Genomic DNA, 273783 nt, shown 5'->3' with positions numbered 1-273783 from the left:
TTAGAGTTGCTTTTCTTTTGTTTTACCCCCAGCTTTGTTGAGATGTACTTGATGTGTAGTATTGTGTGAGTTTAAGGTGTACAACGTGGCGATTGTGCACAATAAGGTTAGTTAACACATCCATCCCTTCACTTACTTCCTTTTTTGGGGTGGTAGGTGTTGAGAACATTTAAGATCTACTCTCTTAGTGACTTGCAAGCATATTATACAGTAATTTTTTGTTATTAGAGAGAGAGTATGTGAGTGGGGGGAGGAGAAGAACCGGGGGGGGGGCGGCGGGACAAACAGACTCCGTGCTGAGCACGGAGCCCAATGCAGGCCTCGATCTCACAACCCTGAGATCGTGACCTGAGTCAAAATCAAGAGTCAGGTGCTCAACCGACTGAGCCACCCAGGTGCCCCAACAATACAATATTGTTAACTGTGATCCCACATTGCACATCAGATCCTTAGAATTTATTCATCTTATAACTGGAATTTCATACCCTTGTACCAACATAGAATTGCTTTTCAGTGTATGCAGTGAACTGTCATGTTAGTGAATTGACTACACTTTGACAGACATAGTTTTGAAATTGTTATGCTTTTTTTTTTAGGGGGGCCAAACATGAGAGTTTGTTTTACCGCATGCCATTTACAGAAGGAAAAACATTTCTGAGAACTGTAAGGTGTTGTGCAATCATCAATCAAGCTAATTATTATTTTTTAAAAAATATTTATCTATTTATTTTAGAGGGACAGAGCATGCATGTGCAGGGGGTAGGGGCAGAGGGAGAGGGAGAGTCTCAAGCAGAACCCCCCCCCGCCCCGCCGAGGATAGAGCCTGATGTGGGGCTTGATCTCACAACCCCGAGATCAGGACCTGAGCCAAAACCACAAGTCAGAGGCTTAACCGATTGAGCCACCCTCAATCAAACTAATTATTAACTGTACACTTAAGATAGGTGCACATATAATCTAAAATTTAAAAACTAGTTCAAAGAGAGTGCATACAGATTTTAACATGAGCTTTTAAATATAGTTATTATTTGTAGTTCTGTGTTGTTAAGCGTTTCAGATGTACTGCTGAAAAGTTGCTCTTTATAAATGGCGCTGAGGGTAATGTCAGGTTATAAACTGTGAAAACTATTTTAATGGATTGGAAAGCTAACATTATGATATTCAAACTTACTTGAATCAGTTTTCAATTCTCACTTAAATTAAGTTTGATATAATGTTAATAGTCTATAAAACATGTTTTGTTGCCAGCAAAAATCAGTGGAATTCAAGCTGTCCGTGTATGAGATCAAATCTCTGAGTAGACCCAGATGGCCAGACCTGGAACTAAGGCAGGTTAGTGTTTAATCAAGGTACACGCCATCCTGCGGGAACCTTCTCTGTAACCTTGTCTTTTGAGCACAGTGCACACGAAAACTGGTAAGAATTGGACATTTAGTTCTTTCTGAGATACACTGCGCTTGCCTGTTGTCTGGTCATATGAACCAAACATCTCCCATAACCTCTCCTCACTGACAGCCTCGTGTCTGTCGATCTCATTCCTGAGAATCCCTGTAGGCACATTAGCAGTGGTTTCATCTATTGTGAGTGAATCAAATTCAGTTGACCACTTCATGGTCTGCAATGTCCACCGGAAGTACAACAGCACTTGGTGGCAGGAAGGTCATATTTCCACACTCTTCCAGCTTGACATGTCCACCGGGATCGAAAGGTATAATGGTCACGCCAGCAATGGCTGGTTCTTCTGAAGTGGGAGCTAACCTGTGACATGTTGTGCAAATCTGCCATTTTTTAGCATAAGTGGCAATGTTGTTTTCTCACATTGAACAGTCCAAAAAATAGCAATTCGCCAGTTTTCTTATATAATCCTAAAAACTGTAGCATACTGCTGAACCCACAATAAATTCATTCAAATATGAAGAACATATCCAAATCTTATAGGGTCCGTGATTGTGGAGAACGCGGTTCCTTGTTTGATGTTGGCGATACAGCCTTCCAGACTGAACTGCAAAGCATCATCACAACTGGATATGCTTTTCCCTTAAAGTCAAATAAATTTTTAGAAAAGATGAGTAAGTTTTATCAGTGTGAATATGAATATTAAAAGATAATAAACCTCATATTTGGTTTAGTTATTTGAAAATTTTAAGTATGTTTGGAAAAACTTGGGTATGTGAATCTACTTTTTCAACTATGAATTTTTAAAATCTAATACAGTTCAAGTATTTTGATGTAAATTTTGCATCTGGGAAACTCTTTGTCTCTCCTTCTGTCCTGAATGACAGCGTTGCTGTCAGAGCATTCTTGAGTTAGATAGAGTATTCTTGGCTGCAGATTTTCCCCCGTTCAGCGCTGTGAATATCTCATGCCACTCTCTTCTGGGCTGCCAAGTTTCTGCTGAAAAACCCCCTGCTAGTCTGATGGGGTTTCCCTTGAATATGTCTTCTTTTGTCTTGCTGCTTTCAAAATTTTTTCTTTATCACTACTTTTTGCCATTTTAATTACATTATGTTGTCATGTGAATCTGCTTTTTTTTATTTTGTTGGGGGTTCTCTGTGCCTCCTGGATCTGGATTTCTGTTTCCTTCCCCAGATTAGGGAAGTTTTCAGCTACTATTTCTTCACGTAAATGTTCTGCCTCCTTTTCTCTTCTTCTTATGGGACTCATGTTATACCAATGTTATTACATTTGATGGAGTCACTGAGTTCCCTAAGTCCGTGCTCATTTTGCTTAATTCTTTTTTCTCTTTTGTTCAGCTTGATGACCTTCCATTACTCTTTCTTCTCAGTCATGAATTTGTTCCTCTGCTTCTTCTAGCCTGATGTTCTATCAAGAGTGTTTCTCATTCATTTATTGAGCCCTTTTCTCTGCTATGTTATTCCTTATCTCTGTGTTATGGGTCTCACTTAGGTCTTCCACCCTTTTCTCAAGTCCAGTGAGTATCCTTATGATTATTACTTAAATTCTCTATCAGGCATGTTACTTATATCTGTTTCGCTTACATCTCTGGCTGTGACCTTGTCTTCATAAATTTCTTTGTTTCCTCTTTCTGTCTGCCTCTGTCTATTTCTGTGTGTTAGGAAAGTGAGCTGTCTTTTGCATGTGAGGGTACTGACCTTATGAAGAAGAGGTCCTGCAGTGTCGTGTCCCCTATTCCCCAGGGCCTGGCACTTCGGGAAGTGTCTCCAGTGCGTGCTGCATGTGCCCTGCTGTTGTGTCCTGGCCACTTCATTCTTCAGGCCAGTCGTCTTCAGAGGCTGTTTGCCTGTGTGGGCAGTGTCTGGTCCCTGACCTGAATGTGGCAAGTTTTAACTAAGTGTGCTCTGGTCTGTTGTGAAATGAGGCCTGTTGCCCTGCAAAACTCCTGGGTTGGGAGACATGGTGTAAGCAAGGGCTTGGGCCAGTCTTCTGGGGGAGGGGCCTGCTGCGGTGGGACTGAGGCAAGGGTGACTGGGTGGAGTGGTTCCACTGGGGTGTGGGGGTTGGGGGGGCTTGGGGTAAGCAAGTGTTGGTGGCTTATGCTAAGGGGTGGAGGAGGGAAATGGTGCCGGCGAGTTCCTTTGTTCCCAGAGGGGTCTCTGTATGAACACTGTCTCTCTGGGAACTCTGAGATGAACACATAACCTCCCTACTGTGTGCCCCAGGCACTCTTCAGACAGCTGTTTCCCCACTTATGTCCGCAGGCTGTTTGCTCTGCCTTCTCTCCGGGCTCTCCCAAGCCCAGCCCGCTGACCTTTAGAGCTCTAGGATTGAAGCCCCCTCTGGTTGCAAGAACTCATAAAAATCAGCCCCTCTCTTTTCCCAGCAGGTGGGCTCCCCTGCGTGCTAGTCTGTCTTACTCTTCTCCATAGCCACAGCTCCCTCCCTACCGTGGTGGCTCTTTCTTCCCCGAACTGCGTCTCTGCACTTCCTACCTTCTCCAATGTGGCCCCTTCTCTCTCTTTAGTGGGGAGTTTGTTCTGTCTGTCTTCAGGTCGATTTCTGGGCTATTTAGGATGATTTGGCAGTTATTTAGTTGTGTCCATGGGACGAGGTGAGTCTAGGGTTCTCCTACTCCACCATCTTCCCAACTCCTAAATTTAGCATCTGAATTGAGATGTGCCATAAGCATAAAATACATATGGATCTTGAAAATGTATTAAAAAGCAAAATATTTTTGTACTGATTACATGTTGAAATGATAATCTGGATATATTGAGTTAAATAAAATATGTAATGACAATTTCACTCTTTTTACCTTTTAAAAAATATGGCTACTAGAAAATTTTAAATTCTGTATGTGGCTCACATACTTCCATTGGACAGCATGAGTCTGAGGCTCTTGTCACAATCTAGGAGTGTCTGTAATGCACCTTTTGTACATACATGGGTGTGTAACCAGAGGCAGAGCGGACAGTTTCCACCTTTACTTTCCACTGCGTTATCAGCTCAGAAGTGAGGTGCAGTATTGGGCATGTTTAACAATTGGCTGTTGGGGTAAAAAACCCTGTTTTGTAGCGTTATCCAGTTTCCATGGTGTAAATTCTTCCATTGTGGCCCATTTCAAGCTACCAACTGGACATCCCTAGGAGATGGGAGGAAATACTTAGGATCGACCCTCGCCAGCAGGCGGCGGCCAGCTTCACACCGCTAGTCAGGACTAGCTGTTACTCCTCACTGTTTCTGCAGTCTTGTGCACCAAGTTTGCCAACAGTAAGTGTCTGGCTTAAATATTTGTCGAATGGATGAATGAGTGCTCTGCCGGCTACCGATCTCCTGTTGTTAACGGTTTTTTCTGGATCCTTTAACTGTTCTGGAATGTATGTTCCTCAAGGGTAGATGCAGGAAGCGTTCTCCCCCTGGGCCGTCGCGGTGAACCTGTCGTGCTGTCCAGATCCTCCGCCCGCGCAGTCACTCGCTGCGCAGCTGTGGGCGTGCTGTCTGCCGGTGGCGCTCGGGAGACCCTCCGCGGGGCCCATGAGGAGCCAAAAGGCGTCATGTCTGAAAGTGACGCCCCATCACCCACCTGCACACAGTCTGCATCTGAGGGTCCGTTTGCCAGAGAAGGCAACCTACAATGGCCATGTTGAAAACAGAAACGGAAAACGACAATAGCATTGCTCTCGTCTCTCAAGGTCCTTTTGTTTGTTACTTCTCAGCTGTTTTCTTCCACGTTGGTGACGGTGAGGGTCAGATGTTACCACTTCCTGTGCCTTCTGAGAAGTGACAATTACCAGCAAGGTGAGCCACGAAGTTATCTCTGACGTGTTCCTGAGAATCAAAGCTCTCATTGGCAGTTGTAAAGGACTTTTCAAGCCTGTCTGGGAACTCCTCTGTCCTTGAATCTTCAGGGTGGTTTCGGTTTGATTGTGGCTTAATGGAGCACTTGCCGCCTTAAATTACGGAGTCTCAGCCTTTTGCAGTTTCTGGGAAGCTCTCAGCCACTACTTCTTTATATTGGATTTTCCCCGTCTCTTTATTATCTCTTTCTGGGTCTGGAATTAGACAAAGTCTCCATGTCTAATGTGTTTGTTTTCCTGTTTCTTCATCTCTTGGTGCCGTGGTCTCGCACTCTCCACGGGTTGTGCGTCAAGGTCATTGACTCTCTCACTATCTCTTCATTAGCAGTGCAATTATCTCATTAAGGTTTTAATTTCAGTAATTATTTTTCAATGTCGGGAAGTTCTATTCTGTCCTTTAACAAATATGCCTGTTTATTTTTTATAATTTCTTGCTCTTTACCCATGTGTTCAATTCCCTCTTTTATTTCTTTTTTTAATTTAATTTAATTTTAAATTCAATTAATTAACATACAGTGTATTACTAGTTTCAGAGGTAGAGGTCAGTGATCATCCGTTGCATGTAACACCCAGTGTCATCACATCACGCGCCGTCCTTCCTGCCCATCCCTTGCTACCCCTTCCACCCATTCTGTAACCCTCAGTCTGTGTCCCGAGTCCAGAGTCTCTCGTGGTTTGTCTCCCTCTCTGATTTTGTCTTGTTTTGTTCAATTCTCTCTTCTATTTCTGTAAGCATATTAGATGTACTTCTTTTATATTTGAGGATTCTGGGTGTGTTGTGACCCTTACCTGGGGGCTCATGTCCACTGGGGTGCTATCAGTGGGTTTTTGAGGCCCACTTTGAGGATGCATTCCTCCAGAAAGAATTCAAATTTGCTTCTGTCAAATGTACTCTTACTTTATGTCGCTGCGTGATGTTCCGTGGTCCGAGCGTGACTTATTTAATTGTCGCTCTGCTGACAGGCATGGGGGAGGGACATGAAGTGTGTACTTCCTCTCCTCGGGACGGGTCCCACTGCGAGTCTGTTTGTCGCAGGTGTGGTGGCGGTTGCTGTGAAACCCTGACACTGCGGACCACGTTCCCTGCGACCAGTGGTGACACTGACGTAGCCTGACAAGCACCATTCCTCAAACAGCCGCACTAAGCAGGCGTTCTGGAAAGTGTGACACAGAACTGCCGTATCTTTATATCTGACGGCACTGACCTCTCGTGATAAGCGCCGACGTTGCTGAGCTCTGTGTGCCGGACACTCTTCTCGGAACCTCACGAGTATCAGCGCAGTGAATCCAGACGACACTCTTCAGAGCTGTGTGCCCGTTCTGCAGCTGGGTGTGGATGGGTGCAGATCGGGCCGTCCGCTGCAGGCGCCCCTCTGTTGCAGAAGCTGGCACGGGGACTTAGGGCCACGGGATCTCTTGAGGCTGAACGGCTCTTGAGGAAAGCCCGTGGCAAAGGAGGGCCGCAGGATCCAGCAGGGAGAATAGGCTGGGGTCTAGCCTCACCGGATCTGCAGGGGGAAGAGCAGGCGAGGCAGAGGTAGCAGCCGTGGGAGTGAGCTCAGACTCACATCGACCGCGGGTCATGCTCCGGGGTGGGTGGCCGGTGTAAACTGCTCATGGCATTTGGGTGCACAGGGAGGGAAAGAGGATGTGGGGTGAGCACCAATGATGTCTGCTGCAGCCACACGCTAGGAAGGGGAAAGCAGAGCTCAGAGCCAGACCAGCCAGCTGCGGACTTGCACGGCTGGGCCGTGACCTCCGTCCACTGCAACTGCGTTCGTCTACCTCAGGCCCCTGACTCGCCAAGCCAAGTGTGCCTCCAATTTCCTAGACAGTTTCGATTTTTTTGTTCGGAGCAGATTTTATGCCCATTCAGTGCAGAGGTTGTAAGACTATGGCAACCACAATTCTCTCGTTTCTGTCCTCCCAACTTGGCAAGGCCTGTCCGTGCACATTTTGCATTTGCTCAAGGCCAGGACCAAGTACACAAGCCTGCGAGTCAGCGTCTCCTGAGCGTCTGTACTGAACCCCTCTCTCTGGCCTTGCCCAGGGCCACTGAGAGAAGGGCTGGATCCCACAGCCTCTCTTCAACGACAGCAGGCGTGGCCCCGAGAATCCTGGCGTTTCCCTAGGTTCCTCTTCCTACCTCTCATCAGTGGGGGAAATGGTAGAATGAGGGGCGTAGGCATCTGGAATTGATCACTGCAGCTTCTGGATGTCAGACACTCAAAGCTATGCAGGCATGGAGTCGGGGCGGCTGGAAGCTTTGAGAACAGGGAGCAGTCTGCCCCAAGCCCTCCCGCGCACAGACAGCCGTCTAGATGTGCTCTCTCTCCCACAACTTCGCTCCAGCTTCGTCTTTGACCCGTTCTTTTGCTCTGCACAAGCTTCCCTCATCTCAGAGTTGTGGCCTAGTCAGCCCAGGGGCCTGTCAGTCCCAACACTGTCTCCTGTCCGGCTGTTTGGCTCTCGTAAGGACGGGTCTGGTCCTTTAGCCTCCAGCTGGGAGTTAGCCTGCTTTCTCTCCCTGTGCACTGAAACCTAAGTTGGCGGGGGCCACGAGGCGCTCACAGTCCACCCTGCTCCAGAGCCGTGCCCTGGTGGACGCAAGGCAGGCACCCCTGCCGTAGGTACCATGGCACTCAGACTCTGCCAGGAAGACTGATGTCGCGGGATTGAGTGTCGTTAGTGAAATTCACCGTTGTTCTCTCCACTCAGCAACATCGTGAGTGTGTTTAGTATAACTGTTGACTTTTAATTAGTTCTTACCTTCTCTACCAGATTTCAGTAGTTTGTTCTAGTGATGTTCCATGTTCTCCTGGAATCTTAACTGACCCATTTCCATTTCCCCCCTTGTATCTCTCCTTCTCCACCCTTAACTCACAAATCCTAAACAACGGGCAGCTGGTGGGCTGGGTCTGTAGAGTACGCAACTCTAGATCTTGGGATTGTGAGTTCAAGCCCACATTGGGTGTAGAGATTACAAAAAAAAAGAAAAAATCTTGAACACAGGGGTGTCTGGGTGGCTCAGTGGGTTAAGTGTCCGACTCTTGATGTCATCTCAGGTCGTGATCTCAGTGTCGTGGGATTGAGCCCTGCTTTGGGCTCCGTGCTGAGCATGGAGCCTGCTTGGGATTCTTGCTCTCTGCCCCTCCCCCCCTAAAAAAACCCCTGAGCACAATATTAGGAAATTAAATCCAGCAATGTATAACAAGGATATGACATCATGAGCAAGTGGAGTTTATCCTAGAAATTAAGGGTTGGTTTGATTCTCAAAAATTAATCGGTGCAATTCTCCATATTAACAGAATAAACAGGAAAACTGCATGATGAGCTCTATATGTATAGCTCCCATTTTTTATTTTAAAAAAGCCGTCTGTAAACTAAGAATGGAAAGAAACCGCCTCAATCTGATAAAGAATGCCTATGAGAGATCTGTAATTAATGTCACTCTTTCCCCAAGGTCCAGAATGAGGCCAGGGGTTGTTGCTAATCAAGTCTCTTCATCATCGTGCTAGAGGTCCCGACCTGTACCATAAAGCAAGAAAAAATAAAAGGAATAAAATAGGAAGGGAAGAAATACAATTGTTTGTATCTATTGATGATGTGACAGCTTGCTAAGGAAAACCCAGAAGAATCTAACCAATGACTACAGTAAGTGAATTTAGCAAGGTAGCAGGATAAAAGACCCTTATACTAAAATTGATTTTATTCCCACTTACAACAAATAACCGGACACACAATTTAAAATACTTTTACCAACTGAAGATCTAAATTAAAAAAAAATTACAATAGCATAAAACTATGAAATACTTAGCAATAAATACAATAAAAGATAAGATCTTTGTACTGAAAACAAGGAAATTAAAGAAGGCAAATAGCTGGAGGGCTATACTTTGCTCATAGATTAGAAGACTCAGTAACAAGGAAATGTCAGTACTTCTGAAACTGATCAAAGGTTGAACATGATGCTAATCACAGTCCCTGCAACTTTTAAAAATATATTCACAATTCTAAAAATTATATAAACATTTAAAGGACTCAGCCAAGACAATATTGAAGAAAAACAAAGTTCGAATGATCAGTGCTTGCTTTATTTTTTTTGATATCAGTGCTTACTTTATATTTTTTTAAAAGATTTTATTTATTTATTTGACAGAGAGAGACAGCGAGAGAAAGAGGGAACACAAGCAGGGGGAGTGGGAGAGGGAAAAGCAGGCTCCCAGCGGAGCAGGGAGCCCAATGCGGGGCTCGATCCCAGGACTCTGGGATCATGACCTGAGCTGAAGGCAGACGCTTAACGACTGAGCCACCCAGGCGCCCCCCAATGCTTACTTTAAAGATACAGTGATCAATACAGTATTTTATTGTTATAAGGATAGAGAAATAGATGAACAGAACACAGAGTTCAAAAAGAAACCTCCACATATAATATAGTCCAATTGATTTTTGACAAAGACAGTAAGGAAAGCAATTCAATGGGGAAGGGAACTTTTCAATAAATTGTGTTGGAACAATGTTCAGGAAAAAAAAAAAAAATGAACCTTGGCCCTCAACTCACAGCATGTGCAAAAATTAATCTGAGATGAATCATAGTCCTAAGTGCAAAAGCTAATATCACAGCTTCTAAAAGAAACCATAGAAGAAAACCTTTATGACCTTGAGGTAGATAAAGATTTCTTTTTTTTTTAAAGATTTTATTTATTTAGTTGACAGAGATAGAGACAGCCAGCAAGAGAGGGAACACAGCAGGGGGAGTGGGAGAGGGAGAAGCAGGCTAATAGCAGAGGAGCCTGATGTGGGGCTGGATCCCATAACGCCGGGATCACGCCCTGAGCCGAAGGCAGACGCCTAACGACTGCGCCACCCAGGTGCCCCATTTCTTAAATGTGATATAAAATGCACTCTACATAAAAGAAAACATTGTTAACTCAGGCTCCATCAGAATTAACATATTCTACTCATTAAAAGAAACTGTTAGTAAAGGAAAGGGCAAGCCACCAACTTGGAAAAAATAATCACAATGTATATAACAGAGGACTCATACCCAGAATATGTAAAGAACTCCCTTAAATCAATAATAAAAAGTTGGGGGGCACCTGGGGTCTCAGTCGGTTAAGTGTCTGACTCTTGATTTCTGCTCAGGTCATGATCTCAGGGTTGTGAGATCGAGCCCTGTGTTGGGTTCTGCGCTGAACATGAAGCCTGCTTGGGATTCTCCCTCCCTCTGTCTGTCCCTCCTCCTGCTTGCCCGAGCGTGTGCTCACTCTCGCCACCTCTCTCTCTAAAATAAATAAATAAATCTTAAAAAATAATAAGTCAATATGTCTGGTTTAAAACTAGAAGATTTGAACAGTCACTTCAGAAAGGTTGATTTCTAAGTAAGAAAGAGCATATGAAAATATATTCAACATCATTAATTACCAGGAAATAAAAATTAGAAGCATAATGAGATACCAGTACATACTCAACAGAAGAGGTCAAATTTAGAAAGTGACAATACTAAGTCTTAGGAGGGGTGTTCAGCAGCTATAATTCTCACATATTGCTGGTGGGAGTGTAAATGCTGTAAACACTTTGTAAAAGTTTCGGCAATTCCTCATAAAAACAAAAAATACACAGTTCCTTGTCCAGGTATGTAGAAAAGAAAACAGAAATGAATCCAGAGATTCACAGAGGACTTGAACCAAAATGTTCCTAGCTTCACCCTTCATAAAGGGTCAGATTGGGAAGTAACCCAATGCCCCTCAGCAGGATGGAGACACAAATCAGGGTGTATTTATCCAGTGGGGTACTGTTTGTCAGTGAAGACAACGGGCTACTAATACGCACTGGCACGTGGATGAAGCGAAAAGCGTGGTGAGTGAAAGAAGCCGGACAATTCCATTTATGTGAAGTCCGACAAGCAAACCGAAGCCGCCATGATGCCAATCAGAGCAGTGCTTGAGGCTGGGGACGGGGTGTCTAGATCGGCGTTCCCCAGAAAGAGGCAAGAAGGAGTTTTCTGGGGTGATGGAAAGTGTTCTTGATCTCCACTTGGGCGACTTCGAACTGTGTCAACGATGGCCGTCAAGTACTCTCAGGACCAAGAAACCACAGGTAAGCCGCCAGCGAGAAGGGCAAGCGTGCTTGCTGTGGGACAGATCTGGCTGTTACGAGACTTCCTTGTGACTCCTCATTAGCACTTGTCCAGGGCTGCTCTGATGGTGTTATTTGCAAGTTAAAAGTTGCGCACAGACCAGGAAATCCCCGGCACTCACGATGACTTTCATATTTACTTTGGAATCAGAACAGCATGTCCCCTTTGTTTCATTTAACTTTTGCTTTCAGTTCTTGAGTCCTGGGCGGAATGTATCTCTTTAGCTAAAAATGTAACAACTTGCAGTGAAATGGTGTTGGGCTGGGACTGAAGTTCTTACAGCCTTTCCACCCTGTGAAACTCCTTCCAGAGAAAGAGTATTTGTTCATCATGATTACCCTCAAGGGAAAAGAATGTTTTAAAATTATCTAATAACAGGATATTGAGAACACACCAGTGGTGATCAAGTTTCCAATCCAGGCATGGGGTGAACAGGCCTCTCACGCTGGCTTACGCGCAGACAGCGGAGGAAAGCTCGTAGACCAGACAGAAGTGGCCCCATGTGTCTATCTTGTCGTGTCCTCAGGCATTTCCTTGCTTCTGTGTCTGAAACAGTCCTGAGAGAAAATATATTTAGGTAATATGTGGGTGCTGGAAGGAAAAATGGAAGTTTTATATAAGATACTTGGGATAGTCACAGGGTTAGAGGGGAAAATATAAGGTAGGTTACAGTATTAAAAAATTGGGTGTGGGTTTAGAATGCAGAAGGCCCAGGAGGACAGACTGACTCTGTTTTTGTCAGTCAACACAGATTTATTGAACACCCACCATTTACAGGTGCCCTGCTGATGCTAGAATAACGTGAACAAAATATATGCAGGCCTTGCTCATCTGCAACTTAGAATTGTTATAGGAAAACAATTCTTGTAAAAAAATCAACAGTTAGGGGCATCTGGGTGGCTCAGTCGGTTGGGCTGCTGGCTCTTGGTTTCAACTCAGGTCATGATCTCAGGGTCGTGAGATCAAGCCCGGCAACAGGCTCCGTCCTCAGCGGGACATCGTCTTGGGATTCTCTCCCTCCCTCTCTCCATCTGCCACTCCCCCTGTTCACACACTCTAAAATAAATGAATGAATCTTTAAAAAAAATCACCTGTTAAAGTTGTGTGAAATGTTGCAGAGGAGACAGAGAGATCTACTCCAGGCCCTGGAGGGACTGCTCTCAACTCTCACTGAGTCTCAGGCACATGGGAATCCCAGTCCCCTCCGGACTTCTCAGGCCTGGTCTTTTTGTTTTCTTTTTTTTTTTTTTTTTTTTTTTTTGAGTAGACTCTATACCAAGTGTGGAGCCCAATGCAGGGCTTGAACTCGTGACCCTGAGATCAAGACCTGAGCTAAGATCAAGAGTCCGACAATTACCCCGCGGAGCCACCGAGGTGCCCCAGGCCCTAGTGTTTAAATTGGGATACGTGCTCCCTTGGGCAGGCTCACCAGGTCCGCACAAAGGTTTAGTCTTGGGCAAATGGGAACTCAAATGGTTCTCAGAGAACTGACAGCCTGACCCTTAATTTCCACATGTAGTTCTTCCTAAAACTGATCAGCCTGAAAACAAGAGCTGCTCAGGGGGCCAGGCCTGTCCTGTCTTCTCACCAAGCTTTTCAGAAAGGTGCTCTCTTCTTAAAAGGACAGGCTCACGTCTCACCCGTGTTGGGTTTTAAAACAACATATCCCCCTGGGTGTAAAATCTTCCTGGACAATTAGAAATAATTGGTGTTAGTGTTGAGAAAATGAATTACTCTAAAATCTGGATATCGAGGTGCCAGGTGGAATATAAGACATCCAGTTAAATTTGAATGTAAGATAATCAATGAATAATGTATTGCATGGGACAAACTTATACCAAAAAATTATTTATCTCAAATTTATATTTAACCAGGTGTCTTGTATTTTATTTTTAAAATATTTGAGAGAGAACAAGCATGCACAAGTAAGCGGGGTGAGGGGCAGAGGGAGAAGCAGGCTCCTTACTGAGCAGGGAGCCCGACGTGGGACTGGATCCCAGGACCCTGAGATCATGACCTGAGCCGAAAGCAGACGCTTCACTGACTGAGCCACCCAGGTGCCCCATATCCTGTATTTTCATTTGCTAACTCTGGCAACCCTATCTGGGAACAAAAGGCCTGTGGTTTCCAAGCCAGTGATTTCAACAAAATTGAGTTGTCTACTGATAACTAAATAAATTTTGACTAAAGATCATTAAATGATTTTGGGGTGTATTAAAAAATTGTGAAAAATTGACATAACATTTTTCTGGTCCTGTCTACACTTATTTATGTAGAAGAGGTTTTCAACACTTATCTTTAGAAATGAAAAAATGGAAGAGAACCTGTGATGAACCGATCATATTCTAGTGATACCTAACACCTTCGAACACACACCTGAACCCCCATTAAGATGGCATTTGTAGTAGAATTTGACTTATCTTTAGTAATTATCAACATCTGTGATGTGTATTGATCAACTGTACAACATGTACTGAACATAGTATCAATAATGCAATCAAGGAGATGTTTTTCACACTCAGAGCCTTAGGATCACGGGAAAAAATTAAATTCAGCTTATGCACATATTTGTTTCAGAAATAGGGGTAAACATATATTAAAATTCTGTGGGGGGAACTGACACTAATGTAATGCTGTTAACTATGTTGGAATGAAAATGAAAATAAATAAAATTCTGTGGGGGAAGCAGAATGTTCAAGGACAAAAGGCAAGGATAGAATATTTGCAGTTTAATTAAAGATGAGCGGAGGTGTTGATGGTGATGGGGGGGGCAACACGTGGCTGTGTTTGCGTTCCAGTGAATTCGTTGAGAAGCATGCTGCATCAGTTTCATTCTGAAATACCCAGTCTGCATTTTGCAGTTGCTTTGCAAATGTGAAGTTAAAAATGTGCAGAGGAACAGTTTTTCAAAATCCTTTTGGTGGGTACATGATCCAAAGTCCCTAAGGACTACAGAAAGGTTTTCAAAAATGTCTAATAAAATTCTGAACTAAGCAGGCCCAGGAGTGGACTGAAATTCCCTCATGACAGATAAACTTTTTTTTTTTTTTTAAGATTTTATTTATTTATTTATTTGACAGAGAGACAGCCAGTGAGAGAGGGAACACAAGCAGGGGGAGTGGGAGAGGAAGAAGCAGGCTCATAGCATAGGAGCCTGATGTGGGGCTCGATCCCATAACGCCGGGATCACTCCCTGAGCCGAAGGCAGACGCTTAACCGCTGTGCCACCCAGGCGCCCCATGACAGATAAACTTAATCATCTTGGTACGGTTCCAGCTGGAACCCTAAGTCCTCAGGGCAGCCAAATCCATGTAATCCTGACGGTGTCCCCCTCCTGCTGACTGTGAGGAATGGAATGGACGTCCGCTTTGTTTCCACAGGATGAGAATTCCTGACGAATATTACGGGTTTTCTCTTTGATTTCCTGGAAGACAGGACAAACAGGTGAGCTGGCCCGATCCGTTCGTTCCCCGGGCAGGTAGACCTCAGAGCCGGGGGCTTCCAGGGACAGCGGGACAGGGAGTGCTGCGTGCAGCTGGCAGGTGCAGAGACTGCAGCTTCCCGCCGGAGGACCCCCGTCACTTAGGCATCTCCCATGTGGGACAAAAGGAGCAAAGGAGGAACTTACTCCTGTAGCCGAGTCCACCCTAGTTATAAAAACAACCAACCAAGCAAAAAAAAAAAAAGTTTCAATACCGGAAACGCATAAGGTCATCTCTGTTTCCAGCAGTAAAAATACCCGCGAGGGAGAACCTGCGTTTCCACCCGTGCCTTCGCTGGGCACGCACGTCGGCGCTGTCAGGAAGCCTGCCAGGCTTCCGGGGCGTCCGGACCGGGCGCGGAGACCCGTGGCTGCAGCAGCGCCCTCGGAAAGGCCGTGGCCCGCACAGCGGCGCCCCCGGGGTCGCGGAAATCCCCCGGGGAGCTTGCCAGGCCGCGGGTTAGGGGAAGTGCCTGTGGTTACTGCCGCGGAGTTCCCCCACGTCCTGCGAGGAAAGCACCGGCCGCCGCAGCGGGCCGCACGGATGGGGGCGGGCCGGCCGGCGGAGACGCTAAAAGCCACGTCGGCCTTCCGCCCGCACCGGAGAGCCGGGCGACCACCGCCACCCGAGGACACGGGCGGCTCTAGCCGCTGGCGCGCGGGGCCTCGGGGCAGCAGGTGCGTAACGGGGCACCAGGGTGCGCGTGCGCAGACCTCCCCTCGCGTGGGCACTGGGCCTCGGGGCGGCAGGTGGGTAACTGGATGCGGGGGGCGCGCGCAGTGCGGAGTGAGGGTCCGCGGCGAGGCCCGGGGGCCAGAGGGTGCTTCAGGGACCCCCGTCCGTGTACATCCCTGCGCCAGTTGGCGGCGAGCCCGTGGGGCGGGGGTGACCCCCAGGGCCCGGAGGTGTTCCTGAGCCGTGGAGGGTGCCCGGTGAGCTTGGGGACAGTCTGCCCCAGAACTTCGTAGGAACAACCCAATCACACCGTTCATGAGCCCGCGGAGGAGCGAATGTTGGGGTGCGTTGGCGCGGAGAGTAGATTGCTGGTCGCTGTCCTGCTGGGCAGCACGGGAGGCCCGCAGTGCGGTTCAGCTAGTTAGCCCGGTGTTGGGGGCACCGGGCCCATGTGAGCTAACAATGGCATTAACGGGTGTGCTAGCGGCCATTACTGGCGCCAGCTGTTGCTAATACTGCTGCGCGCAGGGCCGCGCTCCAAACATGGCAGGTCGTGTCTCAGGTTCAGTCTCAAGATCTCAAGAAACGGTGACCATGATCATGTCCATGGATAACGAGCTTGCTTGGGCTCAGGGAGCTTTTCTGGCCCAAGGTCGCGCCCTCGGGTAGGGGAGCCTGAATGGTATACGAGAACCCAGGGCGTGTGACTTCAAATCCCGACATTAAGCCATCGGGGAGCAGACTCATTGTAGTCATTATCGTAAAATTAATGTTTTTAATACCATGCAAATGAGGGTGTTGTGGTCACGGGGTGCTCGGTCAAGTTTGCTGACCTTCCCTTGTTCAGCTTAGTGTCTCCATTTGGTGAGGAACCAGGGGGATGTTGGCTGTGGGAGGGCTGGTCCGGAGCTGAAAGTTGGTTCTGCTCTGAAGGAGCTCAGCGTCTGGGGGCTGCGGGAGGGAAAGGCACACTCACGCTCCGGCATCAGAGCTGTGGATCTGCCAGGCGCCCGAGTCGGTGGAGACACCCACCAGCCCTGGGATCAAGCAGGTTGCCCAACAGAACTAAGAGAAGAGAAGAGGCTGAGAGCCTTGAGCCGTTCTGAGAGGGAACCACTAGAAACGAGAGAGGAATCCTAGTGTGGTATCAAGAAGCCAACAGAGGAGAATACTTCTTTTCTTTTCCAAGATTTTCTTGATTTGTGAGAGAGAGCGAGCGAGCCAGGGATGGGGAGAGGGGCAGAGGGAGAAGCTAGCTGCCTGCTGAGCAGGGAGCCCGATATGGGACTCGATCCCAGGACCCTGGGATCATGACCTGAGCTGAAGGCAGACACTTAACTGACAGCCACCCAGGCGCCCCTGGCGTGGGTTGTTTCTAGGAGAAAGTGGGCCGCAGCATCAGATGCAAACATTTCTGTAGGTTTTGGGAAAGAAGGCTTTGGTGTTATTCATGTTGCCAGTGGTTTTAAGTGATGTTGGCCAAATCCAGCTGTAGTGGAGGCCTGAACTTTAGACGCTGTTGCGTTTGCTTGGCTGTGAAGAGAAAGTGAGATACAGCACAACTGACCCTTGAACAGCAGGGTCTGAACCACCCGCGTCCACTTACACGTGTATGGTTTTGATAAGTACTGGACGGTGTTGTAAGTGTGTTTTCCTTTGATTTTCTTAACATTTTCTGTTGCTGACTTCATTGTAAAAATACAGGACATAAGACATATAACATTCAGAACACGCGTTCATTGACTGTTACCAGTAAGGCTTTCGGTCAACTGTAGCTTATTATGAAGTTTTTGGGAGTCACGGTTGTAGTCAGATTTTCAACCTGCGGGGAGACGGCGTGGGCGCCCCTTGACCCCTGCATTGTTGATGAGTCAACTGTTGTGCTAGAATGGAACGTGGGGTTGAAAGAGGATTTTTGTCGCTGTCTCATTCTGAAACCGAGACAGACTTAAGCATGCCTGTTATCTTGAAGGACGAATCCGGAGAGAGGAGGAGGAGGAAGGGAGAGGCTGGGGTTGGTAGCAGGTGGGTTGTAAGGGAGAAGGGCTTGGATTTGGGGGTGTGATAGGATTCCTGCTCAGTGCAGTCTCTTAGGGACGCAGAAGGCAAAGCAGTCTCCCAAGGGGAGCAGGGAGGACTTTGGGGAGGATCCTGAAGGCTTCGGAGTTGCAGAGGCAGTGGGGGAGGGAGGCTGTGATGGGGTGGCCGAGCCTGAGCTTGTGGCGGCCCCAGCCTGTGACGGTGCGGGTGTCCCCCAGCAGCGTTTGGAGGTCCAGGTTGGAAGCGGGAAAGAGTTTGAATGGATGCGGAAGGGGCACCTTGGAGTATCTTCCTACTTTTACCATAAACTGTTGCCTGCGTTTCCCCAGGCGTCTGCGTGCCGTGAGCCCCATGTGGGAGGTGTATGGCCTCAAATGTGACATAAATAAACAGAAGTGGGGTGTCTCTTTTAAACAAAAACATACTTTATGTGCAGGAATATTCTCCTTTCCCACAAAGAAATATGGTATCTTCACTTTTTCCAGACTTGTCTCTGTCCACCTTGCATTTTTGTTGCTTTCGACAGGCACAGGTGTTAGAACAATTTCACTTGCTTCATTATTGTCCCGTCAGAAGAACCGTGGTGCCCGTTCAGTGACAAATGGCAACGGACAGCGTGGGTGACGGCGTCAGTGTGTGGGAGAGCCCGCTCACCGTCACTGTGCAGGACCCGCACTGTTGCCCGTCTGGTGTTTCAGAAGGAGCTTGGGGTCTAGCATGTCGTGGGAAATCTCTTACTTTAAAAAAATGATGGTAATTCATTAGAACATTAAAAAAAAACTGTAATCCAAGAGAAAACGTACTTGGAAAAGGCGAGGTTGGAGCAGGGCCTGCTCCGAGGATCGACAGCCCTGCGTCCGTGTCCGTGCCCTGGCGTCTACGACTGTGCTCGGGTCTGTACGGCTCCGCGAGGGGTAGCTTTGGGGAAGCCCAGCGCAGTGTGGGAGTTCTGCCTTTCCTGGAACTCTTCTCTGTGTAAATTAATTTCAAAATAAAAAGTTACAGAAATGAGTCAAGCACGGAGGTCCGATTCAGTGCGGGCCGGACGTCCTCATGCCCCTGCCGGCACCAGTCTGAGCCCGCGGGTCCCTCCACCTAGTGTGTCCTCGTGTATCCTGTAGGACCTCGTGTGCTCGGTGGACAGTCCAGAGCCACTGGGGCTCTGTGCTCGAGAAGGTTTGAGAAGAGAGCATTGTGTTACAGCTGCGAATTACCTGACTTTTAAAACTGTTCTTTTTTTAAAACAGGTTTTACAAAAGAGGCAAACTATTCGACTTCTAAATTTTTTCCAGTTTTTTCTATAAACCACAACATCTCACAATGGAGGCCTAAAACCCTTAAAAGGGACTTAGTCTAATCTCCGGGAGGTAGTTTTGTGCATGAATAAACAAATTCAGTAGTGAACTGGAGTTTCTGGTATCCAAAGAATGTTAATTTAATAAACAGAGGTCGTGTGACCGAATCTAGTCACAGGAGCTGTAACTGTAAAGTGACAGTAACCCTGAATTTGAATTTGGGGGACGTGAAGGGGAAGTGATTCTCACTGGAACGTACTGTTGAGCCGCCGTCTGCAGTGCAGGATGGAGAAGAGGAACTCGTGTTTGGGAAGGATCTAAAGATGAGTGCAGTTCTCTAGAACAAAGAGTGACTATTCTCCCCCTGCTGAATTAGAGAAATATGCAGGAGAGACCGCTGATGGGTCGGAGTCAAGAACTCCAACGTCAAGAACAGGGTGTCACGATATCACACGTCGGGGGCGAGAATGACACGTGAGCGTGCCCGATGGGTAAAGAAACGATCCCGCCCTTAGATGACCGTTGACATGTCAGGAGTCCAGACTTTAGTGTGTTTAGCTGTGCTGTTCTCTCTGAGAAGGGTGACAGTGGGGATGACAGCTGGGTGGTGACATTTTGGGAAATGAACAGAGAAGAGGTATACAGAGACCGGGGTTAGCACCAGGAAGGTTTTGCAACAATGTGGAACATTTTTGTCCAATGAAAAGCAAACCAAAGTGAGATGCAGTGACTTAGCTTTGAGGGAGCTCATCACTGGTGTGGAGATGACATTTCTCATGCCATTCGGACATAAGGCCTTGCCCTCTGCGGTGGGAGCCCGGGCGTCGGTGGGCCCCACGCGGCTGGTTAGCTGGTCCTGGGTGCAGACCCTACATGTACTGATAGCTAGTCACTGCTGAGACTCTGAATTTTAGGGAGGTCTCTGCTGGTCGAAAGGAGTAGACTGTAACAAAGTAAATTTATTATTTTTTGTTACGATAAATTCTGGTTCAAGGAATTCTGTCGGTAAAATTATTTCTGACCAAAGCCAAATTCGTGAGATTTGATTATCCATCTTAGCCTACAAATTCAGCACTCTTTGATTCTTTTAAAAAATAAATCCGTTATCGGAATAGATGATTTGGTATTGTCTCTCAGCACGAAGCTGAGCCCAAAAAGACCAGCTGAGCAAATACAGTCATCTCTGAGAATTTATTTGAAATAGAATAGTTCTAGTGGAATCACTACGACTCAGCAAGCAAGCTCCTAACTATGGGAAGTAATTACTATTTAATAAATTTTGAAACAGGCCTTAAGGTGCACCTGCCAGTTCTGTTCCTACTTAAGCTCATCATTTATAGGAAAATTCTAGATCTTGTTTTCCCTATTAAAATTGTTATAGGAAGAAAAATTACTTAATTTGAGCAAGATTTGGGATATGCTGTATTTCACTGCATCTAAGACGTCGTTGATTTAAGACACACCGTCACTTTAAATACTTTTGGGAAATAACAATGCTGCTGATTAGAATATGACATGTTATTAGTTGGAGGATACCTGATAACAGACATACTTAAAAGATGCAGCCTAGCATCAGTGCAATGGGGTCGTGCATTCTTGTTTTGAGGTAGGTCTTAGGCTGTTTCTCTTTTTCTGGCTTCCAAATTTCACAATTAAAAAAAAGCCAGACAAACCTAGTTAGAGTTTAGTTTCGGTGGAGCACGTACAGAGCCATTTTCCGCCGTGTGGACAGGCTCCCTGCGTACGCCCCACGTCCCACCTGCAGGCCGGCTGAGTGCCACTGCCCCGGACCTGCGGGGCCCGGACACGGGGTGGCCTCTGATGACCCAGAGTGCTCCGCGCTTTCACCAAGGGTTTGGTCTCGCTACGAGGGGCAGGGTACCCCCTGCGTACACCCTACGTGTAGAGATTCTGCAAAGGTGTCTGTACGGCCTTGTCCCTTACGACGTGTCCGTGCGGAGCTCGGCCCGTCCGCCTGCCGACCCGAAACCCAGGGCGAGAAGGGCTAGAGACGTGCGGCGTGGGCACCCCACCTAGTATTAGAGCTAACCGAAGTCAGGAGCGTGCACAAAACTACCTCCCCAGAGACAGGCTAGTCCCTTTTCCCCTGTCCACCTCACCATGAACGTAGCACAGGGGAGCCAGCTCTCGTCCAGCCTGCCGAGCTGCACCCCCGTGTCTGAGCTGAGGTACGACCTTTCGTGCGAGCTGTACCGCATGGCCACGTTCTCGGCGCTCCCCGCCGGCGTTCCGGTCTCTGAGAGGAGTCTGGCGCGCGCAGGCTTTTACTACACGGGGGTGAAGGACAAGGTCAGGTGCTTCTGCTGTGGCCTGATGCTGGACAACTGGAAACCCGGAGACCGCCCGGCGGACAAGCACAGAACGCTGTACCCCAGCTGCGCTTTCGTTCGGAATCTCAGCTCGGCCAGCGTGTCGGGACCCAGCTCGCCGCCGCCGCCTCCCTCAGGAGCAAATTCCACACACCCCCTGCCTCCCAGCTTGCAAAACACGGGCTACTTCAGTGGGTCTTACTCCAGCTTCCCGTCGGACCCTGGGAACTGCAGGGCGAATCAGGAGCTCGCTCCCTGGAGGCCCAGCGCCTGTGCGGGTGCCGTGAGAACCGTGGAAGACCGGTTACTCACCTTCCGGACGTGGCCCCTGACCTCCCCGCGGGCTCCGGAGCTGGCAAGAGCCGGCTTCTACTACGTGGGACCTGGGGACAGAGTGGCCTGCTTCGCCTGCGGTGGGAAGCTGAGCAACTGGGAGCCCAACGACAGCGCTCTGTCGGAGCACCTGCGACACTTCCCCGACTGCCCATTCGTGGAGAGCCAGCTCCAGGACGCCCTGAGGTACACCGCGTGCAACCTGAGCATGCAGACCCACGCGGCCCGCCTGAGAACCTTCTGCAGCTGGCCCGCCCGCGTCCCGGTCCACCCCGAGCAGCTCGCCACCGCCGGCTTCTACTACGCGGGTAAGACGCCTCCGCTCCGTGCCCGGGAAGTGGGGCCCAGCCTTACTCGACGCGGTGGGAATGGGCGCGTTGTAAGAGCTCATAAGTTCTGGTCCAAAATTAATTTTAGGTCACAGTGACGATGTCAAATGCTTTTGCTGTGACGGTGGACTGCGGTGTTGGGAGTCTGGAGACGACCCATGGGTGGAGCACGCCAAGTGGTTTCCAAGGTAACCGTTTTGAAACTCTCCGTGCAAATGTTTGTGGTTGTTAGGAGATGGGTTATATGTGTTCACCTTAGAAGCAGCCGCTGTTTTACTCTTTGTTTGAAAAACGCACTTGTGAATAAATTTAGGATGGATTACCTGGAAAAATAACTACTGTTTTGGTGAAAGGTTACACGCTTAGGGTTTTTGTGTATAACGAAAAAATATATATCTGTTTTAAAATAATATATGTTCATTATAAAACCAAAATCACACATTGTAGAAAAGTACAGAGAAAAAAATGTAAGTGGCCAGAAATCTCACTATCTAAAGAGGACCAGTTGATGAATGGATAAACGGGGTGTGGTTCTATACACAATGGAATATTACTCAGCAATAAAAAACCAAAATCTTGGCATTTGCAATGACGTGGACGGAACTAGAGGGTATTAGGCTAAGGAAAATAAATCAATCAGAGAAAGACAGTTATCATATGATCTCACTCATGTGGAATTTAAGTAACAATACAGAGGATCATAGGGGAAGCGAAGGGAAAATAATAAAACAAGACAAAATCAGAGGGAGACAAACCATGAGAGACTCTTAATCATAGGAAACAGACTGAGGGTTGCTGGATGGGAGGGGGGGATGGGGTAACTGGGGGATGGGCACTAAGGAGGGCACGTGGTGTAATGAGCATCTGGGTGTTATTACAACTAATGAATCACTGACCTCTACCTCTGAAACTAATAATACGTTATCTGTTAATTAATTGAATTTAAATTTTAAAAAATGAAGTTATTTTAACATTTGAAAAAAAATAAAGAAGACCAATTACCATTTTAGTGAATATCCTTGCAGACTCTCTTCATGCATATGTACATATACAGATAAATATATATAATATTACATGAATTAGATATTATATAGACTGTGTTGAGACTTTGTTCAGTCTTATTTCTTGGCCATGTTTCCATTCATTCAACATTTAATATTAATTGTCTATTGCCAGGCACTGTTCCCGTGGTTAAAACACTCAGTTGAACAAAAGCAAGATCCTTGGTCTCATACGTTAACTTAATAGCGAGAGAGGCAGTCAATTAATAAAAACTTAAGAAGTGAGTTACGTCGCATGTCGGAAGGTAGTAGGTACTATGGATAGAGAGAAAAAATGGAGCCGGGTCAGATGAATCAGAGGCACCACGCCAGTCGCGGTGTTAAATAGGGTGGTTACGGTAAATAGAGGCCCGGCTCATGGGCTCTCATCGCGACAGAACGTTTTGTTGTCAATCCTTACACTTCTGATTATTTACACTCTCCTTTTTGTGTTGAAATCAGGTGGCTTCTGACTATACTTTTCACAGTCAAAACTTGTAGTGTTTCTAATGTTGCTTACTAAATTCGGTATCCTGACTTATGCTCCTTACCTAAGTTTTTAGTATAATACTCTGTTGAGAGCACTTTTACACGCCCCACATATTTAGATTTCAAGTTACGGAGGTTATGAAGAGAACCTTAGCCAGGTGTTTGTGAACAGTGCTGGGAGCCTTCCACGGCGGTAGTTTCGTGGCTCCATATAAGGGAGGGTGAGTTTGCTTTGGCGGTGTGTGGGGTTCGTTTGTGCTTGAGTTCGACCGGGATGTGCGTTATCTAGGAATTGCCGAACTCGTGAGGATCTGACTTAGTTAGAAAACGTGTTCACCTTCCTCGTTATTTCTCACGTCCCTCTTTGTTGAGTGGGAACTTTTAAACCTACAAACCTTAGGTATGAACAGTGTCGTTTATAAGAGAGCTTTCTACCCGTCTCCTTGGCTCTGTTCTCAGTGTTCAGAGTCTGCAGCGATCTTTGAACTTCTGAGCGAGCAGCCCGGAGCTCCGAGCTGAGCCAGCCTTCCTCGCACCCCGGAGACTGGGAGCCTCGTGACCCTTGTAGCTCCCGCCGGGGAGAGCACCACATGCCGTCTGTCTCTCTTGCGGCATCTCGCCTGTACTGCAGGATGCGAAATGAGTGCCAAGGGTTATATATATGCTCATGTTCACTCGAAATATTTAACAGGCTGCAGATGGTGGGGTTAAAATAACCCCTCAAACTGGATTTTGTCTACATTTAGGTGCGAGTACTTGATACGCATCAAAGGACAAGAGTTCATCCGTCAGATTCAAGCCAGTTACCCTCATCTACTTGAACAGGTAGGGATGGTGTTTTTAGATCATCGGTTAATAACAGATAAATTAATTTCTGATAATTACAGAGAGTAGTACTTTAGTAAAAAAAAAGAGTTGCTTTAAAAATACATTTCATTTTTAAAAATACCCAACATGATCTAAGAACTATTCTTTGGATAAAAACAGATTCAGAATTAGAGACCTCCTGAAAAATGATATTTAAGGTATGGCTCTACGTATTTCTGTAATAAGGTTGCAATAAATTAAATTATTTGGGGGAAAATTGGCAGGGATGTTAGCATTTAAAATACAAATTTTTGTTTGAAAAACTTGAGAAAGAGGATTTTATTGCTCCTTCGAATCTTCCTGGACAGAGATTGCTGGGAAGATGGTGGCATAGGAGGACCCTAAGCTCATTTTGTCTGTCCCATGGCTACAACTAGATAACACCCACATCAGTGTAAATAACCCAGAGAACGACTTGGAGGCTGGCAGACTCCACAACTAAATACAGAGGAGAGGCCACATCAAAGAGGGCAGGAGGGCGGAGAGTCTGTGGGCAGCTAAGTAGACCATGGGCCATCTGTGGGGGGGAGGGAGCCACGGGCTCTGAGGGGGAGAGAAACACAGCCTCACTCCAGGGGCCCATACGGGGAAGATGAATCCCCAGAACATTTGGCTCTGAAGACCAGAGGGCCCAAATTCTGTGAGTTCTCACAACCAGCAGGACTGAAAACTGGAGTTTTAAACATCAGCAGGCTCGGCTCTGGGACAGCTGGTGGGTGAGAGGAAAGTGAGTCCCTGCCATTAAAGACTGGCACAACAAACAGCCCATGCAGACGCTGTGTAAGAAAGAGCAGGTTGAAAAGCACCTGGGGCAATGGGAGGCAGAGTTAGTCACAATCTGAGTTCATCGAGGGACTCTCCAGGAGCAGAGTAGCTGGCAGGCTCCGATTCCCACCTCTGCCCCTCAGCATGGACACACGGCCACCTGTGGGAGCCAGGGTGGTGCCGACCCTCTCTACCTTGCTTGCTTAGCCTCTGCCAGGCCTGCCGCGGTCCTGGTGCCGGGGTCCCCTCCAGCCAGAAGATGGGCACAAACCTTGCTAACACCGCATCTTGTGCTTTGAGGATCCACTCCATCTGACGCAGTCTTGGCTGGAGCTGCTCCAAACCGGGGCTGCAAGTCTGGCTGTGCGCAGCACCGGTCCCACCACATCCCTAGCAGTGGGCTGAGAGCAGACAGCTGGTCGGCCTGCAGCTCCGCCCACCAGTGAAAGCTTCTCAGGAGCAACACAGAGAAAGTGCCCTGTGGTTCGGGGCTACTGCTTCTGTGGAGAACGCCTGGTCTGACTCAACTCAAGCCCAAGGTGGCCCCAGACAGGCCCACAAATAACACAGGGGCAAAACCCTGCTCACGACAGGCAAGGACAGCCTCTGCAAATGGCTGGAATGAAGGCACGTTGGCTCAGCCACGGCAGTGGGGCACGCACAGCACACATGGGAGACGGCCCTGAAGTGCCAGGTTCTGGGGCATGGGGGATGCTGCACCGTGGGGCATTCCGGGACCTCTTCTTCATAAGGACACCACTTTCAAGAGCAGAAGACACAGCTGACTTCCTAACACAGAGAAACAGACACAGAGTTAGACACGATGAGGAAACAGAGGAATACGTCCCAAGCGAAAGAACAGGACAAAACCACAGCCAGAGACCCAAGTGAATCAGAGATAAGTGACATGCCTGATGGAGAATTCAGAGCAGTTTTTGTAAGGATACTCACTGGACTTGAGAAAGACATGAGTGAGCCTTGTTATGCAGAGATAAATGGGAAACACTGTTGATGAAATGAGCAACAGGCTGGGAGAAGCAGAGGAACGAATCAGTGAGCCAGAAGACAGTGATGGGAAGTTACCAAGCTGAGCAGGAGAGAGGAAAAAATTATGCAAAGTGAGAATAGACGTAGGGAAGTCAGCGACTCCATCAAGCATCACGATATTCGCATTATATGGATCCCAGAAGAAGAAAAGAGAGAAAAGGGGGCAGAACATTTATTTGAAGAATTAATAGCTGAAAACTTCCTGAATCTGGGGAAGGAAACAGACATCCAGATCCAGGAGGCAGAGAGAGCCCCCAAGAAAACCAACCCAAGGAGGCCCACACCAAGATACACAGTAATTAAAATGGCGAAAGTAGTGCCAAAGAGAGAATCTTAAAAGCGAGGAGAAAAAAGACGGTTACATCAAAGGGAAACCCCATACGTCTGGCAAAGGTTTCTTTAGTAGACACTTGGCAGGCCAGAAGGGAGTGGCAGGAGATAGTCACAGCGCCGACTGGGAAGTAATCTTCCTGGAGAGGCAGATAAGAACGTATATAATAGTTTGAGGGTCAAACACTTTTTAGCCACCATCAGTAGAACTGATAAAGGGTCCAACCTATCCCAAAGGAGGACCCAGGAATTTTAAGATGTTGGGGATGAAATGCAAACAATGATTGTCTCACAGATCACTGAGAAGGTGTAGCCCTTTCTTGCCTTCATGAATATAGACTCTGTGAAGAATAGTTCATGGTGTAGAGAATAACTTAGGTAAATGAAATATTGCTTTCAAGATAAAAAAATCATTTTGCCTGTAAGCAAGTCAGTTTGCAATAAATTGAATAGATTTCTTGACTCATTTATATTGTAACGGACAGGCTAAGACTTATATTTTAATTTATAAACTTTTTTTTCCTGCAGCTGTTATCTACTTCAGACAACACAGAAGATGAAAATTCTGAGTCACCAAGTACGTATAATGACAATAATTACTGCATCTAAATGGAACCGTTGGTCGGGTGGAGATTGAAAGCTGATGTGCTCTCAGATGCATCAAGCTGGCATTTCTCAAACTTCAGTGTGCATCGTAATTGCCCAAGGAACCAGATTTCTGGTCTCTACCTTAAGCCTGCTGTACTGAGCCGTGGCAGCTAAGGACGGGACCTGAGTATCTGTAGTTTTAATAGCCAGCGTGCGTGCAGCCCCACCCTTGTTCTCAGACCTGTGGGAACACGGGCACTGGGACATCACCTCACTCACATAGTCTTCTATAAAACGAAGAGGGTAGAAACTATTCGCATTCCTCATCAGGGACCCTGCGGCTCAGAGAGGTTCAACGATCTGTCTTTTGAAGCTCACCCTAACAGGTGATGGAGCCAGGATTCGAACAAGCTGTTCTACTCCGTTAACTAGTGTTTCCATAAATATTTATCGTGTGTCTGCTATTCGGAGGAAAGAATACAGAACAGGGTAAACAGAACTCCTGCTCTGGTGAGCGAACAGTCCAGGGGATACAGGCAGGCATGCGGGTAGGAGGAAGGAATATGGTCAGAAGAGTAAAGGGTGCTGTGCAGTGGGAGCGATGAGGGGCCGTGCGCCCTGACTTTGGAAGAAGAGAAGGGCGTTTCAGAGGAAGTATTCGCCTCAGCACAGAATCGAGGAGGAGGGTGGGAGTTAACCAGATGACAAAGGGGGAAAACGAATATCGTAGGCAGAAAGAGCAGTGCGTGGAAGTCTTCAGGGACAAAAAGGAACAGGCCCATTTGCAGAACTGAACAAAATTGTGTATGGCCGGAGTGGGATTTGCGAACGGGCAAACGGAGGAGGCAGGCCGCTGTCAGAGCGACGGGCACTGCGGGCAGAGTTTGACCCGAGAGCCATCAGTTTGTGACTTCCCGGCTCGAACGTCATGTGTGAACGAGAAAGGGACAGAAGGGGAGTCTGAAGGGGCGAGCGGAGCCCAGACTGGGTGCTGTCTCGGGAGCCACAGCCGAGCGTTTGTGAGAACAGTGGAGCTGTTGCTGGGATTTCAGAAGGAGGGCGACACAGTCGGGGTTGCGATTATGAGGAGGTTCTCTGGTGGTGGTGCCGAGAAGGAATGGACAGGAGAGGCGCCGTGGGCGGCCCTGCAGGGATGGGGTGAGTGAGGACAGTGGCCTCTTTGAAAAATACGTGACATGTACTCGATAGAAAGCTCATTTGTTCTGGGGGGGAAAGAATGCTTGGTGGACGGGACTGCCAACATTCTGTTCCTTCCTCCACTCGCGGTTGTGCCAGATAATGCGTATTTTGTATCGCAGTGCAATAGTCCATGTTCTTATTTCAGCGACTGAACCTGTGCGTCATGATTTTGAATTCAACTAAGTTAGTACAAAACAATCCCGATACGCTTTCTGGGCTTTACGTGTTCGAAACTGTAATACCTTTCAATTCCAAAGATACACAGACTCTCCCAACATGTGTTAATTTCTTTATCTCGTGTAGTTGTCCATTTTGGACCTGGAGAAAGTTCTTCGGAAGACGCCGTCATGATGAACACCCCCGTGGTGACGGCCGCCCTGGAGATGGGCTTCAGTAGAAGCCTGGTGAGGCAGACGGTGCAGAGTAAGATCCTGACCACCGGGGAGAACTACAGAACCGTCAACGAGATCGTGTCTGATTTGCTTCATGCGGAGGACGAACTAAGGGAAGAGGAGAAAGAAAGAGCAGCTGAGAACAGAGAATCAGGTACGTACCTGTACTGACCAGTGTCTGTCTCTGTGCGGGTGTGATGTCACCGTGCAGGTGTGATGTCACCGTGCGGGTGATGTCACCATGCGGATGTGATGTCACCATGTGAATGCGATTCACTGTGCAGGGGTGATGTCACCGTGCAGGTGTCACGTCACCGTGCGTCAATCACAGAAAACCTGCTTGTTAGGGCAATCAGGTGTTATGTTCGGTGTTCTCAATTTGGATTCTGGAAATTTTTTACGTTATAATGTATTTGAATTGCTCATTAGTTGATTGAAAATGTGTGTGTTGAGTGAAAGCATGTGCTTAATTTGTACCTTTCCTCTGGGTGGTTGACTGGGTACATAATCATTCATGGCTTGTGATCCCACGCTCACTCCCCTTCGCTGTAAATCGGGGTGGGACCAGGGACAGTTATTTTAATATTCGCGTCACAGAGAGTCTCAGCCCAGTGACATGATTGTAGCATTAATGACACGTCATGATGTACGGATCATGGTTACGTTTCCTGCCTGACACACAGGAACTGAGCTCCCCTTCAGGGCGCCCTTCTGTTCTTGAGGGGAGGGTGAGGACACTGTTGCACGTTCTCTCAAGACAAGGTGGCCACGTCCCTCCACGCCTTGTCTGCCACTGTGTAGCCTCTGCTCTGTGGCCCTTCACAGAGACTGTCTCCTCTGAGCACGTCCATTCCCATCTGGTCACTCTGAACGCTGTCCCCACTCTGACCTAGACAGACAGAAATGTTCACCCTGTGCTGCTGCTCTTTGCCAGGCGTGGACCAGACCCGTAAGTCTTTCCAACGGTGAGAGTAGACGGCAGCTCTTCACAGGCTCTTACTGGAGACTTAGGGATAATGGAAGAGGTCGCATCACGGCTGGCAGGTGGCAGCTCTAGCCGTTTGGGCCCCTCTTGGTCCCCCTACGCCCATCCTCATGAATCTGTCTGCGTAGTTCTGTTCGGTTTCTTCTCTGTGCGGCTCCGGCCATTTTACATAAATGACTAGGATCGTCCCCAGCGTGTCGTCCCGTATGAGAGCTCACGCCCCGACACCCAAAGCCCAGAAAGGGAAAAGAGTTTGCCCCTTATCTTTGTTTCTGCCCAGGATGATGGGCAGATTGTCCACTCCAGGCTTGAAGAAGCCTGCCCCTGAGTGGGTTTGTCCTCTGGCCAACCTGGGCAAGCACGTCTGATCCCGTCTTCACCAGAGTGTGAATTACGCAGTTCTGCAGACCAGCAGCACGGCAGCGACGGAGCCCAGGCTCGTCTTCCATCCTTGCAGTGGTCTTCCCCATCTCAGCTGTCGGTCATCATCTTTCAAAGGAGAGAAGACCCACAGTTGTTCGTAGACCCTAGCTATGAAACGTTTGTATTTCTTTCAAAGAAAATCAACAGTCTGCAGAGATGACTCAGTCGATGGTATACAGTAACTGACATCGTCACAAAGACCTTGCCGCATCCCTGCTCCCTGTCACGTCTGCGGGTGCTCTGTGCTCAAGAAATATAGTTTGATGAGTGAATGAAAATATTTCCATTTAGGTTACTGATGACTTTACAGTTTCCCAAGAACAGCTGGTAAGTAATTTTTTGACAGGCATGTAAATAAAGAGACAATTTAGGGTATTATTTCCAGGGCACAAGAATAATATGCCTCCAAGGTGAATTCAAGCCTTCACCTCGTATGAGCCGGAATACCGTCTGTGACTTCAACATCAGTCTTTTTCCGCAACCACTAGCAGTACAATTTTAGAAATCTTGGGGCGCCTGGAGGGCTCCGTCGGAAGTGTGTGCCTTCGGCTCAGGTCATGATCCCAGGGTCCTGGGATCGAGTCCTGCATCTGGCTCCCTGCTCAGCGGGGAGCCTGCTTCTCCCTCTCCCACTGCCCGCTCCCCTTGCTTGTGCTCTCTCGCTCTCTCTCTGACAAATACATAAAATCTTAAAAAAAAAAAAGAGAGAGATCTTAAGAATTTGAGAGAACTTATTACTTTAGTTGAAGTTAAATGTAATGAGAAGAATAAATCTTAGGGGCATGTGGGCAGCGCAGTGGGCTGAGCATCTGACTACTGATTGTGGCTCAGCTCGTGAAGGCAGGGTTGTGAGATCCAGCCCCGCGTCGGGCTCCGTGCTCAGCAGGGACTCTGCTTGTCCCTCTGCCCCTGCCCCCCCCCAATAAATAAATACATCTTTAAAAAAAAGAAAAAGAAATCTTAGATGGAAAAGCGAATCTGTCAACATCAGGTGTGAACTCTGTGTTAATTTTCTGGTGTCACCACTTCTCTCCCAGATGATTTAGCCGAGTGCGTCAGGTCCCAGTTCTTAGCCCTCGGCCATGGCGTCTCCGTTCCTCCTGCTGGTTAGATCACCGACGCCTGCTTCTCGTTCGTTCCACAGCTACTTACGGAGCGTGTACTTGGTGCCAGACGCCATCCTGGGCCCCAGAGCGCCAGTTATCTTCAAAATGGGTATCTCTGGCCCTGACTTTTTTATTAAATGGTTCTAGTTTTATGTCCTATTACTTGAGCGAGTCAGTGTTTCTAAAAGCTAACAGTCCTCTCCCCCCGAATAGTTTTTTTTTAGACAGCCCAACTTCCGTCATTAGTTATTTTATAGAAGGAGCCTTATGGATCATGGTAAAATTGTGTAATAATGAATAAACTTAGATTCACATGTCATATTCCAAGGAGAAAATAAAATTGCAGAATTTCAAAATATGAAATATTTTATCAATAGATACGAAATCTGGATCTTGGTGGAGAATATGACGACCCTGTAGACAGGAAGGCGTCACTGACAAGTAGGGTTTAATCTGTAAAACGCTGTCAGCGCCTTTCCCCACTTACTATAAAAGATTTGGGTGATGGCAATATCTTGTCTAACTTGGGAAAATAATTAAAATTTATCTTAAACTGGAATTTTGAAGAAATTTCACAGGCGAATGATAATTTAAGAAATCAACCTTCTGTCTTTTGAATCTCTTGATTCCGCCTTTCCCCAAGCTGACTAGATTGAATCGGAGTTTTCGTTTTGTCAGGTTCTGAGTTGGACTGGGTGGAAGGCGCAGCAGCCGTGCGACCTGCACAGGGACGCGGACTGACGCAGACCGCCTCCGCTGCCTTTTCTCGCCGCGTGTCCTGCAGCGTGTGCTTGCCTCGCTCTCTGTGCTGGTGGGGTACTAGGCCCTCCCGCGGGGGGCCGCTGGGGACGTGCAGTGAAGGGACACGTGGCGCAGAGTGCTGACCTGACACCGGCCGCGGGGACCGCCGCACCTAGCAGTGCCCTGCGGAGCCAGCGGGTCGTGACTCGACTTACGTGTCCGCGTGGAAGGAAGTCTGAGCGGAGGTGGACTGTGTTTGTGTTTGTCTTCTTCTTTTAATAAAGATGACGTATCATTGATCCGGAAGAACAGAATGGTGCTTTTCCGGCACTTGACCGACGTGGCCCCGATCCTGGATCGTCTGCTCGCCGCCAGAGTGATTGATGAGCAGGAACACCGCGCGCTTCAGCAGAAGACACACGCGTGTCCGCACGCGAGGGAGCTGATCGATACCGTGCTGGCCAAGGGGGGTCTGGCCGTCGCCGTGTTTAAGAGCTCTCTACAGGAAACCGACCCCGTGTTATACAAGCGTTTCTTTGGTGAGTGCCGCACGGTTCCTCTGGGGCACTTCTAGGTTGATTGGAAATACGCTATTAATGTGACCAGCGGCGCACGGAAGTGTTGAGTCGCGGTCCTGCCCACCTGAAACCAGCGTTACGCCCTATGTTAGCTCACTGGAACTTCAAGTTCCACGCCGCTCGGTTAAAAAAAAGAAAATAGGCTCTTATCAATACTTCGGGATTACTGGAAATAATTCGATCTAATTTATAAATTTTGCCCAAAAAGACCGAAGATTTTTGTTGCATTGACGTTATGATGGTTATTTTATAGCATTTGGGCGGAGTCTAAGCTGTTAGTTTAAAAAGACCTGTTTTGAGGCTCCGTGTTAGCCGTAGTTGTTATTAACAACACTTTCTGTGTCTCTCCCGCAGAGCAACAGGACAGAAAGTACCTTCCCCCGGAGAGCGCCTCAGGTAAAATAGTATTAGCGATGTAAACCAGTGGAAAGCACGGGTTTTATTTTCCTGGCTTGGCTGCCCTTCATTACGAATTCTCCTCTCTCGTTAGACCTGCCGCTGGAGGAGCAGCTGCGGAGGCTGCAGGAGGAGAGGACGTGTAAAGTGTGCATGGACAGAGAAGTCTCCATCGTCTTCATTCCTTGTGGGCACCTGGTCGTGTGCCGAGACTGCGCCCCGTCCCTGCGGCGATGTCCCATCTGCAGGGCTGCCGTCAAGGGCATAGTGCGCACGTTTCTTTCGTGAAGAAGGTCCCGAACTACGTCTACGCTTTTGAATTAATGGGTTCAACGTATTGTGATTTTGACTTCTGTGTGGTTGGTTTCCTTAAGATGTTTTATCTATTGCAACTCAAAGCTGTTTTATGTAAATACATAAATATGCGTCTGAACCCTCGCGCCCTGTGTGCAGGGACAGCACTGCGAGCACGGAACTGGCTCAGAATCAGCCCTGCTGAGTCAGACCTGAGTGAAGCTTCGGGATTCTGAGGGCCCGGCAGTCATAGTGAGAAACCGGAGCGCGGATGGTCTGCCTTCCTCCATCCGTGTCCTGCATGGAGAAGGTCTTGCTGTTTGTTGAATGACTTTCTGGGCACTTGGTGCTTTGTAAAGAATTCCGTGATGAACATTTTAATAAAGCCATCAAAGTCACTCTTGCTCTTACACTCCTTATTTCTGTATCTGTTAACTCCCTCCCAGGCTGCCTCCAGCCTCCTTCAGACCCCGCGGGCGTTGAACTACCTTTCGATCCCTTTCTCGAAGATGCCTCTTCAGTCACACTGTCGATCCCGGGGAGGGGGAAACACCCCTGGCTTGTTCATTCAGGGAGTCTCATGCCTGCCCTACCCGTCAGGAAAAGGTCCTCGTTTTGTTCTCACCACTTTGCTGTGAAATCTGGGACTCAGTGTACGTGTTAGCAGCCTGGGCTGAATCCAACAGCCCGTTCTATACCGTCAGGGCAGCAAAATTTCCTTGTTTGCCTTACTTTTTGGTACTCAGCATGCCTGATTCGTAATTCTCTGTCCTTTGTTTCCTGTAGACTTATTGGGGCTTTGAAACCAGGAGTAACACTGTAATGGGGAATATTGTTGGGGGACAAGCAGAGGCCAATCGTCTAAAGCAGTTCTAGACGTCCGCTGGAGTCCTACAGAGAAAAGTGAGGAACCCAGCAGGGACGAGAGGGTCCATCTCTTGGCGCAGGGAGACTTCCTCCTTTGGGGTGCAGCTGACCTTGCCTCTCTGTAGAAAGACTCCGGGGGCTGGCCGTAGACTAGCAGTTTCCTCCTGGGCACTCGGCTAGATTAATTGCAACGTTGCTTTATTCTTTAGGTCACTTGTAACCTACCATTGTTATAGGATGAATATTTAGAAAGTACATTCCCTTTTTGCAACATTCTTTTTTTTAAATCTGGTTCTTACTGCACATTACACGTAATATTTTAATTTGGCCGTCTGCACCGTGAAGCTCCTGTCCATTGGTCATTGTGGTAACACGTGGCTAACATTGCCAACTCACAGACTCGCAGGTTTTGTTATTCCCCTGTGTTAGTTAACTTGAAATTCTATTTTGGAAGACAAATCACTGTAGATAATAATGGCGGGTCAGTGTGCGTTCTGGAGTGCGTCACCCGCATTAATTCATTCGATTCTCTCCAGCCTCATTCCCCTCTGTCCCGATCCAACCTGGTCTTCAGTCCCGTGTGTTGGGTAGATGGTTTAAACCTCAGTATGCAATATGTAATAAGTGCTGTAATTCAGAACATCGCCCCGAGCTTGATTTCACTCTTGGGTCATGCTCAGGACACTCGCGTCACTCTTGTCACTTCCTGAGATAACTTGACGCTCGTTGCTACTGTCCCTGTTTCGTCACCGTCAACGTCCTTCAACCGTCTTCACCTCCTGATGTCTTAAGTGTCCTAGTAGACCGCATGGCTATTTACTAAGTAAATTCCAGGCAAAACTATCAGACGGAACGTTGAAGGGATTCAGTCTTTTAGAAGCAACGCTAATACCCTTGAAAGGAGTCGGTCTTCCTCCTTTTTAAAACCGTGCCCACGCCCACTCCTGGAGTTGAGGAGTCACAGCTCATTTCCACTTTGTACCGGGCAAACAACAGGTATTTTTTCAAATTGCACAACACACCTCTCCTTATCAGACTCTCACATGGCCCATGTGGTTTTCAGCCTCATTTTCTGCCCCTTTCCCCTTACGACATCCCACACTTTCTAAGTGTGGCAAGCTTTTTTGCTTCATGTGTTTGCCTGGAATGTTCTTTCCTTCACTCTTTACCTGGAAAATTCCTATCCATTTTTCAGGTCTTACCCTAGATGTCCCCTCCTGAGGGAGATGTTCTCTGACTTTCCCCACCTACATTGTCCCTCAGACTGTCTTCCCAGTGGCCTCTTTGTTCTTTTTCTTTATGACACTGTATAACACAATTTGTTTTTACAGATTAATGTCATACTCCATTGTCAACATTTCCACGAGAACAAGAACCATGTGTTTTTGGTTTTTTGGGTTTTTTTAAAGAATTTATTTATTTATTTGAGAGAGACAGAGATAGTAGGAGAGCAGGGGCAGGCGCTTCGCCGACGGAGCCCCGCAGGCGCCCGGAACCATGTGTTGTGTTTGTCAGCGTAGGACCGGCAGGTAGCACTGAGCCTGACGGAGAACAGGCCCTTCCTGAGCCTGCGACTCCCTGTGAGGAGCGGTGGGGTGTGAGAGGGCTTCCTTCTTCCTGAATTGCCGCTGTTGGTAATCAGAACTCAGATGCAGAATCACGGGCTGAGTACTGCAGCCCTTTAGCTATCAAAAGGTATTTTTAGAGAGGAAAGCTCAACCCAATTAAAAAGAGATTCATGTGCGGGGTGGGTTGTGGGGCTGTGTTCTGCATGATGAAGCGAGGCATTTCGACTCGGAAAGAGCCTTTTTAAAGGCACCAACACAGGGATTAGAATCCTGATAGTAATAGTGATACTGAGCGGACCTTTCCGGAGCTTCGTGTACTGGGCATCTACACGACTTAGCTGAGAGGCACTGCAGTTTAAGGAAGGGTTCAAATCACCGCCGAGTCACCTTGAGTGACCTTGGGCTAATCACTGAGCATCTCTGTGCTTCTATGTGCATGTGTTGGAACGCCGATGATATAACAGCATCTCAAGGATCGTGCCGAGGGTTTAATGAGTTACTACACTCCCGTTGCTTGGAACGCTTGACAAGTGTTCTTAAGTAGATATTGCTCTTGTTTTTGTTTTTTAAGATTTATTTATTGATCAAGAAAGTGCAAGCGCCTGAGTAGGGGGAGGGGCAGAGGGAGAGAGAGAGAACCCCAAGCAGACTCCCTGCGGAGCACAGAGCTGGACGCAGGGCTCGATCTCCAGACCCTGAGATCAGAACCTGAGCCTAATCCAAGAGTTGGTGGCTCAACAGACTGAGCCCCCCAGGCGCCCCACTGCTCTTGTTTTGTAAAGACACAAAACCGAGCTTAAGAGAGGCTAAGTGTATGGCCTGAGGTCTCCTAGCTGGTGAGTGAGAGGCAGGAGGAGAACCTGGGAGACCTTAGGAACCTTCAGTGGTCATTCTGCCAGCAGGACATCAGAGTAGCGATCAACAGAGTTTGTCAGGCCAAAATCCAGTTCAAGGTAGCTTCAGCATATGACATCATAACATATTGTAATACGGTGCAATACATCACCATACTCTACTGTACCGTTTTCCAAATAAATGTAGTGTTAGAAAGGAAACCACACAGGGCGGGATATCTAACCAACATGCAGTTTCAGCCCCCCAGGAACTAGTCTTAACCGGTCAGTCAGGAACTTCCCCTCCAGCACCACTGAGTCAGCCGCCTGGGCCCTCTCCACCCCCCAAAGGAAGATGAGGTCATCAGCATAAGACCCCCAGCTTCCCCCCACCGGAACAATCCTTTCCTTTTGCTAATGACTTTCTCACCCCGTCCTCCTTCCTGTAAAACCATCCATTTTGTACAGCCCCTCGGAGCTCCCCTCCGTGTTCTGGAAGGGATGCTGCCCAATTCATGACCCTTTAATGAAACCAATTACATCTTCAGATTTACTTGGTTGAATTTTGTTTCTTAACAGTAGACACTCTTATACAAAAGAACCATACATGGAAAAGCATTGTTAAATGTATTCATAAGGACTTTTTCAGTGATTTATCAGCCAGTGGATATTAAAAGTGTCAAACTATAGGGGCACCTCGGTGACTCAGTCACTTCAGCATCTGACTCGATTTCGGCTCAGTTCTGGATCTCAGGGTCCTGGGATGGAGCCCCGTGTCGGGCTCTGCACTCAGCGTGGAGCCTGCTGGACATTCTCTCTCTCTCCTCTCCCTCTGTCCCTCCTCCCATGCTCTCTTTCTCTAAAATAAATAAATCTTTAAAAACTGTCAAACTATAATGTGGTTATCCTCTAAATATTTTGAGAGGTCTTCATACTTGAAAATAGCGCAAATTCTGGTGGAAAACAGATTTGTGTGGTCTGATAGGGTATTCCCCAGCCACGCTCCCGAGCACTTGAGATGTACCTTCCTCTGAATTGAGATGTATGGTAACTATTAAATATACAATAAATGTCAAAGACCTAATACAGAAGAATAGTACATCTCAATAACTTATACTGATTGCATGTTGAAATAATATTTCAGATACGTTGGCTTGTTATCAGTATTAAAAATAATTTCACTTGTTTCTTTTTACCCAATATGGTTGCTAGAAATTTAAAATTACTTATGTAGATGACATTGCATTTCTATTGGGCAGCCCTGGTCTACATAAATATAATTGCTCTTAATCGTACTGCTTTGAGACATTAGAGACCCATGAGCGTGCACACAAAGATAATATGCACGATAAAATATTATTTCTTTAGGAAGCTGCCCTGTTGCCAACCACACCCCCTCCTGCGTTAAATTTTTTCTCCTGTTCCCTTACTGTCCCCGTGCTTGACTTTATGATGACTTCTCGCCTTGCATAGGGTTTGCTTACTGGTCTCTTCTGCTAGCCTGTGAGCTCCTGGGCAAGGACAGTTTTAGCATTTATGTCCAGGGGATGATGTTGTGAAATTTAGGTGAGGTTCTGTGGGGTGGAGTCCGGAGCCGACGACCAAGAAGCAATTCTTGAGGCGTCTCTGGTGCAAAATGGTGGTTTATGAAAGCACGGGAACGGGAGCCATGGGCAGAGAGAGCTGCTGCTCTGGGGTCTGGAGGAGTGGTGAGTATAGACTGGGAGTCAGGGAGGTGGACAAAGGGGGTGTCCAGAAGGACTGCCCTATGTGCTAAAGACTCTCAGGAGGCTGGAGGCCTGGTTACTGTCCAGCCAAGGCTGTTCGTCCCTCTAATGGGGCACGAACGTGAAGACCGTTGGGAGTTTCCCGGAGGAACGTTACATTCCTCCTATCACAAGTCCTTGTCAATGGGCTGTAGGTTCAAAAGAAATTCAACTTTATTTACATTTTCTTCTGCCTCAGCCTCTCTCAATTTTGTGGAGGGGAGGGTGATGTTAGGGCTTCAGGAAACTGAGTCATGGGTCTCTGGAAGTTAGGCTATTGATAAGAAAGCTTTTTTCTTGTAAATAGCGAGGACAGTTGCAAACTGAGGGACACTCCAGTCCTGCAGGACTGTGATCTCTCACAGTGAACCATTTGTTTTCCCTCAGGGCAGGCAGGAGTGCCTGAGGAATGTCACACGTATCACATGGGGGGGGGGGCGGCGCTAGCTTCTGCTTTGTCCTCAGCTAGCCTTCTGCTCCCTCATCAACGATAGATACTCCATAAATATTTCTTAAATGAATGAGTTAAATGATTTGCTCCAGGCCATATGGGTGTAGTTTTGGAATGTTGGTGGAGTCCGGAGCCGACAGCCAAGAAAGAATTCTTGAGGCATCTTTGGTGCAAAAAGGTAGTTTTATTAAAGCACAGGGACGGGACCCGTGGGCAGAAAGGGATCCTGTCCCGGATTGTGACGGGCAACTGATTATATACTTTGGGGTTGGGGGAAGTAAAGGTAAGGGAAGTTTCCAAAAGGATTTTCAAATGCTAAAGAAACCCCTCAGGATCCTGGAGGCCAGGCTGTTGTCAAGCTAAGGTAGTTTTTCCTCTAGAAAAGCATTAACGTTAAGTTTGGGAGCTCCCGGAAGAAGGTCACACCCTGCCTGCCTCCAGCATTCGTCAATGGGCTGCAGGTCTTAAGGGCATTTCATTCTGTCTACATTTCCTTCTGCCTTTGTTTCCCACAGCCGTAGAACTCAAAAGCAGCAGAGATTAAGCCCAAATCTAATGCATTGTGACACGCAGCATAGATTGCAAAGATCAGAGTGATTTTAAGCTGTCTTTTAAAACGTCCATGGTTTCAGTATTTACGTAATCTCGTTTACCTTGGGCATGGGGAGCATTGAACTAAGTCAGCTAAAGTTTTGTTTATTTATTGCACATGTTCAAGGCTTTCCAATCATTCTACGGACTCAGCTGTCGGGATCCCTCACGTGTTTGCCGTCTGGGAACCACAGGAACAGCCTTTCCTGCACCTGCATCAGCTTTCGGGATCCTAGAAACCTTTTATGTCTCCTTGTCAGGAAATGCAGAGAGAGCAAGGTCCCCTTTGCCTCGCACTCACCTGCAGGTGACGGACGGTCTTTCTCCACTCGTAAGGCTTTTCCTTAGGACTGTGGTTCCTTCTGGGATGAGTTCCGGGAGGATGTGGGGGCTGATCACCTGTGGCAGCCTCACTCCACCCGAACGTTATTTTAGTGGTGTTTGTCACTTCCACGCAAGGGTAAGACCCTCCCAGCAGGAGACCTTGCAGAAGGAGCTGTGGGACCACCGCTGGAGGGGGCGGGGTCCAGGGAACTCCCAGGCGAGAGAGGCAGAGCGGAAGCTCACACGTCTAGGTGATGTCGCACTGCCCCTGGATGGGGCGTCTGAGCCAGGGAGTGAGGACGGGCAGCAGCCGCAGCTTGGGGGCCTTTATGGCCTAGGGTTCGTCTTTAGCTAGCAAATGCTGTGTATGCAAAGCAGACGGGCTCTAAGTGGCGCAAAATGTGGTTATTGGGGATGTATTTAAAGCAATTAGAAGTGTGAAATTTTGAGTCTGGCACAGGCAAGCTTTTGAGCCAATGGTCCCAGCCTCCTGTGAAGAAGTAAATGGTATGCGGCCAATATACAGGGGCCCCCCTTTAACCCACAAATAGAGCACCTTTATCATCCTTTTAACGCATTGATTTTTGAAATGGGAGCTGCTGAGATTTTAATTCATGTGAAAGGATTAAAGTTTACTTATTAAGTTTTTAAATGTTTCTGAAATTTAGAAAATCTGATTTTGATACAGACAACCCAATTTTAAAGGTGTCATGAACATTCAGTTTCTCCACGAGATAGCTCTAGAAGTCTCTTCTGCAGTCATTGTGGTCAAGTCCTCCTGTGTAAAATAGGCTCATTAAATCAAGTGGGTTTTCAGATTCCTGTAGTTCCAAAACCGTAATGAAAAGCTTTTATATATTAAAGTCTTAAGACAGAAATATAAAGTGATTTCTAAAAAAATGGATGGAGAGATAATGCTCAGAATGCTTCTAAGTAACTGAAAGTGGGAGGAAGGAGGCGTGGTGGGGCCCACACGTCCCAGGTCTTATGTGCTGGGTTCTGTTTATTCTTTTTAATGAAGCACTTCAAGAATTCGGGAAAGTATGCATTTCGTCCGCGTACTTAGCGGCACCAGAATGTCCCCCCTCAAAAACGTGTCTCTTTGGTATGTGGATTATTCGGAGCTGAAGGCCCTGGAGAACCATCACAGGCAGGAAGAGCTGTAAAAACAGGGCGCAGGCTTTTCTTTCCCGAGAGGAAATTTGTATTTACAGAGTGAATTTCTATCTGTAGAGATGTCTGCCTCTGAAGTATCGGGAAGAGGAGGACCTGGCGCCTAGCACTGCCTAAGGCACGGGCTTCAGTCTGCAATACAGAACTCCTGCTTACCCTCCTTCCCCGGCCATTTTCCTCTGCCTTTCCTCTCTCACCCAGCAGCCCCAAACCTCGTTTCCTTTGTTGGGATTTAAACCCAAGTTCTACGGGCCTCTGTGGCTCCGTCAGCACCGAGGGCTGTCTTCTGTACGTGTGTGACGCACGTTTTAATAAGCTTCCGTTTCTCTCGTTACGCTATCTTTGTCCCGGCTAACATACAAGACCCAACTGCAGAACCTTCCCTACATACGTACTGACGTAGGCAAAAAAAAGTAATCTTCCCTCTACCCTCCTGAGTTCTTGACGGAGACACTAACAAGAGCAAGAGACAGGTTCAGCCTGTGTCGTTGACGCATACACGGGAGAGGTGAGGGAGAAGCGAGTTGCCTCCTGATGGGGCCTGAGCCACAGCTGAAGACAAAAGAAAAAGGTGCGGTGAGGCCAGTTCTGGGAAGGTTAGCGGGAGCAGCTCAGCAAACTTGGGGGAGGTTCGTTATACAGATTGACATCAGCACGCTCTCCATCCCACCTAGGCCCCCAGGCCCCATCTTCTGCCTGCCGTCCCCGTCTTAGCAAGAGTCCTGCTAAGGCTGCTTACTGAGAATGTCCCCACTCTGGATCTCTGACCACATTCTGCATCCCCCACCGTTGACGAGTGAGCCCCTGGCCTGCTTCAGCAAGATCCCCCCTGCCCTCGACGACTCTGCTAAGTCATTTCATGCCCCCCGGACCCCTCATTCTGCTGGTTGGCTGTTAGTGCTCAGAAGCCTTTGCTGTATCCAGAGGCCAGCCTGCTGTCTCCCTGTTGCAATGCATTATTGCAACTGTCCCAAGTCAAGTCTGCCTTCACGGTCGACATTTCAACAAGTGTCAGAATAGTTTCTTCTTTAGCAATACCACAGAATCAGTCCTAACCTTCTTGTATACTTAATTTTAAAAAATAAAATGTTACATATACAGCTGATACATATGAAAAGATGTTCAACCTCATTCATAATAGAGCAATAACAGTAGACTTACACTGAAATACTGTTTATCTAACGAGTGGCAAACATCTGAAAGTCTGCCAGCATACTCCCCTGGTGAAGCTGTGTTGAAAAAAGGAACCACTACAGCCCGGGCTGCAAAACGCTAACAGCCCTACAGATGGCAAGGGGTATTTGGCCATAGCTGGCAAAATTACATGTGCATTTGCCATTTGACCAATAGTCCGACTTCTGGGAATAGGTCTAAAAATAAGATGTATGTCCCTGATTATTCATTACAGTGCTATGTGTAATAGCAAAAGACTGGAAACCACCCAGACGTTCATCAGTGAGGAGTATTTGAATACGTTATGATACTAGCCGAGTGTGTTATGGCACCTTCACACAACCGAGTACTGGGCAGAAATGAGGTCTCTCTCTCTATATGCCGGTATTGAGTGATCTCCAGAATTTATTACTAAGTGAAAAAAGGAGGGAAAAAAGCATGCTACTATTTCTCTAAAAAAAGGGAGATATGGATTAATATATGATAAACTGCAATTTAAAAATGAAAAAAATGAACCATAAAAAAATGTTTAAATCATTACCAGTGCGGCAAGAAGGGAGTAGAATGAAGATTTTTCAGTGTGAAGGGAGGGAGGGATATATGATCAATGAGATTAAATAAGACCTTGAATTCCTGAATTGGAATTCAAGGTGAGATTCATGGTGCATTTTATTCAAATAAAAAAAAAAAAACCCAAACAAGACCATATTACCCAGCTCTCTTCAGGAAACAGGTTATAAAAACATTACAACTCAAGAAGAATCAGCACCACAAACATTCAGATGTATGGTTTTTAAATACCATTTCCCACTAAATGGTTCGGGGCACTTTGAGCAAATACCTCTTACAGGTATGAGGTAAGCCCTATACAAAAGCAGCCTGGCCAGCAAAGGCTGCTAGGGCCGTGTCAAAAGGATGCAGGAGCCAATGTGAATACACTCCATTTGCCTAAGATAACCCCTAAGCACTGAAGAGTAGAATTTTGCCCACCCTAAATGTGCCTCTTTGACATTATAATTATGTTGAGCTGGTTATTATTTTTTAAAGATTTTATTTATTTATTTGAGAAAGAGCGAGAGCACAAGCAGGGTGAGGGGCAGAGGGAGAAGCAGACTCCCCGCTGAGCAGGGAGCCTGATACAGGACTCGATCCTGGGACTCTGGGATCATGACCTGAGCCGAAGGCAGACGCTTCACTGACTGAGCCACCCAGGTGCCCTTGGTTATTTTTAAGTTACAGAATAAACTCTGGAAACTGAGTAGAAGTTGCCTTTTTCTAAGAGACGTTTCTATAATAAGGGAAACCCCCATTTGTAAGGGTGTCTTGGCTGTACCAGGAAGAAGGGGATGGCCAAATCTCTAGAAATTCTTATCAATGGAGAAGACAAGGACTTAAATCTGTATGGCAGTTTTACCCTTGTTTACTGTGCTTTTCTGGTAACTTCCCATAACTGACTCTCCACCCCCAATATCTTCTGTCTTTAGCTGAAGATGGAGTTCAGGGTGATGGCCCGGGCCATTCCAAGGAGCTGTGCAGTATTCTGGTCTCTCCCGTGGTACGCACAAGCCATACATGTGATTAAACTTGTGCTTGTGTTTCTCTGGTTAAGCTTTGGACTTCAGTGGTGTCTCAGCCAAGAACCCGGAAGGGCAGAGGAAAAGCTGTTTTGAACCCTGCAGCACCAATAATGACGAGAACTGCAGTGGATTACAAGTCACAAAATATGTTTAATCCCCAGATTCATAATGATGGCTGTTCACTTTCAGGGCTTTTACCCACGGAATTTCTTTAAGTGGTTTTTTAATAGGTCACAGTCTGATTTTATTTTCCTTTGGAGTCACTCTTTGTTGAGCACTACTTACTGACCAGTTAATCCTTTTCTCACTAATATGTAATACCAAGATTCCATCAAGTTCATATCCGTGATATGTACAGAGGTTTTTTCCTGGGCTCTCAACCCTGTGGCTTGGGTCGTCCATCTGTGCGCTAATACTCTTAGTTACCGTGGCTTCATCATGTAAGTTGGTATCTGGTGCACAAGTCCCTTCAATCCTATTCTTCCTCAAAATTGTCTCGGATCCTGTATTTTCTACATAAATGTGAAAGTATTAGAATGGCAACCTCCGCGGAAATATACGTCCTATGTTTAAAAATCACCAGCAACTCCACGCTGGAAATACGAAGAAGACAAACTGAATAATTAACACCAAACCACGAGGTTACACAAGACTGAACGTGAAACATTGGTGTTTCTTGTACCTGAACGTTACCGCATACTTTTTGGGAGAAGTCCTTAAGGCGTCGCGTTTCTGCAGTGTGAAATCTTCCCTATGCGGAAGTCCACTCGTGATCTGACTTCTCCGGTCAGGACAAGAACTGAAAAGGAGAACCAGCCCTGCCTTCAGAACGAACAACTCTCGCAGCGTGTTTCCCCACGTCTACACGGAAGGCGCCGCGGCTTTCCGAGAACGGCCCGGAGAGCGCATGCGTGCAGGTTCGGAAGTGTTGAGTCACGGGAGCCGCGGCCCTGCCCCCAGCCGCCGCGGACGCCGAGCCTCGGTGTCGGAGGCCGAGCCGCGCGGCTGTGCGGAGGGGACGCGACGGGAAACGGCTCGGGCTCCCGGAATTCCCCTGGCTGCCGCCCCAAGCGGCCTGCCGTCGGGACGTGATGGGAATGTGCCCCCGGAGTCCCCGAGAGGACACCGCGGCGCCGACAGCGAACCGGCGGCCGGCTCTGCGGCTCAACCGCGCGGCGCACAGCCCGCTCCGCGTCCGCAGGACGGAAGCCGGCAGGCTAAACACAGAACACACACTGAGCGATCACTCCCAAGACATTACAAAGTCCAGACTGTAATTAAACTTTAATTAGCGTCCGGCCGCCACCGGGCCGGCGCCATCCTCACGCGCAGGCGCCACGGCGCAGACGCCGACGCCGCGCCGCAGGGATTCCGCCGGCTGCCCGACGGTCCGACCCCGCGGCTCGGCGCGGGCCACGGCGCCTCAAGAGGGTGTGAGGCGCGAACGGAGAAACACGGCCGCAGGGCCGGCTACTGGCCGGCTACCGCCCGCCGAAGAAGGCGCGTCGGGCCGCTCTCTGACGCAAACTCTCGGCGCCTTGGCGCGGCGGTGACGTCAGCGTGCGTCAGCGCGTGCCCCGCCTGGGCGGGGCTGGGGACGCCGGAGCCGAGCCGGCCGGCCGCATCTCCGGAGGCAGCCGCCGTTCGGATTCACGGAGGCCGCCGGCCGTCGCGCTGTTTCCTCGTGTGCTGCCCCGGCCCCGCGGTGAGTGCGGCCCCGGTGCGGGCGCGGGTTGGGGGCGCCAAACGGGCGGGGAGGGACGGAGGGAGGCCGCGGCCCCTCGGCCGGGCGCAGGGGCAGGGGCGCGGCGGGCGGCGGGCTCTCCCCGCTCGCGGACGCTTCTCTGTCCGCGGGGAGCCCTGGCCCTGGGACTCGCGGGCTGCGGCAGGTTTCAGGGCCGAGCGGTGGGGGGGCCGGACCGAGCTTTGGCGGCGTCCCCGCGGGGCGTGCAGCCGGGTCCCGGGCGCGGGGAGGGGGTCGGGGGAGCCCTGTCCGCCAGGCTGCGGTGTCTCCGAGCCCGGGGCCGCTCGTGCTGTTGGGTGTGCGCGCCGGCCTCTCCGCACAGTCTAGGGGTTTATGTTAGTGACTTCGTGATGCATTTCTCTCCTGGTCACTTCCCTGGCCCTGGACAGACTTGACATTAAGACGCAGCGTTCCTGCTTGATGGCCGCCGTGCGTGCTGGTTGGAGCGCAGGCTCTCCGTTCCACCGCTCACGGCGGCCCAGGGGTTTTCCTTTAGCTGCTAGACCTTGTCGCCGGGAGAGGGGAGGCCAGGAGCGAAGTAGCTGCCTGTGTGGACGTGTCCGTCTGTCTTCGGAGTTGGACGTTTTTAAAAAACACACCTAGTGCTACTGGGCGTATGCTGCATTTATTTTAATTAAGAATTTTTCCATTTAGAAAATTTTGGTGACAAATTTCTGGACTTACGGTGTGTTATCTAAAGTGTAAATCATTTTTAGACTGTACTGAATACATTGAAAAGTCTGAATTCTCTTTACCATGAAAATACACTTTTCTGAAATAGCTTTTTTTTTTTCTTCTTCTTTTCAGATTAACAGCCCTGACGAGTCTACTTTTTTCTCCCCTCATTTCTTTCCCGGGCAGTAATAAATCCCATTATGGAGAACCAGAAACTTTATAAAGGGATATAGCTTGAATTTTGTGGAGTGTAATTTTGTGTATGATTATAGTTTTAAAATAGCAAGGGTTTTCAGAAAGAAGGCTAGTAGGGTTAATTATTGATATTTTGTGCATAAACAGTTTTGTTTATATCATGCATATGTGATAACACTAGGAAGTTGCTGTATCGTGATAAGTTGATTTATGTTTACAAAATGAGTGATTTAGATACATGATTTTTAAAGATAGGCTATTTAATTTTTAAATGCAGTGTTAAGTTCCTGTTGTGGAAATTTTATGGTTAAATAGTTTATGGAGAAAATACCTTCAGTTGATCAAGTATAATTGGTATGCAGAGTGAGGAAGAAAGACAAACCATGATGCTGCAGAAAATGGAAACAAATACAGACAATATTTAACAAAGGTGGAAGAGTTTAGCTTTAAGCAAGATCTGTTTGACATCATACACACTAGAACAGGTGTGGGTTCAGCAAAGCTTGTGGGTGTTGATATCCCCAAAAGTTGTTACTGAAGCTAGTACCACCCACTTAAGTAAATACTGTAGTGATCACCTGTGTGAAACTAGCCTTTAGATAATATGACCATATGAAGACTTTAATTCTTGTTTGCTAGAACGAAACAAGATTTTTAAAAATACCATATTAAAGGGCTTGAAAGAAACCTGCATATAGTTTTTTCCATTTGTAGCATAATCAGTAATTGGCTTGATAAACAGGCTTTGTAGCTTGTAACTAAAAGCATATTGAAGGGATAATTTAGGTACCCTATAATTTAGAATTTTGGGAATATCAACCTCCTCGAAAAATGAAGCAGTTTTAACATATTTCAGTAAGTCTGCCAATTTCAGGTCTTTATGTTAGTATTACACCAAATAATGAGCAGTTAGCCCTTGAGTTACGTAAGGGTTAATCTGAAACAGTACTAGGTGATATCTTGGTAATTTAGGGCAGATACGCATCCCACCTGAGTGTAAACTCAGGCTGAAATCCCATGAAGAAGGTGTAGTGAATTTTACATAAGTAGGAGCCTGTTGTTTGATTCTTTTACATGGTAAAAAACTAATTTCATGTGAAGATAGAAATTTCATATGCAGGTTTTTAGCTATTAAAAAGTAAAATCACTCATGCACAAAACTACTTCCCAAAGACTTATCCCAGGTTCTTCATGTCAGAGAATTAAGAGTACCATGGAAGATAGCACGATCTTATCAAATCAGACAATTGGCAACAAACAAAAAATAAAATATGACTTCTCATGTGAACTCTATAGAATGTCTACATACTCAACGTTCCCCACTGGCGTTCCCGTCTCAGAGCGGAGTCTGGCCCGGGCTGGTTTTTACTACACGGGTGTTAATGACAAGGTCAAATGCTTCTGTTGTGGCCTGATGCTGGACAACTGGAAACCTGGAGACAATCCTGTTGAAAAACACAAACAGCTCTATCCTAGCTGTAGTTTTATTCACAGTCTGGTTACTCTTACTAGCCGGGATTCCACCTTTAAGAATACTTCTCCAATGAGAAACAGTTTTACACATTCATTATCTCCCAGTTTGGAACATGGTGGCTCATTCAGTGGTTCTCATTCCAACCTTGCACCAAACCCTGTTAATCCTAGAGCAGTTGAAGACTTCTCCCCATTGAGGACTAACCCCTACAGTTATGCAATGAGTACTGAAGAAGCCAGATTTCTTACTTACCACATGTGGCCGTTAACCTTTTTGTCACCATCAGACCTGGCAAGAGCCGGCTTTTATTATATAGGACCTGGAGACAAGGTAGCCTGCTTTGCCTGCGGTGGGACCCTGAGTAACTGGGAACCAAAGGATGATGCGATGTCAGAACACCGCAGACATTTTCCCAACTGCCCATTTCTGGAAAATTCTCTGGAGACGCTGAGGTTTAGCATTTCCAATTTGAGCATGCAGACACATGCAGCTCGGCTGAGAACATTTATGTACTGGCCGTCTAGTGTACCAGTTCGGCCCGAGCAGCTTGCAAGTGCTGGTTTCTATTACGTGGGTAAGAAACTAATATGTGGTTGTATGTTTTATCAAGCTCACTTTGTTTTACGTATTAGGACGTGTGTTTAAGGTCAGTCTGTTTTCTTCAGGTCGCAATGATGATGTCAAATGCTTTTGTTGTGATGGTGGCTTAAGGTGTTGGGAGTCTGGAGACGACCCGTGGGTGGAGCACGCCAAGTGGTTTCCAAGGTAATTATTTTGAAAGGTATTTCTACAGAAAACTGTGCTTGCAAGAAGTAGGTGTGTTTGCAGGATTTATGTTTACATTTCAATATAGCAAAGCTGCTTTTTTGCTGTTGGGGAATTGGTCTTCTCAAACACGAGATCTGGGGCCTGTGGCTGGCTCAGTGGGAGGAGCCTCTGACTCCTAGTCTGGGGACCATCAAATCACACGGTGGATGTAGAGATTACTTAATTAAAATATACTGAATTTTAATAGTCATTTTGATAAAAATGTTTTAGAATGTTCTCTTTTCTTTTGTAAGCTATGTATTCAGGATATAATTTAACTTGCTATTTTTTTTTTTAAAGATTTATTTATTTGAGAGAGAGGGAGAGAGCGCACTAGCAGGGTAAGGGGCGTTGTGGGGGGAGTGGGGGAGACAAGCCGACTTGATTCCGGGCTTGATCTTGGGCTTGATCCCAGGACCCTGAGATCATGACCTGATTGGGAGTCAGATGCCTAACAGACTGAGCCACCCAGGTGCCCCTAATTTAACTTATTCTTGAGGACTCATCTACAATTATGGCCATGCGTTTTATCTGTAGGGTTCCCATTTTTGCTTTTAAGAAATCTTAAGGATTACAAAGATGTGTAAAATAGCATGAAAGAACATATGTTGGAGAAAAAGTAAGAGAAAAGGATAATAAAATGATCCTGAAGAAGGCAAATACAAAAATGAATATAATGAAAGCTGATTAAGTCTGTAATTGTAAATTATTTTTTTCTGTTTTATTTTGTGATAAGATCTTGTGATATCTTAGTCACTCTGTCTCTAGCAGTATGTCCTTTTTTCTACTGTAGCCTACAAAGAATTGAGAGGCAGTATTGTTTATGGAAATAGAATTAGAAATTCTTCATTTTTGAGGAGCTATGTGAACTTGGACAAGTTATGTGACCCATTTGAAACTCTGTCCTTATCAGTATAATGGCGTTGGACTAGATAATTTTTTAAAAATTGTAAAAAATACATAACAAAATTTACCATTTTAACCATTTTTAAGTGTGTAGCTCTGTGACATTAAGTACGTTCCCATTGTTCCTCCATCATTACCGCCAGACTTTCTCATCTTCCCAAGCTCGTACTCATCACACGAACTCTCCATCCCCGTCCCCCCAGCCCCTGCAGCCACAGTTCTCCTTTCTGTCTCTCCGAATCTGACTGGGCACCTCCCATCAGTGGGGTCGTACATACAGGACAGTGTTTTGACCTGTGAGTGCCTTTCATAATGATGAGGAATCTCTTGACCCCCTTCAGGAAATTAAAACATCCTTTTGTCATTTTTTTTATATAAAGATAAACTTGAAGTATTTTATTATGGATCAGTACATTGTCAAAAGTTGGGTTTTAAAATTTTGTCTTCAGTATTCATAATACAGCAAGGTAAGATTTGGCTTTCTAACTTTCAAAAGTGACATGTTTTGTTTATATTATTTAGGGAAAAATGTACTTTGTCAGAATTTTCAGTGACTTAATTATGCTTGGCTCTATGGGACTGTGTACGTAAAATTTGAAATTTAATAACAGTATTAAAAAGACAAAAATAGCTTTCCAGTTCTGGTGTTTGAATTACTTACTGCATTTTGTCCTTTATAAAACAAAACAGAACAAAATCTTGGTTTATTTCCTGAATTTGTGTTTTGTTTTAGATGGTTAAATAAGGGGAAAAGACTTAGGGTGCTTTGTGTAAACATTTCAGGAACAGCAAATTTCAATTGTGGGTAACCTCTGATCTTAGTAGATGGAAGACCAGAACGGGTAATTGTTATCTGTGTCTTTAACAGTTCACTTGTCACATATTTGAGTGCCGGCTGGAGGACGTAGCAGTGATGAGGACAGTCTCTGTCCTTAACTGAACTTAGAGTAGGGGGATCTATAGGCCAGGGCTCGTTGTACTTGCTGCTTTAATCATAATGAATGTAAGTTAATCGGTCCCAGAGTAAAGATAATTTAAAACTGCATGTTTACTGAGAGCATCGTGAGAACTAGCTGTTTTATCTCCGCAACAAACTGTAGTTGTGAGCGTGCTTCCGTGAGCTCTGCGGATTCTAGCCCGTCAGCAGAAGGGCGCCTGGGTTGTTCCAGCTTGGAGCGATAAGCAACAAAGGCACTGTAAACATAGTAAACATTTGTGGCAGGTGTTTTCCTTTGGCTTGGGCGACTAGCTAGACTAGCTAGGCGTGGGATTGGTGGGTTGTGTGGCAAGCTTTCACTTCCTAAGAACTGCCATGTTGTTTTCTTAAGGGGCTGTGCAGTTGTAGATCAGCCGTCAGTCTGTGAGGTCTCCCGGTGACCCCGTCCCTAGCTGTCGTTGGGATTGTCAGTTTAGTGTAGCCATCCCAGGAGGTGTGGCAGGGTACTTCTCTGCGCTTTTAATTAGTTTCCTTAATGATGAATGATGGTGAACTGCTCATTTGCTTTCTACATAGCTTCTTTGGTAAAGTGTCGAAATCTTTTGCCCATTTTAAAGTTTTTTTTTTTTTTTTTTTAATTACTGAGTTTTGAGAGTTCCTAATACGTTCTGGGTACAAGTTCTTTAATAGGTGTGTTTTGCCCACTTTCAGATTGTGGCTTGTCTTTTCATTGTTTCAGCAGTGGCTTTTGAGGATGTCATTTTATCAGTTTTACTTTGTATGGGTTATGCTTTTGGTCTCTTAGCTAAGAAATCTTAACTGACCTAAGGACAAAACCATTTTCTGCTGTCTTCTAGAAGTTGCATTGTGTTAGGGTTAACATCTGGTGACGTTCTTCGTGAGTTTTTGCGCACAGCATGGTGCAGGTTGGGGCTCGTTGCTTTTGCGGGTCGGTGCTGAACTGTTCAGCTTATTGAGACACTGAAGGGATAAAATGGAAGTACCTCGTAGGTGAGCTTACTGGTGCCTTTGAGCAGCTCTAGGGGTTTGTGAACAAGTGTTTGGGAAACACTGTCATATTGCATATAGACGAAAATATTTCTCTATGTTTTGGAAGGAGGATTTGTGCTTCAATGGTAGTGGAAGAGGGGACCCCCAAGAAAGATAAGCAGTTGTTATGTTGTGAAAGATCACGTTTTAGGAATATTAATTACAGCTGCTGAAACTATGTGAGTCCCCAAACGTCAGTTGTCCAGAACAGCATTTTTCAAGTCTTAGGTTGTGCTCTTTTGAGGTCTAAACCCTTTTATTGTTATTCGTTAATGTGATTAAATAGAAAATGCCAGAATGCATCAACACGTAGTAAGAGTTAGTAGTGTTTTACGAGGATTTTTTTCCTGCTCCATATGTATGTGCACAAGGTTGTGCCGTAAAATGTTTATACTGAGGACACAATCAGAGTTTGAAAGCTACTTTTCTAGAAGATCAGGTTATATTTTTTTTTTTGGTATAAAACACTTTCTAAAAGTAATTTTCATCTGCTATTGTAGGTGTGAGTTCTTGATACGCATGAAAGGGCAGGACTTTGTTGATGAGATTCAAGCTCGATACCCTCACCTTCTTGAGCAGGTAAGTTTTTATATTTGGCAACGCTGAATTCTCCTAAATGACAATGACAAAGAATATCAGGAAGAATATTTACATCTGTTTTCTTACTAAGTATGGTTAATTGCTTTATGTCCAATTAATGACACCTTTAATTTTTATTTTTGTAACCACCTTGCTTGTTCAAGGCTTTTAAAAAATTTTTAGGGGCACCGGGAGGCTCGGTCGTTTGAGCATCCGACTTGTGGTTTCGGCTCCGGTCCTGATCTCAGGGTCCTGGGGTCAAACCCCGTGTTGGGCTCCACGTTCAGTGGGAGTGTGCTTGAGATTCTCTCTCTCCCTCCACCCCTCCCCCTGCTTGTGCTCACTTGCTCTCTCTAAATAAATACATCTTTAAAAAAAAAAAAAAGATTTTCTTCCTTTTAGGCTTCTGAAAAATCACTCAGTCTCCCCCTGGCAAATCTGTGGTGGGATTGGAGGAGGATATGTAATGTCTCTTCCATCTTTTCCAGAAAAACAAATAAAAGCAACTTGTTAGGAGTTAGGAGCCTCTGAGAGTGATCCAGCTGAAATAGCTTTTAAATGGAAGGAGGAACCATTAATATTTTTTCTCCTTCCCTGAAACTAAAGAAATATTTGAGCTCTAATTTCGAAGTAGGTAAAGTTTAAGGGGATTTTTATGATGATTACGGTAGAACAGAGCAAAGTAAGTATATACATTACCTAGTTTTCAGAAGAGTATGTATGTTACTTAAGGTAAACTTATCTTAGTGTTGCTCTGTTTAAGATTGAGATTTTTGATTTTTACCTATTAATTTTTCTCCTGTTTCATAGCTTTTGTCAACATCAGATACTCCTGGAGATGAAAATGCTGATCCACCAAGTATGTATGAAAATATTTCAAATGTAGAATGGGAATTTTTATAAGAATGTTAAGCACAAAAGTATATAAACAGAGGATTTGATTCCTGAGGACATAGGAAAAAGTGCTGGGAAGTTAACTAATAACTATTATGTATCTACTAAGACTCATGACATTTTTATAGCATTCTAGCAAGTATACTAATCTTTGTTCTTCAAGTGCCCACCTTCCAACTGAGGAAACAGGACATATGCAGAAGAGAAATAACTATCACAGAGAGCGCAGAGAGTGCCACATGAGAAGTATGAACAGTAAGCCCTCCGAAGAGGACAGTTTGCTGTACGCCAGTATGTTTGGAAAGGGCCAGTTGACGGATGATTTAACAATTGGGCTAGATATTAGTTATTCGTTAGGTGTGTAGTATTTTAATGCAAGGATAGGAAATAGATCTGGTTAGAACTTAGTTTTGGCCACATCTGGCATTTAGTTAATGTATGTCATTTACGTATGTTAGGGTGTCCAAGATAATGAAGATAACAGTGCACCCTTTCCTGGCATATACCATGACTCAGATGACTCAGGAGGGTTGTTGAGGATTTGGATTTGGTATTTGACATGGTAACTACTTCCTGTGTATAGAGGTGGAAAAGATAACAGGGCTGACAGCTGTTGCTTTAAATTTATAACCATAGCTTTCTGTGGGCCGCGCTGCCACCCTGTGCAGCTCCCTGATACAGTGACTGTCACTTTCTCTCTTTGGAAGTTTCTACGCTCTTTTCTCTAACTTACTTGCGGCTCATAATCTTGCGTCACTGAGGAAATAAACACAATCAAAAGAGAACTGCTCCCATTTCCTCCCAGCAAAGCCACCAGTCTGAGATGTATCCATACCACTCGCGTTTCCTGTTCTTTTCATGAAGGAACTAATGCCAGCTTTTCTTGTCCTTTGTCATCTGAGTCTCCAGCCTGCTGCCAGGGTAAGAACTTCGCCTTGGCAGTGCTCTTCCCCTTCTGTCTCCTGGCGTCAGTTTTCAATCTCCAGAATATATATTTCAGCATACGAACCTAAGGTACCGTAACCGGTCCTAAGAAGACCCTTCCTTGAGCCCGTGTCATCTTCTAGCTGCTGTTGTCTAGCTTGTCCGCTTCCCTTTACGACCAAATGTGTAGAAAGATTTATCTGTGCTTACTCTCTTTTTTCCATTCTTTCTTGAACTTACTCTGCTGAAAACTGCTCTTGTCAGGGTCACCAAGAACCACCATCTTAGTTAATTCACTGCTTGACCTGTTACCAGCATTCGAAACAGTTGAGTGCTTCATCCCTTTCGCCCCTAGCTGTATTGGGATAGAATTCACGTATGACACTGTCAATTTAAGGTAAGAGGTGGCATGACTGATACACGCACATTGCTACACGGTCACCGCTTTAAGATGAACACCCTGGTCACCTCACATAATTTTAGGTTTTTTGTGTGGTAAGAGTATTTAAGATTTGCTCTTTTAGTAACTTCCAAGTGTGTAATGCAATATTGTCATCTGTAGCCAGTACACTGTATTAGATTCTCAGAACTTACTCATCTGATAAAGTCCATCGTGTTATTGCAACAGGCAGGGTTTCCTTCTTTTTTATGGGTAAATAATATTCTGACATATTACCATGTTTTCTTTATTTGGATCTGCTGATGAACACCGAGAGGTTGTTCTCATGTATTGGCTGCTGTGAATCATGCTACAGGGAACATGGGAGTGCCGATAAATCTTTCAGAAAGTGATTTCGTTTCCTTCTGATAAATACACAGAAGTGGGATTGCTGGATCATAGGGAAGTTCTATTTTTTTCCTTTTTAAAAAAATTTAAAATTTATTTTAGAGAGCGTGCGTTCTCAAGTGGCAGGAGGTACAGAGGGAGAGGCAGAGACTCTCCAGGAGACTCCTGAGCACAGCCTGACACAACTCCATCTCACGACTCTGAGATCATGACCCGAGCCGCAGCTGAGAGTCAGACGCTCAACTGACTGAGCAGCTCAGGTGCCCTGGGAGGTTCTATTTTTTAATGTTTTGAGGAATCTCCGTACTATTTTCCACAGTGGCTGCGTTACTTCACGTGTCCACCAAGAGTGTACGAGTTCCCCTTTCTCTGCGTCCTGGCCAACACTTGTTTCTTGTGTTGTCGATTCCGGCCATCCTGACAGGCATGAGGTGGTGTCTCATTGTGGTTCTGATTTGTATTTCCTTGACGATGAGGGATGTTGAACATCTTTTGATGTATCTGTTGGCCATCTGGATGTCTTTGGGAAAATGTTATTCATGTCTTCTGCCCATTGTTTAGTTGGGTTATTGATTTTTTGAGAGTTGAGTTTGATAAGTTCTTCATAGATTCTGGATCCTAGCCCTTTCTCACATAAGTCATTTGTAAATATCTTCTCCCATTTTGAAGGTTGCCTTTTAGTTTTGTTGACTGTTTCCTTCACTGTGCAGAAGCTTTTTATCTTGATGAAGTCCCAAAAGTTCATTTTTGCTTCTGTTTTCCTTGCTTCTGGAGACATGTCTAGCAAGAAGTTGCTATGGCTCCTGTCAGTGAGGTTGCTGCCTGTGTTCTCCTCTTTCTCCTCTAGGATTTTGATGGAGTCCTGTCTCATATTTAGGTCTTTCATCCATTTTGAGTCTATTTTTGTGTATGGTGTAAGGGAATGGTCCAGTTTTGTTCTTCATGTGGCTGTCCAATTTTCTCAACACCATTTGTTGAAGAGACCATCTTTTTTCCATTGTATATTCTTTCCTGCTTTGTCGAAGATTAGTTGACCATAGAGCCAAGGGTCCATTTCTGGGTTCTCTATTCTGTTCCATTGGTCTGTGTGTCTGTTTTTGTGCCAGTACCATGCTGTCTTGGTGATCCCAGCTTTGTAGTACAGCTCGAAATCCGGCATTGTGATGCCCCCAGCTTTGTTTTTCTTTTACAACAATTCCCCTGGTGATTCGGGGTCTTTTCTGGTTCCACACAAAATTTAGGATTGTTTGTTTCAGCTCTGAGAAAAATGCTGGTGGCATTTTGATAAGGATTGCGTTGAATGTATGAATTGCTCTGGGCAGCATAGCCATTTTAACAATGTCTGTTCTTCCAGTCCATGAGCGTGGAGTGTCTTTCCATCTCTTTGTGTCTTCCTCCATTTCTTTTTTTTTCTTTTTTAAGATTATTTATTTATTTATTTATTTGACAGAGACAGCGAGAGGGGAACACAAGCAAGGGGAGTGTGAGAGGGAGAAGCAGGCTTCCCGCCGAGCAGGGAGCCCGATGCGGGGCTCGATCCCAGGACCCTGGGATCATGACCTGAGCCAAAGGCAGATGCTTAAGCGACTGAGCCATCCAGGCTCCCCTCTTCCTCAATTTCTTTCATAAGTGCCCTGTAGTTTCTAGAGTACAGATCCTTTACCTCTTTGGTTAGGTTTATTCCTAGGTATCTTACAGTTTTTGGTACAGTTGTAAATGGGATCAGTTCCTTGATTTCTCTTTCTGCTTCATTATGATGTATGAAAATGCAACAGATTTCTGTATATTGATTTTTATATCTGTTCTCACAGGTTTTTGGCGGAGTCTTTCAGGTTTTCTATATAGAGTATCATGTCATCTGCAAGTAGTTAAAGTCTGACTTCTTCCTTGCTGATTTGGATGCCTTTTATTTCCTTCTGTTGTCTCCTGCTGAGGCTAAGACTTCCAGTTCTGTGTTAAATAGTAGTGGTGAGAGTGGACATCCCTGTCTTGTTCTTGACCTTGGGGGAAAAGCTCTCAGTTTTTCCTCAATGAGGATGACACTAGCTGTGGGTTTTTCATACATGGCCTTTACGGTGTTGAGGTATGTCCCTCTAACCCTTTGCTGAGGGTTTTTATCATGAATGATGTACGTTGTCAGGTGCTTTTCTGCATCTGTTAGAGTGATCACATGGATCTTATCCTTTCTCTTCAGTATCACACTGATTGATTTGCGAATATTGAGCCACTCTTGCAGCCCAGGAGTAAACCCCACTTGATGGTGGTGAGTGAGTCAATGTACTGTTGGATTTGATGTGCTAGTATCTTGTTGAGAATGTTTGCATCCATGTTCATCAGGGATATTGGCCTGTAGTTTTCTTTTTTGGTGGGGTCTTTGTTTTTGGTATCAGGGTAATATTGGCCTCATAGAATGAATTTGGAAATTTTCCTTCCTTTTCTAGTTTTTTGGAATAGTTGAGAAAAATAGGTACTCACTTTTCTTTAAATGTTTGGGAGAATTCCCCTGGGAAGCCATCCGGCCCTGGACTCTTGTTTGTTTAGGGGATTTTTGATTGCTGATTCAATTTCTTTGCTGGTTATGGGTCTGGTCAAATTTCTTATTTCTTCCTGTTTTAGTTTTGGTAATTTATGTGTTTCTAGGATATACCCATTTCTTCCAGGTTGTCCAGTTTGTTGGCATATAGTTTTTCATGATATTCTCTTAGAATTGCTTGTATTTCTGTGGTGGTGTGATTTCTTTCATTGGTGATTTTATTTATTTGGGTCCTTCTCTTTTAAGTCTGGCTAGGGGTTTACCAATTTTATTAAATCTTTCAAAGAATCTGCTCTCGGTTTTATTGATCTGTTCTATTGTGTGTTTTTTGTTTTTTGGTTTTTTTTGTTTTGTTTTTTTCCTTTATCCTCTATTTCTGCTCTAATCTTTATTTCCCTCCTGTTGGCTTTAGACGTCTTATTATTCTAGCCCCAGCTCCTTTAGGTGTAAGGTTAGGTTGTGTATTTGAGTCCTTTCTTGCTTCATGAGGTAGGCCTGTATTGTTACAGACTTCCCTCTTAGGACCGCCTTTGCTGCAGCCCAAAGGTTTTGGACCATTGTGTATTCATTTTCATTTGTTTCCATGTAGTCTTTTATTTCTTTGATTTCCTGGTTGACCCATTCATTCCTTAGTAGCATGTTGTCTAACGTCCATGTATTTGTGGTCTTTCCAAATTTTTTCTTGTGGTTGACTTCAAGTTTCATAGTGTTGTGGTATGATAATATGCATGGTATGATCTCAGTCTTTTTGTACTTTTTTTTTTTTTTTCTAAGATTTTATTTATTTATTTGGCAGAGATAGAGACAGCCAGCGAGAGAGGGAACACAAGCAGGGGGAGTGGGAGAGGAAGAAGCAGGCTCATAGCTGAGGAGCCTGATGTGGGGCTTGATCCCAGAACGCCGGGATCACGCCCTGAGCCGAAGGCAGACGCTTAACCGCTATGCCACCCAGGCACCCCGTCTTTTTGTACTTGTTGAGGCCTGATTTGTGACCCTGTATGTGACCTGTTTTGGAGAATGTCCCATGTGTACTTGAGAAGAATGTGTATTCTGCTTTAGGATGAAATGCTCTGAGTATCTGTGAGTCCATCTGGTTCAGTGTATCATTCAAAGCCATTGTTTCCTTGTTGATTTTCTGCTTGATCTGTCCATTGATGTGAGTGGGATGTTAAAGCTCCTATTTTTACTATATTATTATCAGTGAGTTTTTTGGTTTTTAATTGTTTTATGTATTTGGGTGTTCCCAAGTTGGGGGTATAAATATTTACGATTGTTAGATCCTCTTGTTGGAGAGACCCCTTAATGATGATATAGTAGTGACCTTCTTCATCTCTCGTTACAGTCTTTGGTTTAGAATCTGGTTTGTCTGATACAAGTATTGCTTCTCCAGCTTTCTTCTGACGTCCATTTGTGTGGTCGATGGTTCTCCATCTCCGCATTTTCAGTTTGGTGGTGTCTAGGTCTAAAATGTGTCTTTGGTAGGCAACACATAGATGGGTCTTGTTTTTTTTTTTTAATCCATCCCGACACCATATGTCTTTTGATCGGAGCATTTAGTCTGTTTACATGCAGAGTAATTATTGATAGATTTGAATTTGGTGCATTTTATTACTTGTTTTGTAATTGTTTCTGGAGATTTTCTCTGTTCTTTTCTTGTCTTTGTCATTTTAATCTTTCCTTTCCACTCATAGTCGCCTTTAGTAGTATTTCTTGCAGGGCTGGTTTATGATCATGACCTCCTTTAGTTTTGTTTGGGAAACTCTTCTTCTCTCCTTCCGTTCTGAAAGACAGCCTTGCTGGGTGGGGTATTCTTGGCTGCACTTTCCCATTCAGTGTGTTGAATACATCATGCCCCTCCCTGCTGGCCTGCCAGGTGGCTGTGGGGAGAGCTGCAGCTGGTCTTACCGCTTCTTCCCTTGTAAGTTAAGGACTTCTTTTGTCTTGTTGATTTTAAGACTGTCTTTGTCAGTGTGGTCTGCAGCATTTCCTGCAGTGTATCTTGGTGTGGGCCTGCTTTTGATGGGAATTCTCTGTGCCTCCTGGATCTGGATGTCCGTTTCCTTCCCCAGATTAGGGATGTTTTCTGCTATTATTTCCTCACATAAACCTTCTGCCCCCCTTTCTCTTCTTCTTGTGGGACTCCTGTCATACCCACATTATGATGTTCAGCAGAGTCACTGATTTCCCCACGTGTGTTCTGGTGTTCCATAATTCTTTCTTCCTCTTTTGTTCAGCATCATTATCTTCCATTACTCTGTCTTCTGGGTCACTAATTCATTCCTGACGTTGCAGCCTGCTGTTCTTTGCGTCAGGCCTGTTTCCATGATCAGTTATTGCATTTTTCATCTCTCACTGATTCTGTGTTATTCTCTTATCTCTGCAGTAAGGGCCTCCCTGAAGTCTTCCATTCACTTCTCAAACCCAGCCAGTAGTATCCTTACGATTGTTGCTTTAAATTCTCCATCAGGCATGTTACTTCTTTCTGTTTCACTTAGATCTCTGGCCATGGCTTGTCTTGTTCTCTGATTTGGGAGAAATTCCTCCATCTTGGCATTTTGTCTAAGTCTCTGCCTTCTTTTGTGTGTTACAAAAGCCTGTTATGTCTCCTGCTCCTGAAAATAATGGCCTTATGAAGAAGAGGTTCTGGAGTGCCCAGGATCTGGAGCTTCAGGGAGTGTCTCAGGTGTGTGTGGCATGGCCCCTGCTGCTGTGGTTTGGCTGCTCTGCCCTTTGGGCAGGTGGTCTGCAGAGGCTCTCCTTGCCTGCTGTGGACAGTGTTTGGTGCCTGGCCTGAATGTGGCAAGTTTTAACGAGGTGTGCTCTGCTCTGCTTGTGAAATGAGACCTGACACCAACTCCACCAGAACTGAGGCCTTGCAGGACTCCCTGGTTGGGAGACATGTGGGCAGGGGTTTCTGTTTGTCTTCTGGGGAAGGGGCTTGCCTCTCTGGGACTGAGGCAAGCCTGCCTGAGAAGGGCCTTCCCCGCAGAGCGCAGGGGTGTGGAACCTGGTGTAAGCAGGTTTGGCAGCCGGTGTGGGCAGCTGTGTTTACTGCAGGTGGCTCCGTGTTTATGCTGAGGGGCGGGGAGGGAAATGGGGCCAGCGGGCTCCTTTGTACCCAGAGAGGCGTCTGTCTGAACGCTACCTCTCCAAGAAGAGCGAATACTCTACCTCCTGTGTGCCCCAGGTATATTTCAGGTTTTTCAGATCACTGTTTCCACGCTGGAGACGCTGTCCGTCTCCGGGTTATTTGCCTGTCTTTTCTCCAGCGATAGGGCAGCGCCCTCCAGGCTGTAGCCCAGCCCAGCCCGCTGACCCTGAAAACTCCAGGCTTTAATCCTGGCTGGTTGCAAGAACTCAAGAAATTCAGCCCCTGTCGTTTTCCCAGACAGTGGCTTTGGGGAAACATTCTTGTGCGTTTTCTTGTGTGTGCCTCTCTCTCCCCCTTCTTTGTAACCAGGGCTCCCTCCCCTCCGCAGCCCCTGCAATCCATTTCTCCCCCAGGCCACGTCTCCACACTTCCTACCTTCTTCAGTGTGGCTTCTTCTCTCTCTTTAGTTGTGGTGTATGTTCTCTCAGTCATCAGAGTGATTTCTGGGATATTTAGGATGATTTGATACGTATCTAGCTGAGTTCAAGGGACGAGGTGAGCCTGAGGTCCCCTGCTCCAGCACCGTTTTAGCTGTCCCTGCCCCCAATTTCATGTCTGTGTTCATCAAGGATATATATTGGCCTGAAGTTTGTTTCCAGGTAATGTCCTTGTCTGTCTTTAGTATCAGGGTGATGCTGGCTGCATGAAATGATTTTGGGATTGTTTCCTTCTCTGCAGTATTTGGAAAGAGTTTAAGAAGGGTTGGTGTTAATTCTTTTTAAAATCTTCGGTAGAATTCATCAGTGAAATCATTGGATTTTGTTGTGAGATTTTTGATTACTGCTTTTGTTATCATATATGTTATTGCTGTGTTCAGATATTTTATTTTTACCTGATTCAGTCTTGGTTAAGTTGTAGGTTTCTAGGAATTTATCTGTTTCATGTATATCGTCTAGTTTCTTTGTGTGTAATTGTTCACAGTAGTCTCTTAGGATCTTCTGCATATTTGGTGCATCATTTGTAATGTCTAATTTTTTTTTTAAGATTTTATTTATTTTTGACAGAGATAGAGACAGCCAGTGAGAGAGGGAACACAAGCAGGGGGAGTGGGAGAGGAAGAAGCAGGCTCATAGCGGAGCAGGGAGCCCGATGTGGGACTCGATCCCAGGACCTCGGGATCACGCCCTGAGCCGAAGGCAGATGCTTAACGGCTGAGCCACCCAGGCGCCCCTGATGTCTGTAATTTTGTAGGAGTCCTCTCTTCTAGGTTGGTCTAGCTAGGGGGTTGTCCGTTTTGTTTATCTTTTAAAAAAAAACAACTGTTAGTGCCATTGATTTTTCCTTTTGTTTTTACAGTTTCTGTGGCATTTATTTCTGCTCTGATCTTTAATATTTTCTTGCTTCTGCTTACCATCGGCTTAGTTTGTTTTTTATTTTTAAACTAGTGAGTTTTCTTAAAAATCTAGGGTAGTTAATATATACTGTGTTATATTAATTTCAGGTATATGATATAATGATTCCATATATTACTCAGTTCTCATCGAGATAAGTGTACTCTTAATCCCCTTCACGTGTTTCCCCCATCTCCCCTCACCTTATTTTTTTGTATTGTGGACGTATAAAGTTAAGCTTTTTTGTTTGTTTTTTGTTTTTTTGTTTTTGAGAGCTGTCATTTCTTTTTCTCTTTTTGTTTTTAAAGATTTACTTATTTTAGAGAGCGTGTGCGTGAGCTCATGGGGCGGGGGAGAGGGAGAGAGAATCTCAAGCAGTGTCTCTGCTGAGCAAGGAGCCTGATTGGGGCTTGATCCCAGGACCCTGAGGTCATGACCTGAGCCAAATCCAAGAGTTGGATGCTTACCCAGCTGTGCCACCCAGGCACCCCAGAGAGCATTCATTGTTCTTAATTTAGCTATTTATTGCTGAAAACTTCCCTCGCAGAACTGCTTTTGCTGCACCCCCTTAGCTTGGATATGTTGTGTTTTTGTCTGTCTCAAGTATTTGCTGGTTTCTTATTAATGTCCTTTCTGCTCCTTGGCTGTTCAGGAGTGTGTTGTTTAATTCCCCTGTGTTTGTGAGTTTGTTAGTTTCCTTCCTGTTACTGATCCCCAGTTTTATGCCACTGAGGTGGAAAAGGTACTAGGTGTGACTTCAGTGTTTCCGGTTTGTTAGGAAGCTGGGCTCTGTCCCGAGGACTGTCCCATGAGAGCTTGAGAAGCATGTGTGTTCTGTGCGGTTGCATGAGGCCCGCTTGGTGCCGTGGTGTTCAGCTCTGTGCTTGCCCTGTGAACCTTGTGTCTGGTGCTCTGGCCGGCGTTGAAAGTGGGCTGTTGAAGCCCTTGCTTGTATGTATTCGTCTCTTTTTCTTGCTTTAGTTTTGTTAATATTTGCTTTAAATATATATTTATTTAAAATTTTATTTATTTAAGAGAGAGAGAGAGAATCTCAAGCAGATTCTGTGCTGAGCGCAGAGCCTGACGTGGGGCTCGATCTCATGACCCTGAGACCACGACCTGAGCTGAGACCAAGAGTTGGCTTCACTGACGGGGTCCCCCAAGCGCCCCTTAAATATTCAGGTGCTGCAGTGTTGGGAGCACACATTATGCATCTGTTGTGTCCTCGCGATGAGCTGACCCTTCTGTCCCCACGTACTGACCTTCTCTGTCTCTTCGCACTGATTTTTGACAAGTCTGACTTGTTAGGTAGCCACTCGTCATCTCCTTCGGCTGCCGTCTGCGTGGAGTATCTTCTTCCGTCCCTTCACTTTTCAGCCTGCCAGAGAGTCTCTTGTAGGCATATTGTTTGGTTTCGTTTCTTTAAGTATATTTAGCCATTCTGTGTCTTTTGATTAGAGGACATAGTCTGTTTACGTTTTAAAGTAATTACTGGTCCTCTGAAGACTTACTACCATTTTTTTTTTCCAGTTCCTTTGTTCATTTCCTCCTCTTACGCTGTAACCCTCTCTGACTGACTTTCTGAAGCAGCGCGCTTTAAGTCCTTTCCGTTACATCCGGTGCACTCTCCTCGAGGTTTTGTCTTTGTGCTCACCGTGACGTTCACCTAAAACATCTGAAGTGATGGAGTCATGTGCTTCACGCTGGCGACAGCTTACCTCACCGCACACGTGGCACTGTTGATGTCCTGCCTCTGATATGGATCCATCGACAAGTTACTTCAGCTCTAGTTGTTCACGTTACTGTGTTTTAGCTGGGACGCTAGAGGTGCAGGCATAGTAGAGGGTGTTCTGGATTCGACTCCGTATTTACCTTTACCAGGAAATTGTATGCTTGCGTGTGTTTCCGTGTTGCTGCAGGTGTCCATTTCCGCTTGCAGGTAACCTGTGAGCACTGCTTGTAGGGCTGCTTTAATGTTGAGTAACTCCTTCAGCTTCGGTTTTCTGGAATGTCTTTTTTTTTTTTTTTTTTTTTTTCCATTTCTGAAAGACGGCTTTGCCTTCATCGTCAGTGTGGTTTTGTTTTCTGTCAGCCGGCCTGCACGGTCTCTGCGGAGCAGTGTGTGGACAGCCAGAGGGTGTCCCTTGTACCGGAGCAGACGTTATTTCCTTGCTGTTTTCAAAGTTCTCTCTTTATCTCCGTCTTTTCACATTTTGACTGTTACACATTTGAGAATAATGTTAGGATTGGTCATGCTTGTGGTTCTTTGATTTTACTGTTGCTGGAGAATACAGTAACAGAACCGGAAAATCTTTCCCATGATTTGGGAAGTTTTCAGCTGTTATGTCTTTTTTTTGTTGTTTTTTTTAAAGATTTTATTTATTTGACAGAGAGAGACACACAGCCAGTGAGAGAGGGAACACAAGCAGGGGGAGTAGGAGAGGAAGAAGCAGGCTTCCAGAACTCCGGGATCACGCCCTGAGCTGAAGGCAGACGCTTAACGACTGAGCCACCCAGGCACCCCACAGCTGTTACATCTTTAAATAAGCTTTCTGCCCCTTTTCTCCTCTGGGACTCCTACGATGTGGCTGTTCATTTGTTTGGCGGTGTTTCATAACTCACATAGGCTTTCTTTACTCTTCCATTCTTTTTTCTGTTCCTATAACTGGCTGATTTCAGATAATCTCCCTTCGGGTTTTCTGATTCTTTGTTCTGCATGGTCAGGTCAGTTCTTGAAGCTCGCGACTCAGTTTTCCAGTTCTGTTACTGTATTCTTCGGCTCCAGGATTTCTTTTTGGTTCTTTTTTGTGGTTTCTGTTACTTTATTAAACTTCTGAAATGTATTACTATTTTTACTTTTCTACCTTTGTTCTCTTGAATTTTGTTGAGTATAAGATGCTGATATTTAGTGTGTTAGGCAGATTGTAGAGCTCCCATTTCTTTGGGGTAAATTACTGGGCCTTTCTTGGTTTCCTTTGGTGTTGTCCTAGTGCCTGTTTTGCGTGATATAAGTAGCCTTTCGTTGGTGTTTGTGCCTTTGAAAGAAACATCTCTCCTAGTCTTTACAGACTGGTTTTGGCAGATACCCTTTCCCTGTCAGCACCCTTGGCTGATACCTGGCTGGGCCCAGTTTTGAGGCTGTTGCTTGGTCTGTGGTGGGAGGCTTGTTACCAGCAGCTCAGGCTGGTGTGGACTTTGGTCCCTTGCTGGATGGTACTGTCTCCAGTACAGTGTTCTACAGGATGTTGGGGTATGAGTCTGCTGCAGGGTCCAGAGTTGGGGCCTCAAGACGGCAGGACTGTCACCAGATATGCAGATGGGTGTGGCTCCGTCTAGGTCCATGGAAGGGCTCCTTTCTGGTCATTGATGGGTCCCTTGGTTAGCGGTGTAGGCCGTGGGCCATGGCTGAGAGGGGCCAGCACTGAGCCCAAGGGCTGTGGTTGGTTCTACAGCCAAGACTGAGGCCTGCAGACCTGGCTCTGGAGGCGCACGTGGGCATGTCTCCTGCCAGGTGCTTTGGTGGGCAGGACTGCTTCCTGATGGTGTGTGGAGAGGCTTCGGCTGTTGCGGGAGGTGCAGACAGGAGTGTCCCTCCCTGGGTCCTGGTGCTGGTTGTGTTGCTGTGGCCTGAGGCTAAGTGCTTTCAGGAGCTCCAGATGTGCACTGAGCAGTGTCTCCTGCTGGGCCCCTGTGCTAGCAGGACTGTTTGTAGATTGAGGCTGGGATAGGTGGGTCCCTCCGATTCTACATTCTGATTGAGTGTGGTGGATTCACCTCCAGTGGCTCCTGGACTATGGCGGGATCCAGTTCACAGGCAATTTCTGTGTCTGCAGCTGGAACTGAGGTCTGTACGTCTGTGTGCCAAAGCACGAGTAGGCCTGGGTTGTCCTCGTTCTTTTGTGTAGGGTGCTGGTGACAGGATCAAGCTAAACGGGCCTGTAGCCAGGTCCTGAGGGTATGGAGCTGTTCATGGGTTTGCGCCAGGCCTGGGGTTTACGAGTCAGCCTCTGGGTGCAGGCCTGTCTTGTCACAACAGTTCTCCTTGGTATCGGACTTCACTGGGGTTTCATAATCTTCTGCCTGGATCTCAAAGCTTTCACAACAGCACCGTTGTTTGCAGGTGGATTCCAAATTACTGTTGAGTCACAGTGCAAGAGGGGGACGTCTTTTTTGGTAGTCTTGCTGACATGACTCTCCTGCATCCATCTTAAGACACCTTCACTTGGCTTCCTGGACACCACATTCTTGGTTTTCCTCTGTTTCTCTGGTTAATCATGAACAGTCTCCTTTGGTGGCTCCTTTTTGAAACCACAAATGATGGACTACTTCTCAACACTTGGACCAAATTTATTTCTTCATTTCCTGAGCTCCAGGCTGGCACGTGCAACTACATGTTTAAATCTCTACTTGATTATAATGGGTGTTTCAGAGGTGACACGCTCAGAGCAGGCCTTTTCTCCTGTCTTTGATCCCTTAGATTTACTTGCCTGGTCTTCCCCATCTCAGTTAATGGCACCTACCTGCTGAGGCCAGAAAGTTGACTCAAGTCAGGCGTCATCCCAGCTCCTGTCTTTACTTGGCGTATTTCATCCGTCGGATGTCCTTTTATCCCCGCCTTCCTGACATGCCCCGCATCTTTGTGCGTGTCTCTGTTTCCACAGGACACTGTCCGCCCAGTCCTCACTGCCATCACCATCTTCGTGATGACCTGGCCGGTCCCTTCGTTCCATCTCATGAACGTTTATCACAGAGCTGCCTGAATCATCTTCTGAAAACACAAACCAGGTTTTATCATTCTTCACTTCAAATGCCTGCAGAACATTCTAGCACCCCTAGAGTGAAAGATAAACTGGCGAGGCTCTGCACGATCTGGGGGTCACCCTCCTTTCTGCTGCTCACCACTTTCTAGTTGTTTTTTTTTTTTTTTTTAAGGCTTTTTAAAATATTTATTTGACAGAGCACGAGCAGGGGGAGCAGGAGAGGGAGAAACAGACTCCTCGCTGAGCAGGGAGCGCGATGTGGGACTCGGTCCCAGGACCCCTGAGATCATGACCTGAGCCAAAGGCAGACGCTTAACCCACTGAGCCCCCCCAGGTGTCCCTGCTTTCTAGTTCTTGAACGTCAAGATTTTGTCTCGATTAGGGCTTTTATGCTTGCTGTTCTTCTTTCCTAGAAGATTTCTTTCAGGTATTCCCGTAACTCCTTAGCATTGACGGGTTTGGGGTAGTGTTGCCTCTCCCCACAGGCCTGCGTGTGTGTTTGAGCCGTGAGCAGAGTGCCAGTGGCTGTGCTGAAGTCATGTTTATTAGAACACTTCTCCAGCAGAGGGCAGTCCAGCGTCTTGAAGGATGACGTCTTTGTAATTTCCACCGAGAATTTCGGTATTGGTCTGCATGACCCTGTTCCCGGAAAACGTTTCCCTGATGACCCTGTGTCCGTGGTCCTCGTCCTGCCTCGTTCATTTAATCACCTCACACTGCTTTCTTTTCTTCAGAGCATCTGTTGTGATTGCGAATCACGTGACTACTTCTTCAGCCACGCTGTTTTACTGCATCGTTAGGTGTATTTTGTGTGAACTGATCGTCCGCTTCACTCTCCTTCCCGTCTGTGTTACTCCCTCTGACTCATCCATCTGCCTGTAGATCCTTCAAGTGCAAACTCTGATCCCAGCTTTCGTGAAGTCCTGGTTGATTTCCCCTGCTTTCCTGGGGCAAACCTACAGTCCTAGAGCGTATTGGTTCCCCAAAATGACTGTACATCAGAATCATTTCAGGAATTTAAACAAGACATGGGTTCCTAAGCCCTGTCCTTAAAGAGTCTCTCATTAAGTAGGTTCCAAGGTGTAGCGTGGAAAGTGATACTTAAAACAGTATCGCATGTTGTTGCACTGTCTTGATTCTCCGTGTTCACACTTTTGTTGGAATTGCAGGTAATTGGTGTGTAAAGCTCATGTGACTACCAGGGTGTGAGCAGCATGAGAGTAAAGTTGTGCCGTGGTCATGATTTTTCTCTGTGTTTTGACATTTGTGGAATTTAGCTTTGGTACATGTCTTTTCAAATAGTTGTCCATTTTGGACCTGGAGAAAGTTCTTCGGAAGACGCCGTCATGATGAACACCCCCGTGGTGACGGCTGCCCTGGAGATGGGCTTCAGTAGAAGCCTGGTGAGGCAGACGGTGCAGAGTAAGATCCTGACCACCGGGGAGAACTACAGAACCGTCAACGATATCGTGTTAGCGCTCCTTAATGCTGAAGATGAGACCCGAGAAGAAGAGAAGGAACGACAAGCTGAAGAGATGGCATCAGGTACTTGGGAATGTTGGTCGCCCGCCCTTCTCTGTGAGGCTCGGAGGACTGGGTGACCCGTCACAGAGCGCTGGTGTCTGTCTGCTACCTGCCGGCAGCAGCCACCAGTCGTCTCCGGTGGTGCCCCCTTCCGCGCAGTGGGCCGTGCTGAGAACAGTGTCCTTAGAAGAGCTTTCTGTTTCAGTAAGATCTGTGAGTGCTGCCAGTCAGAGGATTTTAGCATAAGATCTTGAAGTAGATGGCTTTCCTTCCTCATAAATAACAAATTTAAATTGTTTGAGGAAGGAAGCTTTTAAAGTTGAATGCAGGTCTTATTTCAGTTTTTTGAAAAAATTTCCTTGAAATCCTATTCTTACCATGGTATTGGACTCCCCGATCCTTGCTCAGTGGTCCTTCTGCAAAATACACACCTGATGGGGAGGTGCTGGGGCTCCAGAAGCCCCTGTCCGGCCCAGAGACAGTGGGGAGCTGATCAGGGAGCTGACTGTGCTGCTCACGCAGGGGACGCTCTGCGTGTTGAGTAGTCACGCCTTTGACAAACACGCATGGAGCACGCATGCCCGTGTCGGATCCGTGCCCGTCACCCCCGTGGCGCTTGCTCCTGGGGCTCATGGGCGAGCTGCGGCGTCCGCCACACAGAGCGGCCGCACAGGTGAAGGCTGCCCAGTGCTGAGTGGGGGTGTGGGTCGAAGACACTTTCTGGTGACGCTGCTGAGTGATGCTAGGAGTGGTTTAAGAGAGCCTCTTGCGTTCATGGAGAGGAGCGGGGAAGTCTGATTGCTAAGTTGAGACAGTTGCACTGAAACCCTGGCTCTGTCAGAAAGCAGGTTGTGATTCTGCGAAACAGACCATAGTAGGAATTGCATGGAGTTCTCTGGGAATTAAATGGGAAGTTGACACCAAGACACTTAGCGTAGTGCCAAGCACACGGAGACGTTGTTTGTGAAGTAGATGGGCGTGGGAGTGACAGGGCCCAGGGCACATAAGGAGTGGCGGGGCTGGCCTGGGGACCTGGGCGTGTCCTTGTGGGACAGGTGACACTTGAGCGCGCTGCGGCCGTGCTTCTGCAGCCCGGGGTAAGAGGAACATCCTCCAGGAGACTGGCTCTGACGTGGGGGAGGTCGCTTGCTCTTGGAGGTTTTTTCCTCCGTGGTTGCACATGAGAAGTAGTCGTACCTGCCGTCTTTAACTGACAGGATCTCCGGTATCAAATAGGGAGTTCGTACGAAAGTGATAGGATGCAAATAGAAATCAGTATTATTAATTCCATGGGAACAGCAGGGTTCGAAGACCTGTAAATACCTCCACTTGAAGAAATGACAAAGACAGGCCCTGTGCGTTGTGTGGACTGTACGATATGCCTTAGCTAAATCTTCCCGAAGTTCAAGCTCTGATTTATTTAGGGCCTAAATTGCTTGCCGGATAGGTTGTGAGGGACTATGTGTGTATACGCGGAGCCCTTTAAAATCTAATGGATTTTTTCTTTTTTCTTTTGTAAATGAAGATGATTTGTCTTTAATTCGGAGGAATAGAATGGCTCTCTTTCAACAGTTGACTTGTGTGCTTCCTATCCTGGATAACCTTTTAAAGGCCAATGTAATTAATAAACAGGAACACGATATCATTAAACAAAAAACACAGATACCTTTGCAAGCAAGAGAGCTGATCGATACCGTTTTAGTTAAAGGAAATGCTGCTGCCAACATCTTCAAAAGCTGTTTGAAAGAAATCGACTCTACATTATACAAAAACTTATTTGGTGAGTTTTTGGTAAAATTATTTCAGGAATCTGTGGGATTGTGTTCATGCATATGTTTGACAAACAAGATCGACCCAGTTAGCCAGCGCCGGTCTATGCATTGAGCCGGTTCTAGACGGGTGCATCTCCTCAGTGCCCGCGTGGTGTGACTGCGTAGCCCTGATCTGTAGCTAGTCCGTGGTGTTCAAGAACACGAGTAGTGGGGGAAGCAGTCTTATGTTTGGTAGAGTAACGCCTCCTGTGGTTTTTCTTTCTTCAGTGGACAAGAACATGAAGTATATTCCAACAGAAGATGTTTCAGGTAAAACAAAATGAAGACTTAAGACCAACAGGACGTATTACCCCCTTTTTTTTTTAACGGGAGTTAAAGTAGAAACAATTTCACTGAAGTTTGTTGTTCTTACCAGGCCTGTCGCTGGAGGAGCAGCTGCGAAGGCTGCAGGAGGAGAGGACGTGTAAAGTGTGCATGGACAGAGAAGTCTCCATCGTCTTCATTCCTTGTGGGCACCTGGTCGTGTGCCAGGAATGTGCCCCGTCTCTGAGAAAATGCCCCATCTGCAGGGGGATAATTAAGGGTACCGTTCGTACCTTTCTCTCATAAAAGTCTTTAGAATATTCTTGACATTTGAAGCTATCTGAAGTGGAAATGAATTACTGGTTCTTGAGGACATTTGTGTTGTATTCTGCTTTGCTACTAGTGATCTTGCTTCAGAACATTAGTATCCTGTGTCCTATTTAATCTTTGTTTAGATGAGGGGGGTTGTGTTGGACGAGCTGTGTTAGTGTGCACGTGCGAGTACGGGAGAGGTTACGGGGCAGCCTCGGGGCCCAAGGTGTCACGTCAGAAGTGCCTGGGATTGATGTTCTTTCTGGAAGCTTTGAGTACGACCTGAGAGTGTGCAGTTGACAAGAGCTGGAACCGGGAATGCCGGAGTTTGCCACAGTTACCGCGCCAGATTCTCTTTGGTGTTTTTCCACTTGTGTTTTAAAATAAGGACTTTTTTCTTACTGGTAAATAAGCTTTTCCCTAATTTGTGAGAAACCTCTTAATAAAATTCTTTAAAAAGGCTGCATCAGACATTTTTTTCTCTGACTTAAAAAGTATTTACTCCATGGCTTAATAGGTTATCAGGGTTAAATGAGTTAACGTGCGGTAGTATCTGTCCCATTGTAAGCACTCAGATGTTAGCTGTTAAATAAAAGTGGAATTCATAAAACAAATTACTAACAAGTGTTCTTTGGGGCGGGGTGCCTGGGGGGCTCAGTTGATGAAGCGTCTGCCTTCGGCTCAGGTTATGATCTTGGGGTTCTGGGATGGAGTTCCGTGTCAGACTCTGCTCGGCGGTGAGTCTGCTTCTCCCTCTCCCTTTGATTCACCCCTCATTCTCTCTTAAGTAAACAAAATCTTAAAAAAAAAAAGTTCTTAATGTGATTTATGAAATTCTTTTGAGAATATCTGTCTAGTTGCTTTGTGCATTATAATTAAAATCCATGTTAAAAATTAAGTCAGGTAAATCTGCATTGACATTAAAAACAGTGTAATGGCTTTGTTGCATGGATGTTGGTGGGAAGAAGAGGTGGACACAGGCAGGGGTCCGGGTCTCCCCCTTGGGCCCAAGCATCCCCATCCTTTCTGAGATCTGGGTCCACGGCAGATTTCTGAGGCCCAGGGAAAGAGCAGATAGTAAACACTCCATGTGTCTTCTTATCCTATAACTTCTTTAGGTGCCTTTACATAGAGGATGCCCGGGGAGGAGGGAAAATCCTCCATCCTCCAGGCCCTCATCTCGCTGTTGTTTGCAGCGTGAGGTGGTGATGCACTGGTGGGTCCACGGCCTTGCGTCGGTGGGAGGGCTCTCCTTGCTGTTCGAGAAGGAGTTTAGAGAGGGTATGAAATCATTTTAGAAATGTTTCTTTTCCTTTTTGTTCGGTAGCTACTCTGTATTGAGAGTCCATTGTTATGGGCTGAATTGTGCCCCTAAATCCGTATATTGAAGTCCTGATCTCCCTGGTATGTCTGAGTGTGACTGCCTTTCTAGATAGGGCCTTTAGAGAGGTAAGTAAGGCAACATGAGGTCTTCTGAGCCCAAATGTAAAAGGACTAGTGTCTTCATAAGAGCTCAGATCACAGACACGCCTGGAGGAAGGAGCCTGTGAAGATGCCAGAGGAGGACGGCCATGAGGCCACCAGCAAGCCGCGGTGAGAAGCCTCTGAAGAAACCGTGTCTTCCAGCATCTGGATCTCTGCACGTGCGGCCACCAGAAACGGTGAGAAAAGAACTTTCCGTTGCTTGAGTCGGTCTGGTGTTTAGTTAGGCGGCCCTCACAAGCAGTGCCAGGGGCCGGCGGCTTCGAGCGCGGTAGCCTGCAGCCTTTCCGCAGGTACAGAGTACAATTTGAACATAGGTCGACCTGACTCCTTGGCTTGTGCTTTTTGGACCAACTGTTCTAGTAAGCTGTATTCATATTTTTAAAAATGGCACGGGCTGTCATCCAGCATATGATTTGACGTTTGTTTATTTGAAAGTTTACCTGATGTGGCTTTGTTCAGCTAGTCGGTTTTCATAATGTGTAAGAACTTCTGTGTTTTTTTGCATTCGGTGAAAGTACTGCGTGAAGTAGAAGTAAACGGTGACACAATATTTTATCCCCGTGCTGACTCCTCTCTGCCTGGAGCAGAGAGGGGGGTTTTAGTCTCTCCGAGGCTCCTGACGATGAGAATCCGTCATTACACGTACTCGTGGTGTTGAGCCAGTGGGCGACTGTCAGACGCTCCATTCGGTGTATTTATTGTATCGTTTAACCCTTAGAACCCTGGGGTGCGTGTTAGCCGTGTGTTGGGAATGTGCGGCCATAGGCTCAGGGGCCTGAGCTGGATTACTGGAGCGGTAGGTGCGGTCTGTGAATCGTGTGGTGGGACCTCGAACGGCACAGGTGTGAACTGTGTGGGGCCACGGTAAGCAGATTGTTCAAGCAAATATACTGGGCAATTTTTTTTGAGATTTGCAACAATTTGAAAAAACTCGCAAACTGTAGTCTAGAAATTCCAAAAAAATATGAAGAAAAAGGTGGTGTCGGGGCGCATGGGTGGCACAGCGGTTAAGCGTCTGCCTTCGGCTCAGGGCGTGATCCTGGCATTGTGGGATCGAACCCCACATCAGGCTCTTCCACTATGAGCCTGCTTCTTCCTCTCCCACTCCCCCTGCTTGTGTTCCCTCTCTCGCTGGCTGTCTCTATCTCTGTCGAATAAATAAATAAAATCTTTAAAAAAAAAAAAAAAGAAAAAGGTGGTGTTACACCGTGTATAATACGTAAGGTCCCGTGTTAACTGTCGCTGGTAAGGCTTCTGGTCAGTAGGAGGTTATTAGAGTTTTTTTGGGGGGGGGGTGCGAAGTTACACAGCGACTTGCGGCTGCACGAAGGGGAGTCCGCGATGGGTCAGCTGTGTGTGGTCCACATGGAAGGGAGTCCAAAATATTGACCTTAAAATCTTCATCTCTTGTTCAACTACACGTTTGGGTTTTTTAACTTATCTTTGAAAATAATTTATGGCTCTATTTCTTTATCTTCTTAATATAAACGGAATTGTGTAGTCATTTGTCAGACCTCTTGCTTCTGCTCTGGGATTTCCCCCCACTCTCTCTCGAGAGCCAAGTACCGGAGCTGAGCAGAGCGCTCTCCTGTCCACACCTGGGCCAGCCGCCCAGGCCCTTTTACTTGCTGACCGCCGTCCTGTAAGTCAAAGGACGTCTGGCCGTCAGCTTTGAAGACAGATTGACGTTGTTTTCTAGAAGTGTTCTGTTATGTGAAATAAACCTACTGATGCATGGTAGCAGCTCTTAAACATCTTGGTCTCAGAATCCCTGTACAGCCCTAAATACGCCTGAGGACCCCAAAGAGCTCGTATGCACATGGGTTGTATCTACGGATACTTACCAAGTTAGAAATTACAGCAGATTTTTAAAACACTTAATAATTCTTTTAAAAACGAAATAAGTATTCCTTTTAAAAAATGCACAGTACGTGTTAATGTAGCACTTCTCAAGAAAAATAATCATGTAAAAAATTTAGAAGAATGGCATTAATTTGTTAGATTTTAGCAAAGATCTGATGTTTGGCTTAATAGCTGAATTCTTGTATCTGCTTCTGCATCTAATCTGTAATTAGATTGTAATGTGTTGGCTTGGATTTCAGTATATGAAGAAAAATCAGCTTCTCAGAATATGTATTTAGAAAAGGAAGGAGGATTTTTCAGATAATTGTGGATATTGTTTTTGATGTTACACCGAAACTTTTGAAAGGTATTTGAAGTATGGAGTCTAAAATCGTGTCAATGGACTTAAAAAATTTTAGTTTAAGTTTTTAGAATTTATTAATTTATACATTTTTTTAAAGTTCTATTTTAGGTTCATCGCAAAATTGAGCAGAAAGTACAGAGTTCCTGGGGCACCTGGGTGGCTAAGTGTCCAGCTCTTGATTTCGGCTCAGGTCATGGCCTCAGGGTTGTGAGACTGTAACATACAGGAGAGTTGCACTGCCCTAAAGCTCTGTCCGCCTGTTCATTCCTTCCACCCCCCAGCCCCCAGCAACATTGATCCTTTAACTGTTCAGTGATCTTTTTGTTTCTCTTACACAGTTGACTCTTTGTACAACACGAGGGTTAGGGGCACAAATCCCCCAACACAGGCGAAAATCTGTGTATAATTACTGACTGCCCCAAACTTAAGTACTAATAGTCTCCTGTCGACTGGAGCCTTAGTCCTGACAGTTGATCAGTACGTATTTTTATGTTATGTGTATCATGTGCTGCATTCTTAAAGCATACTAGAGCAAAGTAAGTGTTAAACCATCAGGAAAATACATTTACAGCACTGTATTGATACTGCACATTTATATAATCACTGAAAACATCCACATTCTAAGTAGACCAACGGCGATCACGGCTGTGTTAAGGGTCAAGTGCATTAAGTTTCCTTGGTGAATCTTGCACTTCGCATGGGTCTTTAACCCGCGTGTAGTCACGAACCATGATGCCTTTAGTCCTTTGGAAAATACTCACTCGCTGAATTGTGCGGCTTTCTCAGTGCTGACACACGTCATGGCTCGTTATCAACGGACCCCTCGGTGAGTCTCCCCATCAGGATCGTCAGGGCGAGTCTAAGGTTCGGGAAGCCTTCCAGCTCACAGGATACAAGTCCTGTAAGGTTTTCATGTTAGCTTAAAAATGCGGTCTTTATCCTCAGCGACACGCTCTGAGAGCACGACGGCCGGTTCCGTCCGCCAGGACTCCTGTGCCCTTCTCAGCACACGCGCTGCGCCGTTCAGCCGGCTGTCGGGTCACACAGGTGCCGCTCCGCAGTCGTTCGGTCTGGAGCGGAAGTACTTAGATGTGCTTCCCATTTCGTCCCATAGTATTAAAGCGACGAACGCTCGAGGTCAGGTTTGATGCAAGTTTGACCGTGTCTCTGTCTTCTGCGCAGGGGCAGTGTCTGTGTTACGGAGCGTGGGCAGGGACGGCTGTGGCCGCTGGCGCACGGGAGCCCCAGACGCGGACCCCGCCGGCCGTCGGGGGTGATGGCGCTGCTGCGTTCGCACGTCAGCGAGAGTGGCAATCCCACGGCGAGTTGTCAGAGCCCCAGAATGTCTCAGACCCTCGGAGTTCACGGATCCCATGAATGGTCCCGGTCAGTCCTGCTCTTTACACGTGAACCCAGGAGGAATTGGACTGGGGAGGACGTGCATTCTTGGTGTTTCTTCCATCACCGAAGTTCTCTTGGTCCGGCTGTCCGCCGCAGTCTCCATGCTTTTGGAGGGAGACTTGGGTCGTTGAGCCGCGTCCTTCCCCTTCGGGCTCTGTGGGAGGCAGGGTGCCTGCGGTCTGCTCTGCTCCCCTGCGACGCTGGCCTCCTGGGCTCTCAGTGCTCTCAGTCCCTGGTGGTAAAGGCTTCCTCTGGGATTTGGTGTTGGAAGCTTCACCTGTTGTGTCCCAGAGTCTGTATCAGTAATGGAGTTGACATTTTCATCGCCGTGTGATGACTGCTTTCATCCCTTACTGGTCCTGAACTTGGGTAAAACAGGTGTTATTTATGGGGCCCCACAGACCCACAGTGGACTCTGCTGTCTAGTTGGTGTGTCGGGGTACGTGTGATTAGCTTAGCAGAAATGGGAAAACCGTGACAGTATATGCTAGACCCTGTGGTCTTTCTGGTGAGAATGGGGTCCAGACACGTCTCAGGCTGCGAGTCCTTGCAGCTGTTAACCCTCCGCAGTTCTGGCCACAGCTTATAAGCCACAGGTGCTTATATGTGCTGCTTACATGTGTAAGGTGAGAAGAGCCTGGATTTCCTGAGTAATAATGCTTTCGGCAAGCCCTTTATCCCTCTGTTCCTCGGCTTTTCTCTGAGCGTCAGTTTCTGCCCTTCCTGTGGGTCAGAAGGTTAAGTGGGATCACACATGGGTGCCACATGGGAACTGTTCTCTCAGTGGGCTCTGCTCACGGCAGGGGCTGTGGTCCCGTCCCCAAGTAGCATAAACGGAGTCATAACTTGCATTCCTCACAGTGTTGTTGTCGCTGTTGTGTTTTAAAGGCCGGGTAGAATTTGAATAGACACCTGGGAAAGACTCCCTCAGGATGAGTATATAAAGCAAAATGTTAAATCCTCTGTGACTCCCCACCAGGACTTGGAATGTCCCCGGTGGGAATCCCCGTGCATTCACCATGCATCGTGCGTGTGCACACGAATGTTCCAGCTACTTCGTCACTGGACAGCAGGCCTCGAAGGTCTGTATTTCCAAGTCCGTAGGCAAATACCCAATGAGTTTTCTATAAAGACAAATCATGATAGCAGTTTCAAAGTTACAAGGAAAAAGGAAACTAAAGATTTTTCTGTCCTCATCAGGTAAATTATCTCTACAGCACTCCCCATGATGACGGGCACAGTTGTGTTCCCAGCAGAATTCACTATCTCTTGAGGAAGCTTTTCCATTTTGAGGCGATTGTGATTGCTGGAGTAATTCATACTCTAGCATGATTTGGAGTCATTGGGGTACATTTTACAGACACTGACGTTGAAAAAGCATGAGGGCAGGTATGGAGATTAGTGATGGGTTTGGAGCCGAGCGGAACGGCGGTGCCAGAGAACAAGCGTTGTGAGAACAGGGAGGGGTCTTGTAGTTTGAAGCACGTCGCTGCAGTGGCGTGGATACGGGATACCGAGGCTCCGTCCGCGAGGTGCATTGCTGTCCACACGTAAGAGGAGTTCAGGTTAAGTGCTCTGGGGATTTCTTCAGATAATGTTAGTGAAAGTAGTAATCAGTTATTTTGTTTGTAATTCGTCAGTTAACATACAGTGTAGTATTAATCTCGGGTGTACAGTGTAGTGATTCAGCACGTCCGTACGTCACCCGTGCTCATCACGACAGGTGCACTAGCCCGTCCCCCTGTCCCCCCGCCGCCCGTCTCCCCTCTGGTCACCTTCAGTGTGTTCTCTGTAGTTCAGTCTGTTTCTTGGTTTGTCTCTTGGTTTCTTTTCTTTTCTTCCCTTTGCTCATTTGTTTTGTTTCCTAAATTCCACATATGAGTGCAGTCGTATGGTATCTGTCTTGTCTGACCGACTGCTTAGAATAGTACTCCCCAGCTCCATCCATGTCGTCGCCACTGACAAGATTTCATTCTTTTTTATGGCTGATATTCCACTGTATTTGCACACCACATCTTCACTTGTCTGTCGATGGACATTTGGCCTCTCTCCATAATGTAGCTGTTGGTGGTGATGCTGTAAGCATCAGGGAGCATGTGTCCCTTAGAATCAGTATTTTTGTGTCCTTTGGGTAAAAACCTACTAGTGCAATTGCTGGGTCGTAGGGTAGCTCTATTTTTAACTTTTTGAGAACCCTCATGCTGTTTTCCACAGTGGCTGCACCAGCTTGCGTTCCCACCAACAGGGTAAGACGGTTCCCCTTTCCCCGCATCTTCTCCAATATCTGTTGTTTCCTGAGTTGTTAACTTTAGCCATTCTGACAGGTGGGAGGTGGTATTTCCCTGGTGATGAGCAATGTGGAGCATTTTTTCATGTGTCTGTTGGCATCTGTGTGCCTTCTTTGGAGAAATGTCCATTCTGGTCCTCTACCCATTTTTAAATTGGATTATTCATTTTTTTGGGTGTTGAGTTTTGTAAGATCTTTATAGACGTCAGATACCAGCCCTTTATCTGTAATGTCATTTGCAAATATCTTCTCCCATTCTGTAGGTTGTCTGTTAGTTTTGTCAACTGTTTCCTTTCCTGTGCAAAAGCTTTTTGTCTTACTTTTCCAATGAAGACATACAAATGGCTAACAGACACATTCAAAATCATTAGCCATCAGGAAATTCAAATCAAAACCACACTAAGATACCACTTTACGCCAGTTAGAATGGCAAAAATTGACAAGGCAAGAAACAATTGTTGGAGAGGATGTGGAGAAAGGGGATCCCTCTTCCATTGTTGGTGGGAATGCAAGTTGGTACAGCCACTCTGGAAAACAGTGTGGAGGTCCCTTAAAAAGTTAAAAATTGAGCTACCCTATGATCCAGCTATTGCACTACTGGGTGTTTACCCCAAAGATACAGACGTAGTGAAGAGAAGGGCCATATGCACCCCAATGTTCATAGCAGCATTGTCCACAATAGCTAAATCGTGGAAGGAACCGAGGTGCCCTTCAACAGATGACTGGATTAAGAAGATGTGGTCCATATATACAATGGAATATTACTCAGCCATCAAAAAGAACGATTTCTCAACATTTGCAGCAACATGGATGGGACTGGAGGAGATAATGCTAAGTGAAATAAGTCAAGCAGAGAAAGACAGTTATCATATGGTTTCACTCATTTGTGGAACATAAGGAATAGCAGGAAGATGGGTAGGAGAAGGAAGGGAAGAAGGAAGGGGGTGGGTAAACATAAGGGGGAATGAACCACGAGAGACTACGGACTCTGAGAAACAAACTGAGGGCTTCAGAGGGGAGGGGGGTGGGGGACTGGGATAGGCCAGTGATGGGTATTAAGGAGGGCACGTATTGCATGGTGCACTGGGTGTTATACACAATGAATCATGGAACTTTACATCAAAAACTAGGGATGTACTGTATGGTGACTAACATAATAAAAAATTATTATTAAAAAGAAAAGCTTTTTGTCTTGATGAAGTTCCAATAGTTCACTTTTGTCTTTGTTTCCCTTTAGAGACGTGTCTAGCAAGAAGTTGCTGCCTGTGTCCTCAAGGAGTTTGATGGATTCCTGTCTCACACTGAGGTCTTTCATCCATTTAGAGTCTATCTTTGTGTGTGGTGTAAGGAAGTGTCCAGTTTCATTCTTCTGCATGTGGCTGTCCAGTTTTCCCAGCACCATTTATTGAAGAGACTGTCTTTTTTCCTTTGGATATTTTTTCCTGCTTTGTCGAAGATTAGTTGACCATAGAGCTGAGGGTCTATTCTGGGCTCCCTACTCTATTGCGTTGATCTGTGTGTCTGCAATTGGCTATTGAGGATTAAATAGGATTAGAGTATGCTAAGTTGGACAACAGAGGTATTGGGTAGTATTTTCCAGGCAGAGGGAGAAATACAAAGAAAGACAAATGCATCAGGCATTTTTGGACAACGAAGGTGAATAATGGGAAACAAGGTTGGAAAGGTAGGATGGGCATCAGATTTCAGAGGACTACAAATTATGGGCTTCATTAGTATAAACTGTACCATTCCATGAACACGGGATGCTTTTTCTGTTATTTATATTTTCAGTGTCTTTCGCCAATATCTGGTTTTCAGGGTAGAGCTCTTTCAGTTCTTTGATTAAATTTAATCCTAAGTATTTTGTTTTTGACGCTGTTGTAAATGGGATGGTCCTTATTTTTCAGATACTTTGTCGTCAGTATATAGAAATGCCGCTGTTGTTGGAATGTGGATTTTGTATCCCGCAGCTTTACGGAGTATATCCATTAGCTCCAGCAAGTTTTGGTGGAGTCTTTAGGACTTTATGAAAACGTGTGCAAATGAGGACTGTTGTGGCTAGGACTCCTTGTGCTGTGTGCAGTAGTGGGCACCCCGCCTCCCTCCTGACCCTGGACCGCTGGAGGCCTGCGTGGACGTCACTACGTGGAAGGACGTTCCTTCGGTATCTACGGTTTTGTCATGAGCAGATGTTGAATGTTGTCGGTGCTTCTGTGTCTGCAAGCACCCAGACGGCGCAGTCTGTCAGCGCTGTGTGCTGCACGGGTTTACCTGCGTCCCAGGGATGAGTCCCAGATGGGCGTGGTGAGTGAGCCTGCCAGTGGGGTGGGTTCTGTCTGATAGTAGAAGAAATGCCTGCGTTTATACTCATGAGGGATTTACCTTCACGTTTTCTGGTTTGTCCTTCTCTGGCTTTGGTATTAGGGTGATGCTGGCTTTTTAAAATGTGTTTCGGGCGGGCGGGGCCCAGGCTGGCTCAGGTGGGGCCTGTGACTCGTGAGCTCAGGAGTCCACACCCCACGTTGGGCAGAGACAGCACTTTTAGAAAAGAATTTGGGCGTGTTCCCTCCTGTTTTGGGAAGGATTAGCATAAATTCTTTGGTAAACTTTACCAGTGAGGCCACCTAGTCCTGAGCTTTTCTTTAGAAGAATTTTGATGAGTGATTCGGTCTGCTTACCCCTAACTGGTCCGTTGAGGGTTTCTACTACTTGTGGATTCAGTCTGGCTAGAGCTCTTTTCAGCTGTGGCGGCCGGCCTGGGGCTCAGCCCCTTGCCTGGGCAGGGGCAGACCGGGCTCCAGGGCTGCTGGGGTTCTTCTGAGGACCGGGACGAGGCAGAGCTGCAGTGGGTCCCGTGGACACAGCACCCTGCCCCCCGCATCTGTGTCAGGTCCCCAGGGGTTGAGGGCACACTGGGGGCTTGGGGGACACCCTCTGCATCTTGCTGTGCGGTCTGTACAGCTGATGCGTATTTAACATGACTATACCTGTTTTCTACCCAACAGAACAAAGAAGTGGCATGAACTGAGCAGCACCTGTCCAACGTTGCTGTTCTGGAAACTCTCCGGGTAGGACTGTTGGAACATGGATTCAGGAGGTCTGGGGTGGTCCTGACGACTTCCTGCTTCTACCAGGTTTGCAGGTGAGACTGCTGGTCCAGCCAACCACACTTAAATAGTGTCACTTTACCCTTAAAATATGCCTCTTTACTTGGGGCTTTTCATTTCTCTGGAGTTTGAGGAAATGAAGCAAAACCACACACACGAAACTCTTAGACGGAGAACAAAATTTTATTCTAAAAATAGATCTCAGTAACAGTGAAAATACCAAAAGCTGGTTATTATAATAAAAAGAGAAAAGGAATTTGCTTTAAGTTTTTCTCCTGAAAAATACAAAATTCTAATATGTTGCTAACTCTCATTTATCTGTATGGGAAATACTCAGGTTTTGGGTTATCTAAAGTCGTAGATTGGATTCTAATAGATCTTCAAGTAAATACATTCTCAATGCAAGCAGAATTAGGACATGTGCGCCCCGGGGAAGCCATGGTTCGTGCCCCCACTTCCCCCTTTGTGTGCGGGGACAGAAAATAATAACAGCTTCCAGATAGATAAGACAGTGTTTAGACCCAAAGCACAGGCAGCTGGCAAAGTATCTAGCGACCCTTCTTCCAAGTGCTGCAGAAACAATTTAAAAGGCTCGCGTTGTACTTAAGACAGAAGCATCTACTTGCAGCTTACGTCTGTTTTGCAAAGAAATGAAAGCAGCTGGACCCCAGGCAGGTGCCTGGTATGTTACTAACTAGCCCACCTCTCTCTGCAGACTGGGGCGGACCGGGCTTCCCGCCACAATGCGCGCCTTGCAGACCTGCCCTGTCACCCGATCCTTGCCTCGGCCCAGTGCACAGCGAGTAGAAATGATGCTTTTATAAAAATTCTTGGCATCCTCTGAAAACCAAAAACTGATCACAAGTTACATTTAAATCTTATTCAATATAGACGCAGGGTCACAAGGACAGCTCTTAGCTTATTTTTGGATTAGCAGAAACAGGCTGTACTTTAGTAAGATGGTATTTCTGTCTTGGGTGGTCACGTAGTAGGACTAAATACTTTTTTTTTTTTTTTTGCCAAACGACCCTGAGTTTTGGCTGCTGTAATATAAACTATAAAACCGAACCCTCAGAGAGACACTGAGGGACACCAGTGTTCCTCCAACACTGTGCTTTCTCTGTTACTGTAATACAGCCGAGTGTCCCTCCACGGGAGACGAGGCCTGGAGAGGACTAAAAATCCCAATACAAAGGTTTTTTTTTCAATATAAAAATGCAATTTCCCCAAATCTGAGTAAAATCAACAGTGCACAAAAATGCAGCACTGTCGTCCTGCAGGCGGAATGGGCTGAGGAACAGAGCCGTGGTTGGTGGTGCCCCCCAGACGGAGCCCTGCAGCTTGTTCGGGAGGCTTACATTGCGTTACATGGTCCTCGCTACGTGAAGTTCTGCATCTCTTACAAATATTCACCACACATAAAATTAGCTTGCATATGAAATAAAGCCATTGCCAGTAGTGACACTATTCTCACAGTAGCAAAAAACCTAACTCAACATCGCAATTTACTGAAATTACCCGGAGGCAACACTACTTAAATGGTTGGAAGCAGCTGTCGTAGGAACACAGGCTCCAGCAGCGCCGAGCCCCACAGCTGGGTCTAGTTCTGAGTGGGGCAGGGGGCAGTGCGTGTTGCTTCTAGACCAAGTACTAAGCTGCAAAAGCTGGCTTATTCCTCGAGTTTCTGCCGTGTGGCATTTGTGTGAAAACCCTGCGGTCCGTACTTGTGGGCTCGGTGGCACTGTGCCCTTCAGTGAGGTGGTCGTCCAGTTACTGCCCAGTGGGACCAGTGCCACAGAAAGGGCAGACTTCTCTTACTATTTAACATGATAGGCTCCAAATACTCATTTAAAAAACCCAAACCAAACCCTTTTTACCTTTAGTAACAGTGAGGAATCTTTACATGTTTATATAGTATGTTGTACATTATATGCATGGCCTGTGTATTCTTTTCAAGAATGACTAAAATTAATCGAGAGGGCAGCTATCATCTTTCCATCGGCCCTCGGATTTCCTTAAATGATGGCATCGTGTTCGTCACTGTAATAGATCAGAAGTTAAAATTACTTTGTTTTCCATTTGTGTCAAAGTGGTCTGGTTCTCATATTTAAATAACTTCAAGTTCTAGGATCAGCACAGTCATTTCTTTATGGCTACGGGTTCCAGCCGACTTACACCCACACCTCTGCTGTGCAACTTCTGACCCCCCCAAGCACCCACGACTCCTTGAACATGTGCCCCGTGTTAGGTGCGCTACGACAGACTCATGTCATTACCCTGTTTCACTCAGGACCGGAAGCTAAGGCAGTGTGGGACGGACCCCTGCCACGTCCCCGGTAGCGCCACACTGAGCACTAGGCCCCTGCATGGGCGCTCACTCCTAGATATGCAAGGCCTCGGTTTCTTTCATGGGACCAGCATAAAATAATTTCGAAGCAACCACTGGCTTTGACATGCACTAAGGGAAATGGCTGAATGAACCACAAGACTGTAGCGTGCACCCTAACTTCAGACGTACTCGCCGGCACCCTCCCGGGGCCCGAACAGGTGTTTTTTACGCTTACAGGCCCGACTGAAAAGAGACAACGTAAGTACAACATTTTCATAGGCACGTACATCCATTTGTGTTTGCAGGTAATGAACGATTTGCCGTGGGCACAGAGGATTAATGGAATGCGATTCCTAAACTTGGGGTTCTGTTCTAGCATTTTGTCGTGGTATTTAAGGAAATACAGAAATAAGTTCTGGTCAAAACTCACATGGTTCTATACCGAATGCCTCTTCTCGAATAATACGTTCTGCATCCAATGTAAAGAATCGACAGAACTCCCAGTGTTGACACAATACCGCCAAGAAAGCTGCCAATATCAAATTTTGATCCTGGATTTCCCTTAGAATTAATAGTGGGTGTGACTAGAAGAAAACGAAAAAAAGAGGCTTTAGTTGCTTTTACACAACCTTACTATAACGAGCTGCCACTCTGATTTTCTGAGAAAGCCTGCTTTGTGTTGGGTGACGGCTGGGCTCTGGGTCCCTGCAGCCGATCCAGCACTTCTCCCCCCGCACCTGCCGCCCCAGCATCTGAGGGTCTTTGTTCTGCTGGACCCCGACCTTCGACCACAGCCCCCGATGTGGGGAAATGTGTTTCCTTATTGTATTGGTCCTCGTAAGTGTTCACGCCTTAACCACAGGTCCGGGCATGCCAGTGGTGATCCTGCTGCTGGATCCTGTCCAAATGGTTCTAACTTAAATTTCTCCTTTGGAATAAATTGGGGGACTTAAACTGTTTTGGCTTTATCACACTGAAAGCCCTGGAGACATTATAGTTGATTTCGGAACATAAACTGTAGTAAGGCTGGAGTGGAAACCAGAAAGCCTTCTGCTTGTGCTCATCCATGTAGCCACGAGCTTCTCCATGCAGCTGACCTCTGCACACGTGACAAGGTCAGTGCTGGCTGACAGCAGTGCTTGCCTGAGACCACGTGATGAGCTCAGTGGCAGAAATGAACCACCGTTAACCACGATTGGGGCTGAGAAACCCAGGGGCTGATGCTGCCTAGTTCTGCCCTGTAACGAGGGAGCCGGAGGTCCAGGCACTTTTTCAAACCACGGAAGGTACAGTTCCCTGCTAGGACACGGCCCTGTGGCTGATATATGCAACAGGACACCCCGTCCGCATTTCTGCTTTTGCAGAACGGCACGATGATGGCATGTGACCCCTACGTTCAGCACAGAAACAGGGTAGCTTTGATACCTACTTGTTACAGATGAAGAAACAGATGTGGCTGAACTGTTGTGGGCTGTGGTGGTGACTGTGGCTGGCGTCGTCTGGGTCGTGTTCTGTGAAACTGAGCTGGTGTTAGTACTGTCTCCAGAGCCTCTGGGTGCTGTGGTTGTAGCTGTTGTGGACATCAAGGCCGTGACGGGCTCTGTCTTGGAGACGGAAGACACTGGAGTCGTCGACTGCCTCACGGTGCTGGCGGGCTGGCTCGTGTGGTTGGAGGTCACAGCGGTGACATTCTCTGCAGGAGGATCGAGAAACGTTAGCACTGGGGCCGAGGCTCAGGTCATCGACCCGGTCGCGGTGGCCTCCACGGTCAGACACAACAGCACGAAGACGCTGAACCCGCCGATACCAGCGTTTTACAGCAACTCAGTATCTCAGATGGTGAACGACCCTGCGGGATCCCAGCCTGCGTTTCCACCAAGTTAGGAACTAGTGGAAGGTAGGAAATAACCCAGAGGACTGCATTCCTTCAGGATGAGGACCGTGTCTGAACCATCTCTGTCGGAACCTCTTACTGCCGCCCTGCCACCAGTATTGTGGATGGACGGGTGGACAGAGGAAGGAAGGGTCTGTCAAGAAGCGGTTTCTGTGTCACCTCCTTCCCAGGAGCATCAGGACCAGCGAGCACGAGCTGTGTGTTAACCCCCACGCGGGACAGGAACAGAGCGCGTCTCTGGGAAGGTCAAGGAGACTTCCCGAGTGCACTGGGACGTCACCTGCTGGCGCCCAGCGTGGCTGCTTGGAAATCATCTCCCTCAGCCTGTCTCTGGAGGCTTCATAACGGCCAGCACCTGGGCCAGCCCCTCGGGTCACACCTCACATGGAGGTTGTCATGAAAAGTCAGGTACTGATCCTGTCACTACTCCCCAAAACGCCTAAAGAGAAAATCCCTCGCTTCCCATTTGGAAAAAGACTTCCTCTTAGCTGCGTGTGTATCAGGTATGCTGTGACCAAAGCCTGCTTACTTGACACGGTACCGTCTTCGTAACGTCACCACCTCACCGCCTTTCCGGCCATGGGCGCCTTAGTCCCTGTAATTTAGTCCATGCTGTTGAGGGACTGAAAGGGCTCTTCTCTCTTTGCCCCTTTAATGTGAACGGACAGATTCCTGCATGGGTGTCGCGTCTCTGAGCATCCTGCAGGCTTACTGCTGCCTTCTGCCGCCTGTGTCGGCCTGTGTCGCTCTGGCCATCCGAGCACCAGCGGAGGGCGCCCGGGCTGCCGCCTCCGTCCCAGCAGCGCCGACCCGCGCCCACACAGATTGCTTCCTCCACCAACATCCCATCTTCCCCTTATTTGGATTTTTTCTTAAAAGACTTTAAATTTTTTGTTTCTCAGTTTAACTGTACAGGCTTATTTTAATAGTGCTGCTTATTTGCCTATAAGCTTTTACTATTCGATTCCTAGTACGTTTTCAACTCTGGGTCCCTACTGTGTGGTCTCACCCACAAAGTATTATTTAATTTTTTAAAAAGGCCAAAAGAATAATTTTGTACTACACAGACCAATAAATTAGTTATTCCAAGTAGAGGATACAAATAAGAACTTGAACTAATCCGAATGCTCCATATGGACATAACACACTCTAGAACCGAAATCTTCCTTTTTTTGAACTAGTGCATGAATGTGATTGTAGTGAAACAGCACAGAACCAGTGTTTGTATCACATCTTCACAACACAATGATCTTTGCAGAGTAAAACAATGAACACAGTGCTGCTTTTGGATACACCACACGTGCACACACACACACGTGCCCGCACCAGCCTGCTCCCCCCTCTGCCAGCAGAAACTCTTCAGAGCCACTGGACAGAGTCGGGTAAAAGTAGGGAGCTGCGATCATTTTATCCAAACCAGGAATACTTGGTCTGACAAAGTTGTCATTTGGAAATGAAGAGTTTTCCAGAAAAGCAAAAGCTCAAGTAGCTTATCACCACCGGACCGGCCTTACAAGAAACGTTAAAGGTGCTGATGAGTAACAGGAAAACATGAAGATAAGGTACGATGCAGACGAATCTAACGTAAAGGTGGTGGATTCCTGACTTACTAGCCATGTGAAGGTTAAAAGACAAAAGCAGTAAAAGTAGAACCATAGTAATTAGTTAAGGGATATACAGTATGAAAGATGTAATGTGACGAAGTCATAAAACACTGGGGGGAGGGAGCCGAGAAACGTAGAGCTTCAGAATGGACTCAAACGTCATCAGCTTGAGACAGACTGTCCTAAATGTAAGTTGTCAAATCCTCTCCCAGTCGCGTGGTAACCGCAGAGCAGTGACCTACAGGAGACGCACATGGGAAAGGACCCCAAGCTCACCACTGAAGACACCCCTCAGACCACAGAAGGAACACAGCAGTGGAAAAAAAACATACCTATCAATAATTACTTTAAATGCAAGTGGACTACATTCTACAAAAGAAAGCATGGCTGAGTGGCTGAAATAGACGGACCCAAGCTATATGCTGCCTACAAGAGACTCCAGACCCAAAGGCACAGACTGAAAGTGAAGGGACGAAGGGTTACTCCATGCAAATGGAGAACAGGAGGAGGCTGGGACAGCTACACTTCTGTCAGACAAAGGGGTTTGATGTATTTTTTTTTTTAAGTAGGCTCTATATCCAATGTGGGGCTTGAACTTATGACCCTGAGATTACGAGTCACATTCTCTACCAACTGAGCCAGCCAGGCACCCCCAAAATAGACTTTAAAACAGACAGTGAAATAAGACAAAAGAGGGCATTAAATAAAGAGGTCAATCCCAGAAGAGCATAAAACATTTGTATATATTTATGCATCCAACATAAAGAACCAAAATGTATAAAGCAAATCTTAATAGATCAAAAGGGAGAAATAGAAACAATAATAGCAAGGGACTTTAAAACCCTATTTTCATTAAGTTAGGTCGCTGGATGGGCGCCTGGGGTTCAGTCGGTTGTGCATCAGACTCTTGGTTTCAGCTCAGGTGGATGATCTTGGGGTTATGGGACTGAGCCCCGCATCGGGCTCTGCATTCAATGGGGAAGTCTGCTTGAGAGTCCCCCCCCCCCCCGCCATCTGCCCTGCTCTGCTTTCTCTCTAATTTTTTTTTAAAGATTTTATTTATTTATTTGACAGAGGAGAGACAGCCAGCGAGAGACGGAACACAGGCAGGGGGAGTGGGAGAGGAAGAAGCAGGCTCATAGTGGAGGAGCCTGATGGGGGGCTCGATCCCATAACGCCAGGATCACACCCTGAAAAGGCAGACGCTTAATGACTGCGCCACCCAGGCGCCCCTCTCTCTAAAATAATCTTAAAAAAAAATTAGAAAAGTAAAAAACAATATTGGCCTTAAACAATACTTTAGACCAAATGGACTTCACAGACATACATAGAACATTCCATCCTAAAGCAACAGAATACACATTCTTCCCAAGTACACATGGGACATTCTCCAGAACAGATACGATTTTAGACCACAAAACTAGTCTTAATAAAATAGAAAAAATAATCATACTGAGCGTATTTTCCAACAATGGTATAAAACTAGAAATTAAGAGAAGAAAACTAGAAATTCACAAATACATGAAGTTTGAACAGTACACTACTTAACAACCAATGGTTCAAAGAAAGCAAAAAGGAAATCAAAGTATACCTTGAGACAGATGGAAGTAAAACATACCAAAACTTACGGGTTGCAGCAAAAGCAGCTCTACGAGAAAAGTTTATAGAGATAAATGTCTACCACAAGAGACAAGAAAGATCTCAAACAATCTAATTTTATACCTCGAGCAACTAGAGAACAAAGCCCAAAGTTGGTAGAAGAAAGGAAACAATAAAGATCACAGTATAAATAAAAACGGAAGACTAAAAAGATCAATGAAACAAAGAACTGGAACTGGTTCTTTGAAGGGATGATCAAAATTGACAAACCTTCAGCTAGAATCCCCAAGAGAAAAAGGACAAATAAAATCAGAAATCAAAGAGATGTTACAATGGATACTACAGAATTACAAAGAACCACAAGAGACCACTAGGAATAATTATATGCCAGCAAACTGGACAACCTGCAAGAAATGGGTACATTCCTAAAAACACAACTTTCTAAGACTGAATCATGAGGAAAAAGAACAATTTGAACACACAAGATCTATTACTACTAAGGAGATTGGATCAGTAAACAAAAACCTCCCAACAAACCGAAGTCCAGAACCAGATGGCCTCACTGGTGAGTTCTGCTCCACATTGAAAGAAACAACAACCTTTCTCAAACTCTTTCAGAAATAGAAGGGAACACTTCTAAACACATTTTACCAGGCCAGCGTTACCCTGATAAACAAAACCAGATCGGGATGTCACAAGCAAAGAAATGTAATGCCCGATATCCTTGATGAATAGAGATGTAAAAATTCCCAGCAAAGTATTAACAAACCATATTCATCAATCTATTAAAAGGGTCCTACATCATGATCAAGTGTTATTTATTCCAGGGATGCAAAGATGGTTGAGCAGAACTCACCAGTGAGGCCGCCTGGTCGTGGACTTTGGTTTGTTGGGAGGTTTTTGTTTATGATCCGATCTCCTTAGTGGTAATAGGTCTGGTCTGTTCATGTCTGTGCAATTCAGTGTTACCCATCACATGAACAAAATGAAGGCTAGAAATCTTATGATCATCTCAACAAATGCAGAAAACGCACATGATAAAATTTAACATGTTTACAATAAAAACTCAATAAAGTAGTTAATAGAGGGAATGTACCCCAACATAATAAAGGCCATATATGACAAATCCAGAGCAAACATCATATTCAATGTTGAAAAACTGAAAACTTTTCCTATAAGCTCAGGAACAAGACAAGGACACCCCCTCTTGTCACTTTTCTTCAACATATATTAGAAGCCCTAGCCAGAGCAATTAGTCAAGAAAAATAAAAGGCAAATTGGAAAGGAAAAAGTAGAACTGTCACTATGTGCAGATGACATGGTATTATATACAGAAAACCCTGAAGACACCACCAAAATAACTGTTAGAACTAATACATGAATTCAGTTAAGTTGCAGGATACAGACATCAGTATACAAAAATGTGTTTTATTTCTAAACACTCATAAGGAACCTGCAGGAAGCACAGTTAAGAAAACAATTGTGTTAAAACTGCATCAAAAAGAAGAAAATACCTAGGAATAAACTTAACCACGAAGGTGAATGACCTACATACTGAAAACTATAAAACACTGATGAAAGAAATTGAAGATGACACAATGGAAAATTATTCCGTGTTCGGGGACTGGAAAAATTAATATTGCTAAAAATCCATTCTAGCCAAAGCTTTCTGTAATTCAGTGCAATCCCAATCAAAATTCCAATGGCATGTCTCACAAAAATGGGAAATCCTGAAATGTGTATGGACCACAAAACACTCTAAATAGCCAAAGTAATCCGGACAAAAGAACAAAGGTGGAGACATTATGCTTCCTAATTTCAAGCTATATTACAAATCTGCACCAATCCAGACGGTATGGCACTGGCATAGAAACAGACACACGGATCAACAGAACAGACCACCCAGAAGTAAACCCATGGACATACTGTCAATTAATTTATGCTCAAGGATTCAAGAGTATACTATGGGGAAAACAGTGTAAACCATGGTCCGACACCGTATATAAAAGTTAACCTCAGATGGACTAAGGACTTAAATGTTAAGACTTAAATCATAAAACTCCTACCACAAAACATAGGCAGTAAGCTCCTTGACGTTAGTCACAGCTATTGTTTTTTTGATTTGACCCCAAAAGCCAAGGCAACAAAAAAAACCCCAAAATAAGCAAATGGTACTGCATCAAACTAGAAAGCTTCTGCACAGCCAAGGAAGCCGCCAACAAATGAAAAGGCAGCCTGCAAATCATCTCATAAGGGGTTAATACCCAGAATACATAAAGAGGTCATTCAACTCAACAGCAAAAGAAAAACTATCCAACTAAAAACAACAGGTGGAGGATCTGAAGAGACATTTTTCCATAGACACACAGAGGGCCAACAGACACGTGAAAAAATGCTCCACGTCCCCAATCATCAGGGAAATGCCAATCAAAACCACAGTGGCTATCATCTCACACCTGTCAGAATGGCTAAAATCAGCAACCCAGGAAATAACAGGTGTTGGCGAGGATGTGGAGAAAGGGGGACCTTGTGCACTGCTGGCGGGAATGCAAGCTGGTGCAGCCACTCTGGAGAACCGTGTGGAGGCTCCTCAGAAAGTTAAAAGTAGAGCTGCGATGTGATCTAGAAGTTCCATTTCCAGTTATTTGTATCCTAAGGTAACAAAAACACTAACTTGAGAGCGCGTCCGCACTGCCACGTTCACGGCAGCATTACTGACAGTAGCTGGTTACGGAGACGATCCAGGTGTCCGCTGACGGACGCACGGATGAAGATGTGGTAAACGTACAGTGGAGTGTTACTCAGCCATCAGAAAGAACCTTGCCGTCTGTGACAATGTGGATGGGTCTCGAGGGAATTATGCTGAGAGAAGTCAGAGAAAGAAATACTGCATGATTTCACTTACATGTGAAATTAAAAAAATTAAGCTCACAGACATGATACACTGGTGGCTGCAAGGGGCAGGGGTGGGGCCGGGGGGCAGAATGAATGAAGGGGGTCAGAAGGCACAAACGTCCAGTTATAAAGTAAGCAGGTCAAGGGTGTGACACGCAGCACGGTGACTGTACTGTGTCTCTGAAAGGTGGTGGGAGAGTCCATCGCAACATTTTTTGTGATGAGGATTTTTACCTACGAATGCTGGCAAGTGGTGACGAGTCACTGTGACCATTTCACTGAGCAGAGATCAAATCCGCACCTGTACACCTGCAACATGTTTACCAGTCATGCTTCTAACCATGCTTATGAACTGTAATCACACGCAGTAGTCTTGAAGATCAAAGTCGTAATTGGAAATGTTGTAAGAAAGGACATTTCGTAAAAGGGTCAGGCGAGCGGGAAGCTCCATTTTATATATAACAGGAGAAACATACAAAGAAAAATGAAAGACCCAATAGGGAGAAACAATCTGTGGAGCTGGAATTTTGGCAACTTGAGGGGAAAGAATGAGATTAAAAAAAATCAAGAAGATTTTATAATATTAACAAATTTGACTTCATCAACAATATACATTTCTATCTAAAACTCAGTACTTTCCAAGAGCATATGGCACATTCAGCAAACAGGAGTCTCAACGTCAAGAGCCAGTGAGTTTCAAGGATTGAAAGAATATGAATTTTGGCCATTGTGAATTTAAGCCAAAATCAACATTGAAAAGATAACTGCCCAGTTCCTAAAACATTAGAATATACTTCTCAGTTACCCATAGATTAAATTTTAAAAATCACAAGATCAATTTTAAAACCTTCTGACAGGGAACCTACGGCATACCACAGCTCGGGGGCCACACTCAAGCCGTGCTTCGGGCAGCACTCACCACTTGCACGCACGCACCAGAAGGGAACCTCGGTCCGCACACACTTCTGAGGTCAGACCAGCTAGGAAACACACACTCCTCGGGAGGAAACGGGCGAGCTGAAGGGTGCAGAGCTGAAGTGTACCTCCAGAGGCTTCCTGCGAGGTGCCGGCTCACCCGTAGCAGGAGAAGGAGCCTGCGGGACACCCCGCTTTGTCGCGGCTCTGCTGAGAAAAGCAGCTCAAGATGGTGCTTCCAGACACACGTTTAGTTATAAGTTTGTGCATTCAAAGCTACGGCTTTTCAGCTTTCCTGTTCATCGTCCTTAAAAATATAGATCATACTTTAACACTTTGATGACTCGTGCGTTCCCGCACAGTTTCAATCACCACGTGATTCCACGAACATCAGTACCATGCTACGTGTCGGGCACTGAGGTACGGTAATTAGTACAGCTCCCAGACCGATCGGGTGGAAAGCTGGACCAGTGGCGACAAATCAGCCTTTCACGGTGAGCCCTGCAAATGAGGGAACAAAGTGCTGTCCCGTTAAAGCTGAATTCAGTTAAATTCAGCACTTGAGTCTACACATTTTGCCTGATGATACAGCAGACGTGTTTACTGGTTGCCTGTGTATAAGACATGCTAAGTATTACGAGTGCTATGAAGAAAACCCAATCTAAGGGCATCTCTGCCTGGTACGGACTCAGGCGTGTACTTGTTACTCACAACAGCACGCATGACGGTGTGTGCCACAGAGAGCAGCCGCGGCGAGAGCAGAAACAGCACTGGCGCGAACGGAGGAAGAGCGCGGAGGAGCGGCTTCCACGCAGGTCTGGGTTGGGAAGGGCAGGAGGTGGCTGTCCTGCGGGAGGGAGCCGTGCACGAGGACACACGTGCACAGGGGTACAGCGGGAAGCGTGGGGCACGCACCGATTCGCTGAGCCTTTACTGAAAGGTAACACGTGCCAGGTGTGTACCAGACGCGGCAGAGAACACGATACCCTAAGGTCCCCAGCTCTCACGGGTTCTGCTTGGAGCGGGAGTGAGGTGCCGAGACCATGAGCGGGACACCCGTGGATGGGAAAGGGGGACAGGACAGGCGGCTGGGGGCCAGACCTGCTCCCCTTGATGGAGGGTGGTTGTGCTAAGAGCGGCATTTAGGCTGAGCTGGGGCAGGCGGGGGCCCAGGGGCGCAATGGGGCCCATGTCACCATGTCAGGCGCTGGGGCAGTGGCCCAGAGGTGCTGACTCTTTGTGGGGGCCTGGCGCCCCCGCCACCCCATGAGTGCTCTTGTGATCTGCTACCCGCTGGGCAGAGACCACACACACGAGGATCTACAAACTCTGGCTTGCAGGCCAGTCGGCCACCACCTGTTCCAGAAGAGAAGTGTTCCTGGAACGCGGCCCCTGACCTGTTCACGACCCGTGTGAGGCTGCCGTCATGCGGGGACACAGCGGAGTGTAGCGCAGATCACGCGGCCTTGGACGCCCACAGTGGCTACTCCGGCCCCTCACGCCTTCACGAGAGAAGGGGTCTAGCTCCTCATACAGGTTGTCGGTCAGTTAAGTGTTAAACAGCGTGTAAGACTCACAGAGGAATTCATGGCTTCGCACCGTAAAGCATTACTGCGGTGATTTAGTTAGAAAACACTGGTCTTGGCCGTCGTGCTTGTTCTCAGGCAAGTACCAGCAGCGCGTGGCTTCAGGGCAGCACGGTATCCCTCCCCCCGGACGCTGCGTGCCAAGTGTACTGGTGGGGCTCCGGCGTGGGGACACCCTGCGTGGCCGTGGTCGTCTCCCTGATGTCTGTGGGTAAGCGCTCTGGGGGGAGCCGCGGCCGGCGCCGACAGCACACGGCACGGGACTGCTGCGACCAAGCCGCTCCCAAAGCAGGACGCACCGACCACACGGGGTCACTGGGCTTAAGACCGCTGACCTGTCGCCGTGCACTGGGGTGGGACCACAGTCAGACCATGTCCGACCCTGTCCAGCCCGCCCTCTGCCCTGACGGGACCCTCCGGAGCTGCGCTAGGCTCGCGTGCTCTGCGGCTTCTGGTTTGGTCAGAGGGAAAGAAAACCCTATTTGCTGATGCTCTGCAGTCTTCCTTTACCGTGTGGGGCCGGACCCGACTGGAAGGAGCCCTAGAGCTGTCTGCCCTGCTCGTACGTGTGGGGTCAACGCTCAGCCCGTATTGATTCTGAGCCGGACGCTGTTCTCAATATTCCACAAACACTAGCGACTGTCCTCATTCCCCTAGCAGGCAGACGCCCGGTCATCCTGTTTTACAGATGTAAACCAAGGCACGCGGGGTCAGAAATGTCAGCACGAAGCAGTACGAGGAGCCAGGATTGGAACTTGGCCAGTGTGACTTCAGCGTCTGCTGTCCCTGCGTTTGGCTGACAGCTGTGCAAGGAGAGTCGCCAAGTCGAAAAGCTTTGGTTGGGGCCAGTGACTGTCGCAGCCTCGCGGTGGCCTTCAGCAGTCGCTAAGAGAATGCTTACCCAGAACAGAGAGCGCTCTCAGAATCCCTCTGAGTTTCAGCAGACCTCAGGGGGGCACGTAGCAAACACTCCCGATGTTCTGTGCTCTACAAACCGACAGCGAGGACACCCCACCCGTGTCTCCATGGAAACACCAAGCAGAGCTGCTCACACCCCCACGGATCGGTTCCTTGTTGTGGCACGGCTAACACGTTTGGAAAGCGGCTCTGAAATGACGTCATTGGAGCAATTATTTGCAGCCCCAGAAGGCTGTGCCGTGGAGCTTCTGCTCAATTATAGGAGATTTATGCTCTAACCACAGAGCACGAGCTTGTGTGACCTGCAGCTGCCACGAGAAAGTGTGGTCACGAACGAGCTCAAAGTGCTGCCACAGAGACACGCAGCACAAAAGCCATCTGCTCGGGTCGGCACAAGGGAATCTGCAGGGACAGCCGTGCAGTCCGCGAGCCGTCAGGAAGTCATCTCCGTTCGCTGGATAAAGGGATCAGGAAATACTCAATACAAACACATTTTCTTGCGAGACTAAAGAGAAACGTCCACTTTGCAGTTACTAAAAACATGTAGTTCAAATGGCAGAAACGGCATTGGGACCCACAAAGTAGTTGGCGGCGGGAGCAGGGAGCAGGTGCTGAGGTTTGCTGCGTGCTGGTCACGGTACGCAGGTGCTTGCACGGTTTTAGTTTTTAGAAAATGTCACGGGGTCTGTATAAGAGCACCGAAAAGGGGGTTTGTTCCCTGCAGTTCACAGAGGAGAACGCGGACTCCAAGGTTTGGGGTCTGCCCCACGCGGCAGCAGGAGGTGCTGAGCAAACCGCCACGGGGCTGTGGACCTTTCTGCTGGGGAGGCTCTCCTGCATTCCCTTCAGCTGTCCCGCCACCGACCGCCGTCACCGCGCTAAAATTACTACCTGCAAACACACGTTTGTACCGAAGACCACAGGGACGGTAAAGTAAGCGCATTGCAGATTTCTAAAAACTTATATAATGAAAGCCTCTCTTTTTAAGCAAAAAAAAAAAAAAAAATTGAAAAACTAAGTAACTAAAACTGAAGACCCACAAGAAGGTACAGAGAATCACATGACCATCCGTGTTCTTACTGTCCCGATTCGTAAAAACCTGATGGAAGGACCTCCTGAAAGGAGCGCCATCCACGGTGCGGTCCGTGGAGAAACCACCATCCTGAGTTTATCCTGGGCTCGTGTTGTTCCTTCACACGATTTCTAAGCCACGTAATACAGTTTGCCACGCGCTGAAGTTTTATACAAGTGGCTTCACGCCGGAGGTACTGTGTTCTCACTTCTGCTGCTCCACGCTGTGTTGACTGCATTCACGTTGAGTCCACTCCACTGCTCGCGTGTTTAACTTCGGCTGCAGTTCGGTCTCACGATGCTGCTTGTGTGCGAGCTCCAGTCCGCACAGAGCAAGGCTCAAGGGCAAAGTGTGTTTGCACATGTGCCGGCTCTTGTGTGCTGAGGTCCATCCCGTGGGCCTTCCCATGCAACCAACCCCACGACGGACCCAACATCCCGCGTCCGCGAGTCTGGCCACCTGGCGCAAGCTGGTAAAGCCGTGTGTGTGTGTGTTCACTGCAGACTAGTTACAAGAAGATACGCGCCAATGGGGGTGGGGCTGAGAAGGTCGTGGGACGTCCATTCCACCGAACCTAACGAAGGTGGCTGTGAAGGACACGGGGCTGCACACACGGCAACGGGTTCACGTGCCCCCCAGCTCCTTTGATGGGCCTCCCCGCACGGTGATGCCTGACTGCGCTTCCCTTGTGTGGACACCTGACTTAGAGACCTCCTTCAAGCGCACATAGGGCAGCGCAGGTGACACTATGCAACTGCCAGACTGGATGTCAAGGAGGAGAGCTTCTGCCTGGCTCTCCAGGATTTAGGGATCGCTGGGACCGCTCAGTTTGGGGGAAGCATGCCCCCAGGTCGTGAAGACGCTCAAGCAACACCAGGACGAACGGAACGGAGTCCTGCCAGCCGCTGGCCTGACGCACTGGAGTGAGTCACCTGAGAAGGGAGTCCCTGGGCCCCGCTCACGCCCTCCTGATTGCTGCCTCCAGTCCCGCCCCAGAGACGCACCGGGCCAAGCTCCTGCCCGGTGCCCAAACCAGGGGAACCTGGAGAGGACCCGGAGTTCCAGGCTCTGTCCGCACCCAACAACCAGGACTGCACAAAATAGCATTCTGCACTCGAGTCCCGAAAGCAAGTGCAGGACACCGTGCATACACCCTTCTGGGTTATTCGCACCGGCAATATTCCTGGGGCATTACCGGGAAGGGAGGGGAGGGACGAGATCCGTCTTTAGTTGTATGTGCTTCCAGGCTGCCCAAGACATAACGTGCACCCGTTACTAACTTGTACAGTTTTTTCAAAGCTTATAATGACAAAAGAAAAATTAAAAAGAATCAATTGAGATTTAAAAAGCCTCTCAGCCCCTATTAAGGAAGAAAATTGCTTTAATTTTAGAGACACTGCTAACAAGTTCTGTTATGTGCTTTTCTCGCTGACTGCTGATTCCGAGCAGGAAATGGGGAGAGGCGGGGCCCAGAGAGGGCGGCCGATGCCAACGCAAGACCCACAGTGGAGGCCGGCAGAACAAAGCTGAGGCGCCACGCGAGCGTCTGGATAAAGACGGCTGGCGCTCACAGCCCCTGAGGACGGAACCGTCTCCCAGGACTGGGGAGATGAATGCACTGCATATAAGCCAGTTAAGGTTTACTGAGTACTCCATACTGTGTCATTTTACCCCACAATAAGCCTTGGGGCCTATGCAGGGGTTTTTACTACAGATTTGGAAACAAACCCAGGGCACAGAAGACTCCTGTGCTCAGAGTTCAGACTCGGTCATGGGATCGCACCCTCCACGAGCGTGCTCGCGAGCTCGCGTCTCAGACACACAGGTCTCTGGGAAATGCCGGAGGAGGGAGAAACCGTGTTTGCTAACGTGCACAGTGGAATGAAGGCAGGCGTGTCTGCATCGGTTTGTCTTCTAGGAGGGAGCCTGTGTCTCGCGGGGTACGTGGTTGTCCCCGGAGCGTGTGAGGGCAGCTGGGGCAGGACAGGAACACAGGGTTCCCAGGGTGGCACAGCTCGGCCTCCTCCTCTCACATGGCTGCTGTGTGGCGTTCTGGAAAGGGGCGGGGGGCAGTGCCAGTCCCAGGCCCGGCCTAAGCACCTGCTCACCCATGGTCGCCGTGAGGGGGGCCCGTATGGCCCCTCCCCGCCATCTCACCAGGGGCCACGCACCCCCTCCCCAGCACAGTCCCCAAGGATGTGTGTGTCCTCCCTCACCCCGTCTGTGAGCACCGTGTCCAAGGGCGGCTTCCTTCGCGGTTCTCCCGCTCTGCGTGCCCCCACGGCCTCTGCACGCGGCACATTCATCGTCCATCAGAGCTGCCTTCTCAGTGGGATTCGGCATCCTACGAGCATCGTCTGGGCCCCATGATGCCCGCAGCTCCCACCGTGCGTGGCACCGAGCCCAGCACATATCGGGGTCCACATGGACGTGTGCAGAGAGGACAGAGTGAGGGGACAGCAGGCGCGGGGGCCGAACCACCGGGTGCTGTGTCGGAGCCCAGGTGGGTTCCTGCACGCTGGCGAGAGCTCGCACCCTCCGCTCCTGACCGCGGTGCCTGCGCCACCAGGGCCAACACTCACATGGCGCCTCCGACGTGCACACTCTCACGTCACCCGCACAACATCCCTGTCAGGTAGGTGCTCCAACGGGGAGACTGAGGCACGGAGAGGTGTCGGCTCACCTCGCATCCCTTTCCTTTGAACTACGCAAGAGAAAGGCAGGGGACGGAACCACACACCCGCGACAGGAGCCAGCGGTTTCAAAATGCTGCCGGGGCCCAAGCGGACTTCCCGAGCAGCCTAAGACTCTACCTTCAGCCTCTAAAAATCTTCACAAAAGCCCTGCGGGTTAAGCTCAGCACAAGTTCTACTCCCCCCCCAACCCCAGTATTCATGTTTTAAAGGCTATTAATACTTAGGTGCCCCCCGCCCGGCCCCCAGGGGAAAGCGGTTTCTACTGTGGACCATCTGCAAGGTACCCACTGAGCTCATCTAACGCTGGGTGACCTGCAGGACCGGGCTCGCACGGACACCTGCCTCCCCCAGCCGCTGTGCACGTAACTAGTACGTTAACCCACTGAGCTCATCAAACGCTGGGTGACCTGCAGGACCGGGCTCGCACGGACTCCTGCCTCCCTCAGCCGCTGTGCACGTAACTAGTACGTTAACCAAGTGCATCTACTGAGGTTTTTCAAAAGCAAAACAAAACCTACCGGAGTCAAACCCCTTGATCTGGGTGCAAGATGACCCACGATCAGTTTCCTTACGGCAGCTTTTTCCCTAAAGAGGAAAACTTGAGAAGTTTTAGCTATCTCAAGGAAGTTCTAAAAACTGCCTTTAACTTCATAATAATGGAAGAAACCAGCCCGTTTACAGCCACTAAGGCATGCAAGGATTTTAGGATCGCCGGTCACGGCTGTTCCAGGGCAAAAGCAGATTTACTTACTAGAACACGGACATCAGGACTGAGTGGGCTCGCGGCCTCCTGCTGCCCGAGGCTTTCTGCTCGAGTCCTCGCCGCGCACGCGGTCACAGCTAGAGAACGTCTGCTGGACTGGCGACGCCCTGGCCACCGCAGAGCCTGAAGGAACTCCCGCACAGGCCCGGACGCGCACGTGCCCCTCTGGGCAGCCCGCTGTGGATGGAGGGCCGTGTGCCGGGCCCGAACATCGGTCACTCGATGGCGCAAGGAGTCAGGACGGCAGCAAATCACACCCGAGTCCCCCAGGGGGGACGCGCAGCCGTCTGCTGAGGGGCAGAGCGCCCAGTCCAGCCGCAGGGCTTTCCGTCGGGCTGTTTTACACATTCTCTGCTTACAACCCTTATCTGCGGTGGGAACGCACAAGTATCTTATCTCCCTCTGTATCTAGGTAACTCAGGGACAAACACTATTGTTCACAGCTGGCTTTTTACAATTTCCTAAAGAACATGCCTTTGCTTCCTCCCGTGGAGGCTTTATTCTGCAGGGAGAGGGAGGCTCGGTCCTTGTTGGGAGCTCCGTCCCCCGTGGCAGGCAGGACGCTGCTCGGCTCGGCCCTCTTCCTTCAGGCACGGATGTGCTCCACCCTTTCCTGGTGAACTCGAGGGGGCACTGGTCCCTGGAGACCCTGCCGGCTCTCAGGCATACTGACCTCCTCCCGGGGAGGCCCTCCAGCTCTGGGCTCAGCCCTGCGCACACTCGCTGAGCTGGGGGATGCGCCCTCCTTCTCTAGGTCACCCGCGGCTATGCAGTGGTCCAAGATGGCAGAGGTCTTCTGGTGTCAAAGGGAGCCATGCCATCCCCATACACGAAGGTCAGGTCCTGCTCCCTGGCCTTCGCTGATTTTGGGGGTTCATGGAAGGCGGCCCGGGTCCCTGTGCAGCAGCACCTGACCACAGGCGTGACCACAGGCATGACAGCTCTCAGGAAGTGCGAGGGAAATGCAGACCAGGCCGGTGCGTTCAGGAATGCGAGGGCTGTGCTCTCCGCGCTGACATGTCAGCACACACACCTTCCGCGAGTCACCATTGTCTTCTAGCAACAACCTGCAGGTAAGAACTCACCGGGGGAAATGGGCTGCCGGTAAGCAAGGCCATTCTAAAGCACTTCCCCCTTGTGAGAAATTCCTGCTCGAGACGACACTTCACAAAACTAACTGAAAAAGACACTGTGGGGTTCACGGGACGTGACCCATCGGCAGCTCAAAGTGCCACAACATCTCCATCACGGCTCGCACACGAAGACAGGAACAGCAGCTCAGGCCGCAGACCCGTGTCAGGCCCCGCCATCCCTGCGTCCGCGGCGGGTGAGCACAACCCCGAGCATCCGGGGCTCTTCCCGCAGGGACGCCCCGCCTGCTCACCGCGGGCTTCGAAGGCACGGGGACGGCCGGCAAGGGCTGCAGACCAGGCCCGCGGGGCCCTCCCGCCAACGGTGTAAGTGAAAACAACGGTCGTACGGACAGCCGCCCCTTGGAGAGATTTTTGGTTCGTTCCTGGCCCTGAAGACGTCGTAACTCGGGGGATGTCCACTTTCTTGTTTTTTTTTCCTGCTCTTCATCATCATGTCTGTGGTTTCTCTTCAGTTTTTAAAACAGTTTTCCTTCCGACAGAAGGCACGTTCACCCTGTGCCCGCAGGACAGATGTATGAAGTGATTTGAAAAAGACAAGTTCTGGAGCGTAAAGGGGAAGCTTCTAAAATTAGACCTCTCTCTTGGAAACGGTGTTCAACACTCGTCTGTGAACGTCTCACTCCAGCCTTGAGAAAACATTTCCTAAAACTAACCAACGTGAACACGTGAATGCCTGTGTCTGTCTGCGGCAACGTTACTACACGGAAGCCAACTGGACCACGTCTGGTTCCGCGATGAACTGAAATCAAAGCCTTCTGCGAAGCAGAGGGTTCGCGTGTTACACGCAGCGCCTGTTTGGGGGGAACTAGCACAGACGCCCTGGAGTTACGGGGACGCAGCACCCGAAGCAGGTCGTCCACCAGGTGTCATGTGCAGCCGAGGGTGCGGGCAGCACGGCCGCCGTCCCACCGCGCACGGAGGGGACGCTCTTCAGAGAGAGCCGCGTGAACTACGTATGATGCCGCGTCTCAGCAACACGGTGTTCTGGCTGCAGTTACCGCAGACGGTTCGATCCCCAGGCTTCACCCGAAACAGACACTCTGGGAATAAAAAGGATGAGGTCACGACAAACTTGGGTTACACGGCAACGCTTCCAGGAAACGTAATACCCACAACAGCAAGCCTCAACTGCAAAAAAGAAAAAGGCAACACCTTCTCCTTGTCCAGCCGGAGGGCTCACTGAAGAACCGTCCATGTAACTCCGGAGCTCATAAAGCCACGGTCCCGTGCTTGAGCGTGGGGACCGTCCCCAACGCACACACGGAAGAGAAAGCCGAGTCTGCAGCGGAGGCCAAGCGAGGTTTCCCGTGGACGCCTTCTTCTTGATCTGTGGTCTCCGTACAGTAACGCCCTGAGGAGTCCCTTGGATTTTGCCGTTAGGACGTGATAAATACAATCTATTTATAAGCAGTCAGCGGTTAGACAGCACACTTTCTTGGGGGGGATTCAGGGGTTTTTGTTCTCCACCTCTGCCCGTGTCATCTGTGGAGGGGATGTTCCTGTCTGGCAGAGGTCGTGCCTTATTTTGGGGTCTCCCTGGTTCTGGAGAGCACGCGGCACGGGGGATTGGCCACTCCTGCCCGGGTCTCTCAAGGGCACGGGGCAGGGTTTTGAAAGGGTCAAGGGTTCCGTGGTCTGGCTGCTGGGCCGCGAGCCTCCGGTATTCCTCGGGCACCAGAGCCGCATATAATCTACTCAGTGTGAGAAGAGAGATTCTCCTCAACAAGAGGCAGGTCCGCAGGATCCACATTTTAAAGACTTTCGAAGTTCAGCCCTTTACTTATAAATACTTGTATTACTCCTTTCCCTACAGTTTCTGAAGGACGTGTCGATGCAGAGCGACTCTCACAGTACCTTCTGCGCGTCTGTGTGTCACAACATTGTGGACAGCGAGGGCGCCTGGGCGGCAGCTCCAGACGTTTCTGACTGTGCCCCCACCCCGACAACCACCGACAACTATTCCACACCAGACACACTGACGGGGCCCCAGAGACCACGGCGGACCCCGTGCGACGGGGCAGAGAAGAGACCACAGGCCAAGTGCCTCCCCCCACCGGGGGCCAGCACAGGTTCCTGCAGGCGGGGAAGAACCCCGGCTGGAGATCCAGCTCCCCCATTTTGCAGGTGGCTTTTTGGGAGCCCCCACTCAGGTTCCGCCCAACAGGGATCTTGGCAAACTGATTTCCCACCCGCAGCGCCCAAGCAGCCGGGCCAGCCCGCTGCTCCACCCTTCTCCAGAACCAGGGAGGGGTACCGACTCGTGAATGTGGGGGTGCGCAGCTCTGCCTTCCTCGGATGCTCAGACGAAGACCCTGGCTGGCCTGGCAGGGATGCAGACTCATACCCCAGGGAACTCTGGAGTGCTCCTGCCCGGAACACCTGCAGGCAGCCTGGGTCCCACCGAGGCAGGGAAGCTGAGTCAGCCCAGCCCCGCTGGACCAGAAAGGCTTGAGAACACCTGCAATCTGCATAGCAGCGGACGAGGGTGAGCATCTGCAAGACCGAGCCAGTGGCCCCATCAACCAGAGCGCTTGGGACGCACAGGCCACCTTGAATCAGAGCCTTATGGGCACTGAAGCTAGTTCTTGACGAGTCTGTCCACTACTTGTGGCCCCACCCAGGGCTGCTACAGCCCTCAGCCCACCCGACTGGCCGGGGACGCAGAGCAGAGCCCACCAGATGCTGCATAACCCTGCAATGGCCTTGCTTCCAGGGACGTGGCCCTCACCTGTCTGTAGAGAAGCACAGCAGCCTCTTGGGGTCAGGGGACCCCAAGCACAGGACCATCCTCCTGCCCCACCCAGGGCAGAGACACGAACTTCAAGCCCCACCCACTGCTGCTTCCAGCACCAATGCCGACGGTAAGTAGCTGGACCAGAATCCTGAGCATCCAGGCAGCCCCAGAGCCCATCCTGCGGCCTCGCGTGTGGTCCTGCCCATCTGTCCTCGGCCAGGGGCACACGCTTCTGCAGACCGCATGGCCTGGGCAGCGGCCGCACCTGCAGCAGACCCTGACAGCAAGCCCCACCTGCCCAAGCTCAGCAAGGTAGCAGCAGACGCAGCCACAAACCCGAACGGAGCCGAGTGGTCAAGAGCACTCTGTCCAGCCGTGAAGACCAGGAGAGGGGACTGCTCGCTTCAATGCACAGAACCAACGAAAAAAAATCTAGGCAGTGTGTCACCAAAGGAAACAGATAGCTTTCAGACGCTCCAAACCCGAGGAGACAAATGGATATCCAGGCTCATGAGGCCCCAGGGAGCCCAAAAAGGTCAAACTCTAATAGGGCTATGATGCCAAGACACACTTTAATCAAGTTGTGAAGAGTCTAAGATAAAGATTGCTTTAAAGCAATAGGGAAAAGGGAAATTAGAAGGGAACACCCACAGGGTTCCAGGCCAGGAGGGAAGGGGATGATATAGTCAGAATATTGGTTTAAGGGGCGCCTGGGTGGCACAGTCGTTAAGCGTCTGCCTTCGGCTCAGGGCGTGATCCCAGAGTCCTGGGATCGAGCCCCACGTCGGGCTCCTCCACGGGGAGCCTGCTTCTTCCTCTCCCACTCCCTCTGCTTGTGTTCCTTCTCTCATTGGCTGTCTCTCTGTCAAATAAATAAATAAAATCTTAAAAAAAAAAAAAAGGTTAAAAAAAAAAAGCTGCCTCTGTCAAAATCTCTAATTAAAAAAAAAAAAAAAAAGCTGTCAGGCAAGAATTGTACACTTGGCAGAGTGGTCCTTCAGAAATGAAGGAGAGATACAGATTTCCAGGGCAAACAAAAGCCCGGGGAGCTCATCACTACTAGACCTACCTTGTGAGGAACACTAAAGGGAGTTCGAGTGGGATTTAAAAGATGCTAGTTACCACAAAAACATAAAAAGGTGGCATTAAACCCGGTGACAATGGTATACGTTTATAGAATTTGACAATGTACATAGTCCATTGTGGACTATGATGGTCGATTTTGTATTGTGGTGACGGTGATGCACGTTTTAGAACTCTACTCCAAAAGTTCAGTAAAGATCTGTTATTTTCACTTTCATGTTACAGCATGAAAAAAACACGTACACTAACATTAATAACCTCAAACGTAAGGGGAAGCAGAAGTAAAATTGTAAAGTTTAGGAATTCTATTGAAGTTGTTATCAGTTTAAAATAGGATTTCAGATTTAAAGATATTTTATGTAAACCTCATAATAACCACAAGATAAAGTCTATAATTACACAAAAGAATTTGATTAAGAAGTCAAAGCAAACTGACACCAAAAAGCAACACAACACAAAAGCAGGATATGAAAAAAGTAGCAAGGGCTTAACAGAACAGCCAGAAATCAACAATAAGGCAAAAATAAATTCTAACCTACCAATAATTAAACTTTTAATGTAAATGAATTAAATTCTCCAATCAGAAGACACAATGGCTGAGTGGATAAGAAAGCAAGATCTATGATGCGCTGCCTACAAGAGAGTCCCTTTACCATAAAGACACACACAGGCTGCAAGTGAGGGGATGGGAGAAGTTATTTCAAGCCGTATTTGAAGAATTAGCAGTAGCTACACTTCTGTGAGACAGAAACATACTTCAAACTGACAGCAGTAACATACACAAAGAAGGCCACTATGTAATGACAAAGGGATCAATCCATCAAAAAGATGTAACAATTGCAATTACTTACATACCAAACATCAGGGCACCTGAGAATATAAAGCAAAAACTAACAGGCAAAAGGAGAAACAGCACTACAGTAGCTGGGGACTCTAATTCCCCACCTCTCAACAAGGGGTAGATTAATAAGGGAGCAGCAGGTTTGAACATTATACACCAAGTGGACCCAACAGACGTAAACAGAACATTCTATGCAACAACAACACACACACTCTTCTCAAAAGCACGTGGAGCATTTTCTAGCACAGACCATGTGAGGCCACAGAACAAGTCACAGCACATTCAAGACAAATCCTACAGGCATCTACTCTTACCACAAAGCAATGAAACTACAAACAAGGAACAGGAGTAAAACCAGAAAATTCACAACTACATGAACTTAGACACTCTCCTGAACAACTAATAGATCAAAGAAGAAATCAAAGGGGAAGTTAATAAAGGATGAAACTACAATATACCAAAACTTACGGGATACAACAAAAGCAGTTCAAAGAGCAAGGTTTATAGCAATAAATGTCTACATTAAGAAACCAAGAAACAAAGATCTCAAATACGCAACCTAACTCTATGCCTTAACAAACGAGTAAAAGAACAAACCAAACCCAAAGTTGGCAGAATGAAGGAAATTAAGTTTAGAGCAAAAATAAATGAAATACAAAACATGAAGACAACGAGGTTAATAAAACTAAGAGCTGGTTCTTGGAAAAGACAGATTTGACAAACCTTTAGCTAGTCTAAACCAAGGAAATGAGCAGACCCGAGTCAGCATCACAAATGAATGAAAAAGACTGTAAAATGGCCTATACAGAAATGCAAAGGGTCCCCAGAGGCTACTGTGAACACTTACATGCCAACAAACAGGGAAACATACAAGACATGGAAAAATTCCAAGAACCATATGAACTTCCACCAAGACTGTCTCAGGAAGTAATAATAAATCTAGGCAGAACAATTCCTTCTAAGGAGACTCAATCAGAAATCGAAAATGTCCCAACGTTGAAAAGTCCATAACCAGATAGCTGCATTGGTGAATTTTACTGGTGAATTTTACATAACACTTAAAGAACTTAACACCGAATCCTTCTCAAACTACCCCCCCCCCCAAAAAAAGCAAAGGGAACATTCCCAAACTCATTTTCTGAGGACAGCATTATGCTGATACCAAAGCCAGGAAGGACACGACCAGAAAGGAAAACTACAGCTCAATATCCCTGATGAATACAAATACAAAAATTCTCAGTATAATACTGGCAAACCAATTTCAGCAGCAATGATTAAAAAGATAATCCACCATGATCAAGTAGGAATTATTCCAATGATGCAAAGCGAGTTTAACACCCAACAAGTCAATGTGACATGCCACATGACCAAAATAAAAATATGATCTCAACAGCTGTAGAGAAATCATTTGACAAAAATGATAAACGGGCACCCATTTACAATACAAACTCAACAGAGGGCATATAAAGGGAACACATTCAATGTAAGACAAACACAGCTTACATCACATCCGACCATGAAAAGCTAGAAGCTCTTCCTCTAAGATCAGGAACGAGATGAGGGGCCCACTCTCCCCACTGCTACTCGACCTAATACTGAAAGTGCTTGTCAGAAATCAGGTAAGAAAAAGAAAAGGCATCAGATTTGGAAAAGAGTGAGTAAAACTATGTTTGCTGATGCCATAATTTTATACGTAGAAAATCTGAAGTGTTATGCACGAAATTTATAGATCTAATCAACACATTTGTAAAGTTGCAGAATAAAGTTAACGTTCAAAAAGCAGTAACATTTCTAGACACTGAGGAATTATCTAAAAAAGTAAAGAAAATTGTCGCATTTATAACAGCATCAAAAGTAATGTAATACATAGGAATAAATTTAATCAAAGAATTCAAGTATCTCTATGCTGATAACTCCAAGACACTGCAGAAATAAACGGAAGAAACAAATACTCAGAAGGTATCCTGTGTTTATGGATTGGGAGAGTATTTATAAGGTGTCAGCATGACCCAAGCCATCTACAGACTCAAATTCAGCCCTATCAAGAGTCCAGTGGCATTTTCTTAATGACACAGAAAAAACTATTGTGAAATTTATACGGAACCACAGAAGACTCCGATAAGCCAAAGCGATCCTGAGAAAGACTATGTGGGAGGCATCACGCTTCCTCATTTCGAGCCGTATTGTAAAGCTAGAGTATAAAACAGTAGGAACTGGCACAAAAATAGACACACACACCAACGGAACAGAACTGAGAGCCGGAAATAAATCGACGCACGTACCGTCTGCTACTATCTGACAAGGGAGCCAGGAACACTCGATAGAGACAAGACGGCCCTTCGATAAACGGCCCTGGGAAAACTGCACAGGCACACGTTAAAGACTGAAATTAGACCCCAACCTGGACACACTCACAAAATTAGTGTGGACTAAAGACTTAAACGGAAGACCAGAAACCTTAAGGCTCCTAGAAGGAAACGGGGAAAGCTCCTTGACGTGGGTCTGGGAAAGGATTCTTAGGACACTCCATGTGTGAACAAAGAAATAAAAACCAGAACTCATCAAACTACAAACCTGCACAACAAAGTGAACCATCAACAAAATGAAAAAACAACCTACGTAATGGGGAAAAATCTGCAAACCAAATATGTGGATAAGGGCTTCATATTAAAAAATAAATAATACGTAGGGATCAGAATCAAGATGGCGGAGCAGTGGGCTCCTGAGCTCGCCTCCTCCCACAGACAGACCACGCTGCAGCTAGATACGGAGTGACTCTCTGAGAACAACCCGAAGAGAAGCAGAACAGTTCTCCCACAGCCAAAGACAGAAAATAAAACTTCACAGGGTCAATGGGGCAGAGACACAGTCTGGCTGGACTCCATAAGCCTTGTGCGGCGACCGCCCAACAGCAGGGACGTCACAGACACAGGCGTTCTTTATGGGGAGCACTGGGCATCCCCAGCGCTGGGGTCCTGCACCAGGGACGGTGGCCCTGTCACGTCTGGCTCTGCAGGACAGGGGGCTAACCTGGGAGAGCAGAAGGGGTCTGCTCTGCAGGGGTCTGCACACAGTCGCACTGGCTTGGAGACCCAGCACAGAAGCAACAGCTTGAAAAGCGCCTGGGCCGTAAGTGAAGGAGGGCTGCTGACTAACTTGAGCGTGTGTAATGAAAGCGCAGGCCTCTTTATGGAAGTTTCTCTGGGAACGAAAGGGCTAACAGATGACACTTTCTTGCCCTCCTCCTGCCTGGCTGACCACACACTGGTGGGTGCCAGTTCTGACCCTCTCCGTCCACCCTGTGAGCACTGCTTCTGCAACCCTACTGCTCCCCCGTGGGACCACCTCACCCCAACTGTGCACCTGGCAGGAACCCCTGCACGTTGGCACCCACGCCACCACACCTGATGGACAACTGTGGCTGGGACTGGTGGCCCCTCCAAAGCAGCCCCAGCCCCGCCCTACCCAGTGAACAGCCTCAGACAGGACCAGCACCCCATCCGAGTGCCCCCCACCTGCCACACACAGCACGGCACCTCAGGACAAGCACCCCTTGAAAGCAGCTCCTGCCTGGGGTGGGGAGGAACCCGCCCACCAGTTCACCTGCAGCAGTCACTGCCCAGCCACAACGGGCAGCACGTGAAGCCCACACAGGGGGCGTCCCTGGAATGCCTGGTTCTGACAGCCTGGGACACTGTGCTTCTGGGCCCCAAAGGATGCCTTCTACATAAGGCTGCTCCCTCAAGTTAGGAGACGTACCTCATTACGCAAGACAAGCAATGAACACTGAGTCAGGCAAAATTAGGACACACGGGAGTATGAACAAGACAAAACCCCAGGAAAAATAACTAAATGAAACAGATAGGCAATCTACCTGAGAGAGTTCAAAGCGTCAAAAGATAATCACCAAAATTAGAAGAGTGGATGAACACATGGAGAACTTCAAAGAAATAGAAAATTTAAGAACCAAACAGAATTAAAAACTGTAATAACTGAGATGAAAAATACACTAGAGAGGATCACCAGCAAAGCAGAAGATGCAGAAGAATGGATCAGAGGTCTGCAAGATGGGGTGGAAATCACTCCAGCTCAACAGCAGAAAGGAATTTTAAAAATGAGGACAGTTTAAGTGACTTCTAGTGACTTCTGGGACATCAAGCACACTAACATTTACATTATAGGGGTCCCAGAAGGAGAAGAGGGAAAGGGCAGAAAACGTATCTGAAGAAATAATAAAGTTTTCTATCCTGGGGAAGGAAACAGACATCCAGGCCCAGGAAGCACAGAAAGTCCCAAACGAGATAAACACAAAGAGGTCCCCACCAAGGCACAAAATTAAAATGTCAAAAAATAAAGATAGAGAAATCTTTAAAGTAGCAAGAGTAAAGCAACTAGTCACATAAAAGGCAATACTCCAAAGACCATCTGCTGATTTTTCAGCACAAACTTTTCAGGTCAAAGGGAGAGGAATATATTCAAAGTGATTTAAGGAAAAAACCCCTACAACCAAGAATACACCACCCAGCAAGATCATCATTCGGAACTGAAGGAGAGATGCTGAGCTTCCCACGTGAAGAAAACCTTTTTTAAAAGAGATCACCCTCACTAAACCAACCTTACAAGAAATGCTAAAGGGACTTCTTGCAGAGGAAATGGAAAGACCATAACTAGGGAAAAATTAAGAACAAGAACCTCACTGGGAAAAGGACACATATAATAAAGGTAGGGAATCAACTGCTTATGAAGTTAGCATGAATGTTAATAGAGAAAAGTAGTAAAAAAAAAAACTCTAATGGTTAGAAAGTATACAAAACAAAACATGTAATATGATGTCAAATACATAAAATGTGGAGGGGGAGTTAAAATGCAGTGCTTTTGAAATGTGTTCCAACTTCAGGGACCATCAACTCAAAGCCGACTGGTATCGTATGTGAACTTCCCAAACTGATAATGCAGGCAAACCTCCTTTTATCGTGCGTCACGTCATCGTGCTTTACAAGTACTGTTTTAAAATTTTTTTTAACAAATTGAAGGTTTAGGGCAATCCTGCATTGAACAAGTCTCTTAGTGCCATTGTTCCAACAGCATTTGCTCGCTTTGTGTGAAATTTGGTAACTCTAGCATGATGTCACACTTTCATATGATGATATTTGTTACAGTGAGGAGTTATCTCTGATGTTACTATTTTAATTCTTTCGGGGCACCACCCACCGCACCTATGTGTGTGTTCTGACTGCGGTACTGGCCAGCCTTGTCTCTCCCTCTCCTCAAGCCTCCCTCTTCCGAGACACAAGAGTATTGGAATTAGGCCAGTTCATAACCCCATATGGCCTTAGGGCCCCAGGGCCGGCCGCCCCAAGATGGGCCACTTTGGCATGAAGACTATTTTGAATTAAAAGCCATCAAGCCCCACATATCAAAAAAAGCTCTTGACCCCCCCCCCCCCCGCAACTGCCTAGAAAAATCCACATGGAGGGCCCACTCTGGGAAGACAGCGGTCACCACAGCTGCGTGTTGGTATGAACAGGGGATGGTGGACAGAGAGGAACCCAGCAAGGCCTGTTCGTTCCAAATCCTCTCTGCGTCCCCTCGTTTGTGTGGCCCAGCCAACTCTTCCCTCTTCTGGAGGGTTGCACTCCTTCCCTCCGAAGACTCAGACCCCATCCCTTTCTCCTTAGTTCAGGATGGCAGATAGGCCTCACTGTGCCCGTCTTCGCAATGTCCCTGTCCGTGTGGAATCCTCACATATACGTTATTAAATGTGATTTCCTGTTCACCTGTCTCCTGTCCATCTGACTCTTAGTGCAGCTGGAACGACCGTGAGGCGACAGGATATTCTTGCTTCCCAACAGCTTTGAAGCGTCCAAGTTCAAGAAGGGTCTCCGCTTCCCCCTTTAAATCCAAAGCTAGAAGTGACTAGGCCTCGTGAGGAACCATGCTGAAAGCAAGAGTGGCCTGAGATGACTTTCAGCCTAACAGCGACGCTGTGCACGCAAAGGAGGAGTCCTACAGAGACGACTGCTCCCCGACTGAGCGCGTGAGTGACAAGGTCAGCCGAGCCGCCTCAGGGAAGATTCTGGGGGTCTGACGGGAGGACCACACCAGCCACAAGGTTCCCTTAAGCCACAGTTTCATCTGGAGTCTGAGCTGAGGAAGCCGCAGAAACTGGGGGGCTCACGAGGTTTCGGGAAAGCAGCCATCTCCACAGCGTCCACGTGTGGGCAAAGCAGCGAGCGCCCGTGTCGAAGCTGCACAGGTTACTCGGGAAATCCACCCAAGAGAACTCACGGAGACGGCTACACTGTCCTCCATGGGGACAAAAGGGCCTTTACTGAGGACTCCATCCAGGACTTTCACAGCGGGAGAGGGGTCGGCAGATGCTGCCGTCAGGGGCTAAGGCAGCTGGAGACACCGCACTACGCCAGGGCTCACGGAGGGCTCGGAAATCCCGGCCCTTGACAGTCATGCTCTGTCTACTCTGCCTGTGCCCCCGAAACTGAACGACAAAGCCTGGATGGCAGCACAACTATTTACATCCTTTTAAGTTTTTTATTTTTTAAGATTTTACTTGAGAGAGACAGCGCGAGCGAGGGGGAGCAGCAAAGGGAGAAGCAGAGTCCCCACTGAGCAGGGAGCCCGACGCGGGACTCGATCCCAGGGCCTGAGATCATAACCTGAGCCGAAGGCAGACGCTCAACCAACTGAGCCACCCAGGCGCCCCATTAATTTTTGAGTTTTGAAACTTTTGAATACTCCACAAGTTTTTTTTTTAAACACCGATTTTGCCATGACTTAGGGAACGGGTTCCAGCAGCCCAGGCTCCTCTCCACTGGTTCCTGCAAAGTGTGCTTATCGGGGAGGAGCAGGCTGGTGCCTCTGTTAAACCCAAACACCTTGTTCTTTGGCCTCCTTTTTCCTGATCGTTTCCCTTCACACCCATCAGGAAGCTGTCTCGGCTTACTATGTACATTAGCGCTCTTGGCAGGAATCTTGCCCTTAACTCGCCTGTTCGCCACAGTATCAACAGCATGCTGGCTATCCCTGGAGACTCCTCCAGTTCCGCCGTGGTGACACTTGTGGGACGCTCCGTTTTGACCAGTGCCCATTCCTTCCCCGTCCACGGTATCCCGCTTCCTGAAGATTCACATGTACGCGGCTAAAGGAGTGACACCATGTTTTCTCAGAGGCCTCTCCTCCTTCCCTTTGTGTTGGTCATCTTGGTGAATTCCTAGAAGATGGGGGTACAGGCCAAAAGGCCATGTTGTATTATTTTAAGCCCACCGTTGAGACCTTGTGCTCAGAAACATCGTTCCCTTTAAAAATACCAGTGCGGGGACACCTGGCTGTCTCTGTCAGCAGAACATAAGACTCTTAAACTTGGGGTTGTAAGCTTGAGCCCCATGTTGGGTGTAAAGATTACTTACAAATAAAATCTTTAAAAAAACTCAGTGTTCATTGATAACATACCTGGTCACCCAAGAGCTCTGAGGCAGATGTCCAATGAGATTAATGTTCTCATGCCTGCTAACACGACGTCTACCTTGCACCCCATGGATCAAGAACGAATTTCTACTTTCAAGCCTTGTTATTTAAGGAATACATTTCACTAGGCTATGGCTGCCATAGATGGTGATTCTCTGATGGATCCGGGCAAAGTAAACTGAAAACCTTCTGGAAAGGATTGCCCACTCTAGATGCCAATAAGAATATTGTGATTCACGGGAGGAGGTCAAAATACCAACACGAAAAAGGGTTTCACAGCAGTGGATTCCCACCCTCAGGGATGACTTTGAGGGGTTCGGGACCTCAGTGGGGGAAGTCGCTGCAGACAGGGTGGAAACAGCAGGAGAGCCGGGTCAGAGGTGGAGCCTGAAGACGGGGCTGATCTGCTGCGATCTCATGATCGAACCTGAACCGATGAGGACGTGCCTCTCACAGATGAGCACAGACAGTGGTTTCTTGGAATGGAATCTACTGGTGAAGGTGCTGTGAAGGTTGAAATGACAACAAAGGACTTGGAATATTACGTCAGCTTGTTGATAAAGCAGCAGAGGGTTTGAGAGGACGGACTCCAGTTTTGAAAGAAGTTCTGCTGTGGGTAAAATGCTGTCAAACAGCCTCTTGTGCTACAGAGAAATCGTTGCTGACGGGGAGAGTGGATCAGGGCAGCAAACTGCATGTTGTCTGGTCTTGAGACCTTGCCACGGCCGCCCCAGCCTCCAGCAGCCACCACCCTGACCGTCGGCAGCCCTCGGCACCCAGGCAGGACCCTCATCTAGCAAAGGGATGAGGACTCACTGCAAGCTCAGATGATGGCATTTTTTAACCAGTAAGTCTTTTAAAATTAAGATACATCATTTTTTAGACATAATGGCTGTTGTACACTTAACAGACTATAGGGTAAACATAACTTTGAAATGCACTGGGAAAGCATAAAATTAATTTGACTCGCTCTCTTGTGGTGGTCTGGAACTGAAACTGCTCTACCTTCACAAAAACTATAGAAAGAGAAATCCAAACACTGAAGAATTCGTGAAATCACCAGGCAAGAGCAAGAGAAGAAAGGAACAAAACACTACAAAAACCAGGAACCAATCAACCAAATGGCAATACGTGCGTACAGATCAATAAACCCCTTACATGTAAATGGACTACATGCTCTGGTCCAAAGACAGGGTGACCGAAGGGATGAGAAGAGACCCATCCACAGGCTGCCTGTCAGAGACTCACTTCAGACTTAACGACACACACGCACTGCAGGTGTGGGGATGGAAGAAGACGGTCCCTGCAAACGGGAGTAAAACGCAGGCTGGGGAAGCAGTACTCACATCACACAAAACAGACTCTGAAAGAAAAACACAACAAAAGAAAGGTGTTACATAATGATAGAGGCATCAATCCCACAAGGGGCTCTAACCGTTTTAATTTCTACGCACCTGAGATAGGAGCACCCAAATAAAGGAGAAATTGGCGACAACAGCAGGGACTTTCAAACCCCACTGACATCAATCATCCAGACAGACCACGAGTAGGGAAACAGGAGCTGTAGGCGACTCAGCGGACCTGATGCGCGGAACAGATGCGTACAGAACCTGCCAGCCCAGCACGAGAGAGAGCACGCAGACACTGTGCAGAGCAGAGCACCTGTGGGGCCACAAAACAAGTCTCAACAAGCCCTCTTCCAAACGCAGGACTATGAAACCAGGAGTCAACCACAAGAAAAACACAGGAAACAACACGGGTGGAGACTCGACAACACGTTACTACAACTAGTGGGTCGAGGAAGAAATCCAAGATGCCACCAAAAAACACCTCACGACAAATGGAAAGGAAAACATCCCCAAACCTGGGGCACAGCCAAGGCCGTTCTAAGAGGGAAGCTTACAGTGAGACTGGCCTAGCTCAAGACGCAAGAGACACTTCAAATCAACACGGATACCCAAGAAAGCTGAAAAACGAAATAGACCAATTAAAAAAAATCATTGAAACCAAGAGTGATTCTTTGAAAACCTAAATAAAATTGATAAGGCTTTAGCCAGATTCATCAAGGAAAAGGGAGAAGTCAAAATCAAAGTCCGGACAAGTTACAACTGACAGCACGAAAACACAAGGGGTAAGAAGAGACTCCTATGAATAATTCTGCCAACAAACTGGACAACCTAGAAGAAATGGATGAATTCCTAGAAACATACGATCTTCCAAGAGTGAACCAGGAAAAAATGGAAAATCTGAACACACCCATTACTAGAAGAGAAGCTGAACTGGCCACAAAAAACTCCCAACAAACAAAAGTCCAGGACCAGAGGGATTCACAAGGGAAATCTACCAAACATTTGAAGGGGAATTAATACCTACCCTACTCAAACTATTCCCAAAAACTGAAAAGGAAGGAATGTTTGTAAATTCATTCAACGAGGCCAGCATTACCCCGATACCAAAACCAGACAAAGACAGTGATAAAAAAGAGAACTACAGGCCAGTATCTCTGATGAACATGGATGCAAAAATCCTCCACAAAGAGTTAGCAAATAGCATTCAACAATACAATGAAAGGGTCCTTCACCACGACAAAGTGGGATTTACTCCAGGGACGCAAGGATGTTTCCCTGTCTACAAATCAGCATGATACACGACAGTAACAAAATGGTGGACAAAAGTATAATCTCCATAGACGCAGAAAAAGCACTGAACAAAAATCAACATCCATTCATGATAAAAACTCTCAACAAAGTGGTAATGGCGGAGCCTACCTCAGCATAACACTGGCCATACATGACCAGTGCACAGCTAACAGCACACGGAATAGTCAAAAGCTGAAAGCTTTGTAAGATCTGGAACAAGCTAAAGACGTCCATTCTCAGCACTTTCATTCAACAGAGTACGGAAGTCCTAGCCATAGCAATCAGGCACGAAATAAAAAGCATCCAAACTGGTAAGGAAGAAGTAAAACTTTCACTATTTGCAGATAATATGATGCTATGTATCGAAAATCCTAAAGAATCTACCCAAGAACTATTAAAATAAATGAATTCAATAAAGTTGCAGGATACAAAATTTATATTCCTGAATTGGTTGCATTTCTACATAGTAGTTATAATCAAATCAAAGAATCCTATTTATATAAAAGAATAAACTATCACTTTAGCCAAATCACTGTATTCTGAAAACCGCAAGACAATGACGAGAGAAAGTCAAGATGGCACAACAAATACGCCACGCTCACGGGACGGAAGAGTGTGTACAGGCTGACCCGTCTTACCGCACTTCACTTTACTGGGTTTCACAGACGGAGCTCTTTCCACGAAGTGAAGGTGGTGACAATACTGCCTCACCAAGCAATTCCACAGACAGCGTTTTTCCAACTGCATCTGCTCACTTTGTGTCTGTCACATTTTGGTTATTCTCAAGATAGTTACAACACTCTCATTTTATTTGATATGGTGATCTGTGATCAGTGATAAAAACTCCTGGAAAGCTCATAATGGCTAGCATTTCTTTTTGTAATAAAGTATTTTTTTAAATTAAGATATGTATATTTTTAAAGACCTAACCCTAGTGCACACTTAATAGACCGTAGTACTGTGTAAACATAACTTTACATGCTCTTGGAAACCGTCAGATTCATGACTCCGCTTACTGCAGTGGTCTGGAACTAAACCTGCAATTTTCTGATGTATACCTGCATTGTTAAGATACTCACACTGCCTGAAGCAAACTACAGATTCAGTGCAATACTTAACAAATACCAATGACATTTTCCACAGAACTAGAATAATCCTAAAATCTGTAGGGAACCACAAATTACCCTGAAAAGCCAAAGCAATCCTAAGAAGGGCAGAGCTGGAGGCATCACACTCAGATTTCAATCTATACTACAAACCTATAGCAATCAAGACAGTATGGCACTGTATAAAGACAGATGTACAGATCAGTGAAACCCAACACAGAACCCAGAAAAAAACCCCATGCTTCAATGGTCAATTAATCTAAGATAAAGTAGGCAAAAATATATAATGGGGAAAAGATATTTCTTCAATAAATGGTATTGGGAGAACTGGACAGCTACATGCAGAAAAATGAACTGGACCACTTTCTTACAGACAAAAATAAACTCAAATTGGATTAAAGACCTAAATATAAGGCCTGAGATCATAAATCTCCCCCAAGAAAACAGAGGCATAAACTTGTGGACAGCAATCTTAGTAGTATTTTCTGTACTTGTCTCCTCAGGCAAGGATAAAAAAGGCAAATACAAACAATCGTGACTGCATCAAGCTAAAAAGCTTTGCGCAGCAAAGGAAACCATCGAGAAAACAAGACGAAACCTACTGAATGAGAGAAGACATTTGCACATGATATATCTGATAAGGGGTTAACATCCAACATAAAGAGCTCCCACAACTCAACACAAAACACAATCTGAATAAAAAACGGGCGGAAGACCTGAACAGACGTTTTCCCCAAGAAGACACACGAATGGCCAACGCACACGTGAAAAGATGCGGCACGTCACTCGGCGTCAGGGATGCAGATCAGAACCATGCTGAGCTACCACCTCACACCTGCCAGGATGGCTACAACAAAAAGAAATAAAAAGTGCTGGTGGGATGGGGAGAAAAGCACACCTCTTACACTGTCAGTAGGAATGGAAGTGGTGCAGCCACCACGGAAGACAGGAGGGAGGTTCCTCAAAACGTTAAAAGTAAAACTACCACATGGTCAGCAGTTCCACTTACAGGTTATTTATCTGAAGAAAATGCCACTGTAATTCGAAAAGGTACCGCACCCCATGTTTACTGCAACGTTATTTCCAACAGCCAAGATATGGATGCAACCTGTGTGTCCACTGACAGACCAAAGGATGAAGAACATAGAAAGAGCACGGACTGTACAATGGAACACTGCACCACAAAGAATGAAATCTTGCATCGGCAACCACGTGGATGGACTGAGTGGTATTGTGCTAAATGAAGTAAGTCATAGAAAGAGAAATGAAATACCTTATGATCGCACTCATACTTGGAATCTCGAAAACAAACAAAAGAGACTCAAATACAAGAACAAACTCATGGTTGTGAGTAGGGGGATGGGAAGATGGGTAAAACAGGTGAAGGGGATTAAGAGGTACAAACCCCAGCTCTAAAATAAAGAAGTCACAGGGATTTAAAGTACAGCACAGAGAGTACGGTCAGTAAGCTAATAACTGATGACAGCTGGTAACCAGACATACTGTGCTGAGCCCATCTGTAACATACGTAAATGTCAACCGCTACGTCATTCAGCCACCTGAAGCTAAGTTTGTATGTCGTCTATAGTTATAAAAAGACAAAGAACTGTCCAACTCCACAGCAACATGCCGTTAATCCAATTAACGTGCGCCAAGGACCTAAACAGACATTTTTCCAAATCAGAAATACAAATGGTCGACAAGTACAATAACAATGCTCACCATCTCTCAGTAAAAGTAAAATGCGTATCAAAACTCGTGTGCTCGTTAGAACGGCTAAGATCAGAAAGACAAGACATAAAGGCTGGCAGCCATGTGGGTAAAAAGGAATCCTGAGCGCAGCTGGTGGACCTGTAAAGTGGCACAGCCGCTGCAGACCACAGTGCAGAGACACCTCGAAACTACCAAGACGAGAAATACCATGAGATCCCACAGCTCCACTTCTGGGAACTCACCCAGAGGAAGCGCGATCTCGGTGTCCGAGAGATACCTGCACCCCGTGTTAGCATCACCTACAACGGCCAGACAGACATGCAAGCGACCCACCCATACGCCCACCAGTGGACGAGGGGGTTAGGAAGCTTTGATATGTACACAACCGAGTGTAATTCAACCACCAAAAGGGACGACATCCCACCATTTTCAACAACGTCATGGCCCGTGAGGGCATCATGTTAAGCAAACTAAGTCAGACACAGACAAACACCCCGTGAACTCACATGTGGAATTTAAAACAAAGAAATCAGCTGTGGTCACTGGGGCAGGCGTGGGGGAGGGGGAAGTGAACGGAGCTTCGCGCAAGGAACAAGCTGCCAGTCGTGCGTACCTGTGGTTAACACCACCGCGTGATACGTAGGAAAATTCCGAGGAAATCCTCTAAGTTCTCATCCCAAGAACAAAAAAAAGCATTGTTTCTTTTTGGTCTGTTTTGATTTCTGGCTTATTTTTCTTCTATCTCTGAGACGATGACATTAACTAAACTCACTGTGGCCATCACTTCACAGCCTAAGTCAGATGGTTACGCTCACACCTTAAACTTACACAATGCCGTGTGTCAGTTATTCCTCATGAAAACCGTAAAAAAACGTTAACTTCTAAGTGTGATGTTGGCGTTACGATTGTTTAAAAAAAAAAAAAGGGTCCTCATGTCTGTATGTGAAACACGCAATCTCAGTACACACAGCTTTACGGTAAAAACCAGCAGAGGGGTCCTTCAGACAGAGTTTTAAGCCTGTTTTCTCGGAGAAAGTCATAAATGATTCACATTAATGATTCCATTATCTGTCAAGTCACTGCTGTTTGTTTTTTAAATCACACTAGGAGGTAAACAGAGTTAACAGGGATTAACTTGGCTGACAGTGTGCTTTAACAGGGAATTTCCACAATGCACACAAGAAAACAAAGTACACGTGGGTTAAGGTTGATGTAAAGAGAACAAGCCCAATGAATGGGCTTCAACTGTTCTGTACAGCTTTTCCTGTAAATCATTCTTCTGGTTATACAACTTAAGGAATTTGTCCATTTTTGGAAAGTTAGTCCCTAGCCTTTCTTGGTAACTACAGGGCTCTTATCAAATCTAAACAATTTAATAAAAATAACGAAATCCTCTGACTACTAGCGTCGCTGCTAGTCCACTCCCATGTGCCGCCCACCTCCAACCTCCTGGGGGGAGCAGCCCAACGTGAGGGTCACTGGATTGCCTGCCAAGCCCCCCAAGCAAGATTTTATACTTCTTTTCCAAAGAAGCTAGAAATGTGTTGTTGTTGTTGTTGTGTTTGCTAGAAATGTTTCTAACAGCTAACGACAGGCGCCGAAGCAGCCACACATCCCACTGACTCCACACGGGCTGCTTGGAAACACCTGCGCCTCCTGCCTCCTGCCTCCGGCCCACCCTGAGGTCAGCGGCTCCCAGCCTCAGCTCCACGTGGAAGCCTGGGCACGGTCTAGGCTCCCTCTTCCCCACTCAGATTTCAGGTGATACCCAGACCGGTATTGTTTTTTTTTAAAGATTTTTTTTAAATTTATGTGACAGAGAGACAGCCAGCGAGAGAGGGAACACAAGCAGGGGGAGTGGGAGAGGAAGAAGCAGGCTCATAGCAGAAGAGCCTGACGTGGGGCTCGATCCCACAACGCCGGGATCACGCCCTGAGCCGGAGGCAGACGCCCAACGACTGCGCCACGCAGGCGCCCCAGACCAGTATTTTTAATGTTCCAGGCAATTCTAATATGCTAAGAAACTTGAAAAACACGGCTGTAAGACTTCTTCCAGTTTTAAGGCTTCATAATTTAAAAAATAAAAATGGAATAGTGTAACATATCCATGACCACGTCTAAGATTTATCCTCCAAGAAACCTCTTCAATAACCAGGTCACCGACGGAGTTCAACGGCTTCCACATGGTCACCCCCCATGTCTCTCCCACACGAGGAAGCACAGTACCGGGCGTCCCCTTCGCTCCTGACCTCACCTCATTGCCATGCTGGGTCCTCATTCCCTCCCGTCTTTCCTCACGAGGCTCCCCCTCCCGGACTCTGCCCCCTCTGCTCTCCAGCCTGCAGTCGTCACTCAGCTGTTCCCGGCTTCACTTCCCCACCCGTAATCATCCCCCGGCCCGTGGGGGCCAAGAAGCCTACGTGAGCTCAAACTCCAACCTCCAGCTGCCAGCCATCCCCTCCCCCGCCTGCTGCTGGGTCTCCGCCCCCGCTGGCCTGTTACCCATTTGGGCAGCTTTAAGATCCTGCAGCGGCTTCCCACCACACTGCTAGCAAATCCAAACTCCCTGAGGGGCTTCAGCAACCTTGTCCCCTCCCCCTCAAGCCCCCGTTCCCCACATCACCTTCACCATGCTCCCTCACGTCCGGCAGAGCTCGGATGCTCCTGCCTTGCCACAAGGTCCCCAGCCTGACCCCTGTACCTCCAACTCACCGGAAGACTGACTACAGCAGGGCCCCGCTGTCCTCTGGGATCCAAATGGCCTGGTCTACCCCTTCCCCGCACATCCCGTCAGGGCCTGCTCAGAGACTTGATCAGCACATAAGCAAAGAAAACAGCGCTGTGCTGGGACCTGGTAACGCAACCGCGGCAACTCTCCCATTAACACTGAAGCCCCGTTCTTCCTAACTGTAAAGGGAAAGGACCGTGCTGGGCGGAGTGCAGGGCGTGGGTTATCTCGACAAAGGAGCTCCCAGCTAATCCCACAAGAGAGGCTGCAGTAGCAAGCCTAAAATGGGTTTCTTCCTCCCAGAGCATGTTTCTCCTTGTTTCCACAAAAATGTATGTCCGGTCTTGTGCTCAGCACTGGGGACGAGGTGCTGAGTGAAGTCAGCACTGCCCCTGAAAGAGCTGACTTGTGGGCTGGGGAGGCCCACTTACACCCTCAGACAGATGGGGGTCCTCTGAGGGCCTGCAGCTGGAGGTTGGAGACTATTCCCTGGTGAGGAAGGGAGGCCTGCACAAGCTCGGAAAGCTGCATGGCTGTTACCCAGGTAAAGGCAGCAGGGAAGAGCTCTTCCGGGAGCCATAACAGTCTATGCAAAGGCACCGTGGCAGCGAAGGCGGACATAGGAGCGAGTAAAGAAAACGTCACCATGACCAGAGAGCAAGGAGGAACACATTCAGTAGAACACAGCAGGTGCTTTACATGTTGCCTCATTTATCCCACGAGACACTTGTATTTATCAGCTTTTGTTAATATAGGAGGAACCGAGGCAGCAAGAGGTTAAGTAATTCCAAGGTCACTTAAAGCCAAAGCAATAATTTTTCTATCTTTCCCGAAATGAAACATGGTGGGGGAGGGGGGACATGAAAACCTAGAGAATCAAATTCACTGTGGAGTGAAAGCAGTCAGGCCAGTTCGTAACCCCCACGGGACTGACTGAAACTAGACTGTCCTCACCCCCCAGGCTGTAACCACAGAAGCGTTTGACAGGAGAGCGTTAGTTCCCTTTGTAAGAAATGGTGCCCATGTAGTTGAGTTTAAAAACACAAAAAATACTTGGAGTAATTTGAATACCGATTAAAAAAAACACTCTTCCAAAATGTCCACAGAACCTGTACACTATTGTCCCAGTCATAAACATTAAGAACAGAGAAGCTACTAAAACGTGAGCCTAACTGAACGCCGGGAAAGCCGTTGAGCGGACCCTGCTCCGAGACGTGCGGAGGGTCAGTAACATGGCGGAAGGGCCTCACCTGCCCTAGTCGACCAAGAAGAGCAAGTAGAAAGCAGAGTGAGATTCAGCTTCATACTCAACTGGGGTTCCCAAACCCAACTTCCACAGAGGGGGCTCCCCCCACCGCACCTCGCAACTCCTGGGACGCCAGCAGGTGGGCCGTTCGGACTCACCACCTGGAGACAGCGTGGGATCCCACCGCGGACAGCTGTCCCCAAGAGCACCCCCGGGCCGCTCACAAGCCGTAGGCTGCGCTTCACCCACTACAGTGGGGAGGTTCCAACGGCCTCGTCCTTAGGTTCTTTTCCTTTGCTAGAGCGGCTCACAGAACTCAGGAAGCCTCGGACACAGGCAGAGACACGGGACCAGGTCTGGGGAAGGGGCGGAGCTTCCAGGCCCTCCCCAGGTGCTGCTCTCCCTGCCTCGCTACCTGTTCCTCCACCTGGAAGCTCTCCCAGCCCACTCTTTGTGGGTTTTCATGGAGGCCTCATCACAGTCATGCCTAAGTCATTAGCCGTCGGCCCCCTGCACCTCCAGCCCCCTCCCCTCCCACGGTTTGCAGGGGTGGGGGGAGATGCCGACCATCTAGCCACGTGGTTAATCCAGCCCACCTTTAGGCGGGGTCCTAAAATCACCTCGTTACTGTAACAAAAGACACCTTGATCACTCTTCCCGCTTCGGAAACTCCGTGGGTTTTAGAAGCTATACGCCAGGAAGCACGGATGAAGACCAAATACATATGGGGAATACATTTCGGTCATGGGAACAACCCAGCATATATTTCCTACAAATCTCAGTATTGCACATACTCACCAGGACAGCCACATCTGCGGATAAAACCACACCAACTAGAGACGCTGGAAAGACAGGACCAAGGCTGGGCTCCCAAGCCAGAGGGAATTCTGTATGCGTGCGACATTCAAGGAGACAGGCAGCTTGAAACTGGCTTGGTACAAATTTGCCCAAGAAGAGAGCTTCAACCTGGACAGTGGTCCCCTGACCTCTCAGATTCCTCTTTTCTGGGAACATCAGTGATAAATGGTCAAGGAGAAGGCATGCCCTGGGTGACACTGAGCTACCGTCTGGCCACCGATGAGGAACGCTGTCCATTCTGAACCACGTCACCTTCCCTTACAGCTTCGCCTAAACCCATTATGAGAAGCAATCTGGGCATGGGACCTCCTTACACCATAAAGAATAAATTCATCCACAGACTGTAGAATAGAAACCCTCTGACTAAATGGGGAAAACTATTTTCTCTATAAGCTGAAAATGTGCAAATGATCTAACACGTCTTTTAAAAAAACCCTCCCGTAACTACCCAACAAGAATCATTATTACATTTTAGGTAATCATGTAGTCTTTCTGTCCACCCCCCCCCAAAATGAAAAGTTCTCTGTAGAATTACTAAAACTCAGTAAGACCGTGCAGAAAAGAATGTCAAAGGCATGGCTATCCTCAGAGAATGACTTGGGCATATACGGAAATACAACCCTTACATATAAGGGAGAGTGACCTCAACCCCTGCTTCTCTGACCTTGAGTATCCATCCCACTCTTTGAACAATGATGACGACAAAACAGCTCTAATACAGGATACACGGGAGCACGGACCAGTCATGTCTGCAAAGCCCTACAGCGGCTCTTTGGTAAGGTCTGGCAGGAGCTATAAAATACACATTTAGTTCCACAGCTCAGTTCAACCAACGTGTGTGCGTTATGTCCTGTGTACCAGGCACAGTGTTGGGGTGAATACATCGGAAGCCACTCCCAAGGAACTTAGATGGAGACTAAAAACCAAACAGAGAAAGGAGATGTGCCGATTCCGCGGTGGCGAGCCGTAGGACAGTGACGGGCACCCGTGCTGCAGGCCACACGGCTGGCCGTTCCCACGTGCCCCAGGAGCACATGCCTGCAGTTTGCCAAAGAAAAATGTTATTTTCCTTTTGGAATCGATGCCAAATGAACCGTGTTACACCAACAGCACTGGATAGATTGGTAACGTCCAAAACCAGCGTTTCCACAATTAGAAGGGTCTGTGCTACCACAAAGACACAACAGTAAGCATCACATCCTACAAAAATACACACATTCAACATGTGATAGGCTTCTCAAGAGCAGAGACGATATGAGAAGACGATTCTAAGGCTCCGAGAAGTGTTACACGTCCAGCAACAGAAAGTCTGTGTAACAGCTGTATTATCTGATGTCTTTAGAAAGACACTGTGGGGCAATGTTTTCTTTTTTTCTCCTTGAATTTCCCGGTGCTAGAAGGGGCGCGTGCAGTCGTACCACAGACCCCGGAGGTGTCCTCAACGACTCGCGTGGATCTTTAACAATTGTGAGCAGTGGTATTTCTTCACTGAGAAGCATTTTCAAAGGTAAGACCACACCACAGGTTCAGGAAAAGTGGGGAAGGGGCACAGGTTTAGAATCCGAGGACGGGAGTTTCAAATCCTGCATGCGCTGTGTGACCTTGGGCAGGGTGCTTAACGCGTCTGAGTTTCGGCTCCTCCTGTGTGACACAGAACCATCCCCAGCTCCACACTGTGCGATGAGCAAATGCACAAGAAGTTCCTTACATGCTGTAGGCTCTCAGGAAAACACACTTAATAATCTAATAAGATATTAAAAAAAAAAACAACCCCTCCTACACATGCCCGGCAATAATCATGTTATATTTCGCAGGAAACTGACTAGTCTTTCTTCCCCAAATGAACACTTTCCTGTGGAATGACTGAAGCTGAAATGGAAGAAAGTTCTCTGTTCAGCCAGAAGCCAGGAGGAAGGGCAGAGACGTGAGAAGCAGGGAGAACGTGAGGCGGGCAGAGCACGGACTCGGCCACAGCAGGGCTCAGCTGCGCTTACACACGGTGACCAGCCTGCGTGCCGCGTTATGGGTATTTTCCCACGGAAATAAAGCTACAAATCCCAGCACAGCCATGCAAGGCAGGGCCTGGACGATTTTGTACCGTCAGTGCCTACAGCATCTCGGCTGCCACGGCCACCCCGTGAGTACCGCTGATGGAAACAGACGCGCGGGTCTGGTGACCGTCCAGGTGCCTTCGTCGAGCGTGCACCTTGGTCTGCTCTGAGGACTCAGGACCAGGAGAAGGAAACGAGCCTGAACCGCACTGAGCAGACACGGGCCGTGGCGGTGCACCGCTGACCCTGGGAGCCCAGCGTGGCTCCTGCATCCTTCCACGCCGGGGACCTCAGAGATCCAGGGGACAAACCCGTGTGTCCCGGACTGAAAGCACCGGGAAACGGCTCACCACCGTTCCGGCAGCAGAGCCAGACGCGGGGCGTCCGCGGTCTGCTCAGCATCGGCCGAGGCCCCTGAAGGCGGCCACCACTGACCACAGACTGACCTGTCCCACCAGCCAGCCGGGCAGACGCAAGGATTCATCCTTCTAATCTACATGCAGAGCGCAAAGCCTTCACGCCTGAAAGTGGGCTTCGCAGCTCAGTGTGAACCTGCAGGAGGCTCAGACTGAACATCTTAGCGCGTCTTCACCCTCTGCCAGGCCGGGAAAATGTTCATGCAGGGGGCTACTGCTTCCCGAGGCCAGCAAGGCCAGCCCTTGACAGAAGCCACCGGGATTTGGGAACCAGGCTCGTGGTTCACACCGGCCGGAATACCGTCTTCGTGTCCCTGCCCGGCCGATACTCCCTTCTGTGTTCTAGACGGCTGAAAATCCGCTGCTTGGACCTCTTTCAACTCACCTGTTGGGTTAGTACTGTGGTTTCCTGAAGGCACCAAATTCTTTGTGCTTACAGATCCTGTAAAAATAAAAATAAAAAATCCTGTGATGAAAAAGCATGTAAGATTTATGTAAGAACACCAGCGACAGGCTGTGGGGGTGAGCAGGAGGCAGACATTCCACGGGAAGCTGTCCTTTGCCTCTGCGGCTGTGAAAGACACCCGAAAGTACCAGGAAGTATGGGACTGTCTTACGGGGGATTTCAACACAGCACAAATGCTGACATCCTACTCACTGTCTGCCAGGCCCTGCATGTTCATTCACTTACACGAGGACACAGTGACTGCTGAGAGCGAAGCCACTTTCTGCTCCTCCCAGTGGAGGGGGTCACCTGGAAGGGGCCCTTTCGACGCAAGGCCACCCACCCTTGGGTCTCGCACCACCAAGACCCCTAACTTCATACCATGGAGAGAAGATGAAGTGGGTAGGATTTCCTCTTTTTTTCCTACCCCCCCCCCCCCGGGCAACCACCAGTTTGTTCTCTGTATTTTAGAGTTTGTCTTTTTTCTTTGTTCATTTGTGTCTTGAATTCCACATACAGTGAAATCATACAGTATTTGCACAATACACTGTAGGTCCGTCTATGTTGTTGTGAACGGCAGGATCTCACTCTTTATGGCTAGTGATATTCCATGACCCACGCCCATCTTTACCCACTCATCTGCAGAGGGACACTTGTGCTGCTTCCACATCTGAGCTGTTGTAAATAATGTTGCAATAAACACAGGACTGCATCTATCTTTTCAAACAATGGTCTTCACTTTCTCCAAATAGACATCCAAAGGTAGAATTGCTGGGTCATACGGTAGCTCTAGTTTTACCTTTCTGAGGAACCTCCACACTGTTTTCCAGAGTGGCTGCATTTGCGTTCCTACCAACAGTGCAAGAGGGATCCCCTTTCTCTGCGTCCTCGCCAACATCTGTTGTTCTTGTCTGTATTCTCACCATTCTAACAAGCATGAGGTGATATTTCCTTGTGGTTTTGAATCACATTTCCCTGATGATGAGTGATGTTGAGCATCTTGCATGTGTCTACTGGCCATTTGTATGCCTTCTTTGGAAAAATGTCTATTCAGGGCCTCTGCCCATTCTTTAACTGTGTTTTTCTTTTTTTGCTGTTGAGTTTGTATAAATTCTTTATATATTTTGGATATTAGCCCCTTAGGATTTTCATTTTTAATTGCAAGCCTTTTCATAGAAATAGGATTCTTTTAAATTTTAACTAATATCTTAAGATTTGGAAAAACTTTAGAAGAATTCTATGCCCCAGTTAAGCAACTTATCAGAATGTTTATTCAACCTGGGTGTTTGTATACCGGGATATTAAATATATATACCACATGGGAAGACAGCAAGTGTATCATTCACAAACGCAGCACTCCCCAACCAAAAAACCCTCAAAGCACAAAGTAAGCAGTAACGACTTTGAAGGCTCTATCTTTACCATGTGTGCAAATGACTTCCTCTTAATGCAACTATTCCGTTTATCACAGTAGGATGTGGTGTGAAGATTAAACCTGAAAAAGATCAAGGTCGGTAGACTGGACTCTGCTAGAATGAGAAAGACCGGTCATCGAGCAGACGAAGGTAGGCTTCAGGCACTCACGAAGCCAAGACGCTGGGTTAAAACAAGTCAGCGTACCGGCGTCATTACTGTCCCGGCTGTATTCTCCTGCTGTGTCTAGCAGCTGGTATCAAATACTTGCCAACAGAAGGAAGAGCATCCTCCCTGCATCCTCCTGGGGAGCATGTCACTTCACTAGCTCACCCAGCCCTGCCAACAATTCTGAGAGACGAATACCATTTTGCACTGACAAGAAGTGAGGCCCACAGAAGGCCACCCAGCTAGGAAGTGGCAGAGCCTGGATTTGGACCAGGCTGTTTGACTGCAAAGTTTGTTCGCAGGAGTGCCAAAAGGAAGTGCTGATTCTCTACTACAAACCTGCCTCCCCCCAGGCTTCTCCCTTGTTGGGTTACCAGTTGTTTAACCCCCACACCAAGAGGTCATCCTCGGTTCCTCCCTCTTCCCCACTCCCTCCTCCACTCCATTAGCAGGTATTTCCGTTTCACCCCCAGACAGAGAAGGGCTCCATGCACTTATGACACTACCAACAAGGCAGGAGCCCCACCTTCTGTCTCCCTGCTCTTGTCACTCCTATGACACACCATGTCCTGGCAACCTTTTCGGCTTGAAAAAGGAGACAAAAGCAGATGATCTTTGTAGCTCTAGGACCTTTCTCCTTTCTCGAATCAATGCTTATGACACACTTACTGTGGGCAGGCACTGGTTTTGTCTCCTAGGAGACAAAGAACACCACAGACATCTAACTGCAAAGAGGCTGATGCTTTCTTCACGGAGACCAAGTATTAACATAGAACAATGCGCTGAGTCGAAGGAAAGAAAGTTACATTCGCGAAGCGGCAGGGACTCCGTAAGGATTTACTCTCCTAACTGGCTGCCCATTATGGTGGTGTCTGGCGCCGGGAACTCACTTTAGAAAGTCCCTGTTATTTGGAGTCCCTCCCTGACCCCACCCTCATCCTCACCCCAGGCTGACAACACTTGAACTACTCCGAGAGTTGACAGGTGTAATCAAGAGAGCCGGGAGTGGCCTTCTCCTGGCAACCTATTTGAACTCTAGAATGCTGTGTTTCTGAAGCCACTCTGGACTTCTGTGCTGAAGACTCAGTAAAGTCCCTGCTTTCCATTAAGGCTGGTCAAGGAGGGTTTGTCACTTGCCACTGAGAGTCCTGATGAACAGCCTCCCCCTGGCTAAAGTGACTTAGTGGCAAAATGGTGAATTAAGAGTTGGGATTTTAATCTCTGAAGCCAAACATGTATTAACTGTTTTACTTTGAATAAGTTAGGCAATTTCTAAGCCTCAGTTTTTTCCCATTTATAAAATGGGAATAAAACACCGTGAGGATCCAATGGGATGATGTATGGACCTCAATTAACGACATGGGGGTACACAGGAAAAGTGCCTGGCGAACAATACTGTATACGCTCTAGGATGATGGTTAAAAGTTACTGGATTTCATAACGACACTTACTTGTTTTGAGAAATTCTCTACATAATCTTCCCTTACTCTAATTTCAAAGTGACATTAGAGTCTGTAGAAATGGTTTCCAGCTCATGTTTGTTATACTCATTCATGAAATGAAGGCTCTCCTACAGTAGGGCATTCAATCCAAGATCTCCAAATAGCACTAACCTCTAGTGAGACTTTAAGTAATAAACAGAACAGTCAGTGATTATTAAAATACAGCAAAAAAAAAATCTGTTATTTGGGCAAAAAAAAAGTAAAGCAAAGATATTTAGTTTCTCTAATCAGTAATTCATCAGAGAAACAATAAAAAGGTTTACTTTCACAAAATAACAAAAAAAGGCAGACCTTCTCCTATAAATATTGGTATAAAATTAGCACCAAAACAGACTGATTCGGTCCAGATTGTTCACCTTACAGCGAAACAGCTCATAATATTGAAAATATGATGGATGTGATTTACTGATCATTGTTTCCTTAAATAATCTCAGAATCCGGTCTGCAAACTCGGCTTGTGACATGCACAATTCAGCAATGCAAACAAAAAAATCAGCAAAACAAAAATTGTTATTGTCTAACTCACCCAGATTATTCTAGCCAAAGCAGGTGTTGTGCCTGAACTGACGTCTTTCTCTCTTCCTGGATAAAACTAATCTCAGGCTACACAAACGGCCGACGGACAGAACTGAAAACTACGGAAAACTTGGGTCACTTAAAATAACTTACCCTAGTTTACCGGCCATTACCCAGGGACCCGACTGCTACAATAGTTGACAAAAGGAAAGGGAATTTACAGCAAACCCCGGCTTCCTAAAGGACTTTTAAAGTCCCCCGCCCCCCCGCCCCCAGAACCGCGGCATCACAGTGCTGAGCGCGCTGGCTGCGCGGTGGGCGCGCACACCTGGCAGCGGCGGCCCGAGGGCTGCGCCGCAGGTGCACGCCGCGGCAGGTGCCCACCGCGCGGGGCGGGGGCGCGCGCCCCCAGGGACGCCCGGGGCGCAGAGCGCGCTCCCCACAGTCCCCCCTGCTATCAGCGTCCGGGGGCCTCAGGGCTAGAGAGCGTTCGTCCGACACCACCCAGTCAGGCGCGGGTGCTCGGGGGTCCACCGGGCCACGACGTCAGGGGAGGGGGAAACCACGAGCCTGCGCCCTCCGCCGGAGGCCCGCCCCCGGTCCCTCAACAGGTGACGCGCGCTCCGCCGGACCCGCGAGGGCCGCCGGCAGAAACCCGGAGGGGACGACCCCGGCGCTGGGCAGGGGCGGGGGCCGGCCCGAGCCTCAGTTTCCCCGGCCCTGCCCCACGCGCGCGGCCTGAAAGGCGCACAACTTTCCGCGCACCCAGCCCCCACCTGGGGGGGCCCGCGCTGGCGCCCCGCCGCCACCTACCGTCCAGGCCCGCGCTGTCCACGGCGGCCTTCAGCAGCGCCAGCACGAGCAGCGCGCCCAGGATCAGCGCGGCCCAGGCGCCGCGCGCGCCGACTCCCATTGTTCCGAGGGCAGGACGCGGCGGCCTCGCGGCTCCCCCACCGAGCGTCCGCGGCGCCACAGAGCGGCCCCTCTGCGCACGGCCGCAGGCTCCGCGTCGCCTCCCGCCGCCGGCCCCCCAAATGCCCAAATAGGGCGCGGGAGCCCGGCTGGGGCTCGGGCCGGGGCGGGGCCGGCGTGCGGGGGCAGGCCGAGGGCGGGGCCGGCGGGCCCGGTCCCGGGCGGCGGCCGGCGCGCGGGGCGGGGCTTGGCCGGGCCGGCGGGGCGGGGCCGGCGCGCGGGGCGGGGCTTGGCCGGGCCGGCGGGGCGGGGCCGGCGCGCGGGGCGGAGCTTGGCCGGGACGGCGGGGCGGGGCTTGGCTGGGCCCGCGGCGGACTCCAGCCCCCACCCCGGCGGCTCGCGCGGTTTCCTTTCTTCTCGGAAGCGGCAGTAGTGCGGCCTTGGAGCAGGGTCTCGCGACCCCGGACGTGCTGGGCTTCGCTGGGCCCGGAAGGAAGTCTTTGATCTGCGCGGGTGGGGTCCGGGCTGGGAGGAGCGGAACTCGGGTGGGCGGACTCCCGCAGGGGTCGTGGACCGTGGGATCTTTCTTTTCGGGTGACCCCGCCTGACTTGGGGGTGCTGTACAAAGTCACTGTTCAGAGGCATGCACGAAGCGGCCGTGATCTCTACACGCGTGGGCCCCTCTTTTCCAGAGTCCGCCTTCCGCCACGTGGCTTTCAGGAAAGACCTGCGTTACTACCTGTTTTCCCGACAAATCCCAAGAGGGGTTTGCTTTTAGGGAAAAAAGCCATCATGGGGCTCATGTAGGTCTTTCCTTAAAAGTGTGGGAAGGCGAACTGCGGGGAAGAGGGGAGACTCTTCCCTCGACCGCAGTTCAGTTTTATAGGAACGATCTCCTCTCGGGTGGGGGCACCTGTACCCCACATCGTCCCTCATCATCTTGCCCCGGTTCCCGGTACGTCGGGGTAGAATGCACTCTGTGCCTAAAGAGAGGCGTGCGGGGCGCAGGGGTGTAGGGGCCGCAAGCGTGCGTAGCACGTGTGGCAGTGAGGCCCACCCATACTTATCCAACCTCTTACCTCGCCTCCCGCTGTCTGCTGTCCCAATTCAGATGGAAAAACCTGTTGTGAAGGGTTTTTGGTCCAGCCCGTCCTAAGCCCTCAGAGCCAATTCTACTCACTTGTCTTGACTTGCAATGCTTCCTAAGTCTGCATGTTGTTCTTGCTAAGAACCCATAGCTGCTGCAGGAGAGGGACCAAGAGTCCTGCTTTGGGTGGAAGACAGAAGAATCCAGGGCACTTAAAATCGCTGTGAATCCCCAGCCTGCAATCCTCTGCATGTGGCAGATCTTTGACATCTAACCCAGATTTCTTGACATAAAGGCCACATCATTTTAGTTAAATCCCCAAAACTGTGTTAGAGCAGATAGGACTTTTTGATCTCAGGTTAAGTCCATCAATATGGACATGACTGCTCATAGAGATTAAATGGGGCAATCCGGCCTAAGTTCACAGATCTCCATCTGTTGATTCAAGCAAACCAGCAAACACTCCCCTGGCATCCACCCCTGGCAAAAATGCAAACACTGCACATTTAGCTTTTGGTTACGCAACTGGGGAGTCTGGTTTAGGAATAAATTGTTCTGGTGACTGTCCAGCCCATCAACCAAGCATTTCACAGCCCGAGTTCAACCTGCCTTTCCAGCCTTCGGAAAGGTTCGGCCGCCCATGGGCAAGGGTGCTTTCTGGTTCCTGGGCATTTGTGTACATTGTTCTCTGCTTCTGAAATGCCCTTCTCTTGTTCTTTTGGCCAACTTACCTCAAATGCTTCCTTTAAGGCTCGATATACGTGTACCTGGGAGTTTGGGGTGAAGTATAAGATACCTCCAGAAGAGAAATGAGAAAGTAGGGAAGACATGAAGTCCACTTGACGTGTTCTCCTGGGATGCCCTTCGACTTTGTCTGTTGTCTAATTTCCACACCACCGGCTTTGCTTGCATAGTAACAGCACAGAACTGGGGGTCAGACCACAGTTTCCTCCAGTCTGAGGAGGGGGCAGTGGAAGGGGCAAGGGACTGTGTCGTTCCTGCACTCTTACAAAGTCTTAGGGGAGGTCTGGACTCCCTGGGGGAAGATCTAGCCCCAGTGTCACGTCAGGCTCTGCCCCCATCACTGGACCACCACCTGACTTTGGGGCCGTGAGAAGTTAAAAGAACGCCGCAGGAGCCCTTGGCAGTCTGCCTCTCCCCTCCTTTTCCCACCTGATGTCTGGATCCCTCTCTGTAACCTCACTGGACTCCTCCAAGTTCTGCAAACATTCCAGAGCCTTCCATGCTGCTGTGTTTGCTCCTGCTCTTCCCTTTGCCAGGATGCCTCCTGACCTTCTCTCCTGGGCAGTTCTCACTCATTTCTCAAGATTCCTTCCTATCTCACCCTCTCCCCAGACATCAGGAAGATTTAAGGGCCCTGATCCCCTGCTCATACTTTGATCATTTGGTCACAGCATCCAGCCAGCACGATCTTTCTAAAATAGAAGCCACATCATCCTATTCCCCTGCCACTTTCCAGGGTCCAGAATCACGGCCCTACACAACATTGTCTCTGGGGCTCTTCCAGCCCTGTTTTCTACCTTCTCCCCTTTACTTACTCAGCCGCAGCCTACTTCTACTTTTTTGGAAATGCCAAATCAGTTCCCACCCCGGAGCCTTTGTGCTGGCTGCCCCCTTGAGCCACTTAGGTGTCTGCTCATCTCAGAAAAGTTTTTCTTGGATATCCACCCCACAGTTTCATGTGTCTCTGCAGCATCTAGCACTATCCACCATTATGCTCCTTTGTATGCTTATTGTTAGTCTCTCCCTCGAGGATGCACGCTCCATAGAACGAGAGACTATCTCTGAAGGCACATTTCTGATTTCGCTCCTGTCACATATCACTGTAATACAGTGGACACTGGTCATATTTGTGGCCACTCATCACCTTTTGAATAGTTTGCCTTCCTTTAGATGTCAAATCCCCAGCCTCCTTTGCAGCTGGGCTCAAGAATGTGACCTAGGCCCTGCCAGCCTGGCTTGTCCATGGGAAACTGACATGCAGGTTGGAGCAGCCCGAAGACACAGGCCCCGCCAGGAGCTGCCAGCGTTGCCAATGTGGATAGCAGCGGAGGGGCCTGGCTTTGCTGGCGGTGCTCACGGCAACAGCAGTTTCTCAGTGGAGGTGAGATTGGGTTTCTGATACAGACGTGGCATTGGCTGGGAGCTGCAGTGTAGAAAGTTTCTCAGTGGACTTGTTGTGCAGGGTTTGGGGCTTAGCCTCAGTCATGATTCTCTACAGCTTCTAACGATCCCGAGAGCTTCCCAGTATCTTCAGCATCCTCCTTCTCTGCTCCATCAGCAACACTCAGTTTTTCTTCCCCCAGCTAAGGACCCTGACTCTATACAGTTGGATAGGTCTTCTCCCCCAAAGGCTATCATCTCCATCATCTGCTTTGTCAACTACTGAGAGCTTACGACGCGATGGACAGTGCCCTAGCGGAGTTTACAGCCTAGCGGCACGTGCACAGACGCCATCTGGTTGCTGACACAGAGTGGTGGACGCTACCATGTGATCATGGAAAAGCACACGTTGGGGCAAGGGTCTGTGTCTTCACATCTGTGCCTGAGAGTCCAGCGCACTTCCCATCATAGCGACGGCGTTCCGTGTATACGTGTAGAATCAAGGTTGGGTGGACGTAAACAGAGCGAAGCTCGGGTACCCTTCTCCCTCAGGGATCCTGTTCTTCGTCCATTCTGTACTTCCCATACGTCTGTGTCTTAGACCGAAGGTCACCTGAGCATGACGCAGAGACTGGAACCATCATTCATGCACTCAGTCGGTATCCAAAAATTTACTGAACACGTGTCGTACACCAGGCACGGTGCGAGGTGCTAGGAAATAGCAAATACACAGACCTACCTACTCATAAAATGATAGACCCAGTGAGTGGTTCAAAAGTGAGTTGGTTTTGAGAGAAGGGTGGAAGCTGCTTCTGTTATGACCGTGCAGAAGGTACAGAGGTTTCGTGTTATCGCTGAAACTTGCTTATATCCCACAGTAAGTTTTTATTCATCGAAAGAAAAAGGTGATGTGCACAGGTAAGGACCTCTAGCGACGTATAAACCAGTCTGTTGATAAATCAGTATTGCATGAGGAACGAATCAGAATTCGCCGGACTTTGAGACTCGGAGGGAGCCGCAAATACGACAAGGCAGTGGAAGGAGATAACACGAGTGTGAGAGGGCCCGCGGCCATTTCCCTGTTCCTGCCAACTTCCCGTCAGTTTCCATGTTAGCAGGTGGACAGCAGTTGTACACTGTGGTCAAGTCTTCACAATGAAGTCGGATCCACTGGGCCCTCCCTGTTCTGTACCTCTGCTCCGTCTCTCTGTGTCCTGGACCCCCTGCTTCTCTCACGCCTTCTTCATCCCTCCGCTTCCAGTTTTCCTTCTTGTTTCTTCCCTCAGAGTACTATTAACCCAGAAAGATCTCCTGGGTATCGATTTTGTATCCGTGCTCTGCAGGATTCTCGCATTAATGCAAGAGAAACAGCAGAAATACAACACGCCAGGGTGCCTGGGTGGCTCAGCCGGTGAGCATCTGCGTTCGGCTTAGGTCCTGATCCCAGGTCCCTGCTCGGCGGGAAGCCCGCTTCTCCCTCTCCCACTCCCCTTGCTTGTGTTCCCTCTCTTGCTGTCTCTCCCTGTGTCAAATAAATAAATAAAATCTTAAATAAAAAAAAAATACAATACGCCAAACACAGGTAAAGGTGAAGATTCAACACCGGAGAACAATGAACTCCTACATAATTGGATTGTCCTCTCCAAACATGGAGGTCAGACTAGAAAGAGTTCCAGGTGGACAACAGTTTTTAAGGAATGACTTCTCAAAAAGGGAGTGGGGAGCTGTGTCTGAGTCCAGAGGATTTGGCTGGGGGAGAGGTGGCAGTGGTGAGTTTCCCGTGTGTGATCGGAGCAGGATTACATGGTACCTGGAGGACGGGAAGAAGATGGGATCCGGGCTCAGAGGCTTCAGGCGGTGGGCGCAGGGGAGGCTCGTGGGCTCTTCCAGTGTCAATCCCAGGTTGCTCATGAGCTCCTGCTGGGACTCTCGGCTCCTCTCTGGACGAGGCTCCAGGGATTCAGCTCACCTTCAGTCAAAGTCCCTGACTGCTACCTACCCCATTCTCCACTGTTCTCGCTTCCTCGCCCTTCACATGGACGCGGCTCCAGTCCCCGCCATTCTTCTAGCTGCCCCGGAGCACAAGCACTTCCTGTAGCACGACTTCCATTGCTGATCATGATGAAGAAATTGACAAAAGATAAAATAGCTCTTACGAGGAAGTTAAAAGAATATCTGAAGTAAAGTTCTCACAGTCTTGATCTTGCTCAGTATTTCCTGCCTCCCATCTGGGAAATGGAGGACTGGGGCTTACCATCCATTCACTCAACCAAAGTTGGAGCCTTTGAAAACACACACAGCCCCGCGGGGACGCGCCAGAAATCTGTGCTCTGCCGAGGAACACCAGCAGGGCGATGCAGAACGGCTGGGTGGGTATTCAGAATAAGTAGTCAGGGAAGTCTTCTCTAAGGAGGTAACGGTGACACTTAAAGACACGGAGCCATGTGAAAAAACCAGGGGAAGTACAGCTCAACCAAGCCTGGTGTGTTGGGGGACCAGAAAGGAAGCCGCTGTGGCGGAAGCTTAGTGAGTAAGGGCAGAGAGGGACAGGATGAGGTTTGGGGTTTTCAGGTGAGGAGTTTGGATTTTAATTTAAGTACGATGGAAAGCCATTTGAGACCTGGCAAAGGGACATGTTATGATTTGTATATTTAGAGAGGGTCACACCAGCGACTCTAGAGGAACAAGGGTAGAAACGGGGTTCTGGTTAGGAGGCTACTGTTGTGGCATCTTGAACTGGGGTGGATGCGGTGACCACAGAAGCGGCGAATGGGTTTGGGGTGTGGATTGGGTGTGGAGTCAATGAATGTGGTGTTGAGGGAAAGAAATAAGGCTGACCCCCGGGTTTGTGGCGTGAGCAACTGGGCGGGGGGTAGCTCCACACCCCCTAGCCTGGAATACACACACACACTGTCTGAAGTCTGTCCCTCCGTCCCTCTGTCCCTCTGTCCCTCTGTCATTTCTGGGTCCCTCACAGCAGCCTCCCTCCAGAGCGCTTGCAGAGAGCACCACAGGAGAACCAAATGTCTTGATGATATTCCGTCGGTGTCTACATGGGTCAAGGGGGGTCCCTGAGCGACACTGGGGGTTACCTACGTCCCTCTCGCCCCGGAGTAGCATGCTTGGGGTATCACCTGGACTGAGAGAAGAAACAAGAAATATTATTGAAGAGATGAAACTGTGTTTTGGAGGGTCATTGGAGTGTTGGGGAAATAAAACGGATTCCAACAAAAGACCCCTTGGTGTGAGTGTAGAAGAGAAAGAGAACATGATCTCAATATTGGGGAAGCGTTACCAGCGATAACATAGATATAAGCTAAAAATGACTACAAAGTCTGGAGAGACTTTCACACAAATTTATACAGAACATAGAAGAGAGAAAAATGAAACTTATGTCTGTGGGAGACAAGGGGTGTGCCTTGTGATGGTCTCATTATACCGTGCGAGACAGACCTCTGAGCGGACTGCAGAGTAGGTGTTTACAGTTTCAAGGGTCAGGAGACCAGGGCTTTGCTTGGTGAGATCAAAAGGTCAGACTGTTTCTATCAGGTCTGCTGTGTTCTCAAGGTGGACACCCCAAGAAGGGGGCAGCAGGTAGGCAGTGACCTCCTTCCTCAAAGAAAATTCCTCATCTTACCTTTACAACTAGCCACATAATTTTTCCAAAGACCTTTCACATAGCACACCCTACATAAATGTTTGATAATTCTATCATGTAATGAGAAGAAAAGTAAGGATAATACATTATAGGCATTTGTGACTTCTCCCTGTCCCTCCCCCACTGCCCCCCACCTCGGTCCTCACTCCTGTGTCTCCTTCTGAGAGACGGGCTGAGTCAGCCACCTCCATTCCCGGGCTCTCATAATGCAGAATGAATGGCCCAGGAGAGCAGGACTGAGCCGAAGAAGCAAGAATGCGTTCCAAGAGGACGCAAAGGGCTGTCATTATTGCCGAGAAGGAAGAAGCAATGGAAAGTGAAGGAAGGGGAAAGAAAAGCAAGACCAAGAACCACAAAGGACCAAGTTCAGAGAGAATTTTTGGTGATAATTTTGCGACTGGGGCTTTGAGCCCCCTGTGAACTTGAGACTTGGAGAGAGGGAGATGGGGTCTGAGGGGAGAAGTGTTATTCGGAGCAATGTGTTGAATCCCATTCATTATTCTTCAAGTTAGGCAAAGATTTACATGTTGCTTAAAAATTAATTTATTTTAGAAAGAGAGAGAGAGTGTGTGCATGAGTAGGGGGAGGGGAAGAGGGACAGGGAGAGAGAGAACCTCAAGGACACTCCCCACAGGTGGGGGCTCAATCTCACGACCCTGAGATCACAACCTGAGCCAAAATCAAAAGTCGGACGCCCAACTGACGGAGCCGTCCAGTTGTCCCTCAGATGACATTTAAGTGGCCTTTGTTTGCTGAACTAATTTCTTAATGTGGAATGGGCCTGGGTTGGGTTAGCCCTTATTAGAGACTCAGAGGAGTGTTAACTTTGAAGGTGAAATGAACTCAGTAAAAATCATCCAAAAGTTCTTTGCTGAGCTCCTCCTGTAATTGCAGCGTGGAGGAAGGAACAAAACAGTGTAAGATGTAGCCAGCTAAGTAATAACATACCACAAAAGGGATGTGTGAGACAATGAGGGTTGCTGAGATGGGAGGAGGAAACACCAGTGGTATGGTGGGCCCTTTTCTAGAACTGAATACCTATTTTTCCTTATTCTATTTTTCAAGCTTGCTTCCCCAAAATTGTAATAATTCTCTTAAACTTTAAGAGTCTGCAATTCCAACCATATATATCAAACAAAAACACCATTCTTAGGAAAAAAAAAAAAGCTTGGGGGAAAAAGTACTCAGGCTTTAATAGTTATTTTTCTAGGTGATTCTTCTTTTTTTTTTCCTTTCCACCTTTGTGAATTTGCAAATTTTTCTAAAATGAATATTTATTGCATTTAAAGTAATATTTTTAAGCCCTATTTTAGAACTGTAAGTGTAATAATGATAAAAAGTGTGTCTACGACTACTCTACAATTAGGTAGTATGCAAAGACAAGCATGATTTAATCTCTCGGAGCTCACACCTGAGGAAGAAAAGAATAAAACAAAATTCTCTCTATGATGAATGAGCAGAATCCAGAACTCGTTCAGCCTCTTTCCCCAGGTACATCAGGAAGTCTCTTCACAGTGGTCCGGTCTCTGTGCAGACGTGGCTGCCATTTTTCTGATCATCTGACCTCTCTCTCCATGGGGTTAACTTTGGATAGAGGGCTGTCTGGGGACTCAAGATACTTGCTTGTGGTGTCAGCTCTGCAGCTGACTTTCTGTGTATATGCAAGTTATCTAACCAGTTTTACCCTTGATTTCTTCACCTTAAAAATGAGGGATTTACATGTGTTCCTGGTGGGAATGTAAAATGGTGCCAGTGGTGTGGGAAACAGATTGGTGGTTCCTCAAAGAGTCAAATATAGAATTATCCTATTACCCAACAATTTTACTCCTAGGTATAGACTCAAGGAATACAAAATGGACTCAGATATTTCTAAGCCAATACTCATAGCATTTTCCACAGTATTGAAAAGTGGAAACAACCCATCTATAGAGAAACACATAAATGTGTTAGACGCAGAGAAACCGTTCGACACCAACAAGCACGCTCAGACACCAGCTGGGTGTCCTACAACTTAATTCACTTCTGACACCATCTATCCGGAGAGGGGTTCAGTCCTCCACCCCCACTGCCAACAATCACACACTTCAGAGGTCACCTGCCGGTCACCCAGTTAGCTGTGCTTCTGACCGACTGGCTATAAATCAGAGGTTCCCGTGCACTGTCCTTGGGTTTGATTAATCAGCTAGAGCGGCTCACAGAACTCAGAGAAACATTTTACTCGTGGGCTTCCTGGCGTATTGTGAAAGGATATAACTCGGAATCAGGAGGAGTGGGGTAAGGGCACGGAGCTCCGCGCTCTCCAGGGCACCACTGTCCCCCAGGTCTGCACAGGTCACGCTGCGTGCTCGCTGAACCACGTCCTCTTCGGTTATTTACAGGCGCTTCATTACAGAGGCATGGCTGACTTAATCAGGGGCTTCCGGTGAGCTTTCTTACCCACAGCCACTCTCTCCTCCCTGGAGGTCAGGGGGTGGGACTGCAAGGTCCAGCCCAAAATCACCTGGTTGGGTCCCCTGGCAACCAGTTCTCGCCCTCAGGTGATGAGGGGCTTTCCAAAAACCACCTCATTAACGTAACAAAAGACACCGTGACCTTTCTCACAGCCTGGGAAATTCTGAGGGTTTAGAAGCTCTCAGGCTGGAAAGGGAAATGAGGACCAAATATACGTTTCTTATTATAAACCGTACTGCCCGGGGCACCTGGCAGGCTCAGTCGCTGGAGTGTGTGACTCTTGATCTTGGGGTCATGAGTTCAAGCCCCACGTTGGGCATGGAGCCTCCTTAAAAAAATATCAGAGCACACAGCATACAGTGGAATATTCTTCTGCCTGCGAAGGGCCTGAAGTTCTGATGATGCTACGGTGTGGACGGACTGTGGAAACATCACGCTGAACAAAATAAGCTAGACAGAAAAGGCGAACAGCAGGTGATTTCCTCCGTCAGGGTGCCTAGCGCAGGCAGAAGCAGAGAGACGGAACCGGCTGGAGGTTTCCAGGGGCTGGTGGTTGGCCGAGGGCGCGTTATTGTTTAAGGAGTGCAGAGTTTCTGTTGGGCAATAAAAATGTTGGTAATAGCTCGTAGTGCTGGTCTGTACAACACTGAGTGTAATTAATGCCTGTGCACATGTAACATTATTATTGTTTTGTTTCTTCAAGATTTTATTTCTTTATTCGAGGGAGAGATTGAGAGAGGGCGGTGGAAGGGTAGAAGGACAAGGAGACTCCCCGTGGAGCACGGAGCCCGACGCAGAGCTCAGATCACGATTGAAGGCAGACGCCTAACTGACCAGGCCACCCAGGCGCCCCTAGTGAGATATTTCTAAACTGTCTTCGAACTCCAATGTTCTGGAATACCATGGCCAAAGGGCTGATGCAAGAAGCGTGAACTGACGTGGGTCATGAAGGAGGTGTTGGAATTAGTCCCCTAGAACTCCGCAAAGACAGTAAATCCCAAATATGGCAAGTGGACATCCAGCTGGCCAAATCCTGCTGGGAGATGGGTCTCCTTTGGCATTTGCAATTTACCAACATAGCACGTAAGGTTTTAAATACTTAGTTGTTAAAATGTAAACCTGGGGGTATTGCAATGAAACATTCTGATGTCTGATTTCTCCTGAAATACTGAAAGATCCAGCAGTACTGGATCCATCCCTCAAACTAAGTGGAGATATGGAAGAGCGGCTCGCTGTGGGCAGGACGCACCTGCAAACAGCCCCCACGCTTACTGTCTGTGCCCAGCTGGCCTCGTTCATCTCTCTGACTCGGTTTCTTGCCTGTCCCGTGGCATCTGAATCCGTGGCCCCTCGCATAAATCGATGATTGGGTGAATTTCTGAGAGCCCTATGCCTGGGTTGTCAATTTTTTAAAAGCAAAGTGTCAGAGAAATTTCTTTTTCCTTTAGTTCCTTTCTTGCCTCATCTACAACACGGACGGGGCTGCTCTGGGCGACCGCACAGGATGTCAGGTTTCCGTAACTGACACAGATGTCTGTGAATAATTTTGTGAGCACAGAGTTCTAAAGACTCCTTGAAATAAAGAGATTAATTGTGCATGCAGTCTGCAGTTGGACCCCTGCTCCCAGGAATGCTCAAGCATTTTACAACTTTGAAAAGCCTCTACTTTGGATTGGGTTTATTTTCTATTTCAAAAAGACTCATAAGTATGACATGAAGGTTGAAAGAAAATTTAAACAATACACAGAAGTACGTAAAAAGTCCTTCCTGTTTTACCTCCCTGGGGGGTAACCGCAGGTGTGGGGTGATTTTCTTTTCAGATCTCTGGTTTTGTTTGCATGTTTGTTTTTGTCTTTGCACGTGTAGTTATATGAACGTGAAAACATGGAACATATAGCTTTTTTTACACAAAAAAAGGAACTATACTCTAGTTACTGTTTTGCAACTTGCTTTTTAAATTCGACGATCTACAGTGATCATTTGTCCATATCAACACAGAGAGATGGGCCTCACCGTGATGAGTATGAAGCATCGGAACACGGATGACATTTACTTAAACGCAATTATTTTGACAGGTGTGTAGGTCGTCTCTGATTTCTACTAATGTAAATTCACGGCATTGAGAGCGCCCTTCAGCCAATGTCCTGGCAACACAGCAAAACTAATTTTGAGGAGTATATTCTTAGAAATGTGATTGTTTAGTCAGGGTACATGTGTTTTAAAAATTCTGATCAGTATTGTAAGGTGCACTTGAAACTTTACATTCCGTCTTTGTCTTTGGCCAGAGTGACAGGCCGATGACGGAGGCCCACTTTGTTCAATGTCATTTCCCTTCCGATTAACTGAGCTGGCACACCTGTGCTTATTTTATTGGGCATTTGCATTTCCTCTTCTGGGAACTATTTGTCCATGTGTTTGGTTGCTTAGCTCTCATGCGAGCTGTATACGTGAAAATACGTCTCTATGCCGAGAGTTGTTTCAAAGCCCAGCTCGGGCTCGGAGAGGCCGCACGCTCTCGCTCCGGGCCAGCCTGTCGCCCTCCTCTCGTTGGGGCTTGTACGTGTCTGAGTTAGCCGTGAGATACGTAACTTCTCTCCTTTTCCCAGAGCAACTAGGTCAGTGTAGTGTGTAATTTAAAAGGAAAGAAACGAAATGACAAAGTTCTCTCACTGGGCTTTAGAAGATCGTAAGTGAATGCTGTGAAATGTACGTGGAAGCAAGCACAACAAAAATAATGAAAACCACTCACCCCTGATCAGTGCTTTGCAGTTTACATTCTTTTGCTAACTAAGACATGTAAATAAATAGTGAAAATATTGGGTAAAAAATGGAAGTACCGTAACATCGTAATAGGGGCTTGGGGGAAATAGAAATAAGTTGGAGGTGTGGGACCTGGTATTGTGGAACAGGGGAGAATTCCAAGGAGGACAATGGAGAGTTGGAGGATGGGATGGGAAGGATTTTTGCGGGAAGAAGAAAACTGTATAAACAGAACACAAGGGTGAGGGTCTATCTGGGAAAGAACCCTTCCCTCGGAATCGAGCGTAGCATTTGGAATGTTTGGGAAGTGGTCGCAGCAGTGAGGAGTCCCCGTATCAACTTTCTTTCTTTTGAGCACCATACTTGTGTTAACTCAGCCTCAAAGTTATATCATAATTTCTGTTACCAGCCGCATCTCATTCCTGGTTTACGTTGGGCATAAGATGAACTGGAATCTTCCGGTGTTTCCAGTGGACCGTGTCTAGATGGCAGGAGGAAGGTGCCACATCCCGCCATCTGGTCCCCGACCTTCAGTGGCAGTGACGGCCATGAACTCACTCATTCCTTCGTTTCTCTGCCACAGCGTTCCAGAGACAGGTGTTTGGAACCCGCCAGGCATGAGGGCCATGCTGGTGCTGGGCAGACAGAGAGGAGCGTGTCAAGTTCCCTTCCTTGTGGGACGTGGAGTCCACCACGGCTGGGGAAGGGAAGCACTTCAACGCTCAGCTACATCCCCCGAGGACCCCAGGCTCAGAGACAGAGCGTCCGAATCTGCTCTTCACTCTTGCTCATGGGGGCTGCCAAGGAGCCTGCTGGGGGCCTGGAGCTGAGGGGTGGTCATCACCTTCTCATTCGGGGCAGCCTCCGTCCTAATTCACTGCATTTGCTCTATCTGCTCACAGCAGGTGAGTAGCCTTCAGTGGAAGAAGGACGTTTTACTGGAGTTTAAAATACTGATTTCTTGTTAATCCGATGGGCACGTGACCGTCTAGCATATGGGGAAAGGTGGCTCTGTAATCTGATTTGTTAAACACCTGTTACTTCTTTGAAGGTACTTTTGTTCAAATTGCTCACTTTTGTATTATCTTGTTCTAATGCTTGCTGTAAATCATAAATGTACCAATAATCAGCTAATAAAATTTTCAACTCGCCAGATTTCTATATCAACAAAACAATTTGCATTTTCCTGGTATCATGTAAATCAGGCACTTTATTTACAAGACACCATGGAAAACAGTCTGAGTTCCGGATTAGGGAAGGCAGGCCCGTGGCGCTGTGGGGACGCCTCGGGAGGGACGCCCTCTGGCCTCATTTCTGGCACTTGTTACCGTGGCGCCCAGGCGCAAGCTGTCCGTCCTGCTTTCCTCTCAGGTGACGCGAGGAGGACTGGTTTCACAAGCCGTCTCTCTTGCCCCGTCCAGCTGCCAGGAACAGCAGCAGCGCACGCACAGCCACACCCGCGAGCTCAGGGGACACGCGCATGGGCTGCCCCAGAGCCGCGTGGCCGCCCCCTGCCCAGGAAGCATACCCGCCGCACCCGGCAGCCTGAGCTCCCCTGTGTCCTTCCTTCAGCTGCAGCCACAGGCAGTCGCTCAGCCTCTGGAGCTTCCATTTCTTCAAGTGGGAGAGGACGATGACCCGAGCACGCACGTCATGGAGATGGTAGGAAGGAGCGATGACAGGCTCCGCGGAGAAGCCCCAGAGCCTGTGGGGCCCAGCAGGTGCTCAGCGATCGTGCTCGCCTTCTCTGAGACGAGGCGTTCTTGGGGTTTCTCCAGCCTCGGAAGCACAAGCCTCCGGGATTGCACAGAACCGTTACTGGTTAGGGGCGCCTGGGGTGGGGGGGGGTCCGTCGGTGAAGCAGCTGCCTTCAGCTCAGGTCTCGATGCCGGGGTCCTGGGATCAAGCCCCGCAGGGGGCGCCCTGCTCAGAGGGAGCCTGCTTCTCCCTCTGCCCCTCCCCCTGCTTGTGTGCTCTGTCAAATAAATACATGATACCTTTTTTTAAAAGTTGCTAATTTAGAAGTGCTGTCCCTGACAGGCTCCAATTTCAATGATGTAATCATAATTATGATTTTAATGAACGCAGCACAAGCCAGCCTCTAGGTGGCCGGCTGCATTCTGAGAACGCTGGGCGTATTAAAGAGCTCAGCTCCTAACAAGGAGGGTACAGCGTTGTCACCCCCCCGGGTTACCCAGAAGCACGTCTGTCCACGGCTCGGGACACCCAGCTGAGGGGCCGTGAGTGTGTGAAGCCACGAGGTCTGCCCCAGAACTCCTGCTCTGAACCACTCGCTTGATTATTTTATAAGAACTGCCAAGTCCGCCCCTCGTTGCTTATGACCTCCTACCGTCGGCCATCGGCGGCTCCACGGGGCCTGCGGGCGGCCTTCTGTCAGCGACCCAGGCTGCAGCCCCTCCCCAGCCACCCTGAGTCCGGGCACCATGGTCAGGGGAACGCTGGTCGGGACAAGTGATGGACAGACCCTGGGTGAAGACAGACCCGTGTCTGTCCTGCCGTGGAAGAGGAAGAGGAAGGGGAGCACCTCCCACGCTGCCCGCCGTGCTGGGGGCGCTGGCCTTCCTGAAGCTCTCGATTCACAGGGCTTGTCTTATTCACTACGTAGTAATTATGGGCCTAACTTAGGACCACCGGTTAGGTGCCGAGGACGTAGCAGGAAGGTGAGACATCCTCGCTGCCCGTCCAAAGCCAGGGTGCGACACTAAGGAGCAGGCTGTTCTTAACCCCAGGTCGCAACGAGGCAAGGGAAGCCTGGAGGGGCTGAGGAGCCGGGGTCCGGCATCCGAGCTGGGAGCTGGGGCCCTGGTCTCCGTCGTTAGCCCTGGTCCTTGACCCCACCAGCCACTTGCTGAAGTCTGTTCCTGAAGGCTTTTGGTCGCAAGTGACAGAAAAGGAAATGCAACGGCCTTAAACTCAACCAGGAATTCTGGAATTTGCCCTGAGACCAAGGCCTCGGCAGGGCAGAGAAGGTGCTGGTGTGAGGGAGGCCTTGGCCCCGGGAGTCCCACGGAGTGGACAGTGTCTCCCTCACGCTCTTGTTCCTGTGTCTCTGCATTTTGGATGGATTTCTTCCTGCGTCAGCCGGGTTTTCTCCACGTCCCGGGGTGCGGTTTCTGGCCTAGTGGCTCACGACAAAGCGCAGAAGGCGGTGCCCTGCTCCCCGTAGTTAGAACCGTCCTGGGGAATCGGATCGACAGCACGGATGACAAGCGCGCCTCTGCCCCCATCACTGAGGCCAGACGGGTGAGGGGCTCTGATGTCTCTGCCTGCACCACTTACTGCTTCTGTAGCCAGCGCTGACGGCTGACGATCAAACTGGCTGTGGCACAAATGTGGCCTCTGAAGGGCATGAGCAGTGCCAACGCTGAGTAAGCACCTGGCAACATCAGTGCCAACGCTGAGTAAGCACCCGGCAACGTCAGTGCCAACGCTGAGTAAGTACCCAGCAACGCTAGAGCCAACGCTGAGTAAGTACCCGGCAACGTCAGTGCCAATGCTGAGTAAGCACCCGGCAACGACAGTGCCAACGCTGAGTAAGTACCCGGCAACATCAGTGCCAATGCTGAGTAAGTACCTGGCAACGCTAGAGCCAACACTGAGTAAGTACCCGGCAACGCTAGAGCCAACGCTGAGTAAGTACCCAGCAACGCTAGAGCCAACGCTGAATAAGTACCCAGCAATGTGCCAACGCTGAGTAAGTACCCGGCAACGTCAGTGCCAACGCTGAGTAAGTGCCAGGCAATGTCAGTGCCAATGGTGAGTAAGCGCCCAGCAACGTCAGTGCCAATGCTGAATAAGTGCCTGGCAACATCGGTGCCAATGCTAGTAAGCACCCGGCAACGTTGGTGCCAATGCTGAGTAAGTAGCCGGCAATGCTAGAGCCAATGCTGAGTAAGTACCCGGCAACACTAGAGCCAATGCTGAGTAAGTACCCGGCAACGTCAGTGCCAACACTAGTAAGTACATGGCAATGTTGGTGCCAATGCTGAGTAAGTACCCGGCAATGCTAGAGCCAATGCTGAGTAAGTACCCAGCAACGCTAGAGCCAATGCTAAGTACCTGGCAATGCTAGAGCCAACATTGAGTAAGTGCCCAGCAACGTTCGTGCCAATGCTTAGTAAGTACCTGGCAATGCTAGAGCCAACATTGAGTAAGTACCCAGCAATGTTCGTGCCAATGCTGAGTAAGTACCTGGCAATGTTAGTGTCAACGCTAGTAAGTACTTGGCAATGTTAGTGCCAATGCTTAGTAAGTACCTGGCAATGCTAGAGCCAACACTGATTAAGTACCCAGCAACGTTCGTGCCAATGCTGAGTAAGTGCCTGGCAACGCTAGAGCCAATGCTGAGTAAGTACCCGGCAACGTTAGTGCCAATGCTTAGTAAGTACCCAGCAATGTTAGCTGAAGCACAGATTCTAGTGAGGGTCTAGTACAGTACCTTTGCCCCAGGACTAATGATACTACACTCTCATATTCAAATGCTATGCTGATCGAGTTTGTTCTACTATCATGGCCTTTAAAAAAGTTAATTAGGAAGCCTATCCTGTTTTATTCTTCTCTAAATAACATTTGATATGTGTGTTCCTTGATGTTTAAAAAACATTCACCCATAAAAGCACTGGGGAGTAGGTTTGGGAAGAGGATGTCAATATTTACTTAAAATTCTTTCCTGGTGGGGTGCCTGGCTGGCTGAGTTGGTAGGACATGCAACTCTTAATCTCGGGCCCCACTTTGCACACAGAGATTACTTAAAAATAAATGAAAATTTAAAAATAAAATAAAATTCTTGGAGCCCCTTGGTTAAGCATCTGACTCTTGACTTCAGCTCAGGTCAGGATCTCAGGGTTGTGAGATTGAACCTGTGTTAGTCTCCATGCTCAGGGAGGAGTCTGCTTGAGAGTCCCTCTCCCTCTGCCCCTACCCCTGCTCATGCACTCTCTCTCTTTCTCTCTAAAATAAAATTTAAAAATAATTTTGAAAAATAAAAATAAAATTATTTCCTGGATATTGGGTGTATTTAAATTTGCACAATTACTAGTATATGGTAGGTGCTCAAAATAGGTTAGTTTCCTCTCCGACAGGAACACAAAGGAGACCGTACTGTTGAAGATAATTGAGAAAGGATAAAACTTTAAGAAGATTTAAGAATTTTAAGAAGATTAATGTGAGAACAGTGTTGAGAAAGACAAGTATTGGAGAACCCTTTGGGACTGTGCTTCTCAAAACCTGGTGATGAAGAACCAACGTGTTTTTTTCTTTTTCTTTCTCTTTTTAAAAAGATTTTATTTATATATTTATTTGAGAGAGAGAGAGGGTGAGTGTGCGAGCAGGGAGGGGGGCAGAGGGAGAGGGAGGGGGTCAAGCAGAGTCCATGCCAGGACCCCAAGGGACCTGAGCCAAAATCACCAGTCAGATGCTCAGCCAACTGAGCCACCCAGGAGCCCCGTTTTTTTCTTTTAAAAATTTAATGTTGATCATTTGTAAGACGCAATTATGAATGGCTAGCAAATTAAACGTCAACAACTGGTATACAAAATACATGCCCGATGACCTATTTTTTCATAAAATCACTTTCTCAAGTTATTGTAAACGTTTCTAAAGAATTGCTGTCAATTTCTGTACTTACCTTGGGTTGGCCTGGGGATAAGCTCTTCATGGGAGGGTGCTGGTCCCTGCTGGCCGGGTGGGGGTGGGGGGTGCAAGAACCCCCATGTCCATACTGTCCAGTCAAAGACCACTGGGAATGCATCTGTTCCTGGGCCATCAGGGCTCTTCCTCAGCGTAGCCCTGCAACATTTTGGTCAGAACTAATGAGGACGGACTTTCTGGGGGCAGATTTCGGCTTGTGTTGGGTCCTACTGAGGCATGGGGTCTTGCCTGGGGTTGGACGCCGTCAGCAAGCAGGGCAGCTCTATGACTAAGTATTTTGAGAGGTGCAGGGATAGATAAAATCTAAAGCTTTAATTGGCCAAGAGACAATGGCCACTCATTTTTAGCTAGGATAGAAAAATATTTGGGTTATTTTTGTGGTTTGGACATGTTCCTGTTTTTGTCTGTGTTCAGATAAGATCACGGAGCAGCCTGGTCTGATGATGTTCCGAGAAATCGCTTCTGTTCCACAGCAAGGTCTTGTGGGGAGTGCCTGGCCGGCCCCCAGGCCTGCTTTCTCTCTCTCACTTCAGTGAGGTGACCTGGACTGCAAAAGGTTAAAAGCATTTGAAAAGTAAAGACCGGATGTGGTGAATGGCTGTCACGTTCTGTGAGCAGGCAGGCGCTTTCCGACACGGCGTCCGGGCTGCACTGACTGTGTGCTCAGGCCGTCGGGGGCGGGCCTCAGGAATGTGCGTTTCTAACCAGTCCCAGGAGCTGCCGAGGCTGCCAGGCCACGCGTGGAAAACCACCGCAGTCGGGGGGAATTTCAAAGGGGGGATGTTTACAGGGAGGGAAAGACCTGTTGTAGTTAGCGGCATTGCCACGCACGCACAGTCTAGTGCCTTCTGGAAACACTCTGGTCCGTTCTGACACTGGGCTCCACTGTGTGTTTTCCTGGTTCAAGTGACCACTCTCCCACGGGAAGCTCACCAACGAAGATTCCCTACAACATAATTTGTGCAGATTGTTGACAAATAAGTTTGTAATTAACATGAAAGTAAAATTTATGTGTTTAGGGGCACCTGGGTGGCTCAGTGGGTTAAGCGTCTGCCTTCAGCTCAGGTCATGATCCTGGGGTCCTGGGATCAAGTCCCGCATCGGGCTCCCCGCTCAGCGGGGAATCTGCTTCTCCCTCTGCCTTTGCCCTGCTTGTGTTCTTGTTTTCTCTCTCGAATAAATATAAATAATCTTAAAAAATATGTGTGTATATTGTCCATCTTCCAGGAAGTTCCCAATTATAAACAAGCAGATCCGTTTCAGGAGAATGGGTTAGAAAACCAGCAATTCAACCCCATTATCTGCAAATGGATTTAGTCACAAATGGATATTGTACTAAATGCAAAGTAACTCTTCCAATCCCCCTTTTAAACTATTCTCCTCTGTCACTGTTAAGACAGAGTTCGGTAAAAGATGTAATTGCTTATGCTTTTGAAATATATAAATGTCTGTACTAAACAATTTGACATTTTTTCTGAGACATTTGGTGAAAAGAGGAAGTGGTAAATAGGGTGGAACTGGGTGGTCTCTAATTATTCCGAAACAAATTGCTGCCGTTTACTCCCTTCTACATCTGGCCGCACAGGGGATAAAGGAAAAGAAGAGACACGGACTCTTGCAGCTCAGGTGGGTGGCCTCCATCTTATGATTTATGTGGATTCGGTTGATTCTTTTTGTTGTTGTTGTTGTTTTAAATATTTTATTTTTTAAAGTCATCTCAGCACCCAACATGGGGCTTGAACTCACAACCCCGGCATCAAGAGTCACACGCTCTACGGACGGAACCAGCCACGCAAGTGCCCCTGATTCTGTTAATTCTTGACCTAAAAAAATTAATTCTCCTGCAGGGAGTCAGTGTAAGAACTTGCGGATATGATTTTCTACAGCTCTCTCACGAGTCACACACAGTTTGTGAACTCTCTTGTCGCCAGGTCCCAAGAATCTGGTGATTCAGGAAGAGCAGCTCAGGCGCCTGGCAAGTGTTGCTCCACACGTGGGAGACGTGCTTTCTTTCTGCAAGAAGCTCATCATCTCTAGAGAGAGTGGGTCTTGGTAGGGAGCTAGATCTGCCGATCCAAGAGGAGAGTTTCGGTGCAGCTCGGAAGGAAATCAAGTGGAACAAGGAGGTTAGCCTTGGGGCTGAGGAGGGTCTTGCGCTGATGAGCTCTGGACCAGGAGCAGGTCCCGCTCTGAGGAAGAGCCTCGCTCCAGTGTGTTTCCCCGTGTGAGCTCTTCTGCACCCTCCTGCACCCGGCCCCGGGCCGTGCGTCTCGATTCCAGCATGCCCACCTGGTTCACGGCTCTTCTCAAGTGTGTTTCCGGTATGAGAAGCATGCTGATGACGGGGGCGTTCGTGGAGACGGCAAGGAGATGGTGGCTCCGTGAGGACCAGTCTTCAGGCGCTCGTCGTGCAAACGTGATACATGTTAAGGCAGCACCTGCTACGTGCCAGGCACGGATCGAGTTTCTGAGGCTCCCGCAGCCAACAGCTCGCACAGCTCTTGCCCCAGCGAGGTGAACCTTCTGGTGGGAGAGCCTCACATGGTCCTGGAGGGATTAACGCAGAGATGCTTGGATCCCAGACAACGCCGTGGCCGGGACTCCTGCTTCGGATGGGAAAACATCCACAGTCTGTAAAGTCTTTGAGGTCTTTTGAATGGGTGAACATTTAGTCAATCAACAAACACGTATTAAGCAACTTCTTACTGCCAGGTCACTGGAAGTGCGAGCATGCAGAGATCTGCCACCAAGGAGCAGAGTCCTGCTGGGGAGAAAGGCCCGAGCAGCACCGAAGCACGGGGTAGGAATAAGTAAGGGGACGGGAGCGCACCAAGGAGGAAGAGAACACTCGGGCCGAAGGGGTTCCGAAAGGCGGACATCAAGGTCAGTTTCAAGGGATGCAGAGCACTTCAGCAGGCGGAACAGACCTCACAAACAAGGTCACGGAGGCCATGAACAAAATGGTGTATGATCCTAGTCTTGATGCTAATTCCCAGGGAATAAAAATGGGGCGGAGGGCAGTGGCCTGGGATACGCAAGCATCCGCACCGTTGGAGGGCAGATCCCAGGATTTGGGAAGGAGACTGGTCTTATATTTATTCAAATTCGTGCATTCTTTTAAAAATCATTGAGTCCTTATTATGTGCGGGAAACTTTGTTACACTGACTGGGTTTCAGAAGAAAATGAGACCACGTTCTTGTTCTCAGGGAGGGTCCAGGCTGCTGGTGGGCCACAGACACAATGAACTAGGTAGAAGAGAGTGTCGTAGGTATTGTGTAGACATTTGGGTCAGGACAGCGAGACCACAGAGACTAAGTGAGGAGGAAAGTGGGAGGTGAGGAAAGAGAGAGGAAGGAGAGTTGATAGAGGCGCTGACCTTGGAGATGACAGGCCGCCACCAGGAGGATGGGCCGTGAAGGGAGTCCCCAGGAGCCGGGAGGGCAGCCGAGTCAGCGCTTGTCCTGAGCGTGGGGCACACGTCACGAGGGGCCTCACTTCTCATGCCGGGACTTCTCAGTACCTGCCGCGCAGGCCTGCGCTAATGCTCGCAGGGTCCAGGGCAGGAGCACAGGTACGGTTGCCCGGCCGATGCCCGTCTCCGCCTGCCTCCTCCTGCGCTCCGCAGTCCGCACACACATGCGTGAACCGCACCGTCTGCAAGTCCAGGCTCGGTCCCAGCTCCCTTCAGTGACTTGCCAGGACATCTGGAAAATAACACTGAAGAGAAGACGCTGCTTCCGTCCTGCCCGTGTCTCTCTCCTGAGACAAGCCGCATCTGGTCAACGTGGAGGGAAGATGCTGACGGGACACCCGGCCCCGCTTCTGGGGCTGACAGCAGCCGGCGAGGCTGGCGAGCACTGTGGCGTCGGAGTCGGGGGCACGGGTGAAGCATGCAGAAGCAGGTGTGGAGGGACAATCTTGGGACGGTGCACAGAGAGACCGCCCCTCACGGACGAGATTTACAGCGGGTCAGTGGTCTGCTGTACCGTCACGGGCTGGATCAAAGACCGGGAGCCTGGGCCCGCAAGAATCACAGCCCATGAATCCACCTGATCCTGAGTCCCAGCTGCCATCCACTGGGCCGAGTCTCCCACTCCTGCGCCCGTCACCCCTCCACCCTGGTAACTGCTCCCTGCTGCTGTCTGTGTCCACACCCTTCCGGCAGGACTCGCAGCTTCTGGCAGTTTCCCTGACCCATGAAGGACTCTAGAATATTCGGCAAAGCTCCAAAACCCTGTGCCTGGGCCCCTGCTTCCCTGGATGACCCGCTTACCACCTGTCTGGATGCTGCTGCTTCCCTGGGTCAGGACCCGGAGCAGAGCCTGGCTCCCGCCTGCGCCAGGACGTACAGACCTCTTGCCCCGACCACCATCACTTAGCTCAGGTCTGGTTGGAAATTCATCTCCTTGTTCCTTCGCCCCACGCTTGAAGTTCCTTAAATCCATAACTTGAAAAACATGTTCTCTTTGCTCCAGGGAAGGGAGGGTTGACTGTACCAAAGATGAGAAAACATATTTCCATTTCACTTTCGAGTACGTCAAAGAGAAGGAAGAAAAACACGGGTGAGATTATACTTTGAAGCCATGTGAACGTAGTGGTGGCTAGTGGCGGGGAGACTGCCAGTGCAAGGAACACCCAGGCCTCGAGGGGCCGGCCCGCCAGACCGCTGGTGGGACGGTGGCAGGGACGGGTGGGGCTGCCTGGTTTTCAGAGTGGAGCGTTGCAGGGAGCCTGCGCTCAGGGATCCCACATCTGACCTGGTGTGCAGGGTGGGCGGCGGTGGGGCGCTGGGCACCGGCGGTGTGGGACGAGCAGCCAGGCTTCCTCCTGGGTCTCCCTGCCACAACCACACACGACACTCTTGACAGTAGCTCTCCGCAACACCAGTTGTGCGTCCTGCAATTTAACTCAGTTCTGACACTGTCTACACGGAGACGGCCTCAAGTCCTGTTTAACTCAGTTCTGACACTGTCTACACGGAGACGGCCTCAGGTCCTGCAAGCTAAGGGCTCAGTCCTGGGACACTGCCCCCCCGCTCCCCCACCGGCCCATCTCCGTTGCCCGCCATAAGCAGTAGGTCCCCTGCTTAGCTGCTACTTCTGAGCAGCGGGGTCACGAGTCCTGTGTTCCCACGATCACCTTCCTTGGAGTCAATCATCTGCTAGGGCTGCTCACAGAACTCGGGGCAACACTTACACCCACCAGTTTATTAAAGGCCACGATGAAGGGAACAGGAGAACAGCCAGATGAGGAGATGTGTGGGGCGAGGTCTGGGAGGGCTCCGGGCACAGGAGTTCTGGAGTTGGGGTGTGTCACCCGGCCGGTATGTGGATGTGTTCAGTACCTGGAAGCTCTCTGAGCCCCCCACGTTTGGGTTTTTTTTAATGGAAGCTTCATCACGTAGGCATGACTGGTCATTAACCCCGTTTCAGCCTCTCCCTTCTCAAGAGAATGGTGGGGGAGCTGGAATTTCAAGGTTCTAACCATAGCTTCGTCTGTTTTAAACAGAGCCCATGCAGGATCACCTCATAAAAATAAAAGGTGCTCCCATCTCCCAGGAAAGAACAAGAGTTTAGGAGACCTGTGTCAGGCACTGGGGTCAAAGGCCAATGGTTAGAACAGAAGATGCTCCTTGTGCTCTCATCACATAGGACATTAAAAGGGTTTCAGGCGCTCTGTGCCAGGAACTGGGGCAGAAACCAGTCATTTCACAGTGGTGTGGCCTCATCTGTACTTCCTGCCTCTAGCCGAGACGGTTCCGGAAGGTTGTTGGGTTGAGTCTGGCTGCTGGGATCCTTGCTCCATTTTGAAGATTGCTGGGGATAACAATCCCTAGAATCAACTGACTTTTGTTCAGAAGTTAAGAGTTTACTTGCTTTACTCCAACTCCTCAGTTTCCATTCTGCTGATAGGACACTGGAAACCCAGACAGGCCAGTGATTTTACCACGCAATCCAGCTAATATGCAGCATCGAACCCGTGTCTATACCGTGGGCTCACGCCTGTGGATAATTAACTGCCCAGCAGTGACATTTTGAGGATGAAAGTTAAAAACTGTGCCAGGAGAGCGGGTGTAACATGGAGGTCTCCGGCGGCAGGCTGGGGAGTATGGGCAGCTGGTTACTTTTCTGTTTTTATTATTTTTTTTAAAGAACAAATTGTAATTTTGGAAATCATTTTTATTTTTAAATATTCTCCATCTTTTTGATTTGTAACCTTAGTTTTATCATTTCTTTTTTTTTTTTAAGATTTTATTTATTTATTTGACAGAGATAGAGACAGCCAGCGAGAGAGGGAACACAAGCAGGGGGAGTGGGAGAGGAAGAAGCAGGCTCATAGCGGAGGAGCCTGATGTGGGGCTCGATCCCATAACGCCGGGATCACGCCCTGAGCCGAAGGCAGACGCTTAACCGCTGTGCCACCCAGGCGCCCCTTATCATTTCTTTTAAGATAAGATTGCCAACTCCTTTTATGAAGCCAGTTTAACCCTAATATCAAAACTTGATAAAAACGGTCCCATAAATTATAATCCCATAGATTATAATCCAGTCTCATTTGTGAATACAGATGCAAGGACCCTAACGTATATTATGTAACTGAATTCAGTAATGATTAAAAAATATAATATATTGTGAGAAGTTATGGTTAATTTTTAGGAAAGCAAGGAAAAAATTCTACATTATAAAAAAATCTATTAATGTAATTTCACATACTAACAAGCTAAAGAAGGAAATACTTAGGAACTTTTCAACAGATGCAGAAAAAGTACCTTATTTACAATTTAAGCTGGTAGAAAACTAGAAATAAAAAGAAATTCCCCTAATGGGATAGAAAAGTATTTATATTTTTAGCTGGAGAAACTTGAAAAGCTTTTGCTTCAAGATCAAGAACAGCACAAGAATGGATGTTAACATAATGTTCTGCATAACCCTGAAGATTCAGGCCAAAGTAATAAGACAGGAAAAAATGCTAAGAAATATAAGGATCGGATGGGAAGAGATGAAATCGTCACTTGCAAGTATTGTGATCACTTACATAGAAGAAAAAAGAAAACCAACAGACTTTTAGAAGTAATAAGAAGTTTAAATACTGTAAGATCACTACAGAAAAATCAGCATTATCCCTCAATACCATAATAAAATCAAGAATAGACAATAAAATACCAAAACATCCAGCACAACAACAACAAAATTGTAAAATATCAAGGACTTATGAGACAAAAATTCACAAGACCATGACAGAAGAACATTTAACACTCCAGCAAAGGGCATAAAGAAAGCGCTGAATTAAAAGTGAGATAAATCATTTTCACGAAAGAGGATGCAGTATTTAAAGATAACAATGTTGCCCTAATTTAATGCAATTTCAAGCAAAGTCACAGCTGCTATCGGGGAGATCCTGCCCTGCTCGTATTTAAAACGAACGCTCCACTGAGTGAGTCCTAGTAGGAGGCAGGACCCTCCCCTCTCTGTGGACGTGGACGGAGGGCCAGACACACCTTGCTCTTTGGAAGCTAGTGCATGAGTGTGTGATCCTAGCTCACACAAAACATTCTCCTTCTCAGTGTCTTCAGTGGAACAGGGAGGCAGGGAGAGTTCAGAAGACTTTTCACTGTGGCAGCATCCACGCTGGCATCCCAACCAGGCTCCCTACAGTGTAGTCCTATCTGCCTGCTCTTCTCTGCTCTTCCTTGGGTCATGCCCGTTTTTTGAGCCTGTTTCTCTGGGCTTTTTCCTGAGAGCTCTGGTGAACTCCAGTGCCCTCTGCAGTAAACTCATTTCCGCATTAAGTTAGATAGAACCAATGTCTGTTGCTTGTAATCAAGAACTTGGAACTTTATGTAGAAGAATTTAAGTCTGTAAGTAACTAAGTCCAGGAGTCAGCAAGCTGTTTCTGTAAAAATACTAAACATTTTAAGATTTGGTGGCTGGATACAACTGCTCAAACTCTCCTGTCATGCTCAAAAGCAGCCACTAAGTATGTAAGCAAATGGGTATTGTGTGTTCCAATAAAACTTTATTTACAAAAATAATCAGTGGTCAGAGTTTGGCCCTTGGGCTGTAGCTCTCTGATCCCTGATTAAGACCGTATGTTGAGTAACTGAACATAATAATAAACAAAAGAAGTTAGGGTAAGGGACTGCTTTAGATGGTATCAATATGCATAAACAACTGTGCAATGAGAAAAGCAAACTACAGTAGGGACTCAATAAATTGGATCTATTTTACTAAAAAAAAAAAAAGACAATCATGAAAAAGAAAAAAGGAGACTCACTCTACTAACTAGTCAGACATATTACCCAGCCACAGTAGGAAAAACAACGTGGTACAGGTATAGAAACATACAAACGGCCCCAAAATAAGCTCAAAATACAAAAATAAGTAAGAAGCTAAATATAGAAGAATGAAGTTGCTAGAAGAAAGTATGGAATATCGTTAGGACTTGGGGGTGGGGGGAATTATGATGGCTAGGCCCTTACTGAGGACTTTGCCTTGTCAGAGGACACATCAGCAGAGAGAGTGGGTGTGTTACTAGGGCAATCAGCCTGGAGCTGAAATTCATGTGGTCAACTCAGGTGCGCATGGTCTCGTTCAGAGAACATAGCACGGGCCACACACTGGTGGCTGAACCACTATCTGGGTCGTGAGAAGAAAGGAAGTGCAGACTGCATAGGGAATGAGTGTTTTTTGTGTGGACAATAATGATGGGAAACCCTGAAGGGACAGTATTTGGAGCCAAAAAGCAACACAAGGCCCTGATTGATAATTCTACAGATAACAGACTTTCGGGTACAAGAATGAGACCCACGAGCGAGACACAAGGTCGATGTCAAGTCAGTTGGTTTGGTTGTACTTTGTACACGTCCTTAATGGCATCTTATCGGAGAAGCAATGGCAAAGACCGGAGACGCACAGCCCCATCGTCAGACCCGAGTGTCATCACGTGGCAGCCGTGAGCATTCCCTCTTTGATGCAGTGGACTAGCTGCTATCCCCCTCTCAGGGCCGCTGTGATCCCTAGAACGCCAGCAGGGAGGGCGGCCTGAAGACGGTTTCGTGTTCTCTGTCGAGTTCTCCCATCGAGAAACGGAGTTCGCTTCCCCCACTTTGAATCCCGGCCTCCTGACACCAGGTCTGATTCAACAGATGCAAGTTGGCAAACGTGCTGCTTCTGCTTCTTGCTTCTTGGAAACTGTAGGTCTGGGCCTTCGGTCTCTGTGTAGAGACCATTTGGATGGAGAAAGAAGGGCCAGCTCTCCAGCCACCGTGCCAAAGACCAGACTTGTGAATGAGGTGGTTTTGGACATTCGAGCCCAGCCACTGCCTGACTGAAGACTGCTGAGATCCGGAACGAGGCCAGAGAAGAATCCGGTCGATCCACAGGATTATGAGTGATAATACATCATTGAAGTCGCTTCAGGACACTAGGTTTTGGGTTTATTTACTGTGTAGCCACAGACCACTGCAGTGCTTGGAGTGTGGAGGGCCCAGCGAGCCCTGCATAGGGGCCATCGTGCAGGACAAAGTCAATTTCCAACTGATGCTTTTCCAGACCATTTATCCGCCAATTAATTCATTCCTTCATTCAACAAACGTTCAATGGATGCTGACTCTATGTCACAAGCTCTTCTAGGTACTGAACAAAACAGATAAGCCCCCCGTCCAAAAGTCATTAAAATGATACCCTTTAGTCTTTGTTGGTGATGTGATGGTTATTAAGATAATCAGAATATTAGGGTTTCTGTAAAAAGGCATAATTGTCTGATCTGGACACATGAGAAATGAAGTTCAGAGGAAACTTACTCTCAGTAAAGGTAATGAATATCTCCCTAAGTGTTAAAACTTAAGCAGCTGAATAGAAACCTTTAGCTAGTTCGGATTTAAAGTAGCCTGTATTTTGCCTCTCATTCTCGATTTATATCATGGTCTTCTGAAAGACGTCCAAAATGAAAATTTCAGTTGAGCAACTTAACTCAAATTAATACTCATTCATTCATTCAACCATTCGACAAATGAGTATTGGGCGACTTCTCTGTGCCAGTGATTACACTAGTCACAAAGTCTCTAACTCCAAACAGTTCAAACACGGACTCTGCGTTTTTGCCAAGAACTCCACCGTTTCCGCCAATATCATGGGGGAGAGATCGGGGAGAGGAGAAGCCTAAAGAAGTATTAGACCGAGCATGGCTTCTGCACCAGAATGATCCGCAGACCAATACGTGTGGTCTATGTACTTTGAGGTAGCTTCTTCCCTGTGTGTGATCTGGTTACAGGTAAACCGAGGAAGTGGAGGAGGAGGAGTTAAGTTCAAACAGAACTTCAACCCCTTCTGTATGGTTCCCCACTTTTCTATACAGTGGCTTGCTCTTTTTCAGGGCCAGGTGAATTGGCTAATTTGAGAGGCAAGGCAAGGAAGCCTCTCAAACGCGTTGGGATAATGCGGTAGTTGTCAAAGTGTCCTCAAGCACAAGTGTACCCCTACGCCTGTGCCGAGAACAAACTTGACTGTCACCGTCATCAAGGCTGTGAGAGCAAGTCCACAATTACGTTGTAACCAAGAAGAGTCCTGGTCCTTGGTTCTACGGCCTCCGATCCTTAGGAAACTGTGTCAGGGATAAAAGGCTGTGCTGCTTCTTAAACTTTGGCCCATCGTCCTTTGGTCATCGTGACACCATGTTTCTTCTTACCAGGGGAAATTGCCCAGCAGGTCAGGGCTGTCCCTTGGCTGGAGGTCAGGCCAAAGAGCAGGTCACCGTCCTCCCCACACCTGCTAGTGTCAGTTACCTTCACACACGTAGAAAGATCAGTGACTATGTGGGCAGAGGTCATGTTGCCTGACAGCTCCCACACTTACGGAAAACGTAAACTCCATCCCCAGAGAAACAGTTGCGTCCCCAGAGACATGGTCTATGGCTTCATCTGTCTCCTGAACACTGAAGCCCTAACACTGAGTTCTCTCTTTGTTGGCTGGGGCAGTCACATCTGGGCTGTGGTGCCAAAGAGGGCACAAACCAGGACTTATTTTTGCTGATCCCTATGGCATTTTTATTTTATTTTCATTTTTAAAATTCAAATTCAATTAGCCAACCTGTGGTACATCACTAATTTCAGATGCAGTGTTCAACAGTCCGTCAGTTGCATATAACACCCAGTGCTCATCACCACACGTGCCCTCCTTAATGCCCATCCCCCAGTTACCCCATCTCCACACCCACCTCCCTTCAGTAACCTCAGTTTGTTTCCTGGAGTCCAGAGTCTCTCATGGTTTGCCTCCCTCTCTGATTTCTTCCCATTCAGTTTTCCCTACTTGCCCCTATGGTCCTCTGCACGATTTCTTATGTTCTACATACGAGTGAAACCATATAATAATTGTCTTTCTCTGCTTGACTTATTTCACTCCCCATAATCCCCTCCAGTTCCATCCATGTGGATGCAAATATTGGGTGTTCATCCTTTCTGATGGCTGAGTGATATTCCACTGTATATATGGACCACTTCTTTCTCCATTCATCCCACCCAGCATTTTGCTGAAGCAAGGGTACCTTCAGTCAGAATGAACAAAGCTCCTCAGGTTTAAATGATAGACGGTTTCATAAGAGAAAGGGTGACCCCATGTGGCAATTTTAAGCCATGACCGTAAATTTTGCGGCATTTCTTGCATGGAGTTCCGTGGGTACGCCCTCATCTTTAGTCTGGTGGGCTTGCGGTTGCGTTGACCAGTGACTACAGCAGAAGTGATGTTCTGTGACTTCTGAGGCTAGAGGCAAAGGGCTACAGAGCTTCTCCTTGCTTGTGGACACACCTGCTCTTGGAGCCCAGAGCCTCCAGGTCTGAAGTCCCACCACCGTACCATCTCCACGCTGGAGAGACAGTGTGTACAGGATATGGCCAGCAGTCCCTGCTGAGCCCCGATCTCCAGCCGCCTGTCACAAGGTGACAGACGAGGGACTGAAGCCATCTCAGACCCTCCCAACCAGGCCATCTGCCCCAGGAAGCAAAGGAATCACCCTGTGGAGACTTGCCCAAATTCCCGATCCACAAAATCATGGGACTTAATACAATGATTGTCGTTGCAAGCCACTGTTTAGTGCAGTGACAGATTACAGAAACCCCCCGTATGGTCATTCAGGTCCTCCAAAAAGCAGATGCCAAGACGTAATTAGACACACAGGAGATTTATTCCTGGGTGTCCTTCCTGTGCCTTGGAGGGAAGGGGGGAGCCTTCAGGCCGTGATGCGGTCTGGAGTCTGTGACGCCTGCGTTCTATCACAGTTGTAAGACAGTCTCGCTCAGGCTGGTGGGGGGTCCCAAACCTCTGAGAGGGGTCCTATGTGTCCAGAATACTTGATGGTCAACTGGAGTTTTGGACTTGCACGTCATCTGTGGTGGCTAGAAATTGTAGACTGGACCTCAGAAACTCAACACATTGCCAGTCCTTTTCTGTAGCACTTAACCTGGTGTGTTGTAATTATTTCTGGAATATCTGCTCTATTCATCAGACTTCGAGATTCTGGAAGGTACGTGCTATGTGTTTTTCACCTTTGCATGCTTCTTCTCTCCCCAAGTTCTTGACTCAATGAATGTTTGTTGAATGGTTAACTGAGAATAATGATCAAATTATGTTTTGTGTGTAGTTATAGGAATAATCCTCCGACTGCATATGTGAGGGTTTATTCTGGACTCTTCTATTCCACTGGCCTCTGTATCTCTCTTTACACCATCACCATCTTTTTTTTTTTTTTTAAGATTTTATTTATTTATTTGAGAGAGAGAGCGAGCACGAGCAGGGGGAGGAGCAGAGGGAGAGGCAGACTCCCCTCCGAGCAGGGAGCCCAGTGAGGACCCTGGGATCATGACGTGAGCCAAAGGTAGATGTTCCTGACCGAGCCAAGCCATCCACGCGCCCAGCACCATCTGGTTTCGATTACTGTAGCTTTGTAGTAGGTTTTGAAATCAGGAAGTGTGAATTTTCCAGCTTTGTTCTTTTTCAGGATTGTTTTTGCTCTCCAGGGTCTCCTGAGATTCCATAAGGATTTTAGCATAAGTTTTTGACTTTTGCATTAAATCTGTAAATTACTTTGGGTAATATTGACATTTTAACAATATTAAGTCCTCCAGTCCACAAACATGGGATTTTCCCACTAATTTATCTTCTTTGATTTCTTTCACCTCCTTCTTAATTCCTAAGTATTTTATTCTTTTTGATACAATTGGTAATGACGTTGTTTGCTTAATTTCCTTTTCAGACTGTTTGTTGTTAGTGTACAGAAATGCAACTGATTTTTGCTTGTTGACTTTGTATCCTGCTACTTTGTTGACTTTCTTAGTTCTCACACGTGTGTGTGTGTGTGCGCGTGTGTGTCTGTGATCTTTAGGGTTTTCTCTATACAAGAGCTTATCCTTGTGAACAGATGATTTTGCTTCTTCCCTTTCATTTTGGATGTATTTTGTTTTTCCTATCTAATTGCTTTGCTTAGGACTTCCAGTATGATGTCCAGTAGAAGTGGCCAAAGCAGGCACCCTTGTTTTGTTCCTGATCTTAGAGGAAAAGATTTAAATCTTTTCACCACTGAGTATGATGTTTATTGTGGATCTTTCATATTTTTATAATGTTGTGGGAGTTTCCTTCAATTCCTAGTGTGCTGAGTGTTTTTACCATAAAAGGGTTTGAATTTTGCCCAATGCTTTTCTCCGTCAGTTGAGATGATTATGTGGTTTTTCCCTTGCTTTTGTTGATGTGGTGCATCACACTGATTGATTTTCAGCTCATTGCAACATCTTTGCATTCCAGGAATAAGTCCTACTTGCAGGGTGTATAATCCTTTGACTATGCTGCTGAATTTGGTTTGCTAGTATTTTGTTGAGAATTTCTGCATCAATTTCATAAGAAATATTGGTCTGCAGTTTTCTTTTCTTGCAGTGTCTTTGTCTAGCTTTGGTATGAGGGTAATGTCAGTCCTGTAGAATGGGTAAGGGAGTGCTCCTTCCTGCTCAATTTTTTGGAAAAGTTTGAGAAGAATCAGTGTCAGTTCTCCTTTAAGTGTTTGGTGGAATTCACTGGTGAAGCCTTCAGTCCTGGCTTTCCTTTGTCAGAGGACTCTTGATTACTGATTTAGTCTCCTTACTAGTTATGGGTCTATTTAGATTTTCTATTTCTTTATGATTTAATCTTGGCAGGTTTTGTGTTTCTGGGAATTTGCCCATTGAGTCTATGTTATCCAATTTGTTGGCATATAATTGCTCACACTACTGTCTTATTTGTAAATTTTATTTCTGTAGTATCAGCAGTAATGTGCCCACTTTCACAGTTGATTTTAGTGATTTGAGCCTTCTTTCTTTTTTCCATAGTCCGTCTAGCTAAAGGTTTGTCAATCTTTTTGATTTAAAAAAATTCCAGATTGTAATTTAATGTTTAATCTGTAAGGTTATTTTTCTAAAATTAAGACTTTTTTTTAGGGAAGTTTTGAGTTCACAGAGAAATGGAGGGGAAGGTACGGACGTTTTCCAGAGACCCTCCCATCCCTTCACAGTCAGAGCCTCCCTCCTCATCAGAATTCCCACGACGGTCTGCCTGATGCTGTGTCACAGGCACGTTAGGCTCTGTTCCCTTTCCCTTGACCCTTTTTCCTTTTCTCCCCCAGCTTTGATAATTTCCACTGCCCTACATTCAAGTTCGCGGATTCTTTCTTCTACCGAGCGTGCCTCTCCCACAGAAACACATGAGCGAGTCTCTCGCTGCAGAGAGAGCTGTGTGGACGTCAGGAAAATGAATTTCTGGGAGAAGTGAGAAGGAATGAGGTGTAGACGTGGGGCTAGGAGGTTGGGGGTGGGGGAGGCGGGCGGCCAGTGAGAAACCCCTGGTGCTGGGCAGGGCAAGGATTTGCGAGATGGGGTAATGTCCAGTTTCATCGTCCTGGTGCAACATGCAATCCCACCGCCGAGAAAGGCTTCTGCAGCGTCAGCGGTGTCATGGAAGCCTTGCGGGACGGGCTCGGGGAACGTTAAAGAGAAGAGGGTGTGACTGACGTCTGGGTTGGCCCTGGGCCGAGGAAAGGGAACCCAGGAAGGCCGGGTCAGGGGAGACACAGTGATGTCAGGTCCAGGGCAGGACTCAGCCGGAAGTGACTGTGGGAATGTAAACTCCTGGGAATTCACATGCCCTTTGTGGGAAGAACTGGACTTCCCAGACACTCAGAGTGAAAGCCTGGGCCAGGAGGAGAAGGGGAACTGGGGCGCCTTTGGGCTGTGCCGGTGAAGAGCTCCCTGCTTGCCCGCTCGGGGACAGTGCAGGTGAGCTGAAGACCCGAAATGATGTGGGGTTTTTGTTTGTTTGTTTGTTGGGTCTTTGATTTCATCATACAGCGTGTCTTCTCTGACACAGAACCAGTACTTCCCGGTAGAAATCCTTTTGCCACGGAGTAAAACCTTTATTTATCTGTGTATGTAACATTTATTACCATGTACCAAGTGCTGCTCGAGGAAAGTCATCGATGAAGGAGACACTCGTGCCACAAGGAGCTTTCCCCAGGAGAGCGAGGCAGGTGAAAACCAGCTGCGACGCAGGGAAGAACCGGCAGGGCGCTCAGCGGAGCTCAGGGACCGTGTGCGTTAACTCTGGCTGGGGAGCAACCACACCGAACCCACCAAACGAACGTGGGTTCTTCCCTGTGTCCCTAATTCGCTCTTGAGGTACTTTTCTCTCCTGTTAAGAGAGAAAATAAGAACATCTGACAGAGAACACGTAAAACCATCCTAAAACGTGGAAAACAGAAGGCGAGTCGCAGTCAGTAGTATCCGTCACCCACCCAGCCCGCTCTTCCGTGCCCGGAACAAGGTTCTGAAGACCACCCCCCAGGGGCGAAGGGGGCAGTGCTGGATGGAGGGCAGGCCGGGGCCAGAAGTCTCTGCAGCCCCTGTCTGCGTCTACCAGCCGCACCACCTCGGGTCAGGCACCGCGCGGCCTCTGTCAACGCGACATCACCCGCGTGCGAGGTGAGGGTGACGGCGGCTCCCTGGACTGTCACAGTACGCGAGCGAAGGCCTGTGAAGTGCTGGGTGCGTGAAATGCGGGACGCACGGCACCTCTGGTTTGTATTATTCTGGGAAGAGCATCCTTGAGTTTCATCACACTCTTTTGAAGGTATATTTTCTGTTCATAGGACTTCTTGGATTAATGAACTCGCTAAACGTAAAACCTATGTAATTAAGTCTTGCTTTCATTTGTCCAGAAGTTACCTCTTTCCATTGACCGGGGCACCTCATTGTCTAATACTTAGGGATTCAACGCCTTGGTCTGTCTGCTTCATGTGAAATCTAGTCAGTGCCTTTTGGTCCCTTTCTAATTTCCTTCGGGTCCTGGGACAGTGACACAGGCCACGGAGTCTTCCACGAGGATGTAGGTGAGGGAGGCGTGGTCTTCTGTTGGTGGTAACTTCACGGACAACTGTTAGAGTTTCGTGAACTTTTTGGCAACAGCAGCAATTTGAGTCACAACTTTAAGGCGCAGTTACGTAGTATTTTCCAGAATGTTCTCTGGAATGCTATTCTGTGAGGGCTCAGTCAGCATTCCACAAAGAGGATTATAATCTAGGGGGCATGGGGCTACCTCGAGTGGCGGGTGCGCCGACTATCCCGTGGGCCTCCAGTACGACAGCTACTCTTTCTTGACCTGGTTTTTCCACAGCTTCCTTTTCTGGGAATTGTCTTGTAGGACTACTCAGTGTTCTGGGAACACAGTTTAGGAAATGCCACTGATGGTAAGTTCTAGGTTCAACTGATCATTTAAACCCTTTTATTCCAGGAATGATCTTCTCCTGAGGACATCGCCCTGTCATTTGGAAGCACTTTCATGCTCATCCATTCAGGATCTTCGGCAGCTAGGAAGGAAGGGGCTGTGTTCCTGAGCCCATCCCCCCGGGGACACTCTCTAAAGTGTCTGAACTGAGCAAGAAAGCACAGTGAGGGGCAGCTTGGGGAAAAAATACCTCAGTCGTGTCATTTTTCTAATTTCACCGAATGATACCGTGTTACTGAAGACGTAAAATCAATATCCTTGCCGTATAAAATAGCCCGGTGACATTTTGAGGATCTAAGGTCTCAAATTTCTCTCCTCAATGGGCTTTTAGATGTAAGTTCCAGTGTTTTTCCAAGTGGATTCCCATTTCCCAGCCTTTCCTGTTCCAGCACGCCCGCCCACAGGAGACAGTGTGAAATCATAAATATTACCGTAAAGTTTCTGGATGCCTTCGATATCGTCCGGTGCAAGTTTGAAATTCCTGGGGTCTCCAGCTCTGTAGGTTGGATACATCACGGCCTTGGGATCAGACGAGTGACCCAGGCCCAAAGAATGGCCAAGTTCGTGGGTTGCAGTGATCAGGAAGTTAACTCCTACAACCAAGAGTGACAGGCAGTAAGTCCAGGGCAGCTCTGTGAGTAACGTCGCACACGACATGGAATAGAACTGGGAGCTACAAGAACACACACCTCTTCAGAGCCTTTGCAGCCACGTACTTGTGTCTAGGCCCTCACGAGCGGAGGGCTGAGAAGGAGCATCAAAGGAGTGCTTTCATCTCCTCGCCCCTTCTGTGTTTGCAAAACGTGCTGTTTTCCTTACGTGATCACCCAGACAGCAGTCTTCTGGAGTGGAAAGCAACGCTTCAGAGGTGCTGGGGACCCAGGCTTGACACCCAGCTCTGCTGCTTACCAGCAGGACTCTGTGGACGCATGAACTGACCTCCCCGAGTCTCAGTTCCTCGTCTGTTAAACGCAAATAATCACTCCTACCGTGCAGGTTTGTCACACTACGGAGAGTTCCCCACTATCTGGAGAGTAATGGCCATTCACTGACAGTGACCTCGAGCGTCAGGAGACAGAACGTCGGCCTTGAGGAAGCCAAGACGGAAAGCAGGGTCCCCTGGCGACGCTGGGTTTGGTTTCTGACCTACGGAATCATCTTCCCTCAGACCCACAGACGGGCTTCACCAGCGAGGCGGACGGCGCGAGCCTGGGAGTCGGCGGAGTGGCCAGGGCTCTGACGGTGGGAGGAGATCGGGGGCGCTCGGTGAGGCCACCCGGAGGGGAAGGAAGGGAGACGAGCAAGACATGCAGGGTGTGGAAGCGAGCCTGTGTCACCACCTCACAAAGGCTGGACGTTGACCCCTGGGCATCGCTGTGGTGGTGAAGTCCCACCACCCAACACTAGTGCCGACCTCCCTCTCAGGGACAGTGAGCAGCCACGGTACTTTATTTAATTAATTTATTGTCAGCATCGTCTCCACTTGGTGTTGTTTACACCAGAGCTTTCCTCCATAGTTTTCTGGGATGTTTGTAATCTCCCACTTTGTAAGGCGGTGAATACGATGGGCTGGCTTCCTTTTGAACAACAGAGAATGACCTCAGAATTGTGCACGAGGCTTAAATATCCTAATCTCTGCTCCTCCTTCTCCTCCAATAAAAAAAAAATACTTTTGGGAAATAGAACTCTAATTTATGAAATTACTAAGATATCCCGACAGTGTGTAAAGCACTGTAAAAACACTATATCATTTACTTCCAGCCACAACCCTAGGCGGTGGGTTATAGTCCCACTTCATAGACGGAAACCGGCCCAGAGAAGTCGATAACCTGACCGAAGGCACGTGCCGAGTGGCTGGTTGAGCCCAGTGTGGTTTGAGCCCACATCCTGCCCCCATCCTCTGTCTACACAGCATTGGCAGTTAATGATGGGTCAGTAATTACCATTAACCGCAGCAACTGTACAGGGCGTTCAGAGCTCTAAACCCTGCGTTCAGCCGAAGAGCGAGTGGGCACCATACCTCTCCTGCTGCCGTCCGTCCAGCGCTCGTCCTCATCGAAGTGCGCGTCTCCCCCTAGGCCCGGCCCCGGTGCAAAGGCATGAGCCAGGGTGTTTCCCGGTCCGTCAAAAGGGTAGTAGTCCCCGTGAGCTGAAAGAAAAAGGGGGTTGTGCCACGTGAGTGAGTCGATCTCCTTGTACTTTACGTGATTACAGAGGCCTCAGAGATCAGCCCGGCCGCGTGGTGCTGGTCACAGGCCAGTTTTCTTTCACAAAACCACTGCTCCGCGCTGCTCACCGCCAGAGACGAGGGCTCACTGAATACGGGACTTTAAGCACATCACATCCGACTTCCAGGGGCATCGAGGGGTTAAATCTGATCGCTGTGCTTGGCCCAATGGTGGCAGGATGGAGAGGGAGGGCAAGATACTCGCGCCGTTAACTAGAACTTCTAAGAACCTGGCTTAGTCTTTGCGGGCAGAGTGGACACTGTCTTGGAGAACCAGGCACAGCGCGTCACAGTGAACTTATTCCGTGCTTTTGTTTGCGATGCAGACATGCTGAACTTTGAATCAGTATCAGGCTGCATCCGTTCAAATCCAACGGATTCGATCCATCTCTCGACAGACGTGGACTGCCCTGATCAGTGCTCTCGGGGACATGTTCTTGGTGGTGTCAGGATTGTGGCCAAAGTTCAGATTTCAGCTAAATTCACACCCATGGGCAGCTTAACATTAGAACAGACCGGAAAGAACAACACTCTTCTTTACATTTGCATCATAAAATGCTAGCCATTAATAGCAACCGCATATGTGGGTTCTGTCTCCTCAAATCCTGTAATTTGAACGCTCTCAGGTTCTCCTTTCTTACTCCAGTGAGGGTGTTGGCAACAGGCCGTCGGGGAGACCACTTAGGGCCTTTGGAAACGGTCACCCTTGTCTGGGTTTAATGATGATGTTAATTAGCCATATTTTAACCTGACCCATAAATATTCCTATATTCACATATGTACATCTATCAGGATTCATGCTACAAAACGGGGTTGGCAAACTTTTTCTGTAAAGGACCAGATAATAAGTAATTTAGGATTTATGAACGTGGTGGTATCTGTCAGGAATACTAAACTCCCCCATGGTAGCCCCAAAGCAGTCATCGATAATGCATAAATGAAGGACCATCACTGTGTTCTGATAAACATTTATCCGTAGAAAGCTGAAACTGCCCACAAAACAAAACAAAACAAAACAAAACAAAGGATAGGAATCTCTTCCCAAAAACAGATGGTGGGTCAGATTCGGCCCCTGGGCCGTCACTTGCCATCCCCTGCTACAAACAGTGGCTCTAAATTAACAAACTAGAAGCAGTGCAGTGACGCAGATGTCGTTATGTCTTACGTATGTCACGCATGTAGCAGATATCAAGATCATATCGTCACGCATGTAGCAGATATGACGATCATAGACGGGAAGACTGTCAGTCCTGAGCAGAGGACACGCAGGAGCCACCTGCAGCGACCTTCCTTACCTCCTCTTGCAAAGCCGATCATTATATCCGCCGTCCCCACTAACACTCTCCTGAAGGACAGCGGGATCTCCTGGCTCCACATCGCCAAGGCCTTCGCCACGAGTTGATTCACTCGGACACGCGGCAGGTCTGGCGTGTACGATACGACCCTGGGAGCAAACGGGAAAACAGCGTGTGGCCTTAGGAGGCGGGCTTGGCAGCGTTTGCCGGGGCGAGCCCAGGAGAACGCACCTGTAGGTGACCACGCTGGAAACCCACTTGGGCCGGGTTGGGAAGAGTGAGTACTCGGCCACGTCCGGGACGCCGCATCGGGGCTTCTGCATTATTTCGATCGTGTGGGGGTTCAGGACTCCGGTCACGGGCAGACGGAAGAATCTCTGCATCAGCTTGAGTCTGGCTTCGAAGCTGTCGGCCTCCCTCGTTTTGGGGTCAGACGGATAAAACCTTCTGAGGTAGTCCTGTTGGGAAGACAGGGATTGTGCTGTCGTCTCCGTTACTGTCCTGTCTTCTCTTTAGCTCGCAGAAGGCCGTGCGTCTTTGCTCGGGGTCCTGTGGACTCACGTCGTGGCTTGAAGGTACTTACGTGGCCACCAAGGGAAACTCGTGTGCATTAATGAGGAGAAAATGTGATGTTGATAAGGGCACTTCGTCATCAATTTCATGTGCCAAGGGGCCCCTTCATTTCCCTTTTATCCCATTTAATGTTTTTTTAGAAGAGAATTTTTTTAAAAGGTTTTATTTATTTATTTGAGAGAAAGAGAGAGCAGAAGCAGGGGAGGAGCAGAGGGAGAGGGATAAGCAGGCTCCCCGCTGAGTGGACCCTGGGATTGACCTGAGCCGAAGGCAGACGCTTCACCAACGGAGACCCCAGGTGCCCCTCTCCTGGTAAATGTTTTGAGGAGAAACCCACTGCACACTTTATGAAACACAGACTTGTTCCAGTTCTTTGAAAAATGTCCTCGGTATTTTGATCGGGATAGCATTGAAAGTGTAGATTGCTCTGGGTAGCATGGACATTTTAACTATGTTAATTCTTCCGATCCATGAGCATGGAATGTTTTTCCATCTTTTTGTGTCTTCCTCAATGTCTTTCAAGAGTGATTTATAGTTTCTAGAATATAGGTCCTTTACGTCTCTGGTTAATTCCAAGGTAACATATGGTTTTTGGTGCTATTGTAAATGGGATGGATTCCCTAATTTCTCTTTCTTCGGTCTCGTTATTCGTGTATAGAAATGCAACTGATTTCTGAGCATTGATTTTGTATCCCGCCACATTACTGAATTGCTCTATAACTTCTAATAGTTTGGGAGTGGATTCTTTTGGGTTTTCCATATAGAGTATCATGTCATCTGCGAAGAGAGACAGTTTGACTTCTTCCTTGCCGATTTGGATACCTTTTATCCCTTTTTGTTGTCTAATTGCTGTTGCAAGGACTTCTAGTACTATGTTGAATAATAGTGGCGAGAGTGGGCATCCTTGTCGAGTTCCTGATCTTAAGGGAAAGGCTTCCAGCTTTTCCCCATTGAGAATGATATTTGCTGTAGGCTTTTCATAGATGGTTTTTATGAGATTGAGGAATTTGTACGGACCCAGAAAAGGCCCCAAATCGCCAAGGAACTGTTGAAAAGGAAAAACAAAGCTGGGGGCATCACAATGCTGGATTTCGAGCTGTACTACAAAGCTGTGATCACAAAGACAGCATGGTACTGGCACAAAAACAGACACATAGACCAGTGGAACAGAATAGAGAACCCAGAAATGGACCCTCGGCTCTTTGGGCAAATAATCTTTGATAAAGCAGGAAAAAACATCCAGTGGAAAAAAGACAGTCTCTTCAATAAATGGTGCTGGGAAAATTGGACAGCTATATGCAAAAGAATGAAAGTTGACCACTCTCTCACACCATTCACAAAGATAAACTCCAAATGATGAAAGACCTCGATGTGAGACAGGAATCCATCAAAATCCTAGAGGAGAACATAGGCAGCAAGCTCTTTGACATCGGCCACAGCATCCTTTTTCATGACACATCTCCAAAGGCAAGAGAAACAAAAGATAAAATGAACTTGTGGGACTTCATCAAGATAAAAAGCTTCTGCACAGCCAAGGAAACAGTCAAAAAAACTAAGAGGCAGCCCACGGAATGGGAGAAGATATTTGCAAATGATGCTACAGATAAAAGACTGGTATCCAAGATCTACAAAGAACTTCTCAAACTCAACATGCGAGAAACAAATAAACAAATCATAAAATGGGCAGAAGATATGAACAGACACTTTTCCAATGAAGACATACAAATGGCTAACAGACACATGAAAAAATGTTCAAAATCATTAGCCATCAGGGAAATTCAAATCAAAACCACACCAAGATACCACCTTACACCAGTTAGAATGGCAAAAATTGACAAGGCAAGACACAACAATTGCTGGAGAGGATGTGGAGAAAGGGGATCCCTCCTACATTGTTGGTGGGAATGCAAGTTGGTACAGCCACTCTGGAAAACAGTGTGGAGGTCCCTTTAAAAGTTTAAAATTGAGCTACCCTATGACCCAGCCATTGCACTACTGGGTATTTACCCCAAAGATACAGACGTAGTGAAGAGAAGGGCCATATGCACCCCAATGTTCATAGCAGCATTGTCCACAATAGCTAAATCGTGGAAGGAGCCGAGATGCCCTTCAACAGATGACTGGGTTAAGAAGTTGTGGTCCATATATACAATGGAATATTACTCAGCTATCAGAAAGAACGAGTTCTCAACATTTGCTGCAACATGGACGGCACTGGAGGAGATAATGCTAAGTGAAATAAGTCAAGCAGAGAAAGACAATTATCATATGATTTCTCTCATCTATGGAACATAAGAGCTAGGAAGATCGGTAGGGGAAGAAAGGGATAAAGAAAGGGGGGGTAATCAGAAGGGGGAATGAAGCATGAGAGACTGTGGACTCTGAGAAACAAACTGAGGGCTTCAGAGGGGAGGGGGGTGGGGGAATGGGATAGGCTGGTGATGGGTAGTAAGGAGGGCACGTATTGCATGGTGCACTGGGTGTTATACACAACTAATGAATCATCGAGCTTTACATCAGAAACCAGGGATGTACTGTATGGTGACTAACATAATATAATAAAAAAATATTTAAAAAAAAGATACAGAATGAAAAAAAGAACAAACACAGACTTGCTTGTCGCAGCCAAGCGGGAAGGCACCCAGAGAGTCCTCAGGGGCCGCAGCAGAGACCCTGCCTGGAGGTCCAAGTCGCCCCCCTCATCTGAGTCTCCAGAGGTCTGGGCCGTGCTGAGGTTAACGGGTCTTAAGATTTTAGTCCTGGGGGAGGGTACGGTGACATTGTTTTGTTCTCCAGGTGCAGACAGCAAAGCCCACACAGCGGAATGCAGGGCCCCGGGCACATACCAGTGCAGCAGTGGAGCTGGCCCTGAGTCCCCTCGCTGCCTGTTCTGTGGGCTGCAGGACACAGCAGGTCTCCCAGGTGAACCCCACGTGCCACTGCATCCTTGTGACTTTCTCAAAGGACCCAGTGTGTGGACGTGAGGAAGGCCGTCCAGCAGCCTTAACAGGAAACAGGAAAAAGTGAGGGACAGAGGAGCAGCCCCTTGTCGAGACCTTGAACCAAGCACCTCGGAGCGGCAGGAGCTCACGCACACGTAGCGCCCCTGCAAACCTCAGGCCGCCCTGGATGCAGGTGCGGCATGGTCATTCCCATTTACATATGAAGAGTCCCGGCTCAGACTAAGCAAATCACCAGCACAAGGTCACCCTGAGAGGACCTGCATTTGACCTCAGGTTCTGTTTCCAAAGCCCATTTCATTAGAACAATGGAGAGGGCTGTAGGATGCACGATGGTTTTGTTGGACTGATTCGAACCCCTGCGCACACCCGTGTGGTCTAATAGCGGTGGGCGGGAAGGTTACCTGTCCCTGAACCTCTCAGGAATGCGCGCTTTATGTCAGTGACCTTAGTCCTATTGGGATCTCTCTTCAAGGTCCCAGGGATGGTGTTTCGTTCAACACAACAAACACTATTCATCCATGACAATTAGGAATGAATCTATTATTTTAAAACAAGTAAGTCATTCATCCTTTTCTGAGCTGCAGGCTTGACAAAGACACTCTTTTGGAAGAGATCCTTTTGCGTTCTTGATGCGAACTTCCTGCCTTCTGTGGAACTCAGCTAGCGTCTCTCTGGTTTATTATCAACCTGCACGTGAAGGGAAGGGACTCAGGGCTCTTGCAAGTGTACCCCTTTTGGAGAACCCATTAGATTGGACTTTAGGAAATTGCTGTTTTGCAGGTAAAAAAAAAAAACAGTCAAATATCAGTAATTTCATATGGTTCAATCTAACAGATTATTGGACTTTTGAAAGTCAAAATTAATGTGAAATAAAAGTAGACTTTACTTATACTTAAAGCTTAAATTTTTGAACAATAGTTAGGAGTCAACAACCCATTATTTTACCAAACATTAATTATTTATACTTATTAGGTAGCTTATTAAGAAGTATATTGGAAAGACCATGGCTTTTGACCCAGAAAAACTTGTCCCTGACTCCTATCACTATCATTATCAAGTCTGAGTCAGCATAACTTTGGCTCCTTCTTTCCCCGGGATGGCGCTAATGATTCGATGGTGGAAGGTGTGGGAAGCACTTCACAGCCTGTGACGGTCGCATGCACAACAGTTAGCGCTGTCCTCACTTCCTCCTTCAGGAGAAGAATCCCGTGAGCTGCGAAACACGAACGTTCGTGTCCCCATGGGCGAAGTCAGGAGTTCACACCTGCCCACCGTCCCCACCGGCTGGTCAGGGCCCGCTGTAACCTCTACCTTGTTTTCTGAGGTCAAGCCTCTCCGCTACCAGGAGTCCCCACCTTAAGAGGCAACACTCAGCTCTTCATGAAAAGAATCTCAGGTCACAATAAATAATAACATCAACGCTTCAATTCATTGAGCCAGAACCCTGTTTCAGCTCCTGTGTAAGTGCCCCGCAGTGCCCATACCGCCTCCAACCTCCAAGCCAGAATACTGAAGCTAGAGAAACGTCAGGACGTCCCCACACTGCCTGAGTGGTGAGGGCGGGAGGAGCTGCAGTGTGAACCGGTGTGGGCAGGCTCTAAAGCCGCTCTGCGTTTTGGTTTGTTTTTTAAGAAAGAGAGACAGAGTGCTTACGTGTGTGAGCAAGAGAGGGAGAGAATCTCCAGCAGACTCCCCACTGACCACGGAGCCCAGGGCGGGACTCGATCTCACGACCCTGAGATCACGACCAGAGCCGAGACCAAGAGTCAGTCACTCCACTGACGGGGCCACCCGGTCAGCCTGCTCTTGATAGCCCCTTGACTAAAACATATACATCACCAGAAAAACCACCCAAATTGGAAAACACACTTCCTCATGCTGCTAGTGAGACGGGGAGCCCCCCCGCGGAGCGCGCCAGGGACGTACCTGAGCCTGTTTCCACTGTGGCTCGCTCGTGCCCCCTGCCTCCCGGGGCAGCGGCAAGGCCAGCCCGCTGGGCAGCAGACACAGAGCGCACAGCACGGCCAGCCGCATAGCTGCTGTCCCCCGATGGTTCTTCTCGGACCGACGGCCGGTCTGCTGGGCTCTGCCAGAGGCTGGAGGCATTTATACAGCTTCTCAGACCTGCATGTGGAGAGAGGTGACTCATTTGAGTGTTTTCTTTCTTTTTAGTGTCTACAGAACGTTGGAAGTGTGTGTTGTTTTTCATTAACGGCAACAAGGAAGTTTCATGTCCTTATTGGCAGGAAGCACACCATGTATTTGCCTTTCAAGGGATTTTTTTTTGTTGCCTTGTCTGCTGTATAAATTTAACTCATTTTATTTGCCAGAATCAAATTTCTACTCAGACATGTCTTCACAATTTTAAATTTTGGGGAGGATCATTCAGGACATATTGTACATGCATCTTAAGAGATTTTTTAAAGAAATTTGAAATGCATGAAAAAATGCATAAAACACACACATAATCAAATAATTATGAAGCAAACATTCTGTAACGAACTCCGAAGTCCAGATTTGAGTCCAACTTCTTTACTTTTATCAAAGGTCTGAAGTTAAAACCAAAATTCACTTATTCTCCCTCTGTCACCGCAGTTGGTGTCAGTCCCGACTCCCAGTCCAGAACTGCCTCTCCGCTGTGTCATTATATTATGTGTTTCCCGGGAGAGTCCCATGGCTTTGGACGGTGTTACATCACGGGAAACACGCCAGATTTGCTGGAGCTGAAAAATTTACTTATTCAAATAGCTCCTAAATCATCTGGAGATTGGGTGCTGTGACTTAGCAAAAGTAAACTTTCCAGACCAATAAATTAAATTTGCTCTCTTTACATGGATGTCATCACTCATATCATCGCAGTTCAGCCGCACGTGGGAGCCTCCTGCTGTTAGTCAGTATGTGGGCTGGAGCAGGTGCCCAACGCATGTTTACAGAATACATGCTTATAGATTTGGACCAGGTAATATGGGTATATGAGGTTTTCCATGATCTTTGCATTGAATTAAAGTTCAAAGGCATTCTCTAGATATTATATTTTCTATTTCTGTTAATTTTAGTAATTCAAAGAGCATTAGATATTACAAATATTTTAAATAAATTTGAGTAACTCCCTTGAACAGTCACTTCTGGATAGCAAGAAAGAAATCTTTTCTTGCCTTGTTCCTCTGAATTATAATCAGTGAAAAATGAACAAATGGGATCAAATCCCCGTCCTGCTTATAGAAGCCTATGCTCTAGGGTTAGGGTACGGGACCCCCTGCACAGTGGGACAATTGCTAGTAGTATGCAATGCTGCCAAGGACAGGGAACAGCTAATCTTCCCATGGGAACTGAGGAATGATCGATGGAGGAGGTGGCATCTTAGCTGGATTTGAGAGGGTAACTAGGCGTTCCCCTGGGTGGGCATTAGAGAGAGAACACGCGGGAAGGAAAGAAGACATGATGAAGGGCGAGCCGTTGGTGTTGCTGGGAGGTGAATGACTGTGAAAGGAGTTAGGGTTCAGGTTGTGAAGAGCCAGTCTTGTTTGCTAGGGGCTCTTGACTTTATCCTAAACAGTGTCAAGGACTGTTTCAAAGGAAGAGAGTAGCATTATCGGATTTGTCACGATGTAAGCAAATGGTGGTGGTTGTTCTGAAGTTGCAGGTACTAGGGATGATACTAGGGAGGCAGACAGAACAAGAGCAAGTTATTGACAAAAGATGAGGCCTTGAACCAAGACCTGCTGCAGGGATGGGAAAGAGGAAGGCAATTCACCATCTGGATGGAAGGAAGGACTGACGAAGACAAAACCAGACAAAAGCTTAGGAGCTGAGTGGTGGCAGGAGCGAGGAAGAGAGAATGAAAGATTAATGGACCTCGTGGACGGTAGCGCTGCTATTACAGAGATGAGGCTTTTGGGAAAAGGAACAATAAGTTAATTTTTCAAGGGAAACAGGGACTCGGTTGTGGTTAATCACTGACATCAATTTTGGGTATGGAGTTTAGGTATTCTCAGCTGGAAACTCAGATCTGGAGCTCATGGGGGGGTGATCTGGTCTGCAGGTAGAGCTCGTGAGTGACTTAGTTCAAAAGAAGGAAAATCATGCTTTTTTGTAGTAAAATATGCATACTATGACATTAACTATTTTCTCCATTTTAAGTGTGCAGTTTGGTTGCATAAAGTACATGCATGATATTGAATGACCATCACCAATACTCATTTCCAGAACTTTTTTTATTATCCCAAACAGAAACTCTATCCCCGTTATACGATAACTCTTTCCCTCCCATCTTCCCGGCCCTTGGTAATCTCAATTCTACATCCTGTCTCTATGAATATGATTATTCTGCACATATGGGTGTATTCATATCAGAGTTGTCCTTTGCTGTATGGATTATTTCATTGAGCAAAATATCCCCAAGGTTCATTCATGGTGTAGCAGGTATCAGAATTTCCTTCCTTTTTTATGGCCAAATAATATTCCATCATATGAATGTATTACATTTTATTTATCCATTTAACTGTCAAGATCTTGGGTGGTTTTCATGGTTTGGCTATTGTGAACAATTGTGCAATGGTCCTCGGTGTACAAATATCTGTTCGAGTCCCTGTTTTCGTTTTTTTTCTTTTCTTTTCTTTTTTCTTCTTTTCTTTTCTTGATTTTATTTATTTATTGACAGAGAGAGAGACAGCCAGTGAGAGAGGGAACACAGGCAGGGGGAGTGGGAGAGGGAGAAGCAGGCTTCCTGCCGAGAGGGAGCCCGATGCGGGGCTCGATCCCAGGACCCTGGGATCACACGCTGAGCCGAAGGCAGACGCTTAATGGCTGAGCCACCCAGGCGCCCCTGAGTCCCTGTTTTCCATCAGTTTGTGCATGTACCTATGAGTGGAATTGCTGGCCATATAATAATTCTATTATAAATAGATTAAATTCTTGAGGAACCACCACATGGTTTTCTATAGAGACAGCATTGTTTTACATTCTTGCCAGCAATGTAGAAGGATTTCAATTTCTCCACAACCTCATCAACATTTGTTATTTCCCGTGTTTAGAACCTTTTCTGTATTATAACCATGAAGCGGCATCTCACTGTGGTTTTGATGTGTATCTCTAATGACCAGTGAACGGTGCTGAGCATCTTGTATGTGCTTGTCCATTTGTAAACCTTCTTTAGAGGAAGATCGACTCAAGCTTTTTGACTGTATTTTAAATCGGGTTGTCTTTCTATTGTTGAGTTGTAGGAGTTCTTCATATATTGTGGATGTTAAACTCTTATCAGATATATGATTTGCAAATCTTATCTCCCTCTCGGTAGGTTGCCTTTTCACATTCTTGATAATGTCCTTTGATGCACAAAAGTTTCTAATTTTTTTAAAGATCTTATTTATTTGACACAGAGAGACACAGTGAGAGAGGGAACACAAGCAGGGGGAGTGGGAGAGGAAGATGCAGGATTCCCGCTGAGCAGGGAGCCTGATGTGGGGCTCGATCCCAGGATCCTGAGGTCGTGATCTGAGCCGAAGGCAGATGCTTAATGACTGAGCCACCTAGGCAGCCCCCAAAGTTTCTAATTTTGATGAAGTCCAATTTATCTATTTTTTCTTTGGTTGCTTGTGCTTCCAATGTTGGATCTAAAAACCCACTGCCAAGCCCAAAGTCATGAAGATTTCTGCCTATGTTTTAAGAGTTTTATGGTTTTAGCTCTTATATGTAGGTCATTGATCCACATACTTTATTATTTTTTTAATTTTTATTTTAATTTCAGTTAGTTAAAATACATATAACTAACATTATTCTCAGGTGTACAATATAGCGGTTCAGCACCTCCATACATCACCTGTGTTCATCATGACAGGTGCCCTCCTTCATCCCCAGCACCTGTTCCCCCGTCCCCCACCCACCTCCCCTCTGGTGACCAGCAGGGTGTTCTCTGTAGTTAAGGGTCTTGTTTCTTGGTTTGCTTCTCTCTGTTTTTTTCCCTGTTATGTTTGTTTTGTTTCTTAAATTCCACATATGAGTGAAATCGTATGGTATTTATCTTTCTCTGGCTGACTTATTTTGCTTAGCATAATACCCTCTAGCTCCATCCACATTGTTGCAAATGGCAAGATTTCATTCTTTTTTATTCCATTGTGTGTGTGTGTATACACCGCTTCTTCTTTATCCATTCATCAATCCACGGATGCTGGGGCTGCTTCCATATCTTGGTTATTGTAGATAACGCGGCTGTAAACATCAGGATGCACGTATCCCTTTGAATTAGCGTTTTTGTATTCTTTGGGTCAAATACCCAGTAGTGCATTTGCTGGGTCATAGGGTGGCTCTATTTTTAACACCTTGGGGACTCTCCATACTGTTTTGCACAGTGGCCGCGCCAGCTTGCATTTCCACCAACAGGGTAAGACATTCCCTTTCTCCACGTCCTCACCAACACCTGTTTTTTCCTGTGTTGTTGATTTCCGCCATTCTGACAGCTGTGTACGTGCTTTATTTTTGACAGCTTTCCTCGTCACGCCTTTGCTTTCCCCCTGCTGCAGTGTGATTTTCTGCTTTGATGTTCTGAGCAGAGAGACTTGTCACATTAAAGGAGGGTGTTCTGCCCTGGTCAGCCTCCTTGCATCATAGTGACCAAGTCCCTAACCCCTCTGTGTTTCAGATTGCTTATCTGGAAAACAGGGAGGGCACCTTTTTCTTTTGGTTGTAGAGGGGACTGATGAGGTGATTAAGTGTGTAAGCACGGTAAGACTTTTATACATGCTGGCTAAGATTGCCGTTGCTGTCATCACACACCGGGAGTTGTTATGTACTGTGACCTCTATGAACCCAGTGTGATCATCAGACAATTAGGTATACAAGAAAAGTAGGAAGTTCAAGTGGTTTTGTTCCAAAAATTTTACTGATGCTGATAATGCCAATGTTTTCTGAGACAGAGGGAACTATTGTAAATATTGTGGCATGTTATGTAACCAATCAAAAAAATCATATCATAGGTGCTATTGACTTTTTAAACAAGAAAAGCATTCCTGGGGGCACCTTGGTGCCTCAGTCGGTGAAGCGTCTGCCTTCGGCTCAGGTCATGATCTCAGGGTCCTGGGATCGAGTCTCACAGCAGGCTCCCTGCTCAGGGGGGAGTCTGCTCCTCGCGCTGCCCCTCCCCCTGCTGGTGCTCTCTCTCACTGTCTCTGTGTCAAATAAACAAATAAAATCTTAAAAACAAAGGATTCATGGTCTTTATCAATAAAACCTCTGGGTGCACAGTATGAACAACAAAACATATCCAGGAGAAAAAGTCACAAAGATGAAGACAGAGTAAATCAGATGTTTGCACAAATGACACAAGTTTACTTTTAAATGCACGAAACATTTCGCGTTCAGGAGAAGATGGGCTCCTGCAGCGCGAAGGGAGGCAGTGGGGCACCTTAGCGGACCCAGCTGAGGACGCACAGCCCTCCCACCACGTCCGTGACCAGCGACCACACAAGGTGGCATCCAGGCCTGTTCTGAGCTGCTGCAGGACCACTGCCTCTCGGTGAGGTCACCACACCCTGAAGCCAAGCATCAGCACACGGAAGCTTCTAGAATTGGGAAATGGGAGGAGGAAGGAGCACAGCGAAGGCAGGGAAGCGAGGAGACAGCGGCAGACAGGGTGTTCTGAGGGACTACGCCTCTGCTCGGCTCCTATTCTGTGTCATTCCTGCCTCTTCCACCACCGAAGGGAGAAGACAGAAGCGACACGTTTCTCTTCCTCTCCCCCTTCCTTTCCCCTGATCGTAGCCTGCTGGGGTCTGGACCTTGCGTAACCGAGCCCACCTCCCCTGCTTGCACAAGGGAGGACAGCGCAGCTTTCCAACGGAGCTAGGCATCTTCCCCTCAGTGCCAGTTTTTACAAGTTACAGCTCGGAAAGAAAGGGAGTGACGGCGCCGTCCCAGCCCAGCCCCGTGCGTGGAAGGACGTCACTGTGCGTGCTTGACCTCCTCCGAGGGACACAAGCCGGAGGTCTGCACAGATTGAAGGGTAGGGGGTAATAGGAGGGGGTCACCGTGCAGCACGGGACTGCGGATAATGTGAAATTCAGCGCTAAGTGTCCCTGTTCTTACAAAAAAACCTCACCAATTACGTCTTCTGCTTCCTGCTCTTTCTACTGGCTTCCAACCCTACGCTGTGGTTTTGTTTTATTTTATTTTTAAAATTAGGGGCCTCTTAGTAATCTCCAGATCGTCTTACAATCCAAGCTCTCTGAGCCTCCCTTTCCAATCCTAAGTCGCTCACCAAGGTATCTTTCTGGGCCAAGACAGTCGTTTCTGCCGAGGAGCTCAGCCCCTCAGCCACATCGCACAGCACGAACCACACTTGGAGTAAAGAAAGAGAAGCAAGTAAGGGACCTCAGGTTGTACCTGTAACTGCAACAGCAGACTTGCTCCAAATGTCCCGTCTGGGGGGACAGTTCTGGCTTTCAGTCAGTTCCTCCGGGAATATTTGCGCTACTCTGGCCCCTCTTCTCTGTTTAGACTGATGTTGAAAATTAGATATTGCATTGTTCTGTGTCTCTCCCTTTAAGTGGCTTGAAATGCTGAAATCAGCAAGGGTTTTGAAGACTGCCAAGCATCTTGGGGCGTGGGCTGAGCCCCGAGGGAGGAGGGACGGCCGCACCAGGCCTCTGACGGCTCCCTGCTGCCGGCTCTGTCCCCTAGGGCAGCACCTGGTGTCCGCCTGGACCGCACCCCGAGGGTGGCGTCTTCCCTCCGCCTTGTTGTCATGTGGTCCTGGCTCAGGGCATTTGCTGGCTTAAATCCCGATTGGAGCCGCTCCCACGCTCGCCAGGGGCTCCAGCTCTTCTCTGAGCCCCGTTCCCTCCAGCGGACGCCCCCCACCCCCGTCAGTCTCCAGGAGGCTCCTTCTTCCTTCCCTAACCTCTCAGTTTACGTTGGCCCGCAGGTGACTTGCGCTTGAATCCTGTGTCTCTGAGGACAGTCGTGACTGTTTCAAGAAACCACAGAAGTGAGCTGGGAAGGGACGGAGCCCCGCCTGCCTCTGCGGCCTTCACTTGTCCCCGCGTGGTTTCTGCTCCCTTCCCACCTGAAGAGAGTTTCAGAACTAGCTCCTTAGTGTTTACACCTGTGTTTCCCAAACCTCTCTACTCAGGTGCCCTTGGGGCTTCTCAGGGTGCGGTCCAGGGCAGCTCACCATAGCCCCGGAGATTTCTCTGATGCTTTATGTTTCGTTGTATACCCAATTATTTGGTTACACACTGCCAAGCCTCCAGGGTCTACCGCCAGACCTACCAACTTCTCCAGCAGCATTTCCCAAGAACAGAAAATGCAGGGCATGAGCAGAAGTTACATAGAAACACACTGTGGCAAAATAACTTTGGGAAAGAATATATTAAAACAAATTCACAGTTTTGCTTCTTGCAGGATTTCATAGAGCCTCCAACATGCAAATCTGTGTTCTGAATTTAGGGTTTTACTCTCTCTTTTTTTTTTTTTTTTTTTTTTGCATTTCCAAACTTATTTGACCAAGGATTTCTTTCTAATTAAGCATATCTAAGATGCAGGGTTCTGGTGAAGACCGTGTGGGGAGGGGTGAAGGTCTCGTGCTGACCAGGGCTACTCACCGTCTCCGGTTTTCACGAGGGGACCTCCCCCCACCGTGGGGTGCAGGGCCAATCATCCCCCTTTTCTTGGCCAGCAGATTTTTGTCATTTTTCCTTTTTTCTTGCCACCTGAAGTCATTAAGTCTTCCCAAAAATTTCCTCAGCATTTTGCTGTTTTGCCTCCTTCTTTTGGGTGGTATCTCAGATATCGTTATGCTGATCCGCCATCAGTGTGCTGAGCTGGCGGGGAGGCGGGGTCACATCTAGAAAGACAGCAGAGTTCAAAGTTGCTGCATCATTGCCCCATTCTGTAGTCTGAACCACCCCTTTGCCAGGATCACCTGCTCTCACTGAACACAGCTTTCCATGATTTGTTTTAAAAAGGAGCGTCACACAGACTAGCTGAATATTGGTGAGGGCAAGGGAAAACGGGGAGGCAACTTTTCCTAAAACCAGTTAGGAATACTTCCTAAATTGTTTCGATAACCTTCCTTTGTACATATATTTTTTAAATTCATCGTAGCCACTTTCTCATTTGTGTATGAGACTCCACTTGGGAGAGAAGGCCTTTCCTGATCCCATCTTTGAGCTGGATGGATTCAGCACCACTAAGAAGTATATATATCTATGGGGTGCCTGGCTGGCTCAGTCAGTGGAACATGTGAACTCTTGGTCTTGGGGTTGTGGGTTCAAGCCCCACGTTGGGTGTAGAGATGACTTAAAAATAAAATCTTTTTTAAAAAAGTATATCCCCAGATTTTTTCTTAAATTAAAAAAAATTTAAAGGTTTTTAAAATTTATTTGAGAGAGAGAGAGAGAGCATGAGTGGGGGGGGGTGGTGGAAAAGCAGGGGGAGAGGGAGAAGCAGACTCCTCGCTGAGCAGGGAACCCAACAGGGGGCTCGATCCCGGGACCCTGGGATCATGACCTGAGCCAAAGGCAGACGCTTAAACAACTGAGCCACCCAGGTGCCCCTATATCCTCAGATTTATTTATTCATGCAACAAAAACACTAATATATCCATTATATGTGCTTGGTTCTAGGGATAAAGGAGTGAACAGATATTCTCTGACCTCAAACATCTTGTGGGAAGCAGAACGGGACCATCTTACATATGAAAGTGTAGGTGTGTAACAGCAGGGTACAACAGGGACTTTGTTGCTGCATCTGGAGGACTCTTCCGGTCCATATGGAATTTGATCACTCGGAGGCAACTGACACCCTAGACTCCTGCTTTCTCTCCTCCCGTGCTCCCCGTTTTCGTATTCACACCCCCTCCTCGGTCCGTCTCCTAACTCCCGGCAATCCTCAAGGTTCTGTCCCCTTCTGTCTCATGGTATGAATGCTCCTTGGGTGACCTCACGTATTCCAGAGTTTCACTTACTGTCCATTCCATGATCATTTCCAGGCTTGTCCAGTGCCGAAGTGACCACGTCCTGTCCTTGAATTCTGGCTCATTCCTATCAGCTGTGTGACCGCAGACTTGTATGGACGTCTGTGAACCTCATCGTCTTGGGGATAATAATATCTCATCACTCAGTTGCTGTTGGGATAAAGGACATGTTTGTAAAGCACTGACCTCATTCCCTGGCCTAAATTTGGTCTAAATCTGTCCCCTTTAAATTTGTATTTCCTCTTGCCTTCTAGAAATGTCCATCGGAACTACACGTCCTAGAGAGAAGTTGTGATCTTTCTCACCAGTCTCCCGCTCCTCTGTGTTTCTTATTTCAGTGAATGTTACCACAGTAACACTTCGCTCCTCTGGCTCTGTGCGCATAGTGTAGACTGTGGCTCCCAGATGCAGGGGGAGCAGCTCAGCCGGGGGCATCCCAGGACCACGGATGCAGAGAGCAGGCTCCTGGCTGTGGAAAGAGTGGCTTCTCTGGCCAGTTTATGGTGTTGTTCTGGGAGTCCTTCTCGGAGGCCTGGCCTTTCTGTGGTTTTGTTAACAGGTAATAACGTCTATTTCCTTTCTTGTAAAACTAGCAAAGGCAAACCCTGTCATCCTCAACTGAGCCCTGACTGACGCACTGCTTCGTGGGATTATTTTGAGCAGTGAATGAAATAATACGCACGGAACACTTAAAACCATGCTTGACACATAAGAGCTCAACAATTGGTCTTTGAATTAATTTAAGTTCCAATCATTGATATCGTGGAAACTGACTGCTCTAGTTTTTTCTGCTTCCCTTAGGAAGTGCTGTATATTTTTGTACTTTATAATATAATCATAATAGTCAACATTTGTGTAAAGTTCACCAGTAGTCACCTCTGTGCTGTTTTACTCTCATTAAACCCTCGAAACAGCTCTGTGGTGGGTAGTGGTAGCATCACCCCCTTTCACAGGTGGAGTCACTGAGGGGCAGACTCCCAATACCGTAGCCAGCATCACGGAGCTAGTCTGTGGGAGGCCCAGGCAGTCTGTCCTCCCAGTCACTGTGTCACACTGTCCCTATCACGGGAGGAAACACTGTTTCATAAAGCATTCCAGGTTATTCCCTGTCTCAATAGGACCATAAGATACTCGAGAGAAGGGGGGGTGTCTTTTTTCCTGTGTGTTCCACGTTGCAGGCCCTCCAAATATTTTGTTCTTTTGATATTTGTCTTAAAAAAAGGCTTTTTAGTTCAAAATAATTTTACATTACAGAAAGAGTCCAAAGATAGAACAGAGGGTTCCCGAAGATGCTGTAGCCGGCTTTCTCGAATGTTAACATTTTACCTAACCCTGATTCATTTATCAAGACAAAATTACCCCTGGCATATCACTACTAACTAATCTATAGGCTTGAATTGGATTCCACTAGTTTTTGTATTAATGTCCTTCTCTTTCCGGGTCCAGCCCTGTATGCCAAATTCCATTTAGCCTCTCTCTCTCTTAAATCAGCAAATGGGCAAGAGAGGGGTGCTAACTATAGGAGCCAACGGGATAATGGCACCAAATGTCTCCGTGACTGTGTCCATAAGGCCTTGTCATCTAACGAAATGTTCTCAGTTTGTAGCTCCCAGGTTCTCCCTGGTGTTCAGTGAGCCCGGTGTAGTTTTCTGTTTCCTAAATTAGGGCAGAATGACACACAAAATTCAACATTTAAAAAGAAGAGATTTTTTTTTGGCATTTGAATAAGGATATAATTCAAATTGAGTGTATAGTTCTTGTAGTTACTTTGAACTCTGTTCCCCTTAACAGCTCTGTTATTTAAATACCTCCTATTTGTTGAATGTCCTTTACTACTTAGTAAGCGCCTGACCCGCGATTTTGCCGCCAATCATCACGGCAGAGCCCACAGATCATTTCCGTGCGAGGTTCTTAGTTCTCGGTCCGCTTGGCGGTTTTTCCTTCTGTGATCCGTGCTCTCCTGCTTACCGGGTCCCTCCTGGGCTTTCACAGGCCCCTCCCCGGGCCGGGCTGCAGCGAGGAGTCCAGGAGTGGGCAGGTGACCTGGAAGTAGGCGTGAGGAGGCTTTTCAGGGCGTGAGGTCCCGCTGTTGAGAGAGGGGCTTGTGTTTTGGGGCACGAGCTGTAAGAACCTGTCGGCTTGCGGCTACCGGTGGTCTTGCTACCCCACGGAGAACCCGTGTCTGAGAGTAAAACTCAGCACGAGGTTTCACATCTGCAGTCGTGCCCCTTGGTTCCTTAGGTCCGGACGCAGCTGAAGGGCTTCTCACCGCTTGATTCCCCAGCAAGCCGACAAAACCCCGGTGCTGCTTGGGTGGTTGGTTTTGACTGTGCTTGTTGGGTTGGTTTTCTGGGGCTCTCAACCAAATCATTGAGGACGCTGTTCTTTGAGCTTCAGAGGTCCACAGGCACTGGCTGGTAGAGCTGGGCTTGGAGCAGGCCTGCTGTCTGTCAGCGTCCCGTGTGGCCTTCATCCGTTCAGGCCCATACGCGGTCGCTCCGTCTGCGGACACGCGTGGCACGTTCGCTCCACACCCGCCCTGGTGCTAGGCCGTGGGCTGTAAGTCACATGACGGATTTCTAATACGAGGTTTTGTGTCGTGGCGATCATCACGGTTACGAATACTGCATAGGTAATAACATGGTTCGCCGACTGAACTGCTGTCTGGTCTGAGTCCCTTTCCATCCTGATCCCAGTGTGGTTACCTAAAGCTCCCTAATCCTGTGTGGGCACTCTCACCAGGGCCAACACAGAGACTCTCCAAGCGCATGGCCAGCACCCTACTTAGGGCCCTTAGTATCCCTCACTGGGTGTTTGGGTGAGTTTTTTACTCACTCATTTATTTACCAACTATTCAAAAGCATGTGGTGTGTGGTCTGGCCCCGGGGGTAAGGCTAGGGAACCCATGAAGAGGGACCCCTGGCATTGGCCCTCAAGAAGTGGACCGTTGGTGGAAGGAGACACACAAAATTAGAATGTCACGTGGTCTGTGTGATGATAAACTGTGTGCTGAGCTACTGAGGAGTGGAGATGAGGAACAGTTAGCCCAGCCGGGTGCTGCTGGCTGAGGCCGAGGGCCATGCAAGCAGATTCATACCTCCAACATCGCATTCAATCAATGTGTCACAGGTGACTCGTGGGTCCCCTTGAGGAATCGTCCTGTCCTGGGGGCTCAATTCCCTGTTCAATACTGACAAGTCAGACCCGCTGCAGAGTACTTAGACGGACGGGAGCCAGGCTCATGGACAGCCCCCATGCCCATTACCGGGCCCTGGTGCTCGTGGGCCCATCATGTTTCCAGGCAGAGGCCGGCTGACCTCCACGGGCTGTGTCATCCTGTCCACACAGGTGTTCACCACTTCCTCCTCAGTTCAAGGTCCCCATGTGGGCGCTCAGGTGTGACACAAAGATCCCACATTGTGTGCTCACCTGGGCACAGTCATTCAGGGCAACTTCCGCAGCCTCCCTGTCTGTGATCATATCATCTCTCCGTCTTGCTCCTTCCAGACCCTGATGACCCAGTCCAGTGACCTGTGGGAGCCCAGAGCTTTATGTCTATTCTTGCTTTCACTCTCTCCCCTTCCACGCGGAGGACATGACTCTCTATCAGCCTCGACATCAGCACCAAATGTACTCAGCGCTCTGCTTCCTGGAAGTGCTGCGTCTCACGACCGTCTTTCCAAGTTGCCCCCGTGCGGGGTGACAGTCAGCAATCCAGGCACCACTGTTTCCCCCCCTCAGTTCGGGGAGGAGCGCAGGGCACGCTCCCAAAGTACGTCACTTTGCCGTAAGAGTTACTTTGAGCCGAAGGCAACTGAGAAGAAGAGGCGAGTAAAGTTCTCTGCTCTCTCCCTCGTTGCCTAGAAGCAGTAACCTCCCCCCCCTTCCCTCTCTACCAGGAAGGACAGAAGGTCCACCCAGGACACATCTAGACCCTTACCAGCCTAGCGGGGCCCCAGCTGGAGAGCCCGGGAGGATACTGGAAGTTCTCTTTCCTCCCCTACAGTACTCACAGAGAACCCCACAGGATTACAGGTAGGGGCTGGGGAAGAGGCACTGGCAGACACTGAGGCTCTGGCCACCTGTTCATGGAACACATGTTCTCTGGACCACGTGGGGCCATCATACTCGCGTTTCCCGTGAACAGGTGTCTTGCTCCACAATCCCAGGGGTGTACACTGTTACTTTTGGGAGGCTGTTAGGCCTTACAGGCGTGAATCTGTAATAAAATTATCCCTCTATTTAAATCTGACCAGGCCACTGGACCCAATATACAGTGAACAGAACCACATGGCAGGAAAGATAACTGGTCGTCCTGCTAACATTAATTAACTAATTCATCTTTCCCACTGAATTAAACCATCATCTTTATCCTACATTAAATACGCTTTATACACTGTCACAGAAATGTCTCCAAATATGCAAAGACGTGTGGGTAAGTTAAAGCAAGTGGGAGCAATATGGTTAGTATTTACATACATTTCAGTTACAGAAATAAATATACATTTAAAGGTAACACAAGTGTGTAATAGTGGTTTCTTTTGGGGAAGGGAGGGCAGTGGAATACAGATAGAGGGAAATTTTTGTTTTTTACCTCAATTACTAAACGCTAACATCTATTGCACGTTTCAGACCCTGTTCAGCAGCTTTGCCTGTTTTCTTTCCTGACTCACGACAAGACCGTGAGGGAGTGAGGAGCGTAGCATCTTGCAAACGACGTTCTTCCCGAGTTCAAACTGTGTACGTCAGCTTACAGACAGACTAGCTGTGTGACTGTAACCTGAAAACCAGTTCCTTCAATCCTCACCTGCAAAATGTAGATGGAAGTGGTCCCTAGGGAATGGAGCTGTTGTGAGGGCCACATGGGATGCCCAGCAGGTCTCCCTTAACTGCGTCTTGGCTCTCGGGACTCCCAGTGACCCGAAGCAGGTGGTCCTCCTCCTGCCGCTGGGGCTGGGGGTCTGCAGGTGCCGGATTCGGCACGCCGATACCGTTGTTCTGTTTTAGTATTAGTTACTGCTGTTAATCTCCTACTGAGTCTAATCTACAAATTACACTTTATCGTAGGTGTGTACGTGTGGGAGGAAACAGCCCATCTGTAGGACTGGGTACTCCCCGTGGTCTCAGGCATGCACTGGGGGTCTGGGGCTGTCTCCCCTGCGGGTGCGGGGTACTTGCACATGTAGATCACAGCCCCCACGGGTGGCCAGCCCTCCTGAAACCGCTGTCACTGGTAGGATCACCATCGTCTCCATTTCACGCATGACGGAAGTGAGGCGCAAAGGTTTTAAGTGACTCGCGAGGAAGCGGTGGAGCCAAGTTTTTGACCCAGTCTGACGCCACAACCAACGCTCTTCATTATTCATCCAACCGCCTTCTCAATTCTCCTGCATCTTCGAGGACTTGGGAAGCAGGCTTATGAACGAATGCAGGCTACTCACATATCTCGGAGAAATTTAAAACTGTCATGAGAAATGTGAATGGAAAATAAGTAATTTTCTACAAGATGGAGATTTTAAAAAAAATTATTTATTTATTTATTTGACAAAGAGAGAGAGACAGCCAGCGAGAGAGGGAACACAAGCAGGGGGAGTGGGAGAGGAAGAAGCAGGCTCATAGTGGAGGAGCCTGACGTGGGGCTCGATCCCAGAACGCCGGGATCATGCCCTGAGCTGAAGGCAGACGCTTAATGACTGCGCCACCCAGGCGCCCCTGGAGAGAGATTTCTAAACTATCATCTGTGTGATTTTTAAGAGAGCCTTGTAGATATTAATAGTTTTATTTTTAAAGCAACTCTACTGAGTTACAATTTACACACCATAAAATTCACCTGCTAATGGTGGTTGATTGTTCTTCTCAAACAGAGAAGAGTCCTACTTAGGAGTTTTGTTTTGGTTCATGGCAGGATTTTCAAAGTCGCTCCTGTATTTAGCTTCGTGTGCAATAATTTGCTTCGATTCGGCCCACTAACCGTTGTGAAGCACCAATAGGGGAGAAGGCGTTGGGGAAAACAACACTACCTGTGAAAGTCCCCAGGCTTCCCTCAAGCTTCATAGCTGGTGTTTTTTGATGATTTGCATTTCATTATTTTTGTCCTTTCTTCCTCCTGATGTAAATCACGATTAAATTAGACACCACGCCACTACTGTTCTGGTGTGGAGTGTAGCGACCCCTTCACTGTTCTTGCTGTCAGGATTTTCCTCTGCCTTCTTGCTTTGAAGACGTTGCATTCCCTTGTGGAAAAGGAAGGACTTCTCTGATGTTTACCATATCCCTTGGAAGTAATTCCAGCATCTTAGGCTGGTAAACTAGTCTAGACTCTCCCAAGTCAGCAAGATTGCCGTGGTTACTATGGAAGTCCGCCATGGGTTTTATATTCATATTCGTGGGGCCCCTTCATTCTGGATTTCCCACGTCCCGTGTCTGGTCACAGACCGGCCTGAGCTGACATCACGCCTCCATGCAGTCCAGGCGGACTTGGGGATACCGGGGATAGTCTTTCTCCCTGGGGTCCTGGGTCTGGCCTGAGCGGCGAGCCAGAGCACATCCCCTGGGAAACAGCACGGACGTCCCAGGAGGGTTACAGATAATGGGGGTGGGCACCGTGGAGTGGAAGGGTTAGCCTAGCTGTCACGGCAGAGTTCGTGAGCCCCCTGAAGCAGAGACCAAGTGTCATCCTGGGTTCCTTCGTGTCGGCAGAGCTGGGCTATAAAAAGAACACGGACTCTGGAATCAGATACTCATTGGTTCAAATCTCGGCTTTATCATCTTGGAGCGGTTACTTAACTTCTCTGGGCACATTTTCTCACCTCTAAAAAGTTTTAAAACTTTCTTGTTTCTGGTTTCCTGGGTCCTAGTAATATTTTTTGAAGTGCCTTTAGACCAAAACGAGATGTCCAGCAGTCCTATTGATGAAGTAGTTAGGTCCAAACCAACTTAAAAATCATTTATATTCCCCAAACTTAGAAACTACTTGAAAAAAATAGGCATAAATTGAAAGAAAAATTATTATTATTATTTTTTAAAGATTTATTTATTCATTTTGAGAGCGCGTGAGCAGGGGCAGGGCAGAGGGAGAGCCGTCTTCCGGCACTTTCTAGGAGAAACTCTCAGTCCCTGTGGGCCTCAGTGGTGCTGCTCGTTAGTGCAAGGAATAACCCCTCCTCCCAGGACTGTTCTGAGCTCCCACCCTTGGCACAGAGGAGAACAAAAAGGGCTTTCTCACAGGGACCACAGGCAAGAGGGCCTAAATATCTCTTCTGTGAACATCGTGCGTCTTGAAGTTGGAAATGTGTTTTCGATCTCTCGAATATTCTTTTGTTTGAGACAAGGGTTTGTTACTCAGTTCAACTCTGTGGGTTTGCTGCCTCCATGATCCAGACGTGTGCTACTTTCCCAGGGGGAATAGGGGAGAAGAACTGTTTGCCTTCTCTGATAAGTCCAGTCCTTAAACCATGCAGGGGACGGGATTCCTCTCTAGGAAACGATGCCTTTGAGAAGTATTTTTACCCACGAAAGAGGAGAAAAGAGTCGCCAGCTCTGACAGTTGGCCAGGTGAGGGGGAGGGCAGATGGCTGTCGTCGACGTACAGACTCCTGGCAGAGGAGAACACAGTGGTCTCACGGGGAAGGCGTGCGACCCAGACTGGAGACTCAGGTCGCTGAAAGGGTCTCAGAGATCTGAGCCGGTGCTGTGGCTGGAGCCCGGGGTGGACAGTTGTGCTTGCAGAACATCATTTATGGCGTTGTGATCAGAAAGCCAAGGTTCACGGAGCAGGAGGAGAGGGTCAAAGAAGCTAAACTGATCCGTGTGATAAAGTAATGGGAATTTCCTGTTTTTCCTGGCGGTCCCAAAAATGTGTTCAAGGGGCTACGAATTTGGGGAAATGGACGAAGGGAGGATATGGGCGAGAGGGAGGTGAGACCGGAGAAGACAAACAGGAGGGAAGGGTGCTGGCGTGCCACGGGGACCAGAGCCTTTGCCGGCGAACTGCAGCTTGGCTCCTCTTCTGCACCCCTCTCTTCCCCTTCAAGCTGCCATAAACCTGGTCCTCAGACCGGCGTGCGGTTGTGACGCCCAGGTGTGGGGAAGGGGGCTGCGTCCCTGCCGAAGAGGACGCCGGGCCTGGAGGGCGGCAAGCCAAGACGCCCGCGGCGAGGCTGGACAAGGAGCGTGGAGAGGAGATGATGGGGACGAAGAAGGCAGAAGAGCACGTGGGCGAGCCCGGGCGCGGGGTCCTCAGAGGGCTGAGAGGTGCTGCAGTCTGCTGGGGGGTGGGGGGCGGGCCGGGCCGAAGGGGGTGTTCGGCTGTTTGAGAAAAATAGGACCCCAGGGTTGTGGATTTGGAGCCACTTGGGCTGGAACGCAGCTGTCTGCGCGGGTTTGGGGTGTCCGCCCGCATGGCCCGCACGGGAAGGCCAGGCCGCGACGTGGGAGACAGAGAGGCACGTTGTCTCCCGGGCTCTGCCCCTGCACGGACTCCGGGAGGTGTAAGAGGCGAACCTGGAGGATCCGTGGGCCGTGGGAAGCTGGTCAGACACCAGAGGCTCAGGCACCTTCCCGGCCTCACCTGCTGCCTGCCCCGGCTCATCAAACAGCCTGCCCGCCCTGGGGCCGGGTTCCCGGCGCTGAGGGAGGACAGGCCCTCGCAGGAAGCAAGCCCCACTCAGAAACAACGAACAGCCCGAGAGCTAAGGGTGGAGCTCCAGGAAGACAGCAATAAGGGCCTCGGGGAAAGTGGAGCATGTGAGCAAGGCTCTCTCATCCTAAGCCCCGGGGTCCATGTTGTTCTGGGGAGCGCGCCAGAAAACCGGGCTCAGGCGGACGGTGCCTCCGTCTCCACGTCAGGGCCCTTGGCCTCCCTTGCGGCCTCCATGCCCCACCTTGCCCGCGCCATCCTCCCCTCCCGGACTCCCGCACCAGCTCCCTACCGTCTGCTCCTTCAGCCCGCGGGGTGTCGGGTGCAGAGCCTACGGGCCTCAGGCTCGGCCCTGACTGCGGCTCTCCCTTCAGGGTATCTCGGGGGGTGTGCTCCTGTGTATGTCCGTGGGCCCTGGAGACTCTCCCAGCGGAGGCTTCATGGCTCCGAGCACCCGTCATGGGCTGCACTGCGGGCTCTGCCTCTAGGGCTCGCTTAGCCTGAGAGCAGACACACCAGCGGTGCCCGTGCGGGGAGTTGCCCTGAACTTCAAAGGAAACACGTGTGAGCACAGCACAGATGCTCAGTAGAAACGACCGCCCCCTGGATCCCACCCACCGCGGCGGGGTGTCCGTTAGGACAGCTGCTTTCCGAGGGGGCTTGCTGGTGTGTGCACAGCGGGTGACCCGACAGTTCCCCTCAAGGGTCTACACCGCCCTTGTCTACGTTAGTTTCTTTTTTTTTTTAATTAATTATTTTTTATTATATTATGTTAGTCACCATATTGTCTATGTTAGTTTCTAAGATCAGCGCCGTGGGAATAGGCTCTGAGCTCTGAAGAGCCAACTGACAGAGGTTTGAATTACAGCCCAGTTATAACTCGGGGACTGTCTGTACCGTATTTTCCTAGTTCTGTAAACACTGCAGCGTCACCGGCCCGCGGTTCTTGGCACAACATGGCCAGGTTAGTCATGTAGTCATGTTTTGGAACTTGGGGCTCTGTCATTAGAAGAGTAATTAAATCTTGGGTAGGAATTGGCTGACATCCCTGAATAGACTAGGGCAGGTCCCACGATGCTAGGCCACGAGGCACGGGTTCTGGGCATGACGGGTATTACTGTCGTGGACACTCTGACCTGCGTAAGAATTAAACTCTTATTGGGTGAAACTTAACTCAATGGCCTTTTATTCTCTCCTTGGTAGAATTTTTAAGGTTGGTTGCAATGTTTCGCGAATAAGGCCTTGTTGGGATAATTTTTGGTGTAATTATGCAATTGTCAGCCAATTCTACTTTTGTCCCCCTCTTCCTTCCTTCTCTTCTTTCTTTATACGTCCTCTGTAATCTGCTTTTAGACATTGTATATAAGTATATAATATATGAGTGTAAACAACATAGGAATGCAATATGTATATAAATGTGTAGGGTGTAAATGCATAGATGTGTACATAATATATAAATGTATTGATACGCATACACTTTACGGATGACTTTTGGTTACAGCAACTTCAGTTTGGAAACCTGCCGAATGATACCGTTCACATGACAGAAAGTTTGGATTTAAGGCACGTGGGTTGGAAAGGCTATGTCCTGGGCACCAGGCCCCCCCGGAATGTGGTGCACGGAGCAGCACCTGTGTGTTTGAGCTGCTTGCTCCCGGGCTGAGACCGCGTGTCCACAGCACTCGCCAGTGAGCATTTATAGCTTCCGTAAGCAATTTCTCAGAGTGATTCTGCGCCTGTCGAATCTGTCTGAAACAACGTCTTCCCAGGACGAGCAAGGGGTGTGTCCCACGCTGCTTCTCCTTCTTTCCCGTGTCCTCCTCCTCTAGATACAGAGTCCGCTGTTCCCCCCTCCCGGGGCGGGAGAGGGGCGTGTAGATTGCTGCTCTCAGTTAATGCAACAGTAACAGTTGACACCATTGTTGGGAAGGGCATGGAGAGGACGCGGCCCCCGGGTGACCCCCAAGCTCCATCCGGGCACCCGAGGCCCCTCACTCTGCGCACCCCAGCCCCACCTGGCGGTGTCTGTCTGCCCCGGGGCTGCTGAGGACGAAGGCCAGCTGAGGCCTGGTGGCGACCCTTCCCGTCCCTACGGCAGGTGCAGGTGCCAACACGTGCTGGGCGCCAGGACGAGCCTGCAGGTGAGTGTCCTTTTGGTGTCCTCCACTGTCTGCGCTGTCTGTCTCCCTGCCACCCGCAGGTCAGTCCCCTCCCTGGTGCCCCGGTGTCTGCGGGCTGGTTTCAGATTTCACCGGGAAGCAGCTTCCCGACTTTCCAACCAACCATTATGTAAATACCTCCTTTACTCTGAAGCTCCATTAAAAAAATATCCCATTGTGTAACCTGCATTTTTAAATTATTGACTCAAGTGGACTTCTTCGGCTTGATTTTCAGGATCCCTCACGATGTAAGCCCCATGTAACAGTCTGAAGGCCTCCGTGTCTCTTAAAGAGTTACAGAACTTTTTCTTTTTTGTCTATTTAAGCCACTTCTCTTCCCAGAGTGTATTCTCTGCTTATTTGTTCATAAATGTATTCTCCGTGTCATTTAGCATTTCCTCAGCGCCGGGCGGGGACCTCCATCCCCAGTCCCTGTTCAAACACGCACCTGCCCTCAAGTCTTACCTCCCCGGGAGGCACAGTCAGAGAAGTACGATACCGTCGGAGGGGAGTCGGGAGTCTTGGGCGTAACCTCAGCGGTCGGGTCGCTTCACGTCTCGAGTCTCATCTGTGTACTTGTCTGTAAAATGCGGATAGTAGTGATCTTTTCCTCACAAAGATTCATTTTTTTAAAAAAATGATAATGAAGCAAAAACCCTTGGCATAACATATAACACACTCCATGTTATTTATTCTTTTTCCTGTGAAAAAAATTTGCTTTTTATTCAATCCAATTTGGCCGTTCTACAGCAAACACATTCCACGCTAGCCCCTTGCCTTTTTGTCCTTTTCTACACTAATGCTGGCGCTCTTTCCCGTCCAGCTTCCCTGTTTTCCGGAATGCCCACCCCCCTTCCTCCATCAGCCCTCAGTTTGTTTCCTGTAGTTAAGAGTCTCTCTTGGTTTGCCTCCCTCTCTGTTTTTATCTATTTTATTTTTCCTTCCCTTCCCCTATGTTTGTCTGTTTTGTTTCTTAAATTCCACGTATGAGTGAGATCATACGGTATTGGTGTTTCTCTGACTTATTTTGCTCCTCACAACCCCCTCTAGCTCCGTAACGTCTTCTAGATTAAAGACGCTCATTCTGATTTTTTTCGTAGAGGTAAATAAGCATTTATGTAACTCTAATATTCCCATAATTCATAGAAAATAAGAAAAGTGAAGTTTTAATATGATAAATGTACTAATTTTTTAAAAAAATCCTTTTTTTTTTACAGAGACTGTGAAGTCAGAAACATCTTGAGAATTAAGTTCACATAATAATGGTAAGTCTTTGGCAAATCTGAATGGTTTAATAATTGTGACTTTATGAAAAAAGCTGTCTTTTCTCTGATTTATCACTGTTAAGTGTAATACAAGTATGCATTTTGTTTAATTTTTAAATAAGAAATGGGTTTGTTTTCTCATGAAAATGCTAGTTAATTTGTACCTTCACAGGGAGGCTTTCCCTGGCTTACCAGACTTAAAATCACACACTTTACCCCCAGCCCCCTAGTCCCAGTCCACTGACACTGCTCTACAATTATTTTTTTCCTTGGAATTTATCATCTTTTACACACTATATAATTTTTTAAAAATTTTATTTATTTATTTAAGAGAGAGAGAGAGAACACAAGCAGGGGGAGGGGCAGAGGGAGAGGGAGAAGCAGACTCTTCGCTGAGCAGGGAGCCTGTTGTGGGTTCAGTCCCAGGACCCTGGGATGATGACCTGAGTTGAAGTCAGAAGCTTTGTGGTCGGAGCCCCCCAGGTGCCCCGTGACACGCTAGGTAATTCCAGCACTTGTTATGTGTACTGCCTACTGCCTGTCTTCCTTGGAATCTCCCCCAGGGCAGGGCTTCTGTTTTGTTCGCTGATACAATCCTTGGGTCAAGAAGATGCTTAACAAATACTGTTGGGTCAGTTAATGAGGGGTTGGACGCCAGCAGGGATGAGAAGTCACTACCAAGATGCAGAGTTAGCCCGACCAGCTCCTGAAAGAGCCCCTCTCACTCCCATCCAGACAGATGCTAGAAACACAGCCGCAGCCCCCAGAAATCTGCCCCACCTGATGCCGAACTTCTGAGGGGATCAGAGGGGAGGATCTGGAGGCTGAGCCTGGACTTCGGCCGAGCACCCCGCCCTCAGGCTACTCAATTCCTTCCCAGTGTCTGAACTCTGCAAGAAGGCCAGAACGAGCATGGGGCCTTCACCCTTCCCACAGCCAGAAGCTCCCAGAGGAAGTTAGTATGACGTCTCCGGAGAGCAAGGTGTCCAGAAACAGCCCCCACACTGAAAACCTAGGCCTGAACACGCAGAGAGCGTTTAGAAAAATCTGACTTAACATTTATGTGTTAAGTCAAAGGACAACTTGTCTGAAACGGACAGTTGCTTTGAAACATATCATCTCTAAAACGGACACTGGGAAACCAGAAAATCTGAATAGCCCTAGATGAATGACAGAAATTGAGTTTGTAATGAAAACCTTCCCAAAGAAAATTCCGGGCCCAGGTGGCTTACCTGCAAATTCTACTGAACATTTAAGGAAAAAAATACTGACCATAGACAAGCTTTTTCAGGTAATGGTGGAGAAGATATACTCCTCACTCACTGAGTGAGACCAGCATAAACCAAGTATCAAAACTGAACAAACACCAGAAAAGAAAATCTCCGGCTGATACCTCTTATGTACACCGATGCGAGTATTTTAAACAAACCGTTAGCAAAACAAACCCCGCGATATATAAAGAGGATAATAACATCATGAATAGGGGGTTTATTCCTGGAATAGGGCAAAGTCTGTCGAAGATTTCGAAAGTCATTTTATTTAATTGATGATAAAAAATGAAGGACTAAATACAAGAATCCTGTGTCGTCATTTCAATGTGCAGTCCGTCAAGAAAATTCAACGCGCGTTCCTGATAACAGAAAAGTCCTCAACCAGCTCTCAGCGCGGCCAGACTTCCATTCAGAGGCACGTAACCTGCGGAGCCTTCAGGCTTTCCGTGAAATCTGAGCTGGTTGAAACTTGTCTAGTGTTTCTGAGATAACTTGTGATTGACAGAGAAGGGGACAGCAGGGCTGAGAGAGATTGATGATGTGGTTGACCTTCTTCTGGAAAGGTGTAAGTCCTGTTGGCGAAACCTAATCCCTGGGTGTACGGACGTTGTGAAAAACGACAGAGCTGAGCTCACGTTCCTTCATAGGAAAGAGAACCCAGGCATCCTTTTGTCACTGCTTCCCTCTCACTACGTGGAACTGCTTTGGGTTCCTGGAGCAGGTGTGGCCCACGCCACTCACTTGGCAATCTGTCAGCAGCAACTGTGCTCCCCGCTCGAGCTCACGTCCAATTCTGGTCTTAACTGCGTGACTGTGAGCGTAGCAACACCTCTCGCGGTTATTGTGAGTCTCAAAGCACATTGGTGTGCAGTGAGGTTTGAAAGCTATCGTGTTGACTACAGTTCCGGGGCAGCAGCCAAGTGGTGTGGGGTTCAAAGCAGGGCTGGGAACCCGTGTGCCGGGAGAGGAGATGGAGGCAGAGGCCTGGCTGCGTACATGAGGTTGGGCAGGACGGGGATTCCCATCTGGGATTTGCTCTGGCCGGTGGCATGCTGGCCCACTGGAGAGCAGGACGGGCCCTTTGAAACAAGCTGTGTTGGCCGGCTGGACCCAGTTCCAGGCATGAAGTTGAATCGAACATTGATTTGGGGACCAGGAAATGTCTAGGCCTGTGGTAGAGACACAGAGACTCTGGTTTTCAGGCAAAAACAGAAGAATGTGGTAGAGACCTTGCCAGTCACTTTCTCTGTGAGGTCTGCTGATGTTACAGACGTGTTTTCACTGCAGGAACAAATGGATTTTTAGAAAGTCTTGAAAGTTCTTTTACTGTACTCAATTAATGTTCCCAGGTGATTGACAACTTTCTTCCAGGACAGCAGTCCTGAAGATTTTGTGCTTTCTTTTGTGATTTGTGCTTTGATTTTTGTACCAAGAAACATAAAAACCAAGGAAAAAAGAAAACCCAAGCCTCTTGTTGAGCATTGAAACATGTTCCTTTTTTCTAAAAGATTTTAATTTGCCAGAGAGCACAAGCAGGGGGAGGGAGTGGCAGGCAGAGTCTGGAGAAGCAGATTCCCTGCTGAGCTGGGAGCCTGATGCAGGACTTGATCCCAGGACCCTGAGATCATGACCTGAGCCAAAGGCAGACGTTCAACCAACTGAGCCACCCAGGTGCCCCGAACCCTGTTTGGGGGGAGGGAGAACGGGTCAGTAGACTGAGCACTGCATGTGATAGAAAACCACCTGAGATAATTTTCACCTGCCTTCTCGTTCCCGTAGGATCCATTTTGCCCCAAGTTCCATGGTAGCGTGTGGGGTGGGGGCTCCCGGGGTCATGGAGAGCAGCAGGAAGGCGGTGGCCTTCTGGAACTCACAGGTCCCCGTCTGTCCACCTGCTGCGGCCTCTCCCCTGGCCCATCGAGTGGGCAGCTCACACCCAGCAGACTCCGGATTGCACACCGCTCTCCCACGCACTAAGCCCCGAAACCTTAGAGTCATTCTTTACTCTGTGCTTCTTAATTCCAACATACACTTTAGGAGCAAGTTCCGTTGGTTTTACCCAGAATATTCTCCTCCGTCCGACCACTGTTCGCGTTTGCGCTGCTGTTTCCTTGGTCGGCACCGTCCCCATCTCTGCCCTGGAAGAAAGCCACCGTCTGGCGTCCCCGCACCCCTTGCTCTTACAAGATGTTTGCCGCCCAGCAGCCAGGGTGATTCTCCGGAACGTAAGTGAGATCGGGTTATGCACGTGCTCAGAGCCCTGCCTGTCGAACTCTCACAGAACTGATCTCTGGTGGCCAGTGAGGCTCTGCGCTGTGCGGCTGGCTGCCCACCCTCCCCATCTCGCTCTGCGTGTCTTCCCCCCACCGCCTTTGGCCGGACTGAGCTTCCTGCTGGGTCTCAAACTTTCCCAGCCCCCTCCAACCTCAAGGCCTCGCACTTACTGCTGCCTTGGCCTGAACCCAGGGGCCACCATGGCTCCTCCTTCCCTTACCTCCCGTCTCTGCGTGAATATCGTAGTGACTGTCAAGGAAGTCGTCTCCCAAACACGCGTCAGTCAAATGGCACTCCAACACACTTTATCCTCTTCCCTGCTTTGTTCGCTGTTCTCCAAGCACGCTCACTCTCTTTCATTACATCCAGAACTGTTTGTTCCCTGGAACGTTGACTGTCTCTTCCATCAGAATGTGTGTGTTCCTTGGGGGCAAAACTCCCACTGGAATACGGCTGAGCCTAGGTCGGTGTCAGTGTAAACACTTCACGGAATTTCTGAATGGACTAAGAGTGAACGCGGAGGGTGGAGACGGGGAGAGGGTGGCTAGATTCTTCGGGAAGGCCTAAGGGATTATTTATGGAGATAACATCACCGGTAACATCACTGACATCCAGAAATCGGCAGTTCGCGCAGGGTAACCGTCTACGGTGGGGACACAGAGCCGCCGCAGCCCTGGGCAGGCCGCGGTTCACGCGCTGGGCTCACGGCGGACTCCTGACACCCCAGCCTCGGGGGAGGCAGCTGTGAACACCTCCACTGCCAACCCCAGAAGCTCACGTTGTTCATCAGTGCTTTACGGGCCTGGGATTTTCCGAGGATAAACAAATTGCTGGCCACTTACACAGACGTGCTTTTTCCCCTTCCCACTTCAGATGACCTAAAATGGATTTATATGTGACATTTCTCAACTGTGCAAATGTTTTCTCATTGAGTCGCTCTGGTCCTTCTCTCGCTCATCTCTCCTCCCACTCTTGTCAGGACAACATGGTGCATCGCGCAACAGAAGTTTTGTTTCATCCCCAACTGTTTGAAATGATGCATTGAATTAAAGAAGAGGATCGATGGCGGAGAGATGAAGGATGTGTGCTTACAAGCAGCCTCTTTGGGACCCCAGAGTCGTTCACTGATTTCCTACGATAACTTATTCACCAGCCGTCTTCCCGGTTCTGCTCTTATTTCCATGACAACAGTGCTGGCGGTGGGAGCAAGGCATTTCGGGTACAACAGGATAGGCTTTCGTCTGGTCATGCCCACAAACCACTTGGGGTTGGGGATGACACTGGGCAGGCTCAGCAGAGGGAAGTGCCAGGAGGATCACTGCCTTCCCTTCACTCAGGTCTAAGGGGTGACAGACAGAAAACCTTTGGCTTGGACTCTCCTATGGTCCATGTGGGAGTCTGAAACTCCAACCTGTGGGCCAGCGTTATGCATTTCTTCTCAAATGCCACTCCATTGGGAAATGTTAGCTATGAATATTCACAAAAAGCCTCCCATCTCATTGTCTGTAGAGGGAAATGGCTGAAAGCAAGAGTAACAAGAATGATAGAGATGGTACAGACAGATCATCATCCTGGATGATATAGAAGTGAAAGCACTTGAAGGTGCTGTGATGATTTAAGAATATATCAACCAGAATTCCAGGTAAAAACCTGCCTAGTTCGCTTGCCACCTGCTCCGTGGGAGGGAGGTCTGAGGCATTTCCAGATGACCATGTGGGAAAGACGAGAGGACCGGACAGGTGAGCTGGGTTTGTGTTTCACCAGGCTGACGGGAAGCGAGCTTAGTTCTAGGCACAGAAGGTTTGGTGCAGTGTCGGGGAAGCCCCCACGGGGGCGGGGGGTGGGGGAGGTCCTCTCGTCCTTAGCAGCCCCTCTGGTGCCTTCCGGGGGCTTCCGGGACGCCCGCAAGGAGCACCCTGAGGCTAGTAGGACAATGAGAGGTCATCAGAAGGAAAACTCTGTTGTGCTCACCCTTGATCTCAAGAGGAGCTGCTGAACCACACTGTGTTTGAAACTGTTACTTAACAAAACGTGTTTGCCCTCAGCTCCTCTAAAACCAAGTGGCGAATATATGTTATAAATGATTTCGACACAAAATTGTTTCAGGCGAGCACGTAAATGTTCCAAGGGAGCTTTGACACAAACCGTCACTATTTCTTGTGGGTTAGAGAGACTGTCTTTCCGGAACACGGACAACTGTGTCTGGGAGCCAGAAGTTCTCTTACTCAACAAAGGAATGATAATTCATAAGAATGGTTCTTGGGGGACGGGCGTTAAAAACAGTCAGTATATTATTTGATTATTGATTTCCTTTGGAGTTTGGAAAAGAAATATTTCAGGTCACTGGCTATCAATCCTCGTGATGCTAAGCAGCTCGTCATGTCTTCAGTTATCTCGGGGATACATATATAAATTCTCTGAAATGTCTCAAAACGAAATGATCTCTAATTGCTTCAAAACAGCTATTACTGAGCCACTCTAGGGTGCTAGGGACTATCTAAGGGCTTTGTATATTCTGCCTTATATTTAAGCCTCTAAATATCGCTAGGACGTGAGAACGATTCCCATTCCTATTTTACAAAGGAAGAAAGCGAGACACAGATTAAGGAACCGACCAACACCATGCAGCTAAAAATAACAGACCTGGGTTCGGAGCCCGTCAGACCTCAGAGCACATGCCGTTTTGTTTCAGTAACGTTCGTTTATTTCGTGAAGTGTCTACACTGTGCATGTCCCCGGGCGAGCAGCGGGCACCACGAGGACCTCTGGCTGGTGGAGCTCAGCCCCAGATGTCTTCGGGCTAATGCTTCCCTGCCGTGTGTCCCTGCCCCAGCTGGCCAGGGTGCGCCCTGCAGAGATCATCACATAACCTGGGGCTCCTTTGTTCTTCTTATTAAGACAACAGGTTTATTGAGATGCAGCTCGCATACCATACAATTTATCCGCTTAAAATGTACAATTTAATGGCTTTTAGTATATTCACAGAATTGTGCAGCCATCACCATCATCACTTCTAGAACATTTTCATCACCCCACAAAGAAACGCCCCACCCCTTAGCAGTCACCATCCGTCGCCCCTCCCCCAACTCCTGTCGAGCACGCGTCAGCTTCCCGTCTCGGTGATTTTCTTATTCTGAACATCTCATAGAAACAGAGTCCTGGAATCGGTGGCCTCTCGTGGCTGGTTTCTTCACGTACTGTTTCATGGCTTCATCCGTGCCGTGGCGCGTGTCTTGCCGTCTCCCAGGCATGCACCCGGGAGTGGGGCTGCCTGCGTATTTGCCAACTCTGTGTTCAGCCTCCGAGGAGCTGCAGGCCTTTCCTCCTGGCTCAGGGCCACCATGCACCTGTCCTCTGCTGCCTGTTGTTGCAGAAGTGACCTTGCTCCCTCAGGAAGGGCAGTTGACGTGGGAAAGCAAGCATGCTGGAGTTTGCCTCGACCCTCAAAGAGTCAGCACCTGGTCGCTATGAATAGCCACTGTCAGAAACAGAGCGAGGGCAGGCTGGGAGTCCCCTCCAGGAGCGGCCCCATGCCTCCTTCATACTGTGACTCGGGCTTCGTCGGCGGTGGTGACGGCCGCGGCTAATGGACTGAGCGCGGCGGGTACTCCTGGCGGCCTATGCAGTACGCTAAGTGTATTTATCCTCTAATTTTAGACTCACTCCATCTTTAGAACCCTTGCGTTCTAGAGCGTAAGGTTAACAAAGGTCATAAGAACGACAGACAGCTGTGTTTTCCCTGTACTGGTAAGTAGGTAAGAAAGAGAAAAGGTTTAGCTTGAAGTAAGAAAAACTAAACAGACTCCCCTGAATGGAAAACGGCTCCGAAGAGACTCGCTCGTCCGGGTTAATGACGGTTCGCAGCAGGAAGGAGGGAATGGAGTTACTGTTATTTCTCCTGGCTCTGCGGGCTCACGATCCTATCTTGGGTTTTGAGTTCCCGCTAGGTACAGAGTTTGTTGCCAAATAAAGTGGGATTGAAGCTGGTAAATATTAACTGAAAGGAGAAGTGAGGAACTGTTCTTAGACAACATTTTTATTGGCTTCCGTTAAGAGTTTTCCTCTTGCCAAGTGTCCATCTCTTGCTTAGTGTGAAAATTCGTCTGAATTGGTTTGCCCGCTACGACCGACTTCAAAGACCAGCGAGTACTCAGAGTTAACCAACAAACAACGCGAAACAAGACTTACACAGTATTTTGTTTGTGATGTGTTCCAGGTAAAGATGGACAAATTTATATTCATCACAACAAACGTAGAGGCCACAAAAGCCACTGCTTGTAAAGAGTAATTATAATTTGTAGGGCAATGACGTTTCCTATTAAAAAGAATTATAATACATGTTGGGGAATCCACAGATAGGCTTCTTCTTGGAAATAAAAACCAAATTTATCAATTTGCTTCTGTATATTGGGTAAGGAAAAAAACAAAGCAGTGGGCGTCTCACAGAAAAGAGCATTGTGGTTCTGATTTTATGTGAAGTTGACCATGCAGAAATTGCCCACTTATATTAGAATTATGAATCTGCAACCATGAAAAAATTTAGAAGCGTAATTATTTTCAATGAACTCTAAGTTGGCCTTCGGGTCGAAGGCGGTGGGAAGAATCCCTATCCTACATTCTGCTTCAGTCCTTGCGGTCCAGGGACCAGCTGCTTGTGGTCGTGTTCACTCCCCAGAAAACAGTAGACCTTTCTGTTCAGCAACCAATCCAGGAGCTAGATTTCAGCACACTGACCACATCTTCCTTCTCTGTATCGTACTTGTACGCTTTTGGTCCTGAAAAGAAGTAAATGTAGCCTAAAAGAGACAAAGTTGAAAATATCGTTACTGAAAATGACTTACAGATCCACAAAGGGAGGGTTTGTAGGTGGCCCCACAGGGGGGCTGGGGACGTGCCAGGTGGCAGGTGCCTTCCCGAGCCCGGCTCTCACGGAGCCCTAGGACCCAGCACCTCCGACTTCTCGGTCCTGCTCACCTTTCTCCCAGTGGTGCTCACCCAGCAGGTGTGGCTCAGCTGTGTTTGTGCCTCTGCTCCCTCTGGGGAATCCCCCCTCCTCTCCCTACTCAAACCTCTAGCCAGTCCCTAAAACTCAGCTGAAGTCCCACCGTGCAAACTCCAACTGTGGATGCCAGTTCTCGTCTTTCTTTTCTCAGCTCACCTCTCGCTGTGAGGTCTGTCATAGACTGTCCTGTATGGCAGTACTGTAATCTGTGCTGGACGGAGGGGCACTTCCCAGAGTTATCAGCCATTCCACAAGAGCAGAGAACGTGTCTGGAACTCTCTTTGAATTTCTGAACGGAGTCCAGCTCTGTGCTCTAGACTCAGGAAGAATGTGTTGACTGGTCCACAAGATTCAGCCCCATTGACTCAAGCCTGTTAAGTTCAGTTCAGCGTTCCCTGCTGTGTGTTAAATTTCAGGAGTGGGGTGAGGCGATGGGGAAAGGCTCTGGGCACGTTGAGGGCATGTGCATTTTCAAGAGGAAAGAGGCCGTCTTGGCCGGGTGAGCTTTAAGGTGTACGACTTTTGGACTGAAGCTGTACTTCCAGAACTCGCTATGCGCAGTCTCAATGGCAGACATTTTATACTCTTCCCAATAGTTGGTCTGGTTCACTAAATTTATAAGGGACTCAGGACCAAGAACTCCCTTCTGGAAACCTGTTTTGTCATATGTAACGCAGAGCCCGGATTCCTTCTTCCACAAAGAAAGTTTTCGGTGGACGTGCTCACCGTTTAGTTCCACAGCCGCGTCGATTTGGCCGTTAACCCCCGAGAATTCCTCCTCAGTGTTCTTCGGGTAGTCTTTCTCCATTTTCCTTTTCCGCTCATCGTAGCTGGAAGAGGTATTATCCCATAAATAATGTTAATAAGATGTTTTTATTGATTGTAGGTGACATGGTGCTAGTTGGGCATCAGTAGCCAGGGCTGACTTGTGGCTTACTTCAGATGTGTGTCTGTGTGTCTGTCTGTGCCTCTCTTCATCACACACGTGCACGCGCACACAGATGCACACATGTGTACACGCACCCACATGCCGTGTCACTTCTCTCCCAAGTCCCTGAGATTCAAGGACTGCTCGTTTGCTCTAAATAGTCTATAAATAGATATATGCCTAGAATTAGTCTTAGAATTATTCTATATATTATAGCAACATGATCCTATAATTAAAAACGGTATGTTGCCTTTCAAAAGGAACTCTACATATATTTTTACTGCTTTATTTACTGTTGCCATGACCCCCCACCCACTCCCTGTAAGAATTTCTGGGCTTGGATTCTCATCCAAGAATCAGTTGAAAGCCTGTCACAGGGGCTCTCACTCACGGGCTCCTTTGCTGTGTGTCTGTGGAGGAGGGATTGGACACACCACACACAAGGAACGAATAAACACATATGCGAACAGTCAGTAGGTAAAGATAAGTAGCAAGAAAATCTCGGACAACTGAGCCTCTGCCTTTGAAATCAGGTGAATGGAATTAAATTGCTTTTGTTTCCTGGAAAGATTGTACAACTGACCAAACAGATCAGGTCTCTTTCTGGATCGGCCGCGCCTGCAGTGACAACTCAGAGGAACGTTCAGTGCCTGTCTCGCGACCCCCGCTGCCCCGTGTACAAACTGTGACTTGTGTGACTCAGCACGACTGGTGTGGGCTCAGCACGTAGGCAGTCAGGCCGACTTCGTCTCAAGTGTGAGGAAGTTCCTTCTTCATCGGCACAGAGCCCCCTGCGGGGACATTCCCAGGGTGAACACCCCACTCGTTTCCCACCAAAAGGTCAGACAGTGTGTGCTGTGCCTGGAGCCCTGAGCCGTTTCCTGCAGCCGCGGACACCCACCTCCGCTCATGAGGCCGTGACCGCACAGGCTGGGGACAGATCCCTCTTGACCCTGAGCGGGACTGCACGTTGGCAAAGAAGTGTCGGGCCCGCGTGACTAGCGGGGTGAGCTGCTTGGGGAGTGCGGAGGACAGGAGTGGGCGCTGACTGTGCCAGATGCCCTTTTCAGGAGGGTCATTAGAACCTTCCAGCGGGGCAAGGGGAAAACCGAGCTCTGCGAGTCACTGTAGCACAGACAGAGATGGAAGTCATTCCCTGTGTCTCACTGTCATCAGAAATGCCAATACAGCGTGTGGGACGGGCAACTATGTCATCTGAGTGATTGCGACGTCTCAGGAGTGGAATCAGGAAAAACTGGATGGGAGAAAAGGACCGTCCCGGGCGCAGCGGCTCCCCCACGGCCTGCACCTCTTACGCTCGCCTCCTTGCAGTGTCTGAAATCTGGAGTCCCTTATTAAAAATTGTTTACATATTAACCTTCATTAGCTAGGCTGCTTTCTTCTCTTGCTTCCCTGAGACCGTTGTAGTAAGAAACAGAAGCTTTGGTGGGGGAGAGTGAGGACGATAATTCCAAAGCTTCAGTATTTGGGGGGGCGGTGCAGAGGAGAGGGCAAAGTGACGGCGGCCCTGCAGATGTCCAGGACAGCGTGGAGGGAGGGGCTGGAGCTCGAGACCTCTGTGCTCAGGGAGAACGGTGGCCTGGCTTTCAGGTCTCCACTGTCCTCTCTCTGCTCTGAACGGAGGACTGACGCTCAGATTTTAAACTAGGGCTGTGCCTTACCTTTGTGCATGGTAAGCAAACATTTGGGAGGGATTTTGAGAACGTAATCACCATTTATATCGTTTTAAAATGTGTTCTCAGTTCCCAGCAAGTGACTGATTAAAGAATCCCTGTAGGGAGACTGTTACAAGTGGGCGTCTGCGGTCTTCTTTAAATTGGATATGGAGGACTGGAAAGGGTCAAAGGACAGCACAGATATCTTTTTTCTTGAGAACAGCAAAACAGTTTAAATACAGGAGTATGTTTCAAAGAGAGAATAGTGACTATTGATCCAATAGGAAGATATGGAAGAAAGATCTTTCTCTTTTATCCGTCTGCTTAGTTTACTAAGGTGGGCGGTGACACCTAAAATCTCATATACACGTGTTCAGAGGATAACGGAGGTAATAATATTTATACAAAAAATGTTTCATAAGGCACCTGGGTGGCACTGTCGGTCAAGCCTCTGACTCTTGATTTCAGCTCAGGTCATGATATCAGAGTCTTGAGATCAAGTCCGGAGTCGGGTTCTGCACTCAGCGGGGCGTCTGCTGGAGATTCTTTCCCTCTGCCTCCCCCCCTCTAATAAATAAAATAAATATAATCTTGAAAAAAATTTTTTCAGGAGAAATTTTAGAGAAGCAATGTCTACCTGGGAATTTTAATTCTTAATCACATTTATAAAGACCCAGGCAAAATGCTTGGGGAAATTGTGAAATCACTGTTTCTTTTCTCTACTCCTTCTACCACTTACGTGTTTAACAGACCCACGCCCCGTGGGCTAGCCTCCTCTCTGCCCTTTGCTTACCTTGTAACTGCTTTCTAAAGAGTATTACTCTTGACACAGTCTATTTCAAAGTATCGGTATGAAACACCAATCGTCATTTTGGGATTAGCTGGCAACATAGAAATATTTCATTTGGACCTTTTTGGTAGACGTTCTGTAGATGGGACCCACGAAGCTACCCTAGAGTTACCTATTTTTCATGGTACCAAGTAAGGACATTACCATCAAGCCATCAAAACAAAAAATTACCACCTATTTTCATTATCATTTCACAAAGAAAAAAAAATTTAACACCAAACAGGCAGAAAGGACATAATCTCAACGTAAAAGATGGTTCTTGCCAATAATTTACCTTTATACTGACCTAGACTACACCCCCTACATTTATAATATCATTCTGTTTTTATTTTGCTATGGATTGGTGGAAACTTTGTGATAATCTAGCCCTTGGTTTGTGGACTGATATTTGAGGATTTCTGTTATAGAGCAAAGAGCAGACGGTCAGGCGGCCCTGGGTTTGAGCTGACTCTGTTATCTCCGGGCTCTGAAATCTGGGGAAAGTGCCCTGAGCTCCAGCTTCCTTACCTGGAAAACAGTGGTCATGAGGGCGAGAGGCAGTTTACACACAAGTACGCACACACGCACACACGTGCCTGGTGCATAGACACACCCAGGGCTCCAAGAACCATTAACTGGCCAGTAGGAGCGTGAGTAAACTTCGTGATTTGATCTGAGCTCCAGTCATCAAGGAGTTTAATCTTTACCTGATCTTTCAACACACCTCCTCTGGATAGCATTCTGTAGCAGAGGCAAGGTTGAGAAGAGGCGGAGAAAGGAGGGCTGGACAATGTGGAGTTAGTCCAGAACACCGCCAAGAAGGGATCAGGATTGAGAAAGTCCACTGTTCTGTGGCAGATTTTGTGGAGGATAATAGAAAAGGAAATCAAAAGACAGGGTGAGAGTCACGAGTGTGGGTATTCGATCGATGGCAAATACATGGCGAAAAGAATGAAGACGACTGTGTGTGGTGGACGGCGAAGGCCTCGGGATCTGGACTCGGAGGGTGTGAAACGCAGCCTCAGATGGGCCGCTCGTGAGCTGGGTGACCCGAAGCTAATGACGTAGCTCTCTGAGATGTAATGTTTTTGACTGTTTCAGGGAGAGAGGAATGCCTACCTCTCAAGATTGTTGTGAAGGCCGATAGGAGAATGAGAGAACGTGAGGAAATACTCAGCAGGATTCCTAACACACAATAAGCCATCGATAAATACTGGCTGGATTAGAATGTTAAGGAAAGAAACACATTTTTATTGGGCCTCTACTCTATACGAGGGACCTGCAGAAATCATTGCATGCCTTTTCTCCTGACCGAGGTCTTGTTTGTGAAAAACCTAAATACCAAGTAAAATGTTTATTTCCTTTATGGGCTTCTGTTTCATCATTGGATATTGATTAGTGGGAATAAATATTACAGGAATCATTACTTGCAGTTAACCTTTACTGGCAATGTCATAGTGCCATCGATGTAAAGGGTTTTTTTTTTTTTCAGATATATTATCTTACTCTCCACTTTGGTCATCTAAGGGCTTGGGGAGTATTTTGGTAAAGTGCCTGCATATAGTTTAATCTTATGCTCCGAATTTAGATTTGTTAGGCATTTCTGGTGTGTCAATTACGATGATTTCTATCATACATCAGTGGCAAAACTGACCCCATCCTGCCTCCTTTGAATTACCAAATGGGGAGTTGTGTCTGTGAAAGGATGCTTAAGGAAAATGTGAGAAAGGATGGCAAAAAGGGGAATTACTGATAAGGTATCTAAAATACATGTTTTCAGGAAGTTTCTTCAAGGAGACCTTTCTAGTAAAATAGAAACCCAGAATCCCCTTTGAGATTCATAATCGACTTCTAGCTAGGAACTACATGGCTTTCAGGGAGGACGGGGCCTTTGTGATCTGCACTAGAGAGGGCGAGTGGTCAGGGATGGGAGGGGAGAAGAGTGAGAAGCTGCCCCGTACTATCCCAGATGCAGGTTAGGAACCCTGCCTACGAGGATTCTGAAACAAGACTATGTTACAGTGCTGAAAAGTAGCAATGGCCTCAGTTACCAGCCGATTGTTTGATGAAAGCAAATTTGTGTTGCCAGCCTGAATTCTGCGAGTTCAAGACCTGAATAGAGAACTCTCTCTGGACATTTCCATTCTTGGGTTTCACTAGAGTGTCAAAGTCCACGTGTACAAAACAGAACTCTTGTGTATTCCTTTCTTTCTGCTTTACTTCTTCATTTTATTCTTTCCCCATTGAACAGCCTCAGCATCTTTGTCAGAAATCAGCTGACCATAGATATGTGCGTTTATTTCTGGACTGTCAGTTTGATTCATCTATATGTCTATCTTCATGTTCGTATCACATTGTCTTGATTACTATTGCTTCGTAGTAAGTTTTGAGATTGGGAAGTCTGAGTCCTCCAACTTTGTTCCTCTTTTTCGAGATATTTTGGTTATTCTGGGTCCTGTGAGTTTCCATACGAATTTAAGATCGGCTTGTCAATTTCTACAAAGAAACCAATGGTATTCTGATAGGGATTGCGTTGAGTCCTGTAGACCAATTTGGAGAGTATTGTCATCTAGGAAACATTAAGGCTTGGGGCTCCTGGGTGGCTCAGTCAGTTAAGCATCTGCCTTCCGCTCAGGTCATGATCCAGGGGTCCTGGGATCGAGTCCCTCATGGGGCTCCCTGCTCAGCAGGAGTCTGCTTCTCCCTCTGCCCCTCCCCTGTGCTCATGCTCTCTCTCTCTCTCTCAAATAAATAAATAAGATCTTAAAAAAAAATTTAAGTCTTCTTATCCAAGGACACGAGATGTCTTTCCATTTAGATCGTTCAATTTCTTTCAACAGGGTTTTGTAGTTTTCAGGCTAAAAGTTTTCCACTTCTTCTGTTAAATTTATTTCTAAATAGTATTTTTCTTTTTGATACTATAATAAGTGGAATTATTTTCTTCATTTTTGGATTATTCATTGAAGTGTATGGAAGTAAAATTGATTTTTGCATACTGAACTCCTACTCTGCATATTTACTGAACTTACTAGTTCTAATAGGTTTTTTTTTAGAGAAATCCTTAGGCTTTTCTATATAAAAAAACCACATGACATAAAAGTGGTTTTACTTCCTTTCCAGTCTGAATGCCTTTTATTTTATTCATTCTTGCTTAATTGCCCTGGTTGGAACCTCCAGTATAATGTTGAATAGAAGTGGTGAGAGTGAAAATTTTTGTCTTGTTGCTGATTTTAGGGGGAAGGCATCCAGGCTTTCACCACTGAGTATGAGATCAGCTGTGGGTTTTCATAGACACCTTTCATCAGGTTGAGAAAGTGTCCTTTTGTTTCTAGTTTGTTTAGTAGTTTTTATTTTGCAACAGATTTGGATTTTGTCAAAGGCTTTTCCTGCATTAATTGAGATGATCATATGGCTTTTGTTTTTTATTCTATTGATATAGTGTATTACATTAATTGATTTTCAGAAGCTAAACCAACCTTATATGCCTGGGGAGACCACTTAGTCACGGTGTGTAGTCCCTTTTATGTGCTGCTGGGTTTGGTCTGCTAGTTTTGGAGGGTTTGTGCATCCATATTCACAAAAGATACTGCTCTGAAGTTTTATTTTCTTGTGATGCCTTCGTCTGGTTTTGGTATCAGGGTAATGCTGTCCTCGCAAATGAGTTGAGGAATGGCCCTCCTCTTCTGTGTTTTAGAGGAGTTTGTAGAAAATTGGCATTAATTCCTCTTTAAATGTTTTGGTAGAATTCACTACTGAGGCATGTAGGCCTGGGCTTTTCTTCATGGATAATTTTTTTGATTATGAATAAAACCTTTTCATTTGTTATAGGTCAATGCAGCTCTTTCTTCTTGACTCAGCTTCATCATCTTGTATCTTTCCAGGAATTTGTCATTTCAGCTCATTTATCAAATTTACTGGCATACAGGTATTCATAGGGCTCCTTTATTGTCCATTTAATCTCTGTAAGTTTGGTAGTCATGTTCCCGTTTTCATTTCTGATTTTAGGGATCTGAGTCTTCCCTTTTTAACTAGGTCAACCCAGTGAGAAATCTGTCAATTTTGTTGATCTTTTCAAAGATCAAAACTTAGTTTTGTTGATTTTCTCAAATTGCTTATAATATTCTCTACTTCATTTATTTCCACCATATCTTTATAATTTCCTTCTTTCCACTTGCCTTAGGATTCATTGGCTTTTTTTACCCAGTGTCTTGGGTAGAAGGTTAGGTTATTGACTTGAGATCTTTTTATAATGGGCATTTAGAGACATAAATTTCCCTGGGTACTGCTTTCACTGCAACCGTATGTTCTCAAATACTGGGTTTCCATTTTCATTCATCTTTAAGTATTTTCTAATTTCTCTCGTGATTTCCTCTTTGACACATGGGTTGTTTTGGAGTACGTTCATTTCCATATGTTTGTAAATTTTCCAGTTTTCCCTCTGATGTTGATTGGTAACTTCGTTTCATTGTGATCAGGAAAGATATTTTGTATGATTTCAGTTGTTTTAAATTTATGGAGACATGTGTGGTGGCCTAGCCTGTTACCTCTTCTGGGCAATGCACCATAAGCACCTGAGAAGAATGTGTGAAGTGTTCTATACACACCTGTTAGGTCTCATTGGTTTATAGTGCTCGTCATGGCTTCTGTTCCTTATACATCTTGTTGTCTAGTTGCTCTATTCATTATTGAAAGTGAGGTATTGAAGTTTCCAAATACTATTATTCAGTTGTTGTCTTCTCCCTTCATTTCTGTCAGTTTTTTTTGTTTGTTTGTTTGTTCTTGTTTTGGCTTCATGCATTTTGAGTGTCTGTTGCTGAGTTGTTTAATCTTCTTGGTAGACTAACTCTTTTATCACTAAAAAATGTTCCTCTGAATCCCTAGTAACCCTTTTTATTTTAAAGTCTGTTTTGCCTGATATTAGCAAAGCCACTCTAGATTTCTTACGGTTGCTGTTTGCGTGATAGATATTTTTTCCATCCTTTTACTTTCAATCTCTCTGTATCTTTGAATATAAAATGTGTCTCCTATAGATAGCAAAGAGATGGGTCTTGGTTTCTTTTTTTTTTTTAATCCAGTCTAATAATCTCTGTCAATTGATTATACTGTTTAATCCATTCACATTTAGTATTATTGATATTATTGGACCTATATCTGCCACTTTACCTTCTGTTTTCTACATGTCTCATGTCTTTTTGGTTCCTTTTTTTCCTCCTTAATGCTCTCTTTTGCATTACTGAAAATTTTCCAATGTACCATTTTAATTTCTTTCATTATTTTGTCATGACATTTTTAAAAAGTGATTTCCTTAGTGGTTGCTAGGGAGCATATCATATATTCCTTAACTTACCAGAAACTGCTGCAGATTTAAACTAACTTAATTCCAGGGAGACCTAGAAACATTACTCCTATCAAGTCTATTTCTTGTCCCTTCCTTTGATGGTGTTGTTTTTATACATATTACATCTGTCTATGTTACAAACCCCCAACATACATTGCTCTAATTACTATTTTATACAATTTTAATATCTGTCTTCTTAAGAAGCTGAGAGAAGGAAGGAGAGAAAGTATATATTTATAGTTTTTGATATATTAAACTTCTTATTTATCATTTCTGTTTTCTTTTGTTTTTCCTGTGAATCTGAGTTAGCATTTGATATCATTTCCCTAGCTTAATACTGTTTTCCTTACACCCAGTTCATTTGTGCTGTTATTATGTGCTGACAAAAGATTATGTTTCTGAATGTTATAGGCCCAACGGTATAATTTTATATATATGAATAATAAATCTACATATATGCAGTTTCAAATAGTTAATTTTAAAATGAGGTAAGAGAAGGAAAGGGAGGAAACATATCTTTATACTATCTTTCATGATTACATAGTTACATTTACTGGTGCTCTGTTTTTGTTTTTTTGTTTGTTTTTGTTTTGTTTTGTTTTTTAATGTGGATTCAAATTACTGTCTAGGGGCACTTGCTTTCATCCTGAAGAACTTTCTCTAGTATTTCTTGTAAGGCAGGTATGCTAGCAACAGATTCTCTTAGTTATTGTCTATCTGGGAATGTCTTCTTTGGACTCATTTTTGAGATAGTTTAGCTGAATGTAGGATTCTTTATTGAGAGCTTTTTCTTTGAGCACTTTGCAGATGTTGCCCACAACTTTCTGGCCTCTCCAGTTTAGCCGACTTCCCATCTTGTCACACTGCTCTTGGAGGGATATTTTTACAACACAAACCTGCCTGGATTACTTGCTTATTTAGGACACTTAAAGATATCCCTCTTTTTCTATAAATTCACACTGGTCTCCCTGGAAAGGTATAGGCACTTCATCATTGACATCCTGCTTCTCCCTGGGCCACGTCTCTCATTCTAGCCCACGCTGCTATCCTGCTGAACTCTTGAAGTTTTCCCACATACACACGTTATTTCATGCCCCAGTGCCTTTGCTTCAACTGCTGTGTCTGCCTGGAAGCCACACCGCCCTCCTGTCTCCTGGCTGGGAAATTCCTACTCCCTTCTCAAGATGAAGAGCAGTCCTCACTTCCTCCGGGGGTTCTTTCTTGATATCTTTACTAGTGTTGGCCATTTCCTCTTTGTTTTGCCCCACTGATCTCCATCCAGTCTTGTCTCAGGGCACCTGTCGCACTTGACTGCTCTTAATTATTTCCCTGTGCAGGTACTTTCAACTGTAGGCCTTGTTGAGCGTGGGTAGCCCCACTGCGAACTGACTATTTATCATGTGACGGGCGTCTCACAGTTTTCTCATCCATTCCCACAGCCCAATGAAGCAGATGCTCTTTCTGCCTCCTTTTTGAAGATGATTAAACCAAAACAGAAAGGCAATCCATGTTGCCCGATGATGGCTGTGAGAGTTGAGGTGAGCACTCCGTTACTCCTGCCCACACTCCCAGGCAGCAAACTCTGTGCTCTCTCCTGAGTGTTAAGGTCCTAGTACAGAGCCTGACACATAATCATGCCCAATATACATAGATTGAAAGTGGTAGTTTGGTAATGCAGTTAAAAATTTAAGATTAAGAAAGAAGATTTTGAACTCTAGTCATCTTTCTTATTTTTATTACCTACTACTTATTTCTCTATGGTGACCAACTATAAAATCTTTAAATAAACAGGTCAATTTTCAGTATACTTGGGGCATCCAGGCGGGAGAGAATGTGTCCTACTTTGCATCAATCATGCCTCCAGTCTGTCTGCATAGAAAGAGTGACTTAGGGATGGAAAGGGGCTGGGGCTCATAGATTTGGACATCACTTTATACAAAATTCAGAGAACACTGACTACCTCCAAGGATGATGGAGTTGTTGGCACCCCCAGTCCCCAGGAACTCCCTGGTAGAGCCACTGCTCTGCTGTTGGTAAGCAAGAGAGAATATCTACAGGGAGAAATTAGCCAAAGGTAATGGAAGTCGTGTAAAGAAAGAAAAACTGGCTGGGTTGTTTGGGCCTGCCAGGAAGAGGAAAGGGAGGAGCAAAAGCCAATGGACGTATGGGGAAGAAGCCCTTGTTGAAGCTTAAGCAGCACATCATGTAGCACGTGTGGCGCCAGCGTGGTGCTGTTAGCATGGTAGAGCTCCCCTCGGATTTCACCTTGTAGTTCTCTGTGGCTGCTCCCCTGGGCGTCACCACTGCACTGACATGTGGGCTCTCACTCCTAGAGCCCGAACCACCCTGGTCCCAAGACAACCCTCATCCTCAGTGGGGGAAGGTCTTCAATAGTTTCCCCATGGCCCATCACTCACTAAACTGGTTCCGTCGACACGTCATTGTGTCACAGACTGAACTCACGTGAGGACCGAAGAAGGTCGTGAGGAACAACTAAGGGAAGTAAGTCCTAACACGTTGTCAGTCGGATTCTTGGTCTATAACTCTGGCCTTGTGTGTCTTTGAGTACGGCCATCTGCTTCACTGACAGAACATCTGTCTCCTTTGGTTTTTCCTCCCATTTCCTCCTTCTTCCTGTTTAGAACAGGATGTAATGACCGAGACTTCATTGGCCACTCGAGTCTTAGGGCAACACGAGAGTGGCATCTACATGTTAACAGCGGAGCAAAATGTTAGAAGGAACTTGGGTCACTAGTGACCGTGGACTCGCCGTGTCAGCTCTAAGTCTGTTAAACTTCGGACGTGTTACGCATATGGGAGAAACAGACCTTTATGCGTTTCAGCTACAGTTACTTGCGGGTCTCTTACCAACAGCTGAACATAATTTCTAAGCAGCACATGGCTTCATGGGATAGTAAGATGTCCTACATGTGAGGCTCTGCTAAAACGGGGGTGTGGAGTTTGCAGAGGAGGGCTTCGTTAATGGAGTGGCTAACAACAGCCTTTTCTGAACTTCTAAGCTGTAGATCGAGGCCGTTCGCCTTATTCTTTAGAGTAGAAACCAGTGTGTTGGAGTACGTACGACAGAGGACCCTCTCTGGTAAAGGGACTGTCTATGCTTTGCCAAAAGCAGGAGTTTCCGTGCAATGTTGGGGCCTTCCGTCTTTCAAAAGGAAATTCCCTTTGCGCAGCTCTTTGACTGGATTGCTGCTCAGAGAATTATTGAGGTTGAAATGATCGTTTGTTAATCACCACAACTTTTGAAGCAGGTGTTTGTTGATTACGTATGAGTTCCTACGATTCCTGAACAGTGACTCTATTTGAGCACCTACTAGGTGCCAGGCTCTGTGCTCGTGTGTCTACACATGTTACTCGCTTACCGCTCTCTAGAATCTGGGAAGGTTAATTTTAAAAGTGCCTACTGTGGTTTCCTTCCTTTAATATCAAAATGAGTCTTTGATATTTGAGTTAATCTCTTGGACCAACTTTTTAATGAATCTGTTTTATCCAGATCACTAAGACTTTTCCTTAATAGACACTCACAGAAACTTGTTTGTAAAGGTGTGTTGTGATTTCCTCAGGGGGGCATCAGGCCTCGTTAAAATCAGAGACGCTCTCCCTCCCCAACTTACATTTACAGAGAATTAAAAACCTGTAATCAAGCCTCCTGTGTTGGCTGCTAAGCCTCACTTCCGCCCGGCTGGGGGCGCATGCTTTGCTGGTGGATGGTAGATTAGTCCAAAGACCAGGCAATGAAAGCAGAACTGAAATAATGGGACAGTGGATAATCCCCCCAGTGAGAGTCAGGCTGTGAGCAACCTTTGAGAAATTAACTGAATAATCATAACATAAATGCCCTCACACTCCCACACACATGCTTATATGTGCATCTTTCAGTCTCATTCTCTGAAAATCCACAATGGGAGTTGGGTTTCTCAATACCTATCTTCCTGTATGTCAGCACTGTAATTACAGCCACCTTATCTTAAAGAAAGACTTGGGGGAATCTGCCCAACAGCCATTAGGAACTTAGTAAATGAATTACCATCAGGAAGCCAGAGAGGAAGTTCTGAAAGAAAAATAGCTGGCTTAGTGGTTTAATCATTGGACTGGAAGTGACAAGTCAGGACACCACATGATACTCTGAGCAATGCTCCCAGGGCTCTCAGTGGCCTGGAGTCAGCAGGGTCTACGTTTGTTGGGCATTCATTTCTATGAAATAAATTTTCCTTTTCACAAAATAGATCTGTTCTCCAGGTATATTGTTTCCTCAGTGCCAGACTGGAGAAGATACCAGTCAGGTGGAAGAAGATCACGCGTACTTACTTACGAATTTATTTTATGCCATAGAAGTAGTTATGAAAATAGGTGATATGCCAGTAAAGCTATGATTCAGAACAGAAGGAGAGTTGGAGTTTCCCAGACAAACAAAAACTGAAGGAGTTCATGACCGCTAAACCAGCCCTGCAAGAAATATCGAAGGGGCCTCTTTGAGTGGAAAGGAGAGACCAAAAGTGACAGTATAAAGGCAGGAAACACAAAAGCAGTAAAAATGAATATTTTTTGTAAATAATCAGCCAAGCAACTCACAGAGAAAGAACATAAAATACAGTAACATATACCTAAAACATGGGGAGGAGAGGAGAAAAGAATGGTTCAAACTTAAATGACCATCCACCTAATATGGACTGCTGTACGCCCGAGAGGTTATACACAAACCTAATGGTGACCAAAAATCACAGTCACTAACAAACATGAAGAATAAGGAGAAAGAAACCCAAATATACCACTAAAGAAAATCAGCAAAACATGAAAGTGACAAAGCAAGGATCAGAGCAAATCTCCAGAAACAATCACAAAACAAGTAATAAAATGGCACCAAATAAAATATCTATCAATAATTACTCTGACTGTAAATGGACTAACTGCTCCAATCAAAAGACATAGGGTGTCAGAATGGGTAAAAAAAAATAAGACCCATCTATATGCTGCCTACAAGGGACTCCTTTTAGACCTAAAGACTTCTGCAGATTGAAAGTAAGGGATGGAGAACCATCCCTCATGCAAAAGAAAGCCAGGATAGCAGTACTTATATCAGACAAACTAGACTTTAAAACAAAGACTGTAACAAGAGATGAAGAAAGGCACTATATAACCATCAAGGGGACAATACAATGAGAAGATATAACAACTGTAAATATTTATGCCCTCAACTTGGGAGCCTCCAAATATATAAATCAATTAATAAACATGAAGAAACTCATTGATAATAATACCATAATAGTAGGGGACGTTAACATCCTACTCACAGCAATGGACAGATCATCTAAGCAGAAAATCAGCAAGGAAACAATGGCTTTGAATGATACACTGGACCAGATGGACTTCACAGATATCTTCAGAGCATTTCATCCTAAAACAGCAGATACACATTCTCCTCAAGTACACATGGGACATTCTCTAGAATAGATCACATTGGGTCACAAATCAGGCCTCAACAAGTACAAAAAGATCGAGATCATACCATGCATCTTTTCAGACCACAACACTACACAACTTGAAGTCTATCACAAGAAAAAAATTGGAAAGACCACAAATACATGGAGATTAGAGAACATCCTACTAAACAATGAATGGGTCAACCAGGAAATCAAAGGAAGAAATTTTAAAAATACATGGAAACAAATGAAAGTGAATGCACAATGGTCCAAAACCTCTGGGCTGCAGCAAAGGCAGTTCTAAGAGGAAAGCATATAACAATACAGGTCTACCTCCTGAAGCACGAAAAATCTCAAATACACAACCTAATCTGCATCTAAAGGGGCTGGGGGAAGAACAAGAAGATTAAAGCCAGCAGAAGGAGGGAAATAATCAAGATTCGGGCAGAAATAAATGATAGAGAAAGTAAAAAAACAATAGAAAAGATCAATAAAACCAGGAGCTGGTTCTTTGAAAAAATTAATAAATCTCTAGACAGACTTACCAAAAGAAAAGAGAAAGGACCCAAATAAATAGAATTACAAATAAGAGAGAAAAGATCACAACCAACACCACAGAAACACAAACAATTGTAAGAGAATATTGTGAAAAACCATATGCCAACAAATTGGACAACCTGGAAGAAATGGATAAATTCCTAGAAACATAAATTACCAAAACTGAAACAGGAGGAAATACGAAACTTGAACAGATTGATAACCAGCAAAGAAATGGAATCAGTAATCAAAAATCCCCCAACAAACAAAAGTCCAGGACTAGATGGGTTCACAGGGGGATTCTACCGAACATTGAAAGAAGACTTAATACCCATTCTTCTCAAACTGTTCTAAAAAAACAGAAAAGGAAGGAAAACTTCCAATTTTATTCTATGAGGCCAACATTACTGATATCAAACCAGATAAAGACCCCACCAAAGAAGAGAACTACAGGTTAATATCCCTGATGAACATGGATGTAAAAATTCTCAATAAAATACTGCAAGTCGAATCCAACAGTATGTTAAAAAAATTATTCACCACAATCAACACGATCAAGTGGCATTTATTCCTGGGCTGCAAGGATGGCTCAGTATTCTCAAATCAATCAGTGTGATAAACTATATTAATAAAAGAAAGGATAAGAACTATATGATCCTCTCAATAGACGCAGAAGAATCACTTGACAAAGTACAACATCCATTCATGAGAAAAACCCTCAACAAAGCAGGGATAGAGGAAACATACCTCAACATCCTAAAGCCCACATATGAAGAACCCACAGCTAATATCATCCTCAGTGGGGAAAACAGCGCTTTTTCTCTATGGTCAGGAACAGATGTGCACTTTCACTGCTGTTATTTTTTTAATTAAAGATTTTATTTATTCTAGGGGGAGGGGCACATGGAGAGGGAGAGAGAATCTTGAGCAGATTCTCCGTTGAGCATGGAGCCCAATGTGGGGCTCAATCTCATGACCGATATCACGACCTGAGCCAAAGTGAAGAGTTGAACGCTTAACTGACTGAGCCACCTGGTGCCCTTCACCACTGTTGTTTAACACAGTACTGGAAGTCCTGGCCTCAGCAATGAGACAACAAAAAGAAATAAAGTTCATCCAGGTTGGCAAGGAAGAAGTCAAACTTTCACTGTTTGCAGACAACATGATGCTATATATAGAAAACCCAAAAGACTCCACCAAAAAACTGCTAGACCTGATAAATGAATTCAGTAAAGTCGCAGGATACAAAATCAGTGTACACAAATCTGTTGTATTTCTACGGAAAGAGAAAGAGAAATTAAGGAATCTATCCCATTTTCAATAGCACCAAAAACAATAAGATACCTAGGAATCTACCTAAGAAGTTGAAAGACCTGTATTCTGAAAACTATAAAACACTGATGAAAGAAATTGAAGACACAAAGAAATGGAAAAACATTCCATGCTCATGGATTAGAAGAACAAATATTAAAATGTCTTTCTGACCAAAATTAATTAATGCAATCCCTATCCAAGTATCAACAGCATTTTTTTTAAAACAGAGCTTGAACAAAGACCCCGAATAGCCGAAGCAACTTTGAAAAAAAAAAAAAAAAAAGCAAAGCTGGAGGTGTCATAATTCTGGACTTCAGGCTATATTATGAAACTATAGTAATTAAAACAGGATGTTACTGGCACAAAAATAGACACATAGATCAATAGAACAGAATAGGAAAACCCAGAAACAGACGCACAACTATGTATTAACTAATCTTCGACAAAGCAGGAAAGAATATCCAACGGAAAAAAGATGGTCTCTTCAACAAATGGTGTTGGGAAAATTGGACAGCCACGTGTAGAAGAATGAAACTGGACCACCTTCTTTGACCATACATAAAAATAAATTCAAAATGGATGAAAGACCTAAATATGAGACAGGAAACCATCAAGATCCTAGTGGAGAACACAGGCAGCAACCTCTTTGACATAAGCCATAGCAACTTCTTGCTAGAAATGTCTCCAGAAGCAAGGGAAATAAAAGCAAAAATAAACTACTGGGACTTCTTCAAAATTAAAAGCTTCTGCACAGAGAAGGAAACAATCAATAAAACTAAAAGGTAACCTATGGAATGGGAGAAGATATTTGCAAATACTGATAAAGGGTTAGTATCCAAAATATATAAAGAACTTATTAAACTCCATACCCCAAAAATGAGTAATCCAATGAAAAAATGGGCAGAAGACACGAATAGACATTTTTCCAGAAAAGACATCCAGATGCCAACAGACACATGAGAAGATGCTCTACAGCACTCCCGTCAGGGAATACAGATCAGAACCACATGAGACACCCCCTCACAGCTGTCAGTACGGCTAAAATTAACAACACGGGAAACAACAGGTGTTGGCAAGGAGGCAGAGGAAGGGGAACCGTCTGACACTGTTGGTGGGAATGCAAACTGGTACAGCCACTCTGGAAAACAGTATGGAGGTTCCTCAAGCAGTTAAAATTACAGCTATTCTACAATCCAGAAATTGCACCACTAGGTATTTACCCAAAGGACACAAAAATATGAATTTGAAGGGGTACATGCACCCTGATGTTTATAGCAGCATTGCCAACAATAGCCAAATTATGGAAAGAGCCCAGATGTCCATTGACAGATGAATGGGTAAAGAAGACTTGGTTCATATATACAATGGATTACTACTCAGCCATCAAAAAGAATGAAATCTTGCCATTTGCAACGACGTGGATGGAGCTAAGGGGTATAATGCTAAGTGAAATAAGTGAGAGAAAGAGAAATACCATGATTTTGCTCATATGTGGAATTTAAGAAACAAAACAAACAAGAAAGAAAGAGACAAACCAAAAAACAGACTCTGAACTCCAGAGAACACGCCAATGGTGACCAGAGAGGAGGTGGGCGGGAGGATGGGGAAACAGGTGATAGGGACGAAGGTGTGCACCTGTCATGATGAGCACGGGCTGATGTATGGAAGTGTTGATTCGCTCTATCATACACCTGAAGCTAACAGCACTGTATGTTAACTAACTGGAATTAAAATAGAAACATAAATAACTGACATAAAATAAAACGAAAGCCCTTGGACCAAAGTTGGGCACTCTCCTGCTTCCAACCAGATCCTATCATGGACCTAAAGTATGTAGCACAGCCAAATGCTTAGAATCTGTTTGTTTTACTTCTCTCTTCTGAGGTTCAGATGAGCAAACACAGTGGACGTGAGAGCTGGGAGTAGGGGGGAGGCGTGCAGAGGCAGAGCTTTCTCACCCTTCACATGAGTCAGTTAAGGACAGAAACCCAGCAGGTGGGATGTGGTGTGACCCTGGGCACGGCGATGACAGATGGCACCTAACTCAGGTCTGCAAGATGGGCAGGATGACTGTGTATGTATCCACTTTGGGTAAGAAGAGTCTTCATGTTCTGGGTCTGATGAAAGGACTTAGCAGTAAGGGCTTTTTTTCTTTCAGCAGAACTTTCCTTCAAAGAGCCCCACAGTCATGACCACATCCATTTTGCACAAAATCAGAGTATTCTGGGATTCATTGGTATTCACATAACAGGGAGTCAGTTCTACCCCGAGGCATTCCCTGTGGCTAGCAATGTATTTGGGGAAGCTGTGTCTACTCTTAGGCCACTGGAGGTCCAGTTAATAAATGCATGAAGGATTACGATGTTTCGTGTGCTAGAGAGCAAATGATGGGATTCATGAATGAATGCTTCACTTATTTGGGTGGCTTCCTAACTTAGAGACCATGTCGACCATGAGTAAATGGCACCCAATGGTCAAGAGGAGTCAATGGGCCTCTTGCAAACTTGCTTTGCACTCTTTTCTGCAAAAGGATTTTTTCTTCCCATTGAATACATCTGGACAATCAAAAGGAGAAAAGCCATACCTGTAGTATTCATCTCCCACAAAGAAAAGGGTCTTCTGCACATCCTTGAGATAGACGGCAGCATCTATTCGCTGGACATACCTTGGGAAGCCAAAGTCATAAATAGTTCGAGGAGGACCTTGCATTTGGAATCCTCTTGTTATCCAGTAGTGGGGGCCTGAAAACAGAAATCAGAGTTTACAAAAACTCTGTACCACTCGGCGGTGGACTTCACTCTTGAGGATTTCTAGGCAGGATCCCAAGTGGGAGTAGTTTATGGGAGAGTTGCCATGGCTGTAACCCAATATATAAGCTTTTATACAATAAAAACTACTCTGGAGGCAAACATCTCCAGTGATGCCTTAGGAAAGCACTAATTTTGATACAGCTGTGCCTTAAATTTCACACAGTAACTTTTTTCAAGATACTTTTCATGTGTATAACCTCATTTGAGTCTCATATATGAGCGTGGGAGAGAAGGGGCATGCGATACACAAATGCTGTGATGTGCAAGCTAGGGCTAGCCTTGGACCTTCATCCCTCAGCTTCAAGAAAAATATGCTAAAACGGACAGGTGCCACCTCTCGGACAGCGCCCGTTGGCCAGCCACTGTCCCGTCTTTGAGGTCGGTCAGAGCAGTTAGATCATTCCCAGTCACTCTAATAGAAAAGGGCTGGAGCCAGAGGCTGACACCGCGCCCACCTCCCAGAGTCGCAGGTGTCTTTCCACTCCCGCTGCTTGGGAGCATCATTCTCCTCACATGGGGTTCCGTGTTGGCTTTTGTGGACTAGAGGCTCTCGGTAGGGTACGCCATGCCACCCTGAGGGGCGGGGACCGGGTCTGTAGCCCCGGGGTGCTGTCACTGACCGCGGTGTCCCTGGCTCTGAGAACACTGTGAGAGTCGTGGCCCTTGCTGCCGTTCTTACGGTACAGCAGAGTGGCATTTCATGCCGACCTGAGAAGGGGCGCCCGGAGCGCGTGCCACGGTCCCCGACCCAGCGCTGCCAGTGCTAGACGTTGCCAGCACGTGGGGCGCCGCGCCTGCCATCCTGCCCCCCACGGATCCGTAGGGTACCTTTGAAGAAGTAAGCGGTGCCCCTGTCGGCCACTTCGTAAGCTGCGTCCACGTTGGACATAAGCTGGGGGAAGGAGCTGGTGATGGTGCTGGGTCGGATCCCCGCCATCACGTGAACTTGCCGACGCCAGAAAATCCTGCGGGACAATCCACAAGAGCGAGGGTTGGTTCAGATCCTGTGTGGGACGGGGAACGGCGTGTTCTGCAAGCCACACTTCAGGGGCCGTTTCTCAACGCCTCCTGCCCTTGCCTCGTTTTTAAGGAGAGCGTAAGTGTTTGACCTTAGTATACAGTTCTTTTCCCTTTTGCTCTTTGCGCCTCCCTGCAATCCCCTTTCCTTCACTTACATAAGGACGTTCAAAACACGGAAGGATCCAGCCAGGAGTTAAGCTGTGTTTCACACATTTAAGCTGTGCACCTTCCAGTCCCAGGATCCCTTGATATAAATGTCCTCTTCCCATTCTGATCTTTCGAAAACTGAATTCTCACAAAGATAACATACCATCCTGGGACGTTATGAGTATGACAATTGCACCAAACTTTTGTGGTTGGGAATTATTCCCAACGAAGCTGGCAAGAACATTAACAGTTATCAGTTATATCGAAAGTTATCTATTGAATCTATTGAAAGTACTTATATCCTTGAAATGGATGGCTAGTTAACAGAAAATCTGGTACACACAGATTAACTCAAGTTTTAGCAACTCATCCCTCCACTCATCCAAAATTATTTCCAAAAAACGGTGGCAGTATCATAAGGGTATTGGGGTGAAATAGTCAATGTAAATGGGGTCCATTTTGAATTTTGGAAGTGAAAATCATTTTTATAAAATACAAGTTTACTTGACTCTGTAGAAAATAGACTCTATACATTAAAATAATTTGTGGATAGGGAAACTATAATGAATTTCGACATTTAATTTTCTGGGTAGTTACTATAGGAACTCATCAATCTTACGTTGAGTTTTCCTGTTCAGTTAATCTAGCAAATATTTACGGAGTGCCTGTCAGCAGGGACTGTGGTAGATGAGACACTGAACGAGACCCAGTCCTGCCTCAGGGAGCTTAGAGCCCAGGAGTGCAGACAGGTGCGTGATTAGGCAGTTAGGATTACAATCAGACAGGACCAGTGCTACACAGTCAAGTTTAGGATGTGAACACAGAGCATACCCCGCAGGAGGGAAATTCCACCACATTCAGGGTTTTGGGGAAGGTGTCCCAGGTGGGGCCTTGTAAGCGGACGATGAATTTGAAAGAGCTTTATTGAGAGAGACATGTCTTCGTGCCCTACGCGGCATCATGACCGCCATGCTTTAGGAGACGTAGGCTTGAGCTCTAACTCTGACCGGCACCTCCAAGCTCAGTCTTACTGATCTCTTAGATGCAAATAATAATACCTGCCCTGTCTCAGGAGGTCATTCCGAGGATCCAAGGACAGAATGCACAGGAAAGTGATTAGAAACCATGAAGTGCCATAGAGCTAGATACTGTCCACTCTAAACATTATAATTTGCCCAGGCCTCACCCACCCGCTGACTGGGCACCCACCATGCACGATACACGGGGTGGCAGGCGTCCGTGGCAGGTGTGCTGGCCCGTCCCACACCCTACGCTTCACAGCCTGCTCTAGAATGTCTGTGTTAACGGATGAAACACCGAGGCTCAGGAAGGCTGGTGGGCCCAAAGGTCATGTGGCGGTTAGGGGCAGACAGAGCCGGCTTCGAAGGCAGCTGTCTCAATAATCATTTCCACCTGATCCCATCCCCTTGTTCATCCCGCCTTGTTATCTCCGCTTTCCTTGTTCATAGCTCGACCCCGTTCGTCAGATCTAGGCTTTTCTGAAGGCGTGAGGGACCACTTGCCCCTTCTCCTTCCTCTCTGCCACCACAACATGAGCACCGGTCTGGGGAACCCCGCAGCTCTGGGTAACGAAAACAGATAAGCGCATCGTGTCCACAGCCTGCCATCTGATTTTTGATAACAATGCATTAATTGGGAACCTGATGAGAAATCCATAAGCAAGTGTCTTTCACTTAATTCAATACATGGTTCTGAAATGCTGACTCTTCCTGTCACTGCGCTGGATGCTGACCCAGGCACCGAGCTGCATTTCAGGGGCTGTGATGGTGGGGTGAGGAAGGCCGCAGGCGAGGCCCTATCTGAATCACGTCTCTGATGAGGTACGGCGACTTCCAGCCGCTTTCACTTCGGGCACCCGAACGCGGGGAAATATTTGCTTTCATTTTTCATTTAAAAATCGAAAGGTGGCTCTAGGCAAATGCAAGCCCTTTCTTTCACTGGCAGTTAGGGCGTGGATGTCCCGCACCACCCAGTAGGAGAGCTGGGAAGACGTCATGATTAAGAGCTCCTGCACACCAGAAGTGTACTTTTGGAACTTTGCACACATCGTAGAATCTAAAATTCCTTTCCAAATCAACCCTGAGTTAAGACATGGCAGGAACTGTGAGGACTAAGGGGAAGTGGAGTGGTCATTCTAAGCCAAGAGTGATTTCGTGCCCCCAGAGACATTTGGCCATGTTTGCTGACAGTCGTGCTTGTCATCACCGGGAGTGGTCAGTGCTGTTGGCCTCCAGCGGGAGAAGCCAGCCAGGGAGGCCACTCAACGTGTCCCAGTGCCTGGGACAACCCAACCCAACAAAGACTGGTCTGCCTCAGAATATCAGTAGTGCCAAAGTCAAGGAACCCTGGTTTAAACAGTGTTATGATGTATTAAAATGTATAAACTGTGCCCACAAGGTCGAAGAAAAAACTGTCCATCACTTACGGAACGTAGCACAGATTCCAGAAGAAATTGTAATCATGAAAATTTTCAATACTAATGGTGGGTAATGAACATACCCAGAGCATTTACAAGCTTGGCGCTTTGGTTACAAACATAAATGGGTTAAAATTGACCCAAAACCCCAAGTATAGCTTGTAACCTCCTAATACATCTGTAAATGGATGTAAAAAATAAGTAAAAAGAAAACCAATCTGTGAACTTATTGGAAGAGAGCAGCTGCGGGGTGTGTGGGAATGGGTCAATGGGTCATGGAGATCCGTGAGCACTTTATCGGAGGTCTGTCAGCTGATCTTTGATAAGGAGGGCGAGACAATGGTGCCTATTGATAGTAGGGATCTGCTGATTAGATGTTTAGCTGTGCTGTTTATCTCCATGCTCCCAGGAGCCATCGCTGTTCCTGGCACACAGTCAGGGCTCAATAAATACTCGTTGGCTCAATGAATGGGTGCCAGGGAGTGAAAGGAAATCATAAGATTACTGATTTTCATATTCTCTGAAATTTTCTATCTCTTTTCTCAAAGAACAGCAGCTTATTCAAGTTTGAGATTAGTTCCCTGGTAGCCTTCACCTGGGGCAGCCTCATCATTATCTGTCTTCCTGTCCTCTGGCTTACGGGGCGCCCGGCACACCAGGGGATGTGACCCACATTTGCCCAACTTCTGTTCTTCCTGTGTTGTCCCCAACCATCTTCACCCCCCACCTGTGTAAGGAGCCCGTCACCCCCTCGTTGCTGGACCGTCGGGGGATTCGGCAGGAGCCGAGGGGGGACCTTCACGGTTCATGGTCTTCAACCCTTTACTCTCCTGGACTCTGTTCTCGCTCATTCCGCTCCTTAGTTTCAGGGGGAGGAGGGATCTCTCTTCTTGCTGCTTATCTCTCGCTAGGAGCTGGAAGCCTGGTGTTATCATTGGATGTGTGGCCTTGTGTGAGTCACTCAATTTTTGAGACTTGGTTTCCTTCTTTCAAATAAAAGTGGGAATACTAATAATGTGTGTGCTAATACTTCGAAGGAGGAATTCAGACAATGCATCTGAAAATGTTTATAAGCTCTCGACTACTCTTACAATAATTCGTAGATACTCTGCAGAAAGACATGTTTTCATTCTACAGATGATCGGTGATCGGTAAGACTTAGAGTTTACCAAAGCACTAAGTGTCTTTCCAAATGTGCCTCACTGACATAAAAGTTTTGTCAGTGGAAACCGTGAAGTACAAACACTCGCAGTCTTGGCTGACACGCACTCATTCTGGGGGCTCACCAGCCAGGGCTGCTTAGGTCAGACGGCTTTGGAGGCCAAGAAATCAAACCTGTCACTCATTTCATTGAGCCCCAGAGAAACACATCTCGCAGAATTAAAAACCCAAACGTAGCGGTGCTTAAAAATAGTCAGAGCTGCACCTCGTGTTTCTCCCACTGGAGGATCCCGGGGACGCCCATGTGCAGAAGCCATAACCTGTGAAGGGCCCCAAACCTAGCCAGGAGGAAGGAGCTCAGAGGAGAGCAAACGAATCAAGGACCGTAACACACCCTCTGCCTCCTTGTCTGAATTCTTAATATATAACCCAGACTCCGTCTAAGTAATACACTGCCGCTTGTTGACTTTTCGTGATGCAGTCTTACAACCAGAGGAGACACGTCCCCAGGAGACCGAAGGAGGACGATGTCCCCCTCAGTGTGCGCTTTGCTCAATCCTGTGGACCCTCCAAATGCCAGATCCCGGAGTCCTGTCCCGGAGTAGGAGTGACGGATGTACTGTTCCTCCTTCCCCCAGCGCCTTGCACTGCCGTCTCTCCACTGCTCCTAGTCCTGTCTCCCAACATGTCCAGGTAGTTTCCAGTTTTGGAAACTCCTCCTCAGACCCTGCTGCCCGTTCCAGCTGTGATCCTAACGAACCTCTCTTTGTCACTAACACGGCTCTCAGGTGAATGGTCTGTATCACCATTTCCACTCACTCCCTGGACCTGGACCCCCCCTCATGACTCCTCTGAAATGACACACGTAAATCGTCCTGGCCACTCTGTCCCTGTTCTTCAGTCCTCAGTCTGATGGTCCCAGCATCCCTTTCCAGATTGATCACTGTGAGGATTTATTTATTTATTCGAGAGGGAGACAGAAAGAGAGAGTGTGCATGAGCAGGGGGAGGGGCAGAAGGAGAGGAGAACCTCAAACAGCCTCCACACGCGGCCTGGAGCCCGACGCGGGGCTCAATCCCACGACCCTGAGATCACAACCTGAGCCGAAGTCAAGAGTCGGATGCTCAGCCGACGGAGCCACCCCGGCGCCCTGCACTGCTGAACCGTTTGGGAAAGCTCCATGAAGGGATCCTGTCTCCAATGCCAAGTGGGTTAAAGCTACAGCTGGGGAAGTAACGCTGGATCAAACGAGTATCTGTAACACGCGCAAGACTCAGCACGTTGTGAGCGATTGTGAAACATCAGTTAGTATTATTAGAGTCTGTTTTCAGATCTTTACCTGCCTCCTCCGCGTGGGAGCTTCTAAAATCCATGAGCCTCCAGCTGTGGGCGCCCCTGAGCCCCGGCCCACTGCTACAGAACCCGCTAGAATCGTCACCGCCTTGAACGCGGCACATCTAACACAGAGTTTCTGTGTCCAGCAAGTCTCCTTGACTTCCCGTCTGCTGTCTTTGACTCTTCCTTTGCACCATCTCCTGCACTAAAGATGGCGACTCCTCAGGACCCTCTTCATCCTCGTCTTCCTTTCCGACTGCATAGCCTTAAAAATGCTTTCCTTTGCTGATCGAAGATACACAACATCTTCCAAAACGTGACCGTTAGCTACTGACAGATATTTTGAGAAGAGAACAGAATGTGGACCAGCCTATCCAACGTGTTCGAGGCACGTAGATGGTCTAAGAACGTTCTTCTCCCTGTGGCTGTTTATCTGACTGGCAGGAGAGGGCCTGGAGCACAGGACCCGCTGCCCCGCGTTTTCCTCACAAACTCAAACACATACCAATCAGAGGCTTGAGTTCCTTTGAGTTGAACTGCAGTGCTTGTCTGAGGTGGCCCAGTTCTGCATGAGTGACAGGATGGCTCTGGATTAGGACCCGGAGACCCGGCGGGCAGGCAGGAGCGTCTGCTGGGCTGAGACACAGACAGGGCGCACCTTTCTTCTCTCCAACATGAAGGATTTGAACACAGTCGGCTTTACACTTACTCCATGTGCAAAATGCTGTTATACTTCTGAGGTCTACCGCTGATTGTGATATTCTTGATTTTATGGGCAAAATTCAACTGGGTAAAACCCACGATCATCTGAGAGGGGCAACTACAGTTTGGAGTGGCTGTCGTTCCACCCACTTGCTTCGCCTCTTCCCTAACAGCCTGAGGAATGTGGGACAGCCATACTCTCCCACCGTCTACTGGAAAGAACTGATGTACGTGTGTTAAACGTACAGATACAGGTCCGTGTAAGGGGTAGGTATCTGCAACTTTCACCGTAGTGTAGTCGATGCCCATTTGTCTTCAAACACAACGCTGGGTTGTGCCCATGTACCTTTACACGTGGCGGACAGCAGGATGCGGTCCCGGTGACCGGGAAGGGCGCTGTACCCTGTCCTGCTTTGGAAACACCCCGTGTGGAGATGACGCCCACACGTGGGAATGTCTCCTCAACAGGTTATTGTTGGTGACGGGGAACTCCAGGCCGGACCCGAGGTCTCCCTGCTGTCTGCGGTTTGCATCGTCGCTGAGGGTTGAAAGAACTCTTTGTTCTTTGCCCAGGCTTCACCAGCACTCTGGGACTTTTTGGTGTTGGCTAGTAGGGATCAGAGCTACGGAGCATGGGATTCTTGCTGCGATGGCAGCTTGGGAGGCAGGAGAGTGGGGGGCCAGGGCTCCGGAGGGTCTTCGTGTGGCCGTGGGTCCCAGCTCCAGCCCTCCCTAGCTCCGTGTTCCGGTGGAAAGGGAGCAGTAATTCCTGCCTCACGGGGCCCTTGTGAGGGTGTGATAACCCAATGCTTATCACAGTGAGCCTGGCTCCCAGGGAAGTCGCTGTGACATCAGAGCACCTCAGTCCAAAGAGGAGGAGGGGCTCGTGGGCCCGTGTGGAGCGGGCGGCGGAGCCGGGCTATCTAATGTAAAGGCATGAGATCTCCAACAAATCCGCATACTTGGCCTTAATCATGACCTCATTCCGCTAATTGTACTTTGTCTAGCTGCAACTGGTAAACTGGCCCAATTTGGCTTTCACCCATGACCTCCCTACACCACCAAAGACCGGATGCCAGTCTCAGCTTTACTTCATTCGAGTAAATAGTTGTAGCGGGTGTCTTTTTATTAATTCCCTTCTACCCAATGACAGGAAATAATATAACCAGTCAAACATTAACACTCTGTCTAGCTGGTCTACCAGGCTGTTTGCAGCATCTGTGCTCTCACCCAAAATGACATGAAAAGATTGTTGCCTTCTTTACTTCAAGCCGGTTAGGCCTAACAATGGTGACTCCTGATATCACCCACATACCCAGGATTCCTTCACTTCTGCACACAGGCATGAATTAAATCCATATTATTTATATGCTGTGGGTCTGTTATTGATCACTTAACTGATGGAGAAGACACCCAAAACACATGTGGCTTGAAGCTTGACCCTTTTCCCACAACCTCATTATTGGAAGAGTAGCATCACAGGTAGGCCTCTCCCTGCAGGCTTTTACTCCACAGCCTTAATTATCAAAATGCTAATAGATCTGTGATATTGTGATTTATAGTAGGAAATACATATTTGGTCTTCCTCCTGGTTTCTGGCACCCAGCCACTAAAACCTTCCGAATTTCCAGTGATGAGAGGGATAAAGGTGTCCTTTGTTAGGTCGACAAGGTGACTTACAGAAAGCACCTCCAGACGGGGGCGGTTACTGGAGGGCACAACCAGATAATGGGAGGGTTGGAACTTTCAGTCCCAACACCCACCTCACCCCCTTCAGGCAGGAGAGAGGGGATGGAGGTTGGATCAGTCGCCAACGGCCAATGATCTAATCAGTCATGCCTCTGTGATGAAGCCTCCATAAAAACCCCAAAGGAGGGGGTTTGGGGAATTTTCTGGGTTGGTGAACACATGCAGATGTGCCGATGGGGGGGTTTGCACCCGGGGAGGGCATGGAAGCCTTGCTCCCTTCCCCCATCCGCTGCTCCGGGCATCTCTGCCTCTGACGGTTCCTGAGTTACACCCTTTGATAATAAACTTCATCTAGTGACTGAACGGGTTTCCTGAGTTCTGTAAGCTGCTCTAGTAAACCAGTCAAACCTAAGGAGGGGCTTATGGGAACCCATCAGTCAGAACTGGCATCCGAAGTGGAGGGCAGTCTTGTAGGACGGAGCCCTTAACCTGTGGGGTCGGCGGACGTTACCTCCGGGTGGATGGCATCAGAATTGAGTTGAACTATAGGGCACTCAGCTGGACTCTGAGAATTGCTTGGTGGTGGGAGGAGCCCCCACATCAGAACTGGGGAGCATAACTGTCCCGTCCCGTGAGCACCGAGCCCTGTGAAACCTGAGGCTTCCCAGTAGCTGTCTGTGACCCCACAATCACTTTCTCCCAGTGGTGGGACAACCCTGCTGGTTCACACTAATTCTAATCAGTGAGAATAATGCTCCCTAATCCACTCTAGTAAGTGCCTTTTAACTGGGAGAATTTTTGCTGGATTTTTATTTCCCACAACATGACCCCAACAACTGTTCCTCACGTAATGATGCCTAACTTAAAATGAACAGTCTGCCTTCACGGTCTCCACTTTCATTCCAGCTCTTGAACATAACCTTAGAACACAAAACATAAAATTCAGTTCTCCTTCACCCCTCTATGACTTTTCCAAACTCCTTGGTTTTTTTCCAATGATTTTTCACCACCTCTCACCATTCATCAGTCTTTCAGCCAACAAAAAGCTAATATCGTTGTTAGTAGACCTACTTCAACTAGAAAACCTGTCACCAAAAACCATTTCCTGTCTTCTAATGAAAACTTCCACATTAATTTCAAACCCAAAAGGCTTAATCAAATTATAATTCTTCTCTTTCCTTATTACACTAATCTTAAATTTACTTCTATTTAAGTTTCCTGAGTGATGTCCATGACAATAAAAATACTAAGAAAGATCACCCAGTTCTCCCGCTGATCAACTCACACAGCTGGAAACACAGCTCTTCCTGCAGCACCGACCCTGAAGTTCCCAGCATCTCCAGCATCATGAATTACTCAATCTCTTATGCCATTCAACTTATCTTAAAATTTATTTTATTTAATTAAAAAAATTTTTTTTAGAGATAGAGAGTGCACGTGTGTGAGAGAGTGAGAGTGAGCATGAGCGGGGGAAGGGGCAGAAGGAGAGGGAGAGAGAATCTCAAGAAGACCCCCCGCTGAGTGCAGAGCCTGAGTGGGCTCAATCCCATGACCCTGAGATCATGACCTGAGCCGAAACCAAGAGTCAGACGCTTAACCAACTGCGCCACCCAGGCGCCCCCTCCTAAGCCATTAAATTTAAATACCAGCACCACCTCACCATCCTTTACAAGTCACAGAACTACGAAAACTTCTATTAATCAGTCCAAAAGAAACATTCCTAAAATACGGTATTGGACCCTCAAAGCTCAGGGTATTCTCCAGGAGCTGTAGCTATACAAAAGCCAAGACCCGTCAATATTCCTCCGTTGTCTGGGCTGTCTGGCAGCTTGCTGACAGTTGAAAAGTCAAGGGACCTTGAGAAAGAGGGGCTTCAGCAGAGCGATGGCTTTGGAAGGAGCTACCCATCTACCCATCCATCCATCCATCCATCCATCCACCCACCCAGCCCCTATTACCGAATATTTACGGAGCACACACTGGGTCTCTCACTAGGGATACAGTGATGGACAGAACAGACAGCAGGTAAATCCGGGCTGATGTAACTCAGCCACTCAGTGCGACTCTTACTTCAGGACAGCACCTTGTTCCCTTTGAGCTTCTTTCTGCATCTGTGAATTCTCCCTCGCAGCGAAAATGTTAGAAGTAGTGCCTCACGTGTCTGGAAAACACTGCGCCCAGGGCCACGCGCACGGTAGCTGCCCCACAGATGGTGCTTTTGGCCGTTCTGTGTCTCCCCAGAGACCCGAGCCTCCCACCCTGTGCCACGCAGGACGGCAGCTCCGCCCGGCCCTGGCGTGTGGCAGCAGCAGGGACCCCGGGAGGGCCGCGCGGAGCCGGGTCTGTGGGACTTGGTGCCGCGTGCAAGGCTTACCGGTCCCGGAAGAGCAGCAGCTCCTTTCCCAGCATCGTCACGGCATCGAAGGAGAAGCTGGAGTCACAGAGGTCGGGGTTGGACGGGTTCTGAGGGGGTGCGTGCGGCACGGTGGGCTTTCCCAGGAACGGTTTCCGGGGTCCTAGGAGTCAAAGTGACTTGGTCAAAATGGCACTGGGAATCTAGTGGTGCCCCTTCCGCTCCAGAGGCCTGTTGGCCTGAACGGCGGGTGACAAGGTGCGTGGCTGTCTGTGGCAGGCGGACCCGTGTTTGAACCCCAGCTTTGCTAGTCGTGGAATTGCACGATAACCGGGCACATCTGTGAGCCCCTCCACTCCTCCGTTTCTTCATCTGCGACCGGGGTGGGAGGGGGGCGAGGACAGCACCTGCCTCGGCGGCCTTTGTGCCCAAGCGCGTCTGTGAAGCGCTTGGAGACAGCGCGTGGCACACGGTAACCGTCAAAACAATGGTATCTGTTATCTTGTCACACGTCACTCCTCTGATGGCTGCGGGGCTCCAAATCAGAGATTTTTTAAAGTTGCCACTTTTATTTATTTTATTATTTCTTGGTAATTAAATTCTTTGTTCTCAATACGGTAAATTCCCTGTGTATTTTCGTATCATTTTCATCTACTTCTGGGCCTCCTGCACGATAAGCCTTCTACCAGGCACCCGGGAATCACTGAGTTCTTGTGGCAAGGAGGTCCGCTGGAGGTCCGTGGCACCTTGTGCTGGGTCCTTCTGTAGGGCAGGGGCCTGCTCCCCGGGGAGAGCTGTGGGGGGTGTTCATCCCACTCCGTGCTCCTGGGGACCATCTGCCATCGACAGGACGTGCGCGGGGGCTGCCTGAGCCGTGGGCGCTGGCGGGTCCCTGCCCTTGAGCAAGTCCCCGTGGTGCCCAGAGGGAGTGAGGGACGGGGAGAACCCGCAGGAGAGAGGGATGGGTAAGCTCTGGGGTGGTGTAGGGTTGGCAGTGGGGCGAGGCTTTGGGAAAAGATCAGAACCTGGAAGGCTGCCACGTCAGAAATGTGCTGCCAGTCTCTGAACACTTACTATGTGCCAAGCTGCGTGCTAAGGGTCAGAGGTGCTGGGGTGGCCGGGCTGGGTGACGTCAGGCCATGCCTGTGCCTTTTGTTCACCTGTGCAGAAATGGCCACGTCCAAACAGACGCTTCCACCCCTGGCCCCGTGACCGTGGCCATCGGCATGGCGGTGACCTTCCAGTACAGAAGGACCTGTAAGGGACAGGCAGGCACTGGGGCTCAGTCCTTCTCGGTGGCCTGTGGGAATAGCTTCCCCTTGGACCCTGGCCGCTTGGGGCACTGGAGCCAAGTTTGTACAATGGAGACGTTCACGGCCTGTCTCTGTCACTCAGAGGAGGAACAGAGGTGGCACGGACCCTGTCTCTGAGGTGGGTAGAGCTGGCTGAACGCTTCCCGGGATGAGATTTGTCTCCCACAACCCCAGTGCAGTCTTCGGAAGAGTGTGGTCATCTCCAGGCGGGTTGGCCAACGCCCCCAAGGAAGGCGGGGCATCCGGGCTCTCCAGGCCCTTTTCTCGACTAGGAGGATGCCGAGAGCCTCCGATGAGCGGAGGCAGAATAACCAGTCTCTGAGGCTAAGGGGACATCTGTTTCCTAGAGTGTCTGCCTTTGACCCCGAAAGCAGAAGTGTCAAGGTGTAAGAGCGCTCCAGGGTCCCTCTCAGGACTTCGGGGGCCTGTCTTTCTGGTGAGGAAGGCGGGACATAGAGCTTCTAATAACTCTTCATTACCTTTGAAAGAATGCTAACTCCTGAGATAATTTTGATGATCTTGGGATGCTTACTGTCTTTGAGCCTCAACTTTCTCAGCTGGCCAGGGAGGGAAACACTGAACACTTAACAGGCTGGTCGCGAGGCTGGGTGAGATGGTGACTCACACGAGGTCTGTCTATGCAGCTAGCAGTGAAGCTAATAACATCACCCTTGCTGTTTTTAGGAACATAAGGTCGATTACCTGCATATGGGTACGAACCATATGTAGGAACTGCAAAATACACGCATCCGCTCTTGCTACCGAAATTCTGACCTACACTCAACAAAACAAAAAACCCACCAAAACCCAGACAAAGGATTGCGTTTTCTCTGGCTCTCGAGGGACCAATGTGCTCTGGAGGAAAGATGTACAACTGAATCGTGCGTCTTAGGACAGCAAGCTACCTTCATATCTGGTAAATAAGCTCTTCATAGAAGGGCACAGGTGGGGCTACTGTCCCCAGCTTGACCTTTACCTGTGCAGTAACCCCTGGCAACGCATACTTTCTCTAAGTTGGAGACTGAACGCCTGGAGCGTTTGGGGTTGGTAGCCAGAGAAGGGGAGTGATTGTACCGTACAAGGCCTGGATCCCCTTCACGTCGTCCTTGGGCAGGTGGAATCCATAGGGATTCTGGTACTTATATGTTGGGTACATTAGTGCTGAGGGGTCTGTGGAATGGGCCAGGCCCAGCGCGTGGCCAAATTCGTGGGCAGCGACGGTGAATAAATTGAAACCTATACAATAGGAGACAGAAAGAGACAACATTGACATGGGGTTTTGTTTTCAATATTTTCTGTCTTTACAGGAGAATTTATGCCCCAATCATAGTAAACTCATGTTCCTCTCATAGCCAGACTCTTCAAAGGTTGGCAGGTCCTTCTGTGCTGAGCTTTGCTGACGGTACTCTGACGCTCTCCCCCGTGGCTAGAAGGGGCTTTGCAGTGGGGAAGGGTGGAAATGTCAATCGGTCCATTTGTTCCCTGTCAGCAATGCTCCATGGGTGGGTACAGAGGGGCCTAATTACAGCCAGCAGGGGCAGTGAGACCCAGGGTAGGCCGCAGAGACTTCACCAGCTCCCGGCTAGGACACACTATCCCCTGTCGTCCACACACATTTCACAGGGAGGACTTCCAGATGACGGGCATGACATCCTGGGACTTTAAAACCCAGGCCCCTCACACTTCTCAGGAGAGTACGGATTTCCTCAGGTCATCTCTGAACAGAGCCTATTTCCAAGTACAAATAAGGAGGGTAAATTCTACATAAAGAAAACGAGAGCCGTGGGGAGGGTCATCGCTGGTCCTCGAGACCACAGGCACGAAGCAGAGCTCAGACAGTCTACAGCACACCTGAGGGTGGTTCTCTTCCCTTATTGTGTTCCCTTTTAGATTTTTGGCTTACTTGTTTTTCCTAGCCAGCCTCCCTAGTTAAAGGGTGGCTTGGGACGTTGAACCTCAGGGTTTCATGGTGGAGGCCCAGAAGAAGGTACAATATTTTCCAGGTTATGGTGAATTGTGCATATATACCATTCATTCCCATAGTCCACTTCTCAGCATTGTCGAAGTGGGTGTCGCCTCCCAGGCCTTCCCCAGGTGCAAATGCATGGGCGAGCGTCCCTCGAGGCCCGTCGAACGGATAGGAATCCCCGTGATCTAAACAGGCAGGACAAACACCAACAGCAGTGAGTCCTTCTAGCAATTTTTGAGGCATGCTTCACATTACAGGGACTGGACCCCCACTTTCTTTTTTTAAATAGTGTTGACACGTCTCATACAAATACATTTACTTTCCAAGATTCATTTTTGTAAGAAGTTCACATGTCAGCGAGGACTCGTCCATTGAAAAATTAAGAGGGATATTTGGCATTTCAAAGATAGTTAGCATTAAAAATAAAAAATGTTCTTTTGTGAGTGTTTTTGTTGCAATGTCTGTGTCTTACACAAGACATTCTTACAAAAGAAGCGGGAGGCAACCCCTGCGGACTGGAATGGGAACGTGTGGGCAGGCTGGGCGTTCACGGTCTGATTCAGCTAAGACAGAGGCGCACGCGGAGCAGATGTGCGCTTTCTGTTTCTGCCGCGCAGTACAACGCAGGGAGGGGTCCAAACGGAGAAAGTGCCTCTGGCATTTCAATACGCTTTCCTGTACAAAGCTCCTGCAAGCGGTAAAGCCGTCAAATCGTAACTTCTAGGGCTTCCTGTGTTTTTGTTTTGCTTATATTGAGCTAACAGTTTATTGTGAACTTGATAAAAGAGGAGAAAGAACAAAATGAGGCCTGTTGTAGAAGCCGTGTTTCCCGGTGTCTCAGGATCTGGTGTTCTGGGCACCAGGGTCCGGAGCAGTGTGGTTTCCTGGATGGTGGGCCCTGAGGCTTGGAGGGGAAAGGGTGCAAGCCGGGCAAGATCAGGAGAGAGGCAGATGCTAACGTCGGCCTACAAAGCTGCCGTGAGCCACGGTGCCGTGTCCCTGGGGTGGCCCTGTTTCCGGGGGGAACAGAACCCACCACGGGCCAGGTCACAGCCAGGGCCGCCTCTGAAGGTTCACAGAGGACCTCCGTCACCTTCTCTCTCCTGGTTTCTGAGCGCGTACTTCCCAGGGCCTGAGACTCAATTAAGACCGAGACTTGAAGTAACAGGGACCCTTAGCAAGGGCGTCTGTGGAGGGAGGAGGCAGAGGCGCTCGCCCACCTCGGCTACTTGGAAGCTGAGAAAAGCAAAGGAATGTTGTGGCCCTTCCTTTATGGGCTCCCTGGACAGGCGGCTTTGAAAAGGGCTCAGAGCCGGCCGCCATGCCCTGTGCCTAGGTAGGCCTCCACTCCTTACCAGAGTGAGGAGGGGTGCAGGGGTGGGCGAAGTGGGGAAGGCCTGGGGACTCCAGAAGGTGTGGACAAGACAGCAGCACCTCTCCGCTGACCACTGCTGCGGCGGGAACGTGGTCAGGGCCACTGCGGCATGGACGTCCCTCAGTGGGGATTCAAGGTGGGAGATTCTTGGCCAGTATGGAAGGGGATGTGCAGCAGCCAGTGGGGAAGCTGAATGGGACACTCTGTCTCTGATGCGGCAGAGCGTGGAGTCCACTCTCCCGCCCCGTCCAGCATGGCGAGACATGCTGAGAACTCGGCGTCCCGGCCAGACGCAGTCATGACCTTGCCATGCCCTTGGCCTCTGCCCCTCACACCGCGTGTGGGAGAGGATCACTGATCCCTCGCATTAAAGGTGTAGGAGGGAGGACGTTGGGACGTGTCTCCCGTGGACGGGGAGGAAACCAGGAAGAGCCACAGTACCTCCCGTTTCAAAGGAGATCATGATGTCCGCTTCCCCCGTGTTCACTCTGACGAAGCCCAGCGGGACGGCGCTGCTCCAGGCCTGCAAGGCCATCTCCACCGCCTTGTCCACCTCCGCGGGGGCCATGGAAGGCGTGTATTTGGATATCCTGCGGGCGCAGAGGGAACACGCTCCCCTCAGTGGGCGCTCCGAGTCCGCAAGGCCAGCCGTCTGCCGAGGTGCTAGCAACACTCGGAAGGTTGGACGCGGACCTGCCGTGGAGGTGCTTTCCTCCCGAACAGGGCTGCTCGTGTTGCTTCCCTATTTGCTACGTTACTGCAACGTGCGGGGCAACAGGGAAATCACCGGCCGCTGAAGCGGTTTGGCTCTCACGGCTCTTTGATTATCCCGAGTTTTAAAAGAGGATAACCTGGTGTTATTTCCAAGTAACAAGAGCCCATTTCCCCTCAAATGGTTTTAAAGGAGAAAGGACCTCTTCTTCCCCAAAAGGGACTGAAAATTTTCAATGGTAAAAAATAAAAACACTGAGTTTGGAGGTTTTGCACATTCTTATTCAAAGGCCTTCGGGATTTCCCTCAGTGGGGGGGATGTTTGTGCTTAAACTAATGCGTATCTAAAGAGGAAGCGCTAGCTTTCCTGAGGTCCTGGTGTGACAAGGGCCTCTGAAGGCAGAACAGTGGAGAGCGTCGGGGATGAGCCGTGGGTGGAGAGGATGGGTGGTTCTGTAGGACGCACTGTCCCAGACTGCACGGGCTGGGGCTTCCTGACAAGAGGAGGGAGGGCAGGGGGAGAGAGCTGCCCTGGGGACCTCGGCGGGACCTCAGCAGGACCTCAGGTGCAGCGGGCATCCCGGATGTGGAGCGAGAGCCAACCCGGGGAGCAGACACCTGACTGCTTTGTTTCTCCAGCTCCTCATCCATCGCTCGCCATCGTAGGTGCTTAGCAAACACTCGATACACGGATGAACTACTGAATAAAAGCTAGTGGTGTTTCAGGCCTTCTGGGTGGCGGTGGTTCTAGCACCTGCAAGGACTACCTGAGAAGCTGGGTAAAAACACACAGGTGCGACCCGTAGACCTGCATTTCAGCAGGTATCTTGGGTTATTCTGATGGAGGTGGGCTGTCTCCACCAGGAACCACCCGGGGCAATCCTGGGGGCCCAAAGGGAAGGGGCCGGGTCCCACAGGGGGTACGGCAAACACTGACCCTCCGTGGAGAGGGAAGGAGCACGGAGATGAGTCCGTACCTGGAGACCCCTGAGACAAGAGGGGAACAGTAGACACCCCGGGAGCACACACTCCGCTAGACACGGGCCCGGGCCTGTCCCGTCTTCACCACAGGCTTCAGAGGTAATGACACTGCGCATTTTATGATTAGTCAGGACTGGAGCCCAGTTCTGACTCCCCACATCTGCACATAAGCTCCAAGCTGTATTCCCTCTCTGTCAGTCCTCCGGATTCTGTTAGAACAGGTTCCTCTGAGGCCCACACCCGCACAGCATACGCGGACAGCCTCTAGTGAGTTCCATGCTTGCTGGCTTGCTTTCTGGGGCGGGGGAGCTGCTGGGGGGGTGGGTTTGGGACGTCCGGGGAAAACTGCCAAATAATACACTTCTCTGAGTGTCCAAGCAGCCCGATCGCGTCCCCTCGTCTCTGCGTAGTCACAGGCTGAAATTCTGTGATACGCTTTAAGAAAATGAAGGGAAAGGCTTCAAGGACTGAGACACATTTGTCCTGTTCAACTCCTTACAGGGCGGTTCTTTCCCAAATGTTTTGGTTTTGGTGGCTTTGGCGTGAGCAGAGCGATAACTGTGTTCAGAGCGCCACCGTGTGGACTCCAGCTGGGGTGCCCTTTAACAGCAGGTTCCGTGACCAAAATTTCTCATTTGAGAGCTTTGCTTATTTCCATACTGTAAACGGTCTCACTGGCGATAGTTTCAAGCCAGCAACCGGTCACCCCGTGCGAAGGGTTGGCAGTACGCTACTCCCATCCTGGGGTAAAAACGTGAACGGCCTCGTGAACAGACAGTAGTAACGTGTGGGACAGGGACCCGGAAGCAGCGTCTGATCACCTTTTATTTTTAATTCTATATGACACCCACAGTGTAATATATAATAATGGGTATATAAATACAATTTATTTAATTGCAGGTATGTAGAGCTTAATTTTTAATAATGGCTCTGTTTGGCAACCAGCTTGCCCCTAACAACTGGGTGCAAAATTCCCGCCAGTCTGAAGACGGGCTTCTGTGAGCCGTGAGGAGCCAGCCCTGGCACAGCCCTGCGGGGACTGTTGGAACACCCGGCCTCGCCCCGTCCCCAGGTATCGGCCAGATGTGCTCATCCTAAGAACAAAATCTGGCCCCACGCCTGGCCTGGCTCTCCGCTGCCCTGGGCGGCACCTGCCCATGGACCACCCCACTGCACGCCCCTATCTGCACGGACTCCTCTTGTACTGGGGAAACCCTCTCCGGTCGCCATGCCGGGGGAAAAATGCAGGTGCAGGCCGCTCGTTTGCAAGGACACGTCTGTCCAGCAGGTGCAAGGCCCAGGCGTGGAGCAGGGTCCACCTGCCTCCAAGCGGACCTGCAGGTGGAGAGGACCCCCGGAAAGGAGGCCAGTTGGCCTAGCAGTGGGTCCTGAGCTCCCTCTAGGTGCCACCACAGTTCTCTGCTTAGACCTGCAGGCTCGCACCTGTCCCAGGGATCTGTTTGCTTGTGTGTCTCCCGAAAAGGTCTGCAAGGGTCAGGGAATGGGATTGACTCACTTTTGTATCTCCAAAATCAAATGTCTATAGTAGGCATTAATAAATCATCAATAAACTATTTTTGAAATTAATAAAAAAATTGCTTTCTTATTCGGTGAGTTTTCTTGTTTCCTTCTGATTGAGGAACTTGTTTTAAGAAAACTGGTTGGTACTGTCAGGTTATTAATCTTAAACTAGAGTATTTTTCTTTAAAGACAAGTGTGTTGTCTCTGATAAAATTGTGGTGCCAGAAGTGGCCAGCCATTAGGATGACCACGAGGTCCTATTTTGGATCGAGTCCTCCAATGTCACTGTCCACAGCTTAGCCCTAAAAAGCCTTCCTTATGGTTGTGATGAGTCAGGACTCTCATACAGATCGGAAGGAAGATATTTTTTCTAAAAGAGAAGAAAAGGAGAGAGGGTGTTTCTCTCTGACTTTGGAAAGACTCCATCTCATTACCTGTATGTCAAAGTATTTTTTTTCCATTTGGGTTCACCTGGGAAGAGGCGATAGTTTGCCACGTCGGGAACTCCACAGCGAGGCCTCTTGATGACATCCATCGTGCGCCGGTCTAACTTCCCGGTGACGCGGAGGCCGAAGAAGGCTTGCAGCTCCTTGATCTTCTTGACCAGGGCTCTGCCTCCTGGCGCCCCCATCTCGCCGACCTGGGGCCCTGCCTTCCTGGTGTAATACTTGTCAAGATAGGCCTGGAACGGAGAGGCAGGCTGACATGTCTGCGGCACGGTCTCTGGGAGAGACTCATGCTTGGGTTAGAAAAGGGACAATATTCTCGACAAGCTAAAAATGGCATGGACCGCATATTCCCATCTTTGAAAAAAATCAGATAAATTCGCCTAGATAAAGCCCGGACAGATAGATGCCACGTTATTAACAATGGTTAAGCTGGGTCGTGGGGATCGTACAGTTTCTTTTTTTACTCACTTGCATTTTATAGTTTTCCTATAAGGACTAGTTATTATAAGAGGAAAAAATAATGGAAGGAAATGAATGTGAACACTTTCCCCACAGAGCATTTATTTGTCATTGAAATCTTTACTCAGTTTTCAAAACTAAGACTATTCTATTTCCCAAGAAGGCAGTCACTGGTGCCATGTTTTCCTGGTACATCACACGAGAGTGGTACGTTTTTAACGCTCGGAGGCCGTCTGTCAGCAACCTCTCATCATAGACGAAGGCAGGCGGCCCGTCCGTTTCCCTGCTGGTTTTCCATCTCTCAGTGAGCAGAGCGTGGCCTTGAACCTGCCTTCCCAGGGCAGCCTTCCATGACTGGCCCTTTGTCCCCCGAGGCAAGTAAAATTACCCACAGATTACAAGCTGTTCATGTGCACATTAAGGCTCAAAACCTCTACATTCATCGTTCAAGACACTTTTCTAGGACTTCCCACGTGGGGTGAGAGCCAGAGCCCACTGCTGGCCCAGGGGTTTCAACCGCCACCGCATTTCAGGGAAACACAGAGCAGCTGAAGATTTAGTGTATGTTTTATTTTATGTGAAATTTTATATTTATATGTTATACAAGAGGTATTTATTTAGTGCATATAACTATCACATTAACTATATGTTTAGTTATATTCTATATAAATTATGGGTAGGATTTCTGTTATATGTACATATTTATATACAGAAATAATAAAGCACTGAAAGCAACCTTACTGTCTAACAATAGCAGATTTGTTGGGTATAGTGTTACACATTCATATGAAGTAATACTAGGCCTCGAAGGTCCCATTTCTGAAAGATATTTAATGGCACGGAATAAGGCACTCAGTGTAATGACAATGCAGAGGTAAGCTTTATACAGATTATAATCATAATTTCAAAAATAAGTCAGACCCTGTATACGTGTACATATTATGCTTCTGTTTGTTATATATGTATATTAATATAAGGTTAATACGCAAATTAACCTTGAAAATCGGGCAATTGATATATTGGTAATTAACCTACACATGTAATTTGTATGAACTCAAGTAACATCAATAAGGAAAGAAACGGGTCTGAGTGAGCTTGTTTACCTCTGGGCTGGAATACTGTGGGTGACGACTTATTTTTCGTCCTTTCCTAGATCCCAGAGTTTTCTGCTGTGAACGTGGACTGCAGTTCGGGAAACAATTAAAAGGAGTAAGATGTGCTCCTGGGGGGTCAGCCGATCCTCACCCCCCACCCTGCTGGCCGGGGAAACTCAGTTCCCTGGTGGTGGTTCCTTGTGAGAATCTTAACAGGACAAGGACCCAAGAGGATGAGAAGGGGGCCGCGTGGAGCCCCAGCCCTGGAGCCGGCGAGGGGCTCTGGAAACAGCAGCGGCCATGCGGTTCCATTCCCATCTCTGCAAGTAAGCATTTTATGTTTCTGATCTTTTTTGCACGATGACGTTTTCAGAGCCTCTCCTCTTTGCTCGAGTTGATGCTGTGAGAACACAGTGCTCACAGTGAGTCTGAATTACGCTCTTTCGGAGGTAAGCTCGGTGCAGAAGACCGGAGGCTCCGTAGCTGAGCAGTTTGGATTTCAAGGGTTGTGTTCCCGTGTTAGGTTATGCGTGGCACATGCTGTGTTCTAATTTTCGTTTACAAAATACGGTCATACGAGAAGATGCTCATGATATCTTACGTGGAAAGAGATTTACAAGTATCCTTACAGAATCAGCCACGTTTGTAAAGAAAAGTGTGTGCATACGGACGCACACAGGTAAATGCTCACAAACCTGGACCAGGGTGAGGAAGACAGGGATCGCCCAAAACTCAGTAATCAAGGGTAATAATACTTAATGCAACATTAAGAAAATAAAAATTAATGCAAAGAAATCCATGATGAGCAAAACATTGATACTTTAAATAAAAATGGGGTCCAGTTCTGCCTCATGCCCTCACCCTCGCCCCAGCCCAGAGTCATAGCCAAGTGTCTTGAGAGACACAGATGAAGGAATGAACAGTGGTTTTATCGTAGTGATGCTATTGAGAATGATTCTTTTTGGTTACCCATGTTTTATAACGTTTCTACTTGAACATATATGATTCTACAATGTTTTTTTCTTTAACATATGCAGAAGATGTCAGACTTGCAGCTCAAAAGGTTTATCCATGAAAGATAGGATTAAAACAGTACCTGACACAGTTCTGGGCTCAGAGTACTTGTTCAGTTAACCTTTGGGCTCTTTTTCTTTAGGTAAAATATGCAAGTTTGCCTCTTTGAAGACTTATCAGGTGTTCTGAGTACTCAGGGCCCAAGTTGTTCTGGGAACTTTCTTGCCAAATTTATGGACAAGGTTTTCGAATCTTTCCAGACTCCAGATGTTCAGGGAGGCACTTAGATGTTGCGTTTGTGTTAATTCCAACACTTGGGTGTTGTTGGCTCAACTCTGGGCACTGTTGGCCCTGGGGGTCAAAGGGTTTATGCCCCCCCAGAACTGTCCTATTTGCTCCCCACCTTTCCCACTCCCCCGTTGTTCAAATGACAGGATTTTAGAGTTGGCTCTCGGGGTTACTCTCTCTGCTCTCTTTCAGCACCGGAGAGAGTAAAATAATGGAGGCTGCATGGCCGGGCTCCCCAGCTCCAGCTCTTTGTTCAGTGCGCGTTCCTGGCATCCTTCTTGAGAATTAAGAACTTAAAACTCGTATGTGCTTCAAAACACGGGAGAGTTCACGATAGGGTTTCTTCCACATTTCCTTCTGTTTGGGCTGAGTCGCAAAGAGGGAATCGTGAGGACTTGGGATGCTGGGTGAGGAATCCCAGCTTCTAACAAGTTCGGCAACGCCCTTCGTGTCTTGGGTTTTCCGTGCGTTCACCTACAACGCTAGGCTGGAGCTTATTCTATGGACCACAGCTGCGTCAGAATCCAGGGAGGTCCTCAGTGTGAGAATGCTTTTCAGGGTACAGAAGACTTTAACTGTGTGCACCTTTCACGTATTAATTCCGGAATCTGTGCTGAAAACATCATCCTTTAGCTCAGGCTGCTGTAGGGAAATATTCACAGCAACACTGTTCATATGGAAATAATCCATGGGTCCAGCAAAGGAAGCAACTCAATAAATTATAACTCACTTATATTCTGGAATATGTGTAACTCCTTAAGGTGATGTTTTTGAAAACAGTATAAAAATCAAAATTTTCTTATGCAATAATAATCAGTGATAAAGTTAGGAACCAAACATAATAATTTAAAAAAATCTCTTCATGCACAGAAACTAAAATGGTAGTAAAAACACCTGAATTTAACAGTCTGTATTTGGAAGCTTTCAATTTTAATTTTTAATTATCTTTAATTATAAGTTCATAATAATGTGATAATGAAAATTTATATTATTTTAAAGGACAATTTAACAAACTGTTAAATGTTGTTTTAAATGTTCTTTTGATATTACTGGGTTTTTTCCTTTTCTTTTTTTTTTTTTTTTAAAGATTTTATCTATTTATTTGCCAGAGAGAGAGAGCACAAGCAGGGGCAGAGGGAGAAGCAGGTCCCCACTGAGCAAGTAGCCTGATAGGACCCTGGGATCATGACCCGAGCTGAAGGCAGATACTTAACTGACTGAGCCACTCAGGTGCCCCAATATCACTGGTTTTTAAGAGCAAACAAAAACAGAATAAAAGACACTAAGCATTTTATTAGTCCATTGTTTTCAAAGCCTTTATGCTCATCAGCAAAACCGAATTTAGAAGATGCAAGTGGGCATTAAGTCAGTCAACTAAAAATCCGCTCATCCTTTAAGTGTAGAGTGTTGTGCCATATGGCATTTGAAAATCTTGCCTGTCTGGTGTTTCCAGGCGCAAGAAATAATCCATTCTCTGTGGAAAGAAGAGGGTCCTGTGGCAGCTACTTATATTGACCCCAGTTCCCAGGCCTCCCTGGTCTACTGGCCACCTGGCTCTGGGACCCGGCCAGGCCCACTGCGCGTGGTCTCCCAGCGCCTGCCACCAGCCTGATGCGGCCCCCAGGCTCCTTCACCCCAGATCGTCACGTGACCGGCCAGATAGTCATGTGACCGGCTCTTTCATGTAGTTCAGGTTCACCTCAAACGTCACAGAAGAGCCTTCCTGGACTCCTCAGGTGACAATGTCCCCCGCTGTCCCCCAGTCACTATCATCGTGGCTCATCTTTTCCCCCAATATCACTTAATGCTTTGAAATAATCTTGGACGCTTGTTGATTGACTACTTGTTGATCTCCTCCTGGCACCCCCCCCCATTCCCATTATCCCTACGTAAGTGCCCGAGAACAGGGATTGGACTTGTTTTGTTCACTGGCGTTTCTCCAGGACTTAACGGTACTAGCACATACGGCAGGAAGCCTTCCGTGGACCACGGTTGCCCGGAAGCACTTCCCCCGCGTACTTTCGTAGTGTCTCATCGGCTGCACTGTAAGGTTGTTACAGACGGAAGTCCCCCCGCATCCACAGAGCTACGATCCGAAGCTCCAGTGGTGCCTGAAGCCGCAGATAGAAGCGAATCCTATCAGTACTGATCCTCCCACACGTACACACCCACGATACAGGTGAACTGCAGATGGGGCCCAACGAGGGATCGACCCCAATGACTAGTAGTAACGAACAATTGTAACGCTATACCGTGACGAGAGTTATGTGACAGTGGGCTCTGCACTCCAACTCGTGGGGTTGGCGTGAGGGATGAAATGGAGCGAGGTGAACGATGTGGGCGTGGTGACGGGGCGTCGGGCTGCTAGCGAACCCTCTTGTCAGAAGGGGGGGTCTTTCACTTTCCCACCAGGAGTGACCGTGCGCAACTGAAGCCGTGCACAGCAGGTAAGGGGGAGCTGCTGTATTTCTATAAACCACAAGGTAGGACGTGAATTCTTCCCAGTCACTGGGACCCACTTCAGACGTTTGCCCGGATCACGCTAGCCTGCTAAAGAGGGTGCCTTCTCCCTGCCCAGGGCTGGTGCCTCGGGCTGTGGCAGGAGACGTGCTGTTCGCCAGGTTTCTCTGGTCCTTGGACGAGGGTCTTTCTGAGAGGACGTCGTAAGGGAGCCTGAGGAGAGCAGACTTGTTTTGGAGCGGAAGTCGCGAGGGACCCCCAGCCTCCCAAGGCCACTTCATTCTTCCCAAATACTCCTAGCAAGCCTATCTTTCCCCGAGGCCCTCTGGTCTCATTCCTGCACGGACTGCTCAGGGCTCAGCTATGTTTATCTGTGAAGGGCCGATAGTGAGTATTTTCGGTTCTGCGGTATTCCGCTGCCGTGGTACAGAAGCAGATGACATGTGGACGGATATGCGTGGCTGGTTTGGCCCGATGAGCGTCGTTTGTCTGCGCCAGGACTAGAATCACGGTCTTCGACTCCCTCACGTCGGTTCTGGCCTCGGATCCCCCTCCTCCCGGAGGTCACACGACCCTAGTTTCTGAATCAGTGGGGCATGACGGTCGGTGAGGGAAAAGTACGCTGGGGAGAAGGGACCCAAAGCTACGTGGTACCAGCGAAACACTTTGAAATAGGCCCCGGAATTCTGAGGTACCTTATCTTGAATTTAGTTTAGCTAACAGTGGGCTCCAGTCCCAGGAAGCTCAGGGGAACGGCTCTGTTCTCGGCATCCACTACCTTGTTTATAAGCAGGGCTGATGTTAAAATGTTGATGACTGGCGTGGTGGGGGGCTGACTAATTAGGATGGATGGGAGTGCAAACAGTTGGTGTGTGCACGTGCACAGGGGTGGCGTGGCGGGCAGGAAAGCCCCTGAGGCACGGTTGGCAATCACAGACGTGTTCCCATTCGATGGACAATGGAAAGGTCCTGGCCCAAAGACATCTGTGATCAAAGACACATCTGGCCCAAAGACATCCACACACGCCCGCTAATGTTGGGAGTTCCATCGTTACACATTTCCCCTCCCCGAGATTTTAAAGTAATCCCTACACCCAGCGTGGGCTTGAACCCACAACCCCGAGATCAAGAGCCACCCGCTCTGCCTACTGAGCCAGCCCAGCGCCCGTCCCTAGAGATGTTTCTTTAGAATGACAGATCGCCACCTTCCCTTAAATGCAAAAACCGCTTGGAAGCAAATAAACATTGAATCACGTGGAGTCACATAATTGTTGCAAAAATTCTAACATGATTTGTATCACATCCTTTCCAACCATTTCCGAGAGATCTTCAAAGAGGAAAATACAGAAAGTGTCGGTAAATCAGGTCCCTGGGAACAAGCTCTAGAGAGGAAAGGCTCTCACGGCGGAGCGGGGAGGCGCCCAGGACAAACGCTTCACTTGAGATTTTGACCAAGTTTGCGCCCAACGCCGGAGCCGTTTTCTAACGTGTGAACCAGGAAATCTTTCTGGTGGCCGCCAGGAAGCTTGTCGCTACATCGACAGCCTACCTCACCTGTGCGGAACTGACACCTCGGGGTTTATTTTTCTGCCCTATTTCCCCCGACATGATTCCTCCAGTACTTGGTCTTTCTGTCTTGGTGGGGTTTGGGAAGTCGCTTCAATTTCTGTAGGAAGCGAGCTACCTGGAGGCGCGTCCGTTTGGTCGTGCCTCGCGTAACCCCCCGTGTGCACCAGACTGGATCTCAGCCGACCAGGAGGTAGTCTCTCCTCGGCTCCGGGGTGCTCAGGAGGTGGTCTAGAACAGTAACGGATTGTTCCGTGTTTTCCCGTTATACCCGTGCAGGTTTTCCGGGGCGGGAGGAGGAATTGTGTAAAGATTCACAAACCTGTGCGAGGTGGAAGTTGTTCCGTGCGGTCCCGGGGGTGGCTGCAAACAGGGAGGGGGCCGCGGTGGAGAACTTGAGCGCCGCGATAAGCAGCACAGCCAGGCCCGACGCGGGGAGCACCTTCATCTCCTCGGGGCGGCTTGGGGATTGTATGAGCCCGGGGCGAGGCGACCGTGTGCAAGCGCTCCGACCCCGAGCTCTTTTATAGCATCAAACGGGTCTGGGCCCTCGGAGCAAGGATGATTCATGTCTCGAAAGGTAATTATACAGCTCGTTTCTCTCCCTGATGACGGGGTAACACCAGGGTACACGGGAGTCGGGGTAGGCTTCATTCCCTGCGATTTACCAAGTCACAAAGGCGGAAAAACACTGAGTTTTAATGAAGTTTGTCAGCTGCTTACACAAATTGGGGTAAACTTGATTAATTTTAACCCAATCCAATGGAAACATTTGAGGAGTCTCAGTGTGGGGGCCTTTCTCCGTTCTGAGGACAGAAGAGGTCAATGATTAGAATACAGTTTAATTCCTCCTTGGTAATCCGGCCCCCTCCCCCTAAAATTCGATGGGCCGCCAGCACTCTCTGCAACCCCTCGGGCATTTCTCAGTAAGGAGCCCTATTCCTGCTGATGGTTCTGGGCACGCAGGATCCTGAATCGTCAGGGAAACATCGCATTAGAGTGTGCTGACTTAGGGTGGAAGTAGCCTGACAGCTGTCAGAACACCCTGAGTAAGTTAAGGCACGAGATGCGTCTTCGTTAACAGACACGTTGCACAGAACTCCCCGCTCCCTGGCGCTCTGGCTAACTGGGGTCACAGTCTTCCTCCTGGCTCTGATTAAGATAGATCGCGAGCTAGAGACAGCGTGGAGAAATGGTTTCTTTGGTGGGAAAGCACTTTGGCATCAGACGAAGTGACATTCAGTTTTAAGATACTTGCTCGCTGTGTGACTTTGGGCAGGTTATTTAACCTCTCTGAACATCAGTTTTGTGTGTAGTGTGTGTTTAATCTGCAAAAGACTGGCAGCAATACCGTGTGTGAGCTCCTCAGGGTTGCAGGAGGAGCAGCCTGTAGTGTGGTGTCTGGTGGCCGCTTGGGCCGCTTGCATCCAGCAGACATAGATTCAAATCCGCGTTCTGACAACTGTCAGCAGGACTTGGGGCAGGTCACTCAGTCTCTTTCAGCTGTGGTATTTTCATCTGTAAAACGGGGGGAAAGATACCTCTTTGTTGGATTGTCATAAAGGAGTAAATCAGGCCATAAGAAAGCCCTCTGCAGACTGCTCAGGGGACACCAGCTCCTACAAAACCATGTTTGACTTAACTCTTGACTGAGGGGCCAGGCTCCTGGCAGGTTTGAAGCAATGCCGTTCAAATGGATGAATGGATGACTCGATCAGTGGTTCCCAAAGTGTGGTTCCTGGACCCGTGGCATCACTGTAACCTGGGAACTTGTTAGAAAAGCCAATTCTCAGGCCCCACCCAGACTCACTGAATGGGGCCCAGTGGTCTGTGTTTTCAGAAGCCCTCTGGGTAATTCTGATACACTAAAGTTGAAAAACGCTGTATTAGTTGAGCAAATAGCATCGTGGTGGCTGGGGTGAAATGAAGAAAAAGTATAAAAAATGCCAAGAAGACCGCAGGCACAGAAAGCATTGAGTACTACCCTCGCCTTCCAGAGCAGTGTTTAGTGGTGACAGACCGCGTATTTGAATGTCATTTGTGAAGTTTGTTGCAAATAATTTATGGTAATACTTGTTAAGTCATGAAAATGTGTAACTGACTGGCCTTCTGACTTAGACTAGATTCAAGGTTATTCCCGTAGTGATCTCTCCCCACCGCCCCCCGCCCCTCGCTCAGGTGCGTTCGGATACACTGTCCTGCACGGGAGGGAGCAGCTGTGTGTGGGGTCTAGTGAGCAGCCCCGGGTCCTCGACGAGTATTCGTTGCATGCGTGAACACCGTCTCTGCCTTGTGCTCTGAGACTCTGCTGTAAAACAGAAGGAAAATCAGAGGCCTGCGAGACTTGTCCAACTCACTGAATTGGAAGGTCCTCCAAAACTGAGTGGTACAAAAGTCCCAACAAAGCTTGTTTTAGAAACGAACGAACGAATGTACAGCATGTACTCCTGGCCACGTTTGGTCTGAGGACAGGAAACGATTTCAAAATTTGCATTTGCACACTTCCCTGTTCCCTGCGGCTCTGCTCCCACACCCTCAGAGCAGCAGGAGTAAAACAAGGACGGAGGCCTGCGAACTCTTGCACTCGACAGTCTTGTTGGCTTATCTCCACCCCAGATCATTGCTCCAGGTCCTTGCGATGGTCCTGAGCCAAAGGCAGCCAGGGAGTGGAAGACAGTAAGGAACTCAGGGTCAACAGAAGATAGTCTCACTGGAAGAACTTGAAGAATCACTAAATTCCATTTTTGGTCTGCAGAAAAACAATCTGCAAGGGACAGGAGGCCAGTAGCCTCCGAGCAGAGGATCCCGCAGAATTCCCAGAAACCGTAAACGGAAGTTTCCACGCGCTGCTAGGACAGGGAGAAGGTTTAAGTGACGGAATCAAGTGCTCCATGGAGGACTGGTTCTTGCCAGGTCCCAGCTGGGTTCGGTCCCATGCTGGGATTTCTGGGCCGGTGCTGCAATGCAGACCGTGGGCTGAGGGTAATTGTTGAATAAGTAACTGACCACCAGCTTGTCTTCCTTCAATGAGAGGCACGGACTTTGTATTTAGACCTAGAATCAAACACTGACTCGGCCAGCTTTCTTAAGTGTTAGCTGTCGGGGTTTTGAGCTGTGAAATCCAGTTCTGGCCAATTTACAAGAAAACTTTTTTTTTCCCTTAGATTTTATATATTTGAGAGAAAGCACGTGCACACAGAGGCAGAGGGAGAAGCAGACTCCCCGCTGAGCAGGGAGCCCGATGTGGGGCTCAATCCCAGGACCCTGAGATCATGACCTCAGCTAAGGTAAACACTTCACCGACTGAGCCCCCCAGGCACCCCTTTTTGGAAAAAAATATCAGGTAGCTCAGAGAATTAGAGCACCAGGCTGGGAGAACCAGCAGGACCAAGGGTGGTAGGAACCGTCACCAAGAGCGGTGTGTTGCTGGGGCCCTGGCCCCTTATCACTGGATGGTTTTCCTGTTGAGCGGTTGAGGCCGCTGCGGCCGGGCTCCTGGTTCTCACGGTCCTTGTCTCATTCCCTCAGCTCTCAGCGTGCAGTGGGAGGGTCTGTGGTTGGGCCGGCCACACGCCCTCGCCCTCTGTCCAGAAGCAAGAAGCTGGAGGACCTCCGTAACTTGGTGTCCATCCGTACGAAGAGGCAGGACCTGTTCATGGAGACCACCAACCATACATACTAGGGAGTATCTCCCAGAGGGGAATTCTGTGCTGGGCAGCCGAAGAACACATCAAAACCAAACCTGGACAGTGTCCCCCACAATCTGGGAAGCCTCCTGCTTCATGACGTGGAGGATAAATCCTAAACCAGGAGGATGTGGAGACGATTAAAATGGCTAATGGGTGCTTAGCGCTCAGTCCAGGTCACAAATGGGAAACTCCAGAATTTCTCTTTGCCACGAATTGCAAAAATGTTCCAGAAATATTGTGATGAATATAAGAAATGAATATGACATTTTCTTATTTTTAAGACACTATTGTTCATTGAATTGAGCGTTGATTAAGATAACGGTTGCGGGAAAAAGTATAGCATTATGTCATTAAATGTATGCACTGACATGCTATAGGTTGTGTGTCTGTTGTCTGTCCTTTACCACTAGAATGTAATTTCCATGAGGACCGGGGCTCTATTCTGTCCACTGCATCATCCCTAGTACTCGGAACAGAGGCTGGGACAAAGCAGCTACGTCCTGAACAGTTGTTGCACAGATGAATATGCCCGAATGAGTGAGAGAATGATAAAAGCAAGGAAAAAGAAACCAAGATTGTCCTCAGAGAGAGACATTTCAAATCAGCCCGCATAAGAAATCGAATGTGTGTGGCATTCCCCTAAGGTGTCGGAACGTTTATTAAAACCCATGTCATATGCCAGGCATTGAACTAACTACCTTATGTACATTTTTCACTCAACTTTAAGACACCTCGCTTTTCAAGAGAAGTGATGTCTCCATCTTGCACTCCAGGCCTGCTGGAGCGCAAAGCCTGTGCCCTTGGGAGTTACGGGGAGCGGACAGTGTGCGGGCGCACAGGGGACCTCAGTGGCTGGCAGGCAGGCCGCTGGGCTCCTTAGCGCTCCTGTTGAGTCTCACCCCACAGAACACGGCCAAGCAGACGGCCTCGCTCCCTGACTGGTGATGCTCTTTCTCACTGCAGACAAGCCGGTTGTTATTCTGGTTTTTACATTTCAATCTCTAATAATCTAGCTTTCATAAGGGATTAAATTTCTGGATTTCCAAGGAGGCCAGTCCCAACCTGGAAGAATGCCCCACCGTGGGGCTGGCTTCTAGCAATAAGCCACCAGCCAGCCTCAGCCCACTCCCAGGCTCCCTCCTTCCTTCAGACTCCTCCAGGAAATACACCCCACGTTGAATGCAGGACTTCTAAAAATTGTTCATTTATTTAACTTGTAATTCATGTAATATTTTATAATTATATTATGACTTTTTGAAGCTTAGAACTTTTTTTTGAAATAGAGAAAAATCTTATTGCATCAGTAGGGAAGGGGGGAGGGAAGGGGACGGGAAGAAAACAAACCCATCTATACCATAGATGAGTATGGCTAGAGAGACGGACGCAAATAATCCTTCGATCTAGCCACTGCTAGTAGTAAAATGAGCTGTTGGACGAGTCTGTGCAGTTGCCTGCAGAAGTCTCCGACTACAGGACAGAGACGCTTGGGAACGTGTTGTGTTATGTGGGGTTCCGCCAGTCCGCTCGGGTTCAGGGTGTATGTGGACAAGTTAGATTAGAGGATTCTTTCAAACTTATATTTATAAATATTTATACCTAAATATAAATGAAAGCATGTATAAACTATAGATATATTCACTATATTCAATATACATTCAATATATTTTTTCGATAAATTCATAGTCAAGTTCATTCATTCATATCCACTTGTTTCACTTAATTCATACTCAATTCATCTGTTGACCATCAGTTACTTTTTAGTTTTTGAGGCAGTTTTTACGTGCGAGGAGCTCAGGTCTGCTGTGACAAGACCGGGGACCTGGAGTAAGATCTTAGATCAATATGGACGGACTCTTTGTGACAGAAACATGCCTTCACTGTGCAAGTGGGTAGACTCCTTCTAAAAAGCAGTGATGCCATAAGTACCAAGAGCCATACAAGGGGTTATACTGTTTGGGTCATATTCCATCCCTAAGAATTTTCACTAAGAAAGTCATTTACAAGGATAGAAACAGAAATGTTTATTTTATGTCTAATCATAGAGCAAAAACTTGGAAGCCGCCTAAGTGTCTGAAAATAGGGAAGTGGTTATAGAAGTTGTGGCAGATGAATATTATATAGTTTAGTCATAAGAAATAAGATAGCAATGCATAAAATATTAAAAGAACAATTTTCACCAAAAGAGCAAACTACAGAATTGGACAAATTTGGTGTTATGTCTGCTAAAGAAAAGCATAAATATGTACACAGAAAAGTTGGAAGGAAACCAGCAGAGCTGAAAGCAGTGCTGTTGAGGTGGTAAAACTTTAAATTTTCCTCTAATGCCACCACACATTTTTAAAAACAGTAAGTGGAATTTTGAGCGACTTTATCGATGTGCCTTTAAGTTCAGTTTGCATTTGGGGAAACAAGAGACGTGTGTGATCGACTCTGTGGCATTATTCTCTTATTCATTTGTTGTCTGTTCTTCACCTGGACGAAAACTCCTGCATTTGTTCTGTATGCCGGTACCAGGCTTAGTGCTGGAGGCACAAGAGGTAAACAGAAACTTGTTCCTGCCTGCCGGGGTCTTAGGGCCTCCAGGGAGAGATTCGGGTGTAAGCTCAAAGTATCCCACAGTGTAATTAGTGGAATCATAGGGGTCTTGAAAGGTCCAAATGAGAGCAGAGGAGGGAAAGTCTGTTTGTGCCTGGACTGTTGAGAATGGGAGAAGGGAAAAGAGGGGTCAGGGTGGGCTTTCTACAGGATGGGGTTTCGACCCTGTACAGACCCCCGGGAGGGTGGTTCATGGGAGCAGGAGGGATGGTGCAGGTGAGCAGGGAGGGAGGAGGTCCGGGCTGAGGGGATCGCGGGATGAGGGTATGTCCAGGAGCACCTGTTCTAGGGAATCGAAGGTAATTCATGCACAAGGTGATTTGGGGGCAGCACCAGGAGATGGGGCAGAAAAGGCGGGCAGAGACCTATCTGTTGGAGGACACCTCTCACCCGCAGTTTGATGGTGACAATGAAGGCACAGGCCGGGAATCTGACCCAGGCTGAAGATCTGAGGGGCAGGACTGAGAGGGCTCCAGGGCTTAGAGCTAGACCAGGGTGGGCAAGACACGGAAGGCAGACGGTGAGCAGAGCGGCTCCCGACAACTCTGCAGCAGCCACGGCGGGGGGGCAGCCATGGGGGGAGCCACGGGAGGAGCCACGGGGGCAGCAGAGGCTTCTGAGGGCTTGCTGAGTTTATTCGAAAGGCTGGGAGCATGGTGCCCTGGGCAACAGCACTGTGGGGCTAAGGCACCTGGACGTTAGCGTGTGTGACGGGAAACCACTGGAGGTCTTCCTGCCCCAGGACGGCAGGACTGGGTCCGCACTGACAGAAGGGCTGCCCTGGAAGGACGGAGGCGAGCAGGGGTGGAGGTGAGGGGGTCACCGAGGAGGGGCGTGGGAGGCCCTGCAGACCCACGCGGGACTGTCACTGACGGGCACTGCAGGCCTCCCGAGCAGGGGCGTCGTCGGACCTAATGCGCCTGCCGCGGTAGCTCTGGCTCCGGGAGGAAGCAGGGACACCGGTCAGAAGTGGGACAGCATGTGGAGCGTACGCGGAACAAGTCATCTTAAATGGGGGAAATTAAATCATGCATTTCTTTATTTTCTCAATTTATAAGTGTCTCAAAATTGTCCCACGGTGCACAGTGGAAACAAGACAATGCTGGGCACTTTGGTCTAGAGAGATCTACCGTCCCCGGGCTCGGCTACCGCGGCCTCGCCCAGCGTGTCCGCCGCGTCACACGTACCAAACCCACGGCCCGGGCTGCTCGGAGCCTCCTCAGTCCGTTTCCTTTTCCTTATCCCCTGAGGCGCTAGTTCTCATGTTAGCGTTCATCTTTAATCATGTCACTGAGTGTTCACTCCACATACTCTCAGCTTCTATGCGTTGTCTCGGGGTCACCTCGTCCCAGGGAAACAGGCTCCCATTTTCCCAGCCACCTTGAACTGGCCCGGGAAGGGGCCCATCAGGGACCCCGCCGAAACAATGAGACCGTTTTCCAGGCTTACTGAATTCAGGATTAGAGACTGAGCTCTTCCTGCGGATGGAGATGTGAGGTGCTGGGGTCACGTGTGGCCACGTCCCCCACTGTGGAAATGCCAGGTGGCCTGGGAGAGGGTGAAGCAGAGGCGTGCACTGTGTGTGTGTGTATGTGTGCGCACGTGTGCGTCAGAGAGACAGACTGAATCCTGCAGGGCTGGTATGTGGCCCGTGCACCCTGGGAGACGGGTCATGGTCATCAGCACCAGTGACGTGCTGGTAGGTACGTATTTATTGTATCATTCATGCCAACATCTACCCAAATCAGGAATTTACCCTGGATTCCGGCCTCCCTCCACCTCTGTTTCCTCATTTTTTCACTTTTGAAAATTCCTTACTTACATAATTTTTCCTACCTTTTACACTTTTCATTTTGAGATAATCTCAGGCTTACAGAAAAGTGGCAAAAATAGTACAAAGAATTCAGCTGTCATCTTCCCCCAGATTCTCCATGTTTTCGAGGCCACATGAGGGACAGAAAGAAGGAAGGACTCACGTGGCCTCGAGAATGCGGAGAAGCGTTGGCTGGTGGTTTTACAGGTTGTCCCTTGACGTGGGAGTTTCTGCTTCCTGCTCATGCACATGGAGTCAGAATAATGGGGACCCGGTGACAGGCCCGTAGCAGCAACAACACATCCTTCATCTTGCTGTCGGAGGAGCAGAGCCCTTCCTTCTGCTCCGGAAGCGGTCAGTGCGCTGGAACATAGTTCATCTCAGAAGGAGCAGCGCAAAGAAGACCAAGGGAGCTGGGCCCTGCGGTGGTGGTGGGAGGCCAGAGTGGGACTCCGCGAAACTCACGCTGTGGCCTGAATTAAAATCAACTTGACAATAGTGACTTAAAATAACTCGATTCCAGCCCTTTCACTCTATGGCTCCTCAGGGCCCATTACGATGCTTAATGCTTCTGCCTAAAGAATGGAAAAAATTAGATATGGAAATTCTGCAAATGCAGTCCTTTGAAAACCTTCGGAGAGAGGATTCTAGTAGAATTGAGAAGTCACTGAATATGAAGATTTGTGTTTTTAGATAAGGAAAGTTGTGGATAAAGTACAATGTGAGTAGCAGTGATTGCAAAGAAGTACGAATAAATAAAGCCTTGCGGTCCCGCGCCACACGCGGTCCCAAACCACACGGCTGTAGAGACTGACCACCACCGACCTTCCCGTCCGGTGTCCATGGCAATTACAAATGTATGTTGTATTCATCCAGCTGCTCAAACAATGTTATGTCCGTCTCTAAGACAACAGAGCCACAGACCTCTCCATTCTGTGACCCCAAAGTTCTCCCGTCAATAAACCGTTCTCAAGACCCAGAGAATGGTTAAACAAAACCTCTATTTTGTTCTAGAAGCCCTTTCCCTAATAATCTGGGACAAATTCAAAGCAAACAATTCTCTAGTTATAAAGCACTTACAATTAACCAGATTCTAAACGGGGGCAACACTCCATTGGAGGAAGGAGTTGTTGGTTTGTTTGAGACACAGGTGATGTTTTTGTAAGAAAAGAGTAGTCCTGGCAAGCTCTTTTTAGAACACCTACTTTTTGGACACGTCTGTTTCCACATAGTGATGGGACGTTTCAGTTAACTAAGGTATAGATTTCTCTGACTATTTAGTACATACAAGATAAGGAGGCACCATGGCTGTGTGGTCTTGGCCAAGTTAGCCTTTCTAAGCTTTAGTTTCTTCATTATGAAGGGAGGATATGGAGACTTTCTTTCTTTTTCTTTTTTTTTAAATATTTTATTTATTTGACAGAGAGACAGCGAGAAAGGGAACCCAGCAGGGGGAGTGGGAGAGGGAGAAGCAGGCTTCCCGCTGAGCAGGGAGCCTGATGCGGGGCTCGACCCCAGGACTCTGGGATCACACCCTGAGCCGAAGGCAGATGCTCAACGACTGAGCCACCCAGGCGCCCCTGGAGACTTTCTACATCGAGTTGTAGGAACTGAACGAGATGGTGTGTGTAGACGCTTGGCACTGTGCCTGGAACATAGAAAGTGCTGGATAGTGTTTGTTGTTACGATATAGCATTATGTATATTATATATTACATACCGTTATGTATTATGTTCGCATACAACCTACAATTATAATTTAATATCCTAGATAATAATTACTATAATCGTAAGATATAATTTATCTGCAAAATCCTCCCAATTTCGCTCCCTTTGACTTGGATTCCTGCAGACATGCTTACAGCTGCTAACACATGCATACAGTGTAATGAGTGGTTGTAAGAATATTCTGTTTTTCTTCTCTCTTTTTTCTCTTCATTTTTCCTTCCCAATCTTTTAAACATATCCTCAATTTATCTTTCCTTTCTCCACCCACCCACTCCACGGTTAGGAAGCATTCTCTTTGAGGACGCGGGGCTCATTTTTTTTTTTTTTCCTTTCCCCTGGTCATCCCTGCCGTCCCTGGAACCCTGCTTACAAGGTTTCGGCCAGCAATGCTGAAGGAAGAGCTGACCGAAACTGACAAACATCCCGGTTACTCACGCACTTGATTAAGGGCCGCCTGCTGGGCACCAGTGAGCCACAGCCGCTCCGTGGCTGGTCCAAGAGACAGTCATACAAAAGGGCAATCCTAAAACAGGACGCAAGGGAGCATATGGGATGCCATGTTGTGGGGTTATTGCAGAGGGCAGGGAAGCCTTGCTACGTGTGTTAGGATGGGCCGCAGTGAACCAGATGACGGAGAGGACAGTATGAGGTGGTCGGTTTGTGCGAGAACGTGACAAGCCGAGTTCCCGAGGCTGAAAGGGCAAGCAGGATGGCAGGATGCAAGCAGAAGAGGCTGGCGGGTGGATCCCGGGGGATCTTGGGCACCCCGCCCAGCACTTGAACTTTACCTTGGAGGTGAGGGATAAACACTGAGGGGTTTGGACCCAGCCAACGCTTTCAACTTTAACTACTTTACTTTTCCTATTTGTGTGTTCCTTCTTCTTTTGTATCAAGAATAGAACCTTGGCTCTGGTTGAAACTGTGCGGTCCTGAGCACTTGGGACCCACGGGGAGGGGGAGGAAGCTGTTGCATGTGCTCATCACCTCCCACCTCCAGGTCTGAGTGTATAGCGCTCGGCTGGGCTGCTCCCCACGACCGTGGTCACGACTCCAGCGCCACTCCAGACTCCCACGCGCCAGCCTGAGAAAGGGGCAGACTGCCCGTTACGACTTCCTCCTCTTCCCTTGATGTTCATCTTCTGATTCCATCCGAATGAAACGGCGTTGGTGGCAGTGAGCTGAGCCTACTTACGGGGCTCTTTCTGAGTATTGTGTGTCTTCTAATGCCGTTTGACCTCTTTAACCGTGAGGCTACACGTCGGCTTCCCCTGCAAAATAACCCGACTACCGGGCGGGTAGCGTTTATGGGGTGACGCTCCAACTTTTGGTTCCGAGGCGTCATTGTCTCCCGTCACAGTTTTGTTGCTTCTCCCCACAAGGCTGTGGCTATCGTCATCACGTTTCGATAAGAAGGAGAACAGGTGATAGCAGCACCTGGAAGACAAGGCTTACGATTTGCACTGGACGTATTTTTCCCACGTCTTAAATAAACATTTCCTATAAGGTAGCATTTCCACATAACTCTGTTTCAGTATGTACCCCTCTAATGGGGGTTATTCATATTTCTGTCCCCCAAACTAGATTATGAGATCACTAAAAGCAAAAATCACATTTCACTCATCTTTGATTTCCCATCCCCGTAAGATTGATACAAACTGCAGAGAGCAGTTTGGCAAATATTCTATCAAATTATAGCAGCAGCGAAAATACTGACTGGGGACCAGAATCACGTTCTGAGTCCAGAAATATTTACTTTTCTCCCCCCCCCCGGAGAACCCAGGATCTCTTTTAAAATGCTGATTTGCAGTTTGAAGCAGTTTAGGTGAAAATATAAGCGGCAGCAGAAGAGACGAAGCAGCATTTTCGGATGTTGTAATTAAAGCTCGAGCTCGTTTTATTATAGTTCCTCGGGTGTAATCATGCCTCAAGTCCACACAATGTCATAGAATCACAGGACCGAGAGGGCTCAGAAGGGCTGCAAACAATTGCCGACCCTATAGTTTTCTTTTAAAATATCCAGGAAGGGAAGGACACGGAGAGGTCCAGTTTTTTTTCTTTTTCTTTGAATGAGTAATATATTTTTTTAAATTGAAGTGTAAGTAACACACAATATCATATTAGTTTCAGGCGCACGACTTAGTGATCTGACAATCGCGGGCGTCACTCCGTGCCCACACGATGAGTGGGGTCACCGTCTGTCACCAAACATTGTTACAATATTACTGACTCTATTCCCTGTGCTGGCCAGGATTCAGAGGAACAGGTATGAGGTCACGAATCAGTCATACTTGTCTTTAGGTTAGGGTTTAGCCATCTGATACTTCCATTCTCCTTGGTTCTTCCTTCTCTTGCTGGTTCTGGGGGTTCTCTGAAACCCTCTCTTTTCTTGAAGGGAACTTGAAACCCCCCACTTCTCTACAATACCGAACAACCTCGCAATCAGTCCTTGTTTCTGGAGCATGAGCCTGCAGGGCGGGGGCCATTCTCAGCTTTGGTTAAGACGTTTATTTCAGGACAAGAGCAGCGCTTTCCCTAACAGGGATTTTGGGGACTGAGATTTTTCTTCATCTCATTACCTTTTCATGCACTCCTCTAAATAGATGAATGTGTTCCCCCACTCTTGCAACATACTGCTTCCTTTCCAGAAATAGGACACAGCCCCGTTCCCTCTCTCTTTGGTCCTCTGCTCAGGTCAACACCCATCATCTGGATATAGACCCAGAGCTGATGACAGGGTACTAAAAAAGGCCAGACCACTGCAGACTGTAGTGTTCATGGGGGGTTGAAAGTGCTGGTGACTCAGTTCCTAGGATTTGCCAAATACCACCATTTGCAACGCAAACTCTGCTTTGTCATTATTGTTTTTAAGTCTTCGTTGTTTCCCATCAGAGTTCTAGGTTTTCCCACTTACTCACGTTGTCCTATTCTCAGACTTAGTAGAGGAGGACTGTTCCTTTTTCTCTACTCTTCAAGGCCAAAGGATTCTGAAGGGCAACACGGTGTGTGTGCTAGTTGTCCGACTGATTTTCTTTGGTCACACCAAGGTATACAGAATGTACCAACTCTCGTCATTTGGTTGTGGACTTCCTGGTCTGCAGTCTTGAGAGTAACTTTTGATAAACTTGATGGTGCCAGTACCAGTCACTGTGCTAAGGGAGAGGAATGGGAAGGGAAACTCTAGAGGTGGGAGTCAGGAAGGCTTCCCGGAGGAGGGGGCTATCTGGTGCCCTAAAGCCTGCCAAGGAGAAGGCCAGACAGATAAAGAGGACAGGATGGTAGAGGGAGGGGTTTCCCGGAAAGCAGAACAGCAGGTGCAAAGACCTGAAGGTGGAAGAGAACACGGCCATGTTCTGGCAAACTCGTCGAAGTTCAGCACAGCTCGCGCGTCAGACACAAGGCTGTGTGGATGAGGGGTGAATATGAAGCAGGGTATGTAGTTTTGTCATGCTGGGCCTTGCAAGTCATGTTAAGAAGGTGAGAGTGATGGAGAACTACCTAAAGGTCTTAAGATAGGGAAGGGCATGATTAATTGTATGTTAGAGGGCTTACTCTGACCTTGATGTGAAAAATTAGAGGCAGTGGGACTTCAGTAGCTGGACGTAACAACAACCCCATAAGGAAGTTGGCAGCCTGGGCCGAGGAGGAAAAAAATTAGAGAATTTCAAAATGTGGTAAAATGGACAAATGGGACATAATGCATTGCCACTCCCATCATATTTGCAGTTAAAATTATGCAACAAGACTTGACCCTAACCAGTGGAACTGGGGGCTATAGCCAGCTCTTGGGGGAGCCACAGTGAGGAATAGGAATTCCTCGGTTTCTTTGATTGACAGTTTGCTTCTGAATAGACCTAGAAGTAGAGTGGCCAGCTTTCTGGGGCATGAGATCCCCGCCTGGCACGTACGGTGGGATTGGATGAGTATCCCGCAGGAGATGAAGTGCTGGCCTAGAGAGCTGGATGTGGTGGCACTGGTCAGAACACACCTGACCATCGTGACTAGCTCTCGGGTCCACGTTTTAAAATGATCGTAAGTGGAACCTCCACAGAGAGGAATCAGAAAGTAAGAGCCACTTAAAACATATCATACAAAGAAGAGGTCAAGAGGGGCGCCTGGGTGGCACAGTGGTTAAGCGTCTGCCTTCGGCTCAGGGCGTGATCCCGGCGTTATGGGATCGAGCCCCACATCAGGCTCCTCTGCTATGAGCCTGCTTCTTCCTCTCCCACTCCCCCTGCTTGTGTTCCCTCTCTCGCTGGCTGTCTCTATCTCTGTCGAATGAATAAATAAAATCTTAAAAAAAAGAAAAAGAAGAGAAGAAGAGGTTGAGAAACTAGGAAGAGAAGATGCAGGGAGACATGTCATACTCCTCTGCAGCTTCCTGCAGCGTTCTTACAAGTAATCTGTGCGGCCTCGGAAGGCTGAGCTGGGATCGCTGAAGGGACAGAAGTTCCCAGGGGATAGAGAATAGCTCACCCTGAGGTCTAAGTCTGGAGCAGGCTACAAAATGGAGGCAGTGTGTGCCCTGCCCGTGTGGACATTCAGCAGACCAGGCTAGGACCTCAAGAGTCCCTTGGCTCGTGACTGCATCGTTCCACTGTCTCCATAGTCACACTGACTTCTCCGCTCTATGTCAAGTGGTTCTCTGCCTCTCCTGCAAGGGTAATCGTGAGTAGATGTAGTGTTTGCACTAATAATACAGGATAATGTCTCAAAATCCTTAATTTAGTTGCATCCATAAAGACTCTTTTTCTAAGCAAGGTAACATTTGTAGGTTTCAGGGCTTAGGATGTGGATCTGTGCCTGGGAGCCATTCTTCAGCAAGCTTCAGGGTCATTTGCTGTTTGCCTTCCTTAGTCTGTGACGACCTTATTAAATGGAGTCCTTAGTTCTGCACATTAGCATTCCAGTAGGGTTGGCTTCTCCCCCGTCAGGTAACGGTGTAGATTACAACGTACTTTCACACATACTGTTTTATTTACCAGCACATCGGCCCTCTGAGCAATCATGTATTAAGTGTCTATTACATTCCAGGCATTCTAAAATAGAGTACCTTCAGCCCCTCTGGGTGAGCATTGCTATACCCATTTTACTGATAGGAAAACGGGCTTAGACACGTGGCTTGCAGAAGCTTACCAGTCGGTGAATAGCAGAACCAGGGGTAGAGGGAGCTTGGACTTCTTGTAGGGCAAGTTCTCGGTTTCCTTCCAATACTGGTGCTACCAGGTTTCCAGTCATTGGAATAAATTCCAGTCCTTGAACCAGATGTCTGGTGGAACGTTGATGTTCAATAGGACTTTTGCCCTCCCCATGGTTCTACCCTCTCTCTTCTGTGTGTGTGTGTGTGTGAGAGAGAGAGAGAGAGAGAGAGAGAGAGAGACTTTCACTTCTTTCAGGCCCTTGAAACCCTACGAGGTCTTCTTTTGGCCAACTACAAAATGTAAGTCTTGCAAGCACAATTATTTTTCTTAGGAGACCTAGTTCTCATAAGAAGACCTGTGTCTATGACTGGAAAATAAATTCCCAGCGCAGCTCTGACCTGTGTGGGATTGCTGACAGCAGCTGAGTGGGGCTAAGTAACGGGTACACAGGTGCCTACCCCTACATTAACAACGCATCTGGGGAATAGACGTGCAGACGTCCCTGCTCCAATGTTCTGGACTCGGTCTTTGCCGTATTATACCTGAAGCACTTGGATCCTTACTGGAAAGGTGTGTTTTAAAATGGAAACACGGTTATTATATCTAATTTTCTGTCTCTCTCACCCCTATAGGTCTTCCAGGCAGAATGAGATTTCTAGGTACTTCCTTCGATTGAAATTGTAATTTTTTCTTTCTTTCTCTCGTTCTTTCTTACGCAACTAGAATCTATCACTAGATATTATAGCTGTTGGGGTTTTTTCCTTTAAAAAATTTCTAAGACCCGCACTTGAATATTAGGAGCAGTTATCATGAGGGCTGGGGGACGTTTTGTAGGACTGTTGTGCTTTTCCATTTGTGCTTTTATGTATTTTGTAATTAGGAAAAAAATTATATAACAATGTATTTTAGGGGCACCTCGGTGGCTCAGTCAGTGAAGTGCCTGCCTTTAGCTCAGGTCATGATCTCAAGGTCCTGGGATCGAGTCCTGTGTCGGGCTCCCAGCTCAGTGGGGAGCCTGCTTCTCCCTCTCCCTCTGCCCCTCCCACCGGCTCGTGCTCTCTCTCTCTCTGTCGCTCTCAAATAAGTAAAACTTAAAAATGTATTTTATTTCAGACTGTGCTTATTAAATTGGTGACGAGCATCCTGCAGCAGCATACAGGTGCCAGGTTATACCTGAGTCTCTGACAGTCTCATGTGAGCAGATATGGACATCCAGTGAAACAGCCATGTTCAGATGAATTTTTAAGCAAAACCAGAGGTGTTTATATTTGTGACCCTGATCTGTCCTGCACCTGTAACTTCTTTGTCAATAAGAATGATTTCCTTAGAGAACTTTGGAGGGAAATTGTGAGAAGCCCTGGGTGTAAGGGGAGGGCTCAGGTGATACCTAACAGGAATGTTCGAGAGCATCTCTACACAGATAGGAGAAGATGGATGACCCTGCTAAGTCCATGGTTTCCGAAACGCCTTTAAACAGGCACGCGGGGGGCGGGGAAAGAAAAAGAAAGGAACAGAAGAAAAAAGAAAAAGAAAAAAGAAGCAAGGAGGAACCTTATATTTCTAGTTTTGAGGTGATTTTCCCTCAAGGACGACCACTCGTGTTAACTAGCGTTTCACTTACGCAGCAACTTTCTTTCTCGAGTACAAGATCAGGTCGTACACTAAATGCTGCTTTTCAAGGGCAAAATACCCCTTCTGCAATTGCTACAAGGAGTTCATCCTGTTTCCTCGTGTGCAGTCTCGCTCGATCAACTCTCCAGCTGATGTTTGGAGTCCAAACCTTCCATTGAAGCTGCAGATTCTGAGCTCAAATCTATCTGACTTTGCGGCTGTGACCCCGTCTTGGACCTGTAGAAGCAGCGGTGCTGGAGGACTCCCCACGTCCACCTGCAGGCTCCACATCCGCTAGGACCACGGTGGGGCTCCTCACACAGTTGTCCTCACGCCCCGATTTATTTCGGGGAAGCATACCGAGGAAAATCAGCCAAGGACAAAGGTGGAGGGGGCCAAGTCCGGGGGAAACCAGGGCCCATTTCCCTCCTTTTCCAGAGGAGTCACATAGACACGCTTGAACCTCCTCACAACGATGTGTGTGAAGTGTTGTCAACCAGAGAAGCCTGTTAGGGAGGGGTGATGCGCCCCTCTGCCTGCGTCTGCCAGGCGGTTTTCACACTCCAGACTCCCAGAAGGAAAGCAGGTGTGCAGCCTACGCCGTAGTGTTTGTGCAGACAGTCCAAGCACAGTGAGCCTTCCTTACCCACTCACGGTGGGAACCCTTCCAGAATCTAGGTTTCTAAAAGCCAGCTGAAGGCCAGCCTTGCAAGCAGAACTTTCTAAGGACAGCCGTTCAGGCCTGCGATGTTCATTCTTTCCTGCACAATCGTTCTTTAGACAGCCTCTGAAAAAGAGGTTCTAGCCTTGCCAGCCAAGGAAGGACCTCTGGCTTTTCTTTTGTAGTTTTTGGAGTGAGTTTAACTACTCTACAAACTTCCCTTTCTTTCTAAACCAGAAAGAACAGGAACAATTATAGCAGGAGAATCAGTAGGAGGTATTTTTAATCCTTCAGATGGGACCAAATAAGTACAGGCTTGTCCACGAGAGCAGCACGGCATGGTGCGGGTCAGTAGCCATGAAAGCGCTCCCTCACCACAAGCCAACGTCTGCCTTAAGTATGTGTTGCAGCAGGAAAATACCCGTGTCTAAGGGCTCCAGTAAGCACTTAGAGGCATCCTGCTGGCGCACTGACAGGGGCTAAATGCTGATTTCAGGTTTAATACACAGTCATCACATTAAACAGTGTTTACCTGCCAGGATCCTATTGTGTCTGGCCGGGGCAGCTCCCTCACGTTCTTTCTCTCCTCACCTGTGTGCCCCGTCTGGCCCTCCATCTCTAGCCCTCTGACCTGCCTTCCTCGTGGCTACGGGTGCCCCGTGTATGTCCTAGGCACCCTCACCCCAGGAACAAGACAGTTGCCTGGTTTCTTTCCTCTTTGCTTACTAGCCTCTCTTGGGTGAACCTGATTGTACCGGTTATCCGGTAAGGGAACGACGGTGGGAGGAGGAAAGGTCAGCGGGCCTCAGCTCAGAAAAGCTGGGTGGGTTGAACTAGAGGCATGGCCCCTTCCCCAGCCTCCTGGGCTCCTGGCAGGGAGCATTACAGCATCTTTTCTTGTGTCTGCCGTGGCGTTCCAGACAGCCATCCCAATCCCTCAAGATCCTGGGTCAACGGAAAAACCAAAGGAGAAAAGAAGAAATACATGCAGGCAAATGAAAACATAACACCGATTATCTTTGTAACAAAATGAAGTTTTAATGTGCTTGGCTTTCACTTACGTTCCCAGAGATTGTAAGACATACGAGTAGTTATGTTTTTAATTGTGCTATGTTCCCCAGATTGCCTTTGTTAATTAAGCACAGGGAGACGCAGAAGGCACCAGACAGGAATGGTGCCCTGCCCTTCTTAGCAGGGAGACACCGAGGGCACGAGGGAGTATGTAGCTGAATCCCGGGGAACGTGACGGCCACCTTAGACGCTGCATGGTCTGTGGTTGTGAGTGGAACGCTCATTGATCTTCACGGTGCGAGGTCTCGGTTAACTTGCATCTCAGAAGTGATGTGTGTGGGACCAGAGCGACACCTGGGAACACACTCAGAATCCTCGGCATACGGGACTGTGTAATCCGCAAGGGGGGCCTGCATTTTTCCCGGTCTCTAGTCTGGACATAAGTCAGTGTTCAGTCTCTCCTTCCCAGAACAGAATGTCCTGGACCGTGTGTTCTCGGTGATAAACGCCCACAATACGAAGAAAAGTCTGCCTCTCTGGAGAATAACGCAGTCGAGGAAATTGCATTTTCCCGAGGAAGCACGGCTTCCCTTGACAGGAGTGATGGGGTTGAAATCCAGTAACAGGATTCTGGAGTCTTGACCAGGCCTTATCGCAGTGGTCCTGTGTTATTATAATTTGATTCCAATAGGAATACAGTTTATTAATTTGCTCAAATAATAAACTGTTGACTTCGAGTACACTTCTCTCAATATTCTCTCACCAGTGAATAATTTTATCCTTCGTCTCTCGTGGAGGGAGGGGTCGTTGCTGTGTGGCATTGTTCACACGTACAGACCGGGGTGCGTCCGCAAAGCTCGGAAGGCACAGACGGGGGCCTCGAGTTGAGGTCCCACACATGGAGTCCCGAGCTCCTCACCTCCCCAGTCCTGGCTTGCGCCTCCCCCGTTTTTTTGTTTTTTTTTTTATTTCATTTATTTTATTTATTTTATTTATGTATTTATTTATTTTGCTTTCTTGCTTTTGTAATTGCAGCAAACATCTATCTCCTAACATGGAAGTTACCTTCTTAACAAACTTTCACGTGTACAGTGTCATCAGCGCCAAGCACACTGGTACACGGCTCTACGGCCATACAGACCCACCACTTCATTCCTGTAAAACTCATATGAATAAAAACAGGCTGGTCAGCAGCGCACGGTCCTGTGTTTTCCAAGCGCTGTGGAATGCTCACTATTTTTCCATGAAAGATGGACCAACATTCAGGAATCATTCACTTGAATATGAATTGGGAGAATTGGCCAACCCTTGGATCTCATTTGGGAAAGTAAAACGAAGTTTACCTGTGCGCTGAGATCATTTAAAGGACAGAGACAAATTACAGAACGTTCAGTGAACAACAGCACACAGGCAGCGAGCCGTGGCCTGAGGTTGGCAAAGTGTGAGCCTAGAGGACAAGGACGGTCCCAGGCTCCAGCAGGCCCTGACCGCGCAGTGGGAAGGATGCTGAGCCTGCCGGCCTCCGCCCTCTTCCCGGTCGGAAGCAGGAACACATGGCCTCCCTCCAGTGCTGTAGGGGTTAGAGGTACTGTTTGTCGTTCCTAGCTTGGCAGCTGACACATAGCAGACACTCAATAACCCTTGCTGCGTGCCCAGACTGTTCTAGAGCTTTACATATCTAGACCCAATTCTCTAAAAATAGATAAAAACCTTCCGGGAAAGGTACCACTATGAGCACGTTCTTTGCCAATGGGCCAACTGAGGCACAGAGAGAGTGACGTATGCTTTCCCAAGTCACACGCAGTAAGTGGAGGAGGGAGATGTTAGCGCAGGCAGTCTGGCTCCAGAACCTTCCCAGTACCCAATACTCTAACATTTTAATAGATAACGTCCATCTCTCAGGGGCTTTTTTCCAGGGGCACTAGGTATCCTCGACCTGTGCTCACAGGGACACCCAGGGCGTCAGCCAGGCTGGGAGTGGGTGGGACATGTAGGCAAGTCATTGGGACATGCCGGTGATCTCGAATGACAGGGCAAGAGGCTTCCAGTTTATTTGGTAGGTCGTGGGGACCCATTATGGGCTTCAAAACGCTCCAGATTAGTTTTTCGGTGCTGGGCATCAAGACGACTCTTGCAAAGGAATAAGGTGGGGCAGCCCTCGAAGACCCTCTGGCCTAGTGACAAGGAGTAGGCTAGCATCCACCGCAGGAAAGCGCACTAGCCGCTGGAGAGAGGCCTCCAGGACGCACAGCGGGGTCCTGGAGCCCAGAGGGCGGTGCGCGCGCGGAGAGGCGGGGACACCGAAGGCTTCAGGAGGACGGGGGATACGCTGGCGGGTCAAGGTTCTGAGCAGAAGGTCAAGGTCAGGCCTGCGCTTTTGTTGGAAGGGCCTGTTGGAACAGCGCGGGGAAAGCAGGGCCGGAGCGCGCAGGAGGGGAGAAGGGGCCCGTGCACACCTTGCGGCAGGTGCAAGGACGGCGGGGCCCCGAGGTCCTGTGACGCGGCGGGGTAGGCCGGCAGCGTGCACGCAAGGAGAGAAGGGGTCCCGCTCCCCCCCCAGCCGAGTGCCCAGCCCGACCGCCCCGGAGGCTCGGGGGCAGGCACGGGTCATGGACGGAGCCGGCCGGACGCGGGGCCTGCTCTCCGGGGACAGAGGGGCTGTGTCGGCGGCTCTGCTCGTTCGACTTTCCTCCGCAGGGCCTTCGCGACGGTGCGGCCGGCACAGGTCCCGACCGAGGGGGGCGGGCCGGGCACCGCGGTCGGAGCGCGCGGGGGCGGGGGCGGGGGCGGGGAGGCGGGGGGTCCCGGGGGAGGCGGGGCAAACTCACCGGCGCGGGTGAGCGCCTTCACGGGAACATTCCTGAACTGCTCTTCGGGATCACCACCCCCTCACCCTGGAATTTCAGGACGGGGCCCTGAATGTCTCGGCTACGGAGTGAGGGGCTACCCCGATACTTGGCCGGGCTGTGGGCCGGACTGATAAGACTGGAGGTCAGCCTGGAGGCGGCTCCGGGATTTTGCGTCCTTCCCGTCCCCTGCTCTGGGAGGCCACTGCCATCTGGTGGCCGAATGAGGAAACACACCTGCTGGACCGGGAGGCTGGAGGCGCCGCTTCCCCCCTGACTGTGAAATGGCTTCATAGCTCTCTGCCCGGGTTGCGCACCTGTGGTCCCTGTGCAATTGTTACTGGACCTTTGAAGTGTCTCTCCATCTTGCTCCTGCCCACGGGCAGTCTCTGCTATTAGTCCCTTGAGCATCACCGAGGAAACTAGTATAGATATATGAGCATATATACAATTTAGCCTTTCTAAAACAAAAAATAAACAGGTGCATATTATATATATATATTTAAAGATTTTATTAGGGAGAGAGAGCACAAGCAGGGGGAGGGGCAGGGGCAGAGGGAGAAGCAGGCTCCCCGCAGAGCGGGACCCCCCCCCCAATGTGGGGCTCGATCCCAGGGCCCTAGAGTCACCATCTGAGCCGAAGGCAGACACTTCACCGACTGAGCCACCCAGACGCCCCTATTATATATTATTCTTTACCTTACTTTTTTCTCCCTTAGTGTCTTCCCCTAATGATTACATGTTATGAAGTTATAGCACAATATAGAAGCCAGGAAAGGACGTTGGTGTGATGTTTCCCTGTCATTTTATCACCTGTGGACACTCCTGTAACCACCACCGCAGTCAGAGAGGAAGGAGCCAGTCCCGCACCACAAAGATCTCCCTGGCTGCCCCTCCCCACAAACCTCCCACCGTCCCATATCCCTGGTCACCAGTCATCGGTTTTCTATCTCTATAATTTTGCCATTTAAAGAATATCATATAAATGTAACCATAGTTTGTGACCCCGAGACTGAGTTTTTTCTTCACTTAACATAATGTCTTGAGGTCCATCCAAGTTGTGTCTATTACTAGCTTATTCCTTTCAATGATGAATAATGTTCTACATATGGGCGTACCGCAGTATATTTACCGTTCGTCTATCGAGGGACATTACGTTGTGTTCAGCTTGTGGCTATCATGAGTAAAGCTGCTTTACCTCGTCTGTGTGGTAAACAAAAAACACCGGAGCTTACAGATTCGGAGAGGAGTTTGCTGGTTGCCAGAGGCAGGGGCAGGGGGAACGAGCAAAATGGGTGAAGGGCGTCAGAAGTCACAAACTTTCAGTTATAAAACAAGTCACGGGGATATAATGTACAGCATGGTGACTACAGTTAGTAAAATTATATTTTGCATTTGAATGTTGCTGCGAGAGTAGATCTTAGAAGTCTTCACTACAAGAACAAAACGGTGACTATACAAAATAAAGTTCATAAAAAAAAACATACAGAACTCAACACTAAAAAAATAGCTAATCTGATTAGGAAATGGGCAGAGGGCCTGAACTGACATTTTTCCAGTGAAGACACACAGGTGGCCCACAGACACATGACGAGATGCTCAACATCACTCATCATCAGGGAAACGTGATTCAAAACCACAATGAGCTACCCCCTTACACTTGTCAGAACAGCTAGTATCAAACAGACGAGAGATAGCAAGTGTCAGGGAGGATGTGGAGAAGGGGGAGCCCTCCTGCACTGTCGGTGGGACTGCAAACTGGTGCAGCCACTCTGGAGAACAGTGTGCAGGCTCCTCAGAAAGTTAAAACCAGAACGACCCTATGACCCAGTCATTTCACTGCTGGGTGTGTAAGAAGAACACACAAACACTATCTTGAAGGGATACATACAGGCCTGTGTGTACTGCAGCATTATCTACAATAGCCACGATGGGGAAGCTGCGTACGTGGCCGTCAATAGGTGAACGGATAAAGACGACGTGCTGTAAACACACGATGGAATAGTACTCAGCCATCAAAAAGAATGAGCTCTTGCCATCTGCAACAAGGATAGACCTACAGGGAATTATGCTAAATGAAATAAGTCAAACAAAGACAAACACCATATGATTTCACGTATATGTGTCATCTAAAAAAACAAGCAGAAATAGACCCATTAATATAAAGAACAATCTGGTGGTTGCGAGGGGAAAGGGGCGGGGGTTGGACAACGTGGGTGAGGGGAGTGGGAGGTCAGGCCTCCAGCTGAAGAATGAGTGGGTCACAGGGATAGAAGGTGCGGCGCAGGGATAGAGTCAGTGACAGCGTTATAGCGTTGTGTGGTGGCGGGTGGCGGCTACCCTTGTGAGCACAGCGTGATGTGTAATGAATTCATGGATTCACTACGTCGTGCACGGCAACCAATGTATCATTGTGCGTCACGTACCCTTCAACAAAAAGATAGTTGTTCTGTTTTATGGTTGCCTTGTATTTAGTTGTATAACAATTCCACGGTCCTTTATGTTCAGTTACTTCCAATAATTTACAGTTAAAAGCAATGCCGCAGTGATTTCTGTGGATATTCAACTTTGTGTCTGTGTGAAAGTGTACCCTTAGGATAAATTCCTGGCAGTGATACCGACTGGGGCAAAAGATGTATTTTAATTGCCCACTAATTACATCGCAGCAGCTTACATTGGTCCTAGGACATGAGAACAGCTTTTACCCTATGTTCTTATCAGCATTATAATGTTAAGACATTAAAAGCAAACAAATAACTTCAACTATTTGAGAAGTAAAAAAAAAAGTAGCTCACTGCTTTTTAAATGTTATTGCTTTATTTATGAGTGAGATTGAGCAGAGGCTCCTATGTAAACCCTCCTTCCACTGGCCGTGAGCTACACCTGTCATTGGACTGTTTTCCTATCGAGCTGGTCATCATCTTCTCACTGATTTTAAAAGAGCTTTCCACGTTAAAAAGGGAAACAATCCCTTTCTATATGCAAACCTTTTTTCTATTTTTCCCTTTTTTGCCATGGAGAGATTTAAATTTTATTTTGTCAAATTTTCAGTTTTTTACTATTTTTTTAAAGATTTTATTCATTTATTTGACGGAGAGACAGAGAGCACAAGCAGGGGGAGCGGCGGGCAGAGGCAGAGGGAGAAACAGACTCCCCGCTGAGCAGGGAGCCCAACACAGGACTCGATCCCAGGACCCTGAATCATGACCTGAGCTGAAGGAAGACGCTTTACTGACTGAGCCACCCAGGTGTTCCAAATTTTCAGTTTTTTAATTGTACTTTCTGGGTTTGCGCCTTACGCAGGAAGGAAGAAGTTTAACAATTTCCGTGTCTTCTTGGTACCTTGTCATGCGTGGCGTCGTCTACACCAATCCAGGTGGACCAGATCCTTTTTACTCAGAGTTAGTGGGAGAATCTCAGGCCCACCCATCCCGTCTTGCATCAGAATCCACGTTTTATCAAGCTCCGTAGGTGAGTCACCTGAAGACGGAAATCAGAGACACGCAGGTTTGCGTCGTTCCCGGTCAGGGTCAGGCAGCGGTCGGGCCCTGCAGACAGATGGACGAGGGCTTTCTCAGCTCACTGGAGGTTTCACTAGGTGGCGCATGGGGATTTTTAAATAATGCTGAAGATTCAAAGATTTAACTTCAGGATATTGTGAAAACCAGATTTGACCTGCTGTTCCCTCAGCCAGGAGGGTAAAACGAGGCTCGGAGAGTGCGAACAGGTGTGTGCTTCTGAGCAGTGATCCCAGAACGGTTGGTCGCACCATCTGGCTTCATTCTCTTCTGCCCATTGCTTTCAATGTTCTCTCACTGGCTGAACCTGGTATTTTCTTCCTGATAAACGCCCTGGAGAGGAGTGGCACCTGAACGGGTGCAATCAAGCTCTAGAACTTTCTCTGAGAAGATCAGCGTCGTCAATTGGACCCCATCCGAGCAAAGCCCAGCTAGCACTGGCCATTGGCTGGTCACCCTCCTTCCCTAGGGCTGCCACCAGGGCCGGAGCCCTGCCGAGCTAGCACACAGAGCCTGGGGGGCAAAGACAGAGGAGGAGACCTGTGACAGCCTTCCCTGGGCAAGAAAAATAAATCAGGACCTCTCTTACTCCCTCCCCGGTTGGTCACACAGCACGGAGAGAGGAACGTTCTGTCTGTTCCTCTGAGCAAGCTCCCTTTGGAGTACTTTGGACCCTTGACTTAATGGGGGTCCTGATGCTTCGGACAGATTTCAGTTCAGGGGGGCGTTGGTCTTTTCTGGGAAAGATATTTCACAACTAGCTTAATCCAGTGTTCCAGGCCCAGAGGGCCAGCCAAGGGAGGGGCCCACCGTCCTCGGGGATTGGATCGGCGGGAGGCCGCTCGGCCTTGGTAAACAGATGGCACCCAGATGGGGACTTTCCGACAGAAAGGACGGCTGCGGCCGCAGGTACGGAGACAGACTCGAGAGAGCAGTCAAGGGCTGGGGCTGCTGGGAGAGATGGAGGGACAGGAAAGCCTTCTCCAGGCTGAGAAGGCACTTGGAAACCAAAAAAGCCGAAAGCTGCTGCACGCCCTTTACACAGAGCCTTCTTCAGAGCCGCTGAGGGGTGAACCAGCTCCTTCCTTTCCTCCCTCCTCCCCCGTTCCCCTCTTCCCCCCTTCCCCTCTCTCCGCCAACGCCAACGCGGGCCCTCCCTCCCTGGCCTTTATAGGGTGAGGGGCAGGGCGGCGTC

At 47.9% G+C, this 273783-nt stretch overlaps 5 protein-coding genes and 1 pseudogene across 7 annotated transcripts; 2 read left to right on the top strand and 4 right to left on the bottom strand.

Annotated features, from left to right (window-relative positions):
• Positions 1 to 1333: 1333 nt before the first annotated feature.
• LOC123792451 (small COPII coat GTPase SAR1B pseudogene) lies at positions 1334 to 1923 on the bottom strand (annotated as a pseudogene).
• A 12847-nt stretch (positions 1924 to 14770) lies between these two features.
• On the top strand, positions 14771 to 33538 carry LOC123792498 (baculoviral IAP repeat-containing protein 3-like). Of its 2 annotated transcripts, none has more exons than XM_087868494.1 (9): positions 14771 to 14859; positions 18860 to 21878; positions 21988 to 22087; positions 24175 to 24253; positions 26966 to 27014; positions 28529 to 28771; positions 32157 to 32411; positions 32805 to 32846; positions 32941 to 33538. In XM_087868494.1, exons 2-9 carry the CDS (start codon positions 21029 to 21031, stop codon positions 33132 to 33134), a joined length of 1812 nt encoding a protein of 603 aa, XP_087724620.1. In that variant the 5' UTR covers positions 14771 to 14859; positions 18860 to 21028; the 3' UTR covers positions 33135 to 33538. The 2 variants fall into 2 exon arrangements, with proteins under 2 accessions (XP_087724620.1, XP_045653593.2); XM_045797637.2 differs by lacking the exon at positions 14771 to 14859 and adding an exon at positions 15439 to 15574.
• Positions 33539 to 44967: 11429 nt separating this feature from the next.
• Positions 44968 to 70585, top strand: BIRC2 (baculoviral IAP repeat containing 2). 2 transcript variants are annotated; one of them, XM_045797639.2, is made up of 9 exons: positions 44968 to 45168; positions 46015 to 48125; positions 48217 to 48316; positions 51752 to 51830; positions 52641 to 52689; positions 67513 to 67755; positions 69260 to 69514; positions 69774 to 69815; positions 69922 to 70585. In XM_045797639.2, the coding sequence occupies exons 2-9, from the start codon at positions 47228 to 47230 to the stop codon at positions 70113 to 70115; spliced, it is 1860 nt and encodes a 619-aa protein (XP_045653595.1). In that variant the 5' UTR covers positions 44968 to 45168; positions 46015 to 47227; the 3' UTR covers positions 70116 to 70585. The 2 variants fall into 2 exon arrangements, with proteins under 2 accessions (XP_045653595.1, XP_087724619.1); XM_087868493.1 differs by lacking the exon at positions 46015 to 48125.
• Positions 70586 to 80771: 10186 nt separating this feature from the next.
• Positions 80772 to 151274, bottom strand: LOC123792500 (uncharacterized). The gene is made up of 7 exons (XM_045797641.2): positions 151157 to 151274; positions 130157 to 130410; positions 129787 to 130103; positions 125315 to 125371; positions 84366 to 84629; positions 83367 to 83520; positions 80772 to 82647 (listed from the first exon to the last, which is right to left on the bottom strand). Exons 1-4 carry the CDS (start codon positions 151272 to 151274, stop codon positions 125323 to 125325), a joined length of 738 nt encoding a protein of 245 aa, XP_045653597.2. The 3' UTR covers positions 80772 to 82647; positions 83367 to 83520; positions 84366 to 84629; positions 125315 to 125322.
• Positions 151275 to 163034: 11760 nt separating this feature from the next.
• On the bottom strand, positions 163035 to 173648 carry MMP7 (matrix metallopeptidase 7). Its single transcript, XM_045797511.2, has 6 exons — positions 173414 to 173648; positions 168183 to 168409; positions 167952 to 168100; positions 166450 to 166578; positions 164861 to 165022; positions 163035 to 163337 (listed from the first exon to the last, which is right to left on the bottom strand). Exons 1-6 carry the CDS (start codon positions 173591 to 173593, stop codon positions 163309 to 163311), a joined length of 876 nt encoding a protein of 291 aa, XP_045653467.2. The 5' UTR covers positions 173594 to 173648; the 3' UTR covers positions 163035 to 163308.
• A 27997-nt stretch (positions 173649 to 201645) lies between these two features.
• MMP20 (matrix metallopeptidase 20) lies at positions 201646 to 248427 on the bottom strand. The gene is made up of 10 exons (XM_045797512.2): positions 248302 to 248427; positions 241084 to 241331; positions 237878 to 238026; positions 236121 to 236246; positions 235167 to 235328; positions 232801 to 232942; positions 222764 to 222900; positions 221710 to 221866; positions 203792 to 203895; positions 201646 to 202859 (listed from the first exon to the last, which is right to left on the bottom strand). Exons 1-10 carry the CDS (start codon positions 248425 to 248427, stop codon positions 202759 to 202761), a joined length of 1452 nt encoding a protein of 483 aa, XP_045653468.2. The 3' UTR covers positions 201646 to 202758.
• Positions 248428 to 273783: the final 25356 nt, after the last annotated feature.

Source organism: Ursus americanus, chromosome 16 (genome assembly GCF_024610735.1).
Source record: "Ursus americanus isolate L20-20 chromosome 16, mUrsAme1.1.p, whole genome shotgun sequence".
Taxonomy (NCBI): domain Eukaryota; kingdom Metazoa; phylum Chordata; class Mammalia; order Carnivora; family Ursidae; genus Ursus; species Ursus americanus.
Note: the sequence above shows the minus strand (reverse complement) of the source record. Positions and strands in the feature narration are given on the sequence as shown.

Excerpts from the sequence above, each read along its gene's own strand:
- LOC123792498 (XM_087868494.1), top strand. The coding sequence starts at position 21,029 with ATGAACGTAGCACAGGGGAGCCAGCTCTCGTCCAGCCTGCCGAGCTGC. Across the intron at positions 22,088-24,174 it reads CACGCCAAGTGGTTTCCAAG|GTGCGAGTACTTGATACGCA; the intron begins GTAACCGTTTTG and ends GTCTACATTTAG. Across the intron at positions 27,015-28,528 it reads TGAAAATTCTGAGTCACCAA|TTGTCCATTTTGGACCTGGA; the intron begins GTACGTATAATG and ends TATCTCGTGTAG.
- BIRC2 (XM_045797639.2), top strand. The coding sequence starts at position 47,228 with ATGCACAAAACTACTTCCCAAAGACTTATCCCAGGTTCTTCATGTCAG. Across the intron at positions 48,317-51,751 it reads CACGCCAAGTGGTTTCCAAG|GTGTGAGTTCTTGATACGCA; the intron begins GTAATTATTTTG and ends CTGCTATTGTAG. Across the intron at positions 69,515-69,773 it reads ATTATACAAAAACTTATTTG|TGGACAAGAACATGAAGTAT; the intron begins GTGAGTTTTTGG and ends TTCTTTCTTCAG.
- LOC123792500 (XM_045797641.2), bottom strand. The coding sequence starts at position 151,274 with ATGTGTGTGCGGACTGCGGAGCGCAGGAGGAGGCAGGCGGAGACGGGC. Across the intron at positions 130,411-151,156 it reads AGCGCAGGCCTGCGCGGCAG|CCCGGACCCCACCCGCGCAG; the intron begins GTACTGAGAAGT and ends CGCTCCTCCCAG. Across the intron at positions 125,372-129,786 it reads GGACAGCGCGGGCCTGGACG|GATCTGTAAGCACAAAGAAT; the intron begins GTAGGTGGCGGC and ends TTATTTTTACAG.
- MMP7 (XM_045797511.2), bottom strand. The coding sequence starts at position 173,593 with ATGCCTCCAGCCTCTGGCAGAGCCCAGCAGACCGGCCGTCGGTCCGAG. Across the intron at positions 166,579-167,951 it reads GATCGGCTTTGCAAGAGGAG|CTCACGGGGACTACTACCCT; the intron begins GTAAGGAAGGTC and ends TTTTTCTTTCAG. Across the intron at positions 165,023-166,449 it reads GACGGACGGCAGCAGGAGAG|GAGTTAACTTCCTGATCACT; the intron begins GTATGGTGCCCA and ends TCTTGGTTGTAG.
- MMP20 (XM_045797512.2), bottom strand. The coding sequence starts at position 248,427 with ATGAAGGTGCTCCCCGCGTCGGGCCTGGCTGTGCTGCTTATCGCGGCG. Across the intron at positions 235,329-236,120 it reads GTGGACTATGGGAATGAATG|GTTTCAATTTATTCACCGTC; the intron begins GTATATATGCAC and ends CCTATTGTATAG. Across the intron at positions 202,860-203,791 it reads CGCGGCTGTGGAACTAAACG|GCTACATTTACTTCTTTTCA; the intron begins GTGAGCACGTCC and ends TGTCTCTTTTAG.